At 44.8% G+C, this 233,816-nt stretch overlaps 3 protein-coding genes across 4 annotated transcripts; all 3 read right to left on the bottom strand.

The window, feature by feature from the left end:
* Nucleotides 1-18,023: 18,023 nt before the first annotated feature.
* MEST (mesoderm specific transcript) lies at nt 18,024-77,745 on the bottom strand. Of its 2 annotated transcripts, XM_088468687.1 has the most exons (12): nt 77,590-77,744; nt 66,429-66,583; nt 63,794-63,873; nt 62,144-62,221; nt 61,279-61,415; nt 51,922-51,980; nt 50,224-50,264; nt 48,589-48,659; nt 48,240-48,341; nt 41,976-42,052; nt 34,550-34,613; nt 18,024-20,649 (listed from the first exon to the last, which is right to left on the bottom strand). In XM_088468687.1, exons 1-12 carry the CDS (start codon nt 77,592-77,594, stop codon nt 20,532-20,534), a joined length of 987 nt encoding a protein of 328 aa, XP_088324813.1. In that variant the 5' UTR covers nt 77,595-77,744; the 3' UTR covers nt 18,024-20,531. The 2 variants fall into 2 exon arrangements, with proteins under 2 accessions (XP_088324813.1, XP_088324814.1); XM_088468688.1 differs by lacking the exon at nt 48,240-48,341 and having other exon boundaries at nt 77,590-77,745.
* Nucleotides 77,746-92,948: 15,203 nt separating this feature from the next.
* CEP41 (centrosomal protein 41) lies at nt 92,949-162,525 on the bottom strand. The gene is made up of 11 exons (XM_088468888.1): nt 162,389-162,525; nt 145,030-145,093; nt 121,442-121,489; nt 116,020-116,081; nt 112,099-112,174; nt 106,844-106,997; nt 106,088-106,257; nt 104,510-104,577; nt 96,391-96,505; nt 95,794-96,012; nt 92,949-94,392 (listed from the first exon to the last, which is right to left on the bottom strand). Exons 1-11 carry the CDS (start codon nt 162,419-162,421, stop codon nt 94,262-94,264), a joined length of 1,140 nt encoding a protein of 379 aa, XP_088325014.1. The 5' UTR covers nt 162,422-162,525; the 3' UTR covers nt 92,949-94,261.
* A 52,702-nt stretch (nt 162,526-215,227) lies between these two features.
* On the bottom strand, nt 215,228-230,791 carry LOC148529139 (carboxypeptidase A1-like). Its single transcript, XM_088468847.1, has 4 exons — nt 230,738-230,791; nt 221,280-221,378; nt 220,539-220,605; nt 215,228-215,903 (listed from the first exon to the last, which is right to left on the bottom strand). The coding sequence occupies exons 1-4, from the start codon at nt 230,789-230,791 to the stop codon at nt 215,623-215,625; spliced, it is 501 nt and encodes a 166-aa protein (XP_088324973.1). The 3' UTR covers nt 215,228-215,622.
* Between the last annotated feature and the right edge of the window lie 3,025 nt (nt 230,792-233,816).

Raw genomic sequence — 233,816 nt, 5'->3', positions numbered from 1 at the left:
AATATGGTGTACAACAGTGCAATGTGCAGTTACATGTGGCATGTAACAGCACCATGTTAGTCATTGCATCGTCCCTTCTGCTGTGCAGAACAGCAGATGGGTCGATGCGCAATGTGATGAACATCAGATTGGATGTACACACTATACTATGGGGCATATCCAATTACCCGCGGGAATTCACCGGCGAGTAATTGTGGCTCGAAAGTCCCGCGACGCGGGATTAAGCTATTCAATACAACAGCTTTTCTACTTCAGGGTCCACAGGGTGACCTTGGGGTAGAGCTGGATCCTGGATCCTCAGGCACCACGGAGTTAAAGATTTTAGCTGCTCCCAGGATGCACTTGGGTCCATCCTCCCCTATACCCCGCCCCCGAGCCACAGGCACCTCAGTTTAAGATGGTGCTCGGCCGGAGTCGGGTCACCCTGCGGGGGGGGCTGCAGGGGCAGCCCCCTAAAGCTTTTTATTTAACTAGGTTAAATTTATTTTTTACTTTAGTTTTGTTCTCCAGAGCGGCAGCGATGGGCTGTCTGTACAGACGCCCACGCTGCCGCTCCTTCTCCCTGCTGGCGCCGCGACGCCAGCACTGAACTGGGGATCGCGGCGGGGGAAGCCAGAGTCTGTACTAGCCGGACTCTGGTTTCCCCGGGGACTGCTGCCGGAGACGCCGGGAAGATCAAGGTAAGCCGTGCACCGCTGATTAGCGGCAGTGCGCGGGTTCCTTTTAAATGCAGTCCCATGACCCCGGTCTAGGGGACAGACCGGGGGCGCTAGCGGTGGCGGCGGGCCCCCCCTCCAGCGGAGGCATACCCCGCCAGACCACCAGGGTAAGTAAACGGCAAGCGGGATGCCGGCAACCCGGGGGTTAAATTTGCTAGCCAGGGGAGGAAGCCTTCCCTGTCTAGCGGCTCCTCCCCTCAGCTCAGCGCGCCTTTCAGCTAGTAGTCCGGCGTCGCTGAGCTGCAGATTCCTCGGCCACTCCTCCTCTGAGGTCTCCAGCAGCCATTTTCTCCAAGTGGCAGCGCAGATCTTCAGGGAGCATGCGGACCGGTCCCCCTGTGTACCTCTCCCCTGCAAAAGGACAGTGTACACAGCACTATAGCCCTCCCAGACACTGAATCTGGGAGGTTGATTGTAGTGGAAAGGTGCAGTGAGTATATCTTCCTGCATGGTATGTGACTTTTGCTAGTGCTGCCTGTCTGTGTCTTTTTTCTACTTACTGTCAGCCTATACCTATCCCTTTCCCTCCAGGGCGTCTAAACGCACAGTTATGGCGCAGGCTGCGCACTTTTCGGACTCTGAGGGGTCCTCGGATGATGGTGAGGTGCAGGATGACTCAGCCTCAGATGCCTCAGTCCAGGAGGTAGACACTAAGTCTTCCATCAATGTGCGGGCTCTGGTTAGGGCGGTGCAGGCCATTCTTCTGATTGAGGATGAGGCACCCGCTCCCAAGTCAAGGTATCCTAGTTTTAAAAAAGCTAAGGTTCCTTCTGCAGCGTTCCCCTTGTCTGATCAGTTGACTGATCACATGGCGGTGGCCTGGCAGACGCCCAGTAAGCGATTCCTGCCACAGAAACGCTTGGCGTCCAATTATCCATTTCCGGAAACGCATTGTAAGAAATGGGAAACTCCGCCTGCGGTCGATTCCCATGTAACACGCCTCATCAGGAGTGCTACTTTGCCATTGCCGTCTATATCCTCGCTGAAGGATCCTACGGACAGGAAGGTGGAGACTTGTCTAAAGTCTATTTATTCTCTCTCAGGGGCTGTAGCCTGGCCGTCCATGGCCATCCTCTGGGTGGCCAAGGCCATTGAGGGGTGGGCCAACACCTTGGAGGACACGTTTACGGATGAAGCTCCGGAAGTCCAGAGGGCGTTGTTAGGACAGATGAGAGATGCCGCCTCCTACATTGGAGAAGCATCTTTGGATGCTAGCCTGCTGACCTCTAGGGTTTCGGCGGCAGCAGTGTCTGCTCGCAGATCCTTGTGGTTGAGGTCTTGGAGAGCAGACGCGGATTCAAAGAAAGGCTTGGAGGCCTTACCTTTTAATGGAGAGTTACTATTTGGTCCGGACCTGGACAGCCTTCCTCCCTTCAGCTGCTACACCTGCTAAGGTCCGGAGCTCGGCCTTTCGGGTTCATGGCAAGGCAAAGGGTCAGTCCTTCCCGAGGCAGTCCGCACCCAAGACCGCCTCAAAGCCAAAGAAGCAAGCATGGAGTGCTAGGCGCCCTTCTTCCAAGCAAGAAGATAAGCCTTCTGCGTGATGGGACGGGCCTCCCTCTGGGGGACCCCAGAGTGGGAGGCCGACTTCTTCAATTCGCCCAGTGCTGGCACAGTACCACCACGGATGCCTGGGTGCGAGAAGTGGTCTCCCAGGGGTACGCCCTGTCTTTTCGGCACAGGCCGCCTTGCCAGTTTTTTTGCACAAGTCCTTCTCAGGACAAAACCAAGGCCTTGCAGGTTCAGGAAGCCATAGATGCCTTGCTGACGGCGGGGGTCATTATACCCGTACCACAATCTCAACGTGGGATGGGGTATTACTCTACGCTGTTTCTGGTGCAGAAACCCAATGGCTCTCATCACCCCATCCTCAATTTGAAGTCCCTGAACAGGTTTCTCAGGGTTCCCAAATTCAGGATGGAAACTTTGCGTTCCATCATTCTGGCGATGGAACCGGGGGATTATATGGTTTCCCTGGATATCCAGGACGCCTACCTCCATGTGCCTATAGCAACATCGCACCAACGGTTTCTGCGGTTTGCTATTCTCCACAACCACTACCAATTCAGGGCTCTACCCTTTGGCCTCTCCACGGCACCAAGAGTATTTACCAAGGTGATGGCGGTCATGGCGGCTCACCTTCGGAGCCAGGGGATACGGTTGCTACCGTATCTAGACTACCTCCTCTTGCTGGCGAGCTCCCCAGAGGTACTGATCCAGCATCTCCACCTGACGGTCGCTTGTCAACAGGCGCACGGCTGGTTGATCAACTGGAAGAAGTCCTCCCTCATCCCATCACAGCGGATGGTTCATTTGGGGGTCCTGCTGGACTCTCGTCAGCAACGGATTTTTCTGACTCCAGAGATAGTCTCCTCCTTACAGCTGCGGATTCACAGTTGTCTGAGCATTGGCAGAGTGTCAGTGCACTCAGCGATGAGAGTTTTGGGGTCCATGGTGTCGGCATTCGACATGGTGGAGTTTGCCCAGTTCCATTCCAGGCCCCTGCAGGGGCTGATTCTTTCGGAATGGAACGGATTGCCACACAGGATCCGCTCTCAGATGCTGGTGTTGTCCTCGGAGTTGCGTCTGTCCCTGGCCTGGTGGCTGCAGACGGCCCCTTTTGGATCCCGGAATGGGTTCTGCTCACGACAGATGCCAGTCTCCGGGGTTGGGGGGCGGTGACAGGCTCCTTGTCACTTCAGGGTCGTTGGTCGGCGGAGGAAGCGATTCTTCCCATCAACATCCTGGAACTGCGGGCAGTATACAGAGCCCTGCAGTCGTCCAGCACCGCTCTTCACGGAAGGGCCGTTCAGGTGCAGTCAGACGCCACCACGGGGGCGTACATCAATCACCAGGGAGGGACTCGCAGTCGAGCTGCGATGTTGGAGGTGTCCCGCGTCCTGGCTTGGGCGGAGCGCTATCTTCCAGCTCTCTCGGCAGTCTTCATCCCGGGAGTCCTCAATTGGGAGGCAGATTTCCTCAGCCGTTACGACGTGCATCCCGGGGAATGGTCGCTTCATCCAGAGGTATTCCAACTACTCGTGGACAAGTGGGGGCTGCCAGAGCTGGACCTGATGGCGTCCCGTCACAATCACAAGCTGCCCGTGTACGGGTCAAGGGACGCAGGCGCAAGTCTGATAGACGCGCTGTCGGTGAGATGGCTGTTTCAACTGGCTTACTTGTTCCCTCCGATATCTCTGCTGCCTCGGGTCCTGCGCAAGTTCAAGCAGGACGGAGGCACACTGATCCTGGTGGCCCCAGCGTGGCCCAGAAGGCCGTGGTACTCCGATCTGCGGAGCCTGTCCATCGACGCTCCGTACCTCCTACCTCAACGGCGGGACCTGTTGTCTCAGGGGCCCTGTCTTCACCCGGATCTGGGTCGACTATCTTTGACGGCGTGGCTCTTGAGACAGCCGTCCTGAGGTCTCGGGGCTTTTCTAGCTCCGTTATTACCACCATGCTGAGGGCGCGCAAGCCTGCTTCCGCGAGGATCTATCACAGAGTGTGGCACACTTACTTTCAGTGGTGCGAGGCCAGAAAATATGATCCCCAGGTGTAACGGGTTTCGCGTATTCTGGCTTTCCTTCAGTCGGGTTTGGATTTAGGATTACGTCTTTCCTCACTGAAGGTGCACGTGTCTGCTCTGTCTGTGTGGTTCCAGCGCAGGATTGCTGCTATGCCGGACGTACACACCTTTTTCCAGGGTGTTTTAAGAATCCAGCCTCCTTTTGTGCCACCTGTGGCCCCGTGGGATTTGGCGGTGGTTCTTCGGGCCTTACAGGGTCCGCCTTTTGAGCCCTTGGAGTCAGTGGAGCTCAAGTGGCTAACTTTTAAGACGGTTTTCCTCTTGGCAATTGCTTCTGCAAGGAGGGTTTCAGATTTGGGGGCGCTTTCTTGTCGTCCCCCTTTTCTGATTTTTCATCAGGACAGAGCGGTGCTTCGCACTCGTCCTGATTTCCTGCCTAAGGTGGTTTCCAGGTTCCACATTAATCAGGAAATTGTTGTACCAGCCTTTCAGTCGCCTGATCTTTCGGCTGGGGAGACTTCCTTAGACGTTGTCCGTGCACTCCAGGTTTATGTGGACCAGACTAGTTCTGTGAGGAAGTCGGATTCTTTGTTTATCCTCTTTAGTTTTCACAAGAGGGGTTGGCCTGCCAACAAACAGACTCTAGCCCGTTGGCTTCGTTCTGTTGTTATTGAGGCTTATATGCAGGAGGGTTTACCTGTTCCAGCCTCTGTTAAGGCTCATTCCACTCGGGCTGTGGTCCCTTCTTGGGCTGCTAGCCGTGGCGCCTCTGCTGTTCAGCTATGTAAGGCGGCCACCTGGTCTTCCATTCAGAACTTTTTGAGGTTCTATGCGTTTGACACCTTTGCCTCTCAGGATGCATCCTTTGGGCGCCGGGTTCTCCTATCAGCACAGGAGCGTCCCCGCCCTTAGTTGGACTGCTTTGGGACATCCCCAAGGTCACCCTGTGGACCCCTATGGACCCTGAAGTAGAAAACAAGAGATATGGTAAGAACTTACCTTTGTTATCTCTGTTTCTACGAAGTCCATAGGGTCCACAGGGCACCTGCCCTGACGCACCTGGCTTCATATGGGCTCTGTGACTGATCACCGGTTTTCCGTCTGCCATTTCTTTGAGTATGGTTCTTGTGTGTTCCAGTCTTCCTTCTCTCTGTTTCGTCTCCTCCTCCGGCCTGGGCTGCTTACCAACTGAGGTGCCTGTGGCTCGGGGGCGGGGTATAGGGGAGGATGGACCCAAGTGCATCCTGGGAGCAGCTAAAAGCTTTAACTCCGTGGTGCCCGAGGATCCAGGATCCAGCTATACCCCAAGGTCACCCTGTGGACCCTATGGACTTCGTAGAAACAGAGATAACAAAGGTAAGTTCTTACCATATCTCTTGTTATTCCCCGCGCCATTAAACCAGCTCTCGCGGCAACACACTGTTTCCGCAAGAAATGCAGAAACCGTGTGTTATAGCCTCTCGCGTGAGGCGGGAAAAGGCATTTTGACTCGGATTTTACCTCGCACCAATATGAGGTGCGAGGTACTGTCCTACAGCGGGGATTCGTGCGGGGGGTCTCGGGCACACCCGCATGTGGAATCCCTGCTAAACTGAATCCCGACCAACGCGAGAATTAGCCACGGGGTAATTGTGATCTGCGTCGCACTGATATCATACGATATGTTGCATAGTGTAGGCTTCCAGTCCTTCGCCACGACAGAGCTTTATTAGAAACTGTCCAGACACCAACCTTAATACATGCAAACAGTAATTTTCATTACCATATTGCAAGTTGGGGCATAAATATCACATCCCAGGAGCAGACAATAGTGCAAACTTAAACTTGCTTGTTTCTGTCTCCCCTTCCCTCTGCATCCGAAGGTGCAAAGTACCTTCAATTTTAATAAACCCATAGGAGATGGTAATAACACACTGAACATGAACAACACTCAAACGAGAGAGTAAGAATAGAAAATAGAGGGAGAGAATGCAGCATTCCCCCAAATGGATAAAGAGAAACCTATTTAACAGTGAGTACCAAAAATCCAACTTTCTCTAACAATGTGGAAGACAATGGGAGTCAAAGATAATGGAGAGTATGCTCAGCTATGTCTGCAGACTAAAATTTACACCCAAAAGTCATGTCTTTGGCTACAAAACCATTACATTTGTAGAATTTCTTGGTGAATGGATGAACCAATGTACAGTAGGCTGCTTTTCATAACTGGTCTACAGAGTGTCATGCAGCCCAAGAGGCAATCACTGACAGGCCCCCAGGCAATCGGCTATTGAGGCTCCTATGCTAGCGAGATTGTCACTATAATCCATCTAACCACTGACTGGTTTGTTGCTGGCAAACCTCGCTTGACTCAAAGATCACAGATAGGTTGTACATTTTACAGAAAGTAGCTGATCTAAGAGAATCGCCACTGCCATGAGCCATGTCTGGGTCCAGAGCAAGAAACACAATCTTTGGTTGAGATGAAACCGTGAAATTACCTTTATTTTAAATGAAGATCTGGTGCGCAGAACCGCCATGTCTTTTTATGAATTTTAAAATGTATTTTAAGAGCCTACTGATACACATACTGTAGATATTATTTGTCTGCAGATTTAACAACCAAAATGCTGATGGTCCTGCTGAAAACTATTGGGGAGATTTGTGCATGTGGAGAAACACATTCCAGAAATATGATACTTGTACTACATTATCAGATTCATCAACCATTGTATAGGAGCAGCTGCTATCACTGCATAGCAACAACAGGCACTTATCTGATGTCACAGCACTGGCCCCGCACCACAGCCTCTGCCTGGAAAGAACATCTCTGCAATGCTCTGAGTCAACGTACCATGAAATGAGCTTTGAAAAGCTGGCCAGGAAATATCAGATAAAACAAATGTGTTCCAGGACATTTAAAGGTCTTAAATTCTTTATGCAATCAGGAAGCTGGTCCAGGTCATAAAGAGCCTGACTTAAGTCAGACACATTCACGTGCATCCAGGGCTCGAAGTGAGCCGGTATACGGCGGTATGCCATACCGCCACTTCAGCCAGCAACCCCTGTTGCAGCGATGGAAACATGGAAACAAAAGAGAAGCTTCCTCCGTATTATGTTGAGATGTGTCCCTCTGGGGACACATCATTAAGCAGCGCTGGGCAGGCATCGAGTGACAGGTACCGGCGGGCCGACAGCAGAAAAGATGTGGCGCCCGGCGACAGTACACAATCCCCGGCCCCGGTTGTGAACCAATCACAGGCCGGCGGCCAAGTAAAGAGATTAATTGGCGGTGGCCGTTAGCCAATCACGGCGTGCGGACCAGCAGCCAATCAGAATCAGCCATGTGGCTGTTTCTGATTGGCTGCCGGTCCGTGCTGTAATTGGTTCACAGCCGGCACTATGTACAAATCGCCCTCGCAACTTCCCCGGCGCTCCATCCCAGCGCTAATCAATAGTGTCCCTGCCTGATGATGCAACGCCTGCGAGAGCCCACTGCCAGCTGGTGGACAGGGAGAAGAAGCCGGACTCTGCCAACTCCGGACATGGAAATAAAGGTACAGGGGGGAGGAGAAAGAATAAGGCAGTATTAGGTGCAGCGTGTGGGAGAGTGAAGCAGGTAGTGAGGGAGAGGGAAGCAGGTAGTGTGGCGTGCAGCATGTGGGAGTGGGGAGTAGGAAATGTTAGGTATAGCAGTGGGAAGCAGGTAGTGTGGCGTGCAGCGTGTGGGAGTGGGGAGTAGGCAATGTTAGGTATAGCAGTGGGAAGCAGGTAGTGTGGAGTGTGGGAGTGGGGGGAGTAAGCAATGTTAGGTATAGGAGTGGGAAGCAGGTAGTGCGGAGTGCAGGGTGTGGGAGTGGGGAGTAGGCAATGTTAGGTGCAGGGTGTAGCAGTGGGAAGCAGGTAGTGTGGAGTGTGGGAGTGGGGGGAGTAAGCAATGTTAGGTATAGGAGTGGGAAGCAGGTAGTGCGGAGTGCAGGGTGTGGGAGTGGGGAGTAGGCAATGTTAGGTGCAGGGTGTAGCAGTGGGAAGCAGGTAGTGTGGAGTGCAGGGTGTGGGAGTGGGGGGAGTAAGCAATGTTAGGTATAGGAGTGGGAAGCAGGTAGTGTGGAGTGTGGGAGTGGGGGGAGTAAGCAATGTTAGGTATAGGAGTGGGAAGCAGGTAGTGTGGCGTGCAGGGTGTGGGAGTGGGGAGTAGGCAATGTTAGGTGCAGGGTGTGGGAAGCAGGTAGTGTGGGGTGCAGGGTGTGGGAGAGAAAAGCAAGTGGAGTGGGAAGCAGATAGTGTGGGGTGCAGGATGTGGGAGCTGGAAGTAGGCAATGTTAGATGCAGGGTGTGAGTGAGGGAAGTAGGCAGTGTGAGATGCAGGAGGGTGGGAGAAGGCACTACGCAGTGAGAGATGCAGGGGTTTATATAGAAGCAGAGACTGAATCTTATTATCAAAATCCCTAAAGCTTGGCGAGTGGGGTTCAATTAAAATTTCCATACCCCCACTTCAAAATTTCCACTTCGAGCACTGCGTGCATCCATTCAAACATGGGCCAGCAGAGCAAAAGTGCAGTTGCATGGGGTAATGTAACCAGCGCACATCTAATTTCTATTCTAGCAGATGACAATCAGTTACAACTGATATTCATGATAATAAAGTCTAAAAAATAATTAGTGGCTATCTTAAACTTCTAAATGGCAGATACTGTCTGAGATACTGCAGTCAGCCCTCTAACATAGCCATGGAACATTACAAACACGACACAATAATCTGCCGTTGAAAAACCAGTAAAGGGGAAAAACATGAAAGGACTGCCCGTCTGGCAGAAGAAATGGCCAGCAAAAAGAAAACCTTCCCGGCTATAAAATTCAGATCTACTGAATTTAGAGTTTTGAAAGGTGGCTTCTGTGGTGCTGGAATGACCAAACCCTTTGTAGCTACTAGTTTTGTTTTAATATAGGGGTATTGTGTAAGCGCTTTGAGGTCCTATTGTTGTTAGTATTATTTGTATTGATTGTTTTATTGTGTATACTAGTAAGGCACTTCAGTGATGTGAGTTGTTTGGAGTTATTATATTAACAGAGATTTATATACAGTCCTGGTGTGATCCACCTAGTGATTCTGTGCGATGGGTGTTCTGAGAAATAAATGACCAATGTCCAGACCGGTGTGCAAAAACTTTAGGCTGAATATTCATCTGTGTCCCAATACAGTCTATTGGTAATTTGTAGCAAACGGTCACTGTTGGTTTTATGTCATAACGTAGCACGTCTTCCTATATCCACTTGATCTCAATGCTGATGTATCGCCACTCCGCCTCAAAATTCACACGAAAACCAGGTATCAGGTACTAGTGGACACTATTACACAGTGTATTAGGTAAGGTTTATTTGTCATTTCTTTTTAACTTTTCTTTCTAGCTAGGTTCCTGTGTGCTGCTAGTAGCAACGCAACGCACAGCAGGAATGCAGCGGCTGCAGCAGGGGAGGGGTGCGCTGACTGGCGGCACCCCTCCAATCGCATTCCGATCTCATCTGAGACTGCCTGGACCCAGGGACAGTGCATGTTCTCACCATTTTAGAGGGTGCCAAGCATCAGTGCTGTCCCTGATGGTGGCGCCATCTTGCTGGGTTTGTGAGGGACGGCTACTTCAAAGCAAGTGTGCTGGCTACAGGCAGCCTATTTACAGGGGGATACCAAGTGGTTTCCCCTCTGAGGGGGGCGGAGCAACACTTGCGGATGGTGACATTGAGGGGGGAGGTGAAGCCTGTCAGCGCTGGTCTACCCCCTGCATAGCTACAGCCACAGGTACTGTACAGCCCTGTGTGCTGTGTAGGATGCCGGAGCAGCCATTCTATAGCTCTCATCTGCCTTTGCAGGCTGGGATCACAGACAAGTGCAGTTTCAATCAGCTCCTCTCCTCTGCAGCTGTTGGCCTCTCCAGGAAGGCTAAATATCTGTATTTCTAATTGCCTTCTATTTCTGGGGATTGTGCAGTTTTCCAGTGATCTGGGTTTTACTGTCTGTTGGGTTTTGTTCAGCCTGAATCCACCGCAAATAGTGGGGTTACGTGGGGACTAAGACTGACAAACCGAAAACAGTAAAGGCGAAAAGTGACTTGGTAAAACTTATAGCACTTCAGTAGGGGAGAAAAGGTAAGAGTGGTTGCCGCACCTGTTTCCTCAATACAGGGAACCGGGTCACCTGCTCCTGGCGGTGTGGTTCTCCAGCTGGTGTCTGATCCACCCTGGCTTTGTACCATGGAGCATACAGCGTCGAGACTTGATAATGTTTCCTTCTATCCAGAATGTTTTTTTTGAGGATTCTAAACTGCACGCGGGGCAAAAGTGTCTTGTTTCTTCCAGGGGTCCATTAGAGGTTTCGGATCCAGAGCAGGAGGAGGGTGAACTTCCAGATGATGTGGTGCTCCCGGAGAGTGAGGACAAGTTGTCTTCCTCGGGTGTGGAAGATCTCATTACGGCAGTGCAGCTGTCTCTGGACTGCTTGGATATGGATGCGGCGGGTTCATTCAAGCGTTGCCGTAAGAGGATTGTTACTTTTCCTTCTTTTTCGGATCTCGTCGAGGAGGCCTGGAAGTCGCAGGATAAGAAGCTCTCCATTACTCGCAAGTACCGGTGGATGATATGACCAAGCAAGAGAAACCTCATAATGTTAATACTGCAGTAATGTGTTTAGCTAAGCACACTGCTCTGTCTGTTCAGGACTCTGGATCCTTTAAGGATCCACTGTATAAGAATTAAGAAGGTTGTCTTAAGTCCACTTTTATTGGCTCATGGGTTGTCATTTGCTTTTTATGGCCTCGGCATGGTTTGTTCGTGCCATGGTGACCTGGGCCAACAAACTCATGCCGCGGCTTCAAAGTGATTTGTCCAGGAATTTGTTACTGTACTTGGCGGAAAATGGTGCAGCTGAATGTGTGTGTGAGGCCAGGACAGTGCTCAGGTAGCTTCCAGAGTTTTGACTACTGCAGTCTCTGCTCAGAGGGCAATTTGGCTCCGCGCCTGGGAAGCGGACAACGAATCCAAGCGTTCATTGGAATCTCTTCCATTAAATGGGGGTGTTTTTTTTTAGTCCCGACTTGAAAGCTAATGCCCAAGCTGCTGGGGGGGGAAAACACTTTTCTTTTTGTGGCTGCCCTGAAACAGCAGGGTCCGCTCTAGGTACAGCGTACAATAGAGGTCAGTCGGCCATGAGGCTTATTTTTCTCTGGCAGGGGTTTGGCTTCTAGGGGCAGACTTTCTGGTGCTAACAGAGGAGCCTAGAGGTTGGCGATCTTCCCCCAACCAGTCTGGTCGCAGGGCGCTTGCTCCAGTTCAGGAACCGTTGGGTGGAGTTGTCCTCGGACGCCTGGATGCTTTCCAGAGGTTACGTCATCTACCTCCGGGTCCACTACCAAGGCGTTTTTTTGCCGCCGCTCGTCCTTCGGGATGCGTAGAAAAGGGTGGCATTATCACAGGCTGTCACTTCTCTCCTTTCAGAAGGGTTTATTGTTCTGGTGCTAGAACGGAAACTGGGGTTTTACTTCAACTTATTTCTTGTTCGGAAACTAAACAGCTCTTTCTGGCTGATTCTGAATCTTCCCGTCTTGATAAATAATTTTCAAATGAACTCTCTTAAATCAGTGATCCATGGCATGGAGGACAATTGTTTGGCCTTTCCAGATGTCAAGAATGCGTATCTTCATGTTGCTATTCAGGCAGGTCGTCACTCTCTCCAGTTCAGTCATCTCATTATCAATTCTGGGCCCTACTTTTCAGTTAGGCCATGGCCCCGTGCGTTTTCACAAAAATCCTGACTGTTATGGCGAGCCTACTGCGCAGGGAAGGTCATACCTTATTTAGATGATCTGCTCATGAAGGGCTTCCCAGTTACAGATACATCTGGACCGCAATGTACAGGTACTTCAGAATCATGGCTGGACCCTGAATTTGAGAAATACCTTGCCAGCGCCTCCTTTTTCTGGGGGTAGTCTTTGACACCTTTGTATCTACAGTGAGTACAAAAAGATATGGACAGCGCTTATAGACCAGATATTTTATTATATACCCATGTAAAACGTCAGTTTATTTTATTTTATATTATTCTATAGAAGTATGCTAAACAAGATAAAATAACTACTTATTTACCGGCCGGTATAACTACTTGCAACAAGCAGTATTGAGATGTATTAAAAAGTAAAAAAATCAGAAACTGTTGTCCCTTACTTGCCAAACACATAAGTGTTTGATGGAACACTCACTTGTGTTACTTTATAGCTTCTTAATTTTAGAATTTTAAATACTCCAGAAATCCATTATCAAGCAGACATCAGATGTAATGATTATAGTTTCTAGCTGTAGTTAGGAGTAGGGAAGAATGCAAAGCAAGTAGTCTAATTAGAAAGCAGAGTGGAGGTAGTATTGGCTTTAACAGCCTGACTTTTGAAGGATAAGGGTTTTTCACCTTTGGTGGTTCATACTATGTAGAGGTCCCGGACACCGGTTTCGTTGCGCAATTACCATAGGGTCTACATCTTGTGGTGTGAAGAGCCTACTTCCAGGATTCACCTCCCTCATTTTTTGTCCTTTGATCAGGGAGGTTTGGAGGCTGGTTTAAGGCTTCTATCTCTGAAAGTGCATATTTCAGCTATGTATTCCAGTGGGGTCTGGCCCTTCTTTTTGAGGTTCGGACCTTTTTACAAGATGTGTTGCAAGTTCGACAGGGTACATGTATCTTAACCTGGATCTCTCGGCTGTCAAACAGGTTAAATTCAGTGGACCTTAAATTTGTTACTTGGAAATTGGTTTTCTTTATGGCCATTCAGCAGGTTTCCAAGTTGGATGCTCAGTCTTGCAGGCCTCCATATCTTATTCCATGGTGATAGGTCAGTTCTCCGTGAAGGATGTTTCAGCTTTCCACTTGAACCAAGAAATTGTCTTTCCAGTATTTCCTCTGTTGGCGACTTCCCGAGACCAGGACGATCTGGCTCTGTTGGATGTCGTCCGGGCCCTGGGGATCTACTTGGACAAAACCATCGTATGGATTCCCTGCAGAAACGTGGTTGACTGGCTACAAAACAGACCATCGCGCGTTTGATCCGCTGCACCACCACTCAAGCATATTCCGGTGTGGGGCGACCGGCACCGGACCAGGTGTTGGCTTAGTCTTTTTTATTGAGAAACAGGAAGTGCCAACTGCCTCGTTTTACTAAATCCCACAGAGAAATTAGTCTGCACTTGTCTGACTGCTTCTAGAACAGCCTCCTACACCAGTTATCCCCCAGATGGTATGTTAGAGAAATAACCTCATTGTTTTGTTGAGGTGATATTCAATATTATCTGTGATTAGTGATCCTCAGTTATACATTAGGGTTTTATCTAAAAACATGTGACTATTGTGTATTGGTAATATAAAATTATTGAAAAATCAAAACATAACTGCATAATATACATATTTCCATGTTTCAGATGCATATAATCCATAAATATATATTTCGTGTTAATATGCAAATATTTTCATACATAAATCTGATGTTCGGTGTAGTCTAATCTGATGTTAGTTACATTTAAGAGAAATGTATCATTTTATATAGCATAAATATGGATTGAAATCTTCATAAAAAGCACAGTTTGCAGTACAGGTAACCCAGCAGGGGGATGGTCACTGAATTACAGTAGGGATTCCCAATGGTCTGACCACTGTATAAATAGAAGTGAGAAGCCGCTGGTTATTCATTCATATCAGGGCTCCGTAAGGAGCAAGTTGTTAATGGTCTGTTATTTTCCATATTCGTAGATGCCAACATGGTCCGAAGAGGACCCCACCATCTTATAAGCAAAAAAAAAATAAAAATAATGACCATTTAAAGATTCTTTATAAAACAGATACTGAACAAAAAGTGCTACTAGAATCCTACACTTATTCCGTGTTATATGTATTGCTGTACATCGTGGCGTATATTTACTAAAGTGCAGGTTTTTAGACTGTAGTTGTTGCCCATAGCAACCAATCAGATTCTAGGGGCGGGATGTAATAGAGATAGAGTCTGCCGGAGGTGCAGGATGCAGACTGATCTCGATCGTTTTTTTAAAGTTGCAGTCATTTACAAGGCAAATTAGTTCGGCTTTGCCTTGTAAATGACTGCAACTTTAAAAAAACGATCGAGATCAGTCTGCATCCCACACCTCCGGCAGACTCTATCTCTATTACATCCCGCCCAACTATTATCTTCTAGAAGGTGCCAGATAAATGATAGGTAGAATCTGATTGGTTGTTATGGGCAACATCTCCACTTCTGAAAACACACACTTTAGTAAATATACCCCTGTGACACTAAATACTCATGATGCAAAGACCTTATTGGCTGCATGGTTCAGCCTTTTTTCTTTCTTCATTTGTTAGATTATTCTTTGTTTTTTTTTTATTTTGGTTATTAATGTTAGTTTTCTACAAAATCTGTCTTTTTAGTGTCATTCATAATGAGCGAACATAATTCTGTGCTACATTGGCATGCATACTGTATGAGGGAAAATGCATCATACTGATAACTGATGTAATTTCAAAAAAGTCTTTAGTTTAGGTTTACATTAACTGTAAATCAGGCCATGTATAAAAAGTTTTTTAAGGTATTGTCCAAATTTGAAAATTTTCACCATCAATTCTGCTGCTGTTTTTGCAGACCAGATTGCCCAAGGGAATTCTGCTCAGTTCTGTGGATGGTTTTAACATTAGGATGGGGGGGGGGGGACACCAATGCTGGCTGATCCCTGTGGTAGAGTACGTCCAGTCCTTCTGGGATAGCCTGCTGTTGAGGGGGAGAACCTGCACTAGTTGCCCCCGTCTCTGGTATAACCAGCCCAAGCTGTAGCCATGTGCTGGTTATTATTCTAAAGAGAAGGGGGACGGGTACTGCCTGTTTTATATTGGTTTGTGCTCAATTGCAAAAATTTCAAGAGCCACATCTGATCAAAAAATACTGTACAATTACAATTAATTTCTTACACTGCTTTTGTTGTATTTTACAGATATGATTAAAATCTAGCTCTTGTACATTTCTATTTATTTTTTTTATTCAATGGAAATCTGTTTAAAAACATATGGCTTGTTACATGATTATTGTCATTCATTGCAAGTCATTTATCATTTTCACAAAATGAAGGTGGGGGTAACTAGACTGGGGACATCTCACAGCTATGGGATAAATCATTTCTTGAAATCCCACAAAGAATTACATGGCAAAGGAGGGGAAATACAGTATGTGCAATTTATTGATATGAAGTTTATAAGCTCTCCTATAGGGTAAAGAGTCTCTTGGAAAAAAGATTGATAGAGCTGATACCTGGCCCTTCAACAATCAGATCTATGTCCAACAAATCTTGGAGGACTAAAAAAAGACAAAAACAAAACAGAAATTACTAAAAACAACTGAATGACCTCTGGAAATTCCAAACCCTATCATACAGCACAGATTAAATCAATTGTCTGGAGTATAGCATTGCCTGAATTAACATCTCCACCCTGCACAGTTAAGCTGCATATCGACTAGCAGATAGTGGAATGACAGTACGATTACAACATTGTAATCGAACAGTCGTTCCTCAGCCCCTGTAGTGCCTACACTGAACGATATGACGTTCAGTGCAGGCACCCTCCATCATCGGCAGATTGACTGACCGATATGTTCAGGCGATGACTGATTTTGAAAACTACTAGCGGGAGCGAGCATCGCTGGTCGTTTTCGACATTTTAATGCCCGATTTGTAAACGATTACGATGTCGTTATCATTCAATCACTAATTTTAATTGCCTAGTGGATATGCGGCATTAGTGCTTCAAAAGCATTGCTGTTTGTTCCATTGTCTGTGAGATTTTGGTGTAACATGGAGACATTGGGGCCTGATTCAGATGTGGATGGAGTGCTGGATGCACGCAGTTGGCCAATGTAGTAAGACTATGCATGCATCTGAGTCACGTGTCCCGATGGTTACCGCAGGGAGACGCAGAACGATTTTGGACCCAAGAGCTGGGGATTTTAGTGGGTATTCTAGGAAGGTAACATGGGGGTAGCTTGTCGCTAAAAACCCAGTAGTGATGACAGAGGGTGCCATGTTCAGATGGAGAAATTGCATTCGCCATAGGGCTGGTGCACGTTTAGATGGTGCGTGCGAAGGCCAGCACTGCTGCAAGAGGGTATCTCAGTATGCGCAGAATCGGCCACAGTATTAGCATAAAGACACAGCTGCAGTAGGAGACGCAGCCATGTCCAATTCAGAATCAGGCCCTAAGTATGGATGAAAGCAATGTTTCTACATATGAACTGCCAGCTCCGACCGAAGATCCACTCACCAGGCCAATGCATGAACACTAGAATCAACTCCTTACTTTTGTTTTCTGAGTACCCTATGGAGAAGGGTGGTATGGGAAAAAAAAGATAACCCAGTCTACAATGCCCTAGTATCACCATGGCATTAATCCACTAGGGCAGTAAGCTTCAAACCTAGACTCTGTCGTTGTATAAATGTGAAATTAGGTCTAGGGCAGTGATTCCCAACCTCTGTCCTCAAGGCACACTAACAGTCCTGGTTTTGGTGATATCCAGGCTTGAGCACAGATGGTTAAATCAAAATAACTGAGGTACTAATTAATTCACCTGTGCTCCAGTATGGCTATCCTCAAAATCTGGACTGTTAGTGTGCCTTGAGGACCGTGGTTGGGAACCCCTGGTCTAGGGTCTTTATTTTGGAGACAATGGTACTTCTGGTCTATATGGCTTGGTAAACAGACAGGTGTGACAATATTATCTTCCAGATCACTTGAACATTCTCTCGTACCACAGAAACATCTGCTGAAGGTAACTCTGCTAGGACAGCCTCATCATGCTTTGTGTCTAATTCCTGACATGGCCTCCTAACAGGGAAAATACTGCACAATTGTCCTTGTCAGTAAAGGTGACCTGCAATATTTTTTCTTTTACCTTTGTGCAGACACTGCGAACAGAAAACTGAAATTGCTGATTCCTAAGGGCAAGGCAGAAGAATAGTTTTATTTCTTTTCCCCATTTATTTACTGACCCCCATCTTTATATTTAGCTTTATATGTTATTTCTCTCAATTCCCGGGTCTAAGGTCTAAAGACACACCCCTGAGCAGGAGAGAGGATTTCCTGCGCACAGTGTTAGTGACATCATCATGGTAGAACATGTAAGTTAGGGTTTTTGTTTTATTAAAGATATGATCAGATTTGACTGATCTCACCTAATTCTTAACAAATTGTTTTGGGGAGTGTTATATTTTAACTAAATAGCCCACAGTTGCTTAAAACAGTAATAGTCTTATCAGCCATATATCTGGAAATAGGATACAGGAAAAAAAATGATTTTACTTATCTGCTAGACAGAAGTCCAGAAGAGAAGAGGTCTTATGAGCCCAAACTGTAGTGTCAGAGGCGGAGCTATGGCAAAGGAACCCTAGGTTTAAAGGACATAATATGTATGGGATGAGAAACTCATTCCCATGTATATGAATCCCATGTTCTAACCACTGTTTCACCACCTACTGAAGGATGTGGCATTGCTTCATCACTCTTAACGTTCCCTGTCCATCTTGCATTTTTGTGAGAATTATTACTAACATTTACAGTACATATATACAATACATATCTAGCGCTAGCATATACCTTAGTGTTGAACACTCGGGAACAAACACTGTAATAAAGCAAGCTTGGTATTAACAGACACATAGGAGCCTTTTTAGTTGCACTAAGTAAGTGCATTAATTAAGGTAAAAGCCCACTTATTAATGTTAATAATAGTAAAAAAAAACTCTGTACCCTGAAAAATTCACTGAGGTATAAAACAGTTTGTGTTTAAACCAGTTTAGCCATTGATTGACATGTGCTACCAAACTCAGCTGAATGATGTACATGAAATAACTGGTTCATGTCCATCCTGCTCTCTCTCGCTCAAGTGCAGCAGGCTGCCATATCAGGAGAGAAGTACTTCTCAGCCCATACAAACAGTGCCTGGCTTCTCAGCTGACTTGCTTTGTGGACATACAGTATGTGGATTGGTTGAGTCACGTGTAAGTGCCGAGCCAGTGATGTCAGCGCCAGTATGAAATGCCACCAGGACACTGTACTACAGCAGTAGTAGCCACAGCTTCCACTTCTGTAGTACAGAATATGTATATGCTGTATCACAGTTGCCCAGATTATTGGAAAGTCATTTTAACACTGAACAATGTATTTTACTTTGTGGTTCATATCTGAACATTTTAAATTCGGGAGTTATTGGAAAATAAAATACATGTCATTTCAGTTTCTATTAAAATACAATTTTTATTATGTAGAAAATGGCAGCCTAAGGTCTTCTTAAAACTGCAGCCCTTCATTTTACTGAATTGTGCAGACACAGTATTTAAAAGTCATTTCCTACAATAGAAAGAGGCTATGACACCTGCTTCATACTGTGCTAGTACCTAACCTACATACTGTTCCTAATCATCTCCCAATTAAGAAACAATGATTTAAAAAAAAAACACTGATTGGATTAGAAACCTGCATTATGCTGTCCTCTGACAGAGATTAACATACAAGGGAAAAAAAATCTGAATATTCCATTGTACATACTTGATCAAAAAGCAAACATGTAGTATGGAAAACGAAAATAAACAATACAGTGGCTGATAGGACCTGTTTAATATCAGGGAAGCGCTTCCTGTAAAAATTCTGTGAGTTGTGTAAAGATTACAGTGGTATGTAAGTGTTATGACGGAGAAAAAAAAGTTAATCTGGAGCCTGCTGCAACCCACGGAATACAGTGCTATACTGTCCGTCTATTACAGAACACCAACGTCGGCAAGAGAGTTTAACAACCACTGACGTTGGGATGAGGGCCAGCCTAACAACTCCAAGTTTAACACATGCAACGAGGATCAGGGTAAAATAGGGAAAGTTACCCGCAGCATTGCACCACAGCAGCGGGCACCCAACTACCCGCAAAAGAGTTTAAACATTTCTGAATTGTTACTATATTTTATACATTTTTTACACATACTGTTGCTACTCCTTATTTTATTGATTTAAAAAATATATATATATTTTTATTTCTTTTTCCTTATTTTGTCTTATTTTTATTATTATTTTTATTTGGTTTTGTTTTATTTTATTTACATTATTAATTTGTTTGTCTTTGATTATTTGTCCTTTTTCTGTATATTCTAAGTGGTCAAGGTTTAAATTTCCATATACTATTGATACATACATATTTGAGTCATTATTGTGATTACCACATTCAGGACCTCATTCAGAGTTGGTCGTTGCGGCCGCATGGTCGTAAGGTAAAAAGGGCTGGATATGCAAATAACGGCGCAACTTGCGAGCGCTTCAAGATGGGATCGTTAGCTGGACGAGCGAGGGGAGGATGCGGCCGTAAGACTAAAGATATGCCCCCTTCTGGTTCGCATTACACATCATCTCCGGACATATAAGGATTAATCAAGACCATCTGGAACCATCGGAGCTGCTCGTAGAGCTTAAGGTTGACCATACCCTCTCTTAAGCACTACAATCTAGTCAGTGTAAAAACCTCCCATGTCACATGTGCCATGACACTACTTAGTTAATTATGCACTCCCATAAAACGCCGTTTGCATAGTCAGGCACGCCTGCGTTCAGATCTCCACTCCCCCGTTCACAAACATCTTCCCCTGTTACCACCCACAAACGTCTCATCCTGTCACTCAAACTAACGACCTGGCTGTGTTCAAGGAGAGAGCAATTTCTGATCGTAATAGCTAGTTTGCGCACGCGCATTGCGAATTTTACGCATTTGCAGTTTAGCGAACATTGGTGGCGTACGACCAAGCGGCCGCAACGACCGACTCTGAATGAGGTCCTCAGTTCCCATCATAACACTTACATACCACTGTAATCTTTACACAACTCACAATTTTTACACAAAGCGCTTTCCTGATATTAGACATTTCCTACTTCCTATTTATAAGAAGAAGCACGGAAGCCGCTCAAAAACACAAGGTGCGCTTATATTATTACTTTTTGCTGATAGGACCTGCAGAAGAAACAAAATGACAAACAGCCAACCCTGAGATATTTTGTTGTGGTTACTGCTGGAATTTGGATGCAGATATGCTGATTAAAGAACTGAATGCTCCAGGGTAAAAAAAAACACATGTAAACTTATTATTGCTTTTTTGCTTTTCTTAAAAAAACAAAAATCAACACAGCTCCACCGTATATCATCTGAAGATCAATGTCAATCAAGCTGCCAAAATGAAAAAGAAAAAAGTTATTTTTCTGTATGTCAGAATGAATTGATAAAGTTTAGATAGGCATTCAGGAAACCAGTGGGATCCTCCAGTTGGGGGTAGTGACTGATGTGATCATCCAGAACAGTGAAAGTTGACTTTGGAATCAGTTTCCTGTAGACAGAAGGACACAGTGAGACACTGAATTATATTGAGAGTTATGGTCAATTTTACCTTCGATAACTCTTTCTTCGAAGTCCATAGGGTTCACAGGGAGACAATGGGGTGTAGGTGGGACCTGGAGAACCGGACAACAACAGCAAAGCTTTTCAATCCCAGGATGCTCCGGTCCTTCCCCCTATACCCCGCAGCCTGAGGGCACTTCAGTTTTGTTCACAAACCCAAGGCAGGAGCAGGATAGGAGAGAAGGTAGACTAGTACAATGAACAATCACACTCTCACACAGAGAAAGAAACAAGCGACCAAGAAAAGAAACCCACAGAAGTTAAAAGTGTCAGGGCGGGTGCCCTGTGGACCCTATTCACTTCAAAGAATGAGAGTTAACGAAGGTAAGTTTTACCATAACTCTCATTTTCTTCTTCAGGGTTCATAGGGCTCCACAGGGAGATATACAGTCCCCTACACAGCGTGAATACTTGTTGGAGTTTTGATCTGCCGCCATCGGTAATACAGCGGGTCTGTTGCCCGCTGATACAGACAACCATTGGAGCGGCACGTTTATCTGCTCAAACAACTGGGTATGAGTTCATATCTCTCCAGTGATACTTTTTCGGCAGCGCGAGTTACCTGGAGAAGCTCCGCTCGCCGCCGGCTAACACACTCCACATCTTGGCAACCAAGGACAGTGATTAAGTGGTACATTGGATATCCATTTATCCCACATCTGTGAGTATATTATCTCAGCATTTAATCAAGCAGATGAGAGTCCAGAGAATTATTAGAGTGTATTAACACTAGCAACACTGTGTCTTTTAAAGCGTGTTCAGCACTTATGGAACACTAATGCTGGGCATACACAGCCAGATAAAATGCCTGTCAGACCGACAGACATTCTATCTGGCAGCCTGCCAGCCGCAGATGTCGCCGGCATACACTGTGAGATTTCTCTCACAGTGTATCAGCCCGACATCCGCGCTCCGCCCCCAGGGGAGGAGACATTTCCCCGTTCCTTCCGTAGGAAGGGACACAGGAAATGTCTGTCTGTCGGCCGCGGCTGGGCATACACAGCCCGATGCGGCCAACAGTTTACCGGGAAATATCGCATCGGACGGGCATGCTGGACAATCCGGCATTCCCGACCGAGCAGTATTTAACCCTCGGTCGCCCCCTCACACGCTACAATTATCGGGGCGATCCGCCGATATCAGGCGGATCGCCCAGATAACTGTAGCGTGTATGGCCAGCATAAGTAAAGGCTGGCCTTTCAGATCTGTGCTCCTGGACTGATTTTAGTGAGCTTGTTACTTTGTTTATCTTGAGCTCCTTTACAAAGTATCATTACAACTATTGCTAGCAGTGCAACCCTTTGCATTTGTTAAGGATTTGATTGCCTCTTATATTTATGTATTTATTTGTATTTTGATGTGTGTATGGTCATTTCATTTTATCTATCACATATACTCCCGGGAGTTATTTATATTGTGGATATATATATATATATATAATATGAGATATGGTAAGAACTTACCCTTGTTATCTCTATTTCTACGAAGTCCATAGGGTTCCACAGGATACCTTGGGGGTATAGGTGTGACGTCAGTCGCAGGGCACCAAAGAGTTAAGCTTTCAGCCTCCCAGGATGCACTAGGTCCCCCTCCTATACCCCGCCCCCGGGCCAAGGCACCTCAGTTAGTTACCAAGCCATAGGCCGGAGGAGGAGACGGAAGAGAGAGAACAAAGATCTGGACACATACAAGAATCACATTCTCACCAGAGGGAGACGGAAAACCCGTGACCAGAGCAAAGCCCATCTGCAGCACAGGTGCGACAGGGCGGGAGTCCTGTGGAACCCTATGGACTTCGTAGAAATAGAGATAACAAGGGTAAGTTCTTACCATATCTCATATTTTCTACTTCAGGGTCCATAGGGTATCCACAGGATACCTTGGGGATGTCCCAAAGCAGTATCCTTTAAGGGTGGGGACGCTCCTGTGCAGAAAGGAGAATCCGCCGCCCGAAGGAAGCATCCTGAGAGGCGAAGGTGTCAAACCAGTAATACCTCACGAAGGTATGGACAGAAGACCACGTAGCAGCCTTGCAGATCTGAACTGCCGAGGCACCACGTCGAGCTGCCCACGAAGGACCCACAGACCTAGTGGAATGAGCCTTCAGAGAAGGAGGGACCGGTAGGCCTTCATGAAGATAAGCTTCAGAAATAGCCATACGGATCCAGGCTGCCAAAGTTTGCTTTGAAGCAGGCCAACCCTTTTTACAGAAGCCATAGAGGACAACAAAGCGTCCGACTTCCTAAACAAAGAAGTGCGGTCAACATAAGTCCTTAAGGCCCGCACAACATCCAAAGAGGCCTCACCCACGGAAAGACCCGGTGAGTTAAAGGCCGGAACAACTATTTCCTCGTTAACATGAAACTGGGAAACAACTTTGGGAAGAAACTTGGGCCGAGTGCGGAGCACTGCCCTGTTCCCATGAAAAACCAAGAAAGGGGGTCTACAAGAAAGAGCCCCTAACTCAGAAACACGTCTGGCTGAAGCAACGGCCAGAAGGAAAACAGTCTTAGCTGTTAGCCATTTAATATCCACTGAGCCCAGTGGTTCAAACGGCGGTCCTTGGAGAGCCCTCAGGACCACAGCCAAATCCCAAGGCGCCACAGGTGGAACAAAGGGCGGCTGAATACGGAGAACACCTTGCATAAAGGTGCGCACATCCGGGATTGTAGCAATCCTACGGTGAAACCAGACAGATAGGGCCGAAACCTGTACCTTCAAAGAAGCAAGGCGAAGCCCATGATCTAGTCCCGCTTGCAGGAAGGCGAGAATCCGAGACAGACGAAACTCCCGCGGTGCATAACCTCTCGGTCGACACCACTGGAAGAACATATGCCACACGCGATGGTATATCCTCGCGGAAGACGGTTTCCGAGCTCGTAACATGGTACGCACCACAGAGCTGGAAAACCCCCAGGACCTCAGCATGGCCGTCTCAACAGCCACGCCGCCAAAGACAGCCGAGTCAGGTCCGGGTGAAGACAAGGACCCTGAGACAGAAGGTCCGGTCGTAGCGGCAACCGCAGAGGACTGTCCACGGACAGACCCTGAAGGTCTGAGAACCAGTGCCGTCTGGGCCACGCGGGAGCTATCAACAGGAGCGTCCCTCCTTCCTGTTTGAATTTCCGGATTACCCGTGGAAGAAGGGAGACCGGAGGGAACAGGTATGCGAACCTGAACGTCCACCGGACGGACAGAGCATCCACCAGAGACGCCCCTTCGTCTCTTGTGCGAGACCCGTACACCGGCAACTTGTTGTTGTGCCGGGACGCCATGAGGTCGATTTCTGGAAGACCCCACCTGTCCACCAGTAGTTGAAAAACGTCCGGGTGCAGGGACCATTCCCCTGGATGAACGTCCTGGCGACTTAGAAAGTCTGCCTCCCAATTTAGCACTCCCGGGATGAAGACCGCTGATATGGCCGGAAGATTGCGCTCCGCCCAAACCAGGATCCGAGAGACCTCTACGAGAGCCGCCCGACTGCGAGTTCCTCCTTGCCTGTTTATGTAGGCCACGGTGGTAGCATTGTCCGACTGGACCTGCACCGGGTGACCCTGGAGAAACCGCTGTGCCTGCAGGAGAGCATTGAAGACCGCACGGAGTTCCAAGATATTTATTGGAAGCTCCGCTTCTGTCGGTGTCCACCTGCCCTGGAACAAGTGTGGACCCGAAACTGCTCCCCAGCCCCGAAGACTGGCGTCCGTTGTCAACAGGACCCAATTTGGAACCCAGAACGGACGTCCCTTGTTGAGGTGGGTCGTCTTTAACCACCACGCAAGGGACAGGCGAACCTCCGGGGTGAGCACAATCGTCTGGAACTTCAGAGACTGAGGCAGCCCGTTCCACTTGGACAGGATCAGGTGCTGCAGAGGTCTGGAGTGAAACTGGGCGTATTCCACCATGTCGAACACCGACACCATGGAGCCCAGTAACCTCATCGCCGAGTGTAAGGACACCCGGCGGCTGTGCAGACAACTGCGCACCCTTGACTGTAAAGCAGAGATCTTGTCCTCCGTCACGAAGATCCTTTGCTGTCCCGAGTCCAATAAGGCTCCAAGATGCAGAATCCTCCGAGACGGGATTAGAGTGGACTTCTGCCAGTTGATTAGCCAGCCGTGCCATTGCAGCAGTGCAATGGTCAGGTCCAAGTGGTGTAACAGGAGCTCTGGAGATCCTGCCACCAATAACAGGTCGTCCAAGTACGGCAACATGCGGACTCCTTGCAGCCGCAGAGAAGCCGCCATGACCGCCATAGCGTCCTGTAAGTTCAATGACACCATGTAGTCCCCAGGTTCCAGCGCCAGAATGATGGACCGTAGGGTCTCCATCCGAAACTTCGGGACCCGCAAAGACTTGTTGAGTGCTTTGAGGTTGAGAATCGGACGATATGACCCATTGGGTTTCTGTACCAAAAAAAGATTTGAATAGAAACCCTGGCCCCTCTGGGAGAATGGAACAGGCACTATAACTCCAGCCTGGAGCATAGTGTGCAATACCTTCCGCAGCTCCGTAGCCTTGTTCCGGTCTGATGGTAGACCCGTGGTGAAGAATCGAGCCGGGGGTCTGTGCCGGAAGGAGAGGGCGTACCCGTGAGAGACCACCTCCAGAACCCAAGTGTCTGTCGTAGTGAACGACCAACACCGGGAGAACTGCAGCAGGCGGCCTCCCACCCTGGGATCCCCCAAGGGGAGACCCGGACCGTCAGGCCGCAGGCTTGTCATCTGGCTTGGGGGCCGGACGTCTGGTACTCCATGCCTGTTTCCGGGGCTTGACCGATTTCTTAGGGCCAGCCTGTCGAGGAAACGACTGTGGTTTGGGCCTGCCCTGGGCCCTAGATGACCGAAAGGACGATGGTCCAGAACCAGAAGGAGCAGCGGCCGACGGGAGACAAGCAGATTTGGCTGCCGCCAGCGTGGCCACAATCTTATCCAGATCCGGACCGAAGAGAACTTCTCCGGTAAACGGCAACGCTTCCAGACCTTTCTTGGATCTGCGTCCGCCTTCCAGGATCGCAGCCACAAGGTGCGACGAGCAGCTACCGCTGCTGAAGAAATTCTAGACACCAGAGTACTAATGTCTAGAGCCGCCTCGTTGATGTAGGTGGCCGAATCACGGAGATTGCCAATCAACTCCGCCTGTTCGGCCGGACAGTCGGATTCAAAAGAAGCCTCTAATGAATCCGCCCAGCGCTCCATCGCTCTGGCAACCCAGCAAATGGCCATAGCCGGCCGTGCTGCCCCCCCTGCAAGGGAATAAGCAGACTTCAGGCAGATTTCTACCTTGCGGTCCGTAGCATCCTTAAGGGAGGACATGGATGGCATCGGCAATGTGGCACTACGGACAAGACGGGTCACGTGAGAATCCACCTGTGGAGGGGATTCACACTTAGCAAAATAATTATCCGCGAACGGATAAGCCACCGCCAGGCGTCTCTGCGGCTGGTATCTTTTGCCAGGTTGTTTCCACGCCTCCTCTAAATGGTCCACCAACTGACCCGAAAGAGGAAAGACTGTGGCATCGCCCTTCACATCTTTGAAAAAGGCATACTTAGATTTAGCCGCTGGGGGAACTTCGTCCTCAATCACCAAGGCTGTGCGGACCGCCCGAATAAGTCCAGGAATATATACTTTGGACTTAGCATCAGCGTCCTTAGTATGGAAAGGTTCCTGATCGTAAGGATCCAGAATCTCCCCATCATCAGACGTCCCTTCGTCATCCTCATAAGGAGCGGACAGAGACGCCACCGGCCTTTTATGAGGCCGCATCACAGACTCCCCTTGCAACACATCCGACAAGTGCTGTACAGAACTCGTCAGGGAGTTAACCCACGCTGGCTCCTGAGAACCCGGGAGCGGGGAAATAGGGAGACTGTGGGGTACCACCAATTGTCGTGGGAACCCCTGCATGGGTGACGACACCACAGACTGCTGGGACAAACCCATCGGAGTAAACGCGGGCTGCGGAGCTAACTGGCCCACTAAAGCTGTTAACGCCTGAGCGAAACAAGCCCAGGGCGGCTCCTGTACCGGTGCTGTAACCGTAATAGGCCGCGCCATGGACAAACACTGCCGGCAAAGGCCCTCCGCGCTACCCTCCCCCTCCGCTAACGGTACTTTGCACGTGGTACACTGTAGCCGGAGGGGAAAATCACTTTCAGACATGATGGCACCATGTATGTGACCTCTCTCACCAATTAAGTATTAAATAGGCGAGAGACCACCCTGCAGCACCGCACCGCAAGGGCTTTAGCAGAAAGAACAGGGACAGTAATAAAGCTGACAGTTTAGAGAAGAAAAGTTACAGGCAGCGCTAGCACAGTCACATACAATGCAGAGAAATAACAATTCCTGCACTAACAGCGCTGATCACTCAACTACACAGACACAGGGCCTGGTAGGACACAGCGCTGCATACACAGACCTGAGCCACAGCGGAGGAGAGGTATGCGGGGGGACCCAGACCACGATGCTTCCTTCCAGACTTCCAGCAGCGTTCACCATGCGTTGCAGAGAAGATGGCCGCCGAGGAGCAGAGAGAAGCTGGCCTGGGGGAGGAGCGCTGACACAGGACCAGTCAGCACAGTGCAGAGAGGGCTGTGTGCAGCGGGGGAGGCGCCGGCTGTGAGACAGGGAAGGCGCGCTCCCCTGGCATGCATTTAACCCCTGGGACGCCGCAGCGCTACCGCTCTGCTGCGGTCCGCTGTCCCAGGGGGTAGTGGAAGCGCAGGTTGGTCGCCTGGCTCCACGCTGCAGCCAGTCCCCAGGGAGCCCCCTGCCTGGGGACTTAGGACCATGTGATCAGCGGGGACCCACCGCGGAACCCCGCTGCTTACCTCTGTCCCCCTTGAATCCGGCCATGGTCCGGAACATCTGGGGTCACCGCTAGCTGTGACCCCAGATGCCCACCAGCATCCCCGGATCAGTACCGGCGTTCTGGTACCGGCGGGGTGTAGGGAAGACAGCATGGACGTCAGGACTGACTGTCCATGCTGTTCATCCAGATGTGCAGCCACAGCTGCATGAAGAAAAAGCTTCAGGGGCTCTTCTAGCCCCCACTCCAACAGGTGCACCCGACTCCGGCCGGGCACCAAACTAAACTGAGGTGCCTTGGCCCGGGGGCGGGGTATAGGAGGGGGACCTAGTGCATCCTGGGAGGCTGAAAGCTTAACTCTTTGGTGCCCTGCGACTGACGTCACACCTATACCCCCAAGGTATCCTGTGGATACCCTATGGACCCTGAAGTAGAAATATTAAATACTTTTATTTGAATTATGTATTTCTTGAATTGTTGAGCGTCACTCAGTACTGCACATATTTTATGCTCCACAGGGAGATATTGGGGTGTCCAAAGCAGTTGTTCAAGGGCGAGAACGCTCCTAAGCTCATAGGGGAACCCTACGCCCGAAGGAAGCATCCTGCGAGGCAAATGTATCAAAGGCATAAAACCTGAGAAAGGTGTGGACAGCAGACCAGGTGGCTGCCTTGCATAGCTGTTCAGCTGAAGAACCACGCCAGGCTGTCCACGAGGGACTCACAGCGAGTAGAATGAGCAGATACTGAAGCCGGCATAGGAAGGCCAGTCTGTGTGTAAGCCTGTGAGATAGTCATGCGAATCCATCTGGCCAGAGTCTGCTTGTTAGCTGGCCATCCCTTCTTGTGGAATTCATATAGGACAAAGAGGGAGTCCGATTTCCTGATCGAAGTAGTGCGGTCCACATAGATCTTCAGAGCACGGACCAAGTCTAACGAGGCCTCACCTGCCGAGAGGTCTGGTGAATTAAAATGCTGGAACCACAATTTCCTCATTCAGGTGGAAGCGAGAAACCACCTTGGGAAGGAAACCTGAGCATGTACGAAGAACAGCCCTGTCCTGATGAAATATTAAAAAGGCGGGGCGACATGAAAGCCCCTAAATCCGATACCCAAAAGGCAGATTCTATAGCCAGAAGAAACAGTCTTCGCTATGTGCCACTTGACATCCACTGTTTCCAGGAGTTCAAATGGAGGTTCCTAAAGTGCTTGGAGCACTACTGACAAATTCCATGGAGCCACAGGAGGAACAAAGGGAGGTTGTATACATAGAACACCTTGCATGTGTGAACATCCGGTGTAGTATCAATTCTGCGCTGAAACCAGATTGAAAGTGCAGGTCTCTGCTTTGTCTGAGATGCTAGGCGGAGGCCTAGATCCAGTACAGCCTGAAGAAAGGCAAGAATTCGAGAAACCTTAAAGACTTGTGGGTCGTAGTTTCTTGGAGCACCCCATTGGAAATAAGCATGCCATATTCTGTGGTAAATTCTGGCTAAGGCTGGTTTACATGCTCTGAGCATGGTCTGGACTATAGAGCTGGAGAAACCCTTAGCCATTAGGAGGGATGTCTCAAGAGCCAATACGTTAAAGACAGACAGGTTAGGTCCGGCTGTAGACATGGACCCTGAGACAACAGGTCTACTTGTAGAGGAAGTTGAAGAGGAACGTCTATGGAGAGCCTTTGAAGATCGGAGTACCAATTACGTCTGGGCCAAACCGCAGTTATGAACAGGACTGTGCCCCCCTCCTGTCTGAACTTTCGAAGCACTCGAGGAAGCAGGGATATTGGAGGGAAGACATATGCCAAATGGAAGTTCCATTTCACCGACAATGCGTCTATGAAGGCCGCGTCGGGGTCCTGTGGTCTGGCTCCATAAATTGGAAATTTGTTGTTGTGTCTTGAGGCCATGAGATCCACTTCCGGAAGACCCCATTTGTCCACTAGAAGCTGAAAGACTTCTGGATGTAGAGACCATTCCCTTGCATGCACGCTGTGACAGCGGAGAAAATCTGCTTCCCAATTTAGGAATCCCCGGTATGAACACTGCAGAGATGGCTGGGAGATTGATTTCGGCCCATGTGAGACACTTTTGTCATTGCTGAATGACTTAGAGTGCACCCTTGGTGATTGAGGTACGCCACTGCCATGTCGTTGTCGGACTGAATTTATACTGGCCTGTTTTTCAGAATATTCTGTGCCAGAGTGAGAGCTCTGTAGATGGCTTGAAGTTCCAGAATATTGATTGGTAACACTGCCTCGACTGGGGACCATTGGCCCTGGAAGGAGTTCTGGCCAGTTACTGTGCCCCACCCTCCGAGGCTTGCGTCCGTGGTGAGGAGAGCCCAGTCCGAGATCCAAAAAGGGACGACCCTTGGTCAAATGTGAAGTCTGTAGACACCAGGTTAGAGACAGGCGAACCTCTGGGGGGAGGCTCATCATCTGGGATTTGAGCAGATGGAGTAGCCCATTCCACCTGGAGAGGATCAGGTGTTGTAGGGGCCTGGAGTGAAACTGGGCGAACTCCACCATGATGAAGGTGGACACCATTGATCCCAAGGCCTGCATTGCTGAGTGAATTGACACTCGGCGCTTGTGGAGCAGTCTGCGTAGTCTGTGCTGGATTGCTGAAATCTTGTTGGCTGTCAGGAAGATTCTCTGAACATGAGTCCAGGAGGGCTCCTAAATGTACCATCCTTTGAGATGGTGTAAGAGAATATTTTACCAGTTAATCAGCCAACCGTGCGTTTGAAGAAAGGCAATGGTTACCTGAAGATGGCGTTGAAAGAGTCTATGGGGAGCTGGCCAACAGCAAGAGATCATCCAAGAATGGGAGCAGTCTGATCCCTTGGCGGCAAAGAGAGGCCGCCATAACTGCAATGATCTTGGTAAAGACCAAGGGAGCCGTTGAGAGGCCAAACGGCAGAGCCTGACATTGGTAATGTTGCTGTAGTATAGCAAACCGGAGATATTGTTGATGAGGAGTCACTATAGGTACATGTAGGTAAGCATCCTTAATGTCTAGAGATACCATAAAATCCCCAGGCTCCATAACTAGGATAATGGAACAGAGAGTTTCCATACGAAACCTTGGCACCCTGATAAACTTATTCAGAGATTGGAGGTTGGGGATAGATCTTCTGAACTAAGAAAAGGGTAGAATAATAGCCCTTGCCCCGTTGTGAGGAGGGGACCCGAATTATTACTTCTGAATTCAGTAAAGACTGAATGGCTTTTTGGAGCAGCAGGGACTTGTTTGGGTCTGATGGAGGTCCTGTGAAAAATAACTGCTGGGAGGGGTCGCCTCAAGAATGAGAGAGTGTATCCATGGGACACCACTTACCCAGTCGCTTACTCTGACGTGGTTTGATGCCAAACCTGGGCTAATTGAAGACATCGGCCTCCGACCCTGGGAGCCCCCAGGGAGAGGCCCGCCCCGTCAGGGTGTAAGCTTGTCCTCAGACTTGGCAGGTGGACGTCTAGTAGCCCAGGCCTGTTTGGCCCTAAGCTTGAAGACCTAGGTTGATGTTTGCTGTCGTGGAAAAGACTGACCCTAGGCTTTTCCTTGAGGGCGAAAGGATCGAAAGGATGACGTCTGAGGCTTTGTATTATATGCAGAAGGCAGGAACGCTGTCTTGTTAGGTGCCATAGTAGTCACAATTTTATCCAATTCTAAACCAAATAGGTTGTCTCCTGCATAAGGCAGAGACTCTAGTGCCTGTTTTGATTCTGAATCTGCTTTCCAGGAAGATAGCCAAGGAATACATCAGGTCCCTATCGAAGTGGCAGATATCCTTGAAGTCAGTAGAGCCATATCCATAGCTGCTTCACCTAAGTAGGAGGCTGCATCTCTAATGTGAGATATGTAGGACAGCTGTTCCCTCGAAGCATCAGGGGGAAAAGTCTCTTCTAGGGCCTCTGTCCAACTCTCAATGGCTTTTGCATACCAGGCGGTAGCCCTAGCAGGATGAGTAATAGTTCCTGTAAGAGAATATATAGATTAATGACAAGCTTCTATACGTCTATCTGTGGTCTCCTTCAAGGAAGTTGCAGTATGAATGGGTAAGGTGGCATTTTTAACCAGACATGTTACATGAGAATCCGCTGCTGGGGGAACTTCCCATTTAGTACAAACAGTAGCTGTAAGACGGTAAAAGGAACTGAACCGTTTTGGAATTTGATACCTTTTGCTGGGCATATTTCAAGCTTCACTCATGTGATCAGATAGCTGTTCAGAGTGAGGAAACTCTGGTAAAACAACCTTTTGTTGCTTGAAAAGTGCATGTTTTTTCTTAGGGGCAGGCTCATCCTCTTCTATTTTTAGAATAGTTTTAACAGCTCTCATAAGAGCAGGTATATTTAGTTTAGAGGGTGGCTCCTCTTTTCCTGAGACGGAGTCAGAGTGAGAGAGATCTGCGTCTTCTGCCTCACCAGATAACTCAGAATCCGATAACTGTGTGAATTGGGACGATATCATAGTACGTTTAGCAGGTTTAGTAGGTAAAGGCTTTTTTTTTTACAGCATTTGCTGAAAAACCGTAGAGGTAATAGCCAAACTCTGTACTGAGGTAGACAGGATTTGCAGGGAGTACAAGCTGTGGCCATCCCATAGGGGGAGCTACCACAGGGACTGCTACTTGGTCCGCAAGTTTTGCCAGCATTTATGAAAAGGCAGCCCGGGGTGGGTCCTGAGGGAGAGACACCGGGGCTGATTGGCCTGGGGCTGTGTTACAATTAATATAGAGACCATCCTGAATGAGGTCCTCTGTGACTAAGCCCGCAGAGCAGGAGTTACAAGACACCAGAGTAGGAGGAGAAGCATCAGGCTGCTTGTTATTCTTTCCTCTGCCAGCCATAACCACACGAATAACAAAATACACAGTATGGTACAGTGCAGTGAACACCCTCGATAATATGGCACAGTGAAGTGTGCAACAGCGTTATAAAGTATGTGATAGCGCTCATAAGTACATGGGAAATGTGAGGTACAATTAACCCCCTATACCTTAGTATGTCAGGGAATAGTAGAATAAAGGGAAAGGTATAAGCTGTACAGTATAGAAAGTAGAGATTAGCACAAGTCACATACAAACGCAGAAAAACATTACATGTTTACAATGGGCTCTAAAATTAACTACAAAAGGTTAGGATACAGCGCTGTATGACCTGGCCCTTGGGAGAGGTATACAGGGAGACAGAACCCAGCGTTCCCAGAGACCTTCTTGCTGAAAATGGCTGCCGCGCGTCTCTGGGGGGGTGGAGGGTGAGGGAGGAGCAGCCCAGGGAACACCAAATCTGCAGTGGAATAGCGTCCTGGACTGGGGGAGGGGCTGCAGGGAGAGTGCCTTCTCCCCTTGCTGACATTAACCACCGGGTCCTCTGGCCTCCTTACATATGCCCTGCGCTAGTATCTTGTATGCCATGGTGGTCTAGTGGAGTCGTTGACGCACCAGTGTCCACATCAGCGTCTCCGGTCTGTCTCCTGAGACTTGAGGCAAGACTGCGCAACAATGCGGGTCCCCGCGAACGGGGTTCCGCCTTACCTGTCCCCTGAATTCCGGGCTGCAGTCTGGGGTCCAAGGAGCCTGCTAGCTAGTCCCCCTCGGAGCTTCGCCGGGAGTACCTAGCACAGGCTTGGAGTCACGGCGCCTCGGAGAGGTGATGGGGCGGCAGCACAGACATCCATGAGGACAGTATGGTGCTGTTTGCCCATTATAGTAAAAAAATAAATAAAAATTAATTAATTAAATCATAAAATAAAAGTTTTGGCTGCTTAATGCAGCTCCGTTATAATGGTGGTGCAGCTCCCGTCGGACACCAGCGAAACTGAGTTGCCCTCAGGCTGTGGGCGGGTATAGGGGGAAGGAACAGAGCATCCTGGGATTAAAAAGCTTTGCCGTTGGCGTCCGGTCCTCCAGGTCCCACATACACCCCAATGTCTCCCTGTGGAGCCCTATGGACCCTGAAGAAGAAATAGATGTTATGAGCACACTAGAGACTCATAGACTGACTGCTGTAACAATAGAATATTTGAAATGCACAATAAAACACACTAGAAATTAATATTGGGGAAAACAGCAATAGTTCTGTATATACTGTCCCCATATTATCAAGGGGATGTACTGTAGTTAAAATAACTACTGCCAGGATGCCGTTGGGATTCCCAGCATTGGGATGCCGCTGTCGGCATTTTGACAGCATGCCTCCCGACTGCCGGGATTTCATACCCGACCCTTATCAAGTAATAAGATCTTTCAAAAAAACAGTCTCTAATGGAGACATGAAAGAGTTATGTACTATCAGGCTGTTTTACAGTTGCTCGGGAAATGGTGATCAATAGACAAAAACAAAGACGCAAGTTTAGCACTCATAGTACTGACTTCATACAACAGATGGGCCAATATATATATATATATATTATATATATATATATAGTTGTCTCCTCGTGCAGTGAAATTGTGGTACCCATAATCTATTGATCAAGTATGTTCCTGCCATATTCCTGGACAAAATGGTTGAAAAAAATCATAAAAATATATATTTTTTTATTACAGTGGAACTTTTAGGATGTTGGCAAATCTTTAATGAAGCACACTGTATTTTATGTTTTGTTTTTAAGGGCCTGGCAAACTATGCTGCATGCACAGAAGCCCTATTTTCCTATGTATATTAGCGTTTGGTAACCATCCTGGAGCAGGGGAACAGAGCTTTCTGCCCAAAGTGTTTTAAGTTTTTTTTTTCCTTCTTTCCCAAGTTCCCTCAAGGTGCTGGTTTCACCATATATGTCTATTTCAGTACCAGTTGCTACTGCTGTCTGGAATAGTGTATCTGTAAAATAATGCCACATTCAGCCACTCTTTATTTCTGTGGGACATAAACCTAGCTCTGAAAGCTTTGCAGCCCTCACTTACTACCAGATATTGTATCACTAAAATGTATAAAGTATGTCACTCAGATTTGGCTCATGTTTTATCCTGGTGTTATACAAGAGGACTGTACATAAAGAAATAGATTTCACTTACTTATACTGATCCAAAAACTCTGGATCGGGGTTAACAGGATCCAGTGGTCCATATATTAGATGCACTATGGGTACAAAATGCAAATTAAAATATGGATATACCAATTAACCTCATCTTCAGTATACTGCAAAACATCATGTTTAATGGGTTTGCTGCCCAGTTTAAGTAAAATGCATTTATTTCCAAATTAGCTTAACATATCTTAGATTTCCATTTATCAAATAATGTCAAAATTGCAAATTAAAGAGTACAGTATCTTGATTATTCTCCTGAATATCAGATGACAAAGTTCACATGATCTGAAAGGAGGATAGGTATACGTGCGCTCCTGTGCAGGGGAAATGAGTGTGGTAGTGAGTGTAGGATGTGTGATGGAGGGGTCTGGGGGGAGGAAAGATAGTGGAGGGGATGCGCTAATGTGTAGGTGGGTGAGCGGAATGAAGACTGACGAGTAAATTTGGATCCAACCTATTTTTATTGGGTAGACACAATGCTCCCAAAGGTGGTTCCGTGGGTGGGTATCCAGTGATTTGTACTAATAGTCTTGGTGGCCCCACGGTTGGGGGGGTGGGTAGACCCTTTTAGGGGGCTCCTTTGGCGTGCGGTCCATACTCGTGCACGTCCCCCTGCTGGACCTTTGGTCGACAGACTTGTGGCAACCGGGGTGTAGGGAAGGCTGTTAGCCGGGGTGTCTAATGAAATGGCGGCGTCCCGCTCTGCTGCAAGGTTGACTTACCTACCGGTAGGTGGGGAGGGGTCCACGGTGGGTAGCAGTGGTGGTTATTGTCCTGATGCCGAGCTCGGTGGTGTTCCTGGCCTCCGCGATCCCGCGGGATGTTCAGGTGGACGGGCAGCCACGAAGGGTGATTGGTGGTAGTCACTGGATGGTGATGCGGAGGTCCGCATGCTTCAAGTGATCCCACGATCCCGTGGGATCGGCGTAGTGTCCCAGGAGGGGACAGGTGCAGCAGTGCAGCTGGTGGGAGTATGAGTGTAGCTTGTGGTAGGGTCTCCAACGCGTTTCGGCTTATTGCCCTTTTCAAGGATCGCGGAGGCCAGGAACACCACCGAGCTCGGCATCAGGACAATAACCACCACTGCTACCCACCGTGGACCCCTCCCCACCTACCGGTAGGTAAGTCCACCTTGCAGCAGAGCGGGACGTCGCCATTTCATTAGACACCCCGGCTAACAGCCTTCCCTACCCCCGGTTGCCACAAGTCTGTCGACCAAAGGTCCAGCAGGGGGACGTGCAGGAGTGAGGACCGCACGCCAAAGGAGCCCCCTAAAAGGGTCTACCCACCCCCCCAACCGTGGGGCCACCAAGACTATTAGTACAAATCACTGGATACCCACCCATGGAACCACCTTGGGGAGCATTGTGTCTACCCAATAAAAATAGGTTGGATCCAAATTTACTCGTCAGTCTTCATTCCGCTCACCCACCTACACATTAGCGCATCCCCTCCACTATCTTTCCTCCCCCTCCCCCCCCCACCCCCAGACCCCTCCATCACACATCCTACACTCACTACCACACTCATTTCCCCTGCACAGGAGCGCACGTATACCTATCCTCCTTTCAGCGCTTCTACCTAGCAAGAATTGGTACTCTTGCATACGTTGCAGCACCTACCTGACCCTTCCTCTTCCCCCAACATATAAGTCCCACTCCACCACCACTATTGGAAGCGCGACCCACCCTTATATTGGTTGGTACTCAGATTGCCACAATGGCAAAGGTCCTAGTATTTTCCTCCTCTCTCATCTAGTCACAAATTCAGACAATTATCTCCTTAAGAGTGGAGAAGTTGCCCATAGCAACCAATCAGCTTCTAGTTAGCATTTATCAAGTACATTCTATAAAATGATAGAAGCTGTTTGGTTGCTATGGGCAACTTCTTCACTCTTTAGAAGGGTTGATACATCTCCCCAACAAGGAGCTATAAGCCAGGAAGGCAAGAGTACAGTATGTCCCATTTCCCTCTAGGCAGCCTTTTTGAGCATTCAAGATTAAGCGTAAGCAAAATCAAGGCACCCCGTCTGACTACTGTTAGGATCAGTCCCCTCCCCCAACTCCAGTAGCGGGCAGAATTGTGCAGTATGGAGACACATTCAATCAAAGACCAATGAGATTTAGACATTGTAAGAAATGTAAACAAGGCAGTTTCATCGGTAGTTAAAAGAAATGTATTTGTACAATCCACAGAACTAGAGCCTTTGCAGAACAAAGCGCAAGATCAATTACCCCAGTTCCTTCAGATCAGAAGGGAAGACCCAGTGGTTTTCCCTTCTGATCTGATATTCTTTAGCCGTTCCCATTATTCTGAACTTGAGAAGGCTCAAGAGAGGTCTATGCCAAAAAACTTTTGATTGGAATCTGTGAACGCTATCCTAACGCCCATCAGCACAGGAGACTCTCTCACAAACAAATATAATTCAAGATACTTACTTTAATGCTCCAGTTAATCACAGGAAGTTTTCCACTTCCAATTCATCGGTCTGCCTCTAATAGAACTTTTAGAAAACTACTAGTGATATTAGTGTCAGAATTAAGAAAACTGGGGGTTACGATATGGCCATACTTAGATGACATTCAGGTCATAGGAAGGTCCGAATATACTGTAATGTAAGTGTCAAGACATTTAGGTGACAAAAGAGATGGCTGATTTGTGAACAAAACAAGGTTAGCTCTTTCCTTCACAGCAAATAGAATTTCATGGTATGCAAATAAATATAGAGAACTGTGAGAAAAAGAGGACTCAAAATACAGTGCCTAAAAAAAATCAGGTTCAGATACATCTAAGGCTGTAGAAAGGGCAGTGCAGCCAGTGTCATCCCCAGTGCATGATGCCCTAGGGGCAGCACATCTCTGCCTGCTGCACATGTAGAATTGGAGGGCTCCCTGTGTGTGCATTGCCCAGCTATAGATGCAGCCAGCTCTAGTGCCCGTATCAGCTGCAGACTCTGCAGAGAAAAGAGGGGACAACTTTCCCAGTACAAGACACAACGCTGCCCGCACTGACCACACCGCATCACAGCCTGTCATAGCGTCTGGGAGCAACAGCAACCTAACATGCTGCCTCTCCTTCTCCCAACTTCCCTGTTTACTATTGGCCGCATCCCGACGGCTGCTGATATGCGCTTACTCAGGCGCAGCAGGAGATTCCATTTCCCTATGTCGGTTGAGCCACAACTCTCCCGGCTTTCTTGTAAATACCTTTGGAGTTTGCAAACTGCGATATCTGGTCTCTCTCTTTTTTTATTCTGGAGAAAGTCTTATTTGTTTTTTATTTGAGTGAAACTATTTGCACAATTGGAAAAACTCACTAAGAGACTGGACTGTGGTTAAACATTGAGGCTCTGCAATGTGGTGTGAGCTTGTGAGTTAGAAACATAATTATAGGTTCAGGGGATTATCTTTTCCTCGCTGAGCCACATTGTTACACAGGGCAGACGTCTTTATGCATTCATATAGTAAATAGGAAAGAATACAACATTAATAAGCAGTAGGTGCTGGGTGATAAGTGTTAGATGTTGGTGGAGGGGACACATTTTAGTGTCACAGCAATAGGCAGGGCTAGACACTCACTAATGTAGCTACCATTCGAAATATCCTTGATTTTTTTTCAGTAAATGTCTAGCCTTATGATCACAGAGAGTACAAAGATCAGCATGAAGTATTTTTCTGGAGACTAAATTGGTTTCAGAAGAATTGATAATTCTTTTTTTCCCAAGAAGCGAAGAGAATTTGCCCCTCTATTAGGTCCTTTGTGGAACCATGAGATCATCAATTCAGTGCTTACTGCTCTGATTGATGCCCTGTTTGAACCAATACAGGAAGTCTCACTAATGCTGGGCATACACTGCCAGATAAAATGTCAGTCAGACCGACAGACATTTTATCTGGCTGGCTGCCAGCCGCAGATGTCCGCGGCATACACTGTGAGAGAAATCTCACAGTGTATAGCCCGACATCCGCGCTCTGCCCCCGGGGGAGGAGACATTTCCCTGTTCCTTCCGTAGGAAGGAACACAGGAAATGTCTGTCTGTCGGCCGCGCTGGGCATACACTGCCCAAAGCGGCCGACAGTTTCCCGGGTAAATATCGCATCGGACGGGCATGCTGGACAATCCAGCATGCCCGACCGAGCAATATTTAACCCTCGGTCGCCCGCATACACGCTGCAATTACCGCGGCGATCCGCCGATATCGGGCGGATCGTCCCGATAATTGCAGAGTGTATGGCCAGCATTAGATAGGTAACAATGAAGGTTGTGTTCCTGGTGGCAATTGCTTCCAGAAGGTTTGGAGAGTTAGTGTCATTATGGTAAAAAGAATACCTTCTAAAGATCTACCAAAATAAAGTACTTCTGAGAACCATTCCAACTTTCTAACCCAAAAGGTGGTATTTACATTCAAATTAAGCAGTAGATTGTTTTACCAGTTTTTTACCTATAGCTGTTGGATGGTAAACAGACAACTGCATTTAGTGTGAGCGATTACTGTGAGTTTATCCAGGACAAAGAGTCTTAGGAATACCAAACAGTTAACTGTGATTTCTGCAAGACCCTTCCAAAGCTATCTCTACATTGATTAGAGAAGTAACCATACAAGAAAGGTGAACATAAAGTGCCAGAAATACTGAGCTCAACTATTTAAGCACATTATTGGGCAACGAAAGCTTAGGCCTTGGTGATCGAACTGAACATCTATTCACACATTTTCTAGCCGTTTTTCTAGCGTAAAGCGACTAAACCCGTCTAAAGTCCTGGTTAGGGCACACAAACTACAGTTGTGACGCCCAAACCAAGGACTTTTTGCATAATTTTTCTCGCCAGCTCAGGGGGCTGCAAGCAAAAATGTGTGCGCTCGCTGCACTTGCGCCTAACCGGAGTAACAATTGAATTGCTCAATCGGACGTCCATTAGTTAAAGACACTCAAAAAACAACTGAATTCCTCCACTTAGTTTTGGAGACATGCTCTCTACACAGCACCTTAAATGTTTTATGGACTGCACAGTTGGTGTAGTGGTTAGCATGACGTCCTCACAGCACTGAGCTATTGGGTTTGATTCCCACCAAGGCTCAATCTGTGTGGAGTTTGAATATTCTCCCTATGTTTGTGTGGGTTTCCTCCGGGTGCTCTGGTTTCCTCCCACACTCCATACGCATATTGGTAGGTTAAATGGATACTGACAAGGATAAATTTATGTATATTTTCTGTAACGTTCTGTGAAATATGTGTCTGCTATATAGATAACTGGTAATAAATAATTATGTAGCACATGTGACTTGATTTCTCTTTGTGGCTCTCCCTATTGTTTGGTATGTCTTATTGTAAATGGCTGCCATGGAACATTGAAGGGGTAAATAGAGAGTTATAATCACTGGTAATTAATTTACTTGAAGATACCACATGAGAGCTCAGGATTACCACCCACGTTTTCCAAATGTTATATTCTGTACAGCCAGCTTGGGAAATCACTGAACGACATAGGGGAAGATGAGAAGCCGCATTATATACCTTATGGGGAAAGATTTCTTATTTAAAGACTTGTCAGGGTGGCATGCCGTAATCATGGGTGCAAAAGAAAGTCCCAGGAAAATACGACAGCGTTACAGTACATCCCATCTAGTCACGGATTAATAATAAAAGAGCAAAAGCATCTTAGGCATATATAGTGAGTTGAACATTTTTTTGTACTATTAATGCAGTTTAAAAAAAAAGTAAAAACAAAATGTTGGTACAGTCGACTGCTGCTAAGAAAAGCAAAAGGAGAGAGCTGGGGAAAAGGGATTGGGGGGCTGAGTGGACAGCCCAGTATGTGCTACAATGTTAGGGGTCTACTGTATGTACTAAGCCTTTTAGAGTGATAATGAGAATGGAGATAAAATGCCAACCAATGAACTCCTAATCAGGATGCGTGCTTGAAACAGGCCCCCTGATTAGCATATTAGACTGCAGCTACAAGCAGAGAGGCGGAGATGGCATTAGAAGAGTGTCTCGGCTGCTGGGCAACAAGTGGGACCAGTAGACAGTGTGGCTGCCGCATCATGCAGTGTCCCGACCAGAAGGCCGCGACCAAAATGCAATGCAGCGTCGCATCATACAGCGTCCCGGTCACCTAGTAACTGCCGGAACGCTGCCTATAGTGTGAGCCATCACAATCAGCGCGGCAGCTCATAACACCTGCTAAATCATTAGCTCTACCTTTCAGTTGCTTTTTTTATTCCCTCCAGACTAGTATGTTTTGTGTGATCATGTGTGTTCGTTTTCTGTGTAAAGTGCCCTCTGGTAAGTGTTGCAAAAATAAAATACAATTTTAATGTTTTTGCTATAGATTTAGCATCTGTGTGTGCAAAAATGTTGCTCAGCTTATTAATGGTAATGCAGCTTCCTATTTTACACAGTTCTTCGGAAGTTATGGATTCAGTGCTACAGTGACGTGTGGTGAGGTCAATGGCTGGGGAGGCACACACGGAGATGGGTTTGAGTGCTGGAAGCCTGTCTCACGCCATACGCACTGTAACTCTCCCCTCACTATACAAAGCTTCAGTGTCCATTGATTCTCCTACCTGCATCACTGTATCTTCTTACTGCTGCTGACTGAGCTCCGATCTCTAAACACTGCAGTGCACTTCCTGGTCACATGGCACATCCAAGGTGTCCATCAATGCTCAAGGCACACACCCCCATACTCAGAGGCATGCCTCTATTAGCTCTCTTTCTGTGCAGCTTACTGCCCATAGTGTGGCCCCACTCCCGGCTCTGCAAGCAGTATCTGACTATACAGAAGCGAGGCTGAGCTGTTGCTGCCTCATCTCTCGTCTCCCTGCAGTCCCAGGGAGCTCCACAAAGCTGGTGAGTGTTAACTATAAATATGATTACAATAAACAAAGATGTTTATAAGTTATAAATATCTTATTTGCATTATTCTAATCATTTTTATATCAAATCTCAGGAGAGCCTCCAGTGCCTACCCTGACAGCACGTCCCTGCAGTACTATCAGCCGGTATTTGCACTACCATTTACAAAGGAGTGGAGTCTAATGCACAAGTGCTATTCACCAAAGAATCCTGCCAGGTGGTTTGGACTTTGCTGTACCTGACACACAGGACTGGCAGGTAGATGGTAGTTAGCATTAAGAGAAGCCAATAAGCCAGGATAAACCCAATGCTTTTAGGTGCATCAAAAGTAATGGACTTCCGAATCGAGCAATAATTGAATTGCTCTGACCGATGCCCAAAAAAACAATTGAATTCCCCCCCCAAAGAGAAATCCCTAATGGTGGCCATACACCGTTAGTCTTCAGTTCTGTTTACATTAAGGATGTGTGACAAAACGTTGAGTAACAGCCACTTCTGATGATCTAGATACTGTAAATGTTTTCCATCAGTATAACCAAATGGATGAATACTCACAAGGAACTGATGTATTGGTCAGAGCTCCTACCCACCGATCCCTGTGCTTTCTGCGCTGGTTTATATACTGCAAAATACTAAACACCAGATAGATGGTAAGCAGATATCATGCTAATTGGAGATATTAATATAAGCCAATAACTAAAAGATTACAGGTAGTAATGACATGTAAAACATGCAACAAATAACGTCAGTTCTTCTTTTGGGCATGAAAAATATGAGATATGGTAAGAACTTACCCTTGTTATCTCTATTTCTACGAAGTCCATAGGGTTCCACAGGATACCTTGGGGTAGAGGTGTGACGTCAGTCGCAGGGCACCAAAGAGTTAAGCTTTCAGCCTCCCAGGATGCACTAGGTCCCCCTCCTATACCCCGCCCCCGGGCCAAGGCACCTCAGTTAGTTACCAAGCCATAGGCCGGAGGAGGAGAAGGAAGAGAGAGAACAAAGATCTGGACACACACAAGAATCACATTCTCACCAGAGGGAGATGGAAAACCGGTGACCAGAGCAAAGCCCATCTGCAGCACAGGTGCGACAGGGCGGGAGTCCTGTGGAACCCTATGGACTTCGTAGAAATAGAGATAACAAGGGTAAGTTCTTACCATATCTCATATTTTCAACTTCAGGGTCCATAGGGTATCCACAGGATACCTTGGGGATGTCCCAAAGCAGTATCCTTTAAGGGTGGGGACGCTCCTGTGCAGAAAGGAGAATCCGCCGCCCGAAGGAAGCATCCTGAGAGGCGAAGGTGTCAAACCTGTAATACCTCACGAAGGTATGGACAGAAGACCACGTAGCAGCCTTGCAGATCTGAACTGCCGAGGCACCACGTCGAGCTGCCCACGAAGGACCCACAGACCTAGTGGAATGAGCCTTCAGAGAAGGAGGGACCGGTAGGCCTTCATGAAGATAAGCTTCAGAAATAGCCATACGGATCCAGGCTGCCAAAGTTTGCTTTGAAGCAGGCCAACCCTTTTTACAGAAGCCATAGAGGACAACAAAGCGTCCGACTTCCTAAACGAAGAAGTGCGGTCAACATAAGTCCTTAAGGCCCGCACAACATCCAAAGAGGCCTCACCCACGGAAAGACCCGGTGAGTTAAAGGCCGGAACAACTATTTCCTCGTTAACATGAAACTGGGAAACAACTTTGGGAAGAAACTCGGGCCGAGTGCGGAGCACTGCCCTGTTCCCATGAAAAACCAAGAAAGGGGGTCTACAAGAAAGAGCCTCTAACTCAGAAACACGTCTGGCTGAAGCAACGGCCAGAAGGAAAACAGTCTTAGCTGTTAGCCATTTAATATCCACTGAGCCCAGTGGTTCAAACGGCGGTCCTTGGAGAGCCCTCAGGACCACAGCCAAATCCCAAGGCGCCACAGGTGGAACAAAGGGCGGCTGAATACGGAGAACACCTTGCATAAAGGTGCGCACATCCGGGATTGTAGCAATCCTACGGTGAAACCAGACAGATAGGGCCGAAACCTGTACCTTCAAAGAAGCAAGGCGAAGCCCATGATCTAGTCCCGCTTGCAGGAAGGCGAGAATCCGAGACAGACGAAACTCCCGCGGTGCATAACCACTCGGTCGACACCACTGGAAGAACGTATGCCACACGCGATGGTTTATCCTCGCGGAAGACGGTTTCCGAGCTCGTAACATGGTACGCACCACAGAGCTGGAAAACCCCCGGGACCTCAGCATGGCCGTCTCAACAGCCACGCCGCCAAAGACAGCCGAGTCAGGTCCGGGTGAAGACAAGGACCCTGAGACAGAAGGTCCGGTCGTAGCGGCAACCGCAGAGGACTGTCCACGGACAGACCCTGAAGGTCTGAGAACCAGTGCCGTCTGGGCCACGCGGGAGCTATCAACAGGAGCGTCCCTCCTTCCTGTTTGAATTTCCGGATTACCCGTGGAAGAAGGGAGACCGGAGGGAACAGGTATGCGAACCTGAACGTCCACCGGACGGACAGAGCATCCACCAGAGACGCCCCTTCGTCTCTTGTGCGAGACCCGTACACCGGCAACTTGTTGTTGTGCCGGGACGCCATGAGGTCGATTTCTGGAAGACCCCACCTGTCCACCAGTAGTTGAAAAATGTCCGGGTGCAGGGACCATTCCCCTGGATGAACGTCCTGGCGACTTAGAAAGTCCGCCTCCCAATTTAGCACTCCCGGGATGAAGACCGCTGATATGGCCGGAAGATTGCGCTCCGCCCAAACCAGGATCCGAGAGACCTCTACGAGAGCCGCCCGACTGCGAGTTCCTCCTTGCCTGTTTATGTAGGCCACTGTGGTAGCATTGTCCGACTGGACCTGCACCGGGTGACCCTGGAGAAACCGCTGTGCCTGCAGGAGAGCATTGAAGACCGCACGGAGTTCCAAGATATTTATTGGAAGCTCCGCTTCTGTCGGCGTCCACCTGCCCTGGAACAAGTGTGGACCCGAAACTGCTCCCCAGCCCCGAAGACTGGCGTCCGTTGTCAACAGGACCCAATTTGGAACCCAGAACGGACGTCCCTTGTTGAGGTGGGTCGTCTTTAACCACCACGCAAGGGACAGGCGAACCTCCGGGGTGAGCACAATCGTCTGGAACTTCAGAGACTGAGGCAGCCCGTTCCACTTGGACAGGATCAGGTGCTGCAGAGGTCTGGAGTGAAACTGGGCGTATTCCACCATGTCGAACACCGACACCAAGGAGCCCAGTAACCTCATCGCCGAGTGTAAGGACACCCGGCGGCTGTGCAGACAACTGCGCACCCTTGACTGTAAAGCAGAGATCTTGTCCTCCGTCACGAAGATCCTTTGCTGTCCCGAGTCCAATAAGGCTCCAAGATGCAGAATCCTCCGAGACGGGATTAGAGTGGACTTCTGCCAGTTGATTAGCCAGCCGTGCCGTTGCAGCAGTGCAATGGTCAGGTCCAAGTGGTGTAACAGGAGCTCTGGAGATCCTGCCACCAATAACAGGTCGTCCAAGTACGGCAACATGCGGACTCCTTGCAGCCGCAGAGAAGCCGCCATGACCGCCATCACCTTGGTGAAAACACGTGGTGCTGTCGCCAGGCCAAAAGGTAACGCCCGAAACTGGAAGTGGTCGCTGCGGATTGCAAACCGAAGGAACTCTTGATGGCGCAAAAGAATAGGGACATGCAGGTAAGCGTCCTGTATGTCCAATGACACCATGTAGTCCCCAGGTTCCAGCGCCAGAATGATGGACCGTAGGGTCTCCATCCGAAACTTCGGGACCCGCAAAGACTTGTTGAGTGCTTTGAGGTTGAGAATCGGACGATATGACCCATTGGGTTTCTGTACCAAAAATAGATTTGAATAGAAACCCTGGCCCCTCTGGGAGAATGGAACAGGCACTATAACTCCAGCCTGGAGCATAGTGTGCAATACCTTCCGCAGCTCCGTAGCCTTGTTCCGGTCTGATGGTAGACCCGTGGTGAAGAATCGAGCCGGGGGTCTGTGCCGGAAGGAGAGGGCGTACCCGTGGGAGACCACCTCCAGAACCCAAGTGTCTGTCGTAGTGAACGACCAACACCGGGAGAACTGCAGCAGGCGGCCTCCCACCCTGGGATCCCCCAAGGGGAGACCCGGACCGTCAGGCCGCAGGCTTGTCATCTGGCTTGGGGGCCGGACGTCTGGTACTCCATGCCTGTTTCCGGGGCTTGACCGATTTCTTAGGGCCAGCCTGTCGAGGAAACGACTGTGGTTTGGGCCTGCCCTGGGCCCTAGATGACCGAAAGGACGATGGTCCAGAACCAGAAGGAGCAGCGGCCGACGGGAGACAAGCAGATTTGGCTGCCGCCAGCGTGGCCACAATCTTATCCAGATCCGGACCGAAGAGAACTTCTCCGGTAAACGGCAACGCTTCCAGACCTTTCTTGGAATCTGCGTCCGCCTTCCAGGATCGCAGCCACAAGGTGCGACGAGCAGCTACCGCTGCTGAAGAAATTCTAGACACCAGAGTACTAATGTCTAGAGCCGCCTCGTTGATGTAGGTGGCCGAATCACGGAGATTGCCAATCAACTCCGCCTGTTCGGCCGGACAGTCAGATTCAAAAGAAGCCTCTAATGAATCCGCCCAGCGCTCCATCGCTCTGGCAACCCAGCAAATGGCCATAGCCGGCCGTGCTGCCCCCCCTGCAAGGGAATAAGCGGACTTCAGGCAGATTTCTACCTTGCGGTCCGTAGCATCCTTAAGGGAGGACATGGATGGCATCGGCAATGTGGCACTACGGACAAGACGGGTCACGTGAGAATCCACCTGTGGAGGGGATTCCCACTTAGCAAAATAATTATCCGCGAACGGATAAGCCACCGCCAGGCGTCTCTGCGGCTGGTATCTTTTGCCAGGTTGTTTCCACGCCTCCTCTAAATGGTCCACCAACTGACCCGAAAGAGGAAAGACTGTGGCATCGCCCTTCACATCTTTGAAAAAGGCATACTTAGATTTAGCCGCTGGGGGAACTTCGTCCTCAATCACCAAGGCTGTGCGGACCGCCCGAATAAGTCCAGGAATATATACTTTGGACTTAGCATCAGCGTCCTTAGTATGGAGAGGTTCCTGATCGTAAGGATCCAGAATCTCCCCATCATCAGACGTCCCTTCGTCATCCTCATAAGGAGCGGACAGAGACGCCACCGGCCTTTTATGAGGCCGCATCACAGACTCCCCTTGCAACACATCCGACAAGTGCTGTACAGAACTCGTCAGGGAGTTAACCCACGCTGGCTCCTGAGAACCCGGGAGCGGGGAAATAGGGAGACTGTGGGGTACCACCAATTGTCGTGGGAACCCCTGCATGGGTGACGACACCACAGACTGCTGGGACAAACCCATCGGAGTAAACGCGGGCTGCGGAGCTAACTGGCCCACTAAAGCTGTTAACGCCTGAGCGAAACAAGCCCAGGGCGGCTCCTGTACCGGTGCTGTAACCGTAATAGGCCGCGCCATGGACAAACACTGCCGGCAAAGGCCCTCCGCGCTACCCTCCCCCTCCGCTAACGGTACTTTGCACGTGGTACACTGTAGCCGGAGGGGAAAATCACTTTCAGACATGATGGCACCACGTATGTGACCTCTCTCACCAATTAAGTATTAAATAGGCGAGAGACCACCCTGCAGCACCGCACCGCAAGGGCTTTAGCAGAAAGAACAGGGACAGTAATAAAGCTGACAGTTTAGAGAAGAAAAGTTACAGGCAGCGCTAGCACAGTCACATACAATGCAGAGAAATAACAATTCCTGCACTAACAGCGCTGATCACTCAACTACACAGACACAGGGCCTGGTAGGACACAGCGCTGCATACACAGACCTGAGCCACAGCGGAGGAGAGGTATGCGGGGGGACCCAGACCACGATGCTTCCGTCCAGCGCTTCCAGCAGCGTTCACCATGCGTTGCAGAGAAGATGGCCGCCGAGGAGCAGAGAGAAGCTGGCCTGGGGGAGGAGCGCTGACACAGGACCAGTCAGCACAGTGCAGAGAGGGCTGTGTGCAGCGGGGGAGGCGCCGGCTGTGAGACAGGGAAGGCGCGCTCCCCTGGCATGCATTTAACCCCTGGGACGCCGCAGCGCTACCGCTCTGCTGCGGTCCGCTGTCCCAGGGGGTAGTGGAAGCGCAGGTTGGTCGCCTGGCTCCACGCTGCAGCCAGTCCCCAGGGAGCCCCCTGCCTGGGGACTTAGGACCATGTGATCAGCGGGGACCCACCGCGGGACCCCGCTGCTTACCTCTGTCCCCCTTGAATCCGGCCATGGTCCGGAGCATCTGGGGTCACCGCTAGCTGTGACCCCAGACGCCCACCAGCATCCCCGGATCAGTACCGGCGTTCTGGTACCGGCGGGGTGTAGGGAAGACAGCATGGACGTCAGGACTGACTGTCCATGCTGTTCATCCAGATGTGCAGCCACAGCTGCATGAAGAAAAAGCTTCAGGGGCTCTTCTAGCCCCCACTCCAACAGGTGCACCCGACTCCGGCCGAGCACCAAACTAAACTGAGGTGCCTTGGCCCGGGGGCGGGGTATAGGAGGGGGACCTAGTGCATCCTGGGAGGCTGAAAGCTTAACTCTTTGGTGCCCTGCGACTGACGTCACACCTATACCCCAAGGTATCCTGTGGATACCCTATGGACCCTGAAGTAGAAATACTGACAAAAACTCCTTTTTTCAGCATTTGTTAACTAAATAAAATATAAAAAACATATAGTGGTGGTGAATGGAGAAGAGCCACTGCTAGGTAAGGATGGTGTCTGTACTGTACCTGTCTACCACTAGATTCCCTTCATTTGTCCTCAGAGCTGTCCACATATCCCAATATTCAGCATCTGAGGGCTGTGTAAAGGGACCAAACACTTCACTTATTCTGCCGAGAAAAGATATTAAATAGAGTTTAGGAAAACTAATGACAATATAGGATACTAAACAGTTGTTAATAACCAGTTGCTACTCATAGGGACTTTGAGAGAAGGTGGAAAATGCAGTAATAACAGACGGCATTCCATGTGAATTAACTAGCTGGGTGAGGGACATGTGGAGTCAATGCAGCACCCAATTGAGTGTCATTGTTACTTCCTCATTCACCAGGGGAAACATTTGCAATTATTGCTCACCCTTTACTGAAGAAATAGAAGTTCATCAGCCTTGTTAGTATTGGTGAAAAAATCCCACCATCTTTCAGCACCTACAATGGAAAAATGAAGAACAAACATTGTGTTATAGAGTATAGTCAACCTAAGCTACAAATCAGAAAGAAATAAACATTAATGCCTCTGTTTTCAAACTCAATTGCTTACAGAATTACTGATGCTATAAAATGTTATGCATATTTCAGTGCGGCTAGTTAGAGTTAAGTGTTTTATTGGATTAGACATTAACCCTCCCTTAAGCAGAAAGATATTTATTAGAGATGTGCGGTTCGGTATTAAGGTACCCATCCATCTGCAATGGATTTCTGCGATCCGATCGGAAATGCCGATCTGCCGGGTGGAAACGCCGACCGGTCACCATCGATGTTCAGCGATCCGTCGCAGGATCGCTGAAATTTTACATGTTAAATGTCCTCAAGTAGACAATCACGATCATTTTTTGATCGCGATCGTCATATCGGGAAAATCCAACATGTTGAATTTCTGCGATCCTGCGATGCCGGGGTTGCAGCATCGCGGCAATCCATCTGCGATGGATGGGTACCTTTACTCGGTTATGTTCATATCCTAAAAACGCCATCATATTGGCTATCAATCTCTCACGTGTTTTGGATAAAAAATAAGATAGATCCGAACTAAACCGAACTTGCAATAATTTGGTGAAAAGAACCGAATATATCCGAACCGGCACAGCTCTAATATTTATACAAACATATTTAGTACATGAACACTGATGACGAGGAAAAACACTGATCAATAGACAGAGATAAAAGAGAAAGGTTAATTTTAATAATTCCAAAAATTAGCTGATACAAGTAACTTTTTATTATCCCTATAGGTGAATACATTTTGGAGTTTTTGAGCCTATATAAGACCTTTTCTGATTAAATGGTGCCTGGATGATGGAAATCACATTCCATAACAGCACAGGTGTACACCCAATATTTACCTATGAGGAAGGGTAACAAATAAGACATGTTGTAGAGAGAAAAAAGTCCTGCAGACAATTCACTAAACCAGAAATTTCCACAAGAGCCATCCCCCATACAGCACTAAACCAGAAAGAAGCTATTGAATATTTCTGTTTATTTTATTTTGTTAGCCCTTCATATTGCTTTAGCTGTTAACCTGAAGCAAACTGCTTTCTGTGACAAAATTGAGAAAACATTTTTTAATAGGACAGCACATTTACATTTAAGTAAAATGTAGCAGGGAAAGTTTTTGATACCACCCTATCTGTACAACTGCACCTGAGATTGATATGACTGCTGACTGGCATATACAGGTCTCAGTGCAGGGACTGTACGCACTTACTCCCTCTCTGTACTCTACATTAGACTGGACAGGCAGGAAAGCGGAAAGACGAGTCAGACACAAGAGGAGCAAGTGTCAGATGTGGGTAAATCTGTGTAAGCACACGTGTGCAGTTATTTGGGGCATGTCTACTATACTTGTGGAAGAGTTGTACATCCAAACTCAGCATCAGCCCCAATGTAACAAAGACATTTCTACGGTGGGTCTGTATTTTTACAGCTACGTAAATGACCTTGAGAGACTGCAAACACAAAGCTTACTAATATGAGCCCTGATTTAACCAACCTTCTGTATAAGTCTGGGATGGTGGGTCTCCGGGAAAATTCCTGCAATTGAAAAGAACACAAAAGATAAAAAGAATGTGTTTTCTTGCAAATAAAAGTGTAACTACAAAACTATATGTGGAAAGTCTCCCGTTACCCAAGTAAAAAATCTGTAACTGTTTAATGTGGATAGCTACAAGCTGGGTCTAAGTACTGGAAGCCTCAACCTTTCAATGAAGTGAAAAGGAAATTCAATGATCGAGAAGGTGTGAATATATAATAGAATATAAAATAATATAAAATAATGAGAGGTACAGAAAGTTTTGTTTTGCCCAGAATAGTCAATTGCAGCATTTCTCAGAGCTCACGGTAAAACGAACCACACGTGTCAATCAGCATAGATTGGCCTGAAATTGCCCCAAATGTGTGGCTCCAACAACCACCAAACCATTTCAAAACCATTCGATTGAATCAAATTTAGGCAAAAATACAGTAGCCATCTACTTTTAGTGCGTATGCAGGTGGACTGTGGGATTAATTCAGCAAGGATCACAATATAGCACACGCACGCAGTTTTACTACGAATATATGCGAATCCATAGCAATCACAATGCCGCAGCACCACTACATAAGGACGCCTACTTTACCTACATGCACATACATAATGTTTAGCAAGACTGCGAAAACATTGGTACAATAGAGTAACATCGGACCCATACACAAGGCAGGTCAGACCTTACTCAGGAATTGCTCACTTCAGCGCACGCTATGAGGCCTCAGATTGCGTATGGTATCGCAGTGGATAATTTATGCACGCCTATGTAACAGTGTTGAAACGCACTGGCGCGCCTGCGTTCGGCTTGACCGCACCCCCATCACCACCCACAAACGGCACTTCCTGTCAATCATTTTGCGATGGGTCTGCGTAGTCACTGAAATCACAAGTCCGATCGAAATGACTGGTTCGCGCATGGGCAGAAAGCAACAAATCGACTGATTGTGTAAGTATAAGCAACTGCGTTCCTTACTGAATGAGGCCCTGAGAGATTTAGCATACGCCACGCCTCCTATCATAATCCTAAAGCACCTGCTCCTGTTACTTGCAAGAGAAGGGGTCATATGTGTAACTTATACAGAGTTGTTCGCATTTTACATCTGCGGAGTCTCCAAACAGCAAAATGAAACTCTTAGCTTGCGGCTGACTCTGAATGAGGTCCAGTATGTGTATTTATATACAGTTTATTTTACAGTATAACTATTTTTGGTGACATTACACAAAAGCGAATCCTAGTTTTCCAACATTCAAGAACATATGTATCAAAGCTTGATGTGAGATAAAATTGTGAAATATATATCACCAACCAATCAACTCCAAACTTTAATTTCTTTAACACAGCCTGAAAAATGTAAGTTAGAAGCTCCTAACTAGTGGTATATGAGCTACAACCTAAAAGTGAAAATAAACTAAATATTTATGTGGCTTTTCTAAAAAATAAAAATACCAAAAAAGAACGTTAAATGTAATTAGTGTGCAATGTATTATTCATTTGTACAGTATTATTCAATGTACCGCTATAAGAAACATGGAAATCCCTTTGCATATCTTACAGTATCAGATGGTATTGACATAATTTCTCAGATGTATTGTCTAATTGGGCTGTAGATACCTGTCAGTGTTGTGATCCCAGTGCAAAGTGTCTTATTTAGCCATCGACCTCACCTCCATTAGAGAGACATAGGCTCCCAATGTTAATGTGTCCTGTTCTTCTGTGTTCATACCTAAAGGAAAACAACATGAGTAAAATGTAAATTCTACAAACGTTTCAGACTGGGGGTAAATTTACTAAAGGTCGATTTAGATAAATGTAAAATCGGTCAACATCGACGGGCTTTCCAACTGCAAAATCTGCATATTTATCATCAATAGGGTTTCAACTTCAAATTAAGTTGGAACCCTAGAAGCGATAATATGCGTATTTTGCAGTCAGAAAGATTTTAAAATCGACCTTTACTAAATTTACCCCAAGTCTGAATCTGTATAGATCTGTGTAGATCTGTTGTACAGATTCAGAAGCACACAGATATACAAGTGTTGCATATCAAATAATCAATACAGTGGTTTTGTTGCATTGCATTGTGACACACATTTGAGCTAAAAAGAGGCTACACTGCTCTGCACAGCTCACTGGAGCCAGGCATCTCGTGCCGAATAGCGCACTGAGAATAGGTGTATGAGGACACATTTGTACATGTTGATCTCTCTGGAAATAAAGCTGAACCTGATAACAGTTCTGAAGTGCTAACGATAGGTTCTCAGTAATCAGAATGGTTGTACAGGTTGAGTCTCCCATATCCAAAATGCTTGGGACCAGGGGTATTTCTGTATTTTGGAATATTTGCATACCATAATGAGGTATCTTGAGAATGGGACCCAAATCTAAACACATAATGCATTTATGGGTTATATACACCTTATACACACAGCCTGCAGGTCATTTTATACAATATTTTTAATAATTTTGTGAATAAAAAAAAAGTTTGTGTACATACATGAAATTCATTTATGTTTCATATACACAGAGCCTGAAGGTTATATATACTGTATTTTAATAATTTCATGCTTTAAACAAAGTTTGTGTACATTGAACCATCAGAAAGCAAAGTTTTCACTTTCTCAGTCATGCTAAAAATATTCCGTATTTTGGAATATTCCATATTTCGGAATATTTGGATATGGGAGACTCAACCTGTAATAAATTAATTGCACTGGAAAATTCACTGTTGTAAGTATTGGATAGAGGGAACAAGTACAGGTACGTTAGAACACTAGCAGGCAATAAATGATAGTTTAAAAAATTCTAGAAGGTGGCGATGACTGTACCATTCTGATTAAAGGACGCCATCTTCTGGGGTATTTTGGCGGCAGCTCCCCTTTCCTACATAGGGGGGAGTGCAAGCTCCACAGGCAGTCGATGAAGCGGGAGCCTTTTCACTCAGACAAATACCCCCTGTAGAGAAAGAGTCCAGGACTGTCTTTTTGGCAAGGAGGTCTGAATACGCCATTCCTCCCCAGTTCTGTGCCCCCTGCTCAATAGGTTGTACTGCTACTAGGACACAGGATTCTCTCCTCTGCAGCTGCTGAGACTCAACTTTTACAGGAAGGCTAAGTATACATTGTTGCTGCTTTACAATTAATTTGTCCCTGCTTCAGGTTGTACCACAGTTTACCCTGCAGACACCTGCTGGTGATTATAGCTCAGTTCTCAGTTTACGCTGTGTACCAGTAGCCTGCCTGTAATTATAGCACAGTTTATTCTGCATTCCAGTAACTTGATGGGATTGATAGACCGACGGCTGTTTAGCCGCTGGTTCAAATCCTTACTACAGCAGCCCGACAGGACGACATCCTGACGGCAGCTGGTAAGTTCCCTAACCCTCCCTTCCCCCCCTAACCCTCCCTTAGTGGATGTGGTATGGGCTCTTTGTCTGTATTTGGATAGAACTTCTTTGGTTTGTCACACAGATTCTTTGCTTGTGCTGTATGACGCCAATGAATAAGGTTGGCCTGTTGGCATCACTTGGTGGATTTGTTCAGTAAAAATCCAGGCTTCTTCCAGTTTGGTCAGCTTGTTCCAGAACAGTTGTCTGTGCACTGTATCAGGGTGATGCTTCTGTGGAGCAGCTGTGTCAGGTAAATACCTGGTCCTCTGTCCATAGGTTCAACATTTTTTATTGGTTCAGGTGTTCGTATACAAGGATGTTGGTTTTGGACGTAAAGTTTTTAGAACATCCCATAGTGAGCAGTGTCCCCCAGATCGCAACACTGAGAAAATTGGATGTTTGTACATACTGTTAAATTTGTTTCTCTAAATCCATCTGGGGAACACAGAGTTCCCACCCAATGCTTATTTTTGTTTTGAGGTTTAGATACTGCTGAAGACCAGGGGATGCAGGGTGTAGGAGCCTGTCTTTATATTGTTGTATATTAAGTGCCAGCATCTTCGAACCAGTCAAGCAACCCATGGTGAGCAGTGTCCCCCAGATGGATTCAGAGAAAAAAAAAAATAAAGGTAAAGAGAAAAAAATATGAGATATGGTAAGAACTTACCCTTGTTATCTCTATTTCTACGAAGTCCATAGGGTTCCACAGGATACCTTGGGGTATAGGTGTGACGTCAGTCGCAGGGCACCAAAGAGTTAAGCTTTCAGCCTCCCAGGATGCACTAGGTCCCCCTCCTATACCCCGCCCCCGGGCCAAGGCACCTCAGTTAGTTACCAAGCCATAGGCCGGAGGAGGAGAAGGAAGAGAGAGAACAAAGATCTGGACACATACAAGAATCACATTCTCACCAGAGGGAGACGGAAAACCGGTGACCAGAGCAAAGCCCATCTGCAGCACAGGTGCGACAGGGCGGGAGTCCTGTGGAACCCTATGGACTTCGTAGAAATAGAGATAACAAGGGTAAGTTCTTACCATATCTCATATTTTCTACTTCAGGGTCCATAGGGTATCCACAGGATACCTTGGGGATGTCCCAAAGCAGTATCCTTTAAGGGTGGGGACGCTCCTGTGCAGAAAGGAGAATCCGCCGCCCGAAGGAAGCATCCTGAGAGGCGAAGGTGTCAAACCTGTAATACCTCACGAAGGTATGGACAGAAGACCACGTAGCAGCCTTGCAGATCTGAACTGCCGAGGCACCACGTCGAGCTGCCCACGAAGGACCCACAGACCTAGTGGAATGAGCCTTCAGAGAAGGAGGGACCGGTAGGCCTTCATGAAGATAAGCTTCAGAAATAGCCATACGGATCCAGGCTGCCAAAGTTTGCTTTGAAGCAGGCCAACCCTTTTTACAGAAGCCATAGAGGACAACAAAGCGTCCGACTTCCTAAACAAAGAAGTGCGGTCAACATAAGTCCTTAAGGCCCGCACAACATCCAAAGAGGCCTCACCCACGGAAAGACCCGGTGAGTTAAAGGCCGGAACAACTATTTCCTCGTTAACATGAAACTGGGAAACAACTTTGGGAAGAAACTCGGGCCGAGTGCGGAGCACTGCCCTGTTCCCATGAAAAACCAAGAAAGGGGGTCTACAAGAAAGAGCCCCTAACTCAGAAACACGTCTGGCTGAAGCAACGGCCAGAAGGAAAACAGTCTTAGCTGTTAGCCATTTAATATCCACTGAGCCCAGTGGTTCAAACGGCGGTCCTTGGAGAGCCCTCAGGACCACAGCCAAATCCCAAGGCGCCACAGGTGGAACAAAGGGCGGCTGAATACGGAGAACACCTTGCATAAAGGTGCGCACATCCGGGATTGTAGCAATCCTACGGTGAAACCAGACAGATAGGGCCGAAACCTGTACCTTCAAAGAAGCAAGGCGAAGCCCATGATCTAGTCCCGCTTGCAGGAAGGCGAGAATCCGAGACAGACGAAACTCCCGCGGTGCATAACCTCTCGGTCGACACCACTGGAAGAACGTATGCCACACGCGATGGTATATCCTCGCGGAAGACGGTTTCCGAGCTCGTAACATGGTACGCACCACAGAGCTGGAAAACCCCCAGGACCTCAGCATGGCCGTCTCAACAGCCACGCCGCCAAAGACAGCCGAGTCAGGTCCGGGTGAAGACAAGGACCCTGAGACAGAAGGTCCGGTCGTAGCGGCAACCGCAGAGGACTGTCCACGGACAGACCCTGAAGGTCTGAGAACCAGTGCCGTCTGGGCCACGCGGGAGCTATCAACAGGAGCGTCCCTCCTTCCTGTTTGAATTTCCGGATTACCCGTGGAAGAAGGGAGACCGGAGGGAACAGGTATGCGAACCTGAACGTCCACCGGACGGACAGAGCATCCACCAGAGACGCCCCTTCGTCTCTTGTGCGAGACCCGTACACCGGCAACTTGTTGTTGTGCCGGGACGCCATGAGGTCGATTTCTGGAAGACCCCACCTGTCCACCAGTAGTTGAAAAACGTCCGGGTGCAGGGACCATTCCCCTGGATGAACGTCCTGGCGACTTAGAAAGTCCGCCTCCCAATTTAGCACTCCCGGGATGAAGACCGCTGATATGGCCGGAAGATTGCGCTCCGCCCAAACCAGGATCCGAGAGACCTCTACGAGAGCCGCCCGACTGCGAGTTCCTCCTTGCCTGTTTATGTAGGCCACGGTGGTAGCATTGTCCGACTGGACCTGCACCGGGTGACCCTGGAGAAACCGCTGTGCCTGCAGGAGAGCATTGAAGACCGCACGGAGTTCCAAGATATTTATTGGAAGCTCCGCTTCTGTCGGTGTCCACCTGCCCTGGAACAAGTGTGGACCCGAAACTGCTCCCCAGCCCCGAAGACTGGCGTCCGTTGTCAACAGGACCCAATTTGGAACCCAGAACGGACGTCCCTTGTTGAGGTGGGTCGTCTTTAACCACCACGCAAGGGACAGGCGAACCTCCGGGGTGAGCACAATCGTCTGGAACTTCAGAGACTGAGGCAGCCCGTTCCACTTGGACAGGATCAGGTGCTGCAGAGGTCTGGAGTGAAACTGGGCGTATTCCACCATGTCGAACACCGACACCATGGAGCCCAGTAACCTCATCGCCGAGTGTAAGGACACCCGGCGGCTGTGCAGACAACTGCGCACCCTTGACTGTAAAGCAGAGATCTTGTCCTCCGTCACGAAGATCCTTTGCTGTCCCGAGTCCAATAAGGCTCCAAGATGCAGAATCCTCCGAGACGGGATTAGAGTGGACTTCTGCCAGTTGATTAGCCAGCCGTGCCGTTGCAGCAGTGCAATGGTCAGGTCCAAGTGGTGTAACAGGAGCTCTGGAGATCCTGCCACCAATAACAGGTCGTCCAAGTACGGCAACATGCGGACTCCTTGCAGCCGCAGAGAAGCCGCCATGACCGCCATAGCGTCCTGTATGTCCAATGACACCATGTAGTCCCCAGGTTCCAGCGCCAGAATGATGGACCGTAGGGTCTCCATCCGAAACTTCGGGACCCGCAAAGACTTGTTGAGTGCTTTGAAGTTGAGAATCGGACGATATGACCCATTGGGTTTCTGTACCAAAAATAGATTTGAATAGAAACCCTGGCCCCTCTGGGAGAATGGAACAGGCACTATAACTCCAGCCTGGAGCATAGTGTGCAATACCTTCCGCAGCTCCGTAGCCTTGTTCCGGTCTGATGGTAGACCCGTGGTGAAGAATCGAGCCGGGGGTCTGTGCCGGAAGGAGAGGGCGTACCCGTGAGAGACCACCTCCAGAACCCAAGTGTCTGTCGTAGTGAACGACCAACACCGGGAGAACTGCAGCAGGCGGCCTCCCACCCTGGGATCCCCCAAGGGGAGACCCGGACCGTCAGGCCGCAGGCTTGTCATCTGGCTTGGGGGCCGGACGTCTGGTACTCCATGCCTGTTTCCGGGGCTTGACCGATTTCTTAGGGCCAGCCTGTCGAGGAAACGACTGTGGTTTGGGCCTGCCCTGGGCCCTAGATGACCGAAAGGACGATGGTCCAGAACCAGAAGGAGCAGCGGCCGACGGGAGACAAGCAGATTTGGCTGCCGCCAGCGTGGCCACAATCTTATCCAGATCCGGACCGAAGAGAACTTCTCCGGTAAACGGCAACGCTTCCAGACCTTTCTTGGATCTGCGTCCGCCTTCCAGGATCGCAGCCACAAGGTGCGACGAGCAGCTACCGCTGCTGAAGAAATTCTAGACACCAGAGTACTAATGTCTAGAGCCGCCTCGTAAATGTAGGTGGCCGAATCACGGAGATTGCCAATCAACTCCGCCTGTTCGGCCGGACAGTCGGATTCAAAAGAAGCCTCTAATGAATCCGCCCAGCGCTCCATCGCTCTGGCAACCCAGCAAATGGCCATAGCCGGCCGTGCTGCCCCCCCTGCAAGGGAATAAGCGGACTTCAGGCAGATTTCTACCTTGCGGTCCGTAGCATCCTTAAGGGAGGACATGGATGGCATCGGCAATGTGGCACTACGGACAAGACGGGTCACGTGAGAATCCACCTGTGGAGGGGATTCACACTTAGCAAAATAATTATCCGCGAACGGATAAGCCACCGCCAGGCGTCTCTGCGGCTGGTATCTTTTGCCAGGTTGTTTCCACGCCTCCTCTAAATGGTCCACCAACTGACCCGAAAGAGGAAAGACTGTGGCATCGCCCTTCACATCTTTGAAAAAGGCATACTTAGATTTAGCCGCTGGGGGAACTTCGTCCTCAATCACCAAGGCTGTGCGGACCGCCCGAATAAGTCCAGGAATATATACTTTGGACTTAGCATCAGCGTCCTTAGTATGGAAAGGTTCCTGATCGTAAGGATCCAGAATCTCCCCATCATCAGACGTCCCTTCGTCATCCTCATAAGGAGCGGACAGAGACGCCACCGGCCTTTTATGAGGCCGCATCACAGACTCCCCTTGCAACACATCCGACAAGTGCTGTACAGAACTCGTCAGGGAGTTAACCCACGCTGGCTCCTGAGAACCCGGGAGCGGGGAAATAGGGAGACTGTGGGGTACCACCAATTGTCGTGGGAACCCCTGCATGGGTGACGACACCACAGACTGCTGGGACAAACCCATCGGAGTAAACGCGGGCTGCGGAGCTAACTGGCCCACTAAAGCTGTTAACGCCTGAGCGAAACAAGCCCAGGGCGGCTCCTGTACCGGTGCTGTAACCGTAATAGGCCGCGCCATGGACAAACACTGCCGGCAAAGGCCCTCCGCGCTACCCTCCCCCTCCGCTAACGGTACTTTGCACGTGGTACACTGTAGCCGGAGGGGAAAATCACTTTCAGACATGATGGCACCATGTATGTGACCTCTCTCACCAATTAAGTATTAAATAGGCGAGAGACTACCCTGCAGCACCGCACCGCAAGGGCTTTAGCAGAAAGAACAGGGACAGTAATAAAGCTGACAGTTTAGAGAAGAAAAGTTACAGGCAGCGCTAGCACAGTCACATACAATGCAGAGAAATAACAATTCCTGCACTAACAGCGCTGATCACTCAACTACACAGACACAGGGCCTGGTAGGACACAGCGCTGCATACACAGACCTGAGCCACAGCGGAGGAGAGGTATGCGGGGGGACCCAGACCACGATGCTTCCTTCCAGACTTCCAGCAGCGTTCACCATGCGTTGCAGAGAAGATGGCCGCCGAGGAGCAGAGAGAAGCTGGCCTGGGGGAGGAGCGCTGACACAGGACCAGTCAGCACAGTGCAGAGAGGGCTGTGTGCAGCGGGGGAGGCGCCGGCTGTGAGACAGGGAAGGCGCGCTCCCCTGGCATGCATTTAACCCCTGGGACGCCGCAGCGCTACCGCTCTGCTGCGGTCCGCTGTCCCAGGGGGTAGTGGAAGCGCAGGTTGGTCGCCTGGCTCCACGCTGCAGCCAGTCCCCAGGGAGCCCCCTGCCTGGGGACTTAGGACCATGTGATCAGCGGGGACCCACCGCGGGACCCCGCTGCTTACCTCTGTCCCCCTTGAATCCGGCCATGGTCCGGAGCATCTGGGGTCACCGCTAGCTGTGACCCCAGACGCCCACCAGCATCCCCGGATCAGTACCGGCGTTCTGGTACCGGCGGGGTGTAGGGAAGACAGCATGGACGTCAGGACTGACTGTCCATGCTGTTCATCCAGATGTGCAGCCACAGCTGCATGAAGAAAAAGCTTCAGGGGCTCTTCTAGCCCCCACTCCAACAGGTGCACCCGACTCCGGCCGGGCACCAAACTAAACTGAGGTGCCTTGGCCCGGGAGCGGGGTATAGGAGGGGGACCTAGTGCATCCTGGGAGGCTGAAAGCTTAACTCTTTGGTGCCCTGCGACTGACGTCACACCTATACCCCAAGGTATCCTGTGGATACCCTATGGACCCTGAAGTAGAAATATAAAATTCTCATCTCTCATACTCTTGATTACACTTTATTTTTTTTTTTAACTCTTGGACTGCAGGCATTGGCGAGACTGCCCAATGTTTTAAAGTAGCAGTCATTTAAAAAGGTAAAAGCAGGTTGATTTTGCCTTTTAAATGACTGCTACTTTAAAACACCGGGCATTCTCGTACGAGACTCGCTGATGCCTGCAGTTCGCAGGCTATTACATATATGCAATAGTGTTGCAATTAAAGACTTTTATGCCATAGCTTTAAAACGTATTCAAGAAATAATGGGTTGTTCAGAAACAAGATGGTAAGTACAGTGCATCCGGAAAGTATTCACAGCACTTCACTTTTTCCATATTTTGGTATGTTACAGACTTATTCCAAAATGGAATAAATTAATTTTTGTCCTCAAAATTCTACACACAATACCCCATAATGACAACGTTTAAAAAGTTTTTTTGAGATTTCTGCAAATTTAAAACCTGAATGGCTTTGCTGAAGCCAGAAAGGCTTTACTGGATCCCTATTGGAGGTAATGGGGACCGTACCACTATGCCATCTATAGATAGCGTAAGCAGTAGTCAAACTGCTGTTTGCTAAATGATGAACAAATGTCATTACCACTATAGAGTATGCTAAGAGAGTTATTACTCATTCTTAAATGGAGAACTTAGTGTTCTGCTCCGGTAATGCAATCTACATTACCATAACAGTGTCTACACTCTTGATGCTTGATAAGTAAGCTCCCCATCAAGCAAACTCCCCAAATGGGGTCATCACAGGCAGTTACCCCATTATTATATAGGTAAATACAAAAATAAGTCCTTTTACCAGTGTAAAACAGACATTTTCACCAACAAAAGGTCTTTTAATCCTTTGATAAATCAGCCCATGCTCTATACCTAAAATAGCTTCTTAAGGTTGGACCACTGCCCATGGGACACTGCAGTATACTTGACACTCAGGGTAAAATTTGCCAGCTGGCCCCTGCCCCACTACACTCTAAATGGGATGACTGAGATATGTAGCACAGCATATGGTATGGGCATGTATCATGTGGGTACATGTTTACATAGGTTAACAAAAAATATATATCTACTTATACAATAAAAACGAAAACATACATGCCTTTTTAGCAGAAAACGGCTATTTTATTTGTATTTTGTAGGAACATGGAGGCCGAAACACTGACCTATGAACTAGTTCCTGGGCAACAGTATCTCCATAATCGTGAGACAGTAAGTTCACTCTTTGATCTCTCAGGTCAAGGTGACTGATCAGTGCTTCTACGATACTGGCCTGCTCAAAAATGGTATAGCGATGGAACCTCTGCAAAATAAATATTATTTTTGAAATTGTAAATGCAATACAGTACTCAAAACAGTCAAATAATTCTAACACTAATTAAATATAATCTATGTGATAGATATACCACTCTTAGGTGTGCGGTCACGCTCTGATATATACACGCCTGTTCAAGTTATTTAAATAGATCACCCTTGTACTGATCCTTTTTGGTGAAGACAGATGTCAGGTCTTTTGAGTTAGTTAGTAATACCTTGAGTTTCTTCTTGAATTTTTTCTGGCAGAAATGTGTATTTCTGTCAGTGAGACAGTGATGCATATTTTTGTCATTGAGGCAGTAATGTGCTGCTTTTCTGTGAGCACTAAGCAGTGTCTTTGTGAGAGATGTTATTGTTTACACTTATAGAGTGATACAGCTGTGGCTTTGTGATGAGGTTTTTATAACAGTGGGAAGTAGGTTAGGCGTGATGTGTGCGATCATTGGGAAATAATGCAAGGTCATGTGATAGCAGTGTGTCCAATCATGTTGGTAGTAGATAGATAGATGATTTTTTTCATAGACAATAACTATTTAACACAGATTTTCAACATGTAATTGAACCTACACTTATATTATAGTTGGTACTGCTTGGTGTTGTTACATGCACTATACAAATAAATCTTGATACTAAAATAAATTTGGATTCTGAAAACCACCAAGAACATTTCAGTATATACAACACCTTAGTAGGCTAAAGGTTAGAATTACTTACGGGCTTATCACTAAAACCAAACCCTATAAAGTCCAGAGCAATCACTCTTTGGAATCTTTGTGTTAAGCCTTCCCAGATCTGCAACAATAGAGAGAAAAAAAGACAAATGAAAACCCTGACAACCAATTACAGGTAGTATAATAAAATGCTACATTGCAGTCACACGATTGCAAATTTATACACAAATTAGCCTCTAATATTATGCAATGTGCATGGAGTTTGTAAAGTGAATTCATGTACCAAAGCAGTCCAAAAAATAATTATTCTCTTTTGCCTCCTGTCTCTTCAGTGTGCCTCCCTCTCTTACTCCATGAGCTAAAATAAATAAATGCCAAACCAGCCTGGTTTAGCATCTATCTCTGTTGCCCCTTTAAATCCATTGGTCAAAGCATCCAATTATCGGCAGCTAGACAAACCATCAGATAGTAAATAATCCCCCATTTCTCTCTCCTTTCTCCTCTTTTTCTTATCAGAACATGATTTTATTATATACATCATCCTATTCTTTAAACTTTACTATTGTACTTCTTGGGACGTCCTCGCTTTTTCTTGACTACAGTTTCTTTTCTTTCTGTATATCCCTGTGTGACTTTAACCTTTCTTCTATACTGTTATACATTTTTGGTTATGAATAATGTTGTGGTGTTGTTATTGGGTGATTTTCAAGAGTGTCTGTGTTTTCACTGTGAGGTGGTATGTGATGAGTAAATGTATGAAATAGACTGTGTGTTTGAAGACTGTATGGAATATATTTACTAATGGTCAATTTTGATAGTTTTAAAATAGATCAACATCGATGTTGGGTTCTAGGGCTAAATTACACATTTACTAATACTTATGTGATTTAACCCCAGAAACACAACATCGATGTTGATCGATTTTAAATCGACCTTTAGTAAACATACCCCTAAATAGAGTAAGGGGTAGTAACATTACTGGCACTGGAGGAGGGGTTGGTTCAGACCAACTCTCACTAAATTCCAAAGTAATGACATAATTATCATCACTCTTTAAGATTTAAGCTGCGTACACACTAGATGATATATTGGACAATTTGTCGTCTACATCATCCAGTCTGTACGCATTATTGCTCGCTCCCGTGAGTCGTTAGTCATATCTTCAGATCCGGCAGCAGAAATCCTGCTTCTGGATGTGGCGGTGGAAACATGTATCGGGCAGTCGCTGGGTACACACATCGTCTAGTGTGTACCTACCCAGTTTTAGATCTAGATGTGTCAAAACACCATATCAAGCTTATTCATCAATACAAGGCATGGGAAAATGACCACACTGCTGCTCAGCAAAATACCACAGATTTGCCACAAATCTTGGTTCAAGACAATATGGTCTTTCTGCCCACTACAGACCTTTTTGTACAGGTACAGAGAAAAGATGCAACTCTACAGGCTAGTCACCTGGCTCTGTGCATGAAGCCAGCTGTTATTTAATATTCTTTGACCAGCATTTGGAGAAAGCAATTATTGCAGAATATCTCACCTCACACAAACACCCTCTCTCCCCACACTGGTCAGTGCCAAACCCACTAATTTGCCTTCATCTTGCACAGTACATTCCAGTAATGCACTATGCAAGCTTTGTTACACCTCTGGTAACATAACACCTAACAATGATTAATGAAGACAAAATTACCTTATACCAGTCATAACTTGATGTCGGAAATCCATGTAAAAGAATCACCACATCGGAGCTCCCCACAGCTCCAAATGATTCTGGGGGGGAAAAAAACATGTATTTTAACACCAAGTTAGCATGCTAGATACCGTATTTCACTGCATCGTGGTAACATTATAATAGGGCCAATAAACAAAGCCTTAAATAGTACATAGTTTCTGGTAGCACAACATTGGGTTTAGGACAGAGCCAGAGAAATTTATTTTTTTAGGCATTCAGTTTTAAATTAGCTACCTGCATTTTCAAGTCTCTTTTACAACCCATATTAATTTTGTCCATTCATTTGTATTTAGAACCTATATTTTTAAATACTGTGTGTATGTCCAATATACCGTATAAGTCGTATTCAGACGAAAATACATTGTTACTAAGCAAAGGGTGCAGGTGCAATTTGTCTTTTGTATGCATGGAAAATATTGGCAGCTTTTCATGTAGCACAGAAATAGCGTGCAGCTGAACCTTTACACTGAAATGTAGTGATGAGCTAGAACATGTACCCTACTCAACTGCAATCTTTACCTGGCTCTGCCCCTACCCTTACAGTAACTCTAAATGAAATTCTTGAAGCCTTGAGAAATGGGGCAATCATTCCTTAAGCTCCAAACACACACAACGATTTTGTTACCAATGATTTTATGAACGATTTTCTGTCAGATAATCTGTCAGATTTTTTTAAAGTGTAATGAACGATTTTTTTGAACTACAAACGATTTTTGCATATTCCCTTAATGAAAATCGTTCAGTTGGTCAGTCTGACTGAACTACAAACGTGAAAGCACATGAACGATAATCGTTTATCGTTTTAACTCAGAAAGTGAACGATTTTTTCAACGATTGAACGATATCGTTAATCGTTCAAAAAAATCATTGCGTGTGTATGCACCTTTAGTAATGTTCTTCTGTAATTAGTCTAATCATATGAATACCAATACTTCATTCAAAACATCCACATTTAGTATGAGATAATGCAATGTATTTAATAATGACTGCGCTTGATCTTTTAAGAACCACATTCCTAACAAAGGTGAGCTTCCATGAGGGTCATACAGATCTGACAATATTATAAATATGCTCATCAGAACTAAAAATATTCAATAATGGTTTATGAAGTTATCAGGTACTTTGAACTAAATTGTAACCCCCCTCCCCCCCGCAACTTGAACCTGGTTAAAAATTACATAACTGGCTCCATTTATGTGCGGAGACAGATTATGGTACACGTGCTGAATTTTCTTTACCCAAATACTTATTATTAGAATTGCCTTGTTGGGGTCCCAGTTAGAACCAGTGATTTAAACTTAACACATTCCCCCTGTATCAGAGGTGACGTTGTAAATTAAAATATTTCTACATATTTTTATTAGGAGATGCCTGATCTGAATGACAGGAAAAAAAGGGGAATTACTGTAGGTAATAATCGCCTACTCTCCTGACAAATCCTGGAGACTCATAGATTTAAAGGAAGAACAATCTCCCGCATTAAAAATGGACAGCTCATCAACATACGCTTTCCCCTGTTCACTTGATTAACAAAACAGTGTGATGAAGGGGCATGAGAATAACATTTGTTCCATTATACACCTTACCAGGGCTGTTACTAGGATGGTGCTACATGTGCCAACGAACAGGGCACCACATGGGAGGGGGCGCTGTTAGGGTCTGTAAATGTTTTGCTTATAATCAATCTCACTTGTAGCTTCCTCTTCTTTTAACACTGGCATTTCCTGGATGCCCCTATCTACTCTTTGGCCGACTACCCCTCCATCTTCCAACCCCTGAGCACTTTCAGTCACATCCTCTTTTATTTAACTCGCAAATTTCAAAATAAATCATACCCAGGACTCAAACCTATCCCCTCTCACATGGCAGTCAGACACCTTACACATGGATCTAACTACCCCACAATTTCTGATGGCAGCACTAAACACAGCCACCGATTTCTGACCCCGGTGTTACCAGCACACCTTGAGTAGCCTTGCCGGTGAGTTCAGCTGCCTGCATAGGGTACATACACGGATCTCCCCGCTGCTGATATTTGCTGCATATACACTGCATGTAGCACTCTTTCTATACCTTCAGTCAGTAATCTATAAAACACTGCCGGCTCCAGGCTTGTGTATAGCTGTTCTGATGGATAAAGGGATCACACCCTTCAATCATCGTATGGGACAAATCAGATTTGTCATGGCCCTTCCCCATGAGGACATGCCCCTTTTTCGGGTGCACGTCTCATATCCCTATTTAAAAAATGGGGAAAGGGGTGGGGGGAGGGGTTCACGCCAGTGCACTTTCTGGCCCAGGGCACCAAAAAGTCTAGTTACGTCTCCGTACCTTACTCCTACACTTGATGATTATGTCATTAAGACATGCCTCTCTTTTTTTTTTTATCTGGACTCTGCATCTACTGGAAGGGTAAAAATAAAAGATGCATATGCTGTAGTTACTCAAGTTTTTCAAAATACTACAGATTCCAAAGTATAATGTGGGCCAGTATTATACAAACTTATGATTTAAAATCCACTACTATCACTTTCATTACAAAAATTCCATGCACAAAGCATTTCTCAGCAAGTTTGAAAGAGAATAGAAATACCTCTATAGAAGATCCGCTGCTCTTGGAATGTGAAAAATGCACCAGAAGACCTCCATGCAAAGAGTGCTGGGGAGAGATTGGGTGGAGGAATGTGCAGGTACACAGCAAGGAGAGGAATAGTGAGCAGCCCCACCTGAATCCACCATTCCTTCATCCTGCAGAATGACAACATGGAACAATACTAGGACAATACTCTCTACATTTTACACCACAATAATTATTCAACAGATACTACTTAACATGGTAAGTTAAAACATATGTAGTATTCCTTCTAGCACCCTGCACCTGTCACAACCCATGCAGTTCCTCTTTCCTGTCTGGGGTGTACTGTCCTGCTCTGGTGCTTCGAGCACACTCTGGTCTGTATCTAAGCAGTTTGTTGGATCAGCTTTGTGTGCTAGATGCACCAGAGCAGAAAGCGACACCCCAGGCAGGAAAGAGGAACTGCACAGGTTGTGACAGGTGCAAGGAGCTAGAATGACCACTACATATGCTAAGCTTAAAACACAATAGCTCATTTACCAAATTGTCCCAACAAATATTCTACTATCTAATCTAGGAATAGCAATTAGAAAGTTTATGCATTTGTTACAAGGCTACAATACACAAACAGGAGGACCCAGTGGTTCAACCTATGCACTGGATTATCTGATCTACATTCAGTTGGCCAAAGTGGGCAAATTAATTCAGCACTTGTTCAGGTACATGAGTGAATCATATGGGCCACAGAAAGTGTGGGCGGCTGGTGATGCAATGTCTATACAAATAATGGAATAAATCCCATTGGCCACGTATTAGAATTGCTAGTTGATATGGGGAACACACATTGCAGCATTGGGAATTTTATTGAAAACAAATACCTTGCATAATGTTTCCAAGTATCGTCACTGTGGGCCAGAGTAATGCTAGCCACACCTTCATTTCCTAGCTGGGTCTTTCTGACTCCTAGGGGTATATTTACTAAAGTGCGGGTTTTTAGAAGTGGAGATGTTGCCCATAGCAACCAATCAGATGCTAGGTATTATCTTCTAGAAGATGCTAGATAAATATTAAGTAGAATCTTATTGGTTGCTATGGGAAACAGCTCCACTTCTAAAAAACCTGCACTATAGTAAATATACCCCTTCTGCGTAGATCTAGGCAAATAAATAGCCCCAGCTTAGTGCCACCTACCCAGTAACAAATATCTGAGAATGTAACTCCAAAAAGGAGTGAGATAAGCTTGTAAAACTCCTGCTAACTAAAGGTGCCCACACACTAGGCAATATTTAACACGATCAGCCCGATTCCGACGCATCGGGACGACAGATCGTGTAAAATATGTCCTAATGGTGAGTCTCTACTCACAATTACGATGCCGATGCGCGTACCCACTGTTCGTACATCGCATCTTCAGATCTTATTACGATGCACTGGAATAGTATAGGATGCACGATAGATCGTTGGTCAATTTGGGTACTTTATAACACCAAATCGTGCCCACGACTGCAGGGGGAGAAATCATACACGATATCGGATCGTGACCTGAATGCCTAGTGTGTGGGCACCTTAAGCATACATCTCCTCATGAGCTACTTTGGGTGAAGGTCATCATTCTGAACCCACAGAGATAGCAATTTCTAATTTGTCCTACCACAGCGTTCAGGGTGCAGCTGCCTTAGTTTAATTTAATCAGCATTTCAAATCAAATGAAAAAACATATCTTCTGAATATAAGGGCTAGCCCATATCTTAAAGATGCCTTATTTAATATGGTCTTTGTTTTCTATAATTAAAATGAAATATTAAACGATCTATACATATAAAACCATTGTTGTTTTTTTTCTTAAAACACAATACTTACACTGTAATAATGTTTGTTATCATTTCTTTTCCATTTTTCCATAGGAAAATACTTTATGAAGCTCAAACTGATTCATGCTTAATATCAAGTAATACAGACTGCACCTATAAATGGCTGTAAGCAGCTTTTCTTGCCAGACAATTTAAGCTTATTAATAATACTGCTTACTCAGGACATCTGCTAGTAAACATCTCAAAATATGACTACATCAGCATATTTTTAAAACGAAGTTTACTTTTATTTTATCTAAATAAACTCTTTATGGTACTTTTATAAATATGTATCAATTTGACTTTATAAAATGCTGTATAAATTCAAACTGTAACATCCTGAGATGGCTAAAATATATGTGAAAATAATAAATGGAGATGATCAGATGCCAAATACACATGTAAAAAAATATTTTAAATATTAGCAAATATTATTAGGATGGCTTTTTGATGGGAACAGATGGCAAGGGGAAAAAGTATGTTAACTATAAAATTGGTGCCATCATATTTGTAATAAAGACAACATTCATGTTATTTAAGATACATTTACAGATATCCAATAATTCCCTGTAAGCTTAGTACAGAATAAAGTAACCTGTAAATCCCTGTGCCCTATATATTATGCAGTATGTACCCCGTTTTCTCTCATCCAAGCAATGACAAGCAGCTAAACACAGCACAGATGTGAACAAGTCATAAATGGAATTATTTGCTTGGTTACATTTGTGATACAGTATTGTTACCAAGTGTCTGTAATTTCTAGGTAGAATACCAGATTTCTAAGATTTGTCTGTGGAGATGTCAGATTTTCATAGGACATTTTGATTTTATGTCAAATGCTGTTTTAATTCTCTGGGCTTCATGAGTTAAAAGCGCCCATTATGGCAACAGCCTCATGTGCCGCCCAAGCGCCGTCCTTCAGTATGTAATAGCTACGTCACGCAGCCAGGCGGCCAATCAGGAGCCAAAGTGGGCGTAACGCACATGGCTAGGGCGCCGGGTCCATGTGAGAGCACCAGTAGTGCGGGAGAACAACAGCCGGCGGCGGTCACCCCTACACTACTTCCCCCGGGGTCACTGTGCCGGCTCTGTGTTCTGATAGTGTTTTTCACATTTTGAGGTTAGCTATACTAAAGCATTTATTATGGTTTTTGGCAAAAAAAAAATTAAAAATAAAATTTTGTAGTTTTATTAAAAATTCTGTAATTTATTGCTGATTGAAATCCATCGCCAAAGTATCAAATGAATATCTTACTTAGTCTTTGAGAAATTCAAATTCAAAGAGCATTCCGGACAAAGGGACTAAGCAAATTATATATATTTATAAATATTGGCAACAATGGATTCATTCACATAGTACACCACGTCATAGTATTCAAGTGTCCTTGTATTGAACAAAAGCCAAAGTGCTTTGTGCCTATACAGCTTTTCCACAGATAAATTGCTTGGTAACAGTTCTCGTCGTCTTTGTGATGGGCTTTTTTCTCAATATCCATAATAAGAGCAGATGGTAAGGTCTACTTAGTATGAGCATTAAAAGTTCAGTCATAATTTCAGAACATCCTTTATAGCAGACAAGGCATTCATATGCCATAATGGGGATGTAGTCAGTATCCCAACCATCAGAATGGCGACTGTCACAACACCGACAGCGGCATCCCGATGGTCACAGTAAGTATTAGGGTTAGGTATAGGGTTAGGCTGCGGGAGGGAAGGGGTAGGCTGCGGGAGTGGTGGGTTAGGATTAGGGATACGTTTTGGGTTAAAATACTTACCAAAATCCGTTGGTGTTTTGGCCATCGAGAAGCCTCTGTCAGTATTCTGACCCCGTGTACCCAACCCACCATAGTGTTTATGAACCATGATCATAGTAAAATGCTTCCTTGGTGTTACCTTGACATAACCTCTGAATGAAATATAAGAAGTCATTAAAGAGTACTTGCTAGAAAACATCTTATTACACTGTAACTGTGCCATTTGGATACTTCATTTCTACCTAAACAATCCAATGTATAGGAATGTGCTATAAAAATCAGAGGAGGAAGTACAAACAAAATTAGATTCACATATTACACATTTGTTTATTTTATTCTTCATTTAAGCAAGAGTCATATTACACTATACACTGCAACAGCAGTAGTAGCAGACAAACCTTGTTGGGCTTAAAGAAAAAACAGCACGCAGTGTTTTAGTGATCATAAGAAATGTCCACATTAGGATATCTCCCTCCCAGGTCCCTTCCTGTAGAAAACCCTGCTCCTGCATTAGAAAGACTCTAATGCCGGCCATACACAGTGCGATTAAGAAACGTCACGATGTGTAGTATGATTTCTCTTGAAATTCTGCATACGATGTAGTCAAAATGGTCTACGAAAGCGGGGACGCACATTGGCATCGTAAACAGACATAAACAACACACGATGTGCACGATTGATCGTTAAGATCGATCGCAATCGTGAAAAAAAAATAAAAAAATCGCACCATGTATGGGCTGCTAATACACGTCAGTCCTTCAATAAGGAACCCGAGATTTCAGATAACCTAGTAGCTGAGCAGACAGTCCTCACCACCTCCTGTTACTTTAGCCGGACAAGCTATCTGTGCTATACAATTTAAATCCTCAGACATTAGGCTGATGGCGTAAAAGATAAAAGGTTCCAATATGGATTCCAGTTTGTTAGGGAAGCAATCTTTTGTATACTCAAATTTAATTTTGAGGACACAGCAATGTCATTAGAGGCAAAAGCTGAGTATTCACAAGCAATATGTTTCTACCAAGTTAGTAAACAAAAGTAATACATACAGTGGGATGATGCAGAGGGGGCCGTATGCCACACATTTTACCAATACCTCTGCATCATCCCCTGAACTCTGTATGTGTAATACCCTTTTTCACTGCTGCAATAACCTGGGTCAAGTGACCTGGGAATCCAACCCAGGTAGTTACCCGGGTCGGACCCAGGATTGACCCGGGTAATGGTATAGTGTAAATGGCGCTACACGGGTTATCCAACCTGGGTCATGCCTAAAATGAGCCGATTGGTGGTTGTGGAGCAGTCACCTCCCACTTTTTATGACCTCACAAGTTTAGAAGGCCAGACCCAGGTTCGGTGTGAATGAGGCTGACCTGGGAATAACCCAGATTGAAGGTGCAGTGTAAATGGGGTTTGACTTGGGTTGGAACCAGGTCCGAAAACCCAGGTCAGACCCGGGTGTTTGGTGGAAAAGGGGTATTATTAGATAACCTTGTATTCTAGCTTCTAATTTTCCGTTTATGTGAAACAGATTTTCCAAACATGATGCCACTGTGGATACCAGTGACTATTAATCAACCAGTTTGGAATAACCATGAATATGTTGTGTAGGCAGCACAGTAATGTTATCTAGCAGTAGAGAAGTTTTATCTTTAAAAAACAATAAAAATGGGCAAAGTTTATTAAGCTTTTACATTATGTGCATTGACACATGCCGTGGTGTTAATTTATGTATAAGATATGACTTTGCAATTGTCATAATTATAAGCTCAATATATTTTAACAATGTGTTTTTATATTTAAATAACAGAGAAACAAAATACAATAGTAAAAACAATCAATCAAAAACAAATGAAAAAAAATTACAAACAGATGAAGTACCGTTAACAATAAAAAGAAAAAACCGCACTGGTCCAATCCAACAAACACCCTATAATACTGTCATTATATTAGACGTCACAAATAGAACCAACAGAGGGCCTGATTCAGAGCCGGACGCTATTTGTGGACGCTCGTTCAGAAAAAGGGGCTGGCTATTTAAAGTGAGCGCTCGCTCTTTGCGGTCTGTTGACGCCTCTATGTCTGAGCGAGCGTCCGAAACATGCGCTCGCTATTTTGTAAAGACGCCCCTTGGCCGCTCGCATCATACGTCATCTCCGCTATTTATTAGATTAATCGAGTACATCGAAAGGCGTATGAACTGCTCGCAATTCTTGTGGTAGCATTTTCCTACCGCAATCATGCGAACAGTTCAGGCTAAAAGACAACCAACTGACGTAGTCGATGACGCTGCTTTGTTAATTATGCACACCCTTAAAACGCCCGTTTTGACCGTTTGGCACGCCTGCGTTCAGATCTCCACTCCCCGTTTTCAAGCACCTTCCCCTTTTACCACCCACAAACACCTCATCCTGTCACTCAAATTAGCAGGCATTCGCTATTTTGCTCGCGCACGATTTCAGACCGCACTGACTGGTTGGCGCATGCGCATTACAACCCATATGCATGTGCGAACATCGCTCGGAGCAAATGAGCGTCCGCTTACGAGCAGCTCTGAATCAGGCCCAGAGTTCTGAAGGGTGTGTGCTACCAACTACTATTGCATATATATATATATGTCCATGCTAGTATGGTGTACAGCTGGTGTGCTTCATCTGTTGACTAAAGAAGAAAAAGAGTAGTGTAACGGTGCACTGGTCGGAAGAAATTAAGTAAAAATAAAATATAACCTTTATTGAGTATTCATTAAAATTGTATATCCCCTTCCAAAAGATGAAATGATGGCAAAGTAATTTAAAATACAGATAAGGAAGTGAAAAATAGATATTAAAATAATATGTCAAGGGTGCTTACACACACTTGTACACAAGATAGTACTCCTTAAATTATCAAAATAAGAGGGATATTATTCTCCCATCTAATGAAGACACAAGCAGGGTAATGTCGGTAAATAGGCACAAATAAATAGACAAATTTAATGTCAGTTAAATAATAAGGTTAGGCCACAATGTAAGGAATAATCTTATTCTCACTCTCTCAGGAGTGAATCATGAATAAACATGTATATAAATACTGTAATAAAACGATATGATGAGCTACTCCAAAATGATCTGACTAAAATGATCAGAATGAAGCAAATATGATAGCAAACAGTAGGACGCAGTTCAGAAGATAATCCTGTTATTACTCTCATTTTGTAAAATCTAGGAGCCATCTTAAAGTTTAGGAGCCAGACCATCGTCCATTACCAAAATATATGAAAGCTTGTATAGACCACCACACATGCCCTTTCAGTGCCCCTCAACCTCCCCACATACAATCGAATCACCACACATGCCTCTTTAATGGTCATCACATTCTGCAACATGCCCACACCAGCCCCTGTAATAGTGCCCCCAGTAGTAAGTCCCTTGTAATAGTGCCCCCAGTAGTAAGCCCCCTGTAATAGTGCCCCCAGTAGTAAGTCCCTTGTAATAGTGCCCCCAGTAGTAAGCCCCCTGTAATAGTACCCCCAGTAGTAAGCCCCCTGTAATAGTGCCCCCAGTAGTAAGCCCCCTGTAATAGTGCCCCCAGTAGTAAGCCCCCTGTAATAGTGCCCCCAGTAGTAAGCCCCTTCTAATAGTGCCCCCAGTAGTAAGCCCCTTGTAATAGTGCCCCCAGTAGTAAGCCCGCTGTAATAGTGCCTCCAGTAGTAAGCCCCCTGTAATAGTGCCCCCAGTAGTAAGCCCCCTGTAATAGTGCCCCCAGTAGTAAGCTCCCTGTAATAGTGCCCCTAGTAGTAAGCCCCCTGTAATAGTGCCCCCAGTAGTAAGCCCCCTGTAATAGTGCCCCTAGTAGTAAGCCCCCTGTAATAGTGCCCCCAGTAGTAAGCTCCCTGTAATAGTGCCCCTAGTAGTAAGCCCCCTGTAATAGTGCCCCCAGTAGTAAGCCCCCTGTAATAGTGCCCCCAGTAGTAAGCCCCTTGTAATAGTGCCCCTAGTAGTAAGCCCCCTGTAATAGTGCCCCTAGTAGTAAGCCCCCTGTAATAGTACCCCTAGTAGTAAGCCCCCTGTAATAGTACCCCCAGTAGTAAGCCCCCTGTAATAGTGCCCCCAGTAGTAAGCCCCCTGTAATAGTGCCCCCAGTAGTAAGCCCCCTGTAATAGTGCCCCCAGTAGTAAGCCCCTTCTAATAGTGCCCCCAGTAGTAAGCCCCTTGTAATAGTGCCCCCAGTAGTAAGCCCGCTGTAATAGTGCCTCCAGTAGTAAGCCCCCTGTAATAGTGCCCCCAGTAGTAAGCCCCCTGTAATAGTGCCCCCAGTAGTAAGCTCCCTGTAATAGTGCCCCTAGTAGTAAGCCCCCTGTAATAGTGCCCCCAGTAGTAAGCCCCCTGTAATAGTGCCCCTAGTAGTAAGCCCCCTGTAATAGTGCCCCCAGTAGTAAGCTCCCTGTAATAGTGCCCCTAGTAGTAAGCCCCCTGTAATAGTGCCCCCAGTAGTAAGCCCCCTGTAATAGTGCCCCCAGTAGTAAGCCCCTTGTAATAGTGCCCCTAGTAGTAAGCCCCCTGTAATAGTGCCCCTAGTAGTAAGCCCCCTGTAATAGTACCCCTAGTAGTAAGCCCCCTGTAATAGTGCCCCTAGTAGTAAGCCCCCTGTAATAGTGCCCCCAGTAGTAAGCCCCTTGTAATAGTGCCCCTAGTAGTAAGCCCCCTGTAATAGTGCCCCTAGTAGTAAGCCCCCTGTAATAGTGCCCCCAGTAGTAAGCCCGCTGTAATAGTGCCCCCAGTAGTAAGCCCCCTGTAATAGTGCCCCTAGTAGTAAGCCCCCTGTAATAGTGCCCCCAGTAGTAAGCCCCTTGTAATAGTGCCGCGCAAACACACACACAAAAAAAACCCAGACTACTTACCTAAGCCCCGATCCTGTGTCCGCCGCTCCTCGTTACTATGGAAGAGACGTCATGACGTCTCTCCCATAGTGCCCATGGGGGGAGCCACTGCGGGGAGTCAGGCGTCTGCTGGTAATATTTCAGCGGGCGCCTGGCAAATGGAGCTTCCCTGGCGACCGGGATTTGTCGAGCCCTGTAATAGAATATTACAGTGTTAGCTTTTTGGAAATCAAATACTGTGATCCTGATAATAAGGTAAGTAGTGCAGGGTTAAACCATTATGTATTATCTCTGCCAACAGACAGTAGAATATAAACAATGTCAGTTGTACTTTAGACACCTTGGGCCTGATTCAGACCCACTCGCGAGCGGCTGTCCGCTCGCAAGTGGGTCGATGGGCTGCACTGAGCATGCGCACGACGGAGGGAGCTCCGTCGTGCGCATGCGCCAGACACGACGAGCGAAGGACTTTCCTTCGCTCGTTGTGTCCGATCAAAGGGGGCGTGCTGTCAATGTTGATTGACAGCACGCCCCCTTTGGTGGGCGTGCCGGGGGCGTGCCTCCCTGACGGGGGCGTTCCCACGGGAACGCCTCCCGTCAGAAGCCGGCCCACTGACATCACTAGTGATGTCAGTGGGAGTGATTTTGGCTCTGATAGAGCCAAAATCACTCCGGAGCTTGCGGTTGAAAACCTCAACCGCAGGCTCCGGCTCGCAATTTCGATGGTCGCGATGGTCGTGACCATCGCGGCCATCAAAATGCACGCTCGTATAGCCTGTGGGTGGTGACCCACAGCTATACGAGCGTCCAGGAGGACGCTCCATGAAAATGGAGCCCGGCCCTCATTCAGAGCGTGCGCTCTGCTCAGAGCGTACGGCTCTGAATGAGGGCCCTTGTATTCAATGAAGGTGTTACACTATAATGTAGTTCACCGTTATTTGACAGCTAATGCTCATTTCTTCAGTTTTGAAATGACAATCTCTATGTCTATGATTAACACATATTCAGAGAGGCACAATCAATATCGTACACCTCAGTTGTGTAAAAAGGAATAGTAAAGATTATTATGAGATAGTGAGTACAGTTAATCATAAACACTAATAAATACTGTTATTAACAAGATTATGGTTATACCACTCCAGTTGAATTAATAAAAGAACACATAGTAATGTGGCTTCAGATGGCATATGTATTAATCCATATATATTTGTCTGATATGATGTTTGACCCTGTTTATGAATTCAGCGGAGTCATTCATGTAAGTAATAAGAACCACAACAGTATTATTTGAATATGTTCCCACAGTGCTCATAAGCAGTTGCTGTTAGTTGGTTATAAACTGTTGTTCCTCTATATCAACATTATTGATCTCCTTAAATAGAATAGCAGAGTATGGTTGTTATCAATTATAAGTAACACAGTAATGTTATCTAGCTGTAGAGGAGGTTTATCTTTAAAAAAACAATAAAAATGGGCAAAGTTTATTAAGCTGTTACATTCTGTGCATTGACACATAGCGTGGTGTTAATTTCTTTATAAGATATGACTTTGCATTTGTCATAATTATAAGCTCAATATTTTTTACCAATGTGTTTTTATATTTAAATAACAGAGACATATCGGATCGCCCGTACACACTTGCCGATGGACAGATATGTCTGTAGACATATCTGTTCATCGGCTGTGCAGCACAGCCAATGCGATATGCCTGTGAACGACGTCGTTCACAGACATATCGTCTGTACACACTGGCCGACGGGGGCACGATATATAGGCCCATCAATTGATTGGCCAGTGTGTGCCCAGCATAAGAGACTAACCACACTGAGGTGAATAAAGCTGCAGATTTTATAGCCTGATCTAGTGGCAGCATTCAGCTGTTGCAATGATAGTCTGTATTTCATCACATACATGCATTCAGTAAGCGCCACTCTTGGTTAAATATCCACATTGCATTAGAATATAAAGTATACTTGTGGTTTTGGTAATTATATAGCATCCGCTTAAATGACCATATATAGCGGTCTACTTACTAAGCAGTGTTAGGAGACAGAGTGAAAAGTGATAAGGTGCCAGCAAATCAGCTTCCAACTGTCATCTCACAGGCTGTGTTTGAAAAATGACAGTTGGGAGCTGATTGGCTGGCACCTTATCACTTTTCACTCTGTCTCCTAACACTGCTTAGTAAATAGAGCCCTTAGTTAATTACTTTTTATTGAATAGTATCTGCTTTATGAAGGAAGTATCACAATTACATGTATTTATAACAGCAGTATATGGTTGTTGTCAGCTGCTAGTACAAGACTAACCACGCTGAAGTTGAGGAAATGCAGACAGACTTGGTAATTTGATATAGCAGCAGCGTTCAGCTCCTGTGGTAATAATCTGCACTTATCACATATACATGTCACATACAAGCACATAGTGGGGGAACGGTTAATAATTTAATTGTCCACATTATATTAGGCCATAGATTATACATGTTGTATAGTGTTTGTACAGCACTCGTTATAGATTGCCACATGTGATCAGTCACTGTCAATTAAATAATCTCTGCTTTATGATAGAAGCATCACAGTTGTGGTTAACATAATAGCATAATAACAAGTGTGCGGAGCGCCCCTGGCATCATCCAATGCACATTTCGCCTTAGGGCTTAGTCATGGAATCACCCGATGAGTGGGTGATTAAAGTTTAAATACCCTCACCCTCACCTCATCTCTGCAGTTGCGATCCAGTCAACCAAACTTCCGGGATCACAGAGATTCTTACTAGGATAGGAGTAATGGTTGCTTGCAGAGTCATCTAACAGGCATGAGTAAAAGATCAATGTTAGCCTGATCCTATGGATGACAGTGTCTGTAATGATAGCAGAGCTCAATAGCCTGATTCTATGAGAAGTAATTTGTGTAATAATAAAATACAAAAGATATATCTCATAGAGGGATAATCATACATTCATTTGATGACATGTTAGAGAATAATTATATATTTCTACTTCAGGTTCCATAGGGGGTCCACAGGGTTGACCTTGGGGTATAGCTGGATCTGGATCCACGGGTTAAAGCTTTGCTGCTCCCAGGATGCACTGGCTCCATCCTCCTCTATACCCCGCCCCAGCCACCTCAGTTTTAGTTGGTGCCCGGCCGGAGTTGGGTCACCCTAGCGCAGGTGGGCTGCTTGGAAGCCCCTAAGCTTAGATTTAGTGTTAATTATTTTTATTTTCATCACTTTGCAGAGCGGCAGCTTCAGACTGGACGTCTAAGCTGCCGCTCCTCCAACTCCGCTGGCGCCAGTACAGATCTGGGGATCGTGGCGGGACCCCAGTGTCTGCACTAGCACTGGCTCTGGGCTCTCCCTCAACTGCTGCCGGAGCACCAGGGACAAGGTGTGCCGCGGGTCACTGGTTTGCGGTGAACCGCGTATGTAATGCCTTTTAAACTGCAGTCGCATGCCTCAGATCTCTGGGGATAGACCGGAGGCGCTAGCTAGTGGCGGCAGGCTCCCCCTCCCCAGAGGCATATCCCGCGAGACCACTGGACCACCAGGGAATACATGCCGGCAGCGGAAACCGACGTCCCGGGGGTTAAATGCTAGCCAGGGGAGAGAGCCTTCCCTGTTTAGCGGCTCCTCAGCTCAGCGCGCCTTTCTCCTGTGTTCTGAGCTGCTTCCTCCTTCGCCCACTCCTCCTCTGAGGTCTCCGGTGGCCATCTTTCTTGGTGGGCAGCGCAGATCTCTCCTGGCAGTGTGCGGTCGATCCCCCTGAGTACCTGTCCCCGGCAAAAGGTTAGTGTTCACAGCGCTATAGCCCTCCCAGACACTGAGTCTGGGCGGTTGACTGTAGTGACAAAGTGCAGGGAGTTTGACTTTCTGCATTGTATGTGACTTTTGCTAGTGCTAACTGTATCTGCTGTATTTCTACTTTACGGTCAGTCTATACCTGTCCCTTTCCTTCTCCTCCAGCCCTGGCAGGTGGGTGGGAAGGGCTTTTCAAGGATCTCACTTATATAAATTCATGTATTTGTGAGGTCGGTCACATACTGTTGTGTGCTACATGGTGCCATATTTGTGGAATTGTGTGCTGCATACTTGTGGGAGCGGCAAGAGCTTCCCTGTTGTATTGCTATATATCTTTGGGTATATATATCTGTTAGCATGTCTGATGAGGAAGTTGAGCGCTCTGCGGCTCCAAATCTGCTGCGCTGCAGTGGGGAATGTGGAGGATTTGTTGCAGGATGGTGTGTGTAGAAGATGTCGTCAGTTACCTGATCCCTCTAATCCCCCAACTTCGGGACAGGATCCCCCTTGGGCGGTATTTTCCCAGGTGCTGACCTCCATCACGGACCGTCTGGCGGTCACGACTACCCTCCCCCATACGGGGTTACCACAACCAACCATCCCCCCCTTCTCCAGGTGTCCCACAATTATTGCAGTCTCCCCCTGGGCCTCTGACAGTTCAACCATATGCGGGGTTCCCTATGTATGTTCAGTCTCCTACGATGACGCAGCAGTCCGTCATACCCTTTCAGGGTCTCCCGCAAGCTAAGCCACCGTGGGTGGATGTGTTCTCCAATTCTGTCGAGTTTGGCAGCCTCTTTTTCGGCTTTTCAAACCATGTTGCGTAGTGACAAGCCTCACAAGGAGTCAAAACACACTGTTACGCCAGCCCAGTTTGTGCAGTTATCAGACTCAGATGCGTCCTCGGATGATGGCAAATTGCATGAGGATTCAGATTCCCCTGCTCCGGAAGTGGAGACGAAATCTACCATTAATGTGCGGGCGGTGCAGTCTTGATATAGAGGATGATGCCCCGGCCCCTAAGTCCAAATATCCAAATTTTAAACAGGCAAAAGTGACTTCGGCTGTTTTCCTTTATCTGACCAACTGACTGATCATATGGCGGAGGCCTGGCAGTCGCCTAGTAAGAGGTTCCAGCCACAGAAACATTTAAGAAGTAATTATCCGTTTCCTGCTAGTCATTGTAAGAAGTGGGAAACACCGCCTGCGGTGGATTCTCACGTTACTCGCCTGATCAAGAGTGTTACCTTGTCAATGCTGTCCATTTCATCCCTAAAGGATCCCACGGACAGGAGAGTGGAGACTTGTTTGAAATCCATATATTTTCTCGCTGGGGTGGTGGCCCATCCGTCCATGGCCATCTCTTGGGTGGCTAAAGCCATTGAGAGCTGGGCCAATGTACTGGAGGATATGCTTCCTGAAGAAGCTCCGGAGGTTCAGAAAGCTTTGGTTGGTCAGATGAGGGATGCAGATTCCTATATTGGAGAGGCGTTTTTGGATGCCAGTCTCCTCACTTCTAGAGTCTCGGCGGCAGCGGTCTCTGCTCGCAGGTCTTTGTGGCTTCGTTCTTGGAGAGCAGATGCAGATTCCAAGAAACGCCTGGAGGCTTTACCCTTTAATGGGGAGATTTTGTGCGGCCCTGACCTGGACAAAATTGTTGATACCTTGGCAAAGTCTAATTCGGCGCTTCTGACATCAGCAGCTGCGCCTTCTAAAGGTAGTATCTCAGCCTTTCGGACTCAGGGTAAGTCCAAGGGTCAATCCTTCCTGAGGCAGTCGTCAACCAAGGTGGCCCCTACACCAAAGAAGCCTGGAGCACTAGATGCCCTACTTCCAAGCCCGAAGATATGCCTTCAGCCTGATGGGATGGGCCTCTCTCTGGGGGATCCCAGAGGGGGGGGCCGAGTTCTTCAATTCACCCAGTGCTGGTGCAATACCACCACGGATGCTTGGGTACAAGAAGTGGTCTCTCAGGGGTACACCCTGTCCTTCCGGTACAGACCCCCTCAACAGTTCTTCTGCACGAGTCTTTCTCAAGACAAGACCAAGGCATTGCAGATCCAGGAAGTCATAGAGTCCTTGCTGAAAGCAGGGATTGTTGTTCCCGTTCTAACTTCTCAACGCGGGACGGGTTACTACTCTTCTCTGTTTCAGGTTCCAAAACCCAAAGGGACTCATAGGCCCATTCTCAACCTGAAATCGTTGAACAAGTTCCTCAGAGTGCCCACTTTCAGGATGGAAACCTTGCGTTCCATTATTCTGGCTATGGAACCGGGGGATTATATGGTCTCCCAGGATATTCAGGACGCCTACCTCCATGTTCCTATAACCCCTTCACAACAGCAGTATCTGAGGTTTGCTATAAAACATCTTCACTGCCAGTTTCAGGCTCTGCCCTTTGGTCTTTCCACGGCTCCAAGGGTGTTCACCAAAGTGATGGGCCACCATGATAGCCATCTGCGCAGCCAGGGTATCTGCCGTATCTGGATGACCTCCTATTGCTGGCAGGCTCTCCAGAGGTTCTTTTGCAACATCTACACCTGACAAATCACTTGTCTCCAAGCGCAAGGGTAGCTGATAAACTGGAAGAAGTCCTTCCTCATTCCATCACAGAGGATGGTTCATTTGGGAGCCCTTCTAGACTCTCGTCAGCAAAGTATCTTCCTGACTCCAGAAAAGGTTTCCTCCCTACAATTATGGGTAAGCAGTTGTCTGAAGACTTCCCAAGTGTCGGTTCACTCGGCAATGAGAGTTCTGGGGTCCATGGTATCGACGTTCGACATGGTGAAGTATGCCCAATTTCATTCCAGGCCCCTGCAGGGGCTGATTCTATCCAAATGGAACGGGTTACTACACCAAATCAGGACTCAGATGCTTGTGTTGGCTCTGGAGGTGCGCCTGTCGATGACCTGGTGGCTTCTGGTGCCTCATCTCACCAAGGGCCGCCCCATTTGGATCCCGGACTGGGTCATGCTCACGACTGATGCCAGTCTCCAGGGTTAGGGGGCGGTGTCGGGTCCCCTTTCACTTCAGGGACGTTGGACAGTGGAAGAAGTGGTTCTTCCCATCAATATTCTGGAACTTCGGGCAGTGTACAGGGCCTTCCAGTTGTCCAGTCATGCTCTTCACAGAAGGGCAGTGTAACCTCAGTCTGACAACGCCACCACAGTGGCGTACATCAACCGTCAAGGGGGGGAACTCGCAGTCAAGCAGCAATGTCGGAGGTGTCACACATCCTGTCTTGGGCGGAGTGACTCCTTTCCTGCCATCTCGGCAGTCTTCATTCCAGCAGTTCTCAACTGGGAAGCGAACTTCCTCAGCCGTCATGACATGCATCCCAGGGAATGGTCCCTTTATCCAGATGTATTTCAACTGCTCGTGGACAAGTGGGGACTGCTGGAAGTGGACCTCATGGCCTCCCATCACAATCGCAAATTGCCTGTGTACGGGTCCAGGACAGGAGATGCTGGCGCAAGCCTGGTGGACAAGCTGTCAGTGAAATGGACATTTCAACTGGTGTATCTTTTCCCTCCGATAGCCTTGCTGCCTCGGGTCCTTCGGAAATTGAAACAGGACGGCGGCACGCTTCTGCTGGTGACACCGGCTTGGCCCAGACGTCCCTGGTACTCCGATCTTCGGGGCCTATCCACAGACGTTCCGTTTCTTCTGCCTCACCGTCAGGACCTGTTGTCTCACGGGCCCTGCCTTTACCCGGATCTGGGTCGTCTATCTTTGATGGCGTGGCTCTTGAGACATCAGTCTTGAGGGCCCAGGGTTTTTCCAGCTCAGTCATCAGCACAATGCTACAGACACGCAAGCCTGCTTCCGTCATGATTTACCACAGGGTGTGGCATACTTATTTTCAATGGTGTGAGTCCAGAAACTACGATCCTCAAGTGTTTCGTGTTTCTAGGATTTTGGCGTTCCTTCAGTCTGGATTGGACTTAGGTTTACGCCGCGCTTCATTGAAAGTTCATGCGTCTGCACTTTCTGTGTGGTTCCAGCGTAGAATCGCTACTCTGCTTGATGTCTGTACTTTTTTCCAGGGTGTCCTCAGGATTCAGCCTCCCTTTGTTCCACCAGTGGTTCCTTGGAATTTGGCAGTGGTGCTTCGGGCCTTGCAGGGTCCTCCATTTGAACCTCTTGAGTCGGTGGAACTCAAAATGGATGACACTTAAGTTTTTCTCCTGGCAATTGCTTTGGCCAGGAGAGTATCAGAACTAGGCGCACTTTCTTGCCGTTCTCCTTTTCTTATTTTTCACCAGGACAGGGCAGTGCTTCGCAACTGTCCGGGTTTTCTTCCTAAGGTAGTCTCTTAGTTCCACATTAATCAGGAAATTGTTGTGCCGGCATTTGTCACCTGATCTCTCGGCTGCTGAGGCTTCCTTAGATGTTGTCCGTGCTCTCAAAGTTTGTATTGATCGCACTAGTTCCTTTCGCAAATCGGATTCTCTGTTCGTCCTCTTTGGTTTTCACAAGAGGGGTTGGCCTGCCAACAAACTTCGGCCCCTTGGCTTCGTTTGGTTATTTGTGACGCTTATTCACAGGAGGGTTTACCTGTTCCAGCCTGTTAAGGCTCATTCCACTCTGTCTGTGGGTCCCTCGTGGGCTGCTGGCCGTGGCGCCTCAGCTGTGAAAGGCGGCCACCTGGTCTTCCATACAGCCTTTTCTACGGTTGTAGAAGTTTGACATCTTCACCTCTCAGGATGCATCCTTCGAGCACCGGATTCTCCTTTCAGCGCAAGAGCGTCCCCGCCCTTAGTTGTACTGCTTTGGGACATCCCCAAGGTCAACCCTGTGGACCCCCTATGGAACCTGAAGTAGAAAACAAGAGATATGTTAAGAACTTATCTTTGTTATCTGTTTCTACCAGGTCCACAGGGCGCCCGCCCTGACGCACCTGGCTTCATATGGGCTATGTGACTGGTCACCGATTTTCAGTCTCCCTTTCCGTGAGTATGGTTCTTGTGTGTTCCAGTCTTCCTTCTCTTTTTATCTCCTCCGGCCTTGGCTACTTACCAATTGAGGTGCCTGTGGCTGGGGCGGGGTATAGAGGATGGACTCAGTGCATACTGGGAGCAGCAAAGCTTTAACTGCGTGGTGCCTGTGGATCCAGATACAGGTATACCCCAAGGTCAACCTTGTGGACCCTATGGACCTCGTAGAAACAGAGTTAACAAAGGTAAGTTCTTACCATATCTCTTGTTATACAAATAAAGCATTATTATTGACTACAGTGCATCCGGCAAGTATTCACTGTGTTTTTATATACCGCAAAGCCCTGTCTCTTAAAAATAAGCTAGTGAAAAGCGCTTTAGATAATATTAGTAGATCTACAATAAGAACACAAGGTTTCCACCATTGTGGAATGTGTTCGATGTGTCGGACATGGAAGAGCCCAACAAGTAAAAAGACCAGTTTTGATGCTAATGGAATCAGTTATAAAATAAAAGATTTTCTAACGTGTGTCAAACAAAAAATGTTGTGTACGCTATGGAATGTACCTGCGGTCTACTTTATATTGGGAAGACAAGTAGAAATCTCAAAGTACGTCTCGCAGAGCACATCTATAATGTCCGTAAGAGTTTGGAAACCCATTCTCTTTCTGCACATTTTAAAATAAACCACCACCAAAAAGAGGGCTATATAAGCAAATTTTTCGGGTATAGAACAAGCTAAATCATCTTGGAGAAATAGAGACCTTGAGACTAGGCTTTCAAAAATGGAAATGCGACAGATTTTTAAATTGGGCACTCTTGATCCTAAAGATCTAAATTCCGATTTTTAAATGAAATGTTTTTAAAATATATATTTTTTTAAATAATTCCTATTGGTGTCGAGGTCTGAGATAAACAAAAGATTACAGTTATTATTCTCCCCATTTGTGTCACAACTGTTTGTCTGCCCCTCCCTTTAAGAATGTAAGCTCTTACGAGCAGGGCCCTCTGCCCTCTTGTGCTTCTCCCTACTTTACTTTCATCTACTTCTTACTCCCCACTAGGGCAGCACTTGGTTGCTTATGCTCTGCTGCTTATGTGGGTGTTATGGTTGCTAATGTAGTCCTTGTCCTGTATTCCATGTCCTTGTCCTGTATTCTATTGTATTTTAAGTCACTGGTAACCTATTTGTTTATGTACTGTGTAAGGCGCTGCGGAACACTTATGGTGCCATATAAATAAATTATAATAATACTGTTATTAACAAGATTATGGTTATGAGTGTTTGATTAACTGCACTCACTACCTCATAATAATCTTTACTATTCCTTTTTACACAACTGAGGTGTACGATATTGATTGTGCCTCTCTGAATATGTGTTAATCATAGACATAGAGATTGTAATTTCAACACTGAAGAAATGAGCATTAGCTGTCAAATAACGGTGAACTACGTTATAGTGGAACACCTTAATTGAATACAAGGTGTCTAAAGTACAACGGACACTGTTTATATTCTACTGTCTTTTGGCAGACACCTAATGGTTTAACCCTGTACTACTTACCTTATTATCAGGATCACAGTATTTGATTTCCAACAATGCTAACACTATAATAGTCTATTATAGTACCTGTACCCATACTCATATGTGTTTATGATTCAATCCTGAGAGAGTAATAACAGGATTATCTTCTGAACTGCGTCCTACTGTTAGCTATGAAATTGGCTTCATTCTGATCATTTTAGTCAGATAATTTTGGAGCAGATCATCATATCGATTTATTACAGTATTTATATACATGTTTATTCATGATTCACTCCTGAGAGTGAGAATAAGATTATTCCTTACATTGTTGCCTAACCTTATTATCTAACTAACATTACTTTGTCTATTTACCTACATTACCCTGCTTGTGTCTTCATTAGATGGGAGAATAATATTCCTCTTATTTCGATAATTTAAGTACTATTTTGTGTACAAGTGTCTGTAAGCACCCTTGACATATTATATTAAATCTCTATTTTTCACTTCCTTATCTATATTTTAAATGACAGATGAGCCCAGCTTGTTTGTTGCTCATAGGGCACCATTCAGGCCTCCTGTCACGCTCCATGGAACGTTACGTGATGACTGTACTGTGGCGTACCATGGTATTCTACAATGAAAGATAAGCCATGGCATGTAATACCCTGCTTAACCTCTGGGTGGCGAGTGCTCCACTGATAAAATTTGCACTGCGGTGGGATGTTGAGAGAAATACTCAGTAGAGTTCCTTAAAATAACTGAACTTCAGTTGCTCTGTCATTATGTAATGCTTAGTGTGCATCTTCTGGTCAATGTAAGCTACTGTATGGCTGCTTGATTGGGACTCGGTACAGTAATATGCATCTAGGGTCACTTTGAGGGACATTGCAGTACAGTAATAGAGACGAGTCCACATACATCTATCCTCCGTGCGCTACAAGTTGCTCCATACATAGCGCATACCCCAATGCTGCATATCATTTTAATGAGCAGAAGCTGCTTGTGCTATCAATTTGAGTCACTGTACGATTCAGACGCATTTGAAGGTAAAAAGTCGCATACAAGACGCTCGCGCTACCAAGTCATGCCATGGCGACTAGAAGGCCTGTTTAACGTGCAAGGAGGCTGGATGTATGAGGACCCATCTGTATATTTGTATAAATAACAGAATTCACACACCATCAAGTGATTAGTTTTTAAATCTTCACTACTGGATTAAAAATAAAAGGAAAAAAACAAACAAACCTCCCCTTCCATGTTTCGAACTCAGGACACCCAAGGTGCACACCTTAACCACTATCCCCCACACACTAGCCATGTTGAGAGCTGCACCTGTCATGTATGTTATGTGAATTTTGCAAATTAAAGCAGGCAATGTGTACAATGTCAATAGCTGGCAGTTTAGCGTTTTGCGTGCAGATACACCCACACTGGCTCACAGAACATAGGAATGCTGCATATCATTTTAATGAGCAGAAGCTGCTTGTGCTATCAATTCGCATCGCTGTGTGATTCAGATGCAGAATTTGAAGGTACAAAGTCGCATAAAAGACGCTTGCGCTACCGAATCATGCCATAATAGTACATGTAAACACATTCATCACGTTTCAGTGAAAGCTGTGCTTGCCTGTCTGAGCCCATAAAAAATTATATATATATATATATATATTTTAAAAGTACAGGACTCACACACACTGTACTGTTATTATTTAATACTTTATTACACATTCTTCTACGGCACTGATTCCAAGACCAAAATGCTGTACTATAGTGTACCAAATCACAGCTTCTGTCAGTCAACATCAGGCGGTCATACCGAAAACACGTTGGAAATCTGACACATGCACGGTGTAGTTTAGGAAAAGCGACACCTGGTGGACAAAAAGTTGTATTACCCGATATTACTTTTTTCCAGTGCTACGCTACTTTCCGTTACGAAACATTCTGTGTGGCGCAAGATGCATAGCGCGCTACATGGCTGTATGGAGCAACAAACTAGCTGGGCACATCTATACTTCGCCGTCATTTCAACTTTTGGAAGAGGATATACAATTTTAATGAATGCTCAATAAAGGATATTTATTTTTATTTAATTTCTTCCGACCAGTGCACCGTTGCACTACTGTTTTTCTTCTTTAGTCAACAGATGACGCACACCAGCTGTACACCATACTAGCATGGACATACTCGTATACTCTTCCTTCAGTATAGTGTTTGTATTTGCAGATCACAAAGTTAATGTGAGCCTGTGCATCTCATATTATAGGGGCTCTTATACACAACACTGCACTGATAGAGCAAAGCAATGCTGATGGCACTAGTACTGACACATTTGCAGTGCCTCGTACTGACAGAGACAGACACACACTTCCCCATGTCAAAGGCTATTTAGCACACACCTGCATTATACATTGCATATCTGCATACTGTGCCCCACAGCCTGGTACACTGTTCTATAATAACACCTTCTCCGCTACCCTTCCTTCAACTACAAAATAGTTAATTCCAACAGTGCCCGTTCCACTTCTCCAATAAGCCTGCACGCCCAATTTGGCACTGGCATGCTTGCCACCTCCAAATCCTCAATGCTGCTGGCAGTGTGTGAGTCAGGAGTAACACCTCACTGTAACCTAGGGTACATCACTGCTGCTGGCAGCACCCAGAGCTATGAGCTGCGCCTCGTACACCTCCATGCACGCTCTCACCTAGCTGCACCCACCTGACACCATGCTGCCAGCAAAATCCACTCCGCCCAGCCCATGCCAGATGACACAGGGAGGGACTACCTGACGTGCAGGCCTAGGACAGCACGGAAATAGCAGCTACAGTAGGTAAGCGTGCGGCCATTTTTCTTCCTGGCAGATATTTCAGCTATAGTCAAAGCTAGGGCAACATGTAATTTAAAAGGTGCGCGATGCCCAGAATTCATCTTCCAGGAATTCTGTGACAGTGCATCCATGCAATAAAGTCTGTATGGCTACTCAACCCCCCCAGCATGACATGTTTATAGGAATATATTTTCTTGCATTATAAATACTTTTGTTTTCAATAAATGTTGACTAGTTAACATTGAATAATTTAATAGAAGCAAAGAATTGCATGGGACCTGCAAAAAAAATAGGATAACAGCAGTTTTTTATATATATATATATATATATATACCGCAGCTACAACCTGGGTTAACACAAGTTGCTGCTAGGTGTAAAAGGGGACAGGGTTGGATTCACGAGTCGAGTGACCCATCAATCCAAGTAGTTTGCAGGGTTTAGCACAGGAATGACCCACCCATGTAACCCTGCAGTGTAAACGGGTAACCCTGGCCATCCAACCTCCATCCCATTTACAGGATGGAGAGATCTGGATTTTCCAGCAATTGGAGAGGTCATCTCCAAGCGCCGGCAGACCAGTTCCACTGCACCCATGTGCAGTGTGAATTGCGCCAACCTGGGGATAACCTGGGATGGTGCAGCGGTCTGAAGGAGATCTGTCCTGCGTCTGACCCAGTTTGAAACCTTGGGGGGAGATGTATTATAGCGGCAAGACCCTAAGATCTTTTCATCAGGATGTGTAAACTATATAGTTTACACATCCTAATGAAAAGACCTTAGGGTCTTGAAACGTTGACCACAGACTGCTTTGATGTAATCGTCATTTTGAATACATACTTTCTTTGAAAAGAAAGGAGTGCCGCCTGTCTTTTTCCTCGTATTGTGCCGCACGGCATCAATCAAGGGATCCAATATATATATATATATATATATATATATATATATATATATATATATATATATATCCCCTAAGGGAGAAAAAAATCCCAATGGGGTTTCGAGTTCGTAACACCCCCACAATAGGGCGATTGAATAAGGATTTCGTGAGGAGGTGGATTGCGGTCCTTAATAAATGCTCCCTAGACTTAATGACATTGGTGGTAGAAGAATCAGCAAGCGAATTGGCTCTGGTGAAGAAAAAGATCACAGAGTACATGAATGAGAACAAACCACAATTACAAGGGGATCTAGGCAAAGTTGAATTGGACCGTGTACAACAGCAGGTGGAGAAGTATAAAAAAAAAAGAGCTGATACTCTTCAAAAAACAAAAATTTTAAACAGTTAACAAAGATTATGAAGAGAGAAGGGTGTATCGCTGGTTATCTGGAGGGGGAGAGACGAGACAACGTTTCACACAACAACGATATTACCGGGGTCAAAGTAGTATGACGGATTATCATTCATCTAGTGAGCCACCCTCTACTTCAGGTGATGAGACCTCAAGTATTCATCAAAGTGCCTCATACCAGAAACACCCTTTAGGGTGAAAACCCGCGCAGGTCACAGAAGAGAAAGCGGCACAAGAGAAGAGGAGGACAAAGGTGCCAAAAGAGGAACCAGAGGCAGAGGAGATAAATTTGATCTATAATCTGTCCAACAGGGAGCTGACTGAAACAGAAATTAGCTTAAACCTTTATTTAATATGCCATGTGCCTACCAATAATCTAAGCACTCTGAATTGGAAAATCTATCACAAATTTCTAAATAGACAACTAAAATGAAGGGAATACTTTAACAAAAGCACTAACACTGTTTACCAGGGCAAAGAAGGACCCTTTAAAGTCAAATCCCAGTTTGAGCCCCCGTCCAATAACATTGCGAAGAGCAGATTCATGAAAGCCCTAGATGTCAAAATTTCGGATAAATTTAAAGTGAAGATCCCACACAGAAATAACTTAACTAAAGAGGAATGGGAGGCGTTGAATAATTTCAGTTCCTAAAGGGACATTGTTGTCAGACCTGCAGACAAAGGGGGAGGAATCGTGGTTCTGGATATCAAGAAATACAGTCAGGAGATTTACAATCAGCTAGCGGACACAACAGTTTGAGAAATTAAAGAAGGACCCGACAGATCCATTCAAGATAGAGATTGGGAATTTGCTTATGGCAGTTCTCAACGGTGGTACTATCACCGAAGAGGTATATAACTTCTTGATTAAGGATCATCCTAGGGTACCACTCCTGTACACATTACCCAAAATCCACAAGAGTTTGACACACCCACTCGGACGTCCAATAGTGAATAGTGTCGGCAAGAAACTCTTTACATTACAAGGTCTCATTATTTTGAATTATTTTTTTGCAGCCCTGTGTGCAGGCAAGAGACACTTATCTAAAAGACACTACGGATCTATTATTATGTTTAAGAGAAATGGGTGATGTACCTCAAAATATGTGGTTATGCACACTAGACATCTGCAGCCTCTACACCAACATCCCCCACATTGGGGGGGTGGAGGCTGTGGAGGATCTGATCACGAACAACAACAACTTATACCAAGGCCCTCGTATTGATTTCTTCCTCATCCTGTTGGATATGACCCTTAGGCAGAATTATTTTTATTATGATGGCCACTATTATATACAAAAAAGTGGCTGTGCCATGGGATCGCCCGTGGCACCAACATATGTAAACACCTATATGTCCAAGGTGGAAAAAAAAAATCTCTTCAACAGGGATGTGCGGGACAGAATTGTGTTCTACAGAAGGTTTATTGACAATATAATCCTCTTTTGGAGGGGTGAACACAATGATCTAATAGAGATAATTGAGAGGATCAATGGTCTTGAGCACCCAATCAAGTTTACTTATGACATGAGTCTTGAACAAATCAACTTTCTGGACGTGACCATTATGGTCAATGAGAATACGTTGTCGACTAAAATTTATTCCAAACCAACAGACAGCAACACCCTGTTAAGAGCAGATAGCTTTCATCCAGCTGCAACAATAAACAGCCTCCCGTACTCACAACTTCTGAGGGTCAAAGGAGTCACGAGTGACCCGAAAATACTAGATGAAGAGTTAGATAAGATGCATGAAAAATTCAGAGTTAGAGGATATAAAGAAGTTCTACAAGCAGCTCGCAACAAGGTGGATCGATTATCCAGAGATGAGACGCTGAAACAGAAGGAGAATGAATCATCGGATGATGTTTTAAATTGGGTCCACACTTACAGTACGGCAGATTCTGAGATCAAACAGGTCAGTAGAGAACTCTGGGCATGATTCAGAGACGCTCGCAAAAAGTGAGCACTCGCTCTGAATCAGGGCGGGCCGGTGTTTTTCTTACACTGGTCTCTTGCTAAGCTGTGGGTGACCACCCACAGCTTTATGTGAGTGGCTAGGTGATGGTTGCGACCTTCTTGGCGAGACCCTTGTGGTAGGGTCTCATCCGTCGCAAGCCCCAGAGAGCTTCCTGCTCTCACCAGTGATGTCAGTGGTGCCTCCCACAAACGGCAGGCATTCCTTCGGGAACGCCTCCGTTTGTGTAGCCACCCCCCCTCCCCGCCTAAAAAACGTGGTGAGTTGTCGAACAACATAGACAGCCTCCCCGTTTGTAGTGAGCCCCGGAGCGAGAGAATTTCTCTCCCGCTCCGGGGCTTGTGCGTGCGCACTGCCTAACAATCGACCCGCTTGCGAGCGAGTCTGAATCAGGCCCTCTAGCCCATAGTGCAAAATGACCGAGATTTAACATCACTCAAAAGAACAAGAATCACACCTGGTTACAAGAGAGGGAAAAATATTAAATAATGGGTGGTCCGTTCAGACATCACAGAAATTAACAACAGGTCCGCACAGATAGTCTGCAGACCCACCAATGGATGCTATAGATGTGTGGGATGTACGACGTGTGGCCATATGTTGACTGGCAGGTTCTTTCATCATCCACACTCGGGACAGAAATACGAGGTCAGCCATCGCCTGTCATGCTCGAGTACGTTTGTGATATACTTAATTAAATGTCCCTGCGGCTTATGTTATATGGGAAAAACCGTGCGTTCTTTTAAAGAGCTCATGGCCTTACAAAGATCAGCCATCAGATCAGCCATTAGTGGCAAGGGATCAGAACAGCCCGTAGCCCAACATTTTATGGAGGCTAAGCATAATCTGTCTAGTTTAAAACACATGGCAATAGATCAGGCACCCAAATGATGGTAGAAGGGGCAACCAAAATAAATATTAAGTTCAGAATCCAAGTGGATCCACGTTTTGGACACAGTAAAACCGAAGGGTCTTAATAACCAGTTGAATTACAATATATTTTTCTAATCAAGTCTTTTTAGTAGTAAAAACCCCCTCCTAGTGCAATGAACAAATTCAAGACAGAGATGAGTCCATCTTTAATGATTAGATTAACGAGGGGAGATTGGACATTATGATGAGCTTCTAAGTATATACTGCTAGGGTCTGATAAGTCCATACACCGTTGGATGGATTTGAATATGTATGTGTTTTTATGTAACATGTTTTTTGTATTCATGTGGGATTTACATGTGTTTTTACAACGTGGTGTTTGTAGGTTTCCCCTGACAGGCATCGGGTTGCTATGACAACGATTACATCTCCAGTGTGCAGACATGTTTCCGGCTTGACCGGAAGCCAGGCATGCGGGAAGGCGGGCGGCCAGCGGGACCCGGAACGAGTCGGAGGGAGACTGTACAATAAAGTCTTACCTTATATGCCCACTCTGTGCTATGTTGATGCAGCCTGACTAGCAAAAAAGCCCGAAACATTGTATTAGAGGTGATGTGATGTCGTTTTTTAAGGCCGCTGAGTGCTGTTTTTGGAGCAGAAAAAAAGAGAAAAAAAAAATAATAATAAAAAAAAATAAAATAATAATATTATAATATATATATATATATATATATATATATATATATATATATATATATATATATACATACATATATACACACACACACATATATATATATATATATATATATATATATATATAAAATAACGAAGAAGCAATTACATAAAAGAAAGTCACTTTAATATCACATGGACTCAGCTCTGAAATGCTCACTTATGTTTATTTCTGAATACAGGATATGGGATCTGTTATCCAGAATGTTCTAAGACGTTAGGATTCTGTATAAGGTAATTCTGAAGCCACTAATCTAAAATGTAGATTTTTAAAATTGACCAATGTATAAATATATATTTTAAATGCACACTGCTACTTACAAGGCTTACCTTATTTGCTTCACACTGCTCCTGACAATGTTTAGTTAGAAGGCACAAACTATACATAACTTTAAAACTTAGTAGTAATAAATATTATTATCTTAGTGTATGGTATCACCAAGCCTCACTCTGCAAATCCCTACACTGGCTCCTCATAACCTCCACAATCCAACTCAAACCACTCATCTTTTCTTTTTCTGATTTTGGGAAGATTCAGGATAACAATTTTGCAGATAAGAGATCCCTCTCCAATACAGGAATATTTGTTGTGGGAGATTCATGCCTTGTATTGGCAGTGAAAGTCATGGTGACAATCACAACTAATTATGTAAAGTGGTTCTGCCAGTCTAAATAATTTTCATAAATACTCATCTTGTTTACACAGCATTAATGTGTGCTTCATGTTTGAAATAATGAAAAAAAAAAATAAAAATGGAAATACTTTGTATAGAAAATAATCTTTAAAAAAAAACAGAATAAAAAGGTAATATTTGTAATGGTTTGATCCACCTGTGTTACACAGAAAATAGCCAATAAAATCTTACAACAAAGAATATTCAATTAATATATTCACAGCTTCCTCTACGAAATAAATTGAGAACAATGTCCCAAATTCTATAACATAGTAAGCTAAAATTTAGAATGTGCAGATAACCCTCAAAAGAAAGTCCAATAAACTAGTCACAAAACAACGAACATAAAAAAGGGAAAAAGGGAGTATTCTGCCAAACTAAATAGGGAATGTTTGCATTCTACGCCTAAGTGTCCATGGGTTATTGAGTAATTTCAGTTAAACATGCCAGCAGCGATAATCACCAGTAATTTTGGGTGTTCTAGTTCCCAAGGACAGGTATAAAGGCAGATGGTCAAAGTAATATGCACTGATAAACTCATGACATCTCCAAAGGTTGGGACCCCCTCTCTCATTATATATATATTCCTATAGAGTGATTATAAATATGTAAACATTCTATTTGTTGTAACCTCTCCCCAGCTAATCATTGTCTAGCTAGCAATACTGCCGAAGCATGAACTTGAACTGCTTTACTGGATAAGCAGATGCTGGGTGAATGAGAACTGTTTATTACAGAGAGAAAACTATTTATTTCCATGGTCTGGAATGTGGGCTGATGCTGCGGGCGGATCGGGAGCTGGCAGAAGATGACACTTGGCTGTTTCTTGAATTGGCTGATTTTGAATCAAATCTCCCAGTAGATACACGGCTGAGACGACCTGGTGAGAACAAAGAAATCAGTCACACAAGAAATCAGTCACTAAAGTTCTAATGCAAATAATGTCTGTACTATCTCATGAAACCCAATAAATGCTGGGCTTACAAATATTAACCTTTAAAGAGAATGATGAGTGAAGAAATAATGTTTTTACACAAAGACCTATGCAAGGTAAGCTATGAGCTAATGGCACAAGGTATACACTGTGGCAATGCATTGAACTAAACCTCTCCAACTCAAACATACATATTTGTCAGAGAGCAGCTTCATATTGAAGCACAGAATAATATTAATAATAGAGCATCTTAAATTAGAACTTGTTCTACAACGGTACAAAGTACAGAGAGGCACAAGCATGTTACACCACTGTACAGGATATGAGCAGTCTCCCCTTTGCCTGACATATTTGCTCCATGTCCCAAAGTCTTCAGTAACAGTAATGGGTCATATCACCAAGCTTTTGGGAGAATATACTGTAAGGGAGTTATGGACAGTAAAACACTGCTACACTAGAAAATAGTAGGCTGTTCCATCAAGCTTGGCAACTTGGTAGCTTTGTAACACCTTTATACGGGTTGGGTAGAAATATGCTCGGTATCCTGAAAGGGGTTGGGTAATTATGTTAACCCTCCTCCCTTCTCCCCCTGCCTTCTTGCACCCTAATGGTGCATACACACGATCAGATTTTTTCTTCAGATATGGACGATAACGATTTAAAAATCGTTCAGTCGTTCATATCTGAAGGAAAATCGTTCATATCTGACATGCCTGAACGATGGACGATCAACGATGCGCGTTCCCGTTTGTCAGATAACGATATCTGACATCTGATGGGTTTGCAGTCAGACTTGGACGATTCCATTCATTTTAATGCAGTCAAAAATCGTTCAATCGTTCAAATCGTTCAAAACTTTGGTCAAATCGTCCAAATCGTTTAATCGTTCATCTGACAAATCTGACAAGTCTGACAAATCTGACCGTGTGTACGCTCCATAACCCTCCCCGTTAGTGCCTAACCCTAACCTCCCCCGAATAAGCCTAACCCTAAGCCCCTGTGGTGCCTAAACCTAACACCCCTGCAGCTAACAGGTAAGGTGCCCCGCTATACTTACGATCAGGGTGGCGGCTGTCAGGATTCCGGAATTGGTATCTAAACTGGCATCGGCTCTTCAACGCCTACGTTTAGTCCCGGGTCAGGATTCAGACACCGGGATTTCAACATCTGGCATCCCGTCCGCCGGCAAACTGACTACATCCCCTTTATAGCATTCAACATGAATATTTTAAAATATGCATTTCCCAATATTTACATTCAACAAAAATAAAAAGGCAGAAATATTGTAGTGTTCTTTTAACGTATAAACACACTGCAATACAACAAGAGGTGAGACAGGTCACTTACTGGCAGTGTCTGTTGGCATGAGCATTTTCTCCAGGTGTTGCTCTATTCTTTCCAAGTCTTGGCTAGAAAACACACACCTGCTCTCGGCAGGTACAACATGTTCTCTTGGAGTGATTCGTTTGCGGGCGGACTTGGACTGAGCTGGCTGGGGCAGACAGGTGACTGGGAATGAACCGGTTGTAAGGCCATCTGGGAATTTTTGTGCTATGACTTTCAGACCTGTGCAGAATCAGTGAGTCACTACATACAGTACTTAAGTATCTACACATTTGTCCAACACATTCTAGATTAAATATAGATATACACAAACCTAATGCATATGCATTGGAGATGACACAGATTCTACATTTATTTTAGAACTAAGTTTTACAGTATGTAATGTTAACATTAATGTAGAATGTTTAACTGCAGCTGTACTAATAAAGACCACAAGAAACACATGCTCAAATTCATAATAATTACAAATAAATGCATATTATATTATAAGTGAGAAATAGTAATTTCAGGATGCTTTCTGCTTTGACCCATGTCCCCACTCCCATTTCTATTTTGTCAGTCATTGGTGAAAAAAAAAATCCATATACAATAAACACTCACCTCCAGAAAGCATAAATACATTTTCAAATCCTCTCTCGCACATGGTTGTGGCTGCTTGGCTTGCTATCCTCTCATCTTCATCATACAGGATAAGAATTTTGCCATGTGCATTTTTCTGAAAGCAGTAGTTAAGGTTTCTTCTAAAATGCTACAGTGTTACAGATTCTGAACACATTGAAATAATAAGAGATATGGTAAGACCTTACCTTTGTCATCTCTATTTCTACAAAGTCCATAGGGATCCACAGGAGACCTAGGGGTATAGGTTGATGAAGTCAGTTGTCGAGCACCTCAATAGTTACATTTGTGCTCCCAGGATGCACTGGGCTCCTCTCCTATACCCCGCCCCTAGGCCAAGGCACCTCAGTTTCGTAACAAGCCAATGGCAGGAGGAGGAGAAGAGAGAAGGAAGAAATTCTGGAACACTCAAGGATCACATTCTCACATACAGAAGGAGACGGAAAGCCGGAGACCAGAACACAGCCCATCTGCAGCACAGGTGCAACAGGGCGGGAGTCCTGTGGATCCCTATGGACTTCGTAGAAATAGAGATAACAAAGGTAAGGTCTTACCATCTCTCTTATTTTCTACTGCAGGGTCCATAGGGCTCCACAGGATACCTTGGGGATGTCCCAAAGCAGTCTCCTTAAGGGTGGGGACGCTCCTGTGCAGAAAGGAGAATACGCCACCTGAAGGAAGCATCCCGAGAGGCAAAGGTATCAAATGCATAATACCTTAAGAATGTATGGACAGTAGACCATGTGGCTGCCTTGCACAGCTGAACAGCAGAGGCGCCACGACGAGCTGCCCACGAAGGACCCACAGACCGAGTATAATGAGCCTTAACAGAGGACGGTACAGGACGGCCCTAATGAAGGTAAGCCTCTGTCCCTATGAAAAATCAGAAAGGGAGGGAGACATGAAAGAGCCCCCAGATCTGACACTCTTCTGGCCGAAGCAATGGCTAGAAGAAACACAGTTTTAAATTGTGAGCCATTTTAAATCCACTGAGCCCAGTGGTTCAAATGGCGGTCCTTGTAGAGCCCTAAGGACCACAGTCAAATCCCAAGGAGCCACCAGTGGGATAAAGGGAGGTTGGATGCGTAGAAGAGTATCATTCCAACGGTGAAACAGTACTGACAGGGCAGAAACCTGCACCTTCAGAGAAGCAAGACGAAGACCGTGATCTAAGCCCGCCTGTAGGAATGCCAAAATCCTGGATAATAAAAATGTCTGAGGATTATAACCTCTGGGGCGACAACATTCAAAGAAGGTGTGCCACTCTCTGATAAATTCTCGCAGAAGCAGGCTTGCGAGCTCTGAGCATGGTGTTCACCACAGAGCTGGAAAAACCCCTGGAACTCAAGAGGGCAGTCTAAAGAGCCACACCGTCAAAGACAGACGACTCAGGTCCGGGTAGAGGCAAGAACCTTGGGACAACAGGTCCGGACGTTGAGGCAACATCATCGGAGTGTCTATGGATAGACTCCAAAGATCTGTGTACCAGTGAAGGCTGGGCCACGCTGGAGCTATCAGCAGTAGCATACCTTCTTCTTGCTTGAACTTCCAAATCACCCGAGGCAGAAGGGAGAATGAAGGAAACAGGTACGTAAACTGGAAGGTCCATTTGACCGACAGAGCGTCTACCAGCAGAGCCCCCACGTCTCTTGTTCTTGAGCCGTACCTTGGCAACTTGTGGTTGTGCCGGGTTGCCATTAGATCTACTTCGGGAAATCCCCACTTGTTCACCAGAAGCTAAAATACTTCCTGGTGAAGTGACCATTCCCCTGGATGTACATCGTGACAGCTTAGGAAGTCCGCTTCCCAGTTCAGGACTCCCGGGATAAACACCGCCGATATGGCTGGGACATTTTCCTCCGCCCAAGTCAGGACGCGGGACACTTCCATTAGTGCCGCCGGACTTCGAGTGCCTCCTTGGCAGTTTATGTAGGCAACTGTGGTGGCGTTTTCTGACTGGACATGCATGGGTTTTCCGTGAAGTATGAGCCTTGCTTGCTGAAGAGCCCTTAGAACTGCCCTGAGTTCCAATATGTTTATTGGAAGCATGGACTCCTCTATTGTCCACCTTCCCTGGAAGAGGTGTGAACCAGTCACTGCACCCCAACCCCGGGTACAGGTGTCCGTTGTCAGAAAGACCCACTCCGGGATCCAAAAGGGGCGGCCTTTGGTAAGGTGACTTGTGTGGAGCCACCAAGTCAGAGACAGACATACCTCTGGGGACAGTACCAATGTCTGGGTTCGTGTCTGGCGTGGAGATCCATCCCATCTGGAAAGGATCAGTGTCTGTAGAGGCCAGGAATGGAACTGGCCATACTCCACCATGTCGAAGGTCGACACCATGGAGCCCAGTAACTGCATTGCCGAGTGAATCGACACCCGGCGACTGTGCAGGCAGCTGCCGTTGCTGCAGCATGGTTATCTTGTCCCTGGTCAAGAAAATCCTCTGTTGAGAATCCAACAATGCCCCAAGTTGTAGAATCCTCTGTGAGGGCGTCAGTGAGGACTTCTTCCAGCTGATCAACCAACCGTGGCTTTGTAAGCACTGTTATTGTCAGCTGTAGATGGTGAAGTAGTAATTCTGGAGACCTGGCTAGCAATAGTAGGTCGTCCAGGTAGGGCAACAGACGGACCCCCTGCAGCCGCAGTTGGGCTGCCATCACTGCCATAAGTTTGGTGAACATTCCAAACGGCAGGGCCTGAAACTGGAAGTGTTGTTGCAACACTGCGAACTTGAGGTACCTCTGGTGAGCCGAAGCTATCGGGACATGCAGGCATCCTGAATGTCCAGAGACACCATAAAATCCCCAGGTTCCATAGCCAGTATAATTGGCCGCAGGGTTTCCATTTTGAACCGAGGCACTCGGAGAAACTTGTTTAGGGACTTGAGGTTTAGGATAGGCCTGTATGCACCATTAGGTTTTGGAACCAAAAAGAGAAAGTGGAATAATAGCCCGTTCCCCTCTGGGGAGTAGGTACCAGAACTACAACTCCCTGTAGGAGCATAGATCGTATAAACTTTCTGCAGTTCCAATGCCTTTTCCTGATCCATCTGAAGTCCGATAGGGAAGAATTGATGAGGAGGTCTGTATTGGAAGGAAAGGGCGTACCCTTGAGAGACCACTTCCCTTACCAGTGTCTGTTGTGGTATGCCACCAACAGTGGGCGAACTGAAGAAGTCGGCCTCCCACCTTGGGGTCCCCCAAGGAGAGGCCCGCCCCGTCAGGCTGAGGGTTTAGCATCGGGCATGGCAGTTGGACACCTGGTACTCCAAGCCTGCTTCTTGGGCTTTGTGACCTTCTTTGCTCCTGATTGTCTGGGAAAGGACTGAACCTTGGCCTTACCCTGAGGACGGAAAGTCCGAAAGGACTGAGTTCCAGATCCTGATGGCATTGGGGCCGAAGGTAAACAGGCAGACTTGGCAGCAGCCAAAGTGTCCACGATTTTGTCCAAATCTGGCCCAAATAAGACCTGGCCATTAAAAAGATAAACCTTCTAACCCTTTCTTGGAATCAGCATCCACTCTCCAAGATCGAAACCAAAAGGAGAGCGTCTAGCTGACACTGCAGCCGATGAAATGCAAGAGGTTAGGAGATTAACATACAAAGCAGCCTCATTCACATATGTAGCTGAGTCTCTGAAGTAACCTACCAGTTCAATTTGTTCACTGGTAGCCTCTACAGGCAAGGACGCTTCCAAGGCATTTGCCCAACGTTCCATGGCCCTGGCCACCCAGTATATAGCCATAGCTGGCCTAGCGACCCCCCCCTCTAACCCCCAGAGGGAATAAATGGACTTTAGGCACACCTCCACTTTTCTGTCCGTAACATCCTTTAATGATGACATGGACGGCATAGGAAGTGTCGCACTTTTGACAAGGCGTGTAATATGAGAATCCACCTGAGGAGGAGTTTCCCATTTAGAGAAATACTACTCCTCGAAAGGATAAGTGGCTTCCAACCGCTTCTGGGGCTGAAACCTCCCACCCGGAGTTCTCCAGGCTTCCCCCAGATGTTCAACCAGCTGATCCGACAGGGGAAAAGCAGTCGCTGAACTTTTCACTTCCTTAAAGAAAGCATGTTTGGATTTGGCTGCTGGGGTATCCTCATCCCCAATACCCATAGCCACACAGACTACACGAATGAGGCAGTGTACATAAATTTTGGACTTACACAGCTCCCTCAAAAGGAGGCGGAGCCCATCAGATAAGTATTGAATTTCCCCATCATCAGTCGACACATCATCTTGATAATACGTGGACTGGGAAGACAGTACCTCCTTCCTAGCAGAGCGCTGGAAAGACTCCCTCTGTAAAACCTCAGTCAGGTTTTGCACCGTATTGTATAGAGTATTAACTCAAACAGGTTCAGTCTGGTAGGGAGTAGTTTGTAAGGGCATATTATGAGCCACAACCAACTGTCGGGGAATCCCCTGTGACGTAGATGGCATAGCAACCTGCGGAGCGTACCCCAATTGTGGGGCCACTGGAGGTGCAACAAGCCGAACCTTCAGGGTAGTTAGTGCTTGTGCAAAACAAGCCCAGGCCGGCTCTTAAGAGCTGGGCCCAGCGGGTAATCCTGCATTTCTGGTACACAGGGTACACAATCCTCCCACAATAATCTCTTCCTCCTTTTGTCCAGCAAAGCACCTTCTGCAGGACTGTGCAGAGCAGAATCACTGCCAGACATAATCAATGTGTCAAACTCCTCAGCTCAATTTAGGCTCCGCCTTCACCACTGAACTGTGAAGTAACTTGATCCCTCAGCAGCACTGTCACCGCAAGGGCTAGTGAAAGAAAAAGTACAGAGTTAGCTAAAATGGCTGACAGAGGAAAAGAGATTTACAGTCAGACAGCGCTAGCAACAGACTCATACAATGCCAGGAAAAACCTGCACTATACTGCACTATTATCAACTATAGACCTTGTGTCTAGTAGGAATAGTGCTACATACGCCGACCTGCTTGGAGGAGGGGTATATAGGGGACCCAGGCTCCGCAACTCCCTGTGAGACTAGCGTTTTATGCACATTAAAATGGCCGCTTGAGGACTCACAGGGGGTGTGCCTGAGGGAGGAGAACTACCTGCAACCGCCAAACCAGCTGTGCCATACAGGGAAGGCCCGCTCCCCTGGCGTGCTATTAACCCCTAAGATGCCACAACGTCCGCACGTTGTGGCTCCCTATCCCTGGTGGTCTAGTGACAGCACAGGCGCCATGCCTGGTGCCACACGCAGCCTCTTCCCAGGGACCCCCCAGCCCTGGGAAGTAAATGAACGGTGTTATCAGAGGGCACCCGCCGTGGACGCCCGCTGCTTACCTGAATGTCCCCCGTGACGTCCGGCCACAGTCCTGGGCGTCTGGGGGCTATTGCTAGCCAAAACCCCCAGACACCTGCTGTGAACCCTAGCGCAGTTCCAGCACCTCGGCGCCGGCGGGGTGTCGGAGTGGCAGCATAGGCGTCCGCTGGACAGCCCATGCTGACCACTCTGCAGTAAAAAACAAACTATTTTCTGGGCTGTCAACGCAACCCCTCTTGAAGTGACCCGACTCTGTGCCGAGCACCTACGAAACTGAGGTGCCTTGCCCTGGGGGTGGGGTATAGGAGAGGAGCCCGGTGCATCCTGGGACCGCAAATTTAACTATTGAGGTGCTTGACGACTGACGTGATCAAAAAAAAAGGGAAGGACACCCTTTTATTCAGCAGCTTACCACAAACAACAGGACAGTAGCCCAGTGCGCAGTATTACTTTCCTTTACTATACCTCAAGGTCTCCTGTGGAGCCCTATGGACCCTGCAGTAGAAAAAAAAGTGATGGAAGGCAGCTTTAGACCATGTATTGTCTGTATAGCTACCCATACACTGTGCAATATGCACCTCGGGATGTGACGGCTTGATCCGATGGCCGACATACCGGGCGGTCCCCACACACGGAGCGATTTGCAGCCCGATCGCCGGCACCCCCCTCCCCCACCTGCATAGCGCTGCATGGGATCGTACATCGCATCCCCGGATCAAGTGGACATGCAGTAAGATCAGGGAGGTGCAATGTATGATCCCACAGGAGCGCACACTGTCCGATATCATGCCCTCACACAGTACGATATAGCAGCAAATATCGTTCCAATCCGTGAGACCGGCTGCTATATCGCACAGTGTATGGGCACCTTAAGACTACTTCTTCTGGACTGACACTTTCTATCTTTAAGCAGTTACTATTACTATTGTGGTCTTTGCTTTCCCATACACTGAATTCCAAAGTAACATTGCTGTTGTTATTACAATGTATATTTTCCAAACTGAACAGGCGTAATTATATTATATATTTTAACCCTTTTAAAGTAAATTTAACAATTTATGCATAATTTTGTTTTTCCAACAGGTTACACAAACACATTGAAATTTCTTAATTACTAAATACTTTTAACAAAAAAATGGCACCTAAAGCATCTTCAAAAAAATGTGGTCCATGGTTAAGCATTCATTATTCAAATATCAACACGTTACAGTATACTTATTATACACACACAGCAGCCATTTTGTCAGCTGAACCAACATCCATGAAATGCAATCAATCAATTCACAAGGAGCCAGTGACACCACAGAGGCAAAACCTAGTTCTTCTGTTCAAATAGTACCTCTGTTTCCATGTGAATTTAACGGCTGCAGATAATGGATGCTGGTACAACGAAAAAAACTGCTTGTTGTGCGTACACTGGAGGAGTATATTTTAAAACTTTTTGGAGTTAATAACTCAACAAAGTTGTTGCTTTGTATCACAGCACGGCGGAGCCCTGAGGCACTAGTCCCCAGAGTCTGTGGCAGTCCCGTCATGGGTACATGCCGGCTGGCATCCGCCAACAATAAGTTCCCAATGCTGCCAATGGTCCCTTCTACCGGATGCTGTAGGGACGGCCGGCATCATCCTCTCCTATCGGCTGCTGCTCTCGCGCTGGCTCCCACAGGGGAGCACGGGCTGCTCTGCTTACAATTTATAAGTGTAAATTTATCCCAGTGAACTCCCAGTGCAAGCTATGAGTGTTCTGATGCAGTTTATCTGACTATTCTACTTGCGTATTCCTCTAGTACTGGCCCTGGTGATTTCCTGGTTTTTGGCCATTCCTTCGACCAGTTTCCTGCTTGCTCCCTGGTACCTCATTACCCAACTGATTCTGACCCATTTCTGATGACTATGTTCCAGTATGCCCCCAGCGACTAGTCTCACTGCCTGCCCTCAATTCCTTCATACCCACCATTGGAACCCAGTCAGAGGTCCCTAATCTGCATATCGGGTGCAGCGAAGCCCAAACCTCCTTGCAGAGGTCCCTGGTGAAGGACACAGATACAGTAGACTCAGTGCCTCTGTTCTGCGTCTATGCCGACTTCAAGTGTATGTCAGCATCCATAACATCCATCAGAGAGTTGTGGCACTTTGAGAAGGTATTGTAGAATACTTACAATGTTCGGAGTCTGACTGACAGGTCGGTCTTTGTGTGAAATGGGCTTTTTAGAGTGGGATCAGGGTGGCGACATTGTGAACGTACAGAACTGTCTTGTGGGAGTGTAGCTAGAGTTGTGTGTAATACTGCGTCCTGTGTATGAAGAAGGGAGGCCTGTGTCAGACAGAGCTCTTGCACCTAGCATAGGACAGGTGCAAGTGCAGATACTAATGATGATGGCTGTCTCTGTGAATGGAAAACCAATAGGTGGAGCAACTTCCTGCTTGAAGCCGCATGGATCTTGGCATTAGCATAAGATAAGGTGTATATCTGGCTCCTTCTGCATCACGCATGCACTGCCACTCTCTGACTGCTTATCAGCCCCAAAAGTCTAATTTGTCATAATATCACAGGAGAGAAAGAGTGAAAAACAGACAGAATTAATAAGAGACAGATGGGAGGGAAACAAACCCTGCAGCGCTTTCCACATTAGCTAGTGACCCCACAAATGATGGGTCCAACATACTAGTCTAACATATAATTAAATAGTTAGTCTTTAAGGAGGACATCTTTACTTGGCATCATGAACAGCAATGAATGAGCGCTTTCCATAAGAGAATCCAATACATGCACATGTTTAGGAAAAAAATAGAGTAAAGGATACAAAATCCAAGATTTGTTGTGTGAAAGGATTCATCGTCCTGGCAAGCATTGCAGTGGGGTAGTTGGAAGCTGCAGGGACAAGAAATAGGAATATTTGATGAGTGAGCTATAAACACACAACCATAACTCACACCACTTCATGCACTGCACAGATTACAGCAGATCACAACCACAAATTGCGTTAAAGTAGCCATGAGACTTCACTGCAGTATTTTTTTATATAAATGGTTGGACATTTTAAAGACAAACTATCAAGTAGTGTTATTTAAGTACTGCCAAACATACAGCTTTATAGATGGGAAGCATTATTTTGAGTGTAAAAATTCACTCACTTGAGGTGGATACACACTGGACGATGTGTACCGGGTTGACATAGCGTTCCACATCAGAGCGATGTTCTGAACGACGGAACAATCACTCGTTCCATCCTTTGTTAGCATGAATGGGGCCGCATACAATATCGTCAGGTTTGATGTGCGACCGTAGAAGTGCACATATCGTGCATACACTCTGCCAGTTATGTCGTTACGATTTGGCCAAAATCGGCCACGACATCGTCCTAGTGTGTATCAGGCTTAAGGCCCGGATTTAATCAAGGAGTGATATTCTTGTTTTCACTCGTACTAATCTTAAATGGTGCTCTAACCAATAAGCTACTGTCATTTTTCAAACACATGACAATTAGGAGCCGATTGGTTGGAGCACCATTTAAGATTAGTAACGAGTGAAAACAAGAATATCACTCCTTGATAAATCTGGGCCCAGGTATGGGCAAACATGTTAGCCATGATGGAATATAAACTTGCATTATTTCAGATGCAGTCTGTCCTAGTTTTCCTTCATGAAATATTTAATTTATTTCTTTGAAAAAAAAAAAAAAAAAAGACAAACAAGATGGATGCATGAACTTTGCTTCACACTGAGGCAGGTTAAACACCCCAGTTATCCTGCTTCAGTGGTACACTAGCCTCACACATTACTCTGTGCGGTTGCAGAACCCAGCACCTTCCACTGTCTTACGCAGAGTCTGTAATTACCCATTAACCTCCATTCCCTGCCTTACATCAGGACACAGTCATTCAAGACGAGGCTGGTGTGACAAACAATGATCCTGGTGGATAGGACACTGCCATCCACAGCAAATACCCTCATCTCCAGAATACTCGGTCCTGCAAGTAATCCAGTAATATCACTGCAATGTTATGGTGTCATTTATAAATAGAATATATACACTGTTCCTGTGCAGATACCTTCTGGCACCTGGTTATCTACAGGCTATGGAATAGTTCCCCCAACTCTAATAAATAGCATTTTGCTATGAATTATATAAAACTATTGTTCTGTACTTTTTTTAATCTACAATAAAATGATTTGAATTTGCAGCAGTGTGTTAGGAATATGTATATTATTGACATGGTATGTTTGCTTTTTATTAAAGTGTCATTTGTCCTATAATGCAAGTGTATTTAGTATAATAAATCTATAAAATTAAATATATTTAGAGTTTGGGCTATAAATGTGTGATAAAGAACCTTTACAAATTAAATAAAATAAGTTTCCAATAACAGTATTCAATAACCTCCAATAATATGGCACCGATCATAGCAGTCTCGGTCGCGGACATCAAGGAGAAGGAATGGGCAGTCTATATAGGGCTTGTCTAGGGATCTTGGACACGGCACCGGATCTTTTTCACCTTTTTTCTTTGGATCGTTATCCAGGTCCAATTCTCCTACTCCACTTATAACACTGTAAAGAGGGAGTAGACAAAACCATGAATAAAACTGCTCCATCTGTGTTTAAAATTTGATCAAATTTATTAATGTCTCAATGGACATAGTACACTTTGGTGAACTCGAAAATTAAAATAAAACAATGTTACTGTTGGTCAGATCTGAAAATATGGATGTTTTAGAACTGCACTAATATTGCTGAAAAGCTCATCACCTCCCCCATCAAGAAACTTTTACAATGCAGGAAAATATGGGCTGATTTTGCATGTAGCACACACATACTGGCCAGTTTTGTTTTTACAGTGAAACTTAGAAATGACCTAGGTAGGAGTCAGACACACCCCTCCTAACTCTAAATCTGTATGTTCATTAAAAAAAATGTCCCCTTACAGCTAAGCTAGATTTGCAAATGTGCTAATTTTTTTTCACTTTGCATCCAACTCTGCATGCTGCATAAGTAGTGCAGGCAATTTCATTCCCAGTAACCTACTGCGTGTAGTGGGAATTGGCCAGTCATACCCCAGTGGCTGGGTCTAGAGTTGTAATACACATCTATTACATGCAATAGACATGAGATTTATAATACTAGAGACATTACTCACCTTTGCAGAGTAGATCGTGCAGAATTCACAGATTCACCACCTATATTGTCAATGAAGTGGATCGGACTTAATGGGACACTACAAGGGCTTTCTTTGCTATTAGATCGCTCGGTCACAAGTTCTGTATCTGCCTCTGATATTACAGAGTTACTATCTAAAAGATATTTTGAAATAGAAAAAAAAACATTTCTATAAATATACAGATTAGAACAATGCAATACTCCAATAGCAGGCGGCATTTTACCTTAGATATAAGTAAATCTAACTATTGCGTAAACATACATGAGTCCACATACATCTATCCCCCAATATAGTCCAGTTTAATGAGTCACAGACTTTGCGACTTAGCCACATGAAAACACTAATCCTAAGCACCTAGTACACTATAAGCAAACAAAGACGTAAAATTAGAGGAAAAAGTACTCAGCACGGGAATCTCTACTCGTGTGTAGCCCCAGAGGTCTCATGATATGGCACAAAAAATGGATAGGTGTATGAGGATACATCTGTAGATTAATAAAAATGCTTTCTTTTAATATATATTGTGTAGTGATACATTGCCATTTTAAAAGATATACATTTAAAAGGTCAATTTTATGTATTATTATACAACATATAAAAACTCTTCCAGCAAAAGGAGTATTCCATTTTGTGCTCCATGCCCTGTCCATTACCGGATGCTGGGAGCCAGTCACTGCTGTATACCTCAGCAGATGAAAACTGCATACTTTTATCGACGAGGAAAAGACTTAAATGTAGATATTTCATCCAAACCCCTTTAATAAAAAAGTAATAGAATATACACTAAGGGGGTAATTCAACTGGCCCCAATAATTTTTTGAGCGAATAAACGGGACTTACCGTATTTTTTCATTTATTGCCTTCGGGCAAGTAATTAAAAAATACATCATGATTTCCCACCAGTCTAATCTATACTTATAATGAAGTTGTAATGGTTGTAACTCTACATAGAATTAGTTTGGAGAAATGTACGCCTTGGGACTGTGTATGAACTATGGAGACAAAAAAAAAAAATTTCTGTGAATTTTTGTTTGTTTGTCCGTCTGTTCATTCGTTCCGGCATCACACAAAAACTACAGTATGAATTTAATTTAAGTTTTCAATATTATATAGCTTAGTCACCTGGAAAGAAACTGAGGTATGTATTATCTCAATGTGACATCAGGGAGAGGCGCAATAAAAGAAAAAAAAAAGAAAAAACAAAGAAAAAAAACAGACGCTTGACACGTGTGCAGGCGCCTCAAGCCAAAAATGACGATGTATATAAATATTTTTTGGGACAAATATTCTTTTAGGGGCTGTTTATGAACTATGGAGACAAGACAAAATAAAAAAAAAAAAAAAGTTATCGGGATCTGCACAGGCTCAAATCCAAAAATCAATATCTGTACAAGTAATGAAACTGCCTCTTTTTTTCTGTCTCGAGGTAGACGTGGCAACGCTATGCTGGTTATTGTGAAGCTCATACATCGATGTGTCTAAACCTGCAGTTGGACTGCCGTAGTCTTCTTTGTTTGGTCACAGCGAATGGAAGATCTTCATACCTTTTGTCATGGCGGATGAGGAAGATGTGTTTGTGAGATTACGTCAGAGATGTGTGATTGAATTGTGTGTTGAATTTGGAAAAAGCGGAAATAAAATGTTACGGCAAGCATACGGTGGAGAAACAGTTAGGTATGCAGCAGCATTTCAGTGGTGGAAGCACTTCAAAGAGGGTAATATGCGAGTGACTGACAAAGCGCGTTCTGGGAGACCACCCACCGCAGCTACAGATGTCAACATTACCAAAGCTGCGGAGATGTTGCAAAATAACAGAAGGTCAACTTTAGGTGAACTTTCAGCTTCACTTGGCATTTCATTCAAATAGGTTCAGCATACCGTGACACTATTGTGTGTGCGCGCCAGGTGGGTACCCAGAAATCTCACAGAAGGGCAGATGCAACGACGAGTTGAATCGTGCAAGAACACAGTTTGAATGTCGGAGAGGACACTCGATTTCCTGACATTGATTGGGATGTGTGACGAATTGTGGATTTGTCATTATGATCTGTAATCCAAACAGTCCAGTGCACAAGTAGCCAATCTCGGTTCTCGAGAGCTACCAACAGTTCACGTTTTCCAGGACACCCACACCCAACAGGTGCACAAGTGTAGTCATTACTCACCGACACATCTGAAAAGATTCAAAGGTGGAACTACTTATTTCACTTGTGATTCTGTGAGTAGACCTGGAAAACATGCACTGTTGGCAGCTCTCGATAACCAGGGTTGGCTACCCCTGGTCCAGAGTATGGAAACTCGCGAATTTGCCTCTCCCCCAAACATTCTGTGTGATTCCTTTGGTGTGTAAAGTCATGTTTCTGCTGTTCATTGATGCGCATATGATCCTACAGCACTGGGTTCCCCGTGGACAAACAATTAATGGTGACTACTATGCAAACGTCCTGAAAACCCATTTGCGCTAGGAGGAAGAGGAGACAACATTTGCTGAAGAAATAGTGTTTTTTGATCAAAGACAATGCCCGATCACATGTTTCTGCTGTTGTATTGGCAGCACTGACTGAAATTAATGGGACAGCACTGGAACACCCTCCATTTAGCCCAGATTTAGCGCCCTGTGATTTCCAGGCATTCCCAGCCCTGAAAAAAATAACTGCACGGAAAAAAGTTTTTAACAGATTAAGTAAAAAATGCCACAGCTATAACACAAAGTGATGTCACGAAACAGTCTACTGTATGTCTTTGAATCGTTGTTGAAATGCTGCAAAAAATTTATTGAATGTGAAGGACGCTACTTTTAAAAAGAAAGATGTTCAGATCCTGTGGAGTCATTGATTCCGAAAAAAAAATGTAGCCTCATTACTTTTCAATCAGCCCTCGTAAATAAATATATGCACACATATATTGCACACCCCAAACACAACCAAACAGTTATGGATACATATATATTTCTGTGTATCTCAAGATCTATTTTGCAGGAAAATCCAACTATATATTAAGCACTACTCATGCAGCTTATCTTAACTCGTGAAGTTGCAGAATACATGTCAGTCCAGTAGATGGCACACCAATACAAATACTACATATCAGAATTGACTGAAGTGAACTTAGACTGGACTGTGAGATGGATTGCCCCTTGAATTGGATTTTGTGGTTTACATTATATAAAAAAAAATAAAGAATAAAAATCGCAAGGGGCAGGTTTACTAAAGTGAGAGTTTTCAGAAATGGAGATGTTGCCCATAGCAACCAGATTCTACTTAACATTTAACCATCAGTCTAGAACATAATAGCTAGAATCTGATTGGTTGCTATGGGCAACATCTCCACTTGTAAAAACTCGCACTTTAGTAAAATGTACCCCTTATTATTTACGAAGACATTTTGTGATCAATGTCCCTGCTGATCAATAACAGACATTTACGTGAGCAGAGCTGCGGGCAAACGCTAGTCTTGTATAAATGATGAAGCCTCCTTGAAAAAGCCTCCTTTGAAACGTGCATCGGGCCACGTCTCCACGGGAGTCCCTGTGCGCACAGGAACTCCACACACCATGGATGCCAGTTCCAGGCTTACATACCCTCTCCCCACTGTTGTGTTGACAGGTACTATTTTCCGTCTTCTCTCACTAGACTCTCATCAGCTGCTGCCTATGTACTTTCAACCCTGCAATGCTGCGGTAACAGGGTGAGTACACTGCCCGCACTGACAGCAGAGAATGTACTCTCGTTTCTTCACTGTGCCTTGGGATAGGGACTCTCATTTCCAGTCCAATACAATAAGCAAGACTGGCAAAAGCAGATTCCTGTTCTTTTAAGTACACAGGCACTATTGTCTGTTCCTCAGCACTCTCTATCCGGGGAAATTATCAATACAATATATACTGAGGGACACCTCAAGCTATTACAGTTCGCTATTTCAGAACTGTGATGTCCTTGGTGTTACTGCATTTTTTTGCCGATATATTATGCAGTGATTCATTTATTTATTGATGACAATTGTGTTTATTTTTATCGTATTTTCGCCTTTTCAGAGCCATATTTACCAATAGCATTAAATACCACATCACAATATCTAATATTCTCTTATCAAGAAAACCAGTTTGATACTTACTTAATAAGTGACTCAATGTACAGAAGGTATATATTCTTTATTTCTTATTTGTCTTATGAATTATTTGCACTTAGCACTTTGGATTTAATAATAATTATGTTTATTTCCTCTATGTGGCTGCACGTTGTTTTCTGCACACAATAGACGGATTGCAATGCACTAGTACTTTAATATTGATTGTTGCTGTGTGTTTAACAAGCACATGTTTTTTTTCTACACATAACATTTCAACAATAGAACAATGATTAATTTGGTTTTAATTTTTTATTTTCCTTGTGTGCTATGCAGTTTGTTTGTACATAGCAAATATATTGAATTGCACCAGCATTTCTATTGCTGCTAACTGTTACTATTTGTAACGTTTAAGTTAATTATATTGCTTACCTTCTATTTTTTCAGAGGGTGTATGAGCATGCTCCACATTATACAGGGCAAGAAAGGCATCACATTATGATTTTATATCTTACAATTTTTCTTTTTTGGATTTACATAAGAGGTATATGTTGAGTCGTGTATTCTTCTTTTTCAAGGATTTTACAATTAGTTCTTTCTTCGTTCTATTTTTGACAAGTTCCATTCAATATTTTTATAAAATAAGTAAATTTTTAATATTACATGTGACCTAGCGTGCCTCAAACAAGGGAGCTATCCTTTCTCTTTCTTGAAGTATAAATGATGAAGACCCTTTGCCCTTAATAGGCTTTTCAACTTTTAGTCAGGGCCCAAAAAGACTTAATACTCTTGTATTTCTCCACTTTGTCCAGGAACGAAAAAAGTGTGTTTATTAACATTATCAGAGTTTACATTACATGCATCCCTTAAAGATAGTGTATTGGTATAGTTTTTATTAAAAGATCTATTTGGTCATCAGGAAGCCAGATAAATTGTGTGCGTAGTGTCCAGCGTTTGCTACATTTATACGGTTTACAGAAAGGATATTTTTTCATATATTGAATGGCAAAAAAATAAAATTGCTAGTATTGAGAATAAGTATAATAGAATTAGGGAATACATTGAGCTGGGACATGACTGAGACGTCCTTCTCAGAGCATCTGCTAGTATTTCATTTAGAGAATCAGCCGTCTGATATTCAACACTTACACCATTGAAATATTCATTACCTTCCAGTCTCCGCAGCTCCTCATTAGTAATTTCATCAGCTTCACTTTCATCTGATACAGATGCCACTTGTAGTACCTGTATATAATATTATTCTGATTATATTAGTTTATTTCACACGTCGTATAACATTAAAAATATTTTTAATAAGAAAAACTAAAACTAGTGTATTTATAACTTGAATTTTTTCGTTACCTATTAGGAATTACAACATTAGAACAAAAAAGCAAGCAAACATGTCTGCTACAAAATAAAAAAAACAGAAAAAAAAACTTTATTTAAATGGTGATCTACATCACTCTGTATGAGAATACATTTTCTTACAGGTGTTTATTCCTATACTTTGCAACAATTATGATGACTGTTACCATTTAGATACTAGCATTGCTTAAAACAGATATTTTCTTTAACTTAAATATAATTGCAAACTTGCACTGTATGTTTTATATTAAAAAAAAAAAAAAAAAAACTAATAGTAGCAAACTATAATAAACATTAAAATATATAAATCTCACATATAAAAGATGTAAATGCAATAAACTTCAATCTCAATGGAATACGTTTTCCTTCTCACATATCAAGTGCAGTTCGACATTTATTCACACTTTGAATGTACCAATCCTGTCCTGTCCTATTTAAAGTCTCTCATTCAATTTGATAAAAGGTAACCGTTATATTGTAATGTGCATGTTGTCTGTGTGAAATGGTACACTTAATAATAGCAATATTGTTCAAAAGGGAAGTAATGCAGTAATAAATGGTAATATACAGATATACTGTAGACTATGTGGCTTTCTTATAGAACTCTGACAGCTGAATTAGTACCCTCCCCCCTTCCCAGGTGTCTCTATTGTTTTGATGCCACTATACAGTCCACAGCAAGTTCCCACTCTGAAGTAGCAACTTTCCCCATGTATACAATCGGGGCCGGCTCAGGAGCACCCTGTGCCGGCCCTTTACAGTGCACACCAACATCGCGCGGTTAATTACCACAGGCCACGCCCGCCTACGTGACATTATTTTGAGGCGTGCCCATAAGGCACGCCTCCAAACAACATCAGGCTGGGAGGGGGCTTCACTAGCTGGGCTTCCCCCAGCCCCTCTCCCGTCACTGAATGGATGCCACGCGCATGCACGCAGCATCCATTCAGATTCCATGGTCCGGCACAGCCACACAGCTGTGGCGGTGGGGGTCCCCAACCTCCCGATTTGACCACCTGCGGGCCACTTCGGCCCACGGGTGAAACAGCAGGACAGTACTGTCGGGATGTTGGGGAGGGGGTGCGCCCTCTATGGGTGGCGCCGCTGTTCGACCGCACTGGTCGAACACCCCTAGAGGCGGCCCTGTGTTCAATGTGGACTCACTCCTGCTGAAAATGTCCTGACTGACAGCAGAAGATTTATAGAAGCACCTCCGTCCCAGGACATCGGAGTCACTCACTACATCAGCGGTAGACCATTTCAGACTTGCATAAACAAGCCACCATGCATTCATGCCAATATCTTTTATAGGTGACATTCTAATAAATGCTTTCATACTTTATTGTTACATTTGAACACATTTTTTCTATAAAACTTACAGCACAGGTTTGTAATTATATTTGAAACTTTATAGTCAGGAAAATGTCCCCATTTTTTGTAAACCTTCAGCGGATTCTGATTTTATCATAATTCTACTATCCAGGACTCCTGAAAGCACCAATGGGCCACGGGCAATACTGTGTAGTCTTTTCTCATCTGGCAGTTTCTTAACTGTTGGTGACTAGAACCTTGATAATTTGTATTTTTAGATTTTTAAAAATAAAAACTTTTTTCCCTTAAATGTTTATTTTAATCTTCCTGGACTACAAGGCAGAACTCCTTATCCTTTTTCAGTAAACAAGCAGGCTTCTGGTGTTAAACTCACCAAATTCAATGGAAAATGTTGAAAGACATGTTTTCTAACCTGGCTGGGAAAATTTTCCCACACTGAATTCAACTCTCGGACTATAGAAAACCTTATCTGTAAATTATCAAAATTTATTGAATGTTTCTAGACAAAACTATAAATTGATGCGGCTTACTAATCCGTGTTTCTTCAGAAAGGCAGTACCAAAATGTATTATTGGAGAAATGTACTAAGAAACAAGAACAAAAATAAAAACCATGCAGCAGGGATGCTTCCAATTAAGGGACATATTCAATTTGGGAGCGAAAAGTCCGTGCTGGACTTTTCGCTCCACATCGGAGGTTAGAGTGGGGATAAAGTATCGGCTGCGTGCACGCTTATCCCCGTATTCAAAAAAGGAGCGAAGACTGGACCCGGCAAATTTGGATCTGCGAAAAAAAAAGGGAATTTTCGGGAAATGTGCCTGGGCCCCCCTTAAAGATGTCCAGACATGGGGGATCACTATGGGTACCCACATTTTTGCCTGCTGAAGGAAGTCGGGGTTTCTAATAGCCGCGGTAGGTGCATTTTTGCGGCAATGAAGAAGTGGTGAATAATAGTACTTCGGTTTTTTTTTTCGTTAAAATAACTTGTCCCATCAAATTTGGGGTACATGAAAATGGGTACAAGCATTTTAAGTCCATAAAGTTACTTTGAAAAATTCTTCAAAAAAAACACCTGTCGTAACTACCCGCAATGAAGAATACACTTGCCGCATACTTGGCTACCCCCTTAATTTATTTCGTTAAAAAAATATGGGAAACAAGATTTTATCTATTTTTTACCCCAAAATTAAAATAATTTTTTTGGGTGTCCCTAGTTTTTTGACACATTTCGTTTTTAGGGGCTATTCCCAGGGGTACAGGCTATTTTTTTTTACACCTGCACCCCTAAACCCCAATCCTGCACTTTTTTCGCCACGTAAAACATGGTGAAAACTTATCCCCGTCTTTTTTACAAAGACTTTTCGAACCGGCGAAAAAGTCTTTGTAATTGAATACGGGGATAATTGAAACATGCGAAAATGACGTCATCAGCGATAATTTACTAATTATCACCAAGCCACTAAGACAACAATCACAAGGTCAAATGTTGGAATGTTGTCATTGTGTAAAATCAGCATAGGGGTTTAGTAGTTAGGGACAGACTTACCGCTAAAACACATTGTCAACACTCTGACCATGTCGACATTTCATCAGTGTCGTCATGTTGATTGTCAAACAAATATACTGGACCTCATAAAGCGGGGGATTCAGTTAGCACAGACGAGCTATAGCTCCCATGTTAGGTGCCCAGAGCTATTTAATTGACTGCATCATGCCCGGCACTTAACCCGGGCATTAGTCACTGTAAACGGCATCTTTCAAGTCAAGTGCTGGTGCGATGCAGTTAACGCACACGGTAAGCCAGCAATTAGCCCCGCGGCACTAACACAGATTTCTGCTCGCACCCGAAAGAGGGTGTGAGCTGGAATCAGTGTTAGGATAGTAGCGGGCATACTGGGGGAGTTACTTAACAGCAAAAAATGGGTCGAAGGGGAGACAATAGGGCACTGTACTATGAAGGCTTCAGCCCGTCCACACTGGACACCTATCCCACTAGGTTTCCCAATAGAATGTGTAATAAAGAGAAATGTGCGGAGAAACTGGCGATGCCTTCTATCAGAGGGAGGGGGATGTAGAGAAATACTTACCTTAGATGGTATACAGATCGTTGTATACCATCTTAGATAAGTATTTCTCTACATCCCCCTCCCTGTCATAGAAGGCATCGCCAGTTTAACCTGGGAGCTACATTTCCCGCAGTTCTAATTGAATTGCCCTCAAAATAATTACGTCAGCTGGTGTGTCAAAATACTAAAAAGATTAGGACCCACTTCCAAACCAACTCTACACTTAATATGAATAATAAAAACATTTCAAATGCCAAACATGATAGGGAAAATCAGTTTAGTCATGAACCAAACAATGCAATAAGACAAAAGCAACACACTCACCAGTTGGGCAAAGGTGGTGACTTTTATCCGCTTGAAAATTTCATCTTTTTTATACCTGTAATCTGGAAATAAATATACATATTATTGCAAATGTTCATAATTACCAGTAATAAATATGAATGCCACAAGTAATTATTGTAGGTAGAAAATTATAACATGACAATAAACAAGTAAAAACAAAATGTGTTGCTATGTGTGGAATACAGGCAAAAAGGAATTACTAGTTCAAACGTTTCTCCTATAGTGTGACTGGAAAATGGTGGACTTAAAAAAAAACAAAAAACACAACCACCACACACTTATGTAATCAGCACAATTTGTTTCTTCTGTGTCACATTTGCCTCCTCAGCCAAATGAGCACTAAAGTTCACAACACACAAAGCAAAGTATGCAGGCTACAAATAGGGACAAATCCAGGAAGCTATTGGGTTACTGTAACTAGACACACAAAGTAGGACTAATAAAATGGAAGGGATATGAGGGATTATACCCTCTCAAAACAGCATTTCCCTGACTGCAGGTTAGTATTGTTACCATATAGTAGGGTTATAGATTTCACATACACATTAATTGAATTGGTCAAGAGGTATCACTCGTAAACAACTTTTGATTTTGGAAGAAAAAAAACCCTCAAAAATAACTAGTAATGGAAATAAAATCGATCAACACAGTTATTATATTAAAACAAAAAGTGGTATTTCATAACAGATGTAGTCAGGAAGCCGACGGTTGAAATGCCGACCGCCGGCTTCCCGACAGTGAAATCCCGGTACGGGACTAATGACAGGCATCTAAATATCGACGCCTATCATTAGCCCCATGCCGAAATCCTGACGTCCGGCATACCGAATGTAGGTAAGCCGGGCGTCGGGAGCTGATAGCTGCAGGAGGAGGGTTAGGGGTGTTACTTACCTCTGTCAGGATCTTCATGTGCCGGACTTCCAGCGTCGGTATTTCATCCCCCGGGCTTAGGTCCGGCGGTCATTCATACAGATTCCATTTCGTAGTAGTAACCATTTAAATCAAACTAGTATTTATGTAATTTTATATGATTTTTCTTGCATTGGAACTTCGCTGATACATTTGTAATGTGGATGTGACAATAAATTGATTGATTGATACAGGCAACCAAGTAGGCATATAAAGACATCATAACTATGAAGATCATAAAATAAATACAGTATATATAGCTAATAAAACAATATTTTGCAATAGAAAAAATAGCACCTAACAGTGACTGTCATCCTAATAGAATTATTCTACATGAAGAGTATCCAATGTGTTTGCTGAAACAGGAATTGCATTTGAGAAAAGAACAAACACTGAACCAAACAGGGAAGGGAAAGAAAAAATTTGGGTGAGGAATATAATGTGTTGATTCGTCTGATTTTGCAGCGCGATATAAAAGTTGTGATTAATTTATTTATTTATTTAAAGACGAAACCAACCTGTTTTTGCCTTTAAAAATTTGATTACATTCTCCCGTCTCCCAGCTATCTTAAACACTTACCCAAGTACAACAAAGCAAGGTATGGCATATGCATTTGCCAGAACACACCAAATCTAAAACAAATTACATTTTAAGCAACTACTGTAATAAAAATCTTTGATGTAGTTGTACCACTTAGTGGTATGTGTAAGATTACTGTGTTCTGGACAACTGTATTTGTAATAATAATAAAACAAAATCTACCTTCAACAATTCACATATGCGTATATAGTCGATGCTTACCTGACGATTTATCAGCCGAATAGCACAATAATCAAAAGGTTACATGATAAATAACACACAGTTCCGATAGATACTCAAGCTGAGAGCCATTACCTGGTTCTGCCTGGCAGGAAGCCTCATCAGAACTTTGAGACATAACAGATGATTTTAGGTTTAAATAAGTGTTTGATACTGTATCTGGTCCTACTGTAGGGCTGTCTCGATAGGACTGTGAACCTGTTAGGAATGTCCTGAAGCTTGTCCTAGATTCTCTCATTATGCCATACCCAAGACAGTCAGACTTATTGTGCTTCCCTTTATCAGATTTGAATACTTTTAGACATCAAATTCTCCCTGTTGTTCTCATAAGAGACAGAATTACTGTACACAGGGTTTGATTTCACATTGATAGAGAGTGTACCTTAACGGGTGGTACAAAAGTTGCCATTCTAGTAGCTCTAAAAGGTCTATATTATGCAGCACATGGGAATATACAAAAGATCTGTTTGTGCTTCAGTCTCTTCTGAACGAGAGAATAAAAATAAGAAATCTGATGAGCACCAAGGGAATGAATTTCTGGACAGCAACAAAACAGCGTTTGTGAGGCCGTTATTATGAGGAGAGTAGAGAAGAAGGCAGCAATAGCAGTGGAGATAATTAACAGAAATATTGCGATGCTTTAGAAATTTCATGATTATGAAACATTGTGGATTATTAAGGCACTTGTATTACAGGATCAAATAGAATGCTGGCGAATAGCACGTAATCTCTGTCACCTAAATCCAAACACTTTAACATTACTTTTCTGATAGCCAATGTGCCACAAACTAAAATAGCAACAGAAGGCCTGGTATCAGGGCATAATTCGAGTTTTGTGGGGCCCCAATTGTTACAGGGTGACAAGTTTCTCCACAGAAGATGTTCATTTTTACCACATAGTAGTGTCAATCAGGCTGCGGTTTAGGGGGAACTTGCAGTATTAGACTGGAGCCTGCACAGTACAGATCCTGCGCATGCACAGATCTTCTAACATCAAAGATGTACGCAAACCATGAGGTTTGAGTACATCCCTCAATGAGGCGCACTGTCTGCCTACTTCTGCATGCTTACAAAAAAAGGGTGTTATACATAGGTCATCAGACCCCCTCCTCCACACAGCCGGTCACACATGGGTATCACCCAGATTCCCTTCGTGGAGAGGACCCCGACGTCATCAGCTACTGTCCAACGTCATTCTCTACCATCCATGTAGGCATAGAGGGGGAATATAATCTTGTGGCGAGCGAAGCGAGCGCACAGAGCCTGAAGTGTGGCGCGCCCGCACGGGGACAAGTTTCTTCTTTAGGTGGACTTTATGAGCATAGAACTGCACTTCCGCACTCACGTCACTTCCAGCTCCCTAGCACAAAGGGGAAATAAGCTCTACCATCACACATGCCCTTTTCCCCAGCACAGCAGCCAGTCATCCCCCAGCCCTTCACATGCACAGCAATCCTGCCACACGTTTCCCCGTTCCCAACAGCACCCTGTTACGTGCATTCTAGACTGTACTACATACCGGATAGCTGGAATCTGATTGGTTGCTACTGGCAACACCTCCACTACTCATTTTTACAAGTTTTCATAAATTTACCACTTAGGGTTTGGGAGATTTGCACCACCTGGTATGTGGGTCCCCTATATGCTTCTTGACAATCATTATGGAAAGATTTCTTCTACAAAATATATATATATATATATAAAAAAAAAAAAAAAGCCAACCCCCATAGAGCGCAGATCAGCGAGTTGCCCAGATTATTGCTATCTTTTTTGGACAGTTTGACATCTCTGCCTTGGAAGAGTTGCTCAGGTAGAGCTGCCATAGGCCCATTGGTGGACTCCCTCACATGACTTTTACTGAAGGCACAACCAAATAAAGCTGGGTACACACTTTTACGAATGCAGGCTGATCGGGTAAAACTGCCCCGATCAGCCGTGCAGTCTGTCCCCCTGTCAACCGCGTACACACCGTGCAGACATAGCTTCTATGGGATCGGGAGGTCGAACCCACGAGCAACTGTACATAAGATGCGACCTCACGATTCCAACCGTTGCAGGGGCGTTAAAAGTAGGGATGTGCAGGCCCGGAATGGTTCGAGTTTGCACGTGGAGTTCGGATTTTTCCCTCCAAAAAAACGGAACTCAGAAAGAGGCAAAACGTCATCTTACATGGACGAACATCATCATTCCTGGACAAAGGTCCAGGAATGATGATGTTCGTCCATGTAAGATGATGTTAAAAGCAGTTTATCGGCTAACGCTCCTGCACGGGGCAGGGTACACACCTATACAATTCAATGGTCGTTCTCTCGTTATTGGATGAATAGCCCTATGATTGTACAAGGGTTAAACCTGGGTACACACCTATACAATCAGATTCTTGATTGCAGTCATTGGATAGATTGCCATCATAGAATGTTTTTGCGTATATCTGTGGTAAGAGCACTCAAATAATTTTATAATAAAGAAAATAAAGAGTGTGAAATATGAAAAAAGTGGTGAATAATTTTGAAAGTCAATGTATTCATAAATCAAATGCCATAATAAGCATAGTGCTGAGCCCTTTGATATGCTAAACACAGGAAATAAACTGTAAACACTAAGGGGGATATCCAATTAGCCTCAAAGTCGGCCCAACGCCGGCACTTATCGGTGTTTTTTTTTCGGGAACTGATGTGTCCCGAAAAATAATCCACGATAAGTGCAGTTTTTTTCACCTTAAAAAAGGCGAACACACATAGGTCTGCAAGCTTATAGCGGACCCTATGTGTTTTCGTAAGATATACCCTATGATTCCATTTGAAATGATAGGATAGGGTGAAAAAAAAAAAAAAAAAAAAACCACTGGCGAAAAAAACGGGGATATTCGGCGAAAAACGTGGATTTTTCGCCGATTATCCCCGTTTTTCACCAGTGTTTTTTTTTTAATTTTTTTTTCACCCTATCCTATCATTTCAAATATCGCAGGGATCAATTAGCGCCCAACCAATGTTCGGGGCTAACTGGAAAGCGCTCTAAGAGTCAGTCAATCTGCATAAAAAATAATATCGATGACCTGATCTGTGAAGGTCTAATGATTTAAACCTTGAAGCCTGAAATAACACTACTCTAGAATAGCGTTCCCACTAGGCTGTTTCAGTGGAGCGCCGCACCCTGCCCTATTTTTGAAGGGCAGAAAGCACCCTGCCCTCCAGCACGGTGCCACGCTGAAACAGCCTACGGGTTCTGTCCTCCTACGTGGGCCGCAGTGTCCCGTGGGTGGGGAAACGTCAGAGCAGCTGTCACCACCGGTGAATGGATGCCGGGAACATGCGCCCGGCATCCATTCACAGGGACCGCAGCGCCTGGGGGCTGCCCAGCATGTCCATTAGTGCCGGGCACGCTCCCAGGAGTGACAAAAAGGGTATGCGTCATAAAGACACGGGCCTTTTTAATTGACCACTCCCTCTTTTCGGACGCGCGCGCTGAAGTGCCCTTCCTCTAGGTCCGACGCCCTGCCTGCCGCCGGACCTAGAGTGAACACAATAGAAGAGAGCAGTAAGAGAACATGAGCTAGCAGTAAAATATCTGGCGAGAGCATAAATGGCACCAAGCAGCATTGGTTACACACTTTGCTGGAACAGGGGCTGGCTACACATAGACCTTCTACATTCTTGCCACCAGTTTACTTACTTCTCTTAATCTCTTCAATCTTTTCCAAGTATTTGGTCATGCTGTTACCTGAAGAGAGAAACATTGCACTATTGAGCTTATTCTCTGACAAGCTGTTTAATACAGCTGATTATTACATACAATGATGTCATATACCAGCTCACTACTACTGGACAATTGTGACATCCCTGGCTCAAACAGGGAACATCTCATTAATGCTTTCCTGATACGGACACGAAAGTAGTAGCCGAGTGCATGTAGGTCTAAATAGACACAAAATGTTACATACAGCTCAGAATCTATAGTATGTAGGCATTTCCAAAAATGAACAATAAGCAATGTGCAATATACAGTGCATCCGGAAAGTATTCACAGCGCTTTACTTTTTCCACATTTTGTTATGTTACAGCCTTATTCCAAAATGGAATTGAATAAATTTTTGTCCTCAAAATTCTACACACAATACCCCATAATGACAACATGTAAAAAGTTCTTCGGAGATTTTTGCAAATTTAATTTAAAAAAAAAAAAAAAAAAACCTAAGAAATCACATGTACATAAGTATTCACAGTCTTTACCATGAAGCTCAAAGTTGATTGGACATGATTTTGAAAGGCATATACCTGTCTATATAAAGGTCCCACACTTGACAGTGCATGTCAGAGCACAAAACCAAGCATGAAATCCAAGGAATTGTCTGTAGACCTCCGAGACAGGATTGTCTCGAGGTACAAAAAAAATATTCTGCTGCTTTGAAGGTCCCAATGAGCACAGTGGCCTCCATCATCCGTAAATGGAAGAAGTTCACAACCACCAGGACTCTTCCTAGAGTTGGCTAGATTAAACTGAGCGATCGGGGGAGAAGGGCTCTAGTCCGGGAGGTGACCAATAACCCGATGGTCACTCTATTAGAGCTACAGCATTCCACTGTGGAGAGAGGAGAACCTTCCGGGACAACCATCTCTGCAGCAATCCACCTGCAATCAGGCCTGTATGGTAGAGTGGCCAGACGGAAGCCACGCCTTAGTAAAAAGCACATGGCAGCCCGTCTGCAGTTTGCCAAAATGCACCTGAAGGACTCTCAGACCATGAGAAACAAAATTCTCTGGTCTGATGAGACAAAGATTGAACTCTTTGGCGTGAATGCCAGGCATTGTGTTTGGAGGAAACCAGGTACTGCTAGTCACCAGGCCAATAGCATCCCTACAGTGAAGCATGGTGGTGGCAGCATCATGCTGTAGGGATGTTTTTCAGCAGCAGGAACTGGGAGACCAGTCAGAATAGAGGAAAAGATGAATGCAGCAATGTACAGAGACATTCTGGATGAAAACCTGCTCCAGAGCACTCTCGACCTCAGACTGGGGTGACGGTTCATCTTTCAGCAGGACAACGACCCTAAGCACACAGCTAAAATATAAAAAGGAGTGACTTCAGGACAACTCTGTGAATGTCCTTGAGTGACCCAGCCAGAGCCCAGACTTGAAACCGATTGAACATCTCTGGAGAGATCTGAAAATGGCTGTGCACCGACACTCCCCATCCAACCTGATGGAGCTTGAAAGGTGCTGCAAAGAAGAATGGGCGAAACGAGCCAAAGATAGGTGTGCCAAGCTTGTGGCATCATATTAAAAAAAAAGACTTGAGGCTGTAATTGCGGCCAAAGGTGCAACAACAAAGTATTGCGCAAAGGCTGTGAATACTTATGTACACAGCGACTTATCTATAATGGGTGCAGTGTGTGCGGGGCACATGGGCCCCCGGGTCCAGAGGGGCCCCGCACCGCACACCCTGCACCCATATTTTAAACTTACCTGACCGTGGTCCCGCAGCGGGTGTCAGTGCTTCTCAGAACACCAGAAAAAGGCTGCCGTGGCTATTTTCCCGGCGTTCTGTGCATGCGCAGTAGACTCCGGGCACACTCTAGTGCTAGGAGTCTACTAATGCTCCGGTGGCGGGCCAGCCGCGTTAGTCGGCTGCCGGCCACTGGGAAGAGAGATGGGGGCCCCGCACGGGGAGTGCACACGGGCCCCCTCCTCCTCTCTTAAGATGCCCCTGTAAGTACATGTGATTTTAGGTTGTTTTTTTAATTAAATTCGCAAAAATCTCAAAAAAAAAAAAAAAAAAAACTACACGTTGTCATTATGGGGTATTGTGTGTGGATTTTTGAGGACAAAAATGAATTTATTCCATTATGGAACAAGGCTGTAACATAACAAAATGTGAAAAAAGTGGAGAGCTGTGAATACTTTCCAGATGCACTAATAAAAAATGTATTTATATACATATACACACACTAATAATAATCCCTGTGCCACCATGCAGTTCATTTAATACTTAAAGTACTTCTTTCTTTGTTCACCACAGATATCTTTTCAGGTATAATATTGAACTCTCCACTTTCTAAACCAGAGTAGCTTTGCATACTCCTCTGAAGGTTAAAGTATTTTAGCTTTGTCTGTTGTCACTGTGATGTTTGAAAGCAACTAGTTACTGTTGCTAGAATGTCTCACATAGGTCATTAAACAGGTTATGCTTGACTGAAGCAAGATGTGCTCTTCTCTGCTATTATCTCCAGTCATCTTACAGTCCTGTGTTTCATACCAAGTGCACTGAGAAATTATAAAACATTTAAGTTCCAATTTTTTTTCTTCTGAAATGAAATACTTGTTCCCTTATAGAAGGTCGCCATATGGTTTTACCAGGGAATGAGCCTTGCATAACTTGTAGCACCCAGTTTCATTTAGCAGGTCTCAGAAGTCTTTTTGGACTTCTAAAGCTGGCCATACACGCTACAATTATCGGGGCGATCCGCCTGAAAATCGGCGGATCGCCCCGATAATTGTAGAGTGTGGGGGGGGGCGACTAAGGGTTAAATATTGCTCGCTCGGGCATACCGGATTGTCCAGCATGCCCGTCTGATTCGATATTTACCGGTAAACTGTCGGCCACATCGGGCAGTGTATGCCCAGCCGCGGCCGACAGGCATTTCCTGTGTTCCTTCCTACGGAAGGAACAGGGAAAGGTCTCCTCCCCTGGGGGCGGAGCGCGGAGTGTATGCCGCGGACATCTGCGCCTGGCAGGCTGCCAGATAAAATGTCTGTCGGTCTGACAGACATTTTATTTGGCCGTGTATGCCCAGCATTATATGTAAAAGCAAAAAGTACAGTTAAACCGCACAGGAGAAAATGATGGAAAGTAGTAGATATTTGGTTTAGTCAGTATCTCTTCTTAACTGACAAAAGATAACCCAATGTTTGGAAGTATTATACCATCCTACTACATTTATAAATATTATGTTAGTGATGCTCCCCAGAGTCATATATAAAACATAATAGTTTAAGTTTGGGGGGAGAAAAAAACAAAACAAAACAATAAAAAAAAAAAAACACACTATGTGGGGCCACACTTAGGGCTCTATTTACTACAATCCGCATTGGTAATGCAGATTGTAGTGTGATATTACCGAGTGAATTCGCATTGCGAATTCAGGCAATATCACAGGGATTTACTACAAATCCCTTGCAGGGACAGAGCTTGCGATAAAGCTCTGTCCCTGCTAATCTCCTTCGGAGCCTTATCACGGTATTTTCGAAAAAAATACCGTGATTAAGTGCCCGCGTATGCGCCGACCGGTCGCCGCTGCTACCCCCCCTCCGGCGCTAAGCCCCGCCCCCCGTGATTTTTTTCTGTATGTATTAAAAATTGGAGCAATATGCACTAAATACAGATAGAATATACACATTGCATTTGACAAAAATGTTTTAACTGCCAAAAGCAAAAATATACACACACACAATTAGAAAAGTATCATACTGTATGAAAATAATTTAGACATGCCGAGAGCAGTGCAGGGGACCCCTCCCCGCGGGCCCCGTACACAGCCCCCCTGACGACAGATTGTATGTATGATAATTCTTAGCCTAAAACCTGTCTGGGAAAATGAATTTACACAATGGTGAAAATCGCATCGCAATCGGTTGCGGAGTTGATCACAAACAAACAGATGTTCTCATTTCACACCTTGAGGGTGGCTAAAACATGTTTTGCCTGTGCAAAGTGGCAAGATTAGATAGATGCTCTGAAAAATAATACATTTAGTTTTTTGTATCTCTATCTATCTATCTATCTATCTATCTATCTATCTATATGTCTGTAGCTCCAACTAATAGGCGGAATGCCAACAAGTTTAGTAAGCATGCATACTACTCATGGCATTAGAACAAAGAAAAAGATTTTATTGTAAAATCTGCTGATAGGGGAAAATACGGCACTGTACAAGGTAATATGCTTGAAAAAGGTATCAACAAATGAATAACTGAGAAACCCAAAAATTTTATTTTGTTATTTTTCATTCTTTGTAAAACAGACAAAGAAACTAACTGAACTGAAATTTTAATTCCAAAACAAAAAAAAGTGCACATGCACTTGAGAACAGAAAATAAACATAAATGTAAAGTTTTTGCTTTTTTTCCCCAGCATGAGTGAACTGTGGGCCTGATTCAGAGCCGGATGCTCTGACCAGAGCGCTCGCTCTGAATCAGGGCCCTCCTCCATTAAAATGGTGCGTCCTCCTGGACGCTCGTATAGCTGTGGGTGACCACCCACGGCATATACGAGCGTCCAAAAAGATGGTCGCGATGGTCTTGACCATCGGACTTGCGACGGAAACCCTGCGGTAGGGTTTCCCAGCCACAAGTCCTGGAGTGATTTTTTAAGAGCCAAAATCACTCCCACTGACATCACTAGTGATGTCAGTGGGGCTGGCTTCAGACGGTAGGCGTTCCCATGGGAACGCCTCCGTCTGGCAGGCACGCCCCCAGCATGCCCACCAAAGGGGGCGTGCTGTCACTCACCATCGACAGCACGCCCCCTTTGGTGCGACAGCTTGGCTGTCGCAGTCCGGGTCTCGCGCGAATGCGCACGACGGAGCTCCCTCCGTCGTGCGCATGCGCAATGGGGAACATCGACCCACTTGCGAGCGTACTGCCGCTTGCGAGTGGGTCTGAATGACCCCCTGTGAGTGAATTTGGAGCTACGAGAGCAATTCCTTTGTCACATTAGCCCAGTTTAATTTTCAGTAGCCCCTAGGGAATTGCTCAGACTTTGCTGAGCTAAATTATTTTCAAACAAAACTAGCTGGTTGGAGGCAATCACATTTTGTAACTGTATGAACATAGGACTCTACATAACTGCTCAGTGGGAGCTCCATGCCACACTGCCCATGGAGTTCCAACCAACCTAATGGAATGAGCTGAGATTCGAGCTGGATCTGGATGCCAGATCCAAGATATGATTACTGTATTGTGAACCTTATGCATCTAGCTATGCTCTGCTTAAATGCCAGTCAACCTCTTTTCCTAGCAACAAAGTACTAGTAAACGGTCAGTTCTATATACACACACACACACACACACACACACACACACACACTAACCGTTCTTTAAAAATAAATTCTTAATGCCCTTACAACATCCAAAAGAAACAACGGACCCTGATTGTTATTCCTACCTGATACAATCAATCTGATTAAGCAGAGACCACCTGTGGTTGAAAGAATGGCTTTGTGCAGCACTACAAATTAAGAATTGCAAGACAATGCCCCTAATTTAGAAACTCTTCTAGGTGAAGCAATTGCCAGAAAACATCCATGTAAAAAATTTCAGCACCAGCCTTTCAAAAGGTTCAAATGGTGATAACTAAAGACCTGACAAAAATGAGAGATATGGTAAGAACTTACCCTGGTTATCTCTCTTTCTTCGAAGTCCATAGAGTCCATGGGGTCCACAGGGTTGACCTTGGGGTATAGGTTGGGAACCAAATCCGGGCACCACGCAGTTAAAGCTTTCAGCTCCCAGGATGCACTGGGTCCACTCTCCCTATAACCTCGCCCCCAAGCCAGAGGCACCTCAGTTTGTAAGTAGCCAAAGGAATAAAAAAAAAAAAAATAGAGAGAGAGAAGACTGGAACACACAAGAACCATACTCATCACAGAGAAGGAGACGGGAAACCGGTGACCAGTAACACAGCCCATATGAAGCCAGGTGCGTCAGGGCGGGTGCCCTGTGGACCCTATGGACTTAGAAGAAAAAGAGATAACAAGGGTAAGTTCTCACCATAGCTATCATTTTCTTCTTCAGTGTCCATAGGGGATCCACAGGGTGGACCTTGGGGATGTCTCAAAGCAGTCCTTGTAAGTGTGGGGACGCTCCTGTGCTGAGAGGAGAATCCGTCGCCCAAAAGGAAGCATCCTGAGAGGCAAAGGGATCCAATGCATAGAACCTTAGAAAGGTCTGGTCAGAAGACCATGTGGCCACCATGCAAGGATGAACAGCCGAGGCGCCACAGCGAGCCGCCCACGATGGCCCACAGCCCAAGTAGAATAAGCATCAACAGAAACTGAAACAGAAAGTCCTTCCTATGTTGAGGTCCCTGAGATAGTCACACGAAGCCATCTAGCCAATGTTTATTGGCCGGCCATCCTTTCCTGTGAAATCCATAGAGCACAAATAAGGAGTCAGATTTCCGGAAGGAACTGGTGCAGTCCACATAAATCCTGAGAGGCCGGACCACAATCAATCAACGAGGCCACACCAACCGATAGGACTGGTGACTGAAATATCGGTACCATAAGTTCCTGAATAATATGGAACTTAAAAACCACTTTAGGAAGAAACACAGGGAGACTGCAACTCACAACCCTGTCTTTGTGAAATATCCATATGAGGGAGCCACATGAGAACGCTCCCAATTCCAACACTCTCCTGGCAGATGCAAACACCATAAGAAAGAATCAAAGCTATAGACCACGTAAGGGCCATCAAAGCTAGTGGTTCAAATGGAGGCCACAGGAGGGCACGAAGAACCACTACCAAATACCAAGGAGCCCCTAAGGGAGACTAAAGGGAGTGGAGCAATTCCACATCCTAACCATACTGACAGTGCAGAGACCTGCACTATCAGGGAGGCCAGGCGTAGGGCTAGACCCAAAGCCAGCTGGAAGGAATGCCAGAACTTCTGGAATCCTAAACACCTGAGGATCGTAGCTACAGGTATGATACCATAAGAATTATGTATGCCACATTCTGTGGCAGATCCCAGCAAAAGCCGGTCTACGTGCTCTAAACATCCCGATGATGACAGAGCCATAGAATCCTTAGGACCACAGTAGAGACGCAGTCAAAGATAAACGATCCAGGTCAAAGCAAGGACCCTGAGACAACAGGTCCGGATATTGAGGCAGCAGGAACGGAGTGTCAATTTAGACTCTGAAAATCTAAGTACCAGTGACATCTGTGTTAATCTCGAGCCACCAGACAGTACCTCCGTCTCGATGGGACTTCCGAAGAACTCGAGGAAGAAGGGAGACCGGAGGAAACAGATACACAAATTAGAAAGTCCACTTCACTGACAACGCGTCACCGAAGGTTGCTTCGTTATCTCTAGTACTGGACCCTAACACCGGCAGTGAGTGAGAGAGCTCTGAGGCCATGAGGACCACCTCTGGGAGGCCCCTTCTACTCACTAGGAGTAGAAACCTCTCTTGGAGAAGAGGCCAGTTGCCAGGATGCACGTCGTGATGGCTGAGGAAGTCTGCTTCCCAATGGAGAACTCCCGGTATGAACACTGCAGTGATGGCCGGGAGGAAAAGCATGATCTATGTCAGAATGTGTGACATTCCTGTCCTTGCTGCCCAACTTTGAGTGTCTCCTAGATGTAAGTCATTGCTGTGACATAGTCGGACTGAACCTTTACAGGCTTACCGTGAAGTATGTGTTAGCTCAAAGTTCCAATAAGTAGATTGGCAGGGTTGAACTGACAGACATCCAACTGCCCTGAAAAAAGTGCGGACCGGTCACTGCGCCCCAGAGACCGGCGTCCGTTGTAAGGTTTACCCAGTCCGGGATCCAAAAAGGGGCAACCCCTGGTTAGATGAAATGGCCATAGCCACCCAGATAGAGACAGACGCACCTCCGACGAGAGCATCATCATCCGAACATTGATCCGATGGAGAAACCCATTCCACCTGGAGAGGATCAGTTTTTTTTTTTTTGCAAAGGCCTGGAATGGAACTGAGCATATTCCACCCTTCCGAAGGTAGACACCCTGGATTCCAGAACCCGCATTACTGAGTGTAATGACACTCGCCGACTGGAGACATCTGCACACTCGTAGTTGAAGAGTGGAGATCTTGTCTGATGGCAGAAGGATTCTTTGATTATGAGAATCCAGCAGGTCTCTCAGATGAATCCCTGCGAAGGATTCAGGGAGGACTTTTTCCCAGTTGATTAACCATTCGTGCTTGTGAAGGAAAGCAATGGTTAACTGGAAATGGCTTTGAAGTACCTTGGCGATCCTGCTAAGAGCAGGAGGCCGTCCAGATACAGGAGCAGTCGGATACCCCGAACAGGTGGGCTGTCATAAAAGCCATAAATATGGTAAACCCCGGTGGGGCTGCGGACAGTCCAAAGGGCAGAGCCTGAAAATTGGAAGTGTTGCTGTGGCACAGCAAACCTGAGATAATGCTAAGGAGAGGGCTCTATAGGTACGCGTCCTGAATATCCAGCGATACCATAAAGTTCCCAGGTTCCATAGCTCGGATGATGGAACCTAGGCACCTTTAGTAATTGGTTCAGGTTCATGGATTTGAGATAGAGGATAGGCAAATGAGGACCATTCGGCCTCTGAACCAGAAAGAAAGTAGAATAACCAGTCCCCCGCGGAGATAGTGAGGCTGGCATAATCACCCCTGCTTACCGCAAGGACTGTATAGCTTTCTGGATTTGTAAGGCCTTGTTCGGGTCTGAAGAAGGGCCTGTGTAGCAAAACATTTGGGGAGGCTGTCTGAGCAATGAGGGGGCATACCCGTGAGAGACTCCATCTCTTACCCAAGCATCTGTGGTGACTTGACACCAGCACTGGGCGAACTGAGAAAGTCGGTATCTCACTCTGGGATCCCCTAGATGAAGGCCTGTCCAGTCAGGACAGTTTATCCTCAGGTCTAGAGGCAGGGCGTCCAGAGTTCCAGGTCTGCTTGGTTCCGGGTATGGCGGCCCTCGTGGAGACAGACAGCCTAGGAAAGGACTGGCCTTTAAGCTTTCCTTGAGGACAAAAAGGACTTAACAGATGTAGTCCGAGGCCTTGTAGTGGAAGTAGCTGAAGGCGTGAATGTGTGATACTGCCAACGTTGCTACAATCTTGTCAAGGTCAGGGCCAAACAAGATCTCCCCATTATAGGGTAATCCATTTTAAGGCCCATCTTGGAGTCCACCTCTGCCTTCCAGGAATGCAGCCATAGGATATGGCGGGCAGATACAGTCGCGGCCTAAACCCTGGAGGTTAGCAGACTGGCATCCAATGTTGTTACTCCCACATAGGAAACTGCAACTTGAATGTGAGCAGCAAAAGACATCTGATCCCCAGAAACTTCAGGAGGGACAAAGGTCCATAAATGCATCAGCCCAGCTCTCAATAGCATTAGCCACCCCTACGATAGCCATGGTTGGACGGGCAACAGTTCCTGAAATCGAGTATATAGATTTCAGGTAGATCTACCACCTACTTATTCCTAGAATTCGTCAGGGCAGGGATGGGAGGCGTAGTAGTGCTCTTCATCAAACGAGTAACTTAAGAATCCACCGCAGGAGGTGATTCCTATTACTTGCAATGACCCTCAGGGAATGGGTAACACAAGGCTTTTGTGATCCCTTTTATCTGATGATTGCCAGATCTCCGCCATGTGATCCACCCACTGGTCAGAGAGGGTGAAAACAGCCGAAGACACCTTAAAGCTTAAACTGAGGGTGACGTGATTTAGGTGCAGGTTCGACATCCTCTATAACCAGGATGGACTTGACCGCCCGCACCAAAGCAAGGATATTATCCATTTCTCCCTAGGCTGACTATCTGCGTTAGACAGCAGTGCAGACTAAGAAGACACCACAGGGCGTTTATTATGCCTTCTTGGGTTTCCTAGAAACGACATCCACCCAGGGTGGCCGTTGTGGTAATCCCTGCAAGAGAAATGACAGACTGTTGTGGTACCTGAGGGAATTGCATGTGCTGTGAAAAACCCTGGTAGGGTGCGACAGTGTGTCACAGGGGTAAACTGCAAGAACTGCGAGATACCCTGAGAGGGAAGAGTAGCATGTTGAGGTAACCCCAAGTGGGTTTTGCCCTTCTGCTCCACGGGAGGTTGCTGTCCTCCCTGAGCTCGCCTTAGGACCGCCAGGCGATCTGCAATGGAGGTCAGGAATTTGAGAAAAAAAAATAAAAAAAATCGCCCAAGGGGTGTCCTTTAAGGGGCCCGGCACCTGATGGCACCATATACTTACCCCTCGAATCAAATCCTCCGTACTCACACCTGCAGCACATGACTTGCAGGATAGCAAAAAAATGGGTGCAGTACCATGTTCTATTTCCTGGTCAGATATATCTGACTAACAATCATTGTGGAAATATTAAGCAGCGCTATACTGGTCCTGACTGGCGCTAGGATTAGCTTCAAGGACCCATTAACAGCGTATGCAACACACAGTTCTATCTAAAATATGGCAACGTGCAGCACGCAACAGTATGTGACCAATATACACACACACACACACACACACACACACACACACACATTACATACACTGACCTAAATGGTGAGGTACGCAGGGGGACTAGACCAAATGCCATCCTAGGAGATCTGGTGCTGCACCATAGAGATAAAATATAAAATGGCCGTCTGGAGAACTCAGAGGAAGCGTGGCCCACGGAGGAAGCAGCTCAGGGACGCCAGACCTTGTGCTGGAAAGGCACGCTGAGCTGAGGGGAGGAGCCACTGAACAGGGAAGGCTGCCTCCCCTGGCCGCCTATTAACCCCCAGGACACCGGTTTCCCACTGCAGGACTATAAGTCCCTGGTGGTCTAGTGTACACGCAGTGCCTGGATTGGTTCCCAACGAATACCCAAAGGTCAACCCTGTGGACCCCCTATGGACCCTGAAGAAGAAATAAAAGGTTAAGATCAGTGTGCAGACTTCATCTACGGGCTGCAGGGCTTGCAGCCCCCCTCAGTAAAGTCCACCACTTTAGTGAGCCAGTTGCAGTCCGTGACTGCACGGGCTAAACCGTGACTGGCAGTGGCTTACCATTGGAAGCGCTACCTGCTAGTCTCACACAGGACAGGCAGCCCAAGGGGTAGGCTGCGATTAGTAGAGAGCGGCTTCCACTGTCTGCCTTTCGAGCAGCCCTACCTGACTTCAAGGAGCTGCAGCATTAATCTGTACATGCGTGGCACCACCGCCGCTTGTGTGCATGCGCCAGTCCCAGCAGCCGCCAAATCCATTCCGCTGGCCTGGCCAGCCGAACCAGCAGCAGCACCCTCCTCACGCAAGAGGGTGTCACTGCTGGTTGAGATCCTAAGGCTCTATGGGATGAACATATGGAGACCGAATATATAAAAACCTCTGCAAAAAAAAAATCTTAACCTCTGGGATCAGAGTCAATGTTCTTTAGAAGTAGGCTGATCAATGCCGAAACCTGTAATTTAAGAGAACCGAGGTAAGTCCCAATTCTAGACCAACCTGAAGGAACAGAAGCACCCAGGCCAATGAAAAAGATGAAGAAAGAAACCCAAAAATTGCTTGGAAATGCCACTTCCTTTTTTAGTTTGAGGTGTTTGTGGGAAAAAAAAATCCCATCTCAGTGCCTAATCCATATATCACTTTGAAATGTTGACCCTTTGTCAATCAAAATATGGAGAATCCAGAAAAAAAGGGTTTTATCACTCTTGCCCGACTCGGAGAGTCATTATACATTCCTTTACTTCATACTTAAATTTTTTTCTTTGTTTTGTGTAAAAAAAAAAAAGTTCGGTCAATAAGCATTATGAACTCATGGCAGAGGAGTTATGTCAAATTTTTGTTTAAATTGAACCTTAAAGTATACTTTAATAGGCTATGAAAGGAAATGAATGGGATTTTGATTGCCTGTATGAGTATTTGAAGGTTTAATTAATATTCTCTCTTTAAAAACAAAATTACCATTTAGGTATAATTTTTCCCACCAGGGGAGTATTTTAATTTGTATATTTCTATATATGTGTATATTTCTTATTACACATAGGGCTGTATCAAATTAGCTGCAAAAAATCACTGTTTGGCGAAAAGTTTACACTTGTGTGAACTTTACGGCAAAAATGCATATCGTGCCATCACATTAGCCGTGGCTTTTTGTACATTGAAATTTTGCACAGCTAATAGCGGTAAAGAGTTTACCATATATGAGCAGGTGAAAAAATGTGCACAATCCCTATTTTGGACTAAAAATGTGGGGACTTGGTTCATAACCCCTTGGGCCCCCTAATGACTAATTAGGCAAAAAGATTTTTTCAAGTAAGTTAATTCCCCCTAATAATGACATGTCATTTTTGTTATCAAAATTTAAAAAGTGTCGGAAAATGTTTTTTAACTAGTGTGGTAGCTAATTTGGGGGGGTTGTATGGAAGGGACAAGTATTTTGGGGATTACAGGTGGCTGCAGCCAGTGTATTTTTAACTTATTTGAAAAGTACTCTAAAATTATACAAAAATATACTTGCACCCATTTTTATGTACCCCTAATTTAACCGCATTTATTTTGTCCCCCCAAAAATTTGCTTTCCATCATTTTCCCACTGTTAATAGAAAAATGCATAGAAGCACCATTTGACACAATTTAAAAACCCCAAACCCTTTGATTTTGCCTAATAATGCACTTCTAAAATATTACCCAACGTTAGTTTACCTTCTTTGAGGGGTACAGGCACATTTTTAGGTGCACTTGCCGTATTTTTTTTTTTTTTACAAGATAAAAAAATAATATAGATTTTTTTTTAGATTTACATTTTAGGGTATAGCCTAGAGAGGAGAGTCAGGGCACCAAATAGTTACTTATTTTTTACCAGCAGCCCCCCTGGCTCCCTCTCCACTATACCCTGCCCCCAGCCACAGGCCAGCCAGTTAAGTTAGCTAGCCCATGAACACACGTAGGAGAAAGGTGCGCCAACAACTGGCAACAGAGAAAATAAACCCTGCAAGCCAGGTGTGTCAGGGTGGGCACCCTCTGGAGTCGGAAAAAAAGGATTTAACAAGATACACCATAAATCCCCTTGTTCTTCCCCCACAAGGGGGCACAGGGATCACTCTGGGATGTCCTAAAGCTGTCCCCCTAAGCTGCACCTTCATCCGAAGGTGTCAAATGTATAGGAATGAAACAAAGTGTGGGCAGAGGACCATGCGACAGCTGTACACAGAAGCGCCACATTAAGCTGCCCAAGAGGCTCCCACTAACCGGGAGTAATGAACAGACCCACAGCAGGGGCAGGAAGATCCGCTAGCGCAGCCACCAGGATTATCTGATTAGAAGCTGGCCAGCCCTGCTTGCGAAAATCATACAAGACAGAGTTTCTCTATAGGAGAGAGAGGAATCACCTCCTGTGAGCAAGTGCGCCCAGGGGTGGGGGAGGGGCTAACAGGATTCACCCTCTGGTGTGGACCCCAGGGCCATGGTCATCAAAAGAGCTAGCGGTGTCCTGTTCGCCCAGGGACCCCCAGAGCCAACACTACCAACACCAGCAGTGTGAAGCCGCAAGCATGCGTCTCCCTGCAAGCAGAGAACCGCGCTTACCTGTGCCCATCCGCATCTACTTGCGGGCTCCGGAGGTGGTAGTCTAGGCAATTTTTCTGTGAACGAGTCACTAACAGCCCCATCAGTGATACCGTAGAGGTAGAGTTACTTTCAGATGGAGCTATATTGATATAAATTGTACAATAGCAAACTGCCTTGGGTGACATCACCTTTTGAGAATGCTGACAGCTACTATTGCTGCAGAAATAACAAAAAAAAAAGCAATCTAGAGGGGCAATTGGGCCTTTTATGAGGAATTTTATGGTTGGGTTTAAAATTAAAAATGAAACTTACCCCTTTTTTGCAGAGAGAATTTTAATTAAACATTAAAATACCCATATAGGCGATCAAAATCCCATTATTTTTCTTTCATAGCCTTTTTAAATATATTTTAAGGTTCAATTTAAACAAAAAAGGGACAGGATAACCCCTCTGCCTTAGGTTGATAATGCTTATTGAACACACTTTTTCCCACCAAAAAATTAAATGAAAATTAAAGTATGAAGTAAGGAAATGTATAATGACTCTCAGAGTCAGATAAGAGTGATAAAAAACAATTCTGAAATCTCCATATTTTGAATGACAAAGGGTCAAAAATTCAAAGTGATATGTGGATTAGGTACTGAGAGAGGAATATTTTTTCCACATACACCTCACTAAAAATGGAACGTCAGGAGTGGCATTTCTGAGCATTTTGTTTTAAACTTCGGGCTTAAATATGTCAAAAACTATGAAGCCTAGAGAAGAAAATGTGTACATGGGTTTGTAGCTACGTGGCAGTATCAAGTGTACAAAGTTTCAGGAAAATCTGAGTCAGTGGGTGTCATCATTTTTCTGAGTGATTTGACATGGAATGACCCTCGTCCGTTTACAGAAATGATTACACTCCCCAGTATTTCTCCCACTCACTATTAATTGTTAAGTTTTGCCACCACTTAAAAATAATTCAAGAGCTACTCACTCCAAATAGGAAGCCTCAAGTCTCCCTAACTATAATTAAGTCACAGTTATTATTAACTAAATAATAACCTGTAGTACAGATATGTTGCATGGATAAGCTAAATCCACAGGCAAAAATTAAGAAAGACAGACATCTTATTAAGTGAAGTTTAATATGAGAAATATACTCACAATGCAGTCTACAGTAAAACAATAATAAGAATAATACACAAAGATACAGTAGTCTTTAGCAAATTATTTTCTTATAAAGAAAATTAAAAAATTAACAGAACAGTCTCACTTACATGAACCGGTTTACAGAGAGAAGCAAGAAGATTGAGCAATTCAGTGTCAGATTGGCTTCCAATAATTGTACAAAATTTCAGAGTTCCACATGGTATTTTAAGCCTGCCTGAGCTGTCACACTGCCCTCCTTCTGCTGGCTCACTGGCTTGTTTAAATACAAATTATGTTTTATGGCCCTTTGTCCAGAGTATGCAGTCATTCAGGTATGGAGGGGTGATACTCCCCAGACCAACCTCATGGTGAAAAAGAGCAATCCCAGAATCTACAAGACCCAATAAGTTTACCATTACAGTATATGCCTGTTGAATCATCTGCAGGCAGTCGTAATGGGAGATTAATATATATATATATATATATATATATATATATATACACACACACACACATACAGTCAGGTGCATGCATATTGGGACATTGACAGAGTTTTCATATTTTGGCCTCTATTCACCACCACAATGGCTATTTCATGGACAGGTGTGGGCTATTCCCTCGTTGTTTCATTATCAATTAAGCAGGTAAAAGGTCTGGAGTTGATTCTAGGTGTGACATTTGCATTTGGAATCAGTTGCTGTCGACTCTCAATAGGAGATGCAAAGAGCTTACCTGCTTAATTGATAATGAAATAACGAGGGAATATCCCACACCTGTCCATGAAATACCTTTTGAGTTGATAGTCCCATTACTTTTGGCCCCTTAAAAAGTGGGAGGCACATATAGAAACCGTTGTAATTCCTACACCGTTCACCTGATTTGGATGTAATTACTCTCAAATTAAATCTGAAAGTCTGCAGTTAAAGCACATCTTGTTTGTTTCATTTCAAATCCATTGTGGTGGTGAATAGAGGCCAAAATATGAAAATTCTGTCAATGTCCCAATATTTATGCACCTGACTGTATATATCTGACCACCTTCCCCTCACATTGCATCTTCTCAAACAAATAATTAACCCTGCAGCTGAACGCAAAGAGAAAAGGGTCAATCACAGGTCACCATACTAGTAATTAAATGAAACACTTAACACAAAGTGTTACATGTTGCCTAATATCTTGTGATCCATAACAATCAAAAGATATACCAATAATTTGTTTAATTCCATGCCAATTACAAACCCTATGACATTGTAAATCTTTCTATATGCAGCCCTATGTTTAGACACTTTCGATTCAAGATGAGTCTGAAACTTCAACTATTACCAACCTAAACCCCCCTCCCCCCACCCCTAACCCTCCTTTAGGGGTGCCTAACCCTAACCTCCCCCCCCCAAAGTGCCTAAATCTAATCCCTCCCCCATCCCCACAGCCTAAACCTATGTCTCCCAGGGCGTGCCTAACCCTAACCCCCCTTCCCCTAGCATAAACCTAACCCCCCCGAAAGCCCCTAACCTAACCCTCCCCCTCCACAGCTGTCCACACCCAGCTTACCATCGATCAGTATGCCAGGCATCGGGCTCCCGGTGTAGGTAAAATGACAGGAATCGGGATTTCGACGCCTGTCATTAGACACCTGCCGGAATTGACAGTCTGGAAGCCGGCGGTCGGCATTTCGACCGTCGGCTTCCCGACTGCATCCAGTCTGTTTTTTAGATCAGAAATAGATTGGAGTAAAATATGAGATATGGTAAGAACTAGGGATGTGCAGGCTCGGATAGGTTCGAGTTTGCACGTGGAGTTCGGATTTTTCCCTCCAAAAAAACGGAACTCAGAAAGAGGCAAAACGTCATCTTGCACGGACGAACAACATCATTCCTGGACAAAAGTCCCGGCGACTCTGCAGACAACTGTGCACCCTCAACTGCAAGGCAGAGATCTCTTCCCCAGTCACAAAGATCCTCTGCTGACTGGAGTCCAACAAGGCTCAGAGGTGCAGAATCCTCAGACGGGATCAGGGTGGACTTCCGCCAGTTTATCAACCAGCCGTGCCGTTGCAGTACTGCAATCGTCAGATCCAAATGGTGTAGAAGGAGCTCCAGAGATCCTGCTACCAACAGTAGGTCGTCTAGGTACGGCAACATGCGGACTCCTTGCAGCCGCAGGGAAGCCGCCATAACCGCCATCACCTTGGTGAACACACGTGGTGCTGTCGCCAAGCCAAAAGGTAACGCCCAGAACTGGAAGTGATCGTTGCGGATTGCAAACCTGAGGAACTGTTGATGACGCGAAAGAATAGGGACATGCAGATAAGCGTCCTGTATGTCCAACGACACCATGTAATCCCCAGGTTCCAGCGCCAGAATGATGGACCTTAGGGTCTCCATCCGAAACCTCAGCACCCGCAAGGACTTGTTGAGTGCTTTGAGGTTGAGGATCGGACGGTACGACCCATTGGGTTTCTGCACCAAAAACAGATTGGAATAGAAACCCAGGCCCCTCTGGGTTAAAGGAACAGGCACTATAACTCCAGCCTGGAGCATAGTGTGCAAAACCTTCCGTAGTTCTGTAGCTTTGTTCCGGTCTGATGGAAGACCCGTGGTGAAGAATCGGGACGTGGGCCTGTGCCGCAAGGAGAGGGCATACCCATGAGAAACCACCTCGTGAACCCAACTGTCTGTCGTGGTTACCGACCAACACTGGGCGAACCGTAGCAGGCGGCCTCCCACTTTGGGATCCCCCAAAGGGAGGCCCAGACCGTCAGGCCGCAGGTTTGTCATTAGACTTAGGGGCCGGACGTCTGGTACTTCAGGCCTGCTTCCGGGGCTTGGCTGACTTCTTGGGGCCAGCCTGTCGGGGAAAGGACTGTGCCTACCCTGGGCCCTGTAAGGCCGAAAGGACGACGTACCTGAACTGGAAGGAACTGCAGCAGACGGGAGACATGCCGATTTGGCTGCTGCCAGCGTGGCTACAATTTTGTCCAGATCCGGACCAAATAGGACTTCTCCATTAAAAGGCAAGGCTTCCAGGCCCTTTTTGGAATCAGCGTCCGCATTCCAAGATCGCAACCATAAGGTGCGACGAGCTGCCACTGCAGCCGAAGAAATCCGTGAGGTCAGGGTACTGATATCTAAAGCCGCTTCATTAATGTAAGTGGCCGAATCCCTGAGATTGCCTATCAACTCGGTCTGTTCAGCCGAACAGTCGGAATCGAAAGACGCCTCTAAAGTATCTGCCCAGCGCTCCATAGCTCTGGCTACCCAACAAATGGCCATAGCCGGCCTGGCTGCCCCCCGCGAGGGAATAAACGGACTTTAGGCAGATTTCTACCTTACGGTCCGTGGCATCCTTTAAGGAGGACATGGAGGGCATGGGCAACGTGGCACTTCGGACCAGGCATGTCACATGTGAATCCACCTGTGGCGGGGATTCCCACTTAGCAAAATAATTGTCTGCAAACGGATAAGCCACTGCTAAACGTCTTTGAGGCTGAAACCGTTTGACTGGATGTTTTCACGCCTCCTCTAAGTGGTCCACTAATTGACCCGAAAGAGGAAACACTGTGGCGTCACCCTTAACATCCTTGAAAAAGGCATATTTGGATTTTGATACCGGAGGCTCATCATCCGCAATAACTAAAGCAGTGCAGACTGCACGAATAAGGCCAGGAATATAAACCTTAGACTTAGCGTCCGACTCTTTAGTACGGGGAGGTTCTCGGTCAGAAAGATCCAGAATCTCCCCATCAACGGACGTCCCGTCGTCATCCTCATAAGGAGCAGACAGAGACGCCACCAGCCGCTTGTGAGGCCGCAACACAGACTCCCCTTGTAACACGTCCGACAAATGCTGTACAGAGCTTGTCAGCGAATTAACCCACGCAGGCTCGTGAGAGACCTGAGGAGGGGAAATAGGGAGGCTGTGGGGTACCATCAATTGTCTCGGGTGATGGTAAGTATGTGACCCCTCTCACTGATACTTGTTAGTATAGTGGGAGAACCACCCTGCAAGCACCGCACTGCAAGGGCTTTAGCAGAAGAAGAGCAAGGACAGTGAAAAGGCTGACAGTAGAAAGTGAAAGTACAGGCAGCAGATGCTAGCAGAAGTCACATACAATACAAAGAAATCAATTCCTGCACTATCAGCGCTGATCCTCAACTACGCAGACAGAGAGCCTGGTAGGACACAGCGCTGCATACACAGACCTGAACCAACGGAGGAGCGGTATGCCGGGGGACCCAGACCGCGATACCACCGATCTTCAGCGTCCAGCAGCGCTCACCATGCGTCCAACAAAAGATGGCCACCGAGGAGCAGAGAGGAGGCCGGCCTGGGGGAGGAGCACTGCCACAGGGCCAGTCAGCAGAGCGGAGAGGGCTGTGTGCAGCGGGGGAGGCGCCGGCTGTGTTACAGGGAAGGCGCGCTCCCCTGGCATGCAATTAACCCCTTGGACGCCGCAGCGCTACCGCTCAGCTGCGGTCCGCTGTCCCAGGGGGGTAGTGGAAGCGCAGGTCCAAAATCTGGCTCCACGCTGCAGTCAGTCCCCAGGGAGCCCCCTGCCTGGGGACTCTGGACCATGTGCTCAGCAGGGACCAACCGCGGGACCCCGCTGCTTACCTGCTGCCCCCTTGAATCCGCCCATGGTCCCAAACATCTGGGGTCACCGCTGGCTGTGACCCCAGAGGTACCGGCGGAGGTGTAGGGAAGACAGCATGGACGTCAGTACTGACTGTCCATGCTGTACATCCAGATGAGCAGCCACAGCTGCATTGTAGAAAACTTCAGGGGCCAATTCTAGCCCCCCTCTAAACAGGTGCATCAGACTCCGGCTGGGCACCAAACGAAACTGAGATTCCTTGGCTCGGGGGCGGGGTATAGGAGGGGGACCCTAGTGCCTCCTGGGAGGCTGAAAACTTAACTCTATGGTGCCCGATGCCTGACGTCATCACCTAGCGTTCTCGCTAGGCTGTTTTAGCAGGGTGCGGCACCCTGCCCTCCTTCTGGAGGGCAAAAAGCACCCTGCCCTCCAGAAGGAGGGCAAAAAGCACCCTGCCCTCACAGGCTGCGGGTGCAGTCTTCACCCGCGGGACGCAGTGTCCCGCGGGTGGAGAAATGTGCAGTGACCCGGTCCCCGCCGGAGAATAGACGCCGGGCGCATGCGCCCGGCATCTGTTCTACCTGTCTGCAGCGCTTGGGGGCTGCCCGGCATGTCCGTAAGTGCCGGGCATGCCCCCCAAGTATGATGAAAAAGGGGACGCGTCTTATAGACACGCCCCCTTTTATGGCCACACCCCTTTTCGCCCACGCGCACAAAGTTGCCCTCTCTAGCTCCGGCACCCTGCCTGCCGCCGGAGCTAGAGTGAACACTACATCACCTATACCCCCAAGGTATCCTGTGGATACTCTATGGACCCTGAAGTAGAAAGCAACACTTTTCCTTGTTTCTTAAAAGTTTTGTGGAAATTTTTTTTTTTTTTTTTTGGCGGACGCAAAAGACTGAGGATACAACCTCTTCTATAAGACTTGTCACCCACCCAGTAGTCTTAAGAGTACTTTCTCCACTGAGAGCTTAGGCACTTCACATTTACTGGACTCCTTCCTACAGGTCCAAGTCTGTCTACTTCTTAGAGAGCCACCTCGGAAAAAAGAATCCTGTCCTTTTGCTTTATAAGTTGTTGACAGATTCCTCTGTCAAAAGCGAAGTCCTTAATGGAAGAAGTACACACAGAATTAAAATTACCCCTCCCCTCTATCTCCCCCACATAGCCTAAGAAATTATTCTATCTGGTTCAGAATCGAATAAAAGTTTTCCTTCAAATGGCACACTATCCAAAGATTTCTGAATCTTTACTCCAAGATTTTAGCCACAGCATGCGTCTGGCAACAACTGCTAACCCCAAAATCTTTACAATCAGTAAGGATTAATCCAAGCAGCCCCTCACAAAATAATCTATTGCACAATTTAAAGTAGCTGAAATTTAGATAGATACGACTGAATAATATCCACCAAAATAAATCAGACCACTTTTCTATAGCTTTGGATACCTAAACTGAAGAAAGATTGGGCCTCGGCACGGTATACAATCGTGAAGCCGGCTGCCTTAATACCGGCAGCCAGCTTTCCCGACTGTCATATCCCGGCGAGGGTGAAATGCCGGGCGCCTAGATGTAGATGACTGACATTTCCCCGACGCCGAGCGCACAGCCGCGGGGGGGGAGGGTTAGGTTTAGGGCACCCGGGGGGGGGGGGGGAATAGACTTAGGGCCATGCGGCCGGCGGTATTTCATACAGATTCCCTCGGCACGGCTCCTGCGGCTACATAAATCAATTTTAAAATGTTCTCACATTTCCATGTCTGAACCTCTCTTTAAGGAGGCCCTGCCTAGAATGAAAAGAGCTAATGCCTTACGTAAGCAAGTTACTGGAACATCCACCCCAGCTGACTGCTCTCAACTAACAATTTTACTAACTGGTAATGGATACATGGAAGAAAATCTATGAGGGATTAGAAATTTCTTCTCTGGATTTAATCATGATTTTCCAATTCAGATAACTGAGAAGATGAAGGAAAAAATGTTCCAATCGCTTAGTTCTAAATATATCTCCAGAAAAAACCTTTTAGTTCTCAACATCTCGTCCAACACCTGCCAAACTGCTCAACCCATGTGTTCAATACCCTGGACACCAAGCCCTCTTCTGCTGAGGAGACAGTATTCCAAATTAGAATCTTCCTGATATTTCTCTATATCAGGAGGAAATACCAGAAAAACCAGATATATTAACCCTGTCTACTTGTACCCTTATTGATTTTTGTATCAGACAATATTCTCTTCAGGCCAAACGCAGTGCACTCCATCATCCCAGCACATAATGAAAGATTAGAAGGAGTCAGTGACCCAGATACCTTACCCTAAGGAATGATCGCCATTTGTGTGCCTCGCTGATCCATCTTAGGTGCAACAATCTAGGTTTCTGTTACCTTAGCACTCTGACTAGTCACAAGATTATATAACTAACTGTCTCAGAGATAAAGCTATGGCCCAATTTAGCACAAGCAGGCTCTTCACCAGACCCTGTTGGTGTCTCCATGACTGGCCACAAATCACAGACCTCCTTGCAGGAAAGATAGAATATCAGATAGACTGGGTAATAAGTATCTTCTAGTACCATGGAGTTCCTGAGAGGAGCTTCTGTACAGCCATCCTGGTGTCCTGTTTTAAGTTGTGGGACCGTTCCATCTACTCTTCCTTATATTCCTGAAAATACCTCTTGCCAATCCCCATTACCTCAGGGAATAACACTTTTCATTAAGATTTGGACCTGGGTATTTACGCCCACTATTATGGCTTAGACTATAGCAACTCATTGCTGTGAATCTAGCCTGGTGAGGCAAGGTGACCTGGTCTGGTTAAATTTCCTGCTGCCGACTGAAGTCATCTGTAATGGTCGGCAGATCTGTATGCATCCTGTGCATGCCTGTATGATCCATGTATCCTGACTCCGAAACCATGTGTCCCGACTCTGAAATGGTGGCACCGTGCACTCATCCGAATGAGCAACAGACTCCTGTCAGCCCTGCTTTTCACTGCCAGCTACACAGCTTCTTACTGCCACTTTGTGACAGACTAGCCTTGTCTGCACAGACTCCTGGACCTCTCTGCCACTCCACTGTCTGAACCCAAGTAGATGATTTAACTTCTTCTGCATAGGTTATTTAGAAAGGAAAAAAAAAAAAAGCACTTAATTTTACATTTAGGAGGCGTTGGAGCGGAGGAGCTTTATATATAAGAATTTGAACCAGTTAAGTGCCAGCTCCCATACCTTCATGGTCAACAATATCCGCAGATAGATGAGAGAGAAAATTTAACATTTACGTTTCTCTTAAGGTACGTACACACGCAACAATTTTTTGAACGATTTAACTATAACGACGTCGTTATCGTTCAGTTTCTGAATTATAACAATGAACGAAAATCGTTCATGCGCGCTCCCGTTTGTAGTTCATTTCAGACTGACAAACATAACGATTTTCATTAAGGGAAGGAACATTTTTCGTTCATCGTTATAAAAATCGTTCATTAAAAAAATTGTTCACGTTTCAAGGGAAAATCTGACAGATAATCTGACAGATAATCGTTGGTTAAAAATCATTACGTGTGTATGCACCTTTAGTATTCCGTTGTTGGTGCCTTTTATGCATTTCACTTTGTACAATGCTATGCTTTTCCATATCGGCAGATTTTAGGACAACTCCTTCTCACCATGCCTTAAGTAGTATGCTTACTATTTGATGGCATTCCGCCTATTAGTACTACATACAGTTCTAAATATGTAAAACAAGCGTTTAGTTTCAGAAAGGAACAAATGTTTAATTTCAGAGAGAGAGAAAAAAAAAAATGGAACTTAAGAGGTTTTGTCATTTCTCAATGCACTTGGTAGGAAACACAGGACTGTAAGGGGATGTAGTTATCAGACCGGCGGAAGGGATGCCGCCAGTCTAAATCCCGACACTGAAAGTTGGCCACCCCATTTTAAATCACTCTCGCGGGCATGCCCGGCACTTACGGGCATGCCAGGTTGCCCCAAGCTCTGCCTTCTCTGTGAATAGATGCTGGGCACATGAGCCTGGCATCTATTCACCGGCAGCGATCTCTACACCGCAGTTCTCCCCACCCGTGGTACACTGCAACCCGGGGTGGGGATGGCACTTGTGGCTGTGGGGTGCTTCGAAAAAGGGTCTGGGCGCATGCTGCCCTTTTTAAATCGATCAGGGCGCGGATCCCCGTTAAAACAGCCTAGCAGGAACGCTACAGTACAATTTCCCTTGCATTTACACTGTTTAATTACCTGTATCAAGTCGGGTTCGGATATGTTGGTACTTTGGGTTCTGAGGAATTCTTTTCTTTAGAATCTGAAATGGACAGATTTAGAGGTAAAGAAAGGTTCACATTTTAAATATTTGTCTTTGCATAGTTATCTGTAGTTTAATAAACGGATGCCTATGAGAATAACCGAAAATATATTGCAATTGCTAGAAATTGCACAGCTAAACCTTGACATAGCAGCATCGTCTTATTTTACAACACCATCATTGTCTGTTAGCAACCAAGACAACATTCAAAAGCAACGAACATATACAGTGACCTTTCCAACTGAGCCCTGATGTTTCAGGTGACATCCACAATAGCTGTGACACATGACAGCAGACATATCACATCGTCATGGTCACTGTATGTGTGACATACCATTAGCAACAAACCAACCATTTAATGAACGCATACAAGTGAAAGTTTTTCCCAATTGTGATGCAGATTATTAATCATTAAACACAGAATATGATTAACTGCAAAGTTAAACTATAAAAATTTAGACAAAAAAAAAAAAAATGGATTAGAAGCAGCACTTAAAAGACTGTAAAACCTACAGTAAGTTAGAAATATAGGCTTTCTATATAATACGAGGGCTGATTGAAAAGTAATGAGACTGCCCGTGTTCTTCTGTCCCATAGGTGGACGTGGCAGCGCTAGGCTGGTTATTGTGAAGCTTCTACATCGATGTGTCTGAACCTGTGGTTGGACTGCCGTAGTCTTCTTCGTTTGGTCACAGCGAGTGGAAGATCTTCATACGTTTCGTCATAGCGGATGAGGAATGTGAGGGTGTGAGATTAAGTCAGATGTGCGATTGAATTTTGTGTTCAACTTGGTAAAAGCGGCAATGAAACTCATGAAATGTTAAGGCAAAAACATACAGTGGACAAACAATTAGCTGTGCTGCAGTATTTTGGTGGTGGCAGCACTTCAAAGAGGGTAATACGTGAGTGACTGACGAGGCGCGATCTAGGAGACCATCCACCACAATTACAGATGTTAACATTGCCACAAGGTTCCCCGTGGACAGAAAATGAATTGTGACTACTATGCAAACGTCCTGAAAACCCATTTGCATGGAGCCATGGAGGAAGAAAAGACCACATTTGCTGAAGAAACAGTTTTTTCCTCCAAGACAATGATATGTTGCTGCTGTTGCATTGGAAGAACTGACTGAAATTATTGGGACAGCACTGGAACACCCTCCATATAGCCAGAACCTAGCGCCCTGTGATTTCTTGGCATCCCCTACCCTGAAAAATAAAACAAATGTGCTGTAAGCAGTTCTCAACAGATGATTAAGTGAAAAATACCACAGCTATAACACTAAAAGTGATGTCACAAAACAGTCTACTGCACGCCTTTGAATCGTTATTGAAAGGCTACAAACTGTACTGAATGTGAAGGACGCTACTTTGAAAAATAAATATGTTAAGATCCTGTGGAGTCATCAGATTCTGAATAAAAACATCAGTCTCATTACTTTTCAATCAGACCTCTTATTGTGCTATAGTGAATAGAGGGGCTAACTTGTAATAGCCACAACAAAAGTAGCATCAGCATAAAGTGGCTATGGGTTAGGGCAGGGTTTCCCAACCACAGTCCTCAAGGCACACTAAAGATGCCTATCCACTAGACGATTAAAATGAGCGATTGAACGATAACAATATAGTTTGAAAGTAGTTTGCAGATTGTTTAAAAAAATTGGTCTTTTAGACATCATCGTGCAAACATGCTTGTCAACTTGACGATAACGACGGGTTGTTTGCAGATGATTGATTGTGCCTACACTGAACGACTGCTCGTTCAGTGTAGGCACATCACAGACTGACAAACGACTGCACGATTACAATGTCGTAATCGTGCAGTCTTTTGCCTGTCTTCTAGCGCAGAGGTTCTTAAACTCAGTCCTCAGGACCTCACACAGTTGACATTTTGCAGGTCACCCAGCAGGTGCACAGGTGTATTCATTACTCCCTGACAGATTTACAAATTTCAACTGATGGAGCTAATTATTTCACTTGTGATTCTATGAAGAGACCTGGAAAGCATGCATTGTTTGGGGTCCTGAGGACAGAGGGCCTGATTCATACCCGCTCGCAAGCGGGTCGATGGTGCTCTAGTGCGCATGACGGAGGGAGCTCCATCTTGCGCATTAGCAAGACCTGCATAGCGACGGCCAAGCCATCGCTATGGGTCTCGCACCAAAGGAGGCGTGCGGTCGATGGTGAGTGACAGCACACCCCCTTTGGTGGGCGTGCCGGGGGCGTTGCTGCCCAGACGGAGGCGTTCCCATGGGAACGCCTACCGTCTGGGGCCGGCTCCACTGACATCACTAGTGATGTCAGTGGGAGTGCTTTTGGCTCTGATAGAGCCAAAAACACTCCTGGGCTTGCGGCAGCGAGACCCTACCGCAGGGTCTCGTCACAAGCCCGATGGTCGCGATGGTCAGGACCATCGCGACCATCTTTTTGGCTGCTCACTTATGCTGTGGGTGGTTTACCCACAGCTATGTGAGCGGCAAGGAGGCCGCTCCACTTTTAGGTAGGAGGGCCCCGATTCAGAGCAAGCGCTTGTCAGAGCGTCCGGCTCTGAATCAGGCCCGGAGTTTGAGAACCTGCAAACAATTTTCAAACGATTATCGAACTATATCGTTCAATCGCTCATTTTAATCGTTTAGTGCATAGGCACCTTAACAGTCCAGGTTAAGGATAGCCATATTTGAGCACAAGTGACTTAATTAGTACCTCAGTTATTTTAATTTAACCACCTGTGCTTTAGAATGGATATAACTAAAACCTGGACTGTTATCTAAAGATCTGTCCAACCAGCCAACTAGTTGATTGGTTGGAATGAAAATCTGGTAACATATGGGAATAAATGATGATCAGCAATTTGCTCCTAAATGCCAGAAAACAGATGAAAATGGTCGTCAGACAAGTTTGTTAAATGTTTGATCTAAACAATTTGTTCAAACAACAGTTTTTGTCCATTTTCCAGCGTTTGGGAGCAAATTGCTGATTGTCATTTGCTTTCATACCTTACCAGATTTTCATTCCAACCAATCAACTAGTTGGTTGGTTGGACAGATAATCTTTAGATGTGTGGCCAGCTTCAGTGTGCCTTGAGGACAGAGGATGGGAATCACTGTGTTCGGGGATGATTGCTAATGGGTTATGTCATCATTCAGAACCAAAGGAAAAAGAAAAGTAGGGCTGGGGCACTCATATCAAAATCTGTATAAAATATAACTTTTAATAATATTACAATTTAAGAAGGTCCCCATGCTATATCTGGTTTGTTTACCATATTAGATATGGAGAATGGCGAAATGATTTTTTCTTATTATTTTGTATTTTTTGTTTTTAGTGTTTATTTGATGCAATAGTTTCAATCTCCAGCTATAATATGTCAGAGAAATTTGACATCTATACCAGTTGTATAAGGAGATGATTACCCTGAAAGCATAATCCAAACCCTGATGGTTAATTGACAAGTTCATATGTGTGTGAGAACAATAACAAAAAAGTGATATGCTGTGTAACCATTCTTTTCCCAATCCACCTCCTATATATTAGCTACAGAACCCAATATTCCCTGGTGGTCTCCCACTCAAGTACTGATCAGGCCCACCACTTTATAGCTTCCGAGATCAAACGAGATTGGGCATATATAGTGTGGTATGGCTGTAGGTCTATTGCCAAATGTAATGGTGTGGAATTCACTGGTACATACACAGCTATACTGTATGTAGGACTGTCTCATGAGAGGAGTCCACTCTGTTAGAAATACAGAGTCCAAAGAAAGTATTTGCATTTAGCATACTTTAATTGTTCCAAAAATAGATCATGTTCATACATAAATCACAGATTAATACACGTCTTGTCAATATTTGTACATATCCAAATTGTTCTAAGTGCCCTCTAACATACAGTGAGAACTGTTGCCTCCTTATCAGTAAGTTATGCCCATTAGATATGTTAACCATATAAAGGGTTAAACATACTTTGGACCAAAAACCAAAGAGAACATTAGTTGTTTTTTGTATTGTATCATATCTATGTTGAGTTTTTACAAGGTCTATGGAATGACATTAATAATCCTATTGTCAAAGTTTAAGAAATTTAAACACCTTGTATAATATTCTTACTCAAACCAGCAAAAAAGAAAATACGTCATGTACCAGGGTCTTATAGTCAGAGCACATCACCATTCAGATGTAAAAAGAAAAAGATCTTTTTTGAGAAATTTAAACACCTTGTGCATATATTATTAGTATTACTCAAGCTAGCTCAAAAAGTCAGGTAAGAAAGTAATGTCATATACCAGAATATTGAAAACAGAACATACCACCATTCAGATGTAAACAGAAAAAATAGTTTTGCTGATGAGTGGACCAATTAATCCACAAAAAACAAGCATTGTGTAAATAGCAAAATCACCTGAGATTGTGCAAGATGATATTCCTGTGCTGTGTTAACGATGCTCCTGACACAATAATAATAATAATCATCAAAAAGTGTTCCTGGCAGAACAATGAATAAATAGTGGGTATTCAGTATACAGCATTACACCCACATAGCATATATTCAACTGAGTACATAGAGCAGTTAAACTTTTTTAGCTCTGTAAAGTTCGTTCTTGTAGCAAAGGGCAAAAGTAGCAATGCTGCAACAGTCAAAATTAATATACCAGCAAATATTCACTGTCACTCATGGATAGAATTCCACAGCTAAAATAGCGGTGACCGGGCAACAGATATTGTGCCAATTTCAGGGTTAAGTCAAAGTGCCTTCCACTCAGATGTGGAGCTCGGTGGCTAACTATACATACAGTTGCAGGGTATCTTGAAGGGAGTCCGGTCTAGGCACTGACCGGACCTCAGGGGACGCGTTTTTCGCCTAACAGGTGGCTTGCTCACCTCTCCAATGACGTGTTACATACATGCTGTGCTTATAAACTTAATCCCTTCCTCATCATGTCACCAGAGGGCGTTTCCCCTGACGTCATCGGGCAGACTGTGACAGGCAGTTCTATAAGTCCTGTCTGTAGCTGCCATTGGGCAGATTTTGGTGTTATGCTTCTAAATCCCACCTACAGGCATGTCAAAGGGATTTCATCTAGGTTAGTAAATCGACAAAAAGCAGGGATTCAGTATATTAACCTCTACTGGTCTGGATAGTCACAAATTCCAGCCATAGATCTTAAGTAATTTTAGATATGAAAGTAGATATTATATAACCGAGCTCATAAGAGATGTGAAAAGACATTCAAAAAAATGGGAAATTAGAGAGGAAAAAAAAATAAAAAAAAAAATTATATATGCTGAACAAATCCCATAATGAATGGGGAGTAAATCATGAATTAGGGGAGATCCTTCAACATGGCCACTGTTAAGTAGAAAACATATTTCTTAAAATTACAATATTAATGTTATTAAGATATGAAAAGAATTATATAAATATATAATAACAGAATATAATAATCTGAAATATTTAGGTAATAATGAGTAATAAAAAGATAGTCAGGTGCATAAATATTGGGACATTGACAGAATTTTTATATTTTGGCCTCTATTCACCACCACAATGGCTTTGAAATGAAACAAACAAGATGTGCTTAAACTACAGACTTTCAGATTTAATTTGAGGGTAATTACAACCAAATCAGGTGAACGGTGTAGGAATTACAATGGTTTCTATATGTGCCTCCCACTTTTTAAAGGGGTCAAAAGTAATGGGACAAACTAAACAATCCTAAATCTAACTTTCACTTTTTAATACTTTGAGCCATATTCAATTAGAGGCGAAGTTTTCGCCTGTCCGACTGTTCACTTTATTTGCCTGTTTCAGAGGGGAATTTATTCCGTGCTCGTCCCCGCTTTTCGCCTAATTCAATTGCAAAACAGGCGAAAACGGAAATAGGCGAATGCGGAACAGGTGAAAAGTACTGAAAGAATTGGGGAAATCAGTCTGTACCCCAGAAAAAGATGCTCTAACATAGCGAATCAATATAGATGTGTACTAATAGCCCTAATAAAACTATTTAGCATACTTAAGTTGTGTAAATTACTTGCTATTAGCGTCTTTGTAAAAGTGGTGAAGAATGGCATAAAGTTGTATTTTTTGGTGAAAACAAGTAGTCCTGTCAAATTTGGGGTGCTTGAAAATGGGTGCAAGCATGTTTTTATGTCTCTAAAGTGAACTTTTAAAAAAACGTGGAAAAATCCACCTGCTGCATGCACCTGCAATCCCAAAAACACCCAGCCCATACTTGGGGACCCCCAAGAAGTCTTTCTCACTACTTTTAATGTTTATCCACCCACTTTTAAAATTTTCACCCCAAAAATGACATGTCTTTTTTGGGGTGTTCTTAGGTTTTAGTTTCTGGTTTTTTTGCGTATTTGTCCTTTGGGGGGCTGTCCCAAGGAGTCTCAGTTGTTTCCCCACGTTTGCACCCCAAAATAAAGATTTTGCATTTCTTTTCACAAGCTATTGATTGGAGAATCATTTTTGGAGAATTGTTTCCACTTAGGCGAAATTGTCCTGGAATTGAATTTGGCGAATTTTTCACAAAAAAACAGGCGAATATGGCTTTTCGCCTCTGATTGAATTCCCCTCTTTGTTGCAAATCCTTTGCAGGCAATTACAGCCTGAAGTCTGGAACGCATAGACATCATCAGACGCTGGGTTCCATCCCTGGTGATGCTCTACCAGGCCTCTACTGCAAGTGTTTTCAGTTCCTGCTTGTTCTTGGGGCATTTTCCCTTCAGTTTTGTCTTCATCAAGTGAAATGCACGCTCAATCGGATTCAGGTCAGGGGATTGACTTGGCCATTGCATAACATTCCACTTTTTAGCCTTAAAAAAACTCTTTGGTTGCTTTTGCAGTATGCTTCGGGTCATTGTCCATCTGCACTGTGAAGCACCGTCCAATGAGTTCTGAAGCATTTGACTGAATATGAGCATATAATATTGCCCGAAACACTTCAGAATTCATTCTGCTGCTTTTGTCAGCAGTCACATTATCAATAAATACAAGGGAACCAGTTCCATTGGCAGCAATACATGCCCATGCCATGACACTACCACCACCATGCTTCACTGATGAGGTGGTATGTTTTGGATCATGAGCAGTTCCTTTCCTTCTCCATACTCTTCTCTTCCCATCACTGTGGTACAAGTTGATCTTTGTCTCATCTGTCCACAGGATGTTGTTCCAGAACTGTAATGGCTTTTTTAGATGTTGTTTGGCAAACTCTAATCTGGTCTTCCTGTTTTTGTGGCTCACCAATGGTTTACATCTTGTGGTGAACCCTCTATATTCACTCTTGTGAAGTCTTCTCTTGATTGTTGACTTTGACACATATACACATCTACCTCCTGGAGAGTGTTCTTGATTTGGCCAACTGTTGTGAAGGGGCTTTTCTTCACCAGGGAAATAATTCTTCTGTCATCTACCACAGTTGTTTTCCGTGGTCTTACGGGTCTTTTGGTGTTGCTGAGCTCTCCGGTGCGTTCTTTCTTTTTAAGAATGTTCCAAACAGTTGATTTGGCGACACCTAAATGTTTTTGCTATGTCGCTCATGGGTTTGTTTTGATTTTTCAGCCTAATGATGGCTTGCTTCGCTGATAGTGACAGCTCTTTGGATCTCATATTGAGAGTCGACAGAAACTGATTCCAAATGCAAATGTCACACCTAGAATCAACTCCAGACCCTTTACCTGCTTAATTGATAATGAAATAACGAGGGAATAGCCCACACCTGTCCATGAAATAGCTTTTGAGTTGATAGTCCCATTACTTTTGGCCCCTTAAAAAGTGGGAGGCACATATAGAAACCGTTGTAATTCCTACACCGTTCACCTGATTTGGATGCAATTACCCTCAAATTAAATCTGAAAGTCTGCAGTTAAAGCACATCTTGTTTGTTTCATTTCAAAGCCATTGTGGTGGTGAATAGAGGCCAAAATATGAAAATTCTGTCAATGTCCCAATATTTATGCACCTAACTGTATGTATAATAATAATAAATGATTAAATTATGAATAAAAAATGAGAATAAAAATTATAAGAGCAAAATAAATAAAATGATTAATATATAGTCAAAAATAGTGAAGGTTATCATCCATAAATTATATATTTAATAATATAATGGTTGTGATATATAAAAGAGGTGCTAAAGTTTGTGAAATATACATGCACATATAAATATGCATTAACTTATAGCATCTTAAGATTCATAGCAGAACTGCCACTAAGCCAGCTGCCAGCTTTAAAATGGCGTACAACACTTCCCTCTCCAGCGGTACTCGTCTGACCCTTTATAAATCATGACATCACAGTCCCATTGCTTCAACATTTCGGGTTTATTTCAACCCATCATCAGGATACCAGTGCCGCTGGAGAGGGAAGCGATTGATAAATATCTCTCTCTATCAATTAAACAGGTGTAAGGAGAACACAAAGTGGCAAGCAATCTAGACATGCAACATATTCCTTCTACTGACAATTAAAAAATATATATATATATATATATATATATATATATATATATATACATACACACACAAACAAAATGACTTGCAACAACAGCCTGAATATCAAAGAGATCAGTAAATACTAATTTACACAGATCAAAAACCTTTTTTGTCAGCTGAATTATCCATTATATTATGATGATATATGTTGGGGAGGGGCGTGCTCCCACCGACACCCGACACATATAAGGGACTCCCACTTACCTTGCAATGACTACTAGTTAAAGAAGCTACTAAAATCCATAAAAACAATCTATAACCCTACTAAAATCCACAAAACTATTTACAAAATTATTGGACAGTGACCTGACCAAATTTTCCAACCTGTACCATGTATTGTTCAAAAACAGTATTACACACAATACATATCTAGTGTACCTAATTTAAAGCAATGTGAAGATTGAACAGTGAGGTGCAAGCAGAAATCCATACTGAGTAGGGCTTCGAGGCTAGTCAATCTGACAGCTAAAGGCCTCCATACATCTGCAATTGCTTGCAGCAATCGTGCAATTGAATGAAAAAGGGAAAGATTTTTATACACAATCGATTGCAAATTGCACGATTGCTGCAATCAATTGCTGATGTATGGGGGCCTTTAGTCGCGAACTTAGCCCGCTTGCTGCAGCTTATGGCGGATAACCCTGGGCATTATTGTGGGAATGCTGTGGTAAGTGCAGGCTCGGGGCTAGTAGCGGGGAGTAATTGAATAGCCCCCGAGTGCTAATTTGACACAAAGAACTGAATAGCCCCCCTAGATGTCAATACATGCAAATATCTAACAGCACAAGCAAAGAATTAGATGTTTAAAGCAAACTGACACATAGGGCTCATTTATTAACATTATTTTTACTAAAATAATGTGAAAAAGGGTGTTTTCACATCCTTTTCACATTATTTTAGTATCACCTACAGTTACTAAAGGGCAATTGGAGTAGAATTCGTAAAATTCTACTCCAACCCGTAATTATCACTTATTTTTAGTAATCAGATCGCATTTCCCATAATAGTAATGGGAAATGTGATCTGACCAAAGTTGCTAAAAATAAAATGTGAAAAAATACCGGGGAAAGCCCTGTGATAATAACACCACCTGGAGGTGGCATTATCCAGGGTCCCCCCCCCCGGTTACCGGACTCCTGCTCCACTATAACGGGCAGAGCAGAGCCCGGAGCCGGCCCCAGTGATCAGCTGTGTGGTCTAAACAGACCACACGCTGATTCACTGCAAGTAAAAAAAAAAAAACCTTACCTGAGTCCAGGGACTGGAGTTCGGGGCTCAGGTGATGTCCTCCCTCCGGTCAGCTGGTCTCCCATGGTGCACTGGGGCCCGGTCGTCACCTGACAGGGTCCCAGTGCAGTATGGGATGTCACCTGACCGGAGCGACAGAGGACAATCACCGAAGGCCCGATAACTGCAGGTAAGTGTAATTAAGGAAGGGGGGCTTAGCGATGGCGGCGGGGCTTAGCAATGGGGGGCGGGTAGCGGCGGCGGCTGGTCGGCGCATGCGCGGGGCACTTGTCACGGTATTTTTTGCGAAAATCAGTGCTTTATCGCAAGCTCTGTCCCTGCAAGGGATTTGTAGTAAATCCCTGTAATATTGCCTGAATTCGCACTGCGAATTGAGTCGGTAATATCACACTACAATCTGCATTACAAATGCGGATTGTAGTAAATAGAGCCCCAAGTATGATATTTAGCCTATCAGTGGGATGCAGTCATAATCCCGACTGCGGGGATTCCGGCGCTGGAATCCTGACACCTGTCAAAATTCCGGCACCAGCATCCCGAAGGCAAGTAGTGGGGTTAGGGGGAGGGTTAGCATTCGGGGTAGGCACCACAGGGGGAGGGTTAGGTTTAGGGTGCGGGGAGGAGAAGGTATGTTCAGGTACCGGGGAGGGAGGGTTAGGGTTATGTTTAGGGTGCGGGGAGGTCAAGTTTAGGCACTGGAGAGGGGGAGGGGGGGCTAGGTTCAGGTAACAGGGAGGGAGGGTAAGGGTAGGGAGAGAGTTAGGATACCGACCAGCAGGTCAGGATTCTGACAGCTGAGATCCCAAGAGCCAGCATTCCTACCCAACCCGTATCAGATACTAAATTATGTGGCAAACTTAGCAAATGACACTTGCAAGCATTAAATTTACAAACAAGTTTGTTAGATGCACATCGCTGTACTTTACTACTAAATCATGTTGTTTTGAAACCCTGTTTAACATCTGCTGAATTTTCACACCCTTGCATTGAGGCCATTTTCCAATATTAGTGTTTGTCACATTCCAACATCAACGATTTTATTATGCAGTACTCATAGAAATTATGCCCAGTTTTGTTCAGAAGACAGGTGATCACCAAACAATAGGTGCTCAGGGGCCACATAACTTGAAAGAGGGGACTCCACTCTTTTATATGTGAGCAACCCCACATTTACAGGTGTAATTATGGGCACGATAGTGCACTTAGCGCCCTACCACATCTACATTTTCGGTAGCACAGGGTAATATTGTCTAGTGATCACCAGACAATAGCTACTAGTTGGCCACATTATTTGAAAGAACAGGTTAATTTTCCAAATATGGGTGCCCTCAAAGTTTCTGGTGTCATTTTGGGGTGAGAGGGCACATAGTGAGGGCATATATGTAAAACATAAGTTTTCAGAAGCACAGGTTACCATTGTCTGGTAATCATAGTTGATCACCAGATAATAAGTACTAAGGGGACACAATCTGGGTGCCCCTGATTTTGTGGATGCTAGGTTGGGGGAAGGGACCTTCCTCCATCCCTGGACTCAATAATTCTGTAGTGCAGGGGGTTTTACCTTGCCTAGTGATTACACTGATCATCATGCAAAAATGTATATGGGGGGCAAATAGTTTGAAAGATGTGGCTCCTTGCTTTCAAAAGAGGGTTCCCCCATCTTTCTAAGGAGTGGGGTTGGAGAAACAGATTGACAAAGTCCATACCCCAATACATAAGACACAAGGAAAGTTAAATACCAACAGTTATTCTACAGGTGCCATTATCTATCTAGCTCCTTTTCATTTGATTGGTCTTAAGTATAAGCACTCATGGGCAGTTACCTGTGTATTACATGAGCTATATTTACCTTATTATTATTAGTCATGCTTTATGCAGTGCTTCAGTGCCCCACTGCACCAGAAAGTAAGAGAAAACAGTACACAATAAAACAAGACATACAAGGTAGAGTAAATAAACGCAAATGTGAAAACAAAGGGTTGGAAGGACTGCTCAGAGTTTATAATATAGTGTGAAAAGAGCAAGGCTTTAGGCTTGTACAAGGCTGCTAGGTTTTATTTCAAAGTGGGTTTTTTCTAAGTGGGACTACATGTACAGCATAACTTAAAGAGTTAGTCAGGAGTTCTTACTAGCTATATCCTCTGCGATCAGTGAGGGATGATGATTTGACGGATTTTTCCATTCTTTCATTGCAGGTAATCATATATTTGCACCAGGCACCTATTATAGAAAAACCAATGCTGTTTGGAATTCTCTGATTTGCTGGGTATACTGTCTTTATTTAATATCTGTAAACACCAGAGTAACTTTAAATTTAATTATTTAGTCAGATCTTATCTCTTAGCTTCATGGGATGCTGTTTTGGCCTTGCTTGTTTGTATTAGAATTTTATGACTTGTATCTGGTGTGGGTGAGGGTAATGAGGGTGGGTGTAATCAGTGACTACACATGTTATGCTTAACTATATAATCAGTAGGTCACAAGGCTTTAGGCTTGTACAAGGCTGCTAGGTTTTATTTCAAAGTGGGTTTTTTCTAAGTGGGACTACATGTACAGCATAACTTAAAGAGTTAGTCAGGAGTTCAGCAGGAGGAAGACAGGAGGACAACATTTTAAAAGAACTCTCTATAACTTGGAAAAAAGCAAAGGATCTTCTGAGCTTCTGGAAACCCTGCAACTCAGCAACCAGCTTCCATTATAACCTGGACCCACCTTTTGACAACACCCTGCTTCAGCATTGCAAGCAACTACCTGCTTACTGAACATTTAATACTTGTATGTTTGCGTTTCTTCTCTACATTGTTTAAATCATTCCAATACCACTGTCAATTTATCTTTACACCACTGTAGTATCTACCATTGTTTCACACCTATACCTTTTTTTTTTTTTTTGATATATATATATATATATATATATATATTCATACTTTAGACTAATTCTCAAGTCTTGCTACTTTAACAGCTCTACACTCCTTTTTTGGTTATAATTTACTATTGTAGTTGTGCCTTTACATCTTCCAGCACTGTTCTTTCTTTTATCTGATTTTGACCTTTGACCTGTACTGCTCCCTCATCTCAAACTCATTACTACTACTGACTTTTTCACCCCCAACCGCCTCATCTACACGATGTCTCTTTTATTCTACTCCACCCTCACTCAGCCGCTACATTATTTTCTCCTCTACCACCAGTTTTCACCTCTTTTCTCCATCCATAGTCCCCCTCTACATTCTCCCCCTCTGTCTCTCTTCATCACATATAAGTCTCTCAACTGCATCTCCCACAACTCCAGTATTATTCACTTCTCTTCCACCATGGTCCTGCTGCACCACCACTAAACCCTGCACCCTCTCTTTTCTCCAAGTTACCTATCCTCTCCCCCCCCACACCACACTAAACCTCCACCTGACCCACCACCTGCTGTCACCCTTCCCCATTCAGAAGCCAGCCACATAACCCCACACTCCTTATTCCCCTTCTCTAGATCAGTATCACCTCCACACTGCATCAACCCTAATAATCTCATTCTCCTCTCACCTCTTAACTCTGTCCCTCTCTCCTGTTCCCTCTGGAAAGCCAGTTTTGTCTATAGTAAACTGGTCTCCATTCATGAGCACTTCATCTGCAATGCCTTGATTCTCCTAGCCATCACCAAACCCTGGATTTACCCCTCTGACACCACTGCTCCTGCAAAATTCCTCCATCACTTGGCTTCCTGGCTCTTAATCTTCAAATGGGCCATCAAGACCTATTTCTTCCTCAATGCTTTCCAGCGCTCATCCTAACCCACTACTCTATGCTCCTTCCTCACTATCTAGCCCATCTGTGTCACCCCTGTTTGTCTGACCCTCCCCTCAGAATGTAAGCTCTCGCGAGCAGGGCCCTCTTTCCTCACGTGCTTCTTCTTGCCATACTTTTACTTTCATTCACAATGGCACCTAAAACTGCTTACTGATACCCTGCTGCTTATTTAGGTGTTATGCAGCATTGTTTATAAATCATGTACTTGCACTGCATTGTCTGTACTGTTAATAGCTGTTGTCTTGTGTGCTCACTTGTTTCTGTACTTTGTAAGGTGCTGCGGAACCCTTGTGGCGCCATATAAATAAAGGATAATAATAATAATAATAATAATAATGCTGAGACAAAAGACGCTGACTTGGCATGGCGTTAGGCATGGCAGTGATGGTGTATCAGTTTAGTGGTAGCAGTAATATATGCGAGCGTAGGGCAGACTCTCTCAATACATGGCTTTTCAATGAGCATTTATGGTTTATTAGGTGGACAGGAGTCTGATGAGGAGTGGTAGACAATTCCATAGCCTGGAAGATGCACGGGAGGTTTTGTAATGGTAGTGCCAGTAGGGATGGACAGCGGAAACCAATAGTTATCAACCATTGATGTTACCGATCAGATGGAAATACTTTTCCCAACAAATTGAGGGTATTCAATGTTTTCCAGCCATCGGATGCATTTTTCGATGGCTGATAGCTTATATGCAGCTGCAGACACCCGGAAGTGGTGGGAAGCCCGGTAACCATTCGATGCAGGGCTTCTGATGTCCATGCCTAAGTGTGAGGTTGCTATTAAAGAGCAGGCAAAATGCAGTTCAGGCCTGAATGGCAGTCAAAATTATTTAAAGGAGGTTTGAGAATTAAGAAATAGCAGCTTGCTAAGGGCTTTCTAGGTGAAAGTGAGCAAATATAATTGGATTGTGAAGCATATGGGAAGCCAATGGAGGATTTTGCAATAGGATACTGTGGATGTGAAGTTATAAAAAAAAAAAGGAAGGAGTCAGATCAGCCTTTCTGTGGCATTTAGAACAGATTGAAGCAAGGGCAAAATGGAAAGGGGAATGCCAGATAGGAGGAGTTTTCAGTAGCCTAAAGCTGGCCACACATCTAAAGATTATCTGTCCGACCAGCCAACTAGTTGATTGGTTGGAATGAAAATCTGGTAAGGAATGGGAGTAAATGATGATCAGCAATTTGCTACTAAATGCCAGAAAACAGATGAAAATGGTCGTCAGACAAGTTTGTTAAATATTTGATCTAAACAGTTTGTTCAAACAACAGTTTTTGTCCATTTTCCGGTGTTTGGGAGCAAATTGCTGATTGTCATTTGCTTTCATACATTACCAGATTTTCATTCCAACCAATCAACTAGTTGGATGGTGGATGTAAGTTTGTCTAGTGTGTGGCCAGCTTAAGTGATGAGACTAGAGCAGTGATTTCAAAACTGGGTGCCATGGGAGCACTTGCAGTGGTGCCACAGACTGGTGGTCTAGGACCAAATCAAATTAGTGATGGTCAACCTGCTAGGCAAAACAGTGCTGGTGGTGTCCAATCAAAATATGTGGACAAACAGAATTGCAGCCCTGTCCATCAAATAACTGAACCTGAAGACAGATAAGGGCAGTTTAAGCAATGTAATACATTGTTTCTGAATTCCCAATAAGAAAATTTTGGCCTAAGGTTGCCGTGAAAAAAATGCTTAAATTATCGAGTGCCGCGATTCAAGACAGTTTGGGAATCACTTGACTAGAGAATAATTTTGGTTAATGCTTGTATGTATATTTGTGTTTCAGCTTAAAAATGCTGATATACTAATCACTATAACAACCACTTTACCTACTTTTATGGTATGTTTTAATAATGCCAGATAGGCCATAAATGTAACAAAGTGTCTGTAGGGGAATTCAATTAAATGTAAAAAGTATTTCAGCTTGCACCCTCCTGTCGTGCGAGCAGAAATCCGACTAAACTAGTGCAGTGATGCTAGTTGCGGGCTTACTGCGTGCGCTAACAGAACTTAGATCGGAGAATGCCGTTTACCGCAACTACTAAACCCCTGGCATTAGGCACAGTAAACTGCATCCCCCGACTTAAGTGCCGGGCACGATGCAGACATTTGAATAGGTTCAATCACTCATATACGGCGCTAATCAACATAGCATTTAATTGAATTTCCTTGTTTAATTCATTTGGGATGAAAAAAAAAACATTAATGCAGTTACAGTGCTTGCCATAGAGTATTATCTTGCATTACAAAGTTCAGGATAATGCCACATATGGATGTAAAAGGTGGTAGTGCAGTACTCAGTGCTGGATTGACAACAGGCTGGCTCACATCTAACTGCGCCCATACATTACAGATCTTCTGCAGATCGATTGTAGCAAACACAGATCTACAAATCTTGAAAGGCCCATCATTCTACTTTTAACGGTCTGCAAATCTGCTGATCATGTCCATACACTAGCAATTTACAGCCCCAATCGATTTGTGAAATAAAACATGTTGAACAATCACTTTTTGGTTGCAATCTGCGATCTGTGAAGCCCATACATTGAAGATTTTTATACACAAATCGATTGCAAATTGCAGAATTGCCACAATCGATTGCTGATGCTCATGACCTCCAATGTGACCCCTTCCACCAGGTACAACATTCTCTGCACCTGGACTTCTCTTAATTGATTATTGCCATCACCGAAGCTGCAACACCTGGCTCATCAATTAATCAGTTCAACACGGGTGACTGCAATCATATATTAAGAGGGAAGTCCAGGAGCAGAGCATTTTGTAACTGGTGGAAGATCTGCATCATGTGTGGGGGCACAGTGGTATTATGTGAACCTGGGGGTTCTGTGTGGCATGATGTGAACTGGGTGTTCAACATATTTGCAGTGCTGGGAGTCATATTACACTTTTTAATAGCATCGCCAATATATCATTTAACAATTTTACTGATAGGGGCCCCCACAATTTAATGTCCTGGGGTTCCCACAAACCTTAATCCGGTCCTGGCAGCCCCTGATCATCTAGCCAGAGCCTACTTTCCCCAGGGCTCCTCCAGTCTTCTTCTTACAACCTTGGCTGGAATCCTCATGGGGGACCAATAAAAAAATAGTGACATTTAATTGGCACTCACTATTAAATCCTGCACCTTCTCTCCTAATGGGCCCCATACAGAAATGGATTGCCGCGATCCCACAACCTGGCATTGCAGGATCACAGAAATCCAACAAGTTGGATTTTGGCGATTTGACGATCGCGATATTTAACATGTCAAATGTCTGCGATCCGGCGACGGAACGCAGAACATCAATGGTGGGCGATCGGAAATTTCTGATCGCAGCCCTGCATCGCGGCTATCCGTCGCAGATGTATGGACACCTTAAGGAATAGGTTATAAATGATTGATCATTCACTTGTTCTGCAAGACATCATCATAGCCCTTGTTATGAAATATGCATAAACATGCTGTCATCTCACTACCTCAATATGGCTAAGATGACTGATATACTATTACAGGGCTGCCAACTCTGCCATTTAAAAACAAATGCCTCTACGGGATACAATCAATATCTACAACCTGCAGCTGGAACTAGTGCCGCTGTGTACCTGCATACAGCTCTGAGTGACTGCAATGGAGACACACAGCAATGCGTATAATGTACCAGCCCGGTTCTCACTGTCTAGCCTGTCACATCGCGCTATCTACATAAGCATGAAGCCTAATGATTTCGTATCGCCTTGTCCCAACGCTCACCTCAGGGTCTCCGATGTTCCTTCTCGCCGACATGACTCTCTCTATTCATACAGAACACACAGCAGGACCAGCACAGCCCGCCTCCTCTTCTCTCTGCGTGCCGCTTCCACTTACGCACCTTTCAACAATCTTTCCCCTGGTTGGTGGAACGTGCAAAGATAGCCAATGAAAAACAACGTTATCCTCTTAGGGGGCGTGGCTTGTGAGGCCAGTGACAGTTCGTGTGGTTGCTAGGTGACGGAGACGCTGTGGCCACCTGATTTGGATGAGTTACCATCTGTTGTTGAAAAGGAATAGATCCTTTGTTCCCGCCCGGCTGCCCGGGGGAGAGAGGATGAGAGCATGGGGCGCTGGTCTCTAGTACTGCATCATGTTATCATCATTATAGTGTACAGTAGTCACTCTTTCCCTGGCACTGCCGCCACGTACACGTGCAATGCGGGCACAACGTTATCGCACAACTGACTGTGAGTGCTGCTGCTGCAGTATCTGCCCCTCATTCATTTCATGCGATAAATCCGAATTATCAACTGCTATGTTGCAATAATCTTAGATATTTGCTTTGACAGTGTTAATAAGGGCTAATTTTCTGGAAAAATAGGCTCAGGAACTGTGGGTGGAGCTATTGGGGGTGGAGTTAGAGAGAAACATTTATATATACATACCCTCCAACATGACACCTTCCATCAGATACAAAATGTTCTGCTCCTGGACTTCCCACCTGTATGATTGCTATAACCTGTGTTGAACAACTAGGTAATTGTTTTAACCATAGGTGGCTGCAATCATAACTTAAAGGGGGGTATCCACTAAGCGATTTAAACAAGCGATTGCACGATAACGATGTCGTTATCGTGCAATCGCTTGCAAATCGTGCATGCATAGGGGATGTTTTGGACGGAAGCATACCCTCCAACATTTCACAACTAGAAAAAGGTACACTTGAAACACCAGAGGTGCGACTTTGCCACCTAGGGGCGTGTTACCTAGAGGAGGCGTGTCTTGCCCTATTGGTTGTGTGTTTACCTTTAATAACTGCTAAGAAGTTCAATAAGCTTAAATAAATGAACACTTATTTTATTGTACTTAAAATAGAACTCTGTAAATGTACAAAATATATAAACCTAATCATAAAAGCATTTTCTGCTACTGCATCAATGTCAATTATTATACAGAAGCTAGATAACAATGGGCTTATTACACTAACAAAAACTGACAACTCTTAATTTATGTACAGTCACAAAAACATCTAATGCAGATACATAGAAGACACTGTCTTGAATCTTAAGTACGTGCTTCTTTTCTTGATGTTAAACTCTTGTAAGTTGCAGACTTTGCCATTTGCAGCAGATCCCCTGATGGTGACCACTTTGTGCACGGTGAACTCTTAAATACATTAATTTTGGAGGCCAACACAGCACAGAGGTTGTTCCTGATGCCTGTAGAGTCTGCATAGGCTCCATCTGAAGAGTGACCTTCCACCGATTTCCCAAGAGAACTTCGTACCTCAGTTGTGTTCTTCCTGACCATACTAAATATACCTTCACAGAAAGCATTGCTATGTGGAATGAGCAGAATATATTTAGCTAACTGTGAAAGCAATTTAAATTGGGGCTTCCCAGTTGCTGGTTCTGTAAGCTCTGCTACATCATGCCAAAATTTATCTATTCTCTCCTCTTCAGAGAATATGGGTAGATCCAGGGAAGTTTGATAAGATGTAAACTCCATGAGAAGTTGGTCATCTTTGTTTGAGGGAATAATATCCGGGAAATTTTCTATTAATATTTCAATCATTGAAGAAGTGGATGTCAACCTAACTTTGGGATCAAAAACAGCAGCAGCCTTCAAAACAGGATCATTGAGAGGGAACTTTTGTTTCAGGTAGTTCAGTGACTTCTCAAAAAATCCTCTCACCTCAGAATAAAACTTGATTACTTCTGAGGATCCAGCAAGATTTTCCTTCCTTGTCAGCTGAGTTGCAGAGAAACCAATAAACAAATCTTCATCAGGCTTTTGTAATTGTTCAGTGATGGCAATATTGAGTAAGTTTCTGCCGTTTTCCACAATAACAGAAGGTTGCATCAAGCATCCAAGCAAATCTCGGTAAAGTTTCATCATAGCCGGGTGTAGCCGATGTATCATTGGATCTTCACGTTGAAGCAGTGTGTTAAAGTTTTCAAACCTGGGCATAACTGCATGCAAAAACAAAATATATAACTTGTAGACAGGGTTCTTGAAAATCTTCACCAGTCTTCTCTCCCTGGCCATAGGGAAACTTTTTTGTGTTTTGTCCATCTTCTGTCGTTTGGAAGAAGGGGGTTCATCAATGTCTTCATCGAAGTGGGTCAAAAAATAGCAGCGAAGTCCATCCCAGATGGCAAGGACACGTTCAAGTGTGCGAGACATACTTAGCCAACGAGTAGACACATGTTTTAGCATTTTTCTTATTGTTTCATTGCAAAATGCAATATCTTCTCTTAGCAACTCCTTTCTTTTGACACTTTTATCAAAATGATAGAAAATATCCACTAGAAAATCTTGTGGATCAAATGACAAAGCCTTTGCTCCCTGTTTTGCAGCAAGATGTGCAAGGTGGCAAGCACAACCTACTCCATAGATCTCTCCACCTGTACGCTTGTTCTGGAGCAATTTAAGGACTCCCTTGTGCTTGCCTATCATGACAGACGCATTGTCTGATACAAATGCTGCACAATTGGTGAGACTAAGTCTGGCATTGGAAAGACATCTCTCCACAGTGTCTGCAATGTTTTTTGCATCTGCATAGTTTATTGTGGGCATGTCAAGAAACCGAGTCCTAATGAACCCATCTGCATGTTCGTATGTTATCAGTATTGGGAAGTATTTGTCATCGATATCAGACCCTCCATCAGTGCTAAGCGCATACCATTTCACATTTTCTCTGGATTCTGTTATCAGCTGTTTTTTTACTTCACTAATACTTTCTTGTCCAATGCACTGAATTAAGTGACTAGCCTTTGTGTGTCCACATGAATATCGTTTTGCTATCTCACTGTCAGGGAACATCTTGGAAACCATCTTATTGAAGCTGTCATTCACTGCAAAGGGTAAGTTATGCTGCAAGACAAAACCTTGAAAAAGAACCTCTGCTTTTATTGTAGCGTCATTTGTAGGGTTCTGTGGTTTGGCCCAGACATTCATCAGAGCTTTTGATGAGGCTAAACCCTTATTCAGTTCTGCGTATGACTTGTGCTTGACAGTGCTTATGTGAACTTTCCCATCATTCATACCTCCATGAGAAATAGAGAAATCACAAGCACAGTGCTCACAAAATGCATACTTTACTCCTTTCCGGGAAGCTTTTATGAAATCCCTACCACTAGCAGAATAAGAGGCCTTAAAGGTATTATCACGTCGTGCCACCTTGGCCTTGGTTTCAGACATTGTTTTATATTTGCTCTTTCTTTCTTTATTCTGATGCTAACTACTGTGCAAACACAGTAATTCCTCTATCCGTCACCTTTACCCTCTTGCCTGCGTTATTATCTCAGCGACTTGTGCCTTTCCTGGCCTGCCTGCATCTACTTCCTGAATCGCCTGCCTTCCCACCTCTGCCTGCGTTATCTCTGCGACTTGTGCCTTTCCTGGCCTGCCTGCATCTACTTCTTGAATCGATTGCCTTTTCACTCGTGCCTGTTTCACAATAATAATAAGTTATTATCATGTATAATATTTATATTATACAGTTGCAAAAACTACATTAGTATTTTTTCACTATACTGTGAAATACCTAATTAAAATTAGCATGAAATTAGCAGTCAACATATATAAAATTAATTTAATCAATGTAAACTCTTTAAACCTATTCTGTGACATAACTTGGAGAGCCCCAAAACAAGATTGAATAAAAAAAGGAAAACTGAGTACCCGGAGGGAACCCGCGCAAGCACGTGGAAAATATACAAACTCCACACAGTTAGGGATGAGTGGGGGCTCCGGAGTGGGACTGTAGCACTATTCAAAATTCAAATATGGGAGTCACACCAGCTGCCAGTGAGTCCCGGCTGGAGAAGTTTGGCAGCATTTAGAATGGCAGTTGGTATAGCTCCTCTATTTGAATTTTGGACCGTGCTGCAGCCTTCTCTAGACTCGCCACAGGTTAGGGCCATGGTGGGAATGAAACCCATTACCTCACGGAGGAGATACCCCAAGCAGAAGAATGAGGAGCCGATAAGCACATAGGAGCTTAAAGTTAGTTATAGGTGTCTACAGAGAAAAGGGGAAGGGGGAGGGGGTTGTCTTGAAGGAACTGGGGATTTGGAGTGTCTGCATTTCAAATTTTTTCTAATAGTGACAGTGACATAGGGGGAGATGTATTAACAAGAATGGTCAGTAATATAATGTAGGTTATAGAGGGGTCTGTGTTCTGCATTGTAGGGTACAGTGGGGTCTGTGATATAGTGTCAAGTATGGAGGGGTCAGTAAAATATTAATCCCATGTACTTAGTACACTATTAACTAAAGACACCAAAAATATAGGAACAGATATGCAATCTGGTTAAAATAAAGGTAAAAAGTCAGTAGGTCTAATATGAGTGTCCAGCGCCATACCCTGCACACGTATTGATATGCTTAAAGTAAGATAAGTTCCATTTTTTTAATGGGTGAGGGGGCACCAAAGGCATTTTTGCCCTGAGCTCCGCTTGGTCTAGAACCAGCCCTGATTCAGAGATGTACACTAACCCGATGGTTAGCGAGCATCTCCAATGTTTTCTACTCGCAGGGCCCATTCTGCACATGTGCAGAATGGGTCTTGCGATACCTCATGGAGTTTCCCCAAGCCGCCCCCTTTTCTTGGACTGCTGAGCACAGGGTCTGACTTCCTGGCCTCGCAAGCCGCCAGGACTCGGTCAGGCTGCGGTTAGCTTCAGCTACCACAGCCTGGCCAAGGGGACAACAATCGCAACCGATGGTCACAGCGCTGAGATCATGCAGATGCAGGAAGGAGGTGTTTGTTTCCTATAGACACCACCTCCTGCATTAGCATTTGAGATGGACATCATTGCACGGCCACTTGTGTGCGGCTCTGCAATTCTGTCCATTTCTGAATCAGGCCCTTAGTATTCAGTATTCAAAAATGTCAGTGACACACAGGATGCTAAACGTAAAATACAGAAATAAAATTTTTATACACAATCAATCCTTCCTTGCAGCATGTTGTAGCCCTGCACACAGTGAACCTCTGCAGACAGAATTGTAATTCGTACATGCAAAGACTAAACAAGACTCTGTATACAACTAGTGACACAAAATACATATACTGTATTTTTATTTACATACCCAAACTCCTGCTCTACTTCTATCCTTATTTATTTTCTAAGATAAAACTGGTCAAATCCCTTTGTCTTTCATGCCAGGGCCGCAACTAGCATTTGTGTCACATGAGGAAAGCCAGTAATTTGGCGCCCCACCTTGGCCGCCATTACAGCATATTGCAAATATATTTACTAGTGCATCCTGGCAGTAATATATAATAATATATATATATATATATATATATATATATATATATATACACACACACATACATACACATATATGAACTTGAAATTTCAGTTATTTAAGCACTTTCTTGAATATATATATATACACACAGTTCCACAATACCGGCACTCAATTCCTTTCAAAAACAGCTGGCCCTGGTGCCATCCCTCCCGGGCAGTGACGCAAGTTCACAACTCAGGTGTATACAAAGATGTCGTGGGCGGCACTCAAAGGACTTCAATATTTAAATAGTAAAGCAGGAGACACTACTCCATGTGTAGCTTAACGTTTCAGTTGCTTTATCAACTTTCGTCAGAATCCACAGAGAAATACAAAACGCTTACCTTTATAGTGAACAACCCATCACCAAATGCCGTTGACTGAGAGTGAGAGGCGCCAGGGAGCGCGCGTCGCCGGCGGGTGACGTCATCACGCTGCGCCCGGACCCGGGAGGAGAGCAGTCAACGGTTTGGTGATGGGTTGTTCACTATAAAGGTAAGCGTTTTGTATTTCTCTGTTGATTCTGACGAAAGTTGATAAAGCAACTGAAACGTTAAGCTACACATGGAGTAGTGTCTCCTGCTTTACTATTTAAATATTGAAATCCTTTGAGTGCCGCCCGCGACATCTTTATATAATATATATATATATATATATATCACCAGTGGTCGAAGTGGGAATTTTGAAGTCGGGGTATGCAAATATCAGGGGGCCTTTACTTAGGCAAGCTCATATGCTGAGCACCCCTAATATTTCCATAGCCCCACTTCAAAATAATAATTAGCCTGACTGCGCCCATGGACAGGATGTGTTTTTAATATACTTATCACGCCTCCACTCCCCGCAGCACTCACGGTCAACTCCCGCAGAATGCTCACTTCCACGGCAGCATTTTTTTAATCCGGCGCTGGCCATGCAGAGTGGCAGTTGATTAGGGGCCAACATCTGATTGGCTGCTGGTTTGTGCGCGGTGATTGACTCGCGGACGGCAGCTGACTAAATATGCAAATACCGCCAGGAAAGGGAGTACGGCACGTCTGTATGAGGGAGGGGGGGAGGGGGAGAGGGAGAATATACCTATCAATGGACCCCACAACTGATACAGAAATTACAAACACATACCTTTATGCACTTCACCTCGCGAACAAGACGGCACCGTTTCCGGACAGGAAGTTAACTAACGTCATTGGAGTGAAACCCATCACCACACATAATTAATCTAAACAGTTAAAAACACATCATTATTTGTCAGCAACATAGCATGATAATGGCAATAGTCTAACAACTACATAATTGTAAAAGATTAAAGGTGCCCACACACATGGCGATCTGCACACGATCAGCCGATGTGTACGATTTGTGTACGATTTCCCTTGAAACTCTCCCTGGCAGCTCTGCACACGATCTGCACGCGATTTGGTGTCCAATCTTCATACAATCTCTCCTGCATCCAGACTTTCACTGTACATCGCCTCCTAGATTGTCAGATCTGCCCTACTGCATGGCAGATATGAAGATGCGATGTGCGACCAGCGGGGGACGCGCATCGTGATCGTGAGTGGGGACTCACGATTTGGCCATATTTTACACGATCTGTCGTTCCAATGTGTCGGAATCAGCCAGATCGGGTAAAATATCGCTATGTGTGTGGGCACCTTAACACAATGTATTGAATACCAATTAGAAACTATGTAGCTCCAAGAGAAGAAAATATAAACATTATATTTTCCATTCTTGCAGCCACATAGTTTCTAATTGGTATTTGATACTTTGGGCGGAATTCAATTGTTTCCAGTCCCCATCGCGCCCAACGGAGCTATTCAATTGTTGCTCCTGTCGGGCGCGATCAGCTGCCAGCGCTCCATTTCAGCTCGCAGCCCTAGAGGGGTGCGAGCTGAAATCAGCGAAAAGTGACCTGTTTGGGCGCCCAAACGGCACTTTTCGAGATCGCGCCCAGCACTTTGGTCGGGGTTAGCTGATTTACGCGGCTAGACCCTACCACTTTGGGCGCGATCAGCGCGTAAAGCTGGAATAATTGAATAGCGGCCCACGATCTCCCGTCACTTTAGACGGGAGATCCCGGCCGCGGAAACAATTGAATTACGCCCATTGTGTTAATTTTGTAGGAAGATTATTAAAGTGTCCTGTCCACTGTGTAACAACAACCTGATCATTAGAACAGAGGGGAAGAGTCTCCAAGCCTGCAATACTAATAACTGAGCTGGATTCTGAAATAAAAGGTATCTTCAGTAAGACATCTCCTTTGTACTACAATTCTCCCCTAATATGAACCTTTGGGGAATAAGGGATATCATATTTTCTTTCCATTTTTCATAGAAACAGCTATTAAAGTAGATGTAAGAGTTACTAACTTATTCACGGCTGCAACTCCCTCCCGCTGACCGGCCAGCTTTTTTTTTAACACTTATTGACTTACCTTGTAACAAGTTGTAAGTTGTTTTCAAACTCCTTCTCCGATGCTGCTCTTCTTCCTCTTCCGAAGCTCACCCAGGACATCTACACGCGCGCATAACCTTGTGATCTGTCACGCGCGTGTGACGTCATGCTCCGGCTCCAGCCAATTGGGGACAGTGTCGGCGGGCAGCAGCGGCAGTGCCGCTAAGTACCGCCCCTCCTGGCTGAGACTGAGACAGCTGACTGAAGAATAAACACAGACCAGACGACGCCGAGGGATCCGGCTGTTACTTAGCAACGCTGCGGGAGTCTGTGTCCCCGCAGCGCTGTAGAATCCGGTACAATCGGTACAGCCAGTGTTTGCCGGTACAGACCGTTAAAAAACGGTACTGTACCGGCCAAATCGGTATAGTTGGAGGGTCTGCGGAAGCGACCCACGATGTGCATGCCCGCAGGTCGCTTCCGACATCTGACATCGACCGTACATGCACGTCAACCTGACGATCTCGTCAGGTTCAGCATGTGCGGGGATGAGGGATGTGCCAGGACTGAACGAGTGAACTTCAGTCCTAGCACACCACTAGCTATACAAACGACAGCACGATTGCAATGTCGCAATCGTGCTGTCGTTGGTATATCGCTAAGTGGATACCCCACATAAGAGTGAAGTCCAAGAGCAGAGCACTTTGTACCTAATGGAACGGGTCATGTTGGAGGGTCTGTATATACTTATAGTATTTAGAAAAGAAGACACTCAAAAGGGCCTTTAAAATAAAGCGTATCTTATTACATCATAGTTAATGAGAAGTTCAGGAACTATGGCCCTCATTCAGACCCACTCGCGAGCGGCTGTCCGCTCACAAGTGGGTCGATGGTCCGCACTGCGCATGCGCACGACGGAGGGAGCTCCGTCATCGCATGCGCGAGACCCTACGAGCGAAGGACTTTCCTTCGCTCGGAGTGTCTCATCAAAGGGGGCGTGCTGTCGATGTTGACTGACAGCACGCCCCCTTTGGTGGGCATGCCGGGGGCATGCCGCCCAGACGGAGGCGTTCCCATGGGAACGCCTACCGTCTGAAGCCGGCCCCACTGACATCACTAGATAGAGCCAAAATCACTCCTGGCCTTGCGGTTGAAAAACTCAACCGCAGGCTTCTGCTCGCAGTTTCGATGGTCAAGACCATCGCGACCATCATCCTGCACGCTCGTATATGCTGTGGGTGGTAACCCACAGCTATACGAGCGTCCAGGAGGACGCTCCATATTAATGGAGGTGGGCCCTGATTCAGAGCGAGCGCTCTGGTCAGAGCGTCCAGCTCTGAATCAGGGCCTATGTTCCTGCTGAAAAATAGCATTGATGTTAATAAATGCAGAAGTCGCATTGCTCAAGTTGTACACAATATAATGTCTGTGAGAGGAAATGTCTGACACAAGAGAGAATAGCGACTTGACAGTGTTTTTAATAAAGTGAAACATTGTATTTTTCAAATAACTGTAATGACACAAACATGCACCATCGCAGTATACACTCAATAAATCAGACTTGAGTCTTCTTTCCTGCAGTAAAGAGCTGTTTTAAGACTCCATGGTGACCACGGGGGGGGGTATTCAATTACAAGCGAAAAGTCCGAGGATGGACATTTCACCATCATCGCTGCTTTTTCTGGGGATAAAGTATCGGGCGCGTGCCTGCTTATCCCCATATTTAATTAGGAATCTGCGGAATCGGGACCCGGCAGAAAGGTAAGTAGAGAAAACTCCTGTCAATTTTCGGGAAATCAGCCTGTCACCCCCCCAAATATGGTCTGACATGGGGGATCACTGTCGGATCCCCAAACTGGCCACCTAAAGGTATTAGGGCTTTTTAAACGTCGGCAGGTTTTTTTTTGCGTATTTAAATAGGTGGTGAAGAATAGTATTTAGCAGGTTTTTTTGTGGAAAATAACTAGTCCCTTCAAATTTGGGGTACATAAAATGGATGCAAGCATATTTTGAAGTCCCTAACGTTATTTTAAAAAATTCTAAAATAATGCACCTGCCGCAACCACCCGCTATGAAGAAAACACCTGCCGCATACTTGGGGACTCCCCCTGAGTCTATTTCGCTAGTTTTTAATTGTGTCCCCCAACATTTTTTTTTCGCCCCCAATATGAAAGTCAATTTTTTTTGGGCTGTCCTAAGGGATTTTTTTACATTGTTTTGACACAGATTAAATTAAGGAGGCATTCTAAAGGCTGCAGGCTATTTTTTTTATTCTGCACCCATAAACCCCACTTCTGCACTTTTTTTCGCCATGTATTACATGGTGAAAACTTATCCCCGATTTTTTACAAAGACTTTTCGCACCAGCTAAAAGTTTTTGAAATTGAATATGGGGTTAATTGAAAAAGGCAAAAATAACGTCATCGGCACTAAATTATCGCCGATAACGGACTTTTCGCCCCATATTGAATATGCCCCTAGTGGTAGTTTGTACTTTGAAAATACAGTTTCACTTTGCATATTTTAAGATGGATCCAAAAGCTAAGAATTATTATCTGAGAGCAGGTTCAAGATTGGGTAATGGGTGTGCACCTTAAAATATGCTTTGCAAACACATAGGAGCATATTTATTCAATTATGCGGTGTGCCCCTGAAAATGAAAAATCCTTCTCAGCAATAAATCGAGGCAGCAAGGATTCTTGTTCCACTTGAATCTATCAATTAAATCCGCGGCACATGGGCTCCGACAAGAACCCGTCAAAAGGCGATCAAGAAGAAGTAAAGTGATCACGTCTGCAATCACTTTGTTTCTATCTATAGACCCCCTTGGGCTTTCCAGCTGCACATGTGCAATGCCGCAAAAGCTGCAAAGCACTTTGGTACATCCTGTAGTCCAATGGAGAGGGATCACAAGATCCCACTCCAGCAGGGCAGCTCCATAGCAGGTATTGGTTACAGAAAACTATGGGGAAGGTAGACGGAAAAGAGAAGATACATCCAATATCTCTTGCATTCGTTTGTGGCACATTTAAGGGATACTTAATTCACTTAAATATGCAGAAACAGTATTTCCACAATAAATATTCAATAAATATGCCCCATAGGCACATATGCACAATAAAGAAGTGTGAAATCAGTATTTTTTTTGCAGTGTGTAAAGTAATCTAAAAATATTTCAAGCAACACAATCAGGGGCGTCTTAAGAGAGGGCCTGTGTGCACTCGCCGTGCGGGACCCCCTCCTCTCTTCCCGGTGGCCGGCAGCCGACCGACGCGGCTGGCCAGCCACCGGAGCATCAGTAGACTCCGGGGACTAGAGTGTGCCCGGAGTCTACTGCGCATGCACAGAACGCCTGGAAAATGGCCGCGGCAGCCATTTTCCAGCGTTCTGTGCATGCACAGTAAACTCTGGGCACTAGAGCGTGTCCAGAGTCTACTGCGCATGCGCAGAACACTGGAAAAATGGCCACGGTGGCCATTTTCCGGTGTTCTGAGCAGCGCTGACACCCGCTGCAGGACCACGGACAGGTAAGTTTAAAATAATATGGGTGCAGGGTGTGCAGTGCGGGGCCCCCCTGGACCTGGGGACCCGTGTGCTCCGCACACACTGCACCCATTATAGATATGCCGCTGAACACAATGATTATAAAACATGAAATTATCCATGTAATGTAATGACTTTTACTTTAGACAAGTAGCCAAGGGGTAAATTTACTAAAGTTAGAGTTTTTAGAAGTGCGTTTTAGAAGAGATGTTGCCCATAGCAACCAATCAGATTCTAGCTATTGTCTTCTAGAAGGTGCTAGTTAAATGTTAAGTTGCATCTGATTGGTTGCTATGGGCAACATCTTTTTTAAAACTCACTTCTAAAAACTCTCACTTTAGTAAATTTACCCCCAAGACTTCCATGTGCCCTAATGTTTGCTCAGGCCATGATTTCCACCCCATACTTTCTATCAGGTCCCAAATAAAGTGAAATTATTATTTTTCATTGTTATTGCGATGTTACAGTGAACTTATTATTTGTGATGTTAGGCCATTTACCCATTGACATTCTAATGCTGGACCTAATTTACTCTTTAAGGTAAATACATGTAAAATAAAAACCCATTGTATTCTATGGGGCAAATCTGATAGCAGTGATGGCCTTAGAGTTATGATTGCCTTAGAGGGTATGGTGGTTACTATGAATGCAGCATGGCCCCCGCCATCATTCCACTGCTGCCGACATTGGCAAGTGTGTATGCACTTGCTGATGCCAGCTCCCCCGTTGGGTCCCGTCACTGATGAGGTCGGGTACACTAGACATTGTCTAGTCTAGTGTGTACTGGTCTTTAAAGTAGCTGGAGATAGCACACTCTCTCAGCCAACCAGCGCTTCCCAATTAATTTCTATGGCCATGTCTGCAAGTGACCTGTTATTTCGTCATGGCAATTTACAGACTCAAAGCGACCTGATCCAAGAATTTGGGGAATGAAATTGAAAAATGAGGACAATGTTTGGCAATGTTTTTTATGTACTACAACATTCTGGGTGTGACTATTGTGATAGAAGCACTGGAGCAGTTTTGAATGGCTTCTATGTCTGTCCCAGATTCCTGTCCTATGTGTTTTTAAAACCCCCAGGAGAAATCTGTTTGGAAAAACAGACTAGAAATGTCGGCTTTAGTGAGAAGCCGGAATGGGTCCTGTGGGTGTGGATGTGAGGAGAGAGAGAGGGTTCCATCCACAGGCCACTCCAGGTGTTGGACCTTTCAGCCTGGTAGCAGGCTCGTTAGGGCTTGCACCTGAAAGTGGCTCAGATAAGCTGGGTTTTGTTATAGCTGAGTGTCTCATACCTGGGAGAGCAGGCCCGCAGGCTAGTTTGCTCTGAGACACTCTGTGATACCACCTGTAAGTACTGTGGATGTGAACTTAGTTAGTCTTCTGTTAGTGAGGGAACCTGCTGTCTAGTTAGAGCCCAAACGGGCTAGGATTTTTTCTTTGTGTTTTGTTTTATTTATGTGTCCAGTACAATAAAAACTGTCTCTCACCAGCTTGCACAAGAAGCCCAGAATTGTGTCCTGTTTCTCCAGCCCCTGTCCCGACTGTATCACAATTGGTGGAAAATGCGGGCAATCGCACACTGAAATTGCAGCAAGGAAAAAAAATGTCCCCTTTAAAATTTAAAGGGACAGACACGAAATTGTGGAATCCATGAAGGTGGCATCATCAGATGCTCAGAGAGGCCAGGTTCTGCTTTCAGCCTACCCCTAGAGACAACATGGAGGATGTTGTAAAGGTCTTGCTCCAGTGCTTCTATCACACTATGGGCCTGATTCAGACCCACTCACAAGCACATTGCACTTGCAAGCGGGTCGAATGTGGGCCAGTGCGCACGCTTGGCGTGCGCACTGTGTGTGCCCGAACCCCAGAGCGAGCGCAAAAAGCACTCACTCTGGTGCTCACATCCAAAAGGGGCGGCTGTCAATGTTGATCGACAGCTCGCTCCATTTTGGAGGTGGGCAGGGGGGGGCGACTGGCCAAACGGAGGCATTCCTGAAGGAATGCCTGCCTTTTGGGGGCGGACCCACTGACATCACGAGCGATATCAGTGGGTGAGCCCCCGGCTCTATTAGAGCCAAAAGCTCACTGGGGCTTGCGGGAACGAGACCCTACCGCAAGGTTCTCGTTGCAAGCCCGATGGTCACGACCATCACCTGGCCGCTTGCAAAAACTGTGGGTGGTCACCCACAGCTATGTGAGCGGCCAGGAGGCCGGATTTTTTAAAAAAAGTGGCCGCCCTGATTCAGAGCGAGCGCACGCTTTTTGCGTGTGGCTCTGAATCAGGCCCAATATTTAAATAAAATTTTTTTACAGGCAGACTACAAGCACAAGCAGCCCCATAATGTCCGGGCATGCTGGCACTTTTGGATCTACAAGTGCCATCATGCTGGAGGTGGCTAGTTGGAACTTGAAGGCCGTCTGTAAAAAAACAATATCATTAACTATTTATTAACCATTAAGGGGTCTATTCAGCAATGATTTTTGTTTACATAAATCCACTATTCAGCAATGGGTTAGTGGAGAACATAATACAATTATTTTCATTAATTCCCATCTCGCAGAGTACCGCATTGTAGGGAAAAGCCATTTATCTCTACAGTGCTTTAACACTTTTTGCTATTCAGCAAAGCAAAAAGCGCTAAATGACTCTATAAATCTGTACATTATATAACGCCATCTCAGAATGGCGTTATATGAAGAAAATACATAAAATTTCCCGAAAACTGCAGGGACAGAGGGAAATTTTCCATAAGTCCCTGCAGGATTGTGTAACACTGCCCAGTGTCCATCCATTCTTTGCGGTGACCGCTGACAGGTAAGTCACTCTAGAGCCTGTCAAACCTGCCTAAATTGAATGACGTGTATACTGGCTTTATACTCGTATTATTATTATTATCCTTTATTTATATGGCACCACAAGTGTTCTGCAGCGCCTTACATAGTACATAAAACTAATAAGTGAAGAAGAAACAAGTAACTTACAGTACATTACAGTGAATGACAAGGACACGATTTATATACATTGCTGCAATAGCGATTAAAGCACTCACAATAAGCAGCAGGGAGTTGGCAGTCAAGTTTTAGGTTCCCTTAAGGGGAGTAAGGAGTAGAAGAAAATTTAAAGAGAAGCATATGAGGGAAAAGGTCCCTGCTCATGAGAGCTTACAGTCTAAAGGGGAGGGGCAGACAAACATACGTGACACAGAAGGGGAAGATAGGGAGGAAAGAGCATGAAGAGATGAGAGCTGGAAGGCCTTGATGAAGTGGGTCTTGAGAGCCCGTTTGAAGATTTGTAGAGAGGTGGAGAGTCTGATAGGGAGAGGGAGAGAGTTCCAAAGGTAGGGAGTAGCATGGGCAAAATCTTGGATGCGGGAGTGGGAGGAAGTAATCAGTTGGCACGAGAGGCGGCATGCATTTGTTGAAAGAAGTGGGCGGGCGGGAGTGTCAAGGGAGAGAAGGTCAGAAATGTACATGGGAGTGGATTTGGTGAGGGCTTTGGAGGCGAGTGTAAGAACCTTGAATTGTCATCTGAAGGGGAAGGGGAGCCAGTGTAGGGCTTGAAGGAGAGGGGAAGCAGATGTAGAACGTCTGGAAAGGAAGATGAGCCAAGCAGCAGCATTGAGGACCAATTGTAGTGGAGAAAGGTGAGAGACTGGGAGGCCAGCAAGGAGGTTGCAGTAGTCCAATCTGAAGATGACCAGTGAGTGGATGAGGGTTTTAGTGGCATCCTGGGTGAGGAAGGGTCTAATCCTGGAGATATTTTTTAGGTGGAAATGGCAGGACTGCGAGAGATGCTGAATGTGTGGTTTAAAGGAGAGGGAGGAGTCTAGGATAACTCCAAGACAACGCACTTGGGGCTAGAGGAGTTAGTTGTGCCATCAATAGATAATGAAATTGTGGGAAGTGAGGTAGTGGAAGAGGGTGGGAAGACTATCAGCTCAGTCTTAGACATGTTAAGTTTAAGAAAGCCCAGGGACATCCATGAAGAGACAGCACAAAGACAGTTAGATATACGGGTAAGAAGCGAGGGGAAGAGCTCAGGGGTGGAAAGGTAAATTTGAGTATCATCAGCATAGAGATAATATTGAAGGTCCAAAAAGTTTTCTGAGTTTACCCAAAGATGATGTATATAGGGATAAAAAGGAGAGGTCCAAGAACAGAACCTTGGGGAACTCCTACTGTTAGTGGAAATTGGGGGGGGAAGAGGAGTCATGAGAGGAGACAGAGAAGGAATGGTCAGAGGTAGGAGGACAGGCAGGAGAGGGCAGTACCACATAAACCAAGATAGTGAAGGATTTGCAGAAGGAGAGGGTGGTCTGCAGTGTCAAATGCAGCAGAGAGGTCAAGGAGAATGAGCAGAGAGTAGTGGCCCTTGTATTTGGCAGCAAGGAGGTCATTGCTGATTTTCATGAGGGCAGTTTCAGTGGTGTGGAGAGAGCGGAAGCCAGATTGAAATGAGTCAAGGAAGGAGTGGGAGGAAAGAAAGGTGGTAAGGCAGTTATAAACAATATGCTCAAGGAGTTTGGAAGCTAAAAGGAGAGAGATGGGTCGATAGTTGGAGAGTATGTTAGGATCAAGGGTAGGGATTTTAAGAATGGGGGAGACAAGGGCATGTTTGAATGCAGAAGGGACAGTGCCAGATAATAGGGAGATATTGAGGAGGTGGGCAAGATGGGAACAGGCAGAAGGAGACAGGTAACAGAGGAAACAGAAAGGAATAGGGTCAAAGGGTAAGGTGGAAGGAATGAAGGACCAGATGAGGGCCATGACTTCCTCTCCAGAAACAGGGGAGAAGGATGTCAGAGTTGGTGAGACAGAAGGAGAGGGGTGGTCAGGGAAATGAGGGTCTGATGGGAAATGATGTCCTCACGTATGGAGTAAATTTTAGATGTAAAGTAGGTGGCAAACTCAAGGGCAGAGAGCGAGGAGGGGAGGCGAGGAAGGGAAGGGCAGAGGAGGGAGTTGAAAGTAGCAAAGAGACACCGGGGGGTTGTGGACTGGGAGGAGATGAGGTTCTTGAAATATGTTTGTTTGGAGAGGGTCAGGGCCGCACTGTAGGATGAGAGAATAAATTTGAAATGGTGGAAGTCAGCCTTAGAGCGAGATTTCCTCCACTGACACTCAGCAATTCTTGAACACTTTTGCAGGTATCTGGTGCATTTGGAATGCCAGGGTTGTGGTGTGGATATGCGAGGGTGAGTAGTTATTGCCAGAGCAACAGAATCAACAGCAGAAGTAAGGGAGGAATTGTACAGGGAACAGGGCCATCTTTTCCATTGGGTTTGTTGGGCAGTTGCCCAAGGACCCGAAGCTTCAAGGGGCCCAGCCAGCAGGAGAGATGAGGTGGCTGCAGCAGCAGGGCACCCGCGGAGCTGCTGACAGACCCGGCTCTACCACACAGGAAAAACACAGGATAAGGGTAAGAGCTAGATGAGTGGAGGCAGATACATTTGGGAAGTGGGGGCTGATGGCACTGCTGTGGGAGGGTGAGATAAATACATTGGGAGTAGGGGCTCAGGGAGCTGATGATACTGCTATGGGGGAGGGGGAGATATATACATATGGGGAGTGGGGGCTGATGGCACTACTGTGGGAGGGTGAGACAAATACATGGGGAGTAGGGGCTCAGGGAGCTGATGATACTGCTATGGGGGATGGGGAGGCAGATACATATGGGGAGTGGGGGCTGATGGCACTGTTATGGGAGGGTGAGATAAAGAAATGGGAAGTAGGACTCAGGGAGCTGATAATACTGCTATGGGGGAGGAGGAGGCAGATATATATGGGGGCTGATGACCTGTTATGGGGGAGGCAGAGACAAGGGTGTGTGGGAGCTCAGGGCTGAGGACACTGCTATTGGGGGGAGGGAAGAAGGCAGAAACGCATGGGGAGTGGGGGCTCAGGGTGTTTATGACACTGCTTTGGGGGAAAGGGGGAGAGATATTGGGAGTGGGGCCCAGGGAGATAGGACACTGCTCAGGTGGACTCCATCATCCACATTGATAATAAGGGACCGTTGTGACGGTCTTCCGGCATCAGGATTTGAAACGCTGGCCATAGGGCTGGCAGTCATTCAATCTGATTCCCAATACGGGCAGCAGGCTCTCTTGTGTACTATATGGTGGCTGTGTCATATCATTGTTCTGGGCAGCATATATGACCAGTTACATTTTTTTCCCATGAATGGGTGAGCAGGGACCCCAGTGCATTGCTTTGCCCAGGGCCCACACTGCTGTTAAGACAGCCCTGACAGGAAAGTAGCATGTTTAGGACGGGATACGTTTAGGAAGCTGGCGGCCGCAATCCCGACCACCGGCTTCCCGAATCCTCTATCCCTAAATCTAGATGCCTGTCATTTTCCCGACGCCTGGAGACAGGCGCCTGGCATCCCGACCGAAGGGATGCCGGGCGCCGCGTGCGAACAGCCGCGGGGGGGAAGGTTAGGTTTAGGGCACCCAGGGGGGAATTAGGGTTAGGCACCCCCCCGGGAGGGTTAGGGTTAGGCTAGGGGAAGGGAGGGTTAGGGTTAGGCACCCCCAGGGGGGGACTTCGGGTTAGACACCCCCCGGGGGACTTAGGTTCAGGCAGCGGGGAAGGGGGGGTTAGGGTTAGGCACTTAGAGGGTGGAGGTTAGGGTTAGGCACTTGGGGGGAGGTTAGGGTTAGGCACCCCTAAGGAGGGTTAGGGTTAGGGGGGTTGGTTAGGTTAGTTTATACTTACCTTAGGGACGATCGGGATTTCCAGCGCTGTCGGGCTTCCGCTGCTGGGCTCTGCTGTTTTGTCGGGCTGCCGCAGTCGGAAATCGAACTGCCGGTCATACGGCAGCCAGCTTTTCATACCGAATGTGTTTAGGACAGGAGAGAGAAAGGATAAGTGAAAGAAGTGAGTCCAGCAGGGTGGAAAAAGCTACTGTGTCAATAGTCTCAATGTTACGCTTAGAAATAGTAGCCTTAGGAGGTAAAGGAGGACAAGGAGAAAGGGATAAGATAAAAGAGAGAAGGTGATGGTCAGAGAGGGGGAATGGGGAATTTGAGTAATCAGAAATATCTATCTATATATCTATATAATATAAACGGTGAGTAAAGACCAGGTCAAGTGAGTGCCCCCTCACATGGGAGGGTGATGAGGTCCATTGGGTGAGACCAAATGAAGAGGTGAGGGTAAGGAGTTTAGCGGCAGAAGATTCTGTGGGAATGTCAATAGTAATGTTAAAATCACCTAGGATAATGGAGGGAAGATCTGAGGAGAGAAAATGAGGGAGCCAGGAAGCGAAGTTGTCAAGGAATTTGGAGGGAGAGTCAGGGAGACGGTAAATTACAGCTACTCTGAGGTTTACTGGTTGGAAGAGGCGTATAGCATGAACCTCAAATGTGGGGAATGTAAGGGATGGTTCAGAGGGTATTAGCTGGTAGGAATAACTGGTGGATAGAAGGACCCCAACACCACCATGGCCCCCGAGGCCCCCAGAGGACAGAGCAGCAGGAGGTGGTGTCAGAGGGTGAGATCCAGGTTTCAGTAATGGCTAGGAGATGTAGGGAGTTGGAGATGAAAAGGTCATGGGTGGGGACCAGCTTTTTGCAGACTGACCTGGCATTCCAGAGGGCACAGGATAGAGAGTTAGCGTTTGTGGGGAAATGTGAATAAGATTATCAGGGTTGCTGTAACGTGGAGGTGAGATTAATTTGGGTGACCGAGATGAATAGAGTTTAGTGATGGTGCGGGCCCCTGAGCTAGAAAGAGAACCTGTAGGAGGTGGGCAGGGAGGGAGTTGTGGATGGCAGTGGCGTGAAGTGACAGGGAGAGGAGTGTTAATAGCAATAGAAGTGTTGAGTTCTTGCTGTGACCGTGCAGGGAGTCCAGTTGTAACAATCCTGAATCTTTAGACAGCAGAGGTTTGTTATTTGATGGAACTTGGAGTATCCGCTTTCTGTTTATCTTCGGTTTAACGCAGGTCTAACGCTACAGTTTAGCACTTAAAAAAGCCTGCACTTTGAAAAACTGCACCATCCAGCCTAGATAATGATACTTATACAGAGATGCAGGCAAGTGTGGACACTAATTAATGAAAACCCCCCATTGGCCATAGAAAAGAAAGCTAGTAATAAAATGGCTTTAGTAAACAAGCAACGCATACCAAACATCCTTACTAGAAATAAATCATGCCTTCACTTCAGTCAATAGACTGGAGACAATCCTTAGAACAAATTAACTACTATTACAAATCATAAGGCATTAGAAACAATAGCACATAAATTCAGTAAAGAATAAGCTAGTTACCTATAAGTATAATTAATAAAGCAGGCACAGGAGGTGGAATACTCTGGAGTCAAATTATCTTAGCCTGTATACATATATATTTATGTGCTATTATATTATAATTAGATATACATTTTAAATATAAAATCACATAAATATACATGTATACAGACAGACTAATATAAAGCCTGTGTACACATGTCTATCACTTTGGACAGGTTGTATTTGAACTTACCCCTCCACACAGGGACAAACGCATGATTCTCAGGGAGGGGTTTCCATTATATATGTCTACGCACACACACATATATAAGTAGGTGCGCGCGACAGAGGCCCCCAGTAGTAATCCTCCCTATGTAGTTCCCCTTACATAGTGCCCCCAGTAGTAGTCCCCCCCATGCAGTGCCCCTTATATACTGCCCCCAATAGTAGTCCTCCCTATGTAGTGCCACTTATATAATGCCCCCAGTAGTAGACCCACCTATGCAGTGCCCTAAGTGGTGGTCCTCCATATGCAGTGCCACTTATATTGTGCCCCAGTAGTAGTCCCCCCTATGCAGTGCCCCCAGTAGTGCCCTTATATAGTGCCCCAGTAGTGCCCCCCCAGCAGTGCCAGATCCCCCAGTAATGGTCCCCCATATGCAGTGCCACTTATATTGTGCCCCCAGTAGTAGTCCCCCCTATGCAGTGCCCCTTATTTAGTGCCCCTTAGATAGTGTCCCAGTAGTACCCCCCAGCAGTGCCAGTGCCCCCAGTAGTGTCTCCCCCAGCAGTTCCAGTGCCCCCAGCAGTGCCCCCCCAGAAGTGCCAATGCCCCCAGTAGTGGTCCCCCTTGCAGTGCCCCCAATATAGTGCCGTCCAGTAGTGCCTCCCACCAGCAATGCCTCTTAAATATACAATGAAAAATACGCAAACAAAAAAATAAAAAAACCCCACTTACCTGAATCCCTGCTTCTGTGCCCACCACCGTCCGTGAGCCAGAGGGTGGAGTCTGGCTCCGGCAGTGCCTCCCTCTGTCTAGCTACCTCTGGGAGGGCTGTGTGCATGGCGTACTGCCCGTCCACTGCCGATTCCGCTGTCAGCACTTCCTTGTCAGGTGGTATGAAAGCCACCTGGCACTCAAGCGCTGACATCTCAACTGGCAAGGGCCTGGCCGGGCAGCGCCGCCAATCGTGGGTGGCCCGGGGATGGTGCAGAGATGGAGACAAGGCTGTCTCCATCTCTGATGAAAAAAAAAATTGGTTGGTCAGTGGGAAGTTTCTGGGTCCTTAGAAACCCCCCCCTCCGTGCACTAGTGCCACGGTCACCTCTAAGCAGGGATGGAGACTGTTCCCGAGTGCATAACTAAGCATGTGCAGAAGTAGAAACAGAAGGTATTGTTTTCAGAAACTGATAACGATGCCTTCTGTAATATCGCAGGGGCAGCGTGTTGCTGCAACTAATGTCCCTGCTCAAAGAATTCCTGAATAGCAGCCAGAAATTTCAATAACTAAAAATAAATCATGACGATATTGCCCGATACTCTTTTGGGCAACATCGTCACTGTTGCTGAATAGACACCTAAACCCTGAATTTATAGAAGTCTAAGGTTGTAAATTGTTCCCACATTGCTTTAAATTTATTGTACCATTCCTAAATTACGACTATCTTACTGAAATTTTTATGTAACATATACCACTTTATACCAAAACCAGGCAAGGATACTCAGTTAATGTCATTGTATCATCCCATTATGTTTCTTACTATGGGTTTTAAAATATTAGCTCACATTATGGCTAGTAGATCTTAATCTATCTTCCCTTTATTACTGATTTAAAACCAATTGTGCTTTTGTGAGTGTCACTTGATGATGGACGTTTGTACTGCAGCAGCATTTTTGTCACTACATTCTGCATCTAGTTATCGGCACCTCCCGTTAGTCAACTGAAAGCCTTCAACACATTCTCATGTCAATATCTATTTCAGGAACTCATTCAAAGAACATTTGGGGAGGGCTTCAACTTGGGTCTGATGAAAATCTTTTACAATGCACTGACCACTTCTTTATTGCGTGGTGAAAGAAAAAATATCAATGTCAAGGGACACCTTTCAAGGCTGTCTTATGGCCTCTGGTGTGGGTCATTTGCATTGAGAACAAGTTAATTAAAAGTTCAGGCTTTACTGTTGATATTTTAAAACACTGTATCAAAAGCCCGCTAATGACGGGGATAAACTTAATTTCATACAGTATAATAGTTCACGGGTCATTTTGGCAAATCAAAAGTACTAATATTGCAGGCATGTCACAAATTACCACAGAGGCAAGATCCATTGTGTATTCTCAATATGCATCCATCTTTCCAAGGGTAGTAGTTTATGCCAGGAGAAAACAATACTATATGTGCCACGTTAATACTAGGAGAAAACAGTAGCATATGCACCTGCCTTATGCCAGAAGATGTGGCATAGTAGTAAATGCTAAAATTACAGTACCCAATTACCCTCAGATATCACATAGGATAATAACCTGTGTCACTGGATATTGGACAGGCTCTCTGCTTTGTATGATGGTTACAGGTATGTTCTTTGTATTGTATGACAGTCATTGTGTGCTCTCTGTATTGTATGTATGGTGTCATGGGAATGCTCTATATTTTGTGTGGCAATCACTGGTATGGTGGTCTCTAGGATGCTCTTTGTATTGTATGTGGGGTAATTCATTTGTTCTAGAAACTCTATGGTGCTCTCTCTCTATTGTATGGTGGTCAAGGGGATACTCTCTATATAATATGGTCGTTCCAGGAATGCTTTCTGCATTGTCTGACAGTCACATGAATATTCTCTTTATATTATAGCAGCCACAGGAATGCTCTCTGTTTTATGGATGTTATAAGGAAACTCAATGTATTGTATGCCAGTCAAATAGATGATATATATATAATATATATATATATATATATATATATATATATATTCCAAGGTGTCCACACTCCAGTATGTCAAAAATACAGGCGGGTGCTCAATTTAGAGGCAGCAGAACTGTCCATTTATATACAGAGAAAATAATCGGCACTCACCAGATATATGAAAAAAGACTTATTTATATATGCAAAAACAGGTTTTGAAATACCCATAGCAGCAAGATACAAGGGTTCAGTCCAGTCGACGTTTCAATCCCAATCCAGGATCTTTATCAAGACCTCAGCAACCATGCAGCAACAATTCCTAAGTAGTACAAACACAATAATACCATTATATTCTTCAAATAGAACCACTCCCTTTACGTAGAGCGTTCCTACCTGTGTGCAGATCATACAGTAAGACCAGCGCTATGCACACCAGCGCTAAAGGTATAATATTATTAAAAACCCGCGATTACCCATAATGATTAACCATATCTCAAATTTATCAGTAACATAATAAAGAAAGCTTCCCTGCTTATGTGCAATATGCTGGTAATCCAGTAGATGGCGCCTATATAGGCCTTGCTACACATTGGCTATGTGTTCCAATGTGATGGCATGCAGTCTAAATTGACTTTTGATCATTAATGTTGTCCGGACATGTGACTTCCGGTTTTGACATGCGTTCCACGGTGATGGAGCGCATGTAACTTCCGGTGGTCGCGTTCCCTTAGTTTCAAGATGATCGTTAACCTGATTTTTGCTTTCTAATGCGGACCGGACAAGTGACTTCCGGTGTTGGCGTGCGTTCCACGGTGGTGGAACGCATGTCACTTCCGGTTATCGCGTTTTTTAATAATATTATACCTTTAGCGCTGGTGTGCATAGCGCTGGTCTTACTGTATGATCTGCACACAGGTAGGAACGCTCTACGTAAAGGGAGTGGTTCTATTTGAAGAATATAATGGTATTATTGTGTTTGTACTACTTTTGCTGCCCAGCAGGCTGTGCGGCTGGGGGTGGCACCTTGTGTTAATTGTTTGGGGTATTTAGTCTGGCTAGTATGGTGATGGTGTATGTCCTGCACTTGGCTGCTCATTAGGAATTGTTGCTGCATGGTTGCTGAAGTCTTCATAAAGATCCTGGATTGGGATTGAAACGTCGACTGGACTGAACCCTTGTATCTTGCTGCTATGGGTATTTCAAAACCTGTTTTTGCATATATAAATAAGTTTTTTTTCATATATCTGGTGAGTGCTGATTATTTTCTCAGTATATAAGTCAATGCCGATTATTTTCTCTGTATATATATATATATATATATATATATACATATATATGTTGTATTATGGTTACAGAGATGCTCTCAATATTGTATTTCTGGCACTAAGATGCTTTATGTATTATTTGGCTGTCATTGGGATGGTCTCTGTGTTCTGTGTTGGTAACTGGGATTCTCTCTGTTTTCTGTGTATTTTCCTGGGATTCTCTCTGTATTTTATTGCTGTAACTAGGATGCACTCTGTATTGTATAGTGGTCAAAGGGATGCTCTCAGTGTTGTCTGGCAGTTACTGAGATGCTCTCTGTATTGTATAATAGTCATTGTAATGCTCTCTGCATAAATATGGAAACTGGAATTATGTATGTATTAAATAACAGTCAAAATATGTTCTGGGTATTATATTGTGCTCACTGGGGTGCTCTCTCTACTGTATGGCAGTCACAGGTGTGCTCAGTGTAGTATGGTCATCACAATTTTGCTTTCTGTGTTGTGTGACATGCACTACAATGTTCTCTGTAGTGTGTGGCAGTCACTAAGATGCTCTCTGTATTGTATGGAAGTAAGAAGGATGCTTTCTGTATTGAATTGTGGCATGTATTTTATGGTGGTCATAGGGATGCTCTCTATATTGTATGATAGAATGCACACTGTATTGTATTGTAGTTACTAGGATGCTCTTTGTATTGTGCATTGGGCACTCAGATCCATTCTGAGTGCCCACTGCTACTATGTTGTCTACATTGTGTAACAGTCATAATGATGCTATCTGCATTGAAAGTGGTCACTGGGATGTTGTCTGTAGTGTTCAGGGGTCATAGTGATGCTTTCTGTATTGTATGGTTGTAAATGGGATACTATTTGTATTGTATGGCAGTCACTAACATGTATTCTATGGCAGTGATTGGGATGGTCTCTGTGTTGTATGTGTATCACATGATTGTTCTCTATATTGTATGATAGTTAAAGGGAAGCTATTTGTATTATTTGGGGCCCACAGCATTAAAAGGCATGCCCTCTCTATTGTATAGTAGTCACTAGGATGTGTTCTGTATTTTTTGGTGGTCACAAGAATGCTCTATGTAATTTGTTGTGGTCAAAAGGATAATCTCTGTACTGTGTGGTTATCACATAAATGATTCCTATATTGTGTGTCACAGGGATGCTCTTTCTATTACATGGTAGATACTAGGATGCTGTCAGTATTGTGTGATGGTCACTAGGATGCTCACTCTATTATATATTTTGTGGTGGTTACAAGAATGCTCTATGTAATTGGTGGTGGCCAAAAGGATGATCTCTGTATTGTGTGGATGCCACATAAATGATCTCTATATTGTGTGTCACAGGGATGCTCTTTCTATTACGTGATAGATACTAGGATGCTGTCAGTGTTGTAAGATGGTTACTAGGATGCATGCTCATTCCATTATATAACAGTGAATGGGATGCTCTCTGTTTTACTGTATGTGGTGGTCACAGGGACCTTCACTATATTGTGTGGGAGTTACAAGAATTGGCAATAATAGACATATACTTGTAGAGCTGACACATGTTTTTTATATATATATATATATATATATATATATATATATATTAAAGCTCTGTGACATATCAATATCATATATATTTTATAGGCTAAATCTAGGGGTATATTAATAAATGGGGAAAGGGCATGTGCAGCCATGGTGAAGCACCCCCTCCCCACCCTTTCCATACCTTTTGAAAAGTGCCTTGGCCCTCTTCAGCAGTACGCCGGCTCTTAGGGCCTGATTCAGACCCGGTCACAAGCGCTGAGCGCTCACAACCGGGTCGATGGTGGCCCACAGCGCATGCACACGACGGAGCCGGCTCCATCGTGCGCATGCGTGAGACCCGGCTAGCGACGGGCAATCCGTCACTCCAGGTCTCGCAACAAAGGGGGCGAGCTGTCAATGTTGAGTGACAGCTCGCCCCCTTTGGTGGGCGGGCCGGTGGGGTGGCTGCCCAAATGGAGGCGTTCCCATTTGAACGCCTGTCGTTTGGGGGCAGCCCCACTGACATCACAAGTGAGTGACAGGCACAAGCCTGTCTTCCCGACCACAATCCTCTTGCTCGCTAGTCACTAGGAGGTCGTAGCTGTGATTGACATTTCGTGCCGTTTGTGGGTGGTTACAGGGGAAGGTGCTTGTGAACGGGGGTGTGGTGGTGCGCACGCAGGCGTGGTTGACCTTAAAAATGGCGTTTTAAAGGCTTGGGAAGCGGATCTTGGCCTTTCTCTCGGGGAAGAAGCATGGGACACTATACGCTTGACTATTTCTAAATGCTCCATTAGTGTGGCCATACGCGAGAACTCATACAAGGTATATACCAGATGGTACTTAGTGCCAGAGCGTTTACATCAAATCTACCCCAGCACCTCCAATCTTTGTTTTAGAGGGTGCGGTCAACTCGGAACTTATTTTCATACGTGGTGGTCATGCCCCCTGATTGTCCCATTCTGGAACATGGTCCGTACCCTACTTTCCCAAATTCTTACCATTCCAATCTCTTTTTCTCCTGCTACTCTTTTACTCTGCGCTCCGATTGATTCCATCCCCAACACTACAAATAAACTAATCCTTCACGTTTCCTGCGCAGCCAAATTTCAAATCGCTCGTAATTGGAAAGTTCAACACACTCCCAGCCGACAGGAGCTAATAAACAGAATATGGTTTGTAGCAAATATTGAATATATCACCAGACTACAAAACGATGCTGTTCGGAAATTTCATATCATTTGGAACCCCTGGTACACCTCTCAAAATTCACCTCTCCCAGGCCTTGGTTAGCTTCGATTCAATGCTTTCCATATAATTACATATAAATACATTATCCACCTGTGGCTTATCTTCTTACACTTCTCCCCCCATTTCTTTTCTTTTTTTTTTTTTTTTCTTCCCTCCTTCCCTCCCAATCATATACATTAATCCTCACCCTATTCTCTATTATCCCCTTTTCTATTCCATCATACTCACGTTCTATTTGGTTTTTGACTGTTAACTATTCATATGTTCAGTGGCAAATGTTATTACCTGTCTATTGCTGATATACTATTGAATAATTTTGTCTGACACGTCATTTGTACAAAATTACTATGCCACCATTTATTTTGAATAAACGAATACAAAAAAAAATAATTTTGTTTTAAGGGCGGGCATATATTACTGAGCGAGTCATCACACACGTCATCTTGTTGCAATAATGACGCTACTGCTCGCAGAGCTAAGGGTAGCCCAGGGTCTACCTATAAGCATTGCGAGTGCTGGCGATGGTTACTGCCTCAACCGATGTTTGTAGACAATTAACAGTGTAACAGGTGTTAATCGTGCTGACGTAGGTTGCCGCCTGCGACCGACTCTGAATTAGACCGTAGAGATAGGTGGTGTGCTTTCATTGTTGTGGGTGTTTCCGTGCTTACGATGCGCTTTGCGACTGAGCGTTCGTTTTGCATAATCTCGGTCACTTTGGGTGTGACCGATCGCTCCCGAGCGACCGCCTCTGAATGAGGTCCTTAGTCCCTATGCGTTCTACCGCATTGCCATCTTACCAATGACAAATTTTGAAAGATGCTGCATGCGTAGAAGAGAGCAAAGACTCTGGCACAGACACATTTTATCAGGTTATAACCAAGATTGTTGCTAATAAACTCCACCTGTGCTGGAGATATTCCTCTTTTTTCCAGCCCTCTCCTGTTGACTTTTACTCCTATGTATTTAATATTAGACATCTTTTCATAGCAAGAAACAAAAAATGTTTTCTCAATGCTTATTAAATTTCATTAAATGTTTAAGTTAGTACAATACATTAAGTTAGTACAATATATATTTAAACAGTAATAATGACTAGTTCAGTCAGTCTAAATAAGAATCTTTATTACATTTAACAGTCTATTGCTCATTAGGGGTTGTCACGGGTGTGCTCAATAAGCGTAGTAAAGGCCAGCCAGGTCTCCTCAGCGGTAGGAATGATCTGCTTAGCGGGCAAGGCGAACCCATAGCGACCAGTGTCACGCAGCTCAAAGCTGAACGAGTACTTGATGCCCTGGTTGTAAGTCCAGTCAATGGTTCCACCACTCGCTTGGTCTGCAAGGTAAAATGTTCAGTTGTTAATAACTAAGACCTAAAAAGCAAGATAAGTACAGAAATGTACCGTTTATTATTACTTTGTAAAATGCTCCATGGAAGGCATTGCAACTTGTCCTGAAAGAGCTATATTTCCTACACTCTGAGCAAACAAGAACCACTCAAACAAGATGGCACTAGAAAAGGTGTATAAACGGCGCACAAATACTATGTAGTATGAAATTTCTTATTCCTAAGGGTTAGTCCCAGTAAACTATAATTCACAACAGTTTGTTAAGGAGCCGTGTGAGTTTTTAAATGATAAAATATAATTTAATAGACACACTCTATATTCATAAAATATCAGTGAGATATACACACTAATAAATAAACATGCAATTGCAAGCGATATTCATATATCACATAGACAATAAATCTATTCCACCAGAGGGTTCTGTTAAAAAAGTCCCATGAATCAACTTAATCACATAGAAGATAATTGTATAGGATTTCCATATAACACACATACATACCGGTACCACTTGGTAATTTAGAGATAAAGAAGGCAATGTCAAGAAGGGTTGTTAATATCCTGCAGCCTATGCAGTCCCTTGGCTGTAGTGATCTCTCGCAGGTGAATAAATCCAAAGCGACTGTGTTTGAAATAATCCGGTTTCCTAATGTGGCAAAGTGCAGTCCAACTGCACTAGCGCACACAGGGGGGTGGTTTCTGAGTACACGGAACCCCTCCCTGACCAACCAATTTTTTTTTCAGAGACAGAAATAGCCTTGTCTCCATCTCTGCACAATCAGCGGGCCACCCTCGGAGCTGTCCAGCAGCTGCCTGATCAGCTGTTAGCGTTTCTGAGTCAGGTGGCTTTCATACCACCTGAAGCGGAAGTGCTAACATCTGAACCGGCAGTGGCTGGGCAGCGCGTAACAATCACCAGGGCTGCCATCAGGGCCTGGACAGGAGGCCATCAGGGACTGACTGGAGGCCTGGACAGAGAGTGGGGCCCGCTCTCCCAGGCCTGCTGCGGCCGACTTCCGTGCCCGCTATGCTGCAGTTTTCACTTGGAGAGAGTGAGACCCGGCGGCCGGTGCGCGTGACATCATGATGTCACGCCGCGCCACTAATACAGAGAGCAGAGGACTCGGAGCCGCGGGCTATGACTGTGGAGACTGGAGCTATAAGTATCAAGTAAGTGTGGGGTTGGGACAGGCTGGCTATTGGGCTGGAGCAGGCTGGCTGGGGCAGTGGCTGGCTATCTAGGGCAGGCTGGCTGAGGTGGCTATCTGGTGCAGGGGCTGTCTGGCTGGGGCAGGGGCTGGCTGGCTGGGTCCAGGGGCTGGCTGGCTATTTTGTCAGTACCGGGCCCCACTATTTTTGGTGGCAGCCCTGGCGATCACAGCTCTCCCAGAGGTGTATATATATAGAAACCCTCCCATAAAAATCCTGCGTTTGCCCCTGAAATGGAGTCCAGTGCAGTGAAAGAGTCCAATATAAAAAAGTTCCTCTGGTGTTCAGCCTGATGCATTTCCCTGTCGCAGACAGCTTTCTAAAGGCAGTGTGGGCACTCAAACAAGTGATCCACACAAACAAGTACCACCCAAAGAAAAACCACAAAAACAAGGCTCACACAAACACGCCATCCAGATCAGTGACCACGCCATCCACTACACACTAAAACAAACACACTGCCGTTGGCACTGCGCAGTACATTCACTGTGTTTGTTTTAGCGGCCAATAAGAGTCAGAGAGACTCTTAGTGGCTGCTGCACCCAGGGCCAGCGCCGGGGTGGAGCTCACTCATGAGTTCCCACAGTGGATGAAGGGAGAGATGTCATGATTGGTTGAGATGTAAGGAATCTGAAGACTACAGTACCCATAATATACTTCCCTCTGCAGACAGTTCCCTATTCCAACTACCAGCCCCCTTTGCGCAATCATTTCCCATAGTGCAGAGCGAGACAGGAGGAGCGGATGGCGGTGGGCGCAGGAGCGGGGATTCGAGTAAGTATAGTTTTGTGTTCTGTGTGTCTGTGTGTTTTATGTGTAAGGGGCACTACTACTGTGGGCATTGCATAAGGGGCACTACTACTGGGGGAATTAAGGTGCTTATGGAATGGAAAGGAATATTTCCAGAGTGACGAGAAACGGTGGCATGTCATGTTGACACACGACCATTTTTCTGTGGCCACGCCCCTTGTGGCATATGGCCATGCCCACTTTTTTGGCACACAGTTGGGGGGGGTGCCATTTTCCATCTTGCTCTGAGCACCAAATACCCGAGTTACACCACAGAAATAGATGTTTATCTATTTCTTTATGCATTACTTTTTGTATTCAATCAGGCATACATTTTGCTGTATATGGCATTAATAGAGCCATTAAGATATAGTTTGTGTTGTTTTTAGGCACACGTTTATATGCATTACGTCGGAAAGTATTACATGTAATTGGCTATTTTATTTTTACAGACAGAGCAGTAACTGGATTGGGGGATGTATACAGACAGCCAATCTACCCTCTTCATAGACTTAATGAGTACATTAGAATGAAGATAAAACAGCTGATCTGAAAAAATAAAAACCTAACAGGCACTCTTTTGAAACAACTTGCTCGAAGATCTTTAGCAATGCCTCAACGCATTTTGTCCTCAGCAGACTTTATCATGGAAATGCTTCCAGCACTATTTAATATATTAATTTTACAAATATAAACTGATAGTACTTAAAAGTATAGATTCACCCATATGCAGAGCTGAGAACATCTTGAGATGCGGCAGCATGTATGTGTGTAGTGTATGTACCTGGTTTGCTATTAGCAATTATTATCAGTGTGCACGTGCCCTATATTAGGTGCAAAAGATCTGTCTCCAAAAAAAGGCATATTTTCACATACCTCATAGCATGGAGCCATTTGCATTAAGATGCCCTGATTGAACTTTGCCTACATGAAAATGCCCTCTCTTAACCTTCCTCGTTGTAAATGTAAATGCAATTGAAATGCTGTGGTAGGAGTATAAAATATTGTTGCTGGAAGTCATAATGTGTGATTTTATAAATGTATAAAGGTAATAGATATCTGTGTCAGACATTAGAAGGGATAGTTAGGTTGAAATGTATACATACATTGCACAATGACACGACAAAGGCCCTGATTCAGAGCTGGACGCTCTGAAAGAGCGCTCGCTCTGAATCAGGGTGTTTTTTTTTTATTTTGGAGCGGCCTCCTGGTTACCACCCACAGCTATTTGCGAGCGGCCAGGATGATGGTCGCGATGGTCAAGCCCATCGTGACCATCGGGCTTGCGACGAGACCCTTGTGGTAGGGTCTCATAGCCGCAAGCCCCAGAGAGCTTCTGGCTCTAATAGAGCCAGAAGCTCTCCCACTGACATCACTGGTGATGTCAGTGGGGCTGCCAACAAATGGCAGGCGTTCGCATGGGAACGCCTCTGTTTGTGAAGCAACCCCCCCGCCACGCCTACAAAATGGGGCGAGCTGTCGATCAACATCGACAGCTGCCCTTTTGTAGTGAGCCATGGAGCGAGTGCTTTTTGCGCTCGCTGCAGGGCTCGTGCACGCGCAGTGCGCACACAGCGCGTGAACACTGGGCCACCATCGACCTGCTTGCGAGTGCTATGTGCTTGCGAGCGGGTCTGAATCAGGCCCAAAGTTCACTGTTTAAGTTAAGTAAATAGTGTCTTATTGTGTCCTTATATGTGAAGTAAATAGTGTCTTATTGTGTCCAAAGATTTGGCCCATACATATGTAAGCCTCCGTCAATACTTTCGTACCTTCAGTTTATCTGAGTACACATCATAAATAGTCATATGTCTACAACATGTCCAACTTTCATAATTAAGGCAACAGTGTCCCCTACTGTCCATTCTTTCCTCTTTCTTTTACTTTGTTATATTTCCTAACATGACCTTTGTACTTGTAAACTGCTTAAGCATGGGGTTATCTCCCTATATAAGAGGTAACCTGTCAGTATAGAATGAGCCTTCTGTCTATGCTTGATGTATGAGATCCCAGCTCCAAGGTGTTGGAGGAAGAGGCTCCTGGGAAGAATGAAGCCATCTATGTTTTAAGTAGATCTAAAAGCAAGTTAAGTATTGGTTTGTGGCACTCCTGAGGTGAAAGATAGTACACCTGAATTACCACATACTGCCCCTGTGTGCAGTGAACTGAACAATAACCAGGAAGTGTCTGAGAGTACATTTGAAAAGGTTTGGCTAAGTGGTGATGGGGGAGTGGTTATGATGCCCAGTGATGATTGGGAATTACCCAGAGCCAGGGGTGGAAAATGGGCAGGATTGCAGTCAAAGACCATACCCCTGAGACAGAGAACTACCCCCATGATGATAATAATCTAAGAGTTACTGTGAAGTTAAACAATAATGAAAATGCATTACGATTATGGTGTATCAGATATTGATGAGTCAGTAGTGGTGGGAAACACACTGATACTGATAACCAGTGAGCCATCACATATGGCAATGCACAACAGCTTTGTACCCACAACATACAAACTAAGTGGGAAAATGAAAATGTTGTTTGATAACAGAGAACAAGAGAGAAAAATTTGGGATATAAGCACTGTGTTTTGTATTGCAGAAAGGCTGATTATGAATGGTAAGAAAGATCAGACCCCAGTGTATTCCCTGATAAGACCTGGTAAGGCAATTGTTTTAAAACAGCTTACAGATGCACAGTCACCAACAGCAGTTACCAGAGCTGACATGTCGATTGCTGAGGAGTTTAAAGCAGATTAATGGATTGTACATAACAGAGGCATGCAAGATCAGACTTTAATACATGGACGATGGTACTTACAGGAAAGAATTTGCATGAAGCGTCAAGGCCCTTACGTTGTACCAGTTATTTCATAGCCGACTGCTGGGCTTGTTAAGTTTAAGCCATTGTTGCCAATGTTACCAGGACTGAATTATAGTGCTGCCTGCACTGATGCAGAATTTTTATGGACTGTTGCTGCAGCATCTTTGCAGACTGTCAGGCAGACACTTGAAGAAGAGAAGCTACCCATGCTGCATATAGGTGGTAGACCAGTACAGGTGGCAGAGTCGTATGCCAAATTAAAGGAACACCAGCTGCAACTTGTGTGGTGCACAGATGGATCAGCCACACTGAGAATGAAAAGGACATTTCTGCACAGACAGCTGGGCCGTGTTGCAAGGCTTCACCAACTGGCAAGTCCACAGCAAAGTAATCTGGGGTGGCACTGCCCTGTGCAACTGTAGGCCTGTGTCCATGGGCCATGTCAATGCCCACACCGGACTAGATGGAAATGAAGTTACGAATTTACAGGTTCAAAGCAGAACAGTGGTGCTTACCCCTGGAGAGCGAAGAGAACTGTACACTCTGGGAGAAATGGCTCATGTGCAGTGTGGCCGCAGAGGAGCAGAAGACATGTATACCTGGGCCCGGATATAATAAATTCCCATGACACAGTTGCTGACAAGGAAACATCATAGAGAAATGCAAAACTGATCAGCTGTGGAACTACAAGCAAAAGCGAACCAAAGACATGGGCTCTATATACAGAGAACAAGCAGGACAGGTGTGGCAGATAGCTTTTATTGGCCCTGTGCCCACTGGACGTGGGGGAGTCAATTCTGCTGCACTGCGATGGACACCTACTACCTTATGGTGATTGTTGCTCACCCTCTGTACATGCTAATACACATGCCCATAGCCTGAATGGTGAAATTCATCGAAGATGCAGCACTGATTGTGCAAAGATTTGTGAAGATATGAAGGAGCTGATGTCACATTAAAGCAAAGCCTTATTCCAAACCATGGACAGAGACAATGCAGAAAACGTTCACGTTTGACAAAGACAAACAATCTTTGAGACAATTGAGAAGCCTTAAACAAACAGAGCACTGAGTACACTGGAGGGTCATTTCTATTTCTTACTATCCACAAACTGCCAGTGTTAATGTGTTAATGTGTTGTTTAAGGGAACTGTAAATTTCTATGTTAAATATAGATTTTGCTGTGACATTTAAGTTGAAAATTATATCTATAGGACTGATGTATTATATTGTGTTAGATATTGTGACTCACCCTATTTTCCTCTCTTTTTCAAGATGTATTATCAAGAAAGATGACGTCCCTCATGTTTGTTCCAGGATTGTGATACTAGAAGCTTTCTTCTTGTACTACTGTATATCAGAGACTATATTACAGTGCCAATGACAACAGTGAAAGACTGTTAAATTGTATGGATTCACCCACAGTGCAAGGGTGGTATAGATATTGACTTTACATCACTGGAATGTGGTGTGATTTTCAAACAGGACAATTACCATCGAGGACTCTATATGTTCAAGTGTCAACTGATTGTGTTTATACATGTTTGTTTTCCTGATAATGTGTATTACCTTAGTACATTATAAAATCAAGGGTGGAATGTGGTAGGAGTATATAATATTGTTGCTGGAAGCCATAATGTGTGATTTTATAAATGTATAAAGGTAATAGATATCTGTTTCAGACATTAGAAGGGATAATTAGGTTGAAATGTATACATACATTGCACAATGACAGTACAAAGTTCACTGTTTAAGTTAAGTAAATAGTGTCTTATTGTGTCCTTATATGTGATGTAAATAGTGTCTTATTGTGTCCAGAGATGTAGCCATACATATGTAAGCCTCCGTCAATAGTGTCGTACCTTCAGTTTATCTGAGTACACATCATAAATAGTCATATGTCTACAACATGTCCAACTTTCATAATTGAGGCAACAGTGTCCCCTACTGTCCATTCTTTGCTCTTTCTTTTATTTTGTTATATCTCCTAACATGACCTTTGTACTTGTAAACTGCTTAAGCATAGGGTTATCTCCCTATATAAGAGGTAACCTGTCAGTATAGAATGAGCCTTCTGTCTATGCTTGATGTATGAGATCCCAGCTCCAAGGTGTTGGAGGAAGAGGCTCCTGGGAAGAATGAAGCCATATATGTTTTAAGTAGATCTAAAAGCAAGTTAAGTATTCTTTCCTTTACTGTAATAAATGTTTTTTTTACATATATTACTTGTGTGGCTTGATTAACTCTTTGTATCTATGAATCGTATTCTTGTTCCACCGAGAGCAAATGCATATAACTCTTGTCGAAGCCGGATGATTGGCTGAGACAGAATCTGTTAAAATCAAAATCTGCACAACGCCATTTTGCGATTGGCAACAATATGCCACTTTGCGAATGGCCGCCCAATGCCATTTTAGCGAATCTCTTATTTTAAACATCTTAAATAATGTAAGTCCCTATCTCCTTCAAGACTTCCTTTATAGGGTAGGTGCATCCCCACATCTTTCCCATGATCTTCCAAGATCCGCAGTGTGCCTATAAGGGTAGTTTTATGTCCCTCCCCGAAACATTTTATTGATGGTTTATGAACCACCTTGTGCCATCCCATAATATAACATTAAATAATATGTCATAGTATAAGCCTAAATTAATTTTAAAATCAGAGTGTGATAGCATATTGTTTGCTATTAAAGGGTGGACTGTCGAAGCCGGTTGATTGGCTAAGACAGAATATGTTAAAATCAAAATCTGCACGACGCCATTTTGCGAATGGCAACAAGATGCCATTTTGCAAATGGCCGCCCAACGCCATTTTAGTGAATCTCACACAATATCGGTACATACGGTGATGTTATTATTTAGCGTTGTGCGTCTCTTACGCAATAGAACACTATTAAAAGTCCTTGCTAAAACTATACACCCATTTATTAATACCCATAATAGGAACAACCCTGCAAAACACGTACCACGGTGCACTCCACAAACACGTAGACGCACAACACTAACTAGCATCTTTTCTTAATATCCCTACACTTACGCATTGCACACTTACACAGAAAGGTTCCCTAGCATAAAATTTAATATTCAAGGTTTTATTCATTATTAATTATGTTATGAAATGACTGCATTCAAGATCTAAACTTTAGTACATGATAAGCAGACCGTGTTTGGTGCTATTCTAAACCACTGTCTATTTGCAGATATCCGGTTCCATTGGCAGGAAGATCGCAACATGTGGCTGCAAATTATGAATCATAGAGAGTTAGGCATTGAATGTACTCTGTAATGTAATGTTTAATAGCCAGTTTAGACTTGTTCTTCGGCGGGAAAACACACACAAAGAACCGTTGGAGGGCTGAACCCATACTGTACAAACTGGCCTATGGACTGCATCATTACAGAAGAAGCAAGAGGAAGAACCAATAGGATCATGCCAACTCATTCTATTGAATTGCCTATCTCTGTAAGGGTACATAAGCAAGCACTCTGGATCTGATAAGTTAGTCATCTTTCTTTTCTGTTGACGGAGGTTTCATAGTTGATGCCGGGAAATCTGGATCCGGAGCGCATGCGTATGTATCGACTGTACCTTGTGATTGTATAATTTGTTTGCGCTAATTGTATATAGATCACAGCGTGTAACTATATGCTTTTTGGTGAATAATATCTTTTTGTGCTTTGGAACCACAATCAATGTCTGGAAAGCAATTATTTCTTGTGCGACTTACAATGCTAAATCGCAACATTTGGGTATAGAGATCATTAGATATTCATAGTTGGGGGCTCGTAGAGTGAGATCATGCTGCCAATTTACACGGTAACACACGGTTATCGGTCTCTCATCAAAGGGTGGAGGCGCCATACGCAGGAAAGAACGCATTGTGCCTTCATAAACCTGCTACCACTTGATGCTGAGAGACTGCTATCCGTTATTGTGTGAGTTCAAGGAGCGCTGATTAGAATCCAGGAACAAGGAAGGAAAAAGTTTGTTTTCCTTCGTTGATAAAGATTAGTGTTAAAATGGGGAAGTCGCACAATAGCGTACGCATATTTCCTGTATTGCTGCCAAGTGTTCAAATGGTTATTGTATGTATAGCGTGATTGCTTGTTATAACCTCTGTATCATATTGCTATATTAGGGAAAAGGTTCTATTTTCTGCGCAGAAAAGGTGTGTTTAAGTGAAACATGTGATTGTAAAGGCTACTGTCTGTTAAGCCTAAATAGTGGAGGCTACTGTCTGTTAAACCTCAGTGGAAACTCGGTTGGTGCCTGAAGGGTCCATACAAACTACTGGGCCAGTGTACAAAGCAGGTACATTGTGGTTAGGTTATCGAGAAACTGACGGGTTTCTTGGCCCGGCACCCATTAATCGCAAAGTCCATTGATCAGTTAAGTTCTTTGGGCAATGCGATCGAACCGCATGGTTATATAAACCGTGATTGTGAAGTGGGTTGTCATGGGAGTGAAACTGCCGGCAAAGTTAGGAGTTATTGGAACTTCTAGATGCTACCAGTGGGAGTAAACACAAAATAGGAAGTGAGCGACGGAAGCTTGAGTTAATATCGTCACAAGTAGCATAATTTTCAATAGGTGGTTATTCTGCTCCTCGTTATACAAGCCGACTGTAACGCCAGGCGGGTCTGCTGTGTATAACTGGAGGGAGTGTGTGAACGTAGCTCTTTGAAAATCATTCACCAACCGAAATTCTCTAGAAATTGCTAAGCGTTTACTCAGATGGGTGCAAGGCAATCTGTAGTAATGGTCGATGATGTGCTGCTGGTGGATGGGCCGCTTGGATCGGCCAGGTATGTTATGTTTAAAAGGTATGGTGTGTACGCTACAGCGGGTCAAAATGACCAAGAAATGTAGAACACCTTTTCATAAGATTGGTAACTTTGATTTGGAGGTTCTGACCAATGTCAGAGACAGTATATGTTTAGTGAAGTCTATGAAAAAAAGGGTAAAGTTTAGTGATTGCTTGAAGTTGTGGCAGCACGAGGGGGATATGTGGCTTAGCGGTGTGCACACAACGCAAGCTAGTGTCTTGCACATGACGCAAGGGAGCGCACATGCAAATAGCGTTGCGTGCGTGCCGCAAAGTAGCATGCACACACAGCAAGGTAGCATGGTGGAAGGTAATGTCAGTAGCGCATGCGCACCACCATCGGCCTATGCGGATGGGGGTATAGGTACAGTCAATCTAAAAACTCAAAAATTTAGCAAGTAACTTGTACCCTCTTCTAAGTAACTATAAGGAACATGTTTATGATGCAGATGATGAACCTGTTGTGATGTCAGTTTATCACGGCCTGTGTATTGGATGGAGATAGTCCCATAACTGATGAAGGTAATCAGGACAATATAACCCACATTGTCACCCAAATGGCTGTATTTTTCCCATTAATTGTTAACTGGAGTAAAATCTTAACGATTAAGCAGAAAGAGAGTGAGTCTGCAGTAGATTATTTTACCAGAGCGCTGCAGACTATTACCCAATACACGGGCACAGAAGATATAAAAGACAACACACATCACAGGGAAATGACAATCACAGTGCTTATGGATGGTGTTAAAGACACTCTAAAGGCTAGGGTTCAGACCTCACTTCCTGGGTGGAGGGGAGTTATGGTAGACACACTCAGGGAATCTACAATTGAACATGATAAAAACATCTTTAGGAACAGAGAAATGCAGAGCGAGAAACTAATGGCTGTTAGTATTCAAGCTCTGGAAGGAATGCAAATAACACCGCAGCACTCTTATCACACTCAGCCACAATACACTCATCCCATACAACCTCCAAACCCTTATCCCTATACACAGCAACAATCTTTCCTCATTCCCCAACTCACACAACAACAACCTTTCACAACACATCAACCACGAAGGTGTTATCGATGTAACAAGGAGGGCCACATAAGTAAGTACTGTAAGGCTAGAAAATGGGAAACACCAAACCAGGGAACACTGACATACCCACAGAGGGGTCACCCACAACAGACAGGACAATTCCAGCCATCACCTGCTCACGTCGCAGCAGTGAATACTTTGCTGGAAGAAGATAGTCAGCTCTAGGGGGTCAGGTCACACCTATAGTCTACAGCCAACCAGGTTAACTGGGGATACTAGGGAAGAACCTGTAATGACGGTTGATGTAGCTGGTACTAAACATTCTTTTCTTGTAGACACAGGGGCGGCCAGATCAGTGATAAAATCTCCATCTAATTTACAGGTGACCAGCAAAACAGTACCAGCAATGGGTGTAATGGGTAAAGTGCAACGTTATCCTTTAACCAAATCTGCAGAGGTTACTATCGGTCCATTGCACACCAGGCATTCCTTTCTCCTGGCAGCAGTGGCCCCTACTAACCTACTGGGAAGGGATTTGTTATGTAAAATGGAATGTGTCATTTATTGTACCCATGATGGTATATTTTTAGATATCCCAGAGAGAGTTGCGCACGAGGTGAGGGATATATTGGACACTCCCCAAAGGTTAATGTTCACTCCACTGTTTCAGATAAGAATCCATCTCAAGTAGAGCAGATGTTATCTCAGATACTAGGTTCACTTTGGACCAAAGATGGGCAGGACACTGGATTGATGGCAAATGTAGCTCCCGTAATGGTAAATCTAAAAAGCGGTAGGCAGGCTCCAAAAATTCCCCAGTACCCATTAAAACAGGAGACAGAGATAGGGGTTTATCCCATAATTGAGCGGTTATTATAACAGGGATTTTAGTCCATACAGCGAGTATAGCCAACAGTCCCATCATCACTGTGAAGAAAAGTGGTGGGAGGGGTTATAGGCTGGTACAAGACCTTAGAGGGGTTAATAAGGTACAAGAGAGCCAATTCCCCATAGTGCCGAATCCAGCTGTCATCCTCATGCAAATCCCACCAAATGCAACCCATTTTACTGTCATTGACCTCTGTTCTACCTTCTTCTCTGTCCCTCTTCATCCTGACTGTCAGTACCTATTTGCATTTACATACAGGGGGGTACAATACACATGGATACGATTGCCCCAAGGCTTCATAGACAGCCCCAGTATCTTCTCCCAGGCCTTACATGAATGTTTTGCAATCTTTTCAACCTGCCAATGGATCTGTTCTAATACAATATGTGGACAATTTATTGTTGTGTTCTGATTCATTTATGTCATGTTTAAATGATACTAAACTTTTATTGCTTCATCTCTCGCAAACAGGACACAAGGTTGCTAAGGACAAACTACAGCCATTCCAGTCCAGGGTTAAATACCTAGGACACTGTCTAATGCAGGGATTACAACATCTGACTACTGACAGAATCCAGGCCATACAGACCATGACACTGCCGCAGAACCAACAGCAAATCCATACCTTCTTGGGAATGTGTGGATACTGCAGAATGTGGATCCCAGGTTTTTCTATTTTGGCATTACCATTACAGGACTTAGGCCCTCATTCAGAGGCTCTCGCAAGAAGCGAGCACCCTTCCGAATGAGGGCGGCCGCTTACTTTTTTAAGTGCGGACTCCTGGTCACTAGCTAAGCTTTGGGTTACCACCCACAGCTTAGCGACCGACCAGGGTGATGGTCACAATGGTCAAAACCATCGTGACCATCGGGGCTTGCGACGAGATGCTAAAGTTGTGTCTCAGCAGCCGCAAGCCCCAGGGAGCTTCCTGCTATGATCGAGCCAGGAGCTCCACACCGACATCACTGCTGATGTCAGTGCAGCCGCCCACAGCACGGTAGGCATTTCTTAAGGAACGCCTCCATTTGTGAAACCACCCCCCACCCCGCCTACAAAACAGGCCGAGCTGTCGATCAACATCGACTGCCAGCCCTTTTGTAGTGAGCTCCGGGGCTTGAACACGCGCAGTGCGGCAGCTGCATGTGCGCAGTGCCTAACTATCGAACCGGTTGCAAGCACTCAGTGCTTGCAACCGGGTCTGAATGAGACCATTAGTCTCTTCCTCAATGCCTGATCGTGTCGTACACACAGAGGAAACAGAGCAGGCTTTCCTTAACATTAAGGATAGTCTGACAAGAGCACCTGCATTGGAAATACCTGATTATGAAAAACCTTTTTATTTGTATTGTATGGAAGCTGAGGGTTGTGCAGCAGGTGTCCTCACACAAAAACATGGTGATGCCAATAGACCCATAGCATACTACAGTGCACAATTGGACACTGTGGCAAGATCACTCCCAACATGTTTAAGAAGTGTAGCAGCAACTGCTCTTTTGGTCAGTAAGAGTGAGGATGTAGTATTAGGCCATGATATGATTGTTTATACACCACATGCTGTATATGCTTTGCTGAATTCTGCCCAAACCAGACATGTTTCCTCAGCTAGGTTCACAAAATGGGAACTAGCTATAATAGCACCTGCAAACATCACCATTAAACAGTGCAGTACATTAAACCCAGCAACGTATTTACCATATGTGCCTCAGGATGCCCAAAAGGGTGGAGAGAGGTGAGTCGCTGGCAGAAGGTGAGTTTTGCAGGTATACTGATGCACATGATTGTATTGAATATTTAAATCAGACCTTTACTGCAAGACCTGACATACGTGATACACCTTTAGAAAATGTAGATGTGACATTTTACACGGATGGGAGTTGTCATAGGCAAACTGACACTGGAGAGTTATGTACAGGTTATACTGTTGTAAATGACGAAGACATCATAGAAGCCGAACCCCTAGGTCCACCTCACTCAGCCCAAGTGGTGGAACTGATGGCACTAAGAAGAGCGTGTGAATTAGCAAAAGGTAAATCTGCTAATATCTACACTGACTCTAGGTATGCCTTCGGGGTAGTACATGATTTTGGTGCTCTATGGCGTCTAAGAAATTTTATGACAGCAGCAGGCACACCAGTTGCAAACTCAAAACATATAAAAGGACTACTGACAGCGATCCAACTGCCTAAGGCAGTGGCCGTCATTAAGTGTAAAGCCCATACATGCAAAGACTATCCAGTGTCACTGGGCAATAACAGGGCAGATGAAGCTGCCAAATGGGCAGCAGGTTTAAGAATAAACATGCCAATTAACCAAATGATGTTTCAAATGATTGACATGCAAAAATTAATTGAGATGCAAAATTTGTGTTCCATTCAGGAAAAGGCAGTCTGGAGGTCCAAGGGATGTGAACAAGAGTCCTCTGGACTCTGGAGAGATGGACATGGTAAGCCAGTGGCTCCCAAGGCGTACTACCGAAGCCTGGCTGAGGCAGTGCACGGTCTGACTCACCTGGGAAAGCAAGGTATGTGCAAGTTGGTGAGAGCATACTGGTGTGCACCAGGTTTTTCTCCCCAAGCGGAAAAGAGAGCAATGTCCTGTTTGACCTGCTTGAGGAAAAACATTGGGAGAACAATCCCTACCGAGCCATCCCACATTCCTCCGACCGGCGGACCTTTTCAGGTAATACAAATTGATTTCATCCAATTACCACCCTGCAGGAATCTCAAGTATGTATTGGTGTGCACTGATGTGTTCTCTAATTGGGTTGAGGCATACCCAACTGCCACCAATACTGCTGCGTTTACTGCTAACAAAATTGTTCAGGAGTTTGTATGCAGATACGGTATCCCTAGAATTATTGAAAGTGATAGGGGTACTCATTTCACAGGTGATGTCTTCCAAAACATGTGTAAGTTGATGGGTATTAATAGTAGACTTCACACCCGTTACCGACCACAAGTCAGTGCCAAGGTGGAGAGGATGAACGGTACTATTAAAAATTAATTAAGTAAGATCATGGCAGGGACTGGATTGGGGTGGCCAGAAGCACTACCACTTGTCCTTCATAGTATCAGGACAACTCCTAGACTCCCTCTCAATCTGTCCCCCTTTGAAATACTGTTTGGTAGACAACCTCATTTAATTATAAGTCTGCAGGAAGATTTGAAAAGTAACAATGAGGTTACTGTAAGGTATCTTATAACAATGAGTAAACAGTTAAAGCAGCAACAGCAGAAACTGAAATTGTTGTCACATGATATGCCAGAAACAAACTGTCATGATGTTGAACCTGGAGAATTTGTTATGATCAGTAATTTATTGCATTCAGGTTGTTTGACAGATCGGTGGGAAGGTCCATATCAAGTGTTGCTGACGAGTACAACTTCCTTGAAAGTGGCAGAGAGAGATACCTGGGTCCATTCCACTCACTGTAAGAAGGTCAACCAACCGGTGGAGAGTCAAGGCGAAATCAAGGCAGATAACGTAGATGTGTCAATTGCAAGTCTGTTCCGGAAGGGTTAAAGGTTACAGTGATATACCTGAGCTAAAGAAAATTGTAGATCATTGTTTCCAGCAATGGAGTGGCCTGCTGTGGTTATCTTTGTGTTTTCTCCCAGAGTTTTCATTATCCTGGGTTGTTTCGGGATCTCTGGTTTCTGTGACAGAGGACAGAGGACAGAGAGGGGAGCTGATGGTGATATCGATGGAGTGGAGTTGGGAGAAGGAGCAATACAGTCACAAGGGCGGTATCTGACCAAACGCAGTACAGTAGTTGTTAAGTGATCTACTATTTTTGAAACTCGGAGACAGTGTGAAGGTCTATCGTCTGAGGATTATTGTATTTGTGAGTTTTGTGAGTCCCTAGTTGATGAGAATTCCATCCAACGGTGCCAACCTAAGTATAACCAGTATTGGGGTGGGTATCCTTTAGAGGATTATCATACCATGGTGGGCAAAGTTTTAAACCAAACTGACTGTTGGGTGTGCTCTCACGTGCCTCAAGGAAAGCATAATGTAGGATTAGTGCCATTTCCTTTAAATGTCTCTGAGGTCTTAGAACTGCAACAAGGGAAGACGCTAGATGGAAAATTTCTTATGTCTAAACCACCTCATTTTAAACTCCACCAGTACCAAGTGGATAAATCACTTTTATGTCTGAACATCACCAACTTCAATAAACCAGGAAGTTGGTAGGTGACTGGGAATAACCAGACGATGACCTTCTCACTAAGAGCTGATAATGAGCCTATAAATTTTGAACTGTTACGCACAATTAGGTTAGGTGGGAAACACTTCCGGTATCAGTACACACTTAGTGACATCAAAGAAATGGTTGGTAGAGTACCAGAAGGGTACTGTGCCAGGGTTATACAACCAGAAACGTGTGTTAGTCAAATGGGAGAACCTTAGATAGGATCATTTGTTAGCGAAATGTGTTGGATGATTATGATGCATTCTATTCCTTATGTTCTCCCTGATGATGTATATTTTATTTGTGGAAGAAAAGCGTATAAGTGGCTCTCTCCGAGTTCCGAAGATTTGTGTTATGTGGGAAGAGTACTCCCAGAGGTTATGACCCTTACAAATGGTGAAATGCTTGGTATTCATAAAAACACACCATCACCATATCTTAACACACAGTATGAACACCATGACAAGAGAAACATGATACCTGGTGATTTACATAAAGCCACAGAATTGATTAGTGAAACAACTGGCTTTCAAGTTTTAGTAGCATTGGATCCCACCAGAATCGCTTGGGGTACTTTGAATTTCAGATATATTCAAGATCTTGCTAAATTAATAGATAGTAATATCACTGAGATGTATGATGACACGTTTAGGTACACAGGTAGGGAGTTACAGGCCTACAAGAAAGAACTGGTGCAACACAGATTAGTATTAAATTATCTAACAGCTGTCACTGGAGGGTACTGTGTGACTTTGGCCACCCAATTTGGTGTAAAGTGTTGCACATACATCACAAACAATACTAGTGACCCCAAGGAGTTCATAGACCGGAAGATGGACAAAATTCTGCAGTTAAAATGGGAATTTTGGAAGAACCATAATGCTTCAGTGGCTGAAGTAGAGGAGAAGGTAGAAGAATGCGTCTCTTGGTTGAACCCAGTGAAATGGTTCTCCGGTCTAGGAGAGTGGGTCCAGGAAATGGTTGCTAGTATAGGTAAACTCCTGATCCTTATATTGGTTGTCATCTTAGTAATTGGCTAAATGTGTCAGGTGTGTCTCTGCTGTGTTGAAATGTGGAAAATGTGATGCTAAAGTAAACTGTGAGAATGAAATCATGATGGTGGTAAGCAATGATAGTATGAATACCAAGGTAAAGGAAGAACTACATTATAACCCTGAACTAGAATGTACCATCAGATGAAATATAGATTTAGCCATGAATGAAATGTATAATGAAATGTTATTTTAAACATCTTAAATAATGTAAGTCCCTATCCCCTTTAAGACTTCCTTTATAGGTTAGGTGCATCCCCACATCTTTCCTATGATCTTCCAAGATCCACAGTGTGCCTATAAGGGTAGTTTTATGTCCCTCCCCGAGACATTTTATTGATGGTTTAAGAACCACCTTGTGCCATCACATAATATAACATTAAATGATACGTCATAGTGTAAGCCTAAATTAATTTTAAACTCAGAGTGTGATTGCATATTGTTTGCTATTAAAGGGTGGACTGTCAAAGCCGGATGATTGGCTAAGACAGAATATGTTACAATCAAAATCTGCACAACGCCATTTTGCGAATGGCAACAAGATGCCATTTTGCGAATGGCCGCCCAACGCCATTTTAGCGAATCTCACACAATATCAGTAAATACGGCGATGTTATTTTTAGCGTCGTGCGTCTCCTACGCACTAGAACACTATTAAAAGTCCTTACTAAAACTATACACCCATTTATTAATACCCATAATAGGAACAACCCTGCAAAACACGGACCACGGTGCACTCCACAAACATGTAGACGCACAACGCTAACTAGCATCTATTCTAAACCACACTCTATTTGCATATCATGAATCATAGAGAGTTAGGCATTGAAATGTACTCTGTAATGTAATGTTTAATAGCCAGTTTAGACTTGTTCTTCGGCGGGAAAACACACACAAAGTGCCGTTGGAGGGCTGAACCCATACTGTATAAACTGGCCTATGGACTGCTTCATTACAGAAGAAGCAAGAGGAAGAACCAATAGGATCATGGCAACTCGTTCTATTGTATTGCCTATCTCTGTAAGGGTACATAAGTAAGCACTCTGGATCTGATAGTTAGTCATCTTTCTTTTCTGTTGACGGAGGTTTCATAGTTGATGCCGGGAAATCTGGATCCAGAGCACATGCGTATGTATCGACTGTACCTTGTGATAGTATAATTTGTTTGCGCTAATTGTATGTAGATCACAGCGTGTAACTATATGCTTTTTGGTGAATAATATCTTTTGTGCATTGGAACCACAATCAATGTCTGGAAAGCAATTATTTCTTGTGCGACTTACAACGCTAAATAGCAACATTTGGGTATAGAGATCATTAGGTATTCATACTCTACATTGCCACTACTTGCATAGACTCATTCATAGTGCAAAAATTACACAAGATATTATGCACAAATGGATGTACATTCAACATGTTTTGTATTTTACTAAAAGTGTTAAAAAGCATCTAAAATTATGGCTGTCCCCCACCTCTCCCATGTCACAAATACACAAACAACACACAGACAGACACACATGGGACACACAAACCCTAGCAGAAACTTATACAACAGAAACTGAGAGTTACATCTGCTATGCAGAAATCTGGCTTCTATTACTGACTCAGTTATACAAGAGCCAGCCATTTTTCTGGAGACCAAAATGAACTGAGACCTATATATTTGTAAATAACTTTGCCACTATTGCTTCAGTACTGGACAAATATGATTATGACAACTGGTCTCCAAGCAATGAGTTAGAGTGAGGACAAGTTTTGGTACATAACACTCTATACCGACTCACTTTAACTATACATATTTGTGAGGAAATAGGTTAGATCAGTGGTTCCTTCCTCAAGACTCCGCACAGGGCACGTTTTCCAGGTCTCCTAGCAGGAGCACATGTGTAATCATTACTCACTGACACATTTTAAAAGATCCACAGGTAAAGCTATTTATTTAATTTGTGATTCTGTGAGAACTGAAAAAAATGCACTGTTTGGGGTCCTGAGTACTGAGGGGGCGATTCAGACCTGCTCGCTAGGCTGCGTTTGTTCGCAACTGGCCGATTTTCGCTAACTGAGCATGCGTATGCATCGCAGTGTGCGAACCAGTCACTGCGGTCATGTAGCAATTGCACGCCAATCTTATTCTGCTCGTTAGTTTGAGTAACAGAAAGTGACGTTTGTGGGTGGTGACAGGGGCTGGTCCATGAAAATGAGGGAGTGGATGTGCGAACGCAGGCGTGCTTGTGCGTTCTAACGGTGTTTCTTGGGCGTGCATAATTAACATGGAGCGTCATTGTACACATCACCTGGTTGTATTTCACACTACAGCGATCACAGTGCTTGCGGAAGGGTAGGGTCAACCTCAAGGGCTGCGAGCAGCTCCGGTGGCACTCGATGTTACTGTTTTAACATACACTTCCTGTAGATGACGTGTGCTGCAAAGGGAAGGGGGCGTCTTTACACTGGCTTGCAATCGCACTGCCGTCGCACACTAAGACATGCCTTGCAATCGCAGCCTATGCATATATTAGCAGATGAGTGGCTGCATGCGAACGTATCTAGCGAGCAGGTCTGAATCGAGCCCCGAGTTTGAGAACCTGTGGGTTAAATCAATGGAACAACAAGCTCACACTTACCTACAATATCTTGATAGTCCCTGTGAGTGAGTGCAGCTAGATGACCTGATATGCAGTACACTCAATGAGCACAGTAAAACACATACATTTCGCAGTAGTGTATACCTGAATGGTGTGTCTAGAGCACATCAAGATGCAAACCTTGCCTATGTTCTTTTTTAGACATGTCTACATTTTTTTTAGTGGCTGCTGTAAGACAGCCCTTCATGCTTCAGCTCTGCTGGTCTCATTGGCTCTAGGCCACAGGTTCTCAAACTTGGTCCTCAGGACCCCAAACAGTGTATGTTTTCCAGATCTCCTCACAGAATCACAAGTGAAATAATTAGCTCCACCAATGGAACTTTTAAAATGTGATAGTGAATAATGAATACACCTGTGCACCTGCTGGGTGACCTGGAAAACATGAACTGTGTGGGGTCCTGAGGATAGAGTTTGAGAACCTCTACTCTAGGCTATTGTCAGTATTATGCTAATACTCTAGACCCACTGCAATAAAAAAAAGGGTAGAATCAGAATTCCCCCTCTAAAACTTGAGATATCATTATATCTAGATTTCCACAAAGGAGGAGCCACATCTGTCTCTGGATAAGATACACTAGTTTGCAGGATTCTATGATCTGCAAACTCTCTTTGTTCTAGGGAATATGATTGCCACCTAGCAACAGCTGGTGGGTTAGGTGAAAAACCTCCCGCCTACGCTGAGAAGGTAGAGTAAAAGAAAACTTTCACTTACCTTCTAACACATGCCGGTGGAATGTAGCAGCGCCGGTGCAGTGGGCCACTAATGCGCATCACGTGCACACGCATAGTAATATAGGCACTAGGCCCCATCCCCTGAGTTAGATTTTTCAGAAGCTTACAGATGGCAATTCTGAGTAGAACAAAAAAACCTGAGGTCAACTTAATCCTTTGTATGCTACCAACAAAGCAAACAGGAAACCATGTAGTAGCAGAAAATGAAGTTAACTTGAAACGTTTGTAAATGTAAACATGACATATTTAGGAGACCAATTGGAAATCAGTAGAAGGAGGGATTATAATGTTGCCTCGAACCAGGAACATAACTCAGGCTCCCACGAGCTTGCAAGGAACTACCAAAGAGAAGGACAAAGTTATTTCTGTTCTTTAGGTGGTGGGACCTGCTGCTTTTTCTGTCCTCTTGAAACGCCTGGACTCAAGGATAGATCAGGTATAATAAATAATACTGAAGCTTAGAGAACACAACTAACAGACCTAGCAATGTTAAGGGTGGGTGCTGTTGCTAGGTGGCAATCCTATTCCCTAGAACAAAGAGAGTTTGCAGATCATAGACTCCTGCAAACTAGTGTTTGTTCATCGGGAGGCTTGCCTTCTAGCAGCTGGTGAGCAGACTAACACATACCTGGTGGGTGCTCTAAGAAATTCTATCCTTTGAATGTCCGAAGGCCTCCAATAATGTTTAAAAACAGTACATGTGGATGACCGATGCACATCCTGCATTATGGACTGCAAAGGTAGACCTCTAGCAGCAGCCGAAGTAATGGCTGCTCCACGTAGGGAATGACGACCCTTGAAGAGAGAAGTGTCTATCCCTGAGTTCTGCATGGCAGAAACTATCAAGCCCCTGATCGTAGAAGGCCTAGCCGAACGAAAGGGCTTACAACACATGACAAAGAGGTTGGAAATGTTGCCTCTAATCGGTCCTGTGAATATGATGTAAATTGATAGACATTCGACTATGCAGAGGTTAGGATCGGATTGATCTTTCACCAGGTCGAATTCCACAAGGGGATTTCAAATAAAACTGGCCTTTATGTGTCCTTTAAGAATGATATGGAAACCTTAGGGGTGGGGGTCATCCATGGTTCGGAAGTGTGGATCAATGAAAGTTCTGCACCTCTGGCAGCAAAGGCCAAAGCTAGTAGTGAAGCCAGCCTCTGTGAAAGGCAGAAAGTGGAAGAAATAGTAGCTAATAAGTTTAGGAAAGGATTAATGTCCCACATGGAAGAGTTTCAGGTTGTGGCCTAAGATCGGCCATTACTCACCTCAGCGTCAGTTTCCCCAGATCTCTAGAGCGGTCAGACGCCAGATGCAGCAGCGAGTGATGCGCTGAGGATTATATCTGAGGTTTGCTAGGACGCAGCCATGACAGTCTGTTCTCACCTGATTTAACAACCAATGCTACCATTGGGTAAAGGGTATCAGCTGACAGTGTCCTCCAATGAACTGCTACCATAGGGTATATAACTGGGTTCTGGACAACAGGAAGTTGCCTGTACAACGTCGTTACTTCTAGTGTAAACTTGCTGTTGCAGCGTTCCAGGTTCCAAGCTCCGTTCTCTCTAGTGACTTGTTCCTAGTGTTTTCCACGGTGTGTGTACTTAGAACGTCTTCTGAGAACAATCTGTTAGAGTCATCCTCTATGCTAGCTCTGTGTCTGAAGCCACATTGTGCGTACTTTGTACATCATTCAAGTACCATTTCGTGATACCATTCTCCTGTGTCAGTGCTGTGTCCGTAGCCACAGTGTGAGTACTTAGTACATAATTGAAGTACCATCTCGTGATACCATTCTCCTTTGTCAGTGCTGCGTTTGAAGCCACAGTGTACGTACTTAGTACATCATCCAAGTACCATCACCTAAATAATTATCCAGTGACAGCTCTGGATCTGAAACCACTAAGTGTGTACTCAATACACCACTTCAGTACAAACCTCTAATATCTTTCTCCTGTGCTTTCCCTGTGATAGTGTTCTTTCATTTTTTCCCACTGGTCCCGGATACCTGACCAAAGGGCCACGACCTGCCTGCTGGGTACAGCTTAAACCTAAATCCCGCTTGGAGGGGTCACTGGTGAACACCTCTCAGTAAGTTAGACTCCGTGTCTTTGGTCAAGTCTCACCAACATCCGGTACTGGTGGATGAGGAAGTCACTAATCCAGGCCCATCGTCTGCTGTTCCCTCTTCAACCTCAGTCCATGTCTTCTAATCTTGTGGCAGAGAATCACCTTAGCCAGAACGCGACAAAGAGTAGCGTGGGTATGATGGCCTGGAGAAAAAATGCCCTTAAGCAACCAAAGATATAACTTGTTCTTTGTAAATCCAGGGATTAAGAGTGCCATGGCTGAGCCATATGACCGTATTGTGGCAGAGGCTAAGCCTGTTTCAACTTTAGTGTTAAGACATTCTATCGCCAAGTAGAGTTCAGAAGGGAAACTAGAGGTTAGTGCATATGAGTTCCGCCAGGAAATAAACTTGTCTATGATGGACTGGTATCTAGACCTCATTCTGGGTCTGAGGGAAGCATTTATCAAATCTATTGAAGAGGCTTAGAGGCTGGTGTCACCAAGCAGCAGAATAATGTCACTCTCCACATGCATTGTGGAAGTCCTTGTAATGGATCTGAAGTCCTCTGGAAGCACTCCCTGAACAGTCCTAGGGGAAGTTTGGGTCCCTTTCGAAACTGGGTTATCAAGGGGAACCAGATTCTGGAGGGCCAGACAGGGTATATCAGAATGAGGTGAGACACTTTGCCTGCCTTGACTTTGTGGAGCACCTTCAGCAGCATGGTGGGAGGGGGAAAGGCATATGGAAGGAGAACATGGGTCCATGTAAATGACATGGCATCTATATGAAGAGCCCCTTGGGTTCAGAGTTTGGACACAAAGGCCCGTATTAATTTTTTTTATTTTGGGGTGTAAAGGTGGGGAAACCACTCAGAACCCTTGGGACAGCACCCCAAAGGACAACTGTGTCAAAAAATCCCTAATAAAAGTTAAGAACACCCCAAAAAAGTACTTTCATTTTGGGGGTGAAAAAGTACAAAGTGGGGGGACAAGCATAAAAACTAGCGAAATAGACTTTTGGGGGTCTGCAAGGATGGGTCAGGTTTTTTTTTATTGCAGGTGCTTGTTACAGGTGCGTTTTTCACAATTTTTTAAACTTCACTTTAGAGACTTTAAAATATGCTAGCAACTATTTTCAAGTACCCCAAATTTGACAAGACTACTTATTTTCACTAAAAAATACTGCTTTATGCCATTCTTCACCACTTGTGCAAAGACAAGTAGCTTTATTAGGGCTATTCTGGCACATCTACATTGATCCCCAATGTTAGTGCACCTTTTTAGGGGGTCCAGGCTGATTTCCCCATTTCTGACAGCACTTTCCAGCTGTTCTGACATCGCAACTTGACGTTTTCACATGGTTTGGAATTGAAAAGGGCAAATAGCGGGGGCTCCCACGATAAGTTTCCATGTCCAAAACAGGCAATGTAGGTGGAAAGTCGGGCAGGCAAAACTTTATCGCTGGTACCTGTGCATTTGATGGGGTTGTACACAGATCCACATCCGGTTGGCCGAAGGTCTTTACTATGGAAGGTTACTAGCCTGAGAATTATGCAATCCAAGGCCGGATAGGGAGTCGGCCAGCTCGTTCAGCTCCCCTGGAACATATATGGCAGACAGGAGTATGGATCATCCCAGTTCCAGATGTTTACTGCCTCTTGACAGAGAGTGAGAGATCCTTTGCCTTATATTCTGTTGAGGTAAGAGACAGCGCTCCTGTTGTCCTGGCAGAGCTGAACCGAGATCTCCCATGACTTCAGGGAACTAGAGAGGCTAGTACTTATCTGGAGGCCTTTAACTCCAAGAGGTTGAGGTGGGCTGATGATTCCTGTGCATACCACTTCCTATTACCGCTTTGTGTTTTGTGAATGCTCCAACAGCCTGCGAAAGAGTTGTCGGAGGTGATAACAATTTCCTGGGGAGGAGGTAAAAGGGGCCTGGGATGAGGTAGCGGAAGGGCTGTCCAACTGAGAATCTTCCTGTGAACTGTGGGATGTCGTCTGACCAAATAAAAGTCAAAGGACAGATGAAAGAAGGTTTTGAGAGAAGCATGGATAAAAGATCTGCATGTGCAGCCATGGTGAAGCACCTCCCCCCCCCCCTTTCCATACCTTTTGAAAAGTGCCTTGGCCCTCTTCAGCAGTACGCCGGCTCTTAGTCCCTATGCGTTCTACCGCATTGCCATCTTACCGATGAGGAATTTTGAAAGATGCTGCATGCGCAGAAGAGAGCAAAGACTCTGGCACAGACACATTTTATCAGGTTATAACCAAGATTGTTGCTAATAAACTCCACCTAGACTGGAGATATTCCTCTTTTTTCCAGCCCTCTCCTGTTGACTTTTACTCCTATGTATTTAATATTAGACATCTTTTCATAGCAAGAAACAAAAACACTTTCTGAGATGTTTTCTCAATGCTTATTAAATTTCCTTAAATGTTTAAGTTAGTACAATATCTATTTAAACAGTAATAATGACTAGTTCAGTCAGTCTAAATAAGCATCTTTATTACATTTAACAGTCTATTGCTCAATACGCATAGGCAAACGCAAGGGGGGTTTCTGTCTGCCTGGAAACCCCCCTCCCCAGCCCCACACCATGACCACAATAGAAATAGTAGATTGTTACTAGTGCTGCATGTTCTCAGTATCACAAATGAAATAATTAGCACCCCCTGTGGATCTTTTAACATTTATCAGCCAGTAATAAATAACTTGTGCACCAACTAGAAGATCTGGAAAACATGCACTGCTAGAGAAGCACTGTTATAGAGCCCGATATGTACATATATGTCCAGGGCAGTGCTAGGTTCTTCTGCTGCTCCTCAGGCTTCCAGACTTGCTCCAATAGTCTGGAAGGTGCCCACATCTAAAATAAATACATTCAGCTCAGGCAAGATGGCCTACTGGCGCATCTAATGGCTTACTGTGATCACTGGTCCTGTATATGCTGGAATTAATACACTTTGTATGACACTTATTAAAGCTGGTTAAGTACTAATTCTGCCCTCTTCATTGACTGGTCGCACTCGCTCTAAAATTAAGCATTTGGAAACCCCCCTCTGGAAATCCTGCGTTTGCCACTGATACGGGTTGTCACGGGTGTGCTCAATAAGCGTAGTAAAGGCCAGCCAGGTCTCCTCAGCGGTAGGAATGATCTGCTTAGCGGGCAAGGCGAACCCATAGCGACCAGTGTCCCGCAGCTCAAAGCTGAACGAGTACTTGATGCCCTGGTTGTAAGTCCAGTCAATGGTTCCACCACTCGCTTGGTCTGCAAGGTAAAATGTACAGTTGTTAATGATAACTAAGACCTAATAAGTAAGATAAGTACAGAAATGTACTGTTTAGTATTACTTTGTAAAATGTTCCATGGAAGCCATTGCAACTTGATATTTTTAAGTCTATTAAAATGCATTTTCTTATACATGTAAATTATTCAGTACAAAAACAAAGTGAAAATACAACACAGCGAGCATTTAATGGTGACTTCTCAGGAAAAATAATGAATGCATTTGTTATAAAGCAAAGATGCAGCATGAATGTGAATAATATATATATACTGTGTATGTATGTATATATATATATATATATATATATACACACACACACATACATATATATATATACATATACTGTATATATATAGATATATATATAGATATATATATACAGCAATTACGGCCGGCACTCCAAAGGGCTAAAGATATAATGTGCGCCTGGTGCCTTCCTAGATTACCTATCCCTGTGTTGGGAAGGAAAAAATACATGTAGCAATGGGCGGCACTCCCGGCGACTTCACAAAACACACAAACGCTCTATCCTGAGGAAAGAACCTTCAATAGAGTTCTGAAACGTTGATTTAATATCACAAGCATTTGTGTGTTTTGTGAAGTCGCCGGGAGTGCCGACCATTGCTGCATATATATATATATATATATATATATATATATATACCACCTCCACTTTACAATGCCCCTAATTGTGTCTATGATTATATGTAGAACTCAGACCAAACCATTGTCATTGGGATTCAGGAGGCCGGTCTACACTTTCTGGACTCTGGGCCTGATTCCTCATTGATCGCAATTATAACAGTGTACGCAGAACGGTTGATGGTGCGCACTGCGCATGAGTATGTACCGCAGTGCGCATCCGTGAGTTAGCAGGGGAGATACCCAGGCGTGCCTGTCCATTTGAACGCCGTTACTTGGGTGTGCATAAATTAACTGCTGTGACAGCATATGCGGCTTGTGTGAGGTCAGACCTGTTGTAATTGTGCGTGAGGGGCCGATGTTACTCGATGGTACCGATGTATTGCAGGATTGTAGATGGATCAAAAACCGATGCAGTCCCTAGAAGCCGTGGGGGTGTACTTTTGCAAGTTCCCCTGCCAGCTGTAATGTGCTTTAGGTGCTGCAGCTAATACTTGTGCGCATGTTCCTGATTTTATCTAGAAGTGCATGTTACACCTATAACCACAGATCAATGCACTGCTCTCACCCTCAAAACTGTCTATGTTATATTCAATTTCCATTCTCATCCACCTGTGACTTCCACCATCTCTCTCTCTCTCTATATATATATGTAAAGTTCCTGGTTTAGGGGTCTTTGTGTTCGTTAGGGCTAATATCTGGAACCACTGTTTAGATTTTGATAGGGTTTTCACAATTCTATATAGCATTGGCCGAGGAAGGTTCAGGTATATGAACCATTCATCTGTAACAAAAGGGAGCTGAGCAGTGACTGTTTTAGTGAAGCAGTCACAGAAACAAACCTTGCACCAGAGGAGCTGCCCATGGTGCTGAAACAGCAAGACAGCATATGTAACAGAGGCAATGAGAGCTACCAATGTGCCCTGTTGCTTAGCAGCAGCCTAGAGAGGGGAGGGAGTCGGGAACTGAGCAGGGTAATGTCTGAGACAGACAGAGAGTAAGAGACAGCCTCAAATGAACCCATGAAGATGCCCTGATGCACACACAGTAGCCAGGAAGGAGCCAGGGAGGCATAACAATCAACAATTAGTTAAAAAAAATAACAACCAATCGGAACAACATTTAGTGATTTCCATTTGATGGTGGCAAACATCAGACTGCCACTATCAAATGGTAAAAACACTACCATCAGAACAAAAACATTGATGGTTAGTCACCATCGGATTCTGATGTTCATCCCTACGCTGAACCTGTAGGTGGACTCCGGCCACCACTCCTCCAACGTGAAATGCTTCCTCTCAATGATGTTCCCACTCAGCCACACGCCCAGGGCAAATAGGAGGCGCCTTCCATGGAAGTCAGCTCTTTTCTCGGACAGGGGCACCATGGTGAGGAATCTCAACAGGAAGCCCAGGAACTACAGGGTACATTGTGCAAAGAGGACATTGCTTATCACCATGTTCGTCAGCTTGGGAGAGGTGTGCATGGAGGCTGCGGAAATATGCACAGGTGCCCCAGCCCTGGGGACATGTTACTGGTAATGATTTTGGTAGCTGCAATACAAATCTCTCATCCATGACCCTCCTGCCCTTCCCAGCATATCCCAGTGGATGGGCCCCAGCCAGCTGCATGGTGGCAGAGGGGGTTGTGGCGAGAATTTTGAGAGCAGGGAGCAGGAGTGAGAAGCAGGCGGTTGTGGTGTGATGCATGAGGCTGTGGTAAGAAACAGGAATGAGAAGCAGGGGCATGTGGTGAGATGCGAGACGCTGTGGTGAAATACAGGATGCTGTGGTGAAATGCAGGGAGCAGGACTCGGGGTAAGAAGCAGGAGGTTCTTGTGAGATGCAGGTGACTGTAATGACATGGCGTAGGTTGTTATAAGATGCAGGGGGTTGTGGTGACAGGACATAGGTTGTTATGAGATCCAGGGCGCTGTGGAGAGATGAAATTGCTCCCGTGTGAAGTCGGGGTGGGTCACTAGTTTTCAAATAAAACACTGTAGAACTAGTGTATACAATTTGGTATGTTGATGTAATACTCAAAGATGGTGGTGATGATGTCTCCATATGTGTACGCTGTACCAATTTGTACCCTGATCCAAGATATAATTACATATTAACTTTATTCTTACTATATACACAACAAATAATGATGTTGTGTATTTAAGAGTGCATATCACAGAAACATAGTAATTAAATGACTGTTCCTTTATAGGACAATCCTGGGATTGTACTGTAAGAGGAAGCAGATGCAGGAAGAGAGAGAACCTGCTAAATGGATATACTAGGGCTGATGCTGAGTGAGTACTGCGCCAACTGACGTAATGCATCTTGTGACAAATTTGCTTTGCGCATGCCCACAACTGTGTGCACCCACATGTATGCTCATGCAGATATGGGAGGTTCTGCCACTTATGCTTGCCTGTACCTGGAGAGGCAGGATGGGGCATAATGTGGGCTTACTATCATAGGCTAAATACAGTTAGGGCTTATTAGCACAATTGCGTAAATGTGTAGACTGGATAAAAGCCTGATACGCCTGATCAGGGGCAGTTGGAAATAGCAGATAACAATGATGACGGTTCCCAGCACTTTCAAACTACAACTATTTGGCTATTTGTGAATGATCTTGAGTCTGACTGGCAATTTCCTCATCGTTAGGTCATGTATGTTTGTGCGCATGTCTAATCAAAACATATATTGTTTTTATTTTACATGTGATGAGATATTGTTTCTGCTGTATCAGAGAGGGGTTTTTAAGTTTAATTGAAACACAATTGTGATTGCATTTGTTGCTCATAAAATAAATGAAAAAAGTGGGACATAAATATCTGTGAGGTATATCTGGCCAAATCCAGGCACATATGCTACTGTTACCGACATTTCTGAAGATAATTGCCACTTAGCATATGATCACAATTGCCTATGTCTTATGGGGAGCAATTGTAGACAACTCTGCACTAGGCCCATTGTGTCTACTTAGGAAACTAAACTACAAGTAACTAACAGTGTTATAAGAATCTAATAACTCATCATTGCAGTGGCGGAACTAGCGGCGGTGCAGCCGGTGCTTGCATCGGGGCCCGCTGTGGTGCAGGGGCCCATAGCCGCCTGCATCCAACGGCGCTGCTGCACCCGCCGCCAGTGTCCCCCGGGCCCCACAGTATTTAAATGTAGTGCAGACCACAGCGAGAGCGGTCCACATTACACAGTAACAAACACACCGCCGACAGCGGTGGCGGTGTGTTTGTTATAGCAACCAATGAGAATCAGACTCTCATTGGCTGCTGAGTCCACGGAGGGAGCCGGCTGGAGCTCAATCATGAGCTCCTCCTTCCGGATCCGCAGGGGGTGATGGGAGAGACATCATGACGTCTCTCCCATAGTGCAGAGCGGGCCCAGGAGGAGCGGACAGCGGCGGTCACGGCAGGAGCGGGGATTCAGGTAAGTTGTGTTTTTTTTTCTGTGTTTGTGTAAGGGGCACGGGCACTGACACTGGCAATGCATATGGGGCGTACTACTGGGGGCACTGTATAGGGGGGCTGCTACTGGGAGCACTGTATAGGGGGGCACTACTGAGGGCACTGTGTAAAGGGGGTGGCTGTTACTTGGGCACTGTATAGGGGGGACTACTACTGGGGACAATGCATAGGGAGGACTACTACTACTGGAGGCAATGCATAGGGGGGACTACTACTGTGGGCAATGCATAGGGGGACTACTACTGGGGGCACTGCATAGGGGGGACCACTTCTCAGGGCACTACTGGGGGCACTGCATAGGGGGACCACTACTGGGGTCACTGTATATGGGGGCACTGCATAGGGGGACCACTACTGGGGGATACTGCATAGGGGGGGGGGGCAAAGCATATTCTTGCTGCTTGGCCCACCATTCTCTAGATCCGCCACTGCATCATTTCATTACATGATTTGCAGACACACACATTTAACAAAACAAATAATAAGAGCATACCAGTTCCGCATAGTCTGGCATATGAGTAGTGGTATATCCATATGGGAAGAGGAGCATCTGGGAATAGCTGTGGATAGAAACAAACCCCTTGATCTTGCCATGGCTCTTCACAAAAACCACAATTGCCTTGACTTCTGGCTCAGAATGTTTATTGGTTGCTATAAAGGCCTTATAAGTGTATGATGCTAACAATGGAGCATCGGAGGCTTTATTCCATCAAGATAACATGATTAGCTTGGCCGATTAAAGTATACTTTTTTTGTCCTGACCTTAGAAACATTGGGTCTGATTCAGTGGTGCACGCTAATGCAGCTGCAAGTGCATCCTTTTCCGCAGAGCGACTGCCTCCTTATGCTAATGCTGTACAGAGGCGCTCACCAACTGTGGTGCTAATCTGCCGCTGTGCTTATTGAGACGCACCATCGGCCGCATAACTGTCACACCATTGAACATTGCATCAGCCCTATCGAGGCACAGATTATCCGTATGAACATGATCGAAATCAGTGCAATTGCGGAAAAAGATACAGTCTATGACCATTACACATCCGTGTCTGGCTAGCAAGACTCTGTTACCATCCCAGAAATAACCACTGAAATTGCCTCTCTCTGCAGCTTTTTGGCAGTCACTACTGCGGCTTGAACGCATGCACAGACTGAAAACATCGGCAGCTAGTGCTAGTGCACCTCTCAATCAGGCCCAATGTCTTACACTAGCCATACCAGAATTGTGATTGTGTACCTTTTTAGCAAACCAGATTCCACTGGCCTGAGTGACCCACTCACGGGAATGAATACCGGTGTCAATCCAGAAAGCTGGGCGGTTGGCTCCAGTACTAAACTAGAAGACAAATTGAACAGTTCATTTATAGCATAGATAGACATGTAACATTATAGCATAACTAAGTTATTTTTTTATTTGACAATTCGTATAGCACATAGTACTGTTTTCAAAGGTTGAGTTTGCTTTGGCAAAACGTGCAATGTTCCAATTTAGGCTTCAAAGAATTAGCATGATCTTGTGCAACCTGTGGATGAACTGACTCAGTCAATGTTGTGCACGTTTGCCTTGCTCTAATATTAAGATGTTTTTTTTAAATGTTTTACAAATCGAAAAGAAAAAAATGCAGAAGATACTAACCAGTAAGGCAGCGTACCATGACAAATGTTTACAGCAAAATCAAAAGGTTGAGTATATTGAAGGAAAGACAGTGGCAAACGCAGTATTTCTAGAGAGGGGTTTCCAAATGCTTGATTTTAGAGTGAGTGTGGCTAGACCATGAAGAGGGCATAATTAGCACTTAACCAGCTTTAATATGTGTCATACAAAGTATACTGTGTGTCATAATTCCAGCATATAGAGGACCAGCAATCACAGTAAGCCATTAAATGCGGCAGTACGGCCTATCCTGTCACAGTAATGCCCCTTACTACACATTATGTGACATTAAGTCCCCTTACAGATTATGCCACAGTAATGCCCCTCAGTAACAGCAGCCCCACCAGAACTGACAGATGAAACAATATTAAAATCGGACTTTCACATTAAGATGAGATCTCCCAGTAAGCCAGCTCCCTCCTTTTACCTGCCAGGGCTGCGTAGTGGGTGAGCTCGTGCAGGACAGAGATGTCATATGCCGGGGATCGGTCAGCGCCACTCATTCTCATGTGGCGCCGGTCGCGGACCGATTGTAGCTCGCGGAATGGCAGCTGCTGCTGATTGGCTGTCGGTCGCAAGCTCTGATTGGCTTGCAACAGGCGTCAAATTAGACTGATGGCTGCGCTGTGTCTCTCAAGGCCAGGCTTAAGGCGGCTGCCTGCAGGTCCCGGCATGCGGTCCAAACCCACATGTGCAACTACCTGGGGCCCCACCTTGGCAGCCTCTCCTCGCCACCCTCTCAAGTCCAGCACCTGGGGCACGTGCCCCTTTAGCCCCCCTCCTAGTTGCGGCCATGGTTATTGATAAGGTGTGGGCAAATTATTATTTTTCAGCTGCTTTTCTTTAAATCAGAGTTCAAATGTGAACTCTGTTGACAAAGGCAAATGTAGGCAAGCCGCAGGCAGCTTGATTTGCATAGAATAGTCAATTAAATAATATAATTGATGGTGATGATGATGACAATGGTGATGATAATATTAAAAACATACTTTTATAAAATAAATATAGATAAACAAAATAGTGACACATGTAAAACAATGTTTGTATGTTAGGTCTAGCAAGTAAGTCTATCTCTTAGTCAATAAAATAAAATCAGTATTGATAATGCACATATTTTAATTCAGGTATACAAAAGACAGGTATACAAGAGACAGGTATATAAGAGACAAATGGAACAAAATGTTGTGCTGAATATAGAAACTAGTGTTAGATTTTAGTTTTAACTAGTTATACCAAGGCTCTAATTTTAAAGAGCAGCTGTCCCGAAAGAGCTATATTTCCTACACTCTCAGCAAACAAGAATCACGCAAACAAGATCCACTCAAACAAGATGGCACTAGAAAAGGTGTATAAACGGCGCACAAATACTATGTAGTATGAAATTTCTTATTCCTAAGGGTTAGTCCCAGTAAACTATAATTCAAAACAGTTTGTTAAGGAGCCGTGTGAGTTTAAATCAGTGTTCGGGGAACAGGGGTAAATTACCCCATTTGGGGTAAAACTGAAATTCCTGAGGATAATGGACGGACAGCCGGGCATGCATATGAATCATTGCATGCCCGGCTGTCCGTCCATTACCCCCAGGAATGGAGGCCACTGGCGCCAGGTTGGAAATGGCATCCGTCGCGTGGTCCCTTAGGGCCGCAACTAGGAAGGGCTGGAGGTGCATGTGCACCGGGTGCACAGCTGCACCCGGCATCAGTGACCTCCAGCCCGGCGCCGCGGGGAGGCTCCAAGCTGGACATCCGCTGAGATGTTATTACCAGCATGCGCTTGGCTCCTTCCATGCAGCGCTGCCTTAGCTGGAGGCTGGAGTTCTCTTCTGAACTCCAGCTTCCGGCTCTTTCCATGTGCACTATGGGAGAGACATCATGACATCTCTCCCGTAGTTCCGAGGAGCAGCCGGGCAGATAGGAAGGAGGCGGATGCAGGAGCGGGGATTAAGGTAAGTTTTTTTTATTTTTTTTGTACAAGCGGCACTACAGGGGCATAACTATAGGGGCACTGCTACAGGGGCATAGCTATGGGCGCACTGCTACAGGGGCATATCTATGGGGCACTGCTACAGGGGCATAAGTATGGGGGCACTGCTACAGGGGCATAACTATGAGGGCACTGCTACAGAGGCATAACTATGAGGGCACTACTACAGTGGCATAACTATGAGGGCACTGCTGTGGGGCATAACTATGAGGGCACTACTACAGGGGCATAACTATGGGGGCACTGCTACAGGGGCATAACTATGGCACTGCTACAGGGGCATAACTATGGGGGCACTGCTACAGGGGCATAACTATGGGGGCATTGCTACAGGGGCATAACTATTGGGGGCACTGCTACAGGGGCATAACTATGAGGGCACTACTACAGGGGTATAACTAAGGGAGCACTGCTACAGGGGCATAACTATGGGGTCACTGCTACAGGGGCATAACTATGGGGGCACTGCTACAGGGGCATAACTATGAGGGCACTGCTACAGGGGCATAACTATGGGGACACTACTACAGGGGCATTATATGGGGGCACTACTATAGGATTTCCTTCCTTTCAAATCAAGGGGGTAACATCGGTGTATCTAAATATATATTGGGGTAAAAGGTAAAAAAGTTCCCTGACCCCTGGTTTAAATGATAAATTATAATTTAATAGACACACTCTATATTCATAAAATATCAGTGAGATATACACACTAATAAATAAACATGCAATTGCAAGCGATAGTCATATATCACATAGACAATAAATCTATTCCACCAGAGGGTACTGTTAAAAAAGTCCCATAAATCAACTTAATCACATAGAAGACAATTGTATAGGATTTCTGTGATACCCCAGAAATAGCATGTCTCCTTAAGTTGTACATATTAATTGTTTAAGTGATCCTGTTTAAAAAAAAAAAAAAAGCACAGTGAATGCTATTAAAATGTGCTTTATTCTTTATGGTTAACATTAAGTATGTGCTACTGGTGCAAAATGATGCACAAATGTATAACCCTGGACACTCTCTGAAGTTTAATTGTCCCCAGTATATCTTTATTGGCAGTGGACACTGAGGCAGTGGCTGCGAGAGTCGCCGCGTGGGTGGAAAGTTCTGGTAATACATGCACCAGCTGCAAAGCATCTCATGACCCCCAGAGGAGAGCCTTGCACGAGCCAGCAGGGAGCTGGTTAACGGCAGATGGGACTCGCGCTGATTGCGCAGTTCAGTAGAGCAGGGGACTGAAGCGGGTGTGCATCCCGCTGGACTCACCGGAGCTGAGCAACAGAGGTATCCAGCAGCTCAGCTGACTTCACAGGGTGCGTATTGGAAGCACTGCAGGCAGCTTCCGGCCAGCAGGGAACAGTGAGAGCTCGGCAAGGAGGAGACTGTGAGCTGTGCATAGAGAAAGGAGGCGTGACTCAGGCGGAGCTGGGGAGAGTGACAGGCAGCTACAGTCGGAGCTGTCAGGGGAGGACGGGACCTGAGCCGCTGGAAAGGTCAGAGGCTGGATGGGGCTCAGAGGCAGAGAGCGGTAAGAGAGAGCCGTCACACTCCTGCACACAGACATTCTTCAGACATTCTCTGCATCACAGACAGGGAAAATAAAGGCCCCCATACATCAGAGATTGATTGCAGCAATCGTGCAATTTGCAATCGATTGTGTATGAAAATCTTTCCCTTTTTCAATCGATTCCAGATTGCATAATTCCACAATTGATTGAAAAAGGGAAAGATTTTATACATGCAAACTGCACGATTATTGCAATCAATTTCTGATGTATGGGGGCCTTTAGTCTGTTCAAGCCCTCAACTCAATGGACCTCATTCAGAGTCGGTTACAAGCGATGAGCGCTCGCAACTGACTCAATGTTATGGTCCTACGCACGCGCAGCGGCTGCACTGCGCGTGCGCAAGCACCGGAGCGAGAGAGAAACTCTCTCATTCTGGAGCTCACTACAAAAGGGGCGGCTGTCGATGTTGATCGACAGCTCGGGCGGGGGGTGGTAACACAAATGGAGGCGTTCCTGATGGAACACTTACCGTTTTGTGGGCGGCCGCACTGACATCAGCAGTGATGTCAGTGGGGAGTTTCCTGCTTGATCAGAGCAGGAAGCTCCCTGGGGCTTGCAGGTGCCGAGACCCAACCTTAGGGTCTCGTCGCAGCCCCGATGGTCGCGATGGTCTTGACCATCGTGACCATCACCCTGGTCGGTCGCTAAGCTGTGGGTGGTAACCCACAGCTGAGCTAGCGACCAGGAGGCCGCACAAAAAAAAAGAAGCGCCCGCCCTCATTCAGAGAGAGCGATCGCTTCTTGCGACCGCCTCTGAATGAGGGCCTAAGTTTGCAGAGTAGATAAGATACTGCTGCACCTTTCACAGCAGAATCTGACCTTCATTAGGAAGCCTACTGTAAACCTCTTTGTCACTGACATAAAACAGGCTGATTAATTACCATCATCCAATGGAAAGATTAATGGACTTAGGAATTGCAAGACATTAACCCCTTCAGACACGGTAGCTCACTGAACTCAATTGTGCAGTCCAGAATCTGAAAGCAAAAGGAAAACTCCTGCCAGGGTTTTAGATTTACTCTCATATAGTCAGGACAAGAAGATGTACAAACAGTGAGTCTGACACTGAATGACAGTATTAATTATAATGGAGTAAGATGATCTGGTACGGAGTCGTTTCACTAAAACTAAACTCCTTCACTACTGTATTGAGTGATTTGAGAACAGTTATAACAACTCCCAGTGCAGGATACATTGATGCAAACAGCAAGACCTTCAGTCAAATAGCTACAAATAAAACATTTGCATTGTTGCCACTTAGACACGCCATAGAAAACAGTCTCCAGGTTTGCTAGTGCAGTTGAGTACAAAATATCCCAGCAGATTGGCAGCATATCTCAGAAAAGTCTCTCAGAGAGGATTACCATGACAATTCATAGTGCAAGTGATATTAAACTGGAACGGTTTAAACAAAAGGATCCTAAGATTCTGAATTAATAGTGTACACTATAATAAATCTCGCAAACTCTCACTTCAGATCCCGGGCAACAAATACTGTAAGTGCACTTCAACGTAGAAAACAACAGCGCTGAACTGTGAATCGCTGAAATTGTTTTGTGTTTGAACTAATTGTACAAAGGGAAAATATAGAGAGGTTAGGATTTATGGATCCGTTATAGATACATAGCATGGAAAAGAGTAAGAAATGTATTGCAGTTTATGTTTGGTGAAAACTATCTTTGCCTAGTTATATTTAAACTACCTGTGATATACTCACCTTGTCAAAGTTTGCAGGTTCCTAGTTCTGGTCCAGAGATGATTGACAAGATCCTATAAAATAAAAATCACCGTGTGGCTTTGAGTGTTATTCATCTATTTGTAATGTATTGTTTATAATCTGTAAACTGTAATGGATTGTTTATAATCTGTAAACTGTAATGGATTGTTTATAATCTGTAAACTGTAATGGATTGTTTATAATCTGTAAACTGTAATGGATTGTTTATAATCTGTAAACTGTACTGTATTGTTTTAAACTTGTGAATACCAACAGTTTTTAGGGCTGTGCACCTTTCTACATTAAAACTTTAAGAAAGAAGACCTAGAAAGTATTATTTGGTATCAATCAACTCTATACCAAAATTATATTAACTATTAAGTTAGGATTATTACATTTCCATATAGCACACATAGTTACCTGCACCACTTGGTAATTTAGGGAGAAAGAAGGCAATGTCAAGCAGGGTTGTTAATATCCTGCAGCCTATGCAGTCCCTTGGCTGTAGTGATCTCGCGCAGGTGAATAAATCCAAAACAGCTGTGTTTGAAATAATCCGGTTTCCTAATGTGGCAAAGTGCAGTCCAACTGCACTAGCGCATGCAGGGGGGTGGTTTCTGAGTACCCGGAACCCCTCCCTGACCAACCAATTTTTTTTTCAGAGACAGAAATAGCCTTGTCTCCATCTCTGCACAATCAGCGGGCCACCCTCGGAGCTGTCCAGCAGCTGCCTGTTCAGCTGTTAGCGTTTCTGAGTCAGGTGGCTTTCATATCACCTGAAGCGGAAGCGCTGACAGCTGAACCGGCAGTGGCTGGGCAGCGTGTAACAATAACCAGGGCTGCCATCAGGGCCTGGACAGGAGGCCATCTGGGACTGGACTGGAGGCTTGGACAGAGAGTGGGGCCCACTCTCCCAGGGCTGCTGCCGCCGACCTCCGTGCCCACAATGCTGCAGTTTTCATTTAGAGAGAGGGAGACCCGATGGCCGGCGCGCGTGACATCATGATGTCGCACAGCGCCACTAATACTGAGAGCAGAGGACTCAGAGCCGTGGGCTTTGACTGTGGAGGCTGGAGCTATAAGTATCAAGTAAGTGTGGGGTTGGGGCAGGCTGGCTATTGGGCTGGAGCTGGCTGTCTGGGGCAGGGGCTGGCTATCTGGGGCAGGCTAGCTGAGGTGGCTATCTGGCGCAGGGACTGTCTGTCTGGGGCAGGGGCTGTCTGGATGGGGCAGGGGCTGTATGGTTGGGGCAGGGGCTGGCTGGCTATTTTGCCAGTACCGGGCCCCACCATTTTTGATGGCAGCCCTGGCGATCACAGCTCTCCCAGAGGTGTGTGTGTGTGTATGTATATATATATATATATATATGTATATATATATACAGTATATATATATATATATATATATATATATATGGAAACCCCCCTATAAAAATCCTGCATTTGCCCCTGAAATGGAGTCCAGTGAAAGAGTCCAATATAGAAAAGTTCCTCTGGTGGTCAGCCTGACGCATTTCCCTGTCACAGACAACTTCTAAAGGCAGTGTGGGCACTCAAACAAATCAACCACACAAACAAGTACCACCCAAAGAAAAACCACAAAAACAAGGATCACACAAACACGCCATCCAGGTCAGTGACCACGCCATCCACTACACACTAAAACAAACACAACGCCGCTGGCACTGGGCAGTACATTCACTGTGTTTGTTTTAGCAGCCAATAAGAGTCAGTGAGACTCCCAGCCCGGCCAGCGCCGGACTGGAGCTCACTCATGAGCTCCCGCAGTGGATGAAGGGAGAGATATCATGACTGGTTGAGATTTAAGGAATCTGAAGACTACAGTACCCATAATATACCTCCCTCTGCAGACAGTTCCCTATTCCAACTACCAGCACCCTTGGCGCAATAATTTCCCATAGTGCTGAGCATTACGGGAGGAGCAGACGGCGGTGGGCGCAGGAGCGGGGATTGGAGTAAGTAAAGTTTTGTGGTCTGTGTGTCTGGGTGTTTTATGTGTAAGGGGCACTATTACTGTGGGCATTGCATAAGGGACACTATTACCTGGGGGAATTAAGGTGCATATGGAATGGAAAGGAATATTCCCAGAGTGACAAGAAATGGTGGCGTGTCAGGTTGACACACGCCCATTTTTCAGTGGCCATGCCCCTTGTGGCATGTGGCCATGCCCACTTTTTTGGCACACAGTTGGGGGGGTGCCATTTTCCATCTTGCTCTGAGCACCAAATACCAGAGTTACACCACATAAATAGATGTTTATCTATTTCTTAATGCATTACTTTTTGTGTTCAATCAGGCATACATTTTACTGTATATGGCATTTATAGAGCCATTAAGATATAGTTTGTGTTGCTTTTAGGCACACGTTTATATGCATTATGTCGTAAAGTATTACATGGAATTGGCTTTTTTATTTTTAGATTCAGAGCAGTAACTGGATTAGGGGGATGTATAGAGACAGCCAATCTACCTTCTTCATAGATTTATTATAATTTATTACCCGTTGTTTATATAACACATACATAGGGATCAATCCAATTAGGTGCAAGTTGGGTCCGGTGAGCTATTCTCACAGTGGACTTGCACTGCTAATTTAATTTGAAATCCAATTTCAAACTTGCATTGAATTTTCAAAGGAAATATGCAGGTGAAAAGGTAGAGAAAATCTTTATTTTAAGGTATTAATGTTGGAACACAGTGCAGACTCTCAGGCACCCCCTGCTAATGAATAGTCATGCATTTGGAGGGGTTTAAATCGCATAATTTGGCTAATAAAGATATTTCAGTTTTCAGGTGAATTTCTCTAAAAGCTTAATAATAGGTTAAATGATATGGGACAGGTATGTTGAGTTGTATTAATGGGAGAGGGGTTTTGAACTTGCAGATGGGAGCTAAGAAGTGTTGTTCCAACTATTTACAAACTTGTATTAAAGCAATGATAAATTATTATACAGACATTTTTCTGTAACCTAAAATGCTGAAAAGACTTTAATTCAGTAAAAAACGCTTGCTATCTTTATCAGCCATTAAGAAAAAGTGCAAAAATCAGCCATTTGAACCTTATAAGAGCCACCAGTACTTTCCTTTTGGCCACTAACAACCTTCTTTATGGTCCTCCTATCTCAGTTGTCACTTTTTTGGGTTCCAGGATGGTTTCCCCCAGAAGTGAACTTCTCCCAGTTCACTTTTTGTGGAAAAGTCGCACAACCTCGTGGCAAGTTCTGTTAATTGACATTTCTAATTAGATTGAGCTTTTCTTTTGCGCAAACTTGCACCTAATTGGTTTGACCATATATTCAGAAGAATCTTTGCCCATTCACTTCAGCCCCTGCCCCAATGGAGCTGACGATCTATATTCTCTAACACATGTACACACATACACAGTAGGGTTCATTTTTTTTGTCAGAAGCCAATTAATCTATCTGTACTGTATATTCTGGATTGTGGGAGGAACCCAGGCAAGCATGGGGAGATTACACAAACTACACACAGTTAGGCCTGTGGTAGGAACCATTACACCAACCATGGCCGCATAGTTGTTATTTGTTAGGGTCAACTCACCTCTTTCTAATAGTGTGGGTGGATTACACTAAATGGCAAGTTAGCATAGCACTTTGTGGCAGAGCATTGTGTAGGAGTTGGAGAGTGCTACTGTTCATACTCCATACTGAGGTTCCTACAGGGAGGCTTTAAATCCATAACCAAGAAAGCCACTGAACTTATTGGTGTGCATGTGCGGCACCAACTTGCCACTGTGTTAGAGCACCACCATTCCACACCATCAGAGATACCACTTGCATTCTCGCTGCTACCCAGATACAGTCACCAGCTGGTGACCTGTGTACTCTGCTCAAGCTCGTTCCATGCAACAAGTGCTATGTATGCATAACTGTGAGTACAGCTGTACAATCACATTGCTACTAAATAACAGGATGGTTGCAGGAATGTCAGTGACTGATACAGAGAAACCTGTGTGTAAGTTGTATAACAGGAAAACAAAGCTGGCAATCATTTCTAAAGTCAGCAAGCAGAGCTGAAGTACCAGTTGTGTTAGTACAGATGTGTGAGGTCCAATGGAGGTCAAGTCAATAAGTGGTTACAGGTACTTTATAACTTTCATTGATGACTTCACAAGAATGACACACCTATATTTCATCAAAGAGAAGTGTGAGGTAATAAAGAAAATTGCAGACTCCAAGAGACTTGTGGAGAATGAAAAAAGTTACAAACTCAAAACCTTGAGATATGAAAATGGTGGAGAATATCTAAACAGAGATGTGGAATTATTCTTAAAGAAATATGGAATTGAGCATCAATTGACCTTACACTCCTGAACATTGCTGCTAAATTAACAACCACCCAGATTAAGTACTGGACTGTTCATTGTCTCACTCTGCCCTACCACCGCTACTTGTACACATATATTCCATCACATTGCATTGTGACATTTACAGGTAGAGATATACAAGATGGAGGACGTCAAGCGAGAGAACTTGGTGCATACTTCTACTAAATATCTTGTATTTATTTTGTCCTGGGTTTTACCTCTGGTTTTTGTGCAGGAACATATTAGGGCAGGAGTTTACAGGTGAGGAGGACCTTTTTTTTCCAGTCTGAGTAAATCAAGAAACCAGCGTACGCTTGTTAAAAGTAAGTGCAGGATATGTGAGGATATCACACTTTATTGTACATAGCTTATTTTGTGATACCAAAGTTACACAGGTAAGGCAAGGTGTAATGTAGTAGCTTATTGGCTCACCAAATCCAGTTCCTGGTTTGTCTGTAGTCTACCAAATGATTCATATAAATGTCAGCAATAAACTGAACAATAAAGTAGATTTAGTCACATATAACAGGCTCACCAAGAGTGAAATAGTGCAAAACAAGATTACTTTAACAATGCACAGTACAATAAATGCATACAACGGTAGGACATCAATAAATGTACTCAGGTCCTGCGGCAACTTTATTTTACTGGAACACTTTGTTTGTGTGCTAGGAACAAAATAGTTAGTTTTATGCTTACACTCTACTCAAAGTAACTATACTTCTAATACAATAATAATACCAACATTTATGCATTACCATATGTGAACTCAGTCTCAAAAGTCTGGCTTTATCCCCCTTTTCGTTGATGCACTTTTGAATACGCAGTAAGTTTTTCTATATTGACACTTCCTGATGAGAAACAATGCTTGTAACGGCTGAGCTGCCACTTTAAGTTGTCCCTTACACTGGTTCTGATACTGGCTCATGGATGTTGCAAGCCCGGGCCTGTACTTTCTTGCTGCTCTGAGAGCTATAACTGTCCCTGCAGGTTATTGATTTTTATTATAATCCAAATCTACTGATCCTGGAGAATAGTATTTGCAAATCCCAGTTTGAGGGAAATTAGAGTGGAAATTGCAGTGTAGCATTAACTTTCTGTAGGCTGTACGAATCACCAGCGTATGTGTATATATCCTTTTTAGACAACAGTTCTGGCTACTCTGAGTAATTCTACTGTCTTTGCTGATTACTACGGACTTCTGTGTCAGCTGGTGAGATGGCTGAGGTATAAACTAACACCACTGCACTTTGTTACACTAAACAGCTGTGCTTGACGTGAAGTACAGTATTTTGCTGCTTCCTCTACTTTATACTATGCTGATGGTATGGTGAAGTGTTGAGGTGTAAATAATGCAGCTTACAGAGCTGTCCTCCTTATTTCACTTCCAGCGCCCAGGACAGCGTTCTCTATCTCAGCCTACGGAGGTCAGTCAACTCAGAGGGGAACGCTCAGAGACAGCCCCCTGTTTACGCTGCTTGCTTCTTCAGCCACTGCGGCTTCCTCCCTCACCTCCGGTCAGGAGCAGTTCTTTCCGCGATGACAGCAGCTCCTAAGAGGCATACTCCGGTAAGTCTGCCCACCTTCTCAAAGACAGTCTTTCCTCAGTGCCTCTCACCGGGTGCTTCCCCAGAGCTCCGGGTACACGCCGTACTTAGCTACCTCAGCACTGCCTGCCAGTCAGCTGGGCAGTCCTTCTTATAGACTCCGTCCGGGTCCTTCTCTCATGCCCGCTTTTGTTCACGCCGGCTGCGCGTGCCGCCCAGCCATTACACCAAATGCCCAATCCAAAGGAGGGCAAGCATAGCTCCCCTGTAAAGGTCCGGTGGATCAGTCCTGGCCTCGTGGCCCCCTCCCACATCAATAGTCCATGACAGGGGTAGTCCATTAGTTCAGAGGGGGGAAACATGGGGACAGTTTTTTGAGCACAGTACTACACAGGATACCATTTGCTGATATCAACAATATATACATAAATATCAGTGCATTTACACAGAAAGGACACCTAACAGTGAGACTCCCAGAACTAGGGATATCATGTTAACGGGGGTATCACAATATCATTACTCACCAGCAACCACCCTTGGAGTTATGGTGACTTTCAAGGGCTATGATAAGTGCCCAAACCAAGACAAGCCTATAGAATCTCTGAACTATTGATAGTAAATGATGCAGATACTTTTATTTCTTACACCATGCTGTCAATGTCCAATTTATCGTCATCACTCCTAAGCTGCAAATTCTCAGATGTTTTCTACTTGCAGTAAAAACTTGTTTTATGGTCACATTATATCCCTGGCTCATCTTACCGTCTGAAACCTTCTTTCTTGGAATCAAATCTAAACTGGAGGAGCATATAGAGCTTATAGATAATATGGACTGGAAAGTGTTAAAATACATAGGGCCTCATTTACTAACGAGTTTTATCACCAAAACAAGTCATACATTTCACTGTCTATGATAAATGGTGCTCCAACCAATCGGCTCCCAACTGTCAT

This window comes from Taudactylus pleione, unplaced genomic scaffold, assembly GCF_031769625.1.
Source record: "Taudactylus pleione unplaced genomic scaffold, aTauple2 ptg000086l, whole genome shotgun sequence".
NCBI lineage: Eukaryota > Metazoa > Chordata > Amphibia > Anura > Myobatrachidae > Taudactylus > Taudactylus pleione.
Note: the sequence above shows the minus strand (reverse complement) of the source record. Positions and strands in the feature narration are given on the sequence as shown.

Bases quoted from the DNA above. Each gene is read 5' to 3' on its own strand.
- MEST (XM_088468687.1), bottom strand. The intron at 63,874-66,428 runs GTATTTCTATTC...TTTCCCCCCCAG, and splicing joins GCAGCGGATCTTCTATAGAG to AATCATTTGGAGCTGTGGGG. The intron at 48,660-50,223 runs GTTGGTTAAATC...TTTCCATTGTAG, and splicing joins ATCCCAGACTTATACAGAAG to GTGCTGAAAGATGGTGGGAT.
- CEP41 (XM_088468888.1), bottom strand. From the start codon at position 162,421: ATGTCGGCGAGAAGGAACATCGGAGACCCTGAG. The intron at 104,578-106,087 runs GTTATTGAATAC...TTGTCCCTGCAG, and splicing joins TCGGTGCCATATTATTGGAG to CTTCCAACTACCCCACTGCA. The intron at 96,013-96,390 runs GTGAGTGTTTAT...GATTCTGCACAG, and splicing joins TGTATTTATGCTTTCTGGAG to GTCTGAAAGTCATAGCACAA.
- LOC148529139 (XM_088468847.1), bottom strand. From the start codon at position 230,791: ATGCAAGTGGTATCTCTGATGGTGTGGAATGGTGGTGCTCTAACACAG. The intron at 221,379-230,737 runs GTTGGTGCCGCA...TTTGTCTTCTAG, and splicing joins GTGCTCTAACACAGTGGCAA to TTTAGTACTGGAGCCAACCG. The intron at 220,606-221,279 runs GTACACAATCAC...TTCTATCCACAG, and splicing joins GAATCTGGTTTGCTAAAAAG to CTATTCCCAGATGCTCCTCT.